Source organism: Phyllobates terribilis, unplaced genomic scaffold (assembly GCF_046119375.1).
Source record: "Phyllobates terribilis strain yellow unplaced genomic scaffold, ASM4611937v1 Scaffold_2__4_contigs__length_985480577, whole genome shotgun sequence".
Classification (NCBI taxonomy): Eukaryota; Metazoa; Chordata; class Amphibia; order Anura; family Dendrobatidae; genus Phyllobates; species Phyllobates terribilis.
The window spans coordinates 640,758,229-641,046,586 of NW_027362762.1; the positions used below are offsets into that span (position 1 = coordinate 640,758,229).

Here is a 288,358-nt window from a genome sequence, read left to right on the forward strand (position 1 = left end):
GGCGTAGTCGGCAGGATAACGTGCCCGCAACACCCGGGTACTGCGTGCCTGAAGAAAAGAACAAGTTTACCTCAAAAAGAAGTCTCCTGCCGGTTCCGGAGGGTCCCCGCCATCGGACTCCATCACAGGTCGATTCCCGCCGGTTGTCCGCCATTAACAGCTTTTTCCCGCCATCTGCAGAGTTTCCCGCCACTGGGAGACGATTCCCGCCATTTCCAAAGGTTTCCCGCCTTGGAAGAGCGGACGCCATGATGGGCGTGCCAGAGGATGGCAAGAGGCCGCCTCCCATCGTGGGCCAGGACCGAAAATGGCGCCAAAAGTGGAAACCGCCCCCACCAACAGAGACTGTGATGCTAGAGGTGTCTGTCAGCGTGAAAGAACTGCCCCTGGAGCTGACAATCACCAAGTGGCCCCGGGACCGCCCTCGAAGTGGGAGGACTGAGAAGGAGAGAGCAAAGATGGGTGTCGCCTGGAGCAGTCTGGAGAGAGCGCACCCGGAGACAAGAAGCCTAGAGCAGAGTCGAGAAGAAGCTTACCCGGAGATGGAAGAAGAGCAGAGCAGCACCGGCCCGCTGGCCAGGAGCCTGCTGGAGACAACGGAAGGAGAGCAGAGCAGCACCGACCCGTTGGTCAGGAGCCTGCTAGAAACAACGACCCCACTAGGCTTAGTGGAGGTCCTAACACAGCTCCCCCGAGATCGGGAGTGTGCACAGACTGCGCTGGAGGGCCTCGCACGGAGGATGGCCCGGGTACAGCGGGAGACGTTGGCGGAGTGGAGCCGTGAGATGGCCCAGCAGACAAGAACCCGTCAGCGGAGCACGCCACCCGAGACGAGGAGACAGACCGCCTCTGAGGATGGCGCAGGAGGACTGAAAGCCGGAGACGGCGCCGAGAAGGGAGCCGAACGAATGGAGGCAGGTAAAGGGGACGTCTCTACCCCAAACCAGGAAACCGCGTACCTGCCCCAGCTCCCCGTCGCAGAGCCCAAAGTACCCCCTGCCGTGCCCGTAACCGCAACGTCACCGCCACAGACTAGGCCTCAACCGGAAGCCGCAGCCGCGACCCCTGTGACGTCACACGCCTCGACCCCGAGCGTGACCAAGCAGGAAGTACTACCAGCCTGGTCGCAGGGCCTAGTACCCCCGGGCGCCGCAATACCAACAGCGCCCCCTACCTCCGCGGAGCCACCGGCCTGGTCGCAGGGCCAAGTAGCCCAGGGCGCCGCCGTCCTTACGGTGCCCTTCACTTTCCAGGTGCCCCAAGCCTGGCCGCAAGGCCTGGGCAACCCGGGCGCCACCACCACCGCGCCCATAAAACCAAGAGTGCCGCATCTGGGAGAAGATCTGTTCGCCCAGCATACGTGCCCGGATGGGCAGCCCTTTATATGGCCACCGGAGTTTCACCATCCCCGACTCCGGAAAGAGAGACCCTTAGACGAGCCCCTGATTCCGGTTCCAAAGCCCGTAAAAAGGATCTCGCCCCCGCTAGAGGAGACCCAGTTTGAGTGGGATCCCACCGGAGAAGACCTCATGGGGTTCACTCAGGAGACTCGGGCAGCCGCAGCGGAGCGTGCAGAGTGCTGCCGCCAGCAGCTCGAGGTCTTTGAGAGGGAGCGGAGAGAGAGGCGGGTCCGGGAACAACAAGCCCAAATAAGGAGCGCGGAGCAGAAGAGCCGGACCAGGAGAAACCCCCGTGCAGCGCATGGTCCCCGTACCATCGGGACTGTGATAAAGTTCAATCTGCAGCATGGGTGGGGTTTCATCAGGGATCACCGCACCCCAGGCGACGTCTTCGTGACCAGGAGAGACGTTGAGTCCCACCTACCGGAGGGACACAGAGGACGTGACCTGTATATAGGGGACGAGGTCACCTTCACCCGGCACAAGTGTGCCAAAGGACCCTACGCCCTCCATGTGCATCGCCTGACAGAGGAGGAGCTGCGGTGTGAGGAGGAGCAAGAGGACCCGGACGGGTCTGAAGCTAAAGGTAACCACAAAGAAAGAGCAGGAGGACGCCGTCGTTAAGTACAGCAGAGTACAAGCTGTATATAGTTGCCCGTCGGGGCACAGTGAACTGTTGCTAATATAGTCCCCGTTGGGACCAGCGAATTGAACTGTTAATCCCGTGTGTCCCTATTCCCACTGACCGAGGACTGAGAGCGGTCATCCCTTTCCTAATACCTGGCCGAGGACTGAGAGCGGCCATATCCCTTGTATATAGTTGCGCTTCCTAAAGCGCCCCCTTCCGGTTTTCTAGAGAAACTGTTGCACTTTTCCCGGGCACACGTTGCACAGTGTCCGGAGGAGGAACCAGAAACAAGAATGTTAATATGAAAAGTTTTATGATGCTGTAAATATATATGTTTTATATGTTTTTATTATGTTGTTTATGAAAAAAAAAAATTAGTATGTTTGGATGATGTTTTATATCTTACAGCCCGAGGACGTGCTGTGATTTACCAGGGGGGAATGTAGCACCCTGAGGATTCGGCTGCTACAGGGTATTGCACCTCAACCCAGAGGTGTGGTATTCCACTCCCGGGTAAGGATGGAGTGTGGAACTGAGCTCAGAAAGCTGCATGCACTACACACATCCCATTTCCGAGGAACAGACCAACGGTACTCCCACTTAGAAATGTGCAGGTACGACCGAGTCTGTTCCTGGCTGGAGTGGGAGGGGGGTGGTACATCCCAGTAGTGTAGGGGCAGATAGGGGGAGCAGCCTGGGTAAAGATAGGAGCTCATTGGGTGCTGGTCACCTGAGCTCACACATAGAGGGAGTATATAAGGTGGGCACCATCTAAGATCAGGGTCAGTCAGTCTGTGAGAGGTCAGTCAGTCTTTTGCAGAGTCAGAGGAAGAAAGCAGAAGAGCAGAGCAGCCCCAGAGCAAGAGTGAGAGAGGAGAGAAAGAAAGACCCAGAGGGGGAGACAGAAGGAACTCTGAGAACCCAAGTACAACCCTAGGGTGAAGAGTTGGCAACAGGGTACCGGATCCCAAACTGGTGGGGGCTAAAGCATACCTCAGCCAGAGACCGGAGGCCGTGGGCAGGATCTGCCACGGCCACCCACCACATCCACCCTGAAGGCAAACCACGTGGAGGGTCAGGGAACCCAAGGCCAAGGGTCTCCCAACAGAAGGCCCGAGGGAGCTGGACCTAGGTGGATCCCTGGTGGGGACGGCCAGAAGAAAGGACAAGAAGGAGGGCTCAGGGACACGCTCCGGACTTGCTTGGGGGTTGGCTGAATCCAGGACCTGGTGAACGCAGCACGGCTCGGGTGGTCACTCAAGGCCGGAGTGACCGGAATATCTGCAGTAAGTAAACACCCTGAACTGCACAACCCGACTCTGTCTTTAATTATCATCTACGCTGCACCACCACAACCCCCATCCTCTGCACCTGACCCCCTGAGGCCATACCCCTCCCGTTGGGGGTTATACTATCTAAAGCTGCACCAACACCATCAGCCTCAGCGGACCCTGCTGCAGCGGCGGCCGTAGTGACCGCAATCCAACGGGTGGCGTAGTCGACATAACGAACTTTGTAACATCTGTAGGACTGCCACATACTCTGAGCTTGACACCCTGGGCACGGACCGGGTCACAGCCACTCGGAGACTACAACCCCCATCTGATCCGGCTCCGGGTATTCCCCTAAAGAATATGGCCCAGGGGGCGCGTCACAGGGGCGAGCCGATGTGTGGGGGGCAGTGCAGGGGGCGAGCCGATGTGTGGGGGGCAGTGCAGGGGGCGAGCCGATGTGTGGGGGGCAGTGCAGGGGGCGAGCCGATGTGTGGGGGGCAGTGCAGGGGGCGAGCCGATGTGTGGGGGGCAGTGCAGGGGGCGAGCCGATGTGTGGGGGGCAGTGCAGGGGGCGAGCCGATGTGTGGGGGGCAGTGCGGTTCACATGAAATGAGGGCTGATATCTATTTGTGCTCTGTACATACTGACATTCATTTAACTCAAGTTCTGGAAGTCTGATCTCTCCAAGATTCAAACTCCCATTCTCCTCCTGTAGCATCGGAGGCAGAAGCAATAGCGGTGAGCCACAGACTGCACTGTCAATATAGAAGAATTTTCTCTACTTGAATGTGCATTTGCTTCTTCTTTACAAGCACATTGTACTGGTACATAGAAATACATATATTATCTATATATACACCAGTGTATTTCTTTCAATTTGTATTCTAGGGGTGAACTAAACATTTTTTTTATTTCTAAAATTAACCAGTGTGGTGTTGAAGTCATCTCAGCACAGTCTTGTGTGCACGTTCCAGTCTGGTTTTATTGAATCACCTACGCCAGAACCTTTCCCAAGGACCCAGCATTGGGGACAACCTCTTGGAAGTTATGCGGCACTTTACCCCACCTCAGTCCAGGACAGCAAGCTTCTATCGACCACCGATGGGAAGCAGTTGGAGCAAGCAGGGCAATGGTGAGAAAACTAAAGCAGAGACTTCAAGAAAATCTGACAATCTCCCTGGATGACCAAGGGTGTTGGTTCTCTCCCTAAAACCACTAATGAGTTTGAGAGGGGTCATCTTGCCATCTTGTAGGTTTCCTGCCTTTAAAGGTGGAGCCTTTCACAGGTGCTGTGATTGGTGGAAGGAGAAAAAAAATTACAATAACGACCTTTTATTAGATGAAGAAGAAAAAAAAATCACAAATTAGTAACTAGCACAAAACATATTTGGTATCCATGTAATTTTAACAACTTGTAATATGCCGCGAATGGGTTATTTACTGTGATCAGTAAATGGAATGGTTAACATTTGTTCTTCATTAAACCCATATTTTTTCTTCATAAAAATGTAAGTCTGAGGCTGTGTTCACATGTAGTGTAAATGCTTCATTCTTTCTTCTGCTGCTTGACTGACAACTTCTTTGCCTGAAGTTACGCAGCGTAGAGGCTGTCAGTCCAGCAGGAAGAGGCCATGGAGAGAGCTGGAGTGACAGAAGCTTCAGATCTATAGTAGCTCTTCAGCCCCACCCCCACCCCCCACTGAAAAAAATGCATGTTGTTAACAAAATCATGTAAAAATTACAGATGCGTATTTAAAGGGATTCTGTCGGCACATTTGACCTATGTAAACTATTAATATGGGCATACGGGTTATAGACAGCTGAGGAGGGTGATCCCTGTATGTCTTATATCAGATGTGTTGTGGAAAAATCATCTTTATCACTTTATATAAATGACCTCTTCCAGGCTATGGGGCATACGCTGTTCGGAAGCTAACGCTGTTTCCTCCATTATCCTATCTTTCTCCCCCCACATTGTCACATTGCCTCTATGGGCATTGGCTTCACTTTTGGTCTGCGCAGGCTCCGAAGAATCGCTGTAACTTCCGCTCCCAGTGTTCTCTGGTGCGCAGAAAATGTGCTGATGACATGCTTATGCAGGGCGGGAGGAAGGAATCGGGTGTGCACCTTTTCAGAAAGCTCAGGATTTCCGACTGCGCACCTGACGTCACAGAGATACAGTGACTATGTGGGAGGAGAAAGATTGGATAAAGGAGGAAGGAGGCAGAGATATCTTCCGGACAGCGTATGTGCCAGAGCCTGGAAGAGCTCATTTACATAAAGTGATAAAAGATGATTTTTCCACAACTCATCTGATAGGAGACATACAGAGATCACCCTCCTCAGCTGTCTATAACCTGTATGCCCATATTAATAGGTCAGATCGCTCAAATTTGATGACCGATTCCCGTTAAGTGCAGAATCAACGCTTTTCTGTACTATAAAAACACATTAAAAATGCTGCTTCAAATAACCAAATGAGATAATTTGCATATTCCCACTGCATTTTGGGGTAAGTGAAGAGTCTCCGCGAGCTCAAAGAACACTGGATTTTGGATGTTGGAGCTGAAAAGAGGACATCGGTAAACCAGGGGAGGAGTCCTGATGAGATAATTTGCATATTCCCACTGCATTTTGGGGTAAGTGAAGAGTCTCCGCGAGCTCAAAGAACACTGGATTTTGGGTGTTGGAGCTGAAAAGAGGACATCGGTAAACCAGGGGAGGAGTCCTGATGAGATAATTTGCATATTCCCACTGCATTTTGGGGTAAGTGAAGAGTCTCCGCGAGCTCAAAGAACACTGGATTTTGGGTGTTGGAGCTGAAAAGAGGACATCGGTAAACCAGGGGAGGAGTCCTGATGAGATAATTTGCATATTCCCACTGCATTTTGGGGTAAGTGAAGAGTCTCCGCGAGCTCAAAGAACACTGGATTTTGGGTGTTGGAGCTGAAAAGAGGACATCGGTAAACCGGCGCGCGCATTTTGAAGCTTTTTTTTTAAGCTTTTTTCACTGTTTTCAGAACATTAACAGTAAGAACATGGAAGAGTCCAGGAGCCATTTGGTGAGCTGCATATCCTGCTACATGTTCACAGACTTGCCAGTGGAAAAGCCAAACTTCACATGCCAGAAATGCAAGCTTGTGTCCCTGTTGGAGGAAAAGTTGCGAAATCTAGAAGAGAGGTTAACTACCTTGAAAATCATTAAGGAAGGTGAAGAGTTCTTAGAGCAGAATTATCTCTTCATGATTCAGAAAGAGAAGAAATTCGAACTGCACCTGACGAAACAGAGGAATGGAAGCATGTGACCCACAGAAGCAGGAGGATCGAGAGGCAGTCAGCACCCATACTGCTCAGGAACCAGTACCAGGCTCTCACGCAGGAGAACCATGAAGAAATACAGCAAAATAAGACTTTGCCAGCAATGAATAACCTTGTAAGCCCTCAGAATCCTCCTGGATGGAGAAAGAAGAATGTTGTGAAGAAAAAACGGAGAATGGTGGTCATGGGGGATTCCCTGCTAAGAGGAATAGAGGCCGCTATCTGCAGACCAGACATAACCTCAAGAGAAATGTGCTGTCTTCCAGGAGCAAAAATTAAAGATGTGTCTGACAGGATATCAAGACTCTTCAGACCTACAGATCACTACCCATTCCTGCTAATACATGTGGGGACAAATGACACCGCAGGAAAGGACCTGGAAACCATCTGCAGTGACTTTGAAGACTTAGGCAAGAAAGTGAAAGAATTGGGAGCGCAGGTGGTCTTCTCATCCATCCTCCCAGTGGATGGCCATGGAACAATGAGGTGGAATAAGATTCTACAGGTGAACAACTGGCTACGTCGATGGTGCCGTCAACAAGGATTTGGATTTCTGGATCACGGAATGAATTACCTATACGATGGACTACTTGCTAGAGATGGGGTGCACCTTACGAAGACTGGAAAACATGTATTTGGAAGTCGCCTTGCTACACTCATCAGAAGAGCTTTAAACTAGAACAATGTGGGAAGGGAAGCAAAAGGCCAGAAAAAGCCATACAGCTGACAAATACTATTGAGATCTCTGCTACTGGAAGTGGAAAAGAAGAACAAAGACAAAAAAATCTAAATAATAAAAATATGGGAGGAAGAGAAACCAATCACAAACTAAAATGTTTTTATACAAATGCACAAAGCATGGGCAACAAACAAGGAGAATTGGAACTACTAATGCAGGAAAAGGAATATGATGTCATTGGAATCACTGAAACTTGGTGGGACGATACACATGATTGGAATAAAAGGCTAAAAGGATACAACTTATTTGCAAGAAACAGACTTGATAAACGAGGAGGAGGTGTTGCATTGTATGTTAGAAAAGCGTATATCTGCACAGAGATTGAAGCTTCAGAGACTGGGAGTTCTGTGGAAACTGTTTGGGTAAGAATACAAGGAGAGAACAACGGAAAGGACACCATTGTAGGCATTTACTACAGGCCACCTGGGCAAGCTGAAGATGTGGATGAACTCTTTATGTATCAAATGACCAAGTTCTCCAAAAAATATGACGTAGTGGTCATGGGAGATTTCAACTATCCAGACATTTGTTGGGAATCTCTCTCAAGTAAAACTAACAGGTCAAGCAAATTCTTATCCTCTCTTGCTGACAACTTTATCTTCCAAAAGGTAGGGGAGAAAACAAGGGGATCTGCTACTTTGGATCTAATCCTTATAAACAGGGAGGAAATGGTTGAGGAGGTAAAGGTGGCTGGGACCCTAGGAGGCAGCGATCATGCTATTATAGAATTTTGGATAACTAGAGGAGGAAGACATGTGAAGACTCAGACTTCAAGGTTAGATTTTAGAAAGGCAGATTTTAAGAGACTCAGAAAGAGAATAGGAGGGATCCAATGGCTGGATGTCCTTAAGGACAAAAATGTCCAGGAAGGATGGGAAATTTTTAAAAATGAGATTCTCAAAGCACAATCGTTAACAATCCCAAAAAGTAGGAAGAATGGGAAGCATTTAAGGAAACCAGGATGGATGAACACAGAACTTAAACACATGCTAAAAAGAAAGAAAGAAATGTTTATTAAATGGAAAGAGGGAGGCATATCTAAAGAAGATTATAATGCAGTCTGCAGATCCTGCAGGGCACGTATCAGGTTAGCTAAAGCTGACAATGAATTAAGGCTTGCAAGAGATGTCAAAAGCAATAAAAAAGGATTTTGGGGGTATGTCAAAAGTAAAAGAAAAGTCAAAGATGTTATAGGATTTTTACAGGATGAAAATGGAGAAATGGTAAGAGAGGATGTTGAGAAGGCCGAACTTTTTAATTCCTATTTTGCATCTGTTTTCTCTCAGAAAGAAAATGTAACATCAACTGATCTTCACTGTCCTTTTAAAGGAATAGAGGAATCCAAGTTATCTGTAAACAGAAAGATTGTGAGGGAATATTTAGCTAACATAAATGAGTTCAAGTCTCCAGGTCCAGATGAATTACACCCCAGAGTACTGAAGGAGATCGTAGAAGAAATTTTAGAACCACTCTCCATAATCTTTGAAAATTCTTGGAGAACAGGAGAAGTCCCAGAAGACTGGAGAAGAGCAAATGTTGTTCCTATCTTCAAAAAGGGGAAGAAGGTGGACCCAGGGAACTATAGGCCGGTGAGTCTGACTTCTATACCAGGAAAGATCTTTGAACAAATTATTAAACAACATGTATGTAAGTACCTGGATAAGAATGAAGTGATTAACCAGAGTCAGCATGGGTTTGTAACTAACAAGTCATGTCAGACTAACTTAATTTCCTTCTATGACAGAATCACTGACTGGGTGGATCAGGGAAATGCTGTAGATATAGTATATCTTGACTTCAGCAAAGCATTTGACAAAGTATCTCACACCATCCTTATTGAAAAAATGACCAAGTATGCAATGGACCAGGCAACTGTTAGGTGGATTCATAACTGGCTTAGTGATCGGACTCAAAGGGTGGTTGTAAATGGCTTCACATCCAGCTGGATGAATGTCTCAAGTGGGGTACCACAGGGCTCCGTCCTGGGACCTGTATTGTTCAACATCTTTATCAATGATTTAGATGAAGGAACTGAGGGTAAACTGATTAAATTTGCTGATGACACAAAGCTAGGAGGGATAGCTAATACTAGAGAAGAGAGAGAGGATTCAAAAAGACCTAAATAAACTGGAGCAGTGGGCAGCAACCAACAGAATGGTTTTTAACAGGGAAAAATGCAAAGTACTACATCTGGGCAATAAAAATGAAAAAAGCATATACAGAATGGGAGGAATAGAGCTAAGCAACAGTACATGTGAAAAAGACTTAGGTATACTAATAGATCATAGACTGAACATAAGTCAACAGTGTGATGCAGCAGCAAAAAAGGCAAATACAATTCTGGGATGTATTAACAGAAGCATACAGTCTAGATCACGTGAAGTCATTATCGGTCTTTACTCCTCTTTGGTCAGACCTCATCTGGAATACTGTGTACAGTTTTGGGCACCACATTTTAAAAAAGACATAGACAAACTGGAGCAAGTTCAGAGAAGAGCGACCAGAATGGTGACTGGTCTGCAAACCATGTCCTATGAGGAACGGTTGCAGGATTTGGGAATGTTTAGCTTGCAAAAAAGAAGACTGAGAGGAGACTTAATAGCTGTCTACAAATATGTCAAGGGCTGTCACATTGTAGAAGGATCATCTTTATTCTCATTTGCACAAGGAAAGACTAGAAGCAATGGGATGAAACTAAATGGGAGGAGACACAGATTAGATATTAGAAAAAACTTTTTGACAGTTAGGGTGATTAATGAGTGGAACAGGCTGCCACGAGAGGTGGTGAGTTCCCCTTCAATGGACATCTTCAAACAGAGGCTGGACAGACATCTGTCTGAGATGATCTAGTGAATCCTGCTTTGAGCAGGGGGTTGGACCAGATGACCCAGGAGGTCCCTTCCAACTCTACCATTCTATGATTCTATGATTCTATGAACCAGAGAAGATTATTACGTAGATTGGTGCAAACACCTTCAGATAAAAATGCAGCATTTATACAATGTGTAAACAAGGTCTTACAAATGTATTTGGCAAAAATGGCATCACTTGTGGGGAGTTTCCACTGTTTAGGCACATCAGGGGCTATCCAAACCCGACATGGCATCCGCTAATGATTCCAGACAATTTTGTGTTCAAAAAGTCAAATGGCCTCCTTTCCTTCTGAGCTCTGCCATGCACCTAAACAGTAGTTTTCCTATATACACATATTTACATATGGGGTATCAGCGTACTCAGGAGAAATTGTACAACAAATTTTAAGGTGCAACTTCTCCTATTACCTTTGTAAAAATAAAAAAAATAGGGCTAAAAGAACATTTTTGTGGGAAGTGTGCAGCAGGAAACTTGTGCGCTGGGGACGCAGAGTGACAAGTTTCCTGCTGCATGAGTCTTCACAGACAGCAGGAAGAAAAGCGCCGTCCATTCAGGGTAAATTGCACAGACGCGGCATCCGGCCGGGAACTGCACGTCACAGGGCCCTGTGACATACAGGGAACGGGTGGATATGGAAATTAAGCTAGTAGGCAGGTGAAGCTTGGCTGAACTAATTTAATAAAAAGCTATTACACAGCAATCAGACCGCTAATATGGGCCATACAGGGAAGTATAGATTCACATTTCTATCACCTGTGTGCCCATATTAGAGATCTGATAGTTCCCTTTAAGTGTTTAAGGGCATACAATTTGAAAGTTTGAAAATTGCGAAATTTTAGATTTTTTTTTTTATATTTTTGTAAATAAGCGCAAATTATATTAACATAAGTTTACCACTACTATGAAGTACAAGAAAAAAAACAATCTCAGAATTACTGGGATATGTTGAATCTCAGAATTACTGGGCTCTGTTGCTGTGTTCCTGAGTTATTACATCATAAAGTGACAGTGGTCAGAATTGAAAAAATTGTCCTGGTCAGGAAGTTGAAAACTGGCTTCACGGTGAAGGGGTTAAAGGGAATCTGTTAGTAGGATAAACCCTCCTAAGCTGTCTACATGGATATGTGGGTCATATCTGAATAAAATGATTGATATCTGTATTCCAATGTTTTATTCAACAGATATCCATGTGTTTCTTATATGTAAATAAGCTATTAATATCTATGGGCTGGACATAGATCTCCCCAAGAGTTTGCCTCCATAGCTTATTTTATATGAAAGGCACATTATCAATGTGAGACATGTAATGGCTGAGAGTCTGCTCTCCTAGTACATTACACTGGTAATTCCCCCTTTCATTTAATCTAAACTCTGGAGGCAGATTCTCAGGGAGATAGATCTGAGACCAGACCATAGGTCTTAACCACTCATTTACACATTACAAATGTGGATTTCTCTGGACTAAAACAGATTACAGATATCAAGATATAATCTTATTCAGCTTCCTATGACCCTACATGCCCATATAGATGGCTTAGGAGGGTTGTGACACCGGAATACCACGACAGAGTGGGGTCAGACGATCGCAGCATCTGGTGACACATACACCTGCGGTTGGTAGAACAGCTTCGCCGTCCTATTAGCAGTTCTGGCTACCTTTGCTTTGTTTAAACTGGGTTAAACTGCTTACTGGGACTCCTGGAGTTTTCTGTCTTTTTGTATCTGATTTTGTGAATTTGTTACTCCCTGCAGGTTTAAGAACCCTCCTCCTTGCTTCTTTCTTTGCCAGTGATAGATTACCACTTCCTGGTTTGGAATTGAACAAGAGTTCAGAGTTAGGAGCAGATGGTTATATTAAATAATAATAATAATTTTTATTCATATAGTGCCAACATATTCCGCAGGACTTTACAATTAAGCGGGGACATATACAGACAATAAATTCAATACAATGTAAGACAGTTTAAACAGTTACATTAGGAGTGAGGTCCCTGCTCGCAAGCTTACATTCTACAAGGAAATGGGGGGACACAATAGGTGGAAAGTGCTTGTTATTTCAGGTCTAGCAATTATAATATGGATTTTCATATAAAGCTGCATGATCCGGTCATCAGTCAGTATGTTTAAGTGCAATACTCAAGTACCGAGTGCAGTTATCGTGTGCATTGAGGGTGTGGAGACCAATGACTAGTAGGGAGCAGATTCTGAACAATATTTAGAAGGAGGGAACAGGGGAAAGTTAGTTTACTGAGTAGTTGAGGTGGTAGGCTTGTTTAAAGAGATGAGTTTTTAAAGTGAGCTTGAAGACGTGGGGGCTGGGCATCAGTCAGATAGTCTGGGGTAGTGCATTCCAGAGAACTGGCGCAGCACGAGAGACGGAGGTGCGAGGTTCGGATTATGGGGGATGTTAGTTTTAGGTCATTTATAGAATGGACTGGCACAAGATGGAGGCATCAGTGAAGCGAATGGACAGAAAATATGACCCCGGCTACCACATTCAGGATGAATTGGAGAGGAGAAAGTTTGGTAAGAGGGAGACCGATCAGAAGATTGCAGTAGTCCAGACGAGAGTGAGTAAGAGTGACAGTAAGAGTTTTAGCAGTTTCAAAGGTGAGAAAAGGTCGGATTCTGGAGATGTTTTTAAGATGCAGGTGACAAGAGCAGGTGGGTGATCGGATATTGGGAATAAAGGAAAGGTTAGTGTCGAATATGATCCAAAGGCAGCGGGCATGCTGCTTGGGAGTTATGGTTGAACCCTCCAAGGTAATTTCATTGTTAGGTAGAGTAAGATTAGCAGAGGGGAGAAACACAAGAAGTTCAATTTTGGAGAGATTCAGTTGAAGATAGAGGGAATAGAGGGAGGACATGGTGTTAGAGACAGCTGACAAACAATCCTTGGTATTTTCTATTAGGGTAGGGGTGATGTCAGGGGAAGAAGTGTATAATTGGGTGTCATCAGCATAGAGATGATAATGGAACCCAAATCTGCTGCTTGTTTGTCCAATAGGGGCAGTGTATAAAGAGAAGAGGAGGGGGCCTAGTACTGAGCCCTGTGGAACCACGATAGTAAGGGGACGAGGAGAGTAAGAGGAGCCGGCAAAAGATACAGTGAAGGAGCAGTCAGAGAGATAGGAGGAGAACCAGGAGAGAACTGTTTCCTTGAGGCCAATAGAGCAGAGCATAGTGAGGAGGAGCTGGTGATCCACAGTGTCAAATGCGGCAGAGAGATCTAGGAGAATCAGCAGGGAGCAGTGACCTTTGGATTTATCTGTTAGTAGATCATTAGAGACTTTAGTGAGGGCAGTTTCAGTGGAATGTAAAGAGCAGAAAACAGATTGTAGAGGGTTGAGAAGAGAGTTATCTGAGAGATAGCAGAGTTGCGACCACCGATGAGAGCGACTGCAGGAGATGTGAGGGAATGGGGTCACTGTTGCAGGTTGTAGGCCGAGAAGAAGCGAGGAGCTGGGTAACTTCTTTTGTAACAGGCTCAAAGAAGGCAAATGAGCTTGAAGTGTCAAGGGTGTGTCAGAAGTGACAGACAGTTGCCCTGCAGTTGGTTGCAGGAGATCTCTACGTTTGGCATTACAGACATCTTCTTAGAGGCTTTCTCTCTATAACCCAGCTGCTATCTTCCTCTGGCTAATTAACACCCTGGCCTGGGTGTATAAATATCTGCGGTCTGCTAGAGGGAGGTGCTGGCGATACTCACATGACCCCTTGTGAAGGCTTGGAGCAAGTGCATTACTTCTTCCTCTCTAGAGCTATGAGGACGTGTGTTCATCTCTCTGAAGTTGACTAAAGCTAAGCTATCTTCCCTTGTTTGTTCCACCTTGTTGTCTTTAGTTGTCAGTGGGGATCGACTAGTGCTCATCCCCCTCCCTTCCCTAGCCAGGACCTAACTCCAGGGAAAGACAGGCAAGCTTCAAGTGCGGCGATTGGTGAAGAACCAATATAGGGACGTTAGTAGAGACAGGGTGATATTAGATCAGCCTAGGAGGTCTGCCCTTTCCCTAGTGTCTGGGCTCCCTTTCCCTCTTCCCTTTCTGTTGCACTAAGTCTTTCTCACATCTTGCGTGACATGAAATGCGGCAGGGAAGGTATTCAGGCACTGGGGAGATTGGGTTGAGATGTCCTGATGGATGTGGTTGATTTTTTTCTAGGAAATAAGTGGCCAGATCCTCACCGCTGAGGTTGGTGATGGGGGCCTGTGCTTTAGGGTTCAGGAGGAAGTTTAAGGTTTCAAAAAGTAATTTTGGATTGTTGGATAGTGAAGTGATGAGGTTGGTGAAGTAGGGTTGTTTGGCCAGATGAAGGGCACAGTTATAGGTTTTGAGCATGAACGTATAGTGGATAAAGTCTTCTGCTAAAAGTGATTTTCTCCACTGCCGCTCAGCACACCTTGAGCAATGCTGAAGAAAACGTGTTTGCAGCGTGTGCCAGGGCTGCCGTTGTCTGTGTCGGGTCTTTCTGCGTGTAGAAGGTGCTGCTTCATCTAGGGTACTCTTCAGTGTATTATTGTAGTGTGACAATGCTAAGTCTGGTCCCTCTCATTTCCTCTTATAGGGGTCTGTCTATTTAGGCATGCTTTGGTATGATTTGGGTCATATACTTTAGCCGGATAGGAAGGCTGTTTACCTTATGCTCCCCTCAATTGTGGGTGTCTTATTTGATACTTTGTGAGACGCCTCTTATGCTATACATCATGTACAGGTGCATCTCACTAAATTAGAATATCATCGAAAAGTTAATTTATTTCAGTTCTTCAATACAAAAAGTGAAACTCATATATTATATAGAGTCATTACAAACAGAGGGATCTATTTCAAGTGTTTATTTTTGTTAGTCTGTGTGCCCACTATACGTTTTTTTAAACTTTTCTGCAGCAGCAATTCCGCCGCAGAAACGCTTAAAAAATGCTTGGTAGAAGGCCTGCCATGTTCCCCAATAATGATCCGCATGTGCTGTGCACATGCTGCGGAAAATTCCACTACGGGTTATCATTGCGGAAAAATTTGCAGCACTTCCAGTTATTTTGCGGAATCGCGGCGTTTTGCCGCCATTGACTTGCATTGAATTGCTTAATATCCGCATGACTACATGTGCACATGCGGATATTAAGCGATTCAGTGTGCGGATGGTACCCTGGTCTGGAGAAGAGGAGACTCTCCTCCAGACCCGGGTACCATAGAACCTGTAAAAAAAAAGAATTTAAAATAAAAAATACATTATACTCACCTTCTGATGGTCCCCGATCTTCTATCCCGTACGTCTTGGCTCCCCGGCGGCTCGTAATGGAGTGAAAGGACCTTCCATGACGTTACATGACTAAATGACGTCATGGAAGGTCCTTTTACACCACCGCGAGACACCGCGGAGACCGGATGCATCGGAGAAGGAGACCGGGGGCCATCGGAAGGTGAGTATAATGTTTTTAACTAACTTAGTCACACTATATAAAATCCATGCCGGTTGCATGGATTTATATAGTGTGACCAAGTTGTCAAGCACTTTTCCAAGTGATGCTAAAATCGCTTGGAAAGTGCTTGACAACCCGCATGCGAAATCGCATGTGCAAAACGCGTGATAAACGCTTGTCCCTGGCAGGAAAAACGCATGTAAAATCTGCATGCATTTTCTCTGCCAGGGAGATGCAGAAACACTCAGGAAAAATCCAGAGCATTTCTGCATCGTGGACACATAGCTTTAATGTTGATGATTATGGCTTACAGACAATGAAAACACAAAACTCATTATCTCAGTAAATTAGAATACTTTATAACAACAGCTTGAAAAATGTTTTTAAATTCCGAAAGGTTGGCCTACTGATATATATGTTCAGTAAATGCACTCAGTACTTGGTTGGGGCTCCTTTTGCATCAATTGCTGCATTAATGTGGCGTGGCATGGAGGTGATCAGCCTGTGGCACTGCTGAAGTGTTATGGAAGCCCAGGTTGCTTTGACAGCAGCCTCCAGCTCATCTGCATTGTTGAGACTGGTGTCCCTCATCTTCCTCTTGACAATACCCCATGGGGTTAAGGTCAGGCGAGTTTGCTGGCCTATCAAGCACAGTGATACTGTTGTTTTTAAACCAGGTATTGGTACTTTTGGCAGTGTGGACAGGTGCCAAGTCCTGCTGGAGAATGAAATTTCCATCTCCAAAAAGCTTGTTGGCAGATGGAAGCATGAAGTGCCCTAAAATTTCCTGGTAGACAGTTGTGCTGACTTTGCTCTTGATAAAACACAGTGGACCTACACCAGCAGATGACATAGCTCCCCAAACCATCACTGATTGTGGAAACTTCACACTAGACCTCAAGCAGCTTGGATTGTGTGCCTCTCCACTTTTCCTCCAGACTCTGGGACCTTGATTTCCAAATGAATATTGGAACTCCTGGACCTTGTGGAGTGTGTCAATGACTGCCTTCTGGACAACTGTCAAGTCAGCAGTCTTCCCCATGGTTGTGGAGCCTACTGAAACAGACTTTTTAAATGCTTAGGAAGCCTTTGCAGGTGTTTTTTGTTAATTATTGTAATTTACTGAGATAACTTTTGTGTTTCCATTGGCTGTAAGCCATAATCATCAACATTAACAGAAATAAACACTTGAAATAGATCATTTTGTCTGTAATGACTCTATAGTTTCACTTTTTGTATTGAAGAACTAAAATAAATTAAATTTTTGATGATATTCTAATTTAGTGAGATGCACCTGTATTTGATACCTATTTATCTTGATTATACTGTCCTCGAGGTACGCCTCGGGGTTGAGATTGCTGCTACCAGGTATTAGCATATGTCCTCTAGATGCAAATATAATATCTTATAAGGGGGAATGCCATAGCTCGTTCTGTATATATTTTGCTGATTTGAATGCATTTTTTCACCTTGATAAAACTTGTATTATGTGCATATGGACATGGTCCTTCTGGTCAATTGTTTTTAAATGGTTTTAAATTTTCACGTGTGTACTGACTTTTTGAATAACTTTTCATTGACTTTTTTGCAATTGGTATGCATATCCATTGTGCATTGATTCTTTTTCTCTTCCTGATTTTGCAAATTTGTCTTCAATGCAAGATTTAGCACCCGTACCTTAATCTTTAATATATTGGGTATTTTTGGTACACCCCACCATTATCATTTTCATATTCCATACGCTTCTGTCCCATACCTCCCTAGGTGTGGGAGTACACAGATTAGCGTTCATATAGGAGCATGGCGATGTACAAGACACTGGCATCAGGGATAATCTGTGGGACAGGGATAGCCTAGGGTTCCCCTAGCTAGAGGGACAGGGTAGGAGCCCATTGTCCCTGGAAATCATCCTGCAACATTGCTTACCCTCCCTGATGAAGCCCACAGCGATAAGCGTGGGTCCCTCCACTGATCCCTGATCCTACCTCATGGGTGATACGGCTTGATACATTGGATCATTTAGGCAGCCTTATACGTACTATGATATGGTCTTTTTAGTGGCCTGCTTGGTATAGGAGTTGTCATGCTTACCCCATAGCAGTTGATGCTTTATGACAGATTTTGTATTATATTGATTTGTGAGTGGGTTGGTTTTGCACACTACATTTTATGTGCCATCCAATTATTGATTTTGTTGGGAGAACCACTCCAACAAAAGTCCCCCCTCTCTCCTTTTATTTATATATAGTTGGACATGGGTTTATATCTTATATTTCCATATTTGGATTAGGGACACTAATTGGTAAACACAGTGTGCATTGCTATTTCGCTAAATATTATATTCTGCTTCTTTGATCATGAATGTTTTTAAAGGGAGGTCTAATAAAAGTGTGCACATTTGTATATGTACCATCTCTTCTTCTTTTGTGATTACTTGTAATTGGTACATTATGTCGCACCCTAATTTATTATATATGTTGTGCATCCTTTTCCCTCAGTTTTCCTAATGATCCTGCAACATTGTGACTTTATCACTGGCCTCACCTTTCTGGATCAACTATGAATCCTGTGACTGTTCTCGTAGCGCAGATACAAAAACTTAGCCTAGAGGTGGCAGACTTGCGCGCAGTTGCCTTGCAGCGCCCATTGACTCCAGGCTTAGGTCCCGCTTCTCCCAGGCAACCCCTGTTGGAACCCAAGGTAACTTTTCTGGATAGGTTCTCTAGGGGTCAGGATAAGTTTGTGTTTTTTAGGGAGGCCTGCAAACTATATTTTAGGTTACACCCCTACTCATCCGGTACCGAGGAACAGCGGGTGGGGATTGTAATCTCTCTTCTCCATGGTGTCCCCAAAGCCTGGGCATTTTTTCTTCCGTCTGATTCCAAGTCACTTCAGACAGTCGAGGAATTTTTGAATGCTCTGGATCTAATTTATGATGACCCCGACCGTGACTCTCTGGCTGAGTCTAAATTACGTCGGCTTCAGCAGGGAGACTGGCTAGCAGGGGAGTATTGCTCCGAATTCCGTAGTGGTCTACTGATACTAGGAGGAATGATTCCGTGCTCTCTAGTCAGTTTTTTCAGGGCCAAGATTGCAAAGAGTGAGATGAATCTCAAACCAAGCATGAGACCCCCCCCCAGGTGACACTGAAAAGGAGGGGAAAAGGCGGAAACTTATGTCGATTTCTTCTTACAACCGCTAATACCCTTTTTATCTTCTTTCATCAGGGACTCTTCTGACTATCGACATATGTCGCGGGCTTTCTGAGAAGGTGAAAGTTGCCTTTGTTCTATGAGACCTCTGTTTCCCTGGAGGCTGCTATGTCTCTAGCAATACGAGTAGACCGCCATCTATGAGGGAGACAAAAAAGAGACACCTCAATTTTCAGGGGTCCGGTATCAATTGAATGTAAGGCTGAGTCAACCAAGGAACCTATGCAGTTGGGGGGGACAATCCGTTTTACAAGTCCTCCTGCAGTTTGACCCAAAGAGGGAGTATGTCTTTTTTGTGGCAAGAAGGGTCATTTTGCTGGTATCTTTCCATCCATACGTAGACGCAAACAGCAGCCGGAAAACTAAGAAGCCAGGGTTGCGGGGAGGTTACCAACCTGGTCGTACATATTTCCTCTGTGGGTAGGTCACAATTATTTTTACCTGCCGAGATCCATATAAGCAAAAGTAGGATGGTTGTTTTGGCGTTTTTGGTTAGTGGTGCAGGGTTTAATCTGGTTGATTCCTGGTTCGTCCAGGACCAGGGTCTCAATCGTCATAAATTGTCTAAGCCTATACCTATAATAGATATTCATTCTGCACCCTTAAGCCAGGGGTATTTTATCCAGATCGTTCGAGATATACGTCTGCAGGTAAGGGCCTTGCACTTGGAATCTATTGATTGTTGTGTGCTAGAGGGCTTGCTCTCCGCAGTGGTTCTTGGACTTCCTTGGCTGATGTTACACAATCCTGTGGTGGAATGGCAGACTCGGGAGGCAGAAAGGTAGAGTGAGTACTGTCAAAGGCACTGCATGTGCACCCGTATAGCCAGGGATTCAACCAGGTCTCTGCCGGAATCCCTGTCTGACTTTGAGGATGTGTTCTCGGAACAGGGGTCCACCTCATCGACCATATGATTACTCCATTCATTTTTTTTCTGGGGGAAAGTTGCACATGAGCAGGTTATATAACGTTTCAGGTCCGGAGAGGCAGGCCATGAAAGACTATATCACAGAGAGACTAGCTAAGGGTCATATCAGACCCTCCTCATCTCCCTTTGCAGCAGTGTTTTTCTTTGTTAATCAAAAAGATAGGGGGTTACTCCCCCGCTTGAATATTCAGGAACATACCCTCTCCCTCTCATTCCGGATCTCTTTAAACAGATCATCGGGGCTAAGTGGTTTTCCAAACTGGACCTTAGGGGGGCCTATAATCTCATCCGTATTAAGGAGGGGGATGAGTGGAAGACCGCTTTTAATATACCACAGGGAAACTACAAAAACCTTGTTATGCCATTTTGGTTGAGCAATGCTTCCGCCGTTTTTCAGCACTTTGTAAACGACATTTTCCTTCATCTGACAGTAGATTTGTAGTTTATCTGGATGACATAATGATTTATTTACCGGACCTCGAGTCACATCAGGTACATGTCAGGCAGGTCTTACAAATACTCAGGGAGAATAAATTATATGTCAAATCAGAGAAATGTATGTTTTCGGTTCAGGAGATCCCTTTTCTGGGGTATTATTGTCCACAGTTTTTCACATGTATCCTGCGAAAGTCTGGGCAGTACTGGATTAGAATCATCCTGAAAACTTAAAAGCTTTACAGAGGTTTTTGGGTTTCGCTAATTATTTCCGAAAGTTCATCAAGGACTTTTCAGTAGTGCCCAAACCACTGATAAATATGACCAGGAAAGGGACGGACATTTCTAAATTGTCCAGTCCAGCCTTTGAGGCATTTGCTATCTTGAAAAGATGTTTTGCTTCTACTCTGATTCTTATACAGCCTGATGTCACATAGTCGTTCATTGTAGAGGTTGACACATTGAAGGTTGGGGTTGGGGATGTATTGTCTCAGTGTTCACCACCAAGCAAATGGCTCCTGTGTGCATACTTCTCCAAGAAATTGTTGTCCCACGAGAAGAAGTATGATATTGGTAATAGGGAACTCTTAGCAATAAAGAAGGCCTTTGAGGAATGGCATCATTTTTGGAGAGGGCTGTTCATCCACCAGTCATAAAAATCTTTTGTATCTGGAATTAGCTAAACATCTGATGCCTAGACAGGCAAGATGGTCATTGTTTTTTACCAGATTCAACTTTTTTGAGACTTATATCCCGGGGGATAAGAACACTAAGGCAGATGTATTGTCTCTTTTTTCGGGGGGAGAAAGTAATTGTGAGCCAGTTCCTGTATTACAGAGAGGAGTAGTTATTATTGCTACTATATGTTCTGATCTGGAGAAAGAGGTCGTAGAGGCTTAGGGGAACGCCCTTGCTGCCTGTCATTCAAGTAAACTGTTGGTCCCTGTAAACCTCCGTCTTAAGATTTTGAGTAAACAGCCTGATTCGGTCCTGGCTGTATATCCTTTTAGTAAAGCCACCACAGATCTTCTTTCTTGTCGTTTTTGATAGTCTAGGGTGCACTGGGATGTTTGGGATTATGTATCTGCCTGGAGTACTTGTGTGCATTCTAAGACCCCCATGCTCTTCCGTCCATCGCTCTTCAACCTTTGGCGATTCCATGTAGACCAAGGACTCATTTGTCTGTAGATTTCATCACTGATCTACCTGTGGTAGCAGGTAACACAGTAATATTGGTGGAGTTGGATAGATTCAGCAAGATGGCTCATTTCACTGCACAAATTTTTATTTAGGAGATTGTGAAATTGCATAGGATTCCTTCTGATATTGTTTTCAATTAAAAATTTTGGAAATTATTTCAATTTATTTCTAAGTTTTGGAAAGCATTTTGTGCTCACTTTGAGATTCATCTTTCATTTTCATCCACCTTTCATCCACAGTCTAATGGGCAAACTGGACGAGTAAACCAGAATCTTGAGAATTATCTAAGGCTCTTTGTGTCTTAAGAATCAGGAGGAATACCCCTTTGCTGAGTTTGCTGAAAATATCCGTTATCATGCATCAACTGGCATGTCTCCATTTTTCGGGTCGTACAGGTTTCATCCGCAATTTTGCGGAGTACCTGAGGAGGAACGGTTTTCATCATTTGTTACATCAGTATGGTGAGGGGTTCTTTATAATTTAAGGAGGGTGGGTTCTAAATATAAGAGTATGGCTGATCGAAAGTGCTTAATGGGTCTGAACCTGTGTGTGGGTGATTTGGTGTGGTTGTCAAAGGATATTAAGTTGAAAGTTTCTTCTTGGAAACTAGGACCCTGATTCATTAGACTGTTACTGTCGTCAATCCAGTGGCATTTTGCCTTGCTCTACCACCTACTTTCAAAATCCATAATGTATTCCACCGCTCTCTTCTCAAATAATATATGGCCTCCTCAGAACCATCCTTACCACCACCTTCTCCAGTCATTATTAATGGAAATCTGGCATTCCAGATAGCTTAGTTTATTCTCGCTTAGTTTACTGGACTCTTCAGAATTTAGTACATTGGAAGGGTTACAGTCCAGAGGAAAGAATATGGGTACCTGCGTCTGATGTTCATGCGATCAGGTTGGTTCGGGCCTTTCACACCAGATAAACCGGATTGTGAGGGTCCGGAGTCCCCTCTTAGGAGGGGGCTACTGTCACGGGGATACCACGACATAGTGAGGTCAGACGATCACAGCGTCTGGTGACAGACACCTGCAGTTTTTAGAACGGCTTCACCATCCTATTAGCAATTCTTGCTTTCTTTGCTCTGTTTATGCAAGGGTTAAACTGCTTAGTTGGATTCCTGGAGTTTTCTGTCTTTTTGTATCAACTTTTCTGAGATGGTTACTCCCTGCAGGTTTAAGAACCCTAATCCCTGCTTTTTTCTTTGCTAGTGATAGCTTTCCACTGCCTGGTTCGGAGTTGAAGGAGAGTTTAGAGTTAGGAGCCGGTGATTAGTATTGTTTTCAGAAGATTCCTGTGTGGAGTTGGTTTGTGTGTGTTTCTCCTAATCCTCTTCCCATTTGGTTTGTCCCACCTATCCTTCCCTTGATTCCCATTCAGTTATTTTGTGTATATGTATTATTGTGGTTTTCTTTTATCTTTGTCTGTGTTCCCCTGTCAGTCAGGTTTGTGTTATTCCATACGCTTCTGTCCCATACCTCCCTGGGTGGTGGAGGAAACATTAGCATTCATATAGGAGCATAGCAAGGTACAAGATCCCGGTATCCCCACCATCAGGGGTAATCTGGGGGACAGGGATAGCCTATGGTTCCTCTAGCTTGAGGGACAGGGCAGGAGCCCAATGTAAATGAAAATCCTCCTGCAATATTGTGACAGGTTGATCCCACTGACAGATTCTCTTTAACTTGTCAAATCAGCTATGTTATCTACCTATTAGGATATTTCTGTGGACAACAACATGTGGGATGCACCATACAAATGCTTCACAATTGTATTAACAAACATAGCTCAAATGAAAATAAAAACTTCCTGATTCATCAAAGTAATTTCGCCATAAATTTGAAAAGTCACAACATTTTTGCTCAACTCAAGAGTTGCATCAAAAAATTTCAACATTTGACATTTTCACTCCAATTTGTCCAAAATGGGCGAGGCTGGGACAGGGGTGTGGTGTGAAAGTGACACCACAGTTCGTCTAATTCATGATGAACTGCGGCGTTCCTTACACCAGAGATCTCACTCCAGTGCCCGAATGGAGTCAGATTTGTGGAGAGGCGCAGGGCACTTGTCAGACGCTTCTGATTGAGGCATCAACCTCTTTATGAATCCAGAGTGTCTGATTCCTACACACCCCCTCATCAAGACCGGCGTGAAAATCGTCAGTCTTAATGAATCAGGGCCTTAGTGTTTCAAGACATTATGCTACACAGCGTATGAAGAAAGGAAATAGTATCGATATGAAAATTACACCCATTGACTTTATTGAAGAAAATACCACAGATTTGATGTCGTTAAAAACAAGACCTATATTGAATGTTTATACTACAAACTCTCTTCCCACAAGGTCTCAATGAATTGGTAGAATTGATCCAATAATCTTTCTTTGTAACTACATCTAAATTCATAAGTATACTTACCTATATCTCGCCAATTTTGTCTAACATAGTAGAGTGATGCATTGTAAATTCCCCTTCATAGGTGGAAGTGTAGAAACACATTTAAATAAATGAGATTATATGAGTGTTTTTATTTTCTAGCAGTAACATCTAGTGGTCCCATACTACATACCTAATGATTTTCTTAACCGAGCTTTCCTGGACCCTACATGTTAATGCTATGAAGAACAACATTTATATTAAATAAAACAACAGTCAGTGAAAAAAATACATAAATGAGTTGCTCACCATAGTAAATAGATGACCTCTGCTTAGTAGTTAATTAAATAAAGATACTAACACATGCAAATACACAAACTACTACAAAGGATCCTAAATACAAAAGAAAACAGACCATAAACAAAACTCTAGCCATTAGTAAACAGACATTGTGTCATTCCTATTGTTCATACCTTTAGGTTGTTTTGAATCTTATTTCAATCCAAAAGGCTCCTCTCATGTAGGGCTTTACTCTGCCAGCTACCCCCATGGACTGGGGAGTTAATCCTTTTAATCCCAAAGAAAACCATGCTATCAGTCTCTCCATTATGTTTTTCCAAAAAATGTTTCTCCTTCACCAGAGTAACTGTTATTCCTATTATTCCTGTTATTTCTATTATTATTGTTATATTCAACCCCTGGCAAAAATTATGGAATCACCGGGCTCGGAGGATGTTCATTCAGTTGTTTAATGTTGTTGAAAGAAAGCAGATCACAGACATGGCACAAAACTAAAGTCATTTCAAATGGCAACGTTAGGGCTTTAAGAAACACTAAAAGAAATCAAGATAAAAAATGTGGTACTCAGTAAAGCCCCCGTCTCACATAGCGAGATCGCTGCTGTGTCACAGTTTTGGTGACGCAACAGCGACCTCACCAGCGATGTCGCTATGTGTGACACTTTGCAACGATCAGTCCCCTGCTGTGAGGTCGCTGATCGCTGCAAAGTGTCCTGGACCATTTTTTGGTCGTTGCTCTCCCGCTGGTTAGCACACATCGCTGTGTGTGACCAGCGGGAGCAGCGATCAGGCTGGTAACTATGGTAAACATCGGGTTACTAGGGGCACACGCGCACCTAGTAACCCGCTGTTTATCATGGTTACGAGCCTGCTAAAGTGAGCGGTAACCTCCCGCTCACTGTAGCAGAGTGGTAACCATGATAAACAGCGGGTTACTAGGAGCGCATGTGCCCCTAGTAACCCGATGTTTACCATAGTTACCAGCCTGCTCCTGCTTCAGCAGGCTGGTAACCAGGAGCAGGACATCGTGGAAAGATTCTTTCCACGATGTCACTGCTCCCCTGATCGTTGGTGAGCCTGCCTGTTTGACAGCTCACCAGCGACCACATAGCGACGCAGCAACGATCCCTGACAGGTCGTATCGTTGTCGGGATCGTTGCAGCGTCGCTAAGTGTGACGGGGCCTTTAGGGTCATTTTTTTCAGACCAAGCAGAGGGAAAAAATTATGGAATCACTCAATTCTGAGGAAAAAATTATGCAGCACGCAATATTGCATTACCACTGACAAACTTACGAAACATGGAACATTTGATGTCACCAGATGTACAATCAGCAGAGATCAAAATAAAAATTCAATATTCTTTTTGGGACCAGTGTATGTGAACCGCAAGTTGATGTCTTTAGTGTTTAAATAATAAATAAGGTCTGGTATGGTGGAGACACATCTGGACCAAATGATGAGGATATCGTCCACGTATCGACCATACCAAACTATACTCGAGAAAAAAAGATTGGTATGAGTAAAGATAAAAGATTCCTCCCACCATGCCACAAACAACATAGCTAGAGTTGGTGAGAATTGAGACCCCATTGGTGCTCCCTTAATCTGAAAAGAAAAACATTTAAACATAAAAAAAAATTGTGTTTAAGTAAATAATCTATTGCCATAAGAATACATTTTTTAAATTCAGGTTTATAATCACTATGGTTGGTAAGATGATATGAAAACCACTTGTAAAGCTAAATTATGTGGAATACAAGAATACAAATTGATGATATCATAGGATTTGAAATGATATTCATCTGCCCACCGCATCTTATTGCAGGCTTGTAAAACTGATGTACTGTCCTTTAAGTATCCTGGTGAACAGGATATAAGAGGTTGTAAATTCAGACCTATCCAGGTGCTTAAACCCTCACCGAGCGAATCTATGTCCAATATAATGAGACTAAGGGGGTAGGAAAAAATCTGTTTATTGACTTTAGGTAGTCCATGAAAAATAGGAATTTGGAAACCTTATTTTAAAGGGAACCTGTCATGTTCTGTCTACTATGTAAATTGCCCCCATTGCGTTGTTAGTGATGCAATGTGCATCACTAACACGCTTTTTTCATTAAAATTGGCGCTAATATCATGAGTATATAGCCCTTTATGTTTATATCCTACCTGCTCGTTCAGTCATAAGGGTGTGATCCTCGCATCCAGTCAGGGCTGGCCCCGCACACGCATTTGAATTCTGCTCCTGGCTCGCGCTGAAGTAAGTATGGGGCGCTTGCACAGTACAACATGGCCACCAAAGCTTGCTGTACTGAGAGCAACACATGTGCTGTGACAAGCTGCTCCCCACACGTGCGCAGTGAGGCTGTGTAGGTCCCAGCTTTACTGTGCGTGTGCTGTGACGAGCTGCTCCAGCCTTACACAGTGATGCTGGGAACTACACAGCTTCACTACGCACGCGCGGGGAGCCGCTAGTCACAGCGCATGCGCGCCTCTCAGCGCTGCAAGCTCTGCTGGCCATGTCATACTGCTCAAGCGCCCCATACTTACTTCAGCCCTGACTGAATGCGAGGATCACACCCTTATGACTATAACAAGATAAGAATTTTTAGCTAACTTGGCAAGTGAATCACTATCAGGTTTTCAGAGCTTTTTCGGTGCGGTAAAGAGGCGGCAATGTTACCCACTACATCAGCTGATGATTTATTGGTACGAAAATCTCTCTTTACTGTTAGCGTTCTAGCAAAGTTTGAATAAGATCAAAGTTCTGACAAGGTACTGAAATTGTGTCCTTTAGAGAGAACATTGATTTGCTGATGAGATAGAATAGTTGGGGTAAGTATGATCACACTATTGGAGGGAGAAGAATCAGTTAATAAAAGTTATTTTTCTTTCAATTGGGTGATCTCCTGAAGAAATGATCTTCTGTTGGTACGTCTTTTCCCTCCCCTCCTTTTCTATTTTTTGGTATGTTTTTACGGTTGCACACTTTTGGAAAACTATTTCTTTCAAAAGAAGATTCCAAGGTATCAAATGTGTCATTATGCAAATCAGATATGTCCACTTCAAATGACGAGAAATTGACATGTTTATTGCTATAATTGACCTTTTCAGCAGAATTAGCATGTTTTAAAATTGATTTAGGTATTCTGTTAGGTTTGCTGCGTTTCCTGCTGTAAACACAGTCATGTTTATAGTCAAGACAATCTCTTTGAAATTTCCATTTTTTATTTGTCATGATAATGTCCTCCATCTTGTTGACATTTTCCTGTAGTTTGAAATGTATGTCCTTATAGTAAGCAGAAGAAGGCAAGGAATCAATGGCTGATTTAATCTCCTCCATTTCATTCCGCAATGTTTTTAAATGTTCCTCTTCTTCTTTTATAACAAGACTAATTAGTTCAATGGAACATTTGGATAGTACATAATTCCAATCACACAAAAATTGTTCCAAAAAAATTTAAGTGGGAAATTTTTTTATCCTGAGTCCCCAAGGGATCATTTGTTTTCCTATGTAGCTGGAAAGTGTGTTGTGAGGTATCATCAGTGGAATCACCAAAAACACGCTTTAATTTCTCATGTCTTGACTCCATATTCAGTTCAAGCAGTATAGATGTGTGAATACACCACAAAAAAAAAAAATTCTTATGTAATTGAAAAAAGTACAGGCGACGGGGTCAGAGATGCATAGCAGAGAAAAAAATACATAAATGTGTCGGTCACAGTAGTGAATAGATGACCTTTGTCTTATTTTGCCAGGTTCCACTTAATCTGTTGATCAGCACAAAACCACAAATGAAAGGAAGGAGAAGACCATGTCAGTATATACCACAAGAGTTTTTATGTTGAACTATAGGGTAACGTTTCTCCTTGTGGAGAGTGACATACCGGCTCTGGCATGTCAAGGTAAGGAGGCTTATTTGCCGTGCTATGCTCCTCTGGGAAATTTAATATGCAAATTGCCTCTTCAGCTAGAGAGAGAACTTAACTCTGTAGCGCCACCTATTTTAATCATTGCACGGTGAATAAGCCTCCTTACCTTTGCATGCCAGAGCATGTCACTCTCCACAAGGAGAAACGTTACCCCTTAGACCTCAGTCCAGAGCCTCTCACGTAGCCAAATCAGTTCTGATACTTTGCACTGATGAGAGCCAACAGCCCGAAACACCGTGTCTGCAAATTGAGATTCTGATTTGGCTATTATTAAGTCATATTGTACGATTCATTAGAGGGTCCATTGTGACTTTTAGGATTGCTGCTTCCAATAGGTGGCGCTATAGAGTTAAAGTCCTCTCTCTAGCTGAAGAGGCAATTTGCATGTTGAACTTTATACATCAAACACACATACACCAGATGCGGAATAGACATGTCAAGAATAAACATATGTATAGCAACTAAAGTCTCTAAACTCAAATCTACTAAAATAGGGAAACCTCAGCATGGCAGTATATATTGATATATGTTTTGTATGTAAACAAAAATATTTTTATATATTTTTAGAAATCTTGCATTTAAACTCAAGGGATCATCTTTGACTTGATTGTTAGTGTTGAAAACTGAATTTAAACATGCAAAGCACACGGATACCATCACAAACCCTTGAATTCATTGTCAATGTTTTATTGTTTTAGTGTTTGTCCCACCACTGGTTTGTCTTTGACCAGCAATAAAAGAGTTTTTTTGTTGCTCCTTTTTCTTTCCTGTGTTTCATCATCTGTTGTGAGAAAAGCATCCAGCCCTTTTTCTAAAGGTTGATATAGTGTCTACTATTACTGTCTCTTAGGGTGCGTGCACAGATGTTAGAGCATAGTGGACGGGATTTCAAGAAATCCCATGCTCACTATTTGTCTCCGTGCGCCTGCGGCTCACCCGCGGACACGGACATGGGGTGCTTCTCGCATGCCGCAGCATGTCAATTTCTCTTGCGGAGACAATAGTCTCCGCAAGAGAGATTATATCAGTGCAATGTATAGAATGCGGTGAATCCACATGTGTTCAATGAACACATGCGGATTCACCTGCGTGCAGCGCTTTGGATGCAGCACTAGTATGCTGCGTTCAAAGCGCTGCCAAAAAGGATTGTGTGCACATACCCTTACAGTACAGCATTCCACAGTCTGCCAACTCTAACTGGAAAGAACCCTCTCCTTTTTAGTTGCCAGAATCCCCTTTTCTCCACACGTAATGAATGAAAAACTGATCCTTCAAATTTTTAATGAAAGAAAAACTGATCCTTTGAAATTCTTTATGGAAATTAAAGAATTTCAAATTTTGACTAATCTGACCACAGGACAGTCTTTCATTTTATCTCAGTCCATTTTAAATGAGCTTTGGCCCAGACAAGATGGCAGATTTTCTAGATTGTGTTGATATATGGCTTCTTTGCATTACAGAGCTTTAACTTTTATTTGTGGATTGCAGTGTTCACAGACAATAGTTTATGTCAGTATTCCTCAGCCCATGCAGTGGTCTGCACAACATGCCTGTTTTTAATGCAGTGCCGCTTGAGGGCCTGTAGATCACAAGTATTCAATATTGACCGTCAGCCTTATCCCTTGTGCACATGAGTTTCTTCAGAATCTGTGAATCTTTTGATGATATAATGTACTATATATGGTGGGATATTCAAAGTCTTTGTGATTTTACATTGAGGAACATTTTTCTGACATCGTTCCACAATTTGTAGACTCCGTTGTTCACACATTGATGACCTTCTGACTAGCTTTGCTTCTGAGAGGCTCTGCCTTGCTGACATGCTCTTTTTATACATATGTGACTTAGTTGATAATTGATCATCCAGCTGTTCTTCATTAGTACGACTAAGGTTATGTGCCCACGATGCAGAAATTCTCCGGATTTTTCCTGAGCGTTTCTGCATCTCCCCTGGCAGAAAAAACGCATGCGGATTGTACATGCGGATTGTACATGCGTTTTTCTGGGACATGCAGATGTGAAGCGTTCTTCACTTGCATTTCCGCATGCGGGTTGACAAGCGCTTTCCAAGCGATTTTAGCATCACTTGGAAAGTGCTTGTCAACTTGGTCACACTATATAAATCCATGCAAACGGCATGGATTTATATTCTGTGTTCATTAAATGATCAATATTTCAGCATTGATGCCCATTTATTTTCTTAACCTAAACCAAATTTGGGAGGGTTTCAGCTTTCAAAAGAGTAATTTATAAAACCAATGGATGAATTTAACTTCAGGTTATAAGCTTTTATTTACATAACATGGATAAGCGACATACACTCCCTGACAGAAGTTATGTTCTCCCCGTGTTTGCGATGGTTTCCCCCAGGTTCTCCCGTTTCCTCCTCAGTAAAAAAGCAGCCATACAGGAGTGTTCACAGTTCAAAAAATTAGAGACTGATACCACCATTTCCGTGGCCAACAGATTGAGGGAGTTCAACCTCTTAGCTTTGTCATGTGTAGGAGGAAACAATCTTTTACATGACCACAACTACGGGACCAAGGGCTGGCTGCTGTGCTGAGAGAGGGCAGAGTACGATGAACCAGACAAACTGCTGGACCGTGAGTGAGATGCAGACAGAGATGTTATGATGGATTGCTAAAGTTGTGGTGTGCTCGTTTTCTGAGATCGGTCAAAAACAGCAGGCATGTCCGCTTCCATTACATTTGACCAGCTCTCACTCAGCCTGACTGGAGCGAGTAAAGAACTGGAGGTTCTGCGGTGGGATACCTGCGTGACAATACTTGGCATGTTAACAGACGAGGAGGAAGAAGCAAATGAAGTTGATGGTTGTTGAGGTCCGCATTTTATTGTAGTGAGATTGCCAGAGTAACACATGTTGATTGCGCATGTGAAGGTTCATGCATGTAGTGGTCAAATTTTTGCCCTTTTTCCCTCTACTGAGTTTTTTCTTGCAAAGTTGCCAGATAACGTGAGTTGGCTCATCCTTTGCGGTGTCAAAAAAGGCGCAGGCTAGACAACCCTTGCCGCCCCTGCAAGCTTCAGACCTGCGACCGGTGCTTGTCACTGCCACGGTTGTGGCTAAGGATGTAGTGCTCATCACGGTTGCGGCTAAGGATGTAGTGCTCATCACGGTTGCATCACCTCCTTGTCTTCCTCCTCCTCCATCTTCTCAGATAAGCTACTCAGCTAGCTGCGTGCCTCTGGGTTCACACCAAGTGGGATCTACAACCTTATCATCATCCAATGTGTTATCCCATTCCTCGCCCTGACAGTCACCCTCCTCCTCCTCTTCTTGCCCTGACAGCACAGTACAGTGGTGGGTCAGGAAGCTGCTCGGACCCAACCATTTTTTTCTTTCCCCTGTATGGAGAACAATATTTGCCCCAAAGAATTTTAAGCTGAGATGTAGTCTGCGTTATTTACCAATTTTGAGTTTATCATGTCTGAGTACCCCTGTGTGGAGAACAATATCTGCCCCAAAGAATTTTAAGCTGAGATGTAGTCTTCTTTATATACCACAGTAGAAAGAAAACCAATTTCTTTTTTATCATGTGTTCCCCTGTGAGAACAATAACTGCACCAACCAATTAATTTCAATAGAGTATACGTATTCTAATGGGGACCGACACCTCTTCCACTAGAGCCAACCCAGCAGATGGAGACACAATCAGGAGTGTTCACATTTTAAAAAAATAGGTCCTAAAACCACCAAAGTGTTATCAATTTCACCAGAGTAGAAGTAGTTTAAGGGAGACCAAAACCTCTTCCACTATAGCCAACCCAATAGATGGAGACCCAATCAGCGTTCTCCACATTTCCAAAAATTAGTGGCAGACACCAGGAAAGTGGCATCAATTTCAGTACAGTAGAAATTGTAGAATTAGGAACGACACCTCTTCCACTACAGCCAGCCCAATAGATGGAGACCCAATCAGGACTCTCCATATTTCCAAAAATTAGTGGCAGACACCAGCAAAGTGGCATCAATTTCACTACAGTAGAAATAGTGTAATTTGGACCGACAACTCTTACAGTACAGCCAACACAGGAGATGGAGACCTAACCAGGATAGTTCACATTTCCCTAAATTAGGTCCTAACACCACTGAATTGGCATCAATTTCACTAGAGTAGAAGTAGTTTACTGGCCACCAAAACCTCTTCCACTACAGCCAACCCAGTAGATGGAGACCCAATCAGGATTCTCCACATTTCCAAAAATTAGGGCCCAAATCCACCAAAGTGGCATCAATTCCACTACAGTAGAAATAGTGTAATTAGGACTGACACCTCTTCCAGTACAGCCAACCCAGGGGATGGAGACATAACCAGGAGTGTTCACATTTTCCCTAAATTAGGGCCTAACACCACCGAAGTGGCATAAATTTCATCAGAGTAGAAGTAGTATAATGGAGACCAAAACCTCTTCCACTTCAGACAACTCAATAGATGGAGACCCAATCATGATTCTCCACATTTCCAAAAATTAGTGGCAGACATCAGCAAAGTGGCATCAATTTCAGTACAGTAGAAATTGCAGAATTAGGAATGACACCTCTTCCACTACAGCCAACCCAATAGTTAGAGACTCAATCAGGAGTGTTCATATTTTAAAAAATTAGGACCTAAAACCACCGAAGTGGCATCAATTTAACTAGAATATAAGTAGTATAATGGGGACCGGCACCTCTTCCATTTAAAAAAATAGGGCATAAACCTGCAGCAGCAGTAAGAGCAGGCACAGAAGCCATATCACAGACTGCAATTCTGCGAGATCAATGCAGCACACTAAAAACTACAACATCGCCTAGTCTGTACAGTCTGCGATTGGGGTGCAAAAGTCCTTGGAGATCCATGACTTGTTCATCTTGATGAAAGTTAGGCGGTCTACACTTTCATGGGACAGCCGGCTAAGCTTAACCATCAGGATACCACCAGCAGTGCTGAAGACACGTTCTGAGAGAACGCTGGCTGCCGGGCATGATAAAACCTCCAAGGCGTGACAGGCGAGCTCAGTCCATTCATCCGTTTTTGAAGACCAAAATGTAAAAGGGTCCAAATCCTCCCTGTTGGTATTCATATTGAGCTCTAGATACTACTGCACCATCCTCTCCAGTCGTTCACCACGTATTAGACTTGTACTCTGTTGAGCTTGTGTAAAAAATGTGTGAAAGGACTCACAGAAATTGTTTCTGCCACTTACGCTGATGCTGCTAATGTTTTGGCGTTGACAAACTGACGTGCTGGAGGTTGAAAGACTACAGCTGCGATGCACACTGTGTGCCTCACTGCTATCTTGGGGAAAACCTCTCTTAAGGTTGCTTAAAAGCTTGTTTTGATACTCCAGCATTAGCGGGTCTCTTTCCAGGGCGGGAAGCATCTGGCAAAATTTACTCTTATAACGTGGATCTAACAGAGTTGAAACCCAGTAGTCAGCATTATATTGAATCCTAACTATACAGGGATCATGTTGCAAAAAGTGCAGCAAGAAGGCTCTCATATGTCGGGCTCTTCCAGGAGGTCCAAAGTCAGCCTGTATTGATGGCTGCGCAACACTGATGTTTGTTTCCTCCGTCCCCTCCTGCCAACCACGTTCAACAGAGAGTGGATGATTATCATCTTCTGACTGTTGCTCACCCATCACCTCTTCCTCCTCCATTAGTTCCTTGGCTCTTGCACCTTCACTAACAGTTTGTCTGATATCACCAACCTTCCTCGATCACAGTAATCCACTGTCACTCGGCATCCGCCTGCGTGACGACAGTCTGGAACTTTGAATAGCGTGTGGCAGGAAGTGGTTGTCCCAGATGAAGAGGAGGATGCGGAAGGGATAAGAATGTCTCAAAGTCTTCTCCACCAAGTAGATGACCGGAATAGTGATGCTGATGACGGCATCGTCAGTGCTAACCATTTTAGTAGGCATTTCAAAACTGTGCAGAAGGGTGCAGAGGTCCTTAATCTGTCCCCACTCCATAAACTTTATATGCCCCACATCTGTACTGCGTTGGCCCAGGCTATACGGCATTATATACTGTGTCAGGGCTCGTTGCTGCTGCCACAGTTGCTGCAACATGTGTAGAGTGGAATTCCACTGTGTCTGCACATCGCATATCAACCTGTTAACTGGCATGGACAAAGACCTCTGTATCGATGCAAGTCGATGTGAGCATACATCTTCCGTGCTTTCTGAAGCCGCTCATCCAGGCCGGGATAGTGGCGGAGAAATCGCTGTACCACCAGGTTGAGGACGTGAGCCACCAGGTTCGTACCAATATCGCACACGGCCTTCCCTGGCTCTAGGTTCATCGGAGACAGCCATTTCTCAAACTGAGCCTGGAGAGCTGTCCACAACTCTTCACCTGTATGACTGCGATTTCCAAGGCATATTAATTTTAAGACTGCCTGATTGTGATGAGCCTTGACTGCGCAGTACGGAAGTGGTGTGGATTCTCTCTGTTGGAAAGTGATTCTCATTATGGCAGAGTTGAGTGCGCAGGTAGAGGCCTTAGAGGAGGTGGAGGAGGCAGAAGCAGTGGAGGAAGTGTTAAATACAGAGGTTTGTTCTGCAAGCCTTCGGGATTCCAAGACTTGTGGAGCAGCCCCTTCCACTCCTGCCCCCACAGCCACCAGAGTCACCCAGTGCCCAGTCAGTGAGATGCAACGCCCTTGGCCATGCTTATTCGTCCAGGTGTCTGTGGTGAAATGCACCCCGGCAGACATAGATTTAGTCAAGGAACAGGTGATGTTGTCTGCGACATGATGGTGTGGCGCAGGCACAGCTTTCTTAGAAAAGTAATGGCGACTGTGCAACTAGTACTGGGGGACTGTGACGGTCGTCAGCTTTTGGAAACCGTCTGTATCTACCAGCATTTACGTGGCCAACAGATTGGAGATGGTGGAGTTCAACCTCTTAGCTTTGTCATGTGTAGGATGAAACAATCTTTTACGTGACCACAACTGCGACCGAGGGCTGGCTGCAGTGCTGAGAGAGGGCGGAGTACGGTGAAACGGACAAACTGCTGGACTGTGAGTGAGGTACAGGTGCAGAGAAACATGTGGTGTGCTCGGTGAAACAAACACAGGCATGTCCGTTACCATTACAGCTGATGGGCTCTCACTCAGCCTGACTGGAGCTGGTAGAGAACTGGAGATTCTGCGGTGGGAGACCTGCGTGACAATAGTTGGCACGGTAACAGAGGAGGAGGAAAAAGCAGCGGATGCGGTTGATGGGGCAGCTGATGGTTGTTGAGGTCCGCTGGTCTGCATTTCAACAGGGTGAGATTCCCAGCATAATGCATTTTGTGTGTGCATGTGAAGGTTCATGCATGTAGTTTTCCCTCTACTGAGTGTTTTCTTGCAAAGTGTGCCGATAACGTGTTAGCTCATCCTTTGCGGTCTCAAAACAGGCCCAAGCTAGGCAACCCTTGCCGCCCTTGCGAGCTGCAGACCGCGACCGCTGCTGACCACAGCCACAATTGTGGCTAAGGATGCAGTGCTCGTCGTGCTTGCATCACTCCATGTCTGTGCCGAAGGGCGGAACGTAACCTTCTTGTCTTCCTCCTCCGCCTCCTCAGATGAGCTACTCAGCTGCGTGACTCTGGGTTCACACCAAGTAGGATCTTGAACCCCGTCATCATCCAATGTGTTATCACATTCCTCGCCCTCAGAGTGATCCTTCTCCTCTTGTTGCCCTGACAGCACAGTACAGTCCGCATGAGGCTCAGGTATCTGAGTCTCTTCAGGATCACCTCGCTCCCCGGTGGTTAACGTCTGGTGATGAGGGTCAGGAACCTGCTCGTACCCTACTTTGTCCTGCCCTGAATCCAACCTAAAAACATTTTGGGCATTGGTGTAGATGCTTTCCTCCTTTTCTTGACTCTGTGAATGTTTGGAGTACACTTCTGATGCCCATTGTATAGAATGGGTGAACAGTTCTACAAACTCGCACATCTGTGGTTCGCTACAGTCAATTGGGCAGTTGGATAGTTGTGACGCGGAGGGAAGCAAGGGTAATTGGGGTGCCACCTCTGTGGACTGTACTGTGTGTGATGCTGAGGTGGAGGAAGAAGAGGAGAGGCCACTTGAAGCAGTGCTCGCCATTCACTGGAGCAACTGCTCTTTCTAGCCCTTATCAACAAGGCGTATCGCTTTGGAAAGGGAGTGGAGTAGCCCATCCAGTAACAGAAGTTGTCAGTTGTCTTCGGATAGAACATGACGGTGTTGGTTCACTAGTGCTTTCACTAACATTACCACCTACCCCACATATACCTTGAACACCAAGCCTATTCCCCCTTCCACCACGACCTTTCTTTTTCCCACTCATTTTGCTCAGATACTGTGGTAGGAGTACACTATTAGCAAAACAAAATTAGATTTTTCCTCTGCAACAGTTCTGGACACACCTGAATTTCAGTGGCACTAAATGACAAGGATTGTTTGTCTGCTGTCTCTAACATCATGTCCTCCCTCTATTTTAAACTGAATCTCTCCAGGGGCTTCCCCTGGCACTGTTGGTTATCCTTTTACCTCTACTAAGTATGTCTTATTTAACCTTATCCATGTGATACTTGTATTTTCTGTGTGTTGCAGGATTTTGATGACTATTTACACTTGACCTGATACAGGTCACATTGACCTATGTTACTATAACTTTTCCTGCACACTTTTGCTGTGATCAATGAATTGTATGGGTTGGACTATGTAACCTATTATAGGTCCAGTGTAAATCTGATACCAACTGTGTCTCTATCTACCCTCTGTTGCCTCATCTGCCCATGTTATGTCTGTTAATACATGAAATTTATACTATATGTGTCTTTTTAAATATTCAAATAAAGTATTGTACCTTTTTAGTCATCACATTGTGTTCTAACCACGTCTTATTTTGGGGTTTTTGAAACACTTATGGTCCTTCTCTTGCTCAATGAATCTCTCCGAAACTGAACTTCTTGTGTTTCTCCCCTCTACTTACCTAACTCTACCTAACATCGAAATTACCTTGGGGGGTTCAACCATAACTCCCAAGCAGCATGCCCGCTGCCTTGGGGTCATAGCCGACACTAAACTTTCCTTTACTCCCTTTATCTAATCTCTCACTTGCTCGTCATCTGCGTCTTAAAAACATCTCCAGAATCCGACCTTTTCCTACCTTTGAAACTGCTAAAACTCTTACTGTCGCTCTTATTCACTCTCGTCTGGCTTACTGCAACTCTCTTCTGATCGGTCTCCCTCTTACCAAACTTTCTCCTCTCCAATCCATCCTGAATGCGGCAGCTGGGGTCGAATTTCTGTCCAGCCGCTTTACCGATGCCTCCATCTTGTGCCAGTCGTTATACTGGTTGCCCCTTTCGCTACAGGGTCCAATATAAACTCATCGCTGTCACCCACAAAGCTCTCAACAGTTCTGCACTGCCTTATATTTCCTCTCTCCTCTCTGTCTATCGCCCTACACGTGCCCTCCGTTCTACAAATGACCTAAGACTAACAACCCCCATATTCCGAACCTCGCACCTCCGTCTCCAAGACTTCTCTTGTGCTGCACCAGTTCTCTGGAATGCACTACCCCTGACTATCTGACTGATGCCTAGCCCCCACGTCTTGAAGCACGCTTTAAAAACCTATCTCTTTAAACAAGCCTACCACCTCAACTACTCAGTAAACTAACTTTCCCCTGTTCCCTCCTTCTAAATATTATTCAGAATCTGTTCCCTACCATTCATCTGTCTTCACTCCCTCCATGCACACGATAACTGCACTTAATACTTGATTATTGCACTTAAACATACTGGCTGATGACCGGATCATGCAGCTTTATATGAAAATCCCTATTTATTATATTTGCCAGACCTGAAATAACAAGCACTTTTCACCTATTGTGTCCCCCCATTTCCTTGTAGAATGTAAGTTTGCGAGCAGGGACCTCACTCCTAATTTAACTGTTAAAACTGTCTTAACCGGTATTGAATTTATTGTCTGTATATGTCCCCGCTTAATTGTAATGTGCTGCGGAATATGTTGGTGCTATATAAATAAAAATTATTATTATTATTACAAGGTAAGATATGGCTTGCTGTATAACGTTACTAACAGAAGAAAGTATTTTTTTTAGTGTGGATGAGGCCTATATAAAATATGAGATATTCTCCAAACTATTTCAATCTGAGATGTCCCCTGCTGTATAACGATAGGAACTGAACAAAGTATTTTTTTTAGTGTGTATGAGGCCTGTATAACATACGACATATTCTCCAAACTATTTCAAAATGAGATTTCCCCTGCTGTATAATGTTAGGAACCAAAGTATTTTTTACTGTGGATGAGGCCTGTATAAGTTACTATAACTTACGAGATATTCTCCAAACTATTTCAATATTAGGAATCGAAGAAAGTATTTTTTTTTACGGTGGATGAGGCCTGTATAACATAGAATATATACTCCAAGATATTTCAAACTCAGCTCTAGCCTGCTCTATCACATTGGGAACAGCAAAAAATAGATGTTTTACCATGCATAATGTCACGGTTCCACCCCTTACTGTGTCTGGGATGCAGTTACTGACAGCTCAGCGGTCCAATCTTGTACAGGGGCGTGCTGGAGCTGTCAGTACTGTGATTGACAGCTTGCCCATCCAACATGGTACATGGGCGTGCAATAGCTGTCAGTGTGGTGATTGACAGCTAGGCTGTCCAACCTGAGACTGGGAGACACTGGCTATCTTCAGGTGTTCATTATCCCAGGTGAATGCCTGGCTACTTAACTGAGCTGTTTTCCCCAGATCTCTGCCAGACTTACATTCAGCTAGTGTGTGGTTTGTTCCCTGTGCCTTGAGTTCTGTTTATTGATCTTTTGTTGCATGACCTTGGACCTTGTTCTGACCATCCGTTTGTTTAACCCCTTCTGCTCTGATCTGCTTTCCTCCTAGTATTCTGATCTACGGAATGTTACTTGACTACGCCTTTGCCTCTTCCCTCTGTTTATGATGTACCCTCCTGACTTTGACTCTGGACTCCTTGACTATCTCGTCTCATGGCCTGGCCGTGAAAAGTGACTCAGCGTCACACATAAGCTGTGCATAGAGCTGAATTTCACTGCCACTAAAGGACTAGGTGGCTTATAGCAGAGTGTAACACGTTTGTGAGAGAAAAAAATACTTTTTGTAGTCTGGCTAGCAACAGAAAAAAAATTTTTTTACTCTGAAAACAGCTGAAGTTCAGCGCCACTAAAGAAGTAGCTGGCTTATAGCAGAGTGTACCACTTTTGTCACAGAAAAAAATATTTTTTGGACTCTGCCTAGCAACAGAAAAAAATCAATTTTTTCACTCTGAAAACAGTTGAAGTTCAACGCCACTAAAATAGTAGGTGGCTTATAGCAGAGTGTATCACGTTTGCGACACAAAAAAATATTTTGTGGACTCTGCCTAGCAGCAGAAAAAATATATATATTTTTTACTGTGCTTACAGCTGAATTTCACCTACAAAAATGACAAAGTGGGCTATTATAGCTTGCACTGTCACATTAGCAAGTCAAAAAGAAAAGTTTTTGTGCTCTGCACTAAGAAGCTCTGCAGAGTCTGCATACAGCTGAATTTCAACCCCACAAAATCAAAACGTGGGCTACAAGGCCTTGCTTGCTTTATCACATTAGCAAGTGCAAAAATAGATTGAAGGGATACTCGTGCATACAGCACAATACAAGCAGTGCACAACACAGTTCTATGCCACGAGCCCTTCTGTTTCTGTCTGAAACTCAGTAACTGCACAAGAAAAAAAAAAAAGTGCTGCAAGGTCGATTTCACAGGTACACAGCAGAGGACTTATCTACATTATCTGACTCCCAAACAAGCACCCATCTATCTAGCTAATATCTCTCATTACACAAGAGCAGGGTGCAGGAGCAGCGTCTGTGACCAGTGACATGAATAAAATGGCACTCAGGGAACATGGCCTCTCCTTATATAGAGAGGACATGTGATTTCAGCAGCCAATGGCAGAAGCCCTTGAGTCTGAACAGTGTGGATGCGTCCTGCGCTCTGATTGGCTAGTCACTAGTGATGAGCGAGTATGTTCTGTTAACCCTTTCGCCGAGTATGCTCGGGCCGAGCACCGAGTAGTTACAGCTGCTCGGTGATGTGGTTGAATCGCTCCGGTGTGCACGATTTGCAACTGTTTGACAGCTTTAATGCATTTGAGGAATATCTGCTTCTTACACATTCCTCACATGCATTAAAGCTGTCAAACAGTCGCAAATCATGCACACGGGAGTGATTTAAACATAACACCGAGCAGCTGTAACTACTTGGTGCTCGGCCCGAGCATACTCGGCGAAAGCGTTAACAGAACATACTCGCTCATCACTACTAGTCACGCTTTCCTCACTTAAAGTTACAGGGAAAAAAAAAAGATTACAAGCGCGCCACTGCTCTGACCTCTTCTGAGCTCTCCCCAGCTCCTCTACTCATCTAACACATCCCCCCGCTGATCATACACAAGCACTATACTAGCCAAACTGTTAAAATGTGTAGCATCAGCGTCTCTGCCTCCTGCCGGGCAGAGACGCCGTTCCCCTCACCACAGCTTAGGGCGCGTGCGCTCCCTCTTAAAGGGGCCGCGCGCTCCGTCCTAAAGAGTCCCCGGCCAATGGCTGGAGGACTGCCCCTATATTAAGCACCTCCTCCAAAATGGAGGTGCCTGTGCAAGGTTGTTGTTTGTGTGCTAACACTCTCCTCAGCCCTCAGGTCCCTTACCTGCCAGTCTGTCTACAGTCCTGCCTGCCAGTCTAACAGTCGTGCCCACCAGCCTGCCTACCTGGAGCACCTGCCAGTTACCTGCCGTGCCCGCCAGTCCGCCTACCCAGAGCACCTGGCAGTTACCTGCCGTGCCCTCCAGCCTGCCGACCCGGAGCACCTGCCAGTTACCTGCCGTGCCCACCAGCCTGCTTACCCGGAGTACCCGTCTGGCTATCCGCTGTACCCGCCTGCTTGCCTACCCGGATCACCCGCCAGCCACCTGACGTGCTCATCCACTGTACCGGTCAGTTCCTGTCATCTGACCCGTGGGAGTCACCTGCTCTCATACAAGGTTGGTCACAGAGTGGCACCTGGTTCACCTGCCCGGTCCCTCCCTGGTACACGGAGTCAACTAAGCCGCCGTGTGACCTGGGTCGGTCCGAGTAGGCACTTAGTTACGCCCCTCTGGTCCCTCCTTGCGGCAAGCACAGAGGTTCCACCACCCGGACACGTCACAAAACGCTGTAGTTGCCCAGCAATCACGTTCCCTCACTTATTCGTCGAACATTCATCGAACATTGATGATTTTCCCGAATCTAAGTAAAAATGCTCTCCTTTCACGAATCACGAATCCGAATGTGCCACATTCGTGCCGAATTTAACTTTTCAGATCAGATTTCGAACATATTCGCTCATCTCTAGTAGCAATCTGAGTACTGAGACTAGGTGCATTACTTTAAATTTATCAACATTAACTCCTTCCCAACATATGATGTGCTAATACATCATATGTTGGATCCTCTTCTTTGAAGCTGGCTCAGAAGCTGAGCCTGCTTTATTGCTGGCAGATGATGGCTGTGTTATTCCGTCATCATCTGCCTCTAGCAGCATAGCAGCAGCATATGGAGCCAGGCTCCACCCTCTGGTGTATCCTTTTAAATGCCACTGTCAATCTCTGTCAGCGGCATTTACAGCACGCAGCCCGGGGGGGACGTCGTTTCATGAACCCAGTGGCCCCCATGCAACGTGATCGCTACATGCTGATGGGTTGTCATAACAGCTATGACGACCAACGTGTAGCTGAGCTCCAGAGGTGACCGTCATATTTACTATATATAGCAATATTTTGTGACTGCAGTAAATAGTACAAGTGTTACACGCATGCCGCTAGGTTCAGGTTTCATGAAATCTTTGGAATCCTAGGGGAACTGTTACTCAGGGCAACCATAGGTTGCAACTTCTCTCAGGCACATGATAGATTCAATTGCTGACCAGACACATCTGACAAGAGTCTTTTCCAACAGTTTAACAGTGGAATTTAATCTGAAGCACGGCCAGTGAAATTAAGGGATATTACAGCAACAATCTTCATTACAGTACAGTCTGAGTTTCTTGAGCAACCAGCTCCAGCAACAATATAGTAGTTTCTTCACAAGGCACAGTATTCAGTAGCACAATTCAGCATAGATTAGATCTCTTAGCAGCATACTTCTATGTGTGACATGCAGAAGTAGTGCTGTTGCAGAGTGTGACATGCCGAGGTAATGAAGAATATAGAAGTAACACAAGCACAGGAGACAGGAAGTGTTGTGCTCCAGAAGCATCCAGCAACTAGAGGGGTTAACACAGTCACAGGAAAAGGGGACTGTTTTAGCTGATCCAGGGCGATTGTGGGGAAGTTGTTTACTGTCTGGCCAGAATCGAAGAGAAAGGTGGCTTATGATCTGTATCTCACAGAATGCAAGGGAACAGAATTCAGGTCAGGAGGGAAGCTAAACAAAGGTCAGTTAGACTCCCTGAGCTAACAGTGTGGAGTATTATCGGCCAGGAAGATAAGGACTGGAAGTATGCCTTTCATAGAGATCATCTCCCTCATCACACCCTTCCCCCCTCCATCTCTATGCAGGATAAAGAATGTTGTGTACTATTGAGTTCTTGTGAAGGAAAAGCCTGTGGTTGTGTATGCATTAAAACTGTGCTGTACTGTGCTACCCTATAATAGACTGTGTACTGCTGGGCTGCAAAGGAGACTGTACTCTTATTACTGGAGCCTGTTGCTCAAAGAGACATTTGCATTGCACTGGCCGTGCCTCATTAAATGTGACTGTTCTACCATTTATGAAGACTCTTGCCAGATGTGTCTGGTAAGCGACTGAATTTATAGTGTGCCTGAGGGAAGCTGCAGCCTATGGTCGCCCTGAGTAACGGTTCCCCGAGGATTCCAACGAATTCATGTAACTGTTCTCGCCATATCTGAACTTAGGCAGTGTGCGTGTAACATTGGTGGCCCGTATGGGGAATCCTGAGCGGGAATTAGCGTGTAGAGGGAGAAGAGGAAAAGTGTCTGGAAAAACACAGCAGCATAGCACCTGAAGGAATCAACCAAAACCTCTGAACGGGTGATAGACTCAGACAGGACCTTTAACCTGCTTGGGTTAGATAAACCAGGGAGACAGTCCTCTCTAACACCACAAATCACCATAAGGAAAGAATTCAAGATACTGGGACAAGTTGGAGAGTGTGAACAGAAAGAGAGACTGTCTTGTAGGAACTTGTTGCACCAGATCGATGCAGGCTTACAGAAAGGCTACCAGCCAGATGAGATCATTGAGGGGGTGGTGAAAGTGATCAGCCCAGGACTGAACCTCCGTAGCATGCTATGAAAAGTCAATTGACCTTGCAACAGCTGAAGATGATTTTAAAAGGGCACTATAAAGAAGAGAGTACTTCAGAATTGTTCCACCGACTCATTAACCTCTCACAGAAAAATAATAAATCACCCCTAAGTTTCTTGTTCAGAGCAATTGACTGAAGGATAGACTGTTGTTTGCACCCAGAGATGTAGAAGTGGAAGACAAGTTTGATGCTGGACTAGTCCAAAAGAAGTTCTTGAGATCATTCGGAACAGGATTAATCAGCAAAGATATCAAGTTGCATCTGAAACAGTCCCTAGAAGACTCTGGCATTTTGGACGAAGTCCTAATTGAAAAAATGAATGAGGCCGCTAGTTTGGAGTCAGAGAGCAAACAGAAGTTAAAGAAAGGCTCTGCTCCTAAAATCACCAAAATGAGTCAGCTGAAGTTGGAGACCAGTCCGAAGATCATCATAGAGACCCTCCAGTGCCACCTCCGAGAGGGAACCTTAAATCACCAACAAAAGAGAGGACCGCCAGCGCTGACTGGGAGGAAGTAATAGGAGAACTGCAAGCCGAGTTGATTGAGGTGAAAAAGTTGATTCATTCCAGGCCAGAACCAGTATCCCTCAGACCCAGGAGTGGGTTCAAAAACAAAAGATGCCCGGCTTGTGAAGCGGGCTGTTAATCAAATCAGAGTACGGTGTGTGTCCACTGTCTAAGATGTGGTGAGGAAGGACATTATGCCAACGAATGCCAATGATCCCGGTCATTTGGGTTAAAAGACAGGAGGTTACCAGTGCGGGGCGAATGGTAACCGTGACACGGAGGAGGCCCCAGAAGCAAATCCAAATCTCACCAAACCCCAGAACGCCGCATGAGGAAAAACGGCTGCGTCAGTACTAACCCCAAATGTGTTCCCGTCTACAACAGCTGCAAGGGAGACAGGGGCATCTGTTACTTCATGCCCAGTGTGGAGGTCAAACGATGTACTCCTGGGAGGAGGATTCCTCGGTCAGTAAAGATAGCCTCATCAGCCTAATCGGTGAAAGGTGCTTTATACAATGCCGGCTAGATGGACCCCTAGTATAAGCACTATAGGACACAGGAGCCCAAGCGAGCCTTTTAAATGAAGAATGGAGAAGGCGCTACCTGCCATACACTTGCCTTCGGTCACTAAAAGAACTCTTGGGACCAGTGGAACTCCACAGCAAATCCGTCAACCAGACCGAGATCCCTTTCATAGGCTGGGTGGAAGTGACTTTCCAACTCAAGGCCACGAAGAAGAGCAACACCATCGAGCTTTTGGTACCTTTTCTCGTGACTAGTGATCAGAACGTGGCAGAGGATCCTATCCTGGATTATAATGTAATCAGTGAAGTCATCACGAAACACAAGGCAGGGGCGCTGGTGGTGGATGCAATCGTCACATCTCTTGCTATACCCAACGCCGTGGTGGAAAACGTGATTCATAGAGTAAAGAAAGCACAAAATACAATGGACCTAAAAGAAGTCAAGGTAGACTTGCACCCAACCATCATCCCTGCAAACCACATGGTGGGGGTGAGGTGTAGAAAGAAAAGTCCAGAAAAGACTGTTCGTGCCAAAAAACTCCTCAGAACTTCCAGAAGGCCTAGTTCAAGGTGAGACTATGCTTACAATTCCTACTGATGGGTTTGCTCGAGTGACATAGCCAGTGATGAATACTATGAAACACAAAATTAGACTGGATCCAGAGACTGTGTTAGGTCACATCGAAACCGTTAAAACAGTATATCCAGCCAGTGTGAGACCTACCCAGGGGTCTACAGTGAATTCAGTATCCCCACTGAGGGACAGGAGTTGCCCAGGGGAGGAAATTGCGCAACCCACCTCGGGGTCCTGGCATCCCCCAGTACCCCTGCAACACTTGTGTGCTTAAGATCTAGCGGTAGCAAAACAGATGCTGAGAGAAGAGTGTCATGCGTTCTCCAAAGTTGACTCTGATATAGGCTGTATCCCGTCGTTGTATTTGAAAATCAATTTGAAAGACACGACCCCAGTAACCAGAAGTTACATGTCTGTGCCAAAACCATTACATCGTGAAGTGACAGAATATTTACAAGATCTCCTCAACAGAGGTTGGGTCCAAAATTCGAAGTCATCTTATTCCTCTCCTATTGTCCGTGTTAGGAAGAAGGACGGTACATTGAGACTCTGTTGTGATTACGGGGAACTAAACCGAAAGTCAGTACCTGATCAACACCTCATACCAAAGATGCAAGATATGCTGGATAGCCTATCAGGAAGCACCTGGTTCTCTGTCCTCGATCAGGGTAAGGCATACCACCAAGGGTTTGTCGAAGAGTCCAGTAGACCCTTGACAGCATTCATCACACTGTGGGGATTATATGAGTGGATCCGCATACCGTTTGGGCTCAGTTCAGCTCCAGCAGAATTCCAGAGGAGCATGGAGACATGTTTAGAAGGATTGAGGGACGATATCTGCCAGCCGTACTTGGATGACAATGTGCTAACACACTGTTCAAAACGTGCCACTCCATAATATACACATACTACAATATAAAGAGTGGCAGCTATGGATCATATAACGGCAAAATCGGAAAATTAGCATAAGCAACGAGACAACCACGATCAAAAGCCAATCTACATCATAAAAAAATATTTTTTATTAGATATTAAGTTTTGTTAAAAATTATCACATGCAGATAATTGGTGCAAAAAATGGTGCAAAACAACATACAATTTGTAAAAATGTACCACCGCTGTATGGGACACGCAGGACCCAAGTTGTACAGCCTAATAAATGTTATGTAATCATCCAAGTAGCATAATATTTATACACAAGCCAATGTGACCCGATTAGTAAAGGCTCATATGTTCAAGGGTTGTTAGGTCAGAGAAACAGAAACTGTTGATACACTCCTCCAAGCAGGGCCGGCCCGAACGTATAGGCGAACTAGGCAGCCGCCTAGGGCGCCGATCCTAAGGGGGCGCCAGAGAAAAAATAGAAAAAATTATAAAAAATCTTTTCAAAAGGCAAAAAGTTTCAGGGATGGAAAGAAAAGTGTACATAATTTTTTTTACCATAAATTTAAAAGAAAAACCGTTGAGCTTCAATTGACGCATGGAAAGGAGGCGCTAAACTACGGACGTGAGTCGTTTGCATCATCTGCTGACAGGTGTTTGATCCCGCGCGTTTATTTTACTCCTAAGTTTTCAAATGTTGGCAAAGCAAAGCAAGCAACCAAAAATGCACACACTACACTAAGGGGGCGCCCGAAAAAAAAAAAAATGTATACTTAAAAGGTAGGTGTACCATATGGCCTATTTATACGTAGTTTGGACTTTAGGTACTAGGTACTAGTTGGCGATTATATTGATAGATGTCATCAGCAGTCGATGCGGCTAGTGGGAGGAGTCTGTTTTGACGCATTGGCGTAGACTGCCTGGACTGCCAGTCAGGCCAGCTAAGGCAAGGGAGATAGTATCTACGTTTTTTGCATATCGGCGCGCGGGATTATAATATTTTCGAGGTATGTCTCTACTGTTTGCATGCTTTATCATGTGAGCCATTGCTGTTATTTTGTATATTCATTAGATTCATTGTTCCATGAGGTTTCATGAATGCAAATAGAAAATAGGAGGTTTTTAGTAAATTTTTGGCCTAGGTTCTAACGTGTTAGGCGCTGCGAGGTAGGTATATTGTTTTGATTTTCAAAAATATTGGAAACATTGGAAATTGTTAAAGAAATTTGTGGTTTTTGTCTTAAAAGTAAAATTTTATTATATAATGTTCAGATAACAATTTTAATCGGCGCGTTAACTTTTAGGTAAATGCTGTGTGTTGTAACGAGTCATGGCTGATAAGAAGAAAAAACTTTCGGGGTTTCAGAACCGTAAAAGAAAAGCTGAGGAGGAGAAATCACTTTCAAAAATCAAAGGGTCATTTTTAAAATATCTAAGCAATAGAAATGAAGACGCGGAATTCCAAAGGTTGGAACAACAGGCTTCTGTTGCCTCGGAAATATCGAATGTGGAAATAGAATTTGTTTCTCATGCTGAAAATAGTGAACTACAACCATCAATATCTGGTGGTAGATCTGATCAAAGTACCAGTACTTACATGGAGGCTGGTACATTTATAGAAATACTACGCAAAGACTATTCGGACGATCCCGCTACGTGGACCGTAATCAATGATGACTTATGCCTAGATGTAGTAAAACTCGGCCCCACACAAGTTAAAGATTTCGATTTTCCTTTGGACACTAATCGAAGAAAATTTTCTTGTGTTCACTATAAACGTCATCTTGTCAATGGTGAAAGTCTTGAACGCAATTGGCTAACGTATTCTATTCAGAAAAATTCAGTTTTTTGTTTTTGCTGCACGTTGTTTCCAGACTCATCACTTCAACTAGGAATCATCAAACGCTCAGCCTTAGGTACTGATGGTGTAAATGACTGGAAAAACATATCTGCTATTTTAGCCAGCCACGAAAAAAGCAAAGATCACATGATTAGCTTTCAAAAATGGAAGGAACTCGAAAATAGACTTAAGATGAACAAGACCATTGACGAAGAACACTTACGCAAAATTGAAGAGCAAGAAAAATACTGGCATCAAATTTTAGAAAGGTTGATAGCTCTAGTGAGGGTACTAGGTACGCAAAACTTAGCGTTCCGTGGATCAAATGATGCATTGTTTGCATCTAATAATGGGAACTTTTTGAAATTTGTGGAGTATTTGGCTATGTTCGATCCCGTCATGTGTGAGCACATTCGGAAAATCCGGGACAAAGAGATTCATGCACATTATTTGGGAAAAACAATACAGAATGAGATGATTCAACTGCTAAGTAATGGTATTCAGGAAAAGATTCTTGACGATGTCAAAACTGCAAAATACTTTTCTGTAGTGCTGGATTGTACGTCTGACGTGTCTCATGTTGAACAAATGACTATCATTGTTCGGTTTGTTTCCACATCAGAAGACAAAAAGTTTGAAATTAAAGAGCACTTCTTGGGATTCATTCCTGTTTCTGATACAACTGGAGGTGGTTTGACAGCCGCTGTCTTGAACAAATTTGAAGAACTGTCGCTCTCTGTGGACAACTTACGAGGGCAAGGCTACGACAATGGGAGCAACATGAAGGGAAAAAACATTGGACTACAAAGACGAATTTTGGACATAAACCCACGTGCATTCTTTGTGCCTTGCAGCTCCCATTCTCTAAACTTAGTCGTCAACGATGCCGCTAAATGTTGTTTTGGAGCGACAACTTTTTACCTGTTAGTTCAAAATCGCTACGTATTTTTCTCTTCGTCAACTCAGCGTTGGGAAGTACTCGTGCGTCATTTGCCATCTCTGACTCTAAAACCTCTAAGCGAAACAAAGTGGGAAAGTAGAATTGATGCTCTGGCCCCCCTCCGTTACCAATTGAGCGAAGTCCATGATGCCCTAATGGACATAGCAGAAAATATTAGTCTCACAGGAAGCTCTGGAAATGTCTCCCGGCTAGAAGCGCAAGGTCTTGCTAAACAAGTTGGAACCTTTTCTTTTGTTACATCTGTTCTAGTATGGTTCAACATTTTGTACGAAATCAATTTGACAAGTAAGTTACTTCAGTCACAAGAATTCGATTTAGCTGCTGCTTCTCAACACCTTGACAAAACAAAGAAATATCTGCAATCATTAAGAAGCGATGAAGAGTTTGAGAAGCTGTTAGTTGATGCGAGGGAAATCGCAGAAGAGCTTGGCATACCAGCTAATTTTGAGTCAAGTTCTGCGCCAAAACGTTTAAAGAAAAAAAACAGACAGTTCTCTTATGAAGGGAAAGATGAGCCCATAAGAGATGAGAAACAGAGTTTCAAAATTAACTTTTACTTTGCGATCTTAGATACTGCTATAAATTCAGTTGATGAGCGGTTCACTCAGCTGAAAGAAATGGAATTGAAATTTGGATTTTTGTACCACATCCGTTCACTTGAGGGAAAACCAAGCAAATTTGTTCTAGATAAGTGTAAAGCTCTGGAAAAGTCTCTTACACACAGCGAAGTAAAAGGCATCGATGCCATAGAGCTATGTGGTGAACTGCAGGCAATGTCAAGACGTGTTCCAGAAGATTCATCACCAAAAGACGTTCTTGAACTTTTGCTTAAATCTGACTTGAAAGAAAGTGTCCCCAACCTGGTGGTGGCTCTAAGAATTCTTTTGACTCTGCCTGTGTCCATGGCCTCAGGAGAGAGAAGCTTCTCAAAACTAAAGCTAATTAAAACATATTTAAGGGCAAATATGACGCAAGAGAGGTTGGTTGGGTTGGCAACAATTTCGATAGAATCTGAAGTTGCTAAACAAATTAATCTCGGTGACTTAGTGTCATCCTTTTCAAAAAAAAAAGGCAAGGAAACAAAAATTTTAATTACCTATGGTCGTTTTTGTTTTGTGTTATTGATTACTTTGTATGTATTTGTCCTATACAACTTCTCAGAAGATTAAAGAGTTAGGAGAGAGTTAATTAATCATTGTTGTTGTGGTTTATTTTGCTCCTAAATTTATATCCCAAGTTTTCATCTACTGCCAAGAATAGTAGGGGCGCAACAAAATAGTTTCGCCTAGGGCGCCGTAATCTCTCGGGTCGGCCCTGCCTCCAAGTCATTATTATGGGTATAGTGAACCACCATATATATATTTATATGTGTATAACAACAGTATATAGACATGCAATATGTTAGTACTTTGTATTACATCCTATCTATACATTGTTCGGCCAGATTATCCATCATATGGAAAACATGTCTGGCACACAACGGTTCTGTATAAGGTGACAATGCAGATAAACATATATATAATAATTGATACCTAGGCACCAGACTGCTACTGAATGAGGCTTCCAAAGTGGGTCCTGCTCCCACCCCAACGTGCTTTTCGGCGCTGCCTTCCTCAGGGGGCAAAACTTAATATCTAATAAAAAATATTTTTTTATGATGTAGATTGGCTTTTGATCGTGGTTGTCTCGTTGCTTTTTGGATGACACTGTGACACACTGCAAAACCTTCCGGGAGCATGTTGAACACGTGAGGACAGTAGTACAAAGGTATCCACAACATGGAGTTAAGTTGACCCCAAAGAAGTGTTAACTGTTCAAAAGGCAAGTCCGATTTCTAGGGAAAATTGTGTCGAGAGAAGGATATACCATGGACCCAGCAGAAATCGTTCCGGTACTGGCCTTAGAAGACAATCAGCCCTCTACTGTCGGGGAGTTGAGACAGATATCAGGATTCCTCTCCTACTATCGTACATACGTTTGGAACTTCTCCAGGACTGCCGCCCCACTATACCTCCTCTTGGGGGGGATGACAGAGACAACAACACCCATGGAGAAAAATAAGATTGCGGGTAGGACTGTGGAAAATATGTGTATGGTTGATATACAGAAATCAATTATTACCTTTATACAAGCTTACTAGTTTAAAACACAATAATAGGAAAGTTAGTGTGTATGCTTTAGTTAACACTGTTGCTTGAAGTTAATTATTATTTTAAGATGGCGCCAGCATCCTTGATTTCCCCCCACCTGAGGAATGCCTAAGGAGTTACCAATATGGAAGAAGTCTGGATGGACTAATCACAGAGGGTCACGTTATCTAAGGAATGCAAGAAATTATGCTAATCTCCACCGTAAGTTAAAGTCTAAGAGTTTGAGGTATACACTGACAACAACCCTTTGACATAAGTCCTTACTACAGCCAAACTGAATACAATGGGTCAGAGATGGGTCTCTGAACTAGCTAACTTCAATTTCAGCATCAAGTACAGGCTGTAGCGTCGGCGTCCCTGCCTCCTGCCAGACAGGGACGCCGTTCCCCTCACCTCTCCGCTCCATGCCCGTCGGCTCCCTCCAGCTCTGCTGGCTCCCCCTCTCTTAAAGGGGCCGCACGCGCCGTCCTAAGGAGTCCCCGGCCAATGGCCGGAGGACCTCACCATATATAAGGCACCTCCTCCAAAATGGAGGTGCCCGAGCAATGTTGTTGCAAAGCCTTTCAACTCTGCTTCAGCCCTCAGGTCCCGTTACCAGTTACCTGCCAGTCACCTGCCAGATTCCTGCTTGATACCTGCCTGATACCTGCCTGATATCTGCTTACCTGCTTGCTATCCTGTGGTCCGACAGTCTGCCTACCAGCACCTGCCAGTCTGTCTATGGATCAGTCCGCCTGCGGACCAGGAAGTACCTGCCAGATACCTGCCTGATACCTGCCTGCCTGTCCAGAGACTCTTACTCGCTCACCTGGGAGCACTCACCTGCTACCTGCCTGCTAGCCTACCTGGAGGCTTAGCCGTCACTTGCTGTGACCACCTGCCTGTCCAGAGACTCTTACTCGCTCACCTGGGAGCGCTTACCTGCTACCTACCTGCTAGCCTACCAGGAGGCTTAGCCGTCACTCGCTGTGACCACCTGCCTGTCCAGAGACTCTTGCCCGCTCACCTGGGAGCGCTCACCTGCTACCTGCCTGCTAGCCTACCTGGAGGCTCTGCCGTCACTTGCCGTGACCACCTGCCTGTCCAGAGAATCTTGCCCGCTCACCTGGGAGTGCTCACCTGCTACCTGCCTGCTAGCCTACCTGGAGGCCCTGCTGTCACTTGCCGTGACCACCTGCCTGTCCAGAGACTCTTGCCCGCTCACCTGGGAGCGCTCACCTGCTACCTGCCTGCTAGCCTATCTAGAGACTCTTCCCTGCTGTCACTTGCCGTGACCACCTGCCCGTCTAGAGACTCTTTCCCTGCTGTCACTTGCCGTGACCACCTGCCCGTCTAGAGACTCTTACCCTGCTGTCACTTGCCGTGACCATCCACCTGTCTAGAGACTGTCCCCGTCACTTGCCATGACTTCCTGCCCCTTCTACCCAGAGACTGTCCCTGTCACTTGCCGTGACTACCTGCCCGCCTTCCCTGGGAGCCACCCGCTTCCTTACAAGGACTGCCCCTTTGTATAGTTGCTCAGAGGTTCCACCTCCCAGACCCGTTACACAGGCCAGGAAAATGCAATGTGGATGATGACGGATTGTCAAGAATACCACTAGAGCCTGAGGAGTTCATGCAAGAATGCTCGGAGGAAGTCAGTCTGGACACAATTAAGAGCACTACCCAAGCAGTACAAGCTTATGTGAAGGAAGACACACCATTGTGGTGTCCGTTGACGGTGGAAACCACCATAAAATCGAGAGATCAAGATCACCCTGGACTATTCAACAACTACCAAAAGGGAAAATCTGTTGAGCACAACGGGAAGATCCCGTAATTGGTAGAATACTACTTTATGCGGACCAAAATAGGTTTCCAAGTAAATGGGAGAGACACAATGAGCCACCAACAGTAACTGTTTTAATTAAAGAATGGACGAAGCCCTACCTCAGTGAAGACAGTATCCTGTATCGTAAAGGAGGACAAAACCGGAAGTTGGTACAACCCAAAGTATTTTGTAAGTTGGTCTTCAAAGAACTCCATGAAAACATGGGACACCTGGGAGTGGAAAGGACAACAAATTTGATCCGTGAACATTTCTTCTGGCTGTACATGCAGAGAGATATTGAGAGGTACGTGACCAGGGAGTGTGGGTGTCTGAAAGATAAACGTCCTAACACATCAAACCTGACAACTATAGGCCACATCTAAACTACGTATCCGTTTGAGATGGTCTCAATAGACTTTCTACATCTTGCGACATGCAAGGGTGGTTCCGAATACATCTTGGTGGTGATGGACCATTTCACTCGATTTGCTCAAGCATATGCCACCACCAATAAATCGGGTCAAACAGCGGCAGAGAAGATTTTCAATGAATTTGCTTTGAGGTTTGAGTTCCCTATGAGGCTACACCATGACCAAGGAAGAGAATTTGAGAACCAGCTCTTTGCCAAGCTAGAAAAGTACTGTAGAATTCAGAGATCCAACACAATGCCCTATCACCCAGAGTCTTATCGGGCAGGAAGATAAGGACTGGAAGGAATTGTGTCACAGGGATCATCTCCCTCATCATACCCTCCCCCCTCCATCTCCATGCAGGATAAAGAATGCTGTATACTATTGTGTCCTTGTGAAGGAAACACCTGTGGTTGTGTATGCATAGAAGTGTTCTGCTAAGAGATCTAATCTATGCTGAATTATGCTACTGAAGAGACTGTAATACCTTGCTTTTTGAAGAAACTACTGTATTGTTACTGGAGCCGGTTGCTCAAGAAACTCAGACTGTACTGTAATCAAGATTGTTGCTGTAATATCCCTGAATTGCACTGGCCGTGCTTCAGATTAAATTCCACTGTTAAACTTTTGAAAAAGACTCTTGTCAGATGTGTCTGGTCAGCAATTGAATCTATCGTGTGCCTGAGAGAAGCTGCAGCCTATGGTCATCCTGAGTAACGGTTCCCCTAGGATTCCAAAGAATTCGTGAAGCCCGTCTGATGTTTGATGTTATCTCTCATGCATGCTACTGGTTGTTTTCTACAAGTATCTTTGGTTACCAAATCTGGAGTTATAAGTACATCTGCATTTGTTGAGTCAGGTTTCTGCCTTAGATCTCATTGACAGTGATTTTGCTATCGAGTGTGGGTACACAGTGTAAACTCTCGGTCATCCCATTCAAGTATCAGCAATTGATAATTCTCCTCTTACACAAAGTAATGCTACTTCTAAGGTTGAGAATGTGTGAATGAGAGTGGGAGTGTTACATACAGAATATATGTCTTTCATGATCTTTCTGTTATGTTCTGCTACCAGAGCTAAGGAAAGAGAGGAGATCTGTCCCTACGATAGAACTCAGCTGAATCCCTACGATGTAACAGGGAACCTGATCCTGCGATCAGACCTGCTAAAGTCCTAAGCTAGTCTGTACGGAGACCTATAGATGTGGGGAAGGAATCCCTACAAGTACTAAGGACTGGGAGGAATATGGGACACCTCCTAACAGAAATAGTAGCAGACAGACGAACAAACAAAATATATAGAACATAGAGGTCCGTAGACCAAGCAAACTAACAGAGTAAGATACAGAGCACAGGCTAGCTAGAAAGTAGTTATACAATGAAGTCCAGCAAAGCCAGAAGGGCGGAGCAGGCTTAAATAGGCCAACAAGGTCATGTGACCAGCAAAGGAAAAAAAACCTAAGAGCAAGGTTCTAACAGTACCCCCCCTTCTAAGAGGATCCTCCGGATCCCCTAGGACCAGGCTTATCAGGAAATCTCCTGTGAAACGCTCTGATAAGTCTGGACGCGGAAACATCATCCGACCTCACCCAAGAGTTATCCTCGGGTCCGAAACCTTTCCAGGCCACAAGATACTGCAAACTACCTCTATACAGTCTAGAGTTAAGGATGCGAGAAATTTCATATTCCCCGTCCTCCACCACCGGAGGAACAGAGGCAGAGGCGTCACAATCCGATACAACAGCTTTTTTCAACAGAGAGACATGAAATACCGGATTAATTCTCCAGGAGGTAGGAACCTCCAACCTAACAGCAGATTGGTTGACAACCTGAAGCACCTTAAAGGGCCCTACAAACTTGGGACCCAATTTCTTAGAAGGAATCCTCAACCGCAGATTCCTAGAGGACAACCAAACCATGTCACCAACAGCGAACAAAACCTCCTGTCGTTTCCTATCAAAGTAGTCCTTAGATTTTCTGTTGGCCTCCTGAAGATTACCACGCACATCCGTCCAAACTCTCTCCAAATCACCAGAAAAATTCTCCTCCTCAGGCACGGCAGATCCCAACTTGGAGAACGACCCAAACGACGGATGTCTCCCAGAACAACAAAAAAAAAGGCGAACAACCAGCAGAAGAAGATGTATGATTGTTCAGAGCAAATTCAGCAAGTGGCAGAAACTCAGACCACCCCTCTTGATTGTCTGCCACAAAACAACGCAAGAACTGCTCAACATCCTGGTTTTTCCTTTCTGTCTGGCCATTAGATTCAGGATGATATCCGGACGAGAACGATAAATGAACTCCCAACCTGTCACAAAAGGCACGCCAAAAACGAGCCACGAACTGAGGACCCCTATCAGAAACTGTAACGGGTCCGGGAGGCGGAACCTCTGAGCTACTATACAAGGGGGCGGCCCTTGTAAGGGAGCGGGTGGCAGTCTCTGGGTGAACGGACAGGGAGTTACGGCAAGTGATCAGGGCAGTCTCTGGGTAAGGGGTAGGTACGACCTGTGATGGCAGAGCCTCCGGGTAGGCTAGCAGGCAGATGGTAGATGTGTGCTCCCAGGTGAGCAAGCGAGAGTCTCTGGAATAGCAGGTGGTCACGGCACGTGACGGCGGAACCTCCGGGCTGGCAGGCAGGTAGGTAACGGAGAAGCGCTCCCAGGTGAGCGGGCAAGAGTCTCTGGAATAGCTGGTGGTCACCGCACGTGACAACGGGACCTCCGGGCTGGCAAGCAGGCAGGTAACGGAGATGCGCTCCCAGGTGAGCGGGCAAGAGTCTCTGAGATAGCTGGTGGTCACAGCACGTGACAACGGAGCCTCCGGGCTGGCAAGCAGGCAGATAACGGAGAAGCGCTCCCAGGTGAGCGGGCAAGCTGGTCCATAGACAGACTGACCGGAGTAGTAAGGCAGACCGTCGGACCTCAGGCAAGCAGGCAGGTAGCTGATATGCGCTCCCAGGTGAGCGGGCAGGCTGGTCCTTTAGACAGACTGACAGGAGTAGTAAGGCAGACCGTCGGACCTCAGGCTGGCAGACAGGTAACAAGTATTCAGGCAGGAATCAGGCAGGTAACTAGCAGGAAACTGGCAGGAAACTGGCAGGTAACTGGCAGGCAACTGGCAACGGGACCTGAGGGCTGAAGCACAGGTGAGACACTGGTGCAAACAACATTGCTCGGGCACCTCCATTTTGGAGGAGGTGCCTTATATATGATGAAGTCCTCCGGCCATTGGCCGGGGACTCCTTAGGACGGCGCGCGCGGCCCCTTTAAGAGGAGGGGAGCGCGCGCGCGCGCGCCCTAAGCACAGGGGCCGGGAAGGAGCGCGCGCTGAGAGCAGAGCGGGAGGAGGACGCCGGGAAGGAGCGCGCGCTGACAGCAGAGCGGGGAGAGGACGCCGGGCACGGAGCAGAGCGGTGAGGGGAGCAGCGTCCCTGCCTAGCAGAGGGCAGGGACGCCAGCGCTACAGTACCCCCCCCTTTAGGCCCCCCCTTTTTTAGGCCAGACAGAAATTTAGCTAGGATGAGAGGGGCATGGATGTTCTCCCGGGGCTCCCACGTTCTCTCCTCAGGACCAAACCCCTTCCAATCTACCAGAAAAAAGGTCTTTCCTCTTACCCTTTTGGTGGCAAGAATGTTCTCTACCTCAAACTCGTCCTCAGCAGAAACCGGAGCAGGAGGCGTACCTGTAGACTTGGAAAAAGAGTTAAGCACCACAGGTTTGAGGAGAGACACATGGAAGGAGTTAGGGATCCGTAAGTTGGCCGGGAGTTTCAATTTATAAGCCACCGGGTTGATCTGACTGATGACCTCCAGTGGGCCGATGAACCGAGGCCCTAACTTATAGGAAGGGATCTTGAGCCGGACATATTTGGACGAGAGCCAGACTTTATCCCCAGGGCGGAATTGAGGAGGGTCCAGACGTTTTTTGTCAGCGTGTCTTTTCATACGCTCGGATGACAGAAGGAGTGCGGACCGGGTACTCTCCCATATGGAGGAAAATTTGTTAACAAGAGATTCCGCAGCCGGATTGTCCGCCGAGGTGGAGACGGGAAACGGGATCCGAGGATGCTGACCGTAGACTACAAAAAACGGGGATTTGGAGGAAGACTCGCTCTCGTGATTGTTGTACGAGAATTCGGCCCATGGCAGGAGATCCACCCAGTCAGAATGGTGGGCATTAACGAAGTGCCGAAGGTAACTGGTCAGGTTCTGATTGATCCGCTCCACTTGACCATTAGACTGTGGGTGGTAAGCGGAGGAGAAGTCCAGGGTGACGTCCAGCAATTTACAAGTGGCTCTCCAGAAACGGGAAGTGAACTGTACCCCACGATCCGACACGATGTGACGGGGCAGGCCATGAAGACGGAAGATGTGGCGGATAAAGTCTTTAGCCAGCTCGGGTGCAGACGGAAGATCTGGCAGTGGAATGAAGTGAGCCATCTTGGAGAAGCGGTCAGCGACCACCCAAATGACCGTACAACCGGCAGAGACGGGTAGATCAGTAATGAAGTCCATCGCTATATGCTGCCAGGGGGCAGCAGGTACTGGCAGAGGTAGGAGGCGGCCGGCCGGCAGGTGTCTCGGAACTTTGTTGCGGGCGCAGGACACACAGGCAGAAACAAAGTCTATTACATCCTTGTGCAGGTTAGGCCACCAGTAGTGCCGGGTAATAAGCTGGAGGGTCTTTTTCTGACCGGCGTGGCCAGCTAGTTTAGAAGAATGACCCCAGTGTAGGATCTTCTCCCGATCAGGTACTGGTACGAACGTCTTACCAGGAGGAAGACGATTTAGACTCACGGGAGCCACCTGCATTACTCTGGCAGGATCGATGATATGTTTCGGATCCTCCTCGAGATCAGACACCAGAAAGGACCGAGACAAGGCGTCCGCCTTGACGTTTTTGTCAGCCGGGCGAAAATGAAGGACAAAATCAAAACGAGCAAAAAACAAGGACCACCGGGCTTGGCGCGGGTTAAGTCTCTGGGCATGCTGGAGGTAAGCCAAGTTCTTGTGGTCAGTGTAAATTATTACCGGGTGAAGAGCCCCCTCGAGCAGGTAACGCCACTCCTCCAATGCCAGTTTGATGGCCAATAACTCTCGGTCTCCTATGGAATAGTTGCGCTCAGAGGAGGAGAAGAGTTTAGAGAAGAAGCCACAAGTTACCATCCTCCCGGAAGATGATTTTTGAGTAAGTACCGCTCCGGCTCCAGAGGAGGAGGCGTCAACTTCCAGGAAGAACTGTTTGTTGCCATCTGGGCGATGCAGCACCGGGGCGGAAGAGAAGGCCTGTTTAAGGGAAAGAAAGGCCTCCTCTGCTTCGGGTGGCCACTCTTTGGGATTAGTACCTTTACGGGTGAGCGCAGAAATTGGGGCCGTCCGGGAAGAGAAGTGTGGTATGAAGAGGCGGTAGTAGTTGGCGAAGCCCAGGAATCGCTGAATGGCCTTCAACCCCTCCGGTCGGGGCCATTTCTCGATGGCAGACAGTTTCTCAGGATCCATTTGTAGGCCGGTCTGAGAGATAATGTAGCCCAGAAACGGAAGCGAGGTCTGCTCAAAGAGGCACTTCTCAAATTTAGCGTAGAGATGGTTCTGCCTTAGCCTGAGCAGGACCTGACGAACGTCCCTCCGGTGAGTCTGGAGATCCGGAGAGAAGACCAAGATGTCGTCCAGGTACACCACTACGCAGGAGTAGAGAAGGTCCCGGAAGATGTCATTGACCAACTCTTGAAAGACGGCAGGAGCGTTACAGAGACCAAAGGGCATTACCAGGTATTCATAGTGGCCGTCCCGGGTGTTGAATGCCGTCTTCCATTCATCCCCCTGACGAATACGAACCAGGTTGTACGCCCCACGAAGGTCCAGTTTGGTGAAGATCCTAGCCCCCCTCAGGCGATCAAATAATTCTGGAATGAGCGGAAGGGGGTACTTATTCTTCACCGTGATCAGGTTTAGGCCTCTATAGTCTATACAGGGACGGAGAGAGCCGTCCTTCTTTTTGACGAAAAAGAAGCCTGCTACCGCCGGGGAGGTAGATTTCCGGATGAATCCTCTGGCCAGATTCTCCTCAATATATTCGGACATTGACCGGGTCTCAGCAGCGGATAAAGGATAGATACGCCCACGGGGAGGAGTAGTACCGGGTAGCAGATCGATGGGACAGTCGTATGGTCTATGTGGTGGTAATGTCTCTGCCTCCTTTTTATTAAAGACATCTGCATAAGACCAATAAGGAATCGGAAGTCCAGGTAGATTAGCTGGGGTAGGAGAGGGACGGACGGGATGGACGGGAACCAGGCAGGTTTTATGACAGTCTTGTCCCCAGCGAAGGACCTCTCCGGTTTGCCAGTCTAGCACGGGTGCATGTCTCTGGAGCCAGGGCAGACCTAGCAAGAGGGCGTGAGAGAGTCCAGGCAGAACATGAAAGGAGATACTTTCAGAATGCAGCATTCCCACCTGCAGGGTAATGGATTCGGTGATGAGTTGAATGGGGCGAGGTAAGAGGCCCCCATCCACGGCAGCGACAGACAAGGGTACAGCCAGAGGTTTGGTGGGGATGCGGTATTTCTCAACCAGGGACTGTGAAATAAGGTTCCCGGCTGCTCCAGAGTCAAGTTGGGCTAGTTCGAAATAACGGTTCTCCCCGTAGATGATCGAAACTGACAACAGCAGGGATGGAGAGGATTTATTCTTGTCTAGGTGGACCTCTCTGAGCGAACCTAGACACAGGCGTTTCCCGACCTCTCCGGGCAGGCACGGATCCGGTGCTCCTTACTGCCACAGTAGAAGCAGCTCCCCTCGGCACGGCGTGAGTCCTGACGGGTTTTGACCATCTTGGTCTGGTCGACCTGCATAGGCTCAGGAGAGTGTACCTGGGGAGAGATGGAGGAAATGACGGGTTTCTGGAAAGTAGGAGCTAAACGTGGAATCCTTCTCTCACGGGTGACCTCTTTGGCACGCTCCTGGAACCGTAGGTCAATCCGGGTGGCAAGGGTTATTAGATCATCGAGAGAGGTAGGAATGTCCCGACCAGCAAGTTCATCTTTAATACGACCGGACAGACCCTCCCAGAAGACGGATACCAGAGCGTCGTTATCCCAGGCCAGCTCCGAGGCAAGGGTGCGGAACCGTATGGCATATTGGCCCACGGTGAGACCCTCCTGACGGAGGCGTAGCAGAGAGGATGCGGATGAGGTCTTCCGTCCGGGTTCGTCGAAGACTTTCCGGAAAGCCGAGAGAAAAGCAGGCAAGTTGGACACCAGGGGGTCTCCTCTCTCCCATAGAGGATTTAGCCAGGCCAGGGCCTCCCCGGTGAGATGGGACATGATAAAGGCAATTTTGGCCCGGTCGGAATTAAACTGATGGGACAAAAGTTCAAAGTGCAGGGTGCACTGATTTATGAAGCCCCGAGCCTGGACGGGGTCGCCTCCGAAGCGAGGAGGTGCAGAAAGCCGGGGTCCGGGGTAGGATACCATAGTATTAGTGGGCGGCGGAGCTGCCGGATTGCAAGATATGGCACTGGCGGAGGTTGTTGGTGGATCAGACAGAGTGTTCAGGCGAGTATTAACATTCCGCAGGTGACCCAGGATGGCCTCCTGTTGGGACCTCTGACGGGACAGTTCAAGACAGAGGTCCGAGAGCGAGGGAGCTTGGGTGCCACCGGGTTCCATGGCCCGAGCAAACTGTAACGGGTCCGGGAGGCGGAACCTCTGAGCTACTATACAAGGGGGCGGCCCTTGTAAGGGAGCGGGTGGCAGTCTCTGGGTGAACGGACAGGGAGTTACGGCAAGTGATCAGGGCAGTCTCTGGGTAAGGGGTAGGTACGACCTGTGATGGCAGAGCCTCCGGGTAGGCTAGCAGGCAGATGGTAGATGTGTGCTCCCAGGTGAGCAAGCGAGAGTCTCTGGAATAGCAGGTGGTCACGGCACGTGACGGCGGAACCTCCGGGCTGGCAGGCAGGTAGGTAACGGAGAAGCGCTCCCAGGTGAGCGGGCAAGAGTCTCTGGAATAGCTGGTGGTCACCGCACGTGACAACGGGACCTCCGGGCTGGCAAGCAGGCAGGTAACGGAGATGCGCTCCCAGGTGAGCGGGCAAGAGTCTCTGAGATAGCTGGTGGTCACAGCACGTGACAACGGAGCCTCCGGGCTGGCAAGCAGGCAGATAACGGAGAAGCGCTCCCAGGTGAGCGGGCAAGCTGGTCCATAGACAGACTGACCGGAGTAGTAAGGCAGACCGTCGGACCTCAGGCAAGCAGGCAGGTAGCTGATATGCGCTCCCAGGTGAGCGGGCAGGCTGGTCCTTTAGACAGACTGACAGGAGTAGTAAGGCAGACCGTCGGACCTCAGGCTGGCAGACAGGTAACAAGTATTCAGGCAGGAATCAGGCAGGTAACTAGCAGGAAACTGGCAGGAAACTGGCAGGTAACTGGCAGGTAACTGGCAACGGGACCTGAGGGCTGAAGCACAGGTGAGACACTGGTGCAAACAACATTGCTCGGGCACCTCCATTTTGGAGGAGGTGCCTTATATATGATGAAGTCCTCCGGCCATTGGCCGGGGACTCCTTAGGACGGCGCGCGCGGCCCCTTTAAGAGGAGGAGAGCGCGCGCGCGCGCGCCCTAAGCACAGGGGCCGGGAAGGAGCGCGCGCTGAGAGCAGAGCGGGAGGAGGACGCCGGGAAGGAGCGCGCGCTGACAGCAGAGCGGGGAGAGGACGCCGGGCACGGAGCAGAGCGGTGAGGGGAGCAGCGTCCCTGCCTAGCAGAGGGCAGGGACGCCAGCGCTACAGAAACAATGTCAGTAGGAACGCCATGAAGTCTGACAATTTCCTTGACAAAGGCCTTAGCGAGAGTTTTAGCGCAGGGCAGTTTGACAAAGGGAACCAAGTGACACATCTTGCTAAAACGGTCCACGACCACCCAGATGACAGTAAAACCCTCAGAGGGGGGAAGGTCAGTTATAAAGTCCATAGCCAAATGTGTCCAAGGAGCACTGGGAACCTCCAAAGGACAAAGCAACCCCGCAGCAGGAGTATGTGAGGACTTAGATCTAGCACATATAGTACATTGACGCACCCACTTAATGACTTCCTTCTGCCATCCAGGCCACCAAAAACTGCGACCCACCAGTCTCTTGGTCTCAGAGATTCCGGGATGACCTGCCAACCGAGATTCGTGACACTCAACAAATAAATCTCTCCTAAAGGTCCCAGGCACAAACAACCTCCCATGGGGAGTGTTAGATGGGGCATTCTCCTGTGCTTTAAGAATCTCATCTTCCAAAACGGAGTCCAAAGCAGCTATCACAACACCTTCTTGTAAAATGTTCTCCTCTTTCTCAGCACCGACTATGGGAGAAAAACTGCGAGACAAGGCATCCGCCTTAACATTCTTAGTACCAGGGATGTAAGTAACGGAGAAATTAAACCGCGAGAAAAACAGTGCCCACCTAGCCTGACGGGCATTCAGGCGCTTGGCAGCATCAAGATATATCAGATTTTTATGATCCGTAAGAACCTGAACGGGAAATTCCGTACCTTCCAAGAAGTGACGCCAGTGTTCAAATGCGAGTTTAATAGCCAATAATTCCCGATTACCAATATCGTAATTCAGTTCAGTCTCCGAAAATTTTTTTGAAAAAAAGGCACAGGGATGTAATCCATCCCCGTTATCCTGAGACAATACTGCGCCAACCCCCACAGAGGAAGCATCAACCTCAACCAAAAACGGCTTAGTCACATCAGTCTGCATAAGGATGGGAGCATAGGTGAACCTCTCCTTGAGATACACAAAAGCTTCAATGGCCTCAGAAGACCACTGAACCGCATCAGCACCTTTCCTGGTGAGATCGGTCAGAGGTTTGACAATACTAGAAACATTTTTTATGAATTTTCTGTAATAATTGGCGAAACCTAAAAACCTCTGTATCGATTTCAAACCAATAGGCCTAGGCCATTCCTGTACAGCTTGAACTTTAACCGGGTCCATCTCAAAACCTTCGCTGGAGATAATGTAACCCAAAAAACTAATTCTCTGTACAGCGAACTCACATTTCTCCAGCTTAGCAAAAAGCGAATTGTCCATTAACAACTGTAATACCTCACGTACGCTCCGCCAATGAGACTCCAGATCCGGCGAATAAATCAAAATGTCATCCAAATACACAACCACATTTTTGCCGATCAAAGGTCTCAGGATGTCATTAATAAGATTCTGAAAAAATGCAGGAGCATTAGTAAGACCAAAAGGCATAACGAGATTCTCAAAATGACCCACAGGAGTGTTAAAAGCAGTCTTCCATTCATCACCCTCCTTCATGCGCAACAGATTGTATGCCCCCTTAAGGTCAATTTTAGAGAACCACTTGGCCCCCATTAACTGGTTAAACAGATCAGGAATCAATGGCAGTGGGTAAGGATTGCGTACAGTAATTTTGTTAATCTCACGAAAATCCAGACAAGGACGTAAACCGCCGTCCTTTTTTTTTACAAAAAAAAATCCAACCGCCACAGGAGACTTAGAGGGCCTAATGTGACCGGCGGCCAAACTTGTCTGTATGTATTCCTCCAAAGCCTTCCTCTCAGGAATAGTAAGGTTAAATAAACGACTTTTAGGAAGAGTCGCTCCAGGGACAAATTCAATAGAACAATCATAGTCTCTATGGGGAGGCAAAACCTGCGATTCCTTCTCAGAAAAAACTCTCCAAAAATCCTGAATAGGAACAGGCAATTCTCCCCTATCCAAAGCTGCAATACGCCCGTTACAACACTTGTCATAACATTTATGGCTCCAGGATTTAATTTCATTGGTAGACCAATCCAGTACAGGATTGTGAAATTTTAACCAGGGCAATCCCAATATTACTGGAGAAGGCAAGTTATTCAAAACTACCAAATCCAATTTCTCATGGTGAACACCATTAATAGTGAGAGGAAATTCACAGACCTTGAGAGTAATATTCTTCAAAGGGGAACCATCCACAGAAACCACAGCAATGGGGGATGATAAAGGTTCGGGTTTTAAATTGAGTCTTTCCAAGAATCCCCCATCAATTACATTCAGAGTAGACCCACAATCAACAAACACCCGAAATTCCATTAATTTTTCCTGAGCAATCGTGGAAGCAGCTAAAAATACACCCTTGGAATTTAAACAGGCAATACGGGCATGACTGACCATTTTTTTTTCTTTCTTCATACGAAGCTCACAGCCTTTAATCAAATGACCAGATTTTCCGCAATAGAAACACAAGCCTTCAGAAAATCGACGGTCTTTTTCTTGAGAGCGAGGTGCCACCGATCCAATCTCCATCGGTTCACCACTGTTAGTACACACATTCTCATAACCAGAAACTGACATAGCAGAGGATTTGCTCTCATTAACCCTTGCACGCAGTCTCCTATCCACCTGTATAGCTAATTGCATAGCCTGTTGCAAATCTTCAGGTGTAGGATAAGCAATTAGCAGGTCTTTAACCCTTTCACTGAGCCCAGCAAGAAATAGACTTTTCAGAGCAGAATCGTTCCACCCTATTTGAGTAGACCAACGACGGAAATGAGTACAATATTTTTCCACATTACCTGATCCCTGTTTCAAACGTCTCAACTCAGTCTCAGCTGATGCAACACGGTCAGGATCATCATATAATAGTCCCAAAGCAGAAAAAAAACTATCCACTGATCTGAAGCATGTATCACTAGGTTGCAAAGAAAAGGCCCACTCCTGAGACTCTTTGCGCAAAAGTGACATTATGAACCCTATGCGCTGGGATTCATCCCCAGAGGACTTGGGTCTCAAACGAAAATACAATAAGCAAGCATTTTTAAATGAAAAAAATTCTCGATGTTCACCAAAAAATAAATCCGGCAAACATACCTTAGGCTCCAAGAAATGTGCTCCAGGACAGTTACTCACGTGCTGACGGAGCTCGGCCACCTCCAGAGAGAGTCCCTGCAGGCGATGAGCCAAATCCTGAACCGACACCATGATGGAACAGAAAAATCTTTCCTTAGAGAATTTGCAGGCTGGACTTACTGTTATGTTCTGCTACCAGAGCTAAGGAAAGAGAGGAGATCTGTCCCTACGATAGAACTCAGCTGAATCCCTACGATGTAACAGGGAACCTGATCCTGCGATCAGACCTGCTAAAGTCCTAAGCTAGTCTGTACGGAGACCTATAGATGTGGGGAAGGAATCCCTACAAGTACTAAGGACTGGGAGGAATATGGGACACCTCCTAACAGAAATAGTAGCAGACAGACGAACAAACAAAATATATAGAACATAGAGGTCCGTAGACCAAGCAAACTAACAGAGTAAGATACAGAGCACAGGCTAGCTAGAAAGTAGTTATACAATGAAGTCCAGCAAAGCCAGAAGGGCGGAGCAGGCTTAAATAGGCCAACAAGGTCATGTGACCAGCAAAGGAAAAAAAACCTAAGAGCAAGGTTCTAACACTTTCCTTCATTACCAGCTAAAGTTGTGTTGGGTATGCCCTGGTTGGTGAAACACAATTCTTCCATCAATTGGGAGAGTCGCGGGGTTAAGTCTTCAGGGAATTTTTGTTTTTCCTATTGTTTGCCTAAATACTTAGCATCCATGAGATCTCTTCTGCCAGATTTTATTCAGGATTTTGAGGATGTTTTTCTGAGAGTGAATGTGAATTTCTTCCCTGTGTAGGTCATATGATTCTACTATCAAATATACCCCAGGGGCCAAATTGCCTAAGTCCTGTCTGTTTAATGTGTCTCTTCAGGAAAGAGATGCTTTAAAAGAGTATATTGAAAAGAGTCTCTCCAAGGGACAAATAAGGCCTTCCACCTCACGAGTTACCATGGGATTTTTCCTTAAGAAAAAAGATGGAGGTTTGCATCCTTGTTTTTATTTTAGAGAGGTTAATAAGATAACTGTTCGTAACACATACCCGTTACTTCTTATTCCTTATCTTTTTAATCAACTAGTGGGGGAGCCAAGCGGTTTTCTAAACTGGATCTGAAAGAGGCATATAACCTTATATTTGTTCACTAGGATGATGAGTGGAAGACTGCCTTCAATACTCCTGAGGGTCAATTTGAGAATTTGGTGATGTCATTCGGTTTGACCAATGCTCCTGCTGTATTTAAGAGCTTCATAAATTATATTTTTTCTTCTTTGGTGGGTAGATTTGTAGTGATATACTTGGATGACATTTTGATCTGTTTGGCAAACTAGATAAGTGTCAGTTTGAGGTGCAGCAGATTCAGATTTTGGGTCATTTGGTTTCTGCTGAAGATTTTCAAATGAATCCCGTTAAGGTACAGGCCGTACTTGATTGGGTGCAACCTGCTAATCTTAAAGCTTTACAGAGGTTCTTTGGTTTTGCTAATTATTATCATAAGTTCATTAAAAACTTCTCAGTTGTAGTCAAAACTCTTACTGTTATGACTCAAAAATGTGCTGTTACCTCTTGGTCTTCTGACATCGTTAATCCTTCTCGTACTCTCAAGTTAGCCTTTTCAAAAGCTCCAGTCCTCAGTCAATGTGATGTTAATTTGCTTTTTGTGGTTGAGCCTCTTCTGTAGTTATGTATGCTGCTCTTTCACAGATGAAGGACGGTTACTTTCATCATTGTGCTTTTTTCTAGCAGAAATTCTTACAAGCAGAGTCCAACTATGATATAGGCGATTGGGAACTCTTGGCGGTTAAGAGAACTAGCTTTCGAGGAATGGAGACATTGTTTGGAGGAGGCTAGGAATAGAGTAACTGTCTTTACTGATCACAAACATTTACAGTATGTTGACGCTAAGTGCCTGAATATTTTTTGATAATTTTTTTTTAAGTGCCTGAATACTAAACAAGGCCGGTGGGCTCTTTTTTTGCTCGGTTTGATTTCTCTGTAACATATCTCCCTGGTACTAACAATATTAAGGCGGATGCCTTATCACGTAGTTTCATTCCGGAATTGAAGGATGAAAATTCTGTCAAAATTCTTAGTGAATGGCGTGGTGGCGGGTGCTTTGGGTATTGATCTCAGACAGCACATTATGGAGGCTCAAGATGGGACATCTAGGGGCTTGCCGCTCAGCAAGTTTTTTGTGCCTTCCCCGCTTCGCACTGATCTCTTTAACAAGGTACATGACTTGATGTTGGCTGGACATCCTGGTTCCTCTGCTACTGGAGAACTGTTTCCAGGTCCTTTTGGTAGCAGAGTGCTCCAAAAGACGTATGTGGATGAGTATGTCCGTAAATGCAGGATTTGCGCCAGTTCTAAAGCCTCTTGCCAGGCCCTGGCAGGGTTTCTTTTGCCTAATGAGGTTCTGTCTCGACATTGGACCTAATTGTCAATGGATTTTTCATGGATTTAACTACCGTATTTTTCGGACCATAAGACGCACTTTTTTCCTCCAAAATTTTGGAGGAAAATGGGGGGTGCGTCTTATGGTCCGAATGTTGGGGGGGGTATATTTGTGTGGTGTGGGGGGAGCGGTATCGGTGGAGGAGCAGGGCACAGGAGGCAGCAGCCGCTCGCTGCAGCCTACACTGTCCCCTCTGCTAAAGAAACTGAATATTCATGCTCCTTAATAGCGGTATACAGTGTTGCCGCGCTGCGGCTGCTGCTGCTGCCGGCTATCTCCTGAGCCCGCTGTTAAATGCATGAATATTCAACCTCTCTCCACGCCCATAGGCATGGGGAGGAGGTGAATATTCATGGCCTTTAATGAGCGGGCACAGGAGATAGCCGGCAGCAGCAGCAGCTGCAGCCCGGCTCCGCTGTGTGCCGGCTATGAAGGAGAGTGAAGTCACTGCTCCCCGCGCACACAGACCCGGAGTGGGGAGCAGTGACTTCCGGCAGCTGATCTCTCCTTGTGAGCCGTGCATAGCAGTGACGTCATGCGCGGCTCACATGGAGAGATCAGTGCAGGCAGACCGGACGCAGCGCTGGAGGAGAGAAGAGAGGTGAGTAGCTGTGTTTATTTTTTTTTAATGTGCAGCCTGATGGGGATTAGGGGTGCCATGCATACCAGGACAGGGATTAGGGGTGCCATGCATACCAGGGCAGGGATTAGGGGTGCCAAGCATACTAGGACAGGGATGAGGGGTGCCATGCATACCAGGATAGGGATGATGGGTGCCATGCATACCAGGATAGGGATTAGGGGTGCCTGCTTACCAGGACAGGGATGAGGGGTGCCATTCATACCAGGATAGGGATTAGGGGTGCCATGCATACCAGGACAGGGATGAGGGGTGCCATGCATACCAGGACAGGGATGAGGGGTGCCATGCATACCAGGACAGGGATGAGGGGTGCCATGCATATCAGGACAGGGATTAGGGGTGCCATGCATACCAGGACAGGGATTAGGGGTGCCATGCATACCAGGACAGGGATGAGGGGTGCCATGCATACCAGGACAGGGATGAGGGGTGCCATGCATACCAGGACAGGGATGAGGGGTGCCATGCATACCAGGACAGGGATGAGGGGTGCCATGCATATCAGGATAGGTATGAGGGGTGCCATGCATACCAGGATAAGGATGAGGGGTGCCATGCATACCAGGATGGAGGGATGCCAGGCATACCAGGATGGGGATGGGGACCACATATAAAAGGAAGGGGGGCGGCATATATACCAGGATGGGGGATATTGTCAGAATTGGGGGACATTACATTATACCAGTGTCAGCAGAAGACCCCCTCCCTCTTAAAAGTGCATCATGACCACATTTTTTGCTTAAATTTTTATTTTTTTATTTTCCTCCTCTAAAACCTAGGTGCATCTTATGGTCCGGTGCGTCTTATAGTCCGAAAAATACGGTAATTCTGGTGGTAATACTGTGATGTGGGTGGTGGTTAACTGTTTTAGCAAGATAGTTCACTTGGTACCACTACAAAATTTGCCTATGGCTAAAGGTTTAGCTACTTTGTTTATCTCCCACGTCATTAAATTATATGGTGTTCCTAAAAGCATTATTTCCGATAGAGGGGTTCAGTATATGGCTAGCTTTAGGCGTAGCCTTTGCTCTAAGCTGAGAATTAAGCTTTCATTCTCCTTAGGTAATTATCCTGTGACTATGGTCAGACAGAGAGAATGAACCAAGAATTGGAACAATATTTATGATGTTTTGTCACATCTAATCAAGAGGATTTGGTGGATTTTCATCCCCTGGCTGAGTTCACACTCAATAAATGCACCTCGACTACTACTGGTACCTCGCCTTTTTTGTTTTTGTGTGGATTTCCATCCCACGTTCATAAATTTTTCCAGAGGAGGAAAGATATTCTTGTTTGGTTAAGGTTTGGAGAGAGGTTAAAAGAGGTCTTTTGATAACTTGCGATCGGACCAAAAGAACTGCAAACTACAGACGTAAGTGGGCTCCTGTCTTTAAAGGGGTAGTCCAGTAAAAACTGATAAGTCTGCAGTCACTCTGTGTGAGTGCAGACTTATGAATCCCCGCAGTGCACGCACTTTGCGCTGAGGGGATTCACCGGCTTCAGACCGGTACCGAAGGGTATGTATGAGTATACCCCCGGCTACCATGGCCTCGCTCTCCATACACTTGTATGGAGCGAGGCTGCGCCCTCTAGTTGGCCACACCCACTAGACGGCCACGTCACTAGATGGGGTGCGACCTTGGCTCAATACAAGTGTAGGGAGAGAGGCCGCGCCCACCATTACACATAGTGACTGCAGACTTATCGGTTTTGCCCAGACAATCCCTTTAAGTTGGGAGATTTTCTCTAGTTCTCCTCTAAAAATCTCCATCTTAAAGTTCCATCCAGAAAATTTGCTCCTAAATTTGTTGGACTATATAAGACACTCAAGATCTTTAATCCGGTAACAGTTAATCTCCAACTCCTGGTTGCATGTTTGGCGCCCCGAGGGCTCGGTTGCCACAGGGGTATTGCACCTCATCCAGAGGTGTGATATTCCACTCCCAGGTAAGGATGGAGTGTGGACCAGGGCTCAGTTAGCTGCACACACACACACACCATTTCCGGGGGACAGCTCGACGGTGCTCCCAGCTGCGGGCACAACTGACCATGTCCCTGGCTGGAGTGGGGAGGGGGGAAGAGAACCCAGTGGTGTAGGAGCAGAAAGGGGTCGGTTTCTGGAGCACAGGAAGGAGCTCATTGGGTGCAGGTCACCTGAGCTCAGACTCAGAGAAGCAGATAAGTCAGAGGAGTAGTTCAGTCAGAGCAGAAGGGAGAGAGAGCTGACAGGGAGCAGCGGCTCAGGCTGAGTTTGGCTCCACGAGGCAGGCCTAGAGAGAAGGCTGGGGCCAGAGAGGAGAAGAGAAGAAGGAGAAGGAAGGAAGGAGAAGAAACAGAGGAATTGCCTGGGGGTTGACCGAGCTCCTCACCTGGTGGACGCAGCGCGGCTCGGGCAGTCCTTGCTGACAGAAGTGACTTGTATAACAACTGTGAGTAAAAGACCCTGGACTGCATCATTGGACTGCATCATTTCTGCTGCGCCGGCACCATCACCCCCAGCATCCACCTACACTGCCCTGAGGCTGATTTGTGAGGTTCATTATTTTTTAAAAAACAAACAAATTAAAATTACATTATTTTTTCCATTATCAAGTGTTTTTCATTATTATTTTTTAGTCATTTATAGGATGAAAAAATCTCTTATTCTCCCTCTAGAATACAAATACTGTACAACTTGAAACTCATCAAGAGAATGCCAAGAGTGTGCAAAGCAGTCTTCAAAGCAAAAGGTGGCTACTTTGAAGAACCTCGAATATAAGACATATTTTCAGTTGTTTCACACTTTTTTGTTAAGTATATAATTCCACATGTGTTAATTCATAGTTTTGATGCCTTCAGTGTGAATGTACAATTTTCATAGTCATGAAAATACAGAAAAATCTTTAAGTGAGAAGGTGTGTCCAAACTTTTGGTCTGTACTGTATATTGTACATAGCAGGGTATTTCTGGATTTGTGGATTTGTGACCAGGAGACTTACAGAAAAAAATGACATTTTTATAATTGCTCATTATTATTTTTACTACTTTTATAGGAACAAAAAAAATCTTTTTCTTCACTTCAATATACAAGGACCATAAAGTACATTGTTATACACCATGTATGTCTATGGATATGTACAGTTATATGTAAAAGTTTGGGCACCCCTATTAATCTTAAGCTTAATGTTTTATAAAAATTGGTGTTTTTGCAACAGCTATTTCAGTTTGATATATGTAATAACTGTTGGACACAGTAATGTTTCTGCCTTGAAATGAGGTTTATTGTACTAACAGAAAATGTGCAATCTGCATTCAAACAAAATTTGACAGGTGCATAAGTATGGGCACCCTTATCATTTTCTTGTTTTAAATACTCCTACCTACATTTTACTGACTTACTAAAGCACTTTTTTTGGTTTTGTAACCTCATTGAGCTTTGAACTTCATAGCCAGGTGTATGCGATCATAAGAAAAGCTACTTAAAGTGGCCACTTGCAAGTTGTTCTCCTGTTTGAATCTCCTCTGAAGAGTGGCATCATGGGCTCCTCAAAACAACTGTCAAATGATCTGAAAACAAAGATTATTCAACATAGTTGTTCAGGGGAAGGATACAAAAAGCTGTCTCAGAGATTTAACCTGTCAGTTTCCACTGTGAGGAACATAGTAAGGAAATGGAAGAACACAGGGACAGTTCTTGTTAAGGCCAGAAGTGGCAGGCCAAGAAAAACATCAGAAAGGCAGAGAAGAAGAATGGTGAGATCAGTCAAGGACAATCCTCAGACCACCTCCAGAGAGCTGCAGCATCAACTTGCTGCAGATGTTGTCACTGTGCATCGGTCAACTATACAACGCACTTTGCACAAGGAGAAGCTGTATGGGAGAGTGATGCGAAAGAAGCCGTTTCTGCAAGCACACCACAAACAGAGTTGGCTTAGGTATGCAAAAGCACATTTGGAGAAGCCAATTTCTTTTTGGAAGAAGGTCCTGTGGACTGATGAAACCAAGATTGAGTTGTTTGATCATACAAAAAGGCGTTATGCATGGCGGCAAAAAAACACAGCATTCCAAGAAAAACACTTGCTACCCACAGTAAAATTTGGTGGAGGTTCCATCATGCTTTGGGGCTGTGTGGCCAATGCCGGCACCGGGAATCTTGTTAAAGTTGAGGGACGCATGGATTCCACTCAGTATCAGCAGATTCTTGACAATAATGTTCAAGAATCAGTGATAAAGTTGAAGTTACGCAGGGGATGGATCTTTCAGCAAGACAATGATCCAAAACACCGCTCCAAATCTACTCAGGCATTCATGCAGAGGAACAATTACAATGTTCTGGAATGGCCATCCCAGTCCCCAGACCTGAATATCATTGAACATCTGTGGGATCATCTGAAGAGGGCTGTCCATGCTCGGCGACCATCAAACTTAACTGAACTGGAATTGTTTTGTAAAGAGGAATGGTCAAAAATACCTTCATCCAGGATCCAGGAACTCATTAAAAGCTACAGGAAGCGACTAGAGGCTGTTATTTTTGCAAAAGGAGGATCTACTAAATATTAATGTCACTTTTCTGGTGAGGTGCCCATACTTATGCACCTGTCAAATTTTGTTTGAATTCAGATTGCACATTTTCTGTTAGTACAATAAGCCTCATTTCAAGGCAGAAACATTACTGTGTCCAACAGTTATTACATATATCAAACTGAAATAGCTGTTGCAAAAACACGAATTTTTATAAAACAATAAGCTTAAGATTAATAGGGGTGCCCAAACTTTTTTATATAACTGTATAATTTGTTTCTGTGTTCATTGTCTGCAGTGGAGGTCAAGATAACTAAATTCTCCTGCTTTTTGAGGCTGAAACTAAATCTGCCAAGAGAACAGGTTTTGCTGCAGAAAAAAAACGCAACGTGTGAACATAGCCTAACTGTTGAACTATGTGTTACTTTGTATTGTCGTTATTGTCTGTACATGACCCAGCTGCGCTGTAGAATATGGTGCCGCCATAGAACTGAAAATAATTATTAACCCCTTCATGACCTTGCAATTTTTTGTTTTTGCGTTTTCGTTTTTTGCACCCCTTCTTCCCAGAGCCATAACTTTTTTATTTTTCAGTCAATATAGCCGTATGAGAACTTGTTCTTTTGTGGAATGAGTTGTACTTTGAAATTACACCATTGATTTTACCATATAGCGCACTTGAAAACAGGGAAAAAGTGCGGTGAAACTGCAAAAAAAAGTGCAATTCCACAATGCTTTTTTTCTATTCACCATTTAAATGCTAAAACTGACCTGGCAATATGATTCCCCAGGTCAGTATGAGTACGCAATATGTGTAGATTTTTCTTTATTTAAGTGGTGAAAAAAAATCCAAAATTTGTAGGAATTTTTTTTTTCTTTTTTTCGTGTCGTCATTTTCCGAGACCTGTAGCGTATATTTCTTTAACAATTTTTTTTTACTTTTTTTACTTTTTACTGGCTTCAATAGTCCCCTTAGGAGACTTGAAGCTGCGATCATCCGATCGCCTGTGCTTCACATAGCTGTGCTACAGCCCTGCTATGTGTATCAAAAATCTCCTATGAACACCGGCCAAGTTCATAGGAGATTTGCAATGACAGGCATGGCAGTCTTCTGCAGATTCCCGGCTGTCATGAAAACCCATCTGCGCCCCCCGATCACTTGACAGGTGCACCGATGGGTGGGACTTGCTTCCACCCGACGTTTGTTAAACGGGTTAAGCAGCATTTAACTGCGGCCTGTGATGGGCTGCAGTAGCTAGGTTACTTGAACTGGGCATTTTCGGATGTTTTTCTGATGATGTGCTCTTCCAGTCACCTGACCACTGCAGTCTATTATAGGACACAATGGTCCTGTTGCTCGTGAGCATGGTGACATCATTACATTTTGAAATAATACCCAAAAAACAGCAGAATTGCTGTTTTTTTCCATTCCCCTCTTTCAAAAAAAATATTAAATACTAAAAAATGTAAAAAACAATATATGTAAGCCAAAATGCTACTATTAAATTACAACTCATCCTGGGAAAAACATCCCTCACATGGCTATGTTGACTGGTTGAAACACATTAATAAAAAAATGAAAACAATTACTGTGCCCTTAAGGCCCAAAATACATATTTAAGGGGCTAGGGCCTAAAACGCATGCAGTATTAGGAAGTAAGAGGGGTTCTCCAGTGAAAATAGGTTACCACCTATCCACAGGATAAATGATAAGTTACTGCTTGGTGGGAGTCCGACTTCTGGAACCCACACCAACCGCTTGACTGTTGATCCTTTCATTCTCTATGAGACTGCCAGAAAAAGCCGAGCACAGAGGTTAGCAGCCCCATAGGAGATGAATGGAGCACAGGTCTCATATCCACACTGCCGCTTCATTCTAATGGGGATTAAAGTTCCTTGCTCAGCCTTTTTGTGTAGGTCCCCATGGCGGGACCACCACGATCAATAAATTATCACTTATTCTGTGGATAGGGAATAATTTGTTTTCTTCAGACAAGTCATTTAAGTGATTTTTTTTACTTAAACTGCTTGTCTGGCACCTCTCATTGTTGCATCGGGAGGTGACATGAGCTAATGATGTCTAATGATCTATATATACAGTGGTGTGAAAAACTGTTTGCCCCCTTCCTCATTTCTTATTCTTTTGCATGTTTGTCACACTTAAATGTTTCAGATCACAAAACAAATATAAATATTAGACAAAGCTAACACAGTAAACACAAAATGCAGTTTTTAAATTAAGGTCTTTATTATTAAGGGACAAAGAAATCCAAACCTACAAGGCCCTGTGTGAAAAAGTGATTGCCCCCTAAGCCTAATAACTGGTTGGGCCACCCTTAAAACAAAAAATCAGGAAGGTGGCAAACACTTTTCCACACCACTGTACATGGTGGGATGCATGATTGCCAGCTTTCATTCACGTGTATAATTTGACAAGCTATGGTTAGAGAATGTACTGGTAATATCTGGGTGAAAACGTGGGGCACAAATTTTATTTTTTACTCAGGGCCCCATTTTGTCTAAAACTGGCCCTGGCCCCTGGATGCACATTTGTTTAAATTAAAAACACTAACCACACTTTGATTTTATTGTGCCTTTATTGTATTTAGCAATAATATTTTAACAGTGTAGAAAGAAACATGTGATCAAAAAGATGGTAATCCAAACTGTGCAACTTTCTGGTTAAAGTGATTTTCCACCTCAATATATTTCTAACAAATTCTATGTTATCACTAGTTAATATAAAAATATTTTCTCTTTATTTTTCCTTTTAGTGCTATTTAAATACACGGTAGTATTCACTATTCCTTTTAATATAGCAGCTACACTTTTTGACATGATTTCTATTTTGCACTCACAAGCAAGAAGGTACAGCTTAGCAACTGTCAAGCCATGTAATCATCCCATCTCAGCCCATGGTAGTTAACATCTTTTTAGTATTCAGTTTACTTGAAGACCCTCTATTAATGTTTTTAAGTTTAGACGTGCTACAATATTTGCATTGAGTGTTTACAGCCAAGTACACTACAGGTATTAGGTGAAAGCAGAAAAATATATCTTCTCAGTTACAGCATGGAAGCAATAGCAGTAATAAACCCATTGCATACTTCTCATAATAATGATGAAATACAAGTAGCAATGGAATGTTCATCCTGTGTGAGCCAGAGCTCCAGCACCTTGACCAAATCCAAAGCCTTTTGGACCAAAATTCTTGGCATAACATCCTAAAATGGAAAGAGATACAATTAAAGGGTTATTTCCAAGAAAACATGTTGTAGAGCAGTAGCGTGTCCAACATTTGAAACCCCCAGTGATCCTGAGAACTGAGCTCTGCAGACCCATCCTGAATTTTGGAACACAAATACGGCTGAAATAGATTGTGGGCGCCATGATGCATTTGCAGGATCCCTAAGGTGCATAAACAACATAAATCCCCCACAAGTGACCCCATTTTGGAAACTACACCCCTAATAGAGTCACTTTGCTGTGGTGGGATGGCTTTTATTTATTTTTTATCAAAATTATGTTAACTAAGTACCCTATTTTATTTTCATGCACCATTGCTATTTACAATGACATGTAAAAGTTTGAGCACCCTTGGTCAACATTACTGTTATTGCAAACAGTTAAGCAAGTTGAAGATGAAATGATCTCTAAAAGGCCTAAAGATTAAGATGACACATTTCCTTTGTCTTTCAGGCAAAAAAAAAATTTTGTTTTCATCTTTTGCATTTTAAAAATTACAAAAAGGAAAATAGGCCGATGCAAAAGTTTAAGCACCCAGCATGGTTAATACCTACTAGCTCCCCCTTTTGCAAGTATCACAGCTTGTAAATGCTTTTTGTATCCAGCCAAGATTCTTTCAATTTGTGTTTGAGAGATTTTCATCCATTCTTCCTTGGGAAATTCTTCCAATTCTGTGAGATTCCTGGGTCGTCTTGCATGCACTGCTATTTTGAAGTCTATCCACAGATTTTCAATGATGTTCATATCAGAGGACTGAGAAGGCCATTGTAAAACCTTCAGATTGGACATTTTGAGGTAGTCTTTTGTGAATAACAGTCATTATCCATTTGTAGAAGCCACCCTCTTTTCAACTTAAGCTTTTTTACAGATGGTGTTATGTTTGCATTAAGAATTTGTTGACATTTCATTGAATCCATTTTTCCCTCTACCCGTGAAATGTTCCCCGTGCCATTGGCTGCAACACAACCCCAAAGCATGATTGACCCATCCCCCATGCTTAATTGTTGGTAAGATATTCTTTTCCTGAAATTCTATGTCCTTTTTTTCTCCACACATACCTTTGATCATTGTGGCCAAATATTTTAACTTCATAGGTCCACAGGACTTGTTTCTAAAATGCATCAGCTTGTTTAGATGTTCTTTTGCATACAGTTATATGAAAAAGTTTGGGCACCCCTATTAATCTTAAGCTTAATGTTTTATAAAAATTGGTGTTTTTGCAACAGCTATTTCAGTTTGATATATGTAATAACTGTTGGACACAGTAATGTTTCTGCCTTGAAATGAGGTTTATTGTACTAACAGAAAATGTGCAATCTGCATTCAAACAAAATTTGACAGGTGCATAAGTATGGGCACCTCACCAGAAAAGTGACATTAATATTTAGTAGATCCTCCTTTTGCAAAAATAACAGCCTCTAGTCGCTTCCTGTAGCTTTTAATGAATTCCTGGATCCTGGATGAAGGTATTTTTGACCATTTCTCTTTACAAAACAATTCCAGTTCAGCTAAGTTTGATGGTCGCCGAGCATGGACAGCCCTCTTCAAATGATCCCACAGATGTTCAATGATATTCAGGTCTGGGGACTGGGATGGCCATTCCAGAACATTGTAATTGTTCCTCTACATGAATGCCTGAGTAGATTTGGAGCGGTGTTTTGGATCATTGTCTTGCTGAAAGATCCATCCCCTGCGTAACTTCAACTTTATCACTGATTCTTGAACATTACTGTCAAGAATCTGCTGATACTGAGTGGAATCCATGCGTCCCTCAACTTTAACAAGATTCCCGGTGCCGGCATTGGCCACACAGCCCCAAAGCATGATGGAACCTCCACCAAATTTTACTGTGGGTAGCAAGTGTTTTCCTTGGAATGCTGTGTTTTTTGCCGCCATGCATAACGCCTTTTTGTATGACCAAACAACTCAATCTTGGTTTCATGAGTCCACAGGACCATCTTCCAAAAAGAAATTGGCTTCTCCAAATGTGCTTTTGCATACCTCAGCTGACTCTGTTTGTGGCGTGCTTGCAGAAACGGCTTCTTTCGCATCATTCTCCCATACAGCTTCTCCTTGTGCAAAGTGCGTTGTATAGTTGACCGATGCACAGTGACACCATCTGCAGCAAGTTGATGCTGCAGCTCTCTGAAGGTGGTCTGAGGATTGTCCTTGACTGATCTCACCATTCTTCTTCTCTGCCTTTCTGATGTTTTTCTTGGTCTGCCACTTCTGGCCTTAACAAGAACTGTCCCTGTGTTCTTCCATTTCCTTACTATGTTCCTCACAGTGGAAACTGACAGGTTAAATCTCTGAGACTGCTTTTTGTATCCTTCCCCTGAACAACTATGTTGAATAATCTTTGTTTTCAGATCATTTGACAGTTGTTTTGAGGAGCCCATGATGCCACTCTTCAGAGGAGATTCAAACAGGAGAACAACTTGCAAGTGGCCACTTTAAGTAGCTTTTCTCATGATTGCATACGCCTGGCTATGAAGTTCAAAGCTCAATGAGGTTACAAAACCAAAAAAAGTGCTTTAGTAAGTCAGTAAAAAGTAGGTAGGAGTATTTAGAACAAGAAAATAAGGGTGCCCATACTTATGCACCTGTCAAATTTTGTTTGAATGCAGATTGCACATTTTCTGTTAGTACAATAAACCTCATTTCAAGGCAGAAACATTACTGTGTCCAACAGTTATTACATATATCAAACTGAAATAGCTGTTGCAAAAACACCAATTTTTATAAAACAATAAGCTTAAGATTAATAGGGGTGCCCAAACTTTTTCATATAACTGTACTTGCATACTTCTGACGCTGAAATTTTTGGTGAGGACACAGGAGAGGTTTTCTTCTGTTGACTCTTCTATTACGCCCATATTTGTGCAGGTGTCTCTGAACAGTAGAACATTTTACTACAACTCCAGAGTCTGCTAAATCTTTCTGAAGGTCTATTACAGTCAAGCGGGGATTCTGATTTGCCTCTCTAGCAATCCTATGAACATCTTTCACTGATATTTCGCTTGGTCTTCCAGACCTTATCTTGACCTCCACTGTTCCTGTTAACTGCCATTTCTTAATTACATTTCGAACTGAGGAAAGGGTAGCTTGAAAACTCTTTGCTATCTTCTTATAGCTTTCTCCTGATTTGTAGGACTCCACCTTTTTCAGCTAGGCAGCTGCTTAGAACAACCCATAGCTGCTGTTTTTTGTCACAAGGTTTGAGGAGGCTGGGTTTTTATAAAGCTGGGAAATTTACATCAGCTGGCCTTTCTTAACGATGATAGTGAACAAGCCATAACCCTAACAGGCTAATTAAGGTCTGAAACCTTGGTCAAAGTTAGCTGAAACACAAATCTCCAAGGGTGCCCAAACTTTTGCATCAGACCATTTTCCATTTGTGTAATCTTTAAAATGTAAAAAATGACAATATTTTTTTTGCCTAAAATACAAAAGAAATGTGTCATCTCTATCTTTAGCCCTTTTAGAGATCATTTCATCCTCAACTTGCTTAACTGTTACAGTAATTTTAACCAGGGGTGCACAAACTTACATGCCACTGTATTTATTTACTGCAGGGAATTTGCCCATTTTTTTCCTGGGTTTTATTCTAAAAGCCAAGTAGCACTCCTTCCCTACACATATGGGGTACTGTTATGTTCGATAAAAATTGCATAACAAATTATGGGGTCCATTTTCTCTTATTACCCTTCATGTAAATTATAAATTTGATGTTAAAACAGTATTTTAGTGGAAAAAATGTAATTTTTTGCATCTAAATGTTATAAAGTTTTCTGAATATCATGTTGGTCAAAAATGCTCAGTACACCACTAGATGCATTACTTGAAGGGTCTACTTTCCAAAAAGGGGTCACTTGTGGGGGGTTTCTGCTGTTTTGGCATGTCAAGGGCTCTGAAAATGCGGCATGGCATTCACAAATTATTCCAATCAAATTTACACTCCAAACATCAAATAGCGCTTTTTCTATTCCGAGCCCTGCTATGTGCCCAAACAGCAGTTTTTGACCATATATGGGGTATCATCGCATTCAGGAGAAATTGCGTTACAAATTATGGCATCCATTTTATCCTATTATCCATTTTGAAAATTACTAATTTGGGGATAAAGCAACATTTTTGTGAAAAAAATTTACATTTTCAATATGATGACCTAAGGTTTTCAAATTCTCTTTAGTACCCGTGGGTTCAAAATGCTCACTATTCCCCTGGAGAAAATCCTTGTGGGTTCTTTTTAGGCTTTGGCTTTTAGAACTCAGATTCCGTTTGAATAGATTGTGGGCTCCATTAGCCGAGCCCCTGAGGTGCCAGAACAGCTGAAACGCCCACAAATGACCCCATACTGGAAACTTCACTGCTTAAGGATTTAATTTAGGGGTGTAGTGAGTATTTTGAACCCACAGGTGCCTCACAGTATTTTATTTCATTTGTGATGTGGAAATATAACATTTCAGTGGTAAAATCTAATTTTTTTATTTGCTGTAAATTTGTGAGTTACAAAATGGTTAGTAAGTGAAACTAGAACCCACAACTTATTGCACAATTTCTCCCAAATGCAGTGATGACCTATATATCATCAGAAATTACTGTTAGTCCACATGCCAGGGCTGAGAAGGAAGGAGCGCTGTTTTTATTTGAAAAACAGATTTTGCCAGAATAGTTTGTGGGTGACATTTGCGGAGCCCCTAAGGTACTAGAACAGCAGAAAAAAAAAACAAAGTGACCCCATTGTTGAAATTGCACCTCTCAATGAATTCATCTACGGCTGCAGTGACTATTTTGTAACATCTACACCAGTATTTTTTTCTTGAAAATTGTAAATCTGCCAGTTTAGCTTCTGGAGACACGCAACCTGTAAATTGTTAATTAGGCTCTATACACTACAATAATGGAAAACATGTGACTGCTTACAGCGGTTTAGGTACAGTGGAGCTCAGAAGGAGGGGGCATTTAGATTTGGGAGCGCAGATTTCACTAGATTTTATTTGAGGGCGTGGGAGCCATCGCTTTTCCAGAGTCTTTGACCTACCAGTAACATAGGAACCCCCTATATTTCCAGGGACAGATGGCGGACCTAAGTGGGGGCTAGTTTTGTGCAGGATAAGTTAGGGGTTTTTGTTGGTAACATTTTGGGGTACATAACATTTTTTGATCGCTTTCAACACAAGGCTGAGATCACCTTCTTGCGTTCTATGCTGAGCACTCACGTTGAGGTTTCCGTGTAAATCCCACAAAAATGTGATTCAGATGAAATCCCCAATGGAAGTACTCACTCTAATGAGGCAGATGGAGACACTTTGGACTCCATTTGGCATCTGTTCCGGTGGTAACCACTTTTTAGGTGTGCACACAACTGTGATTGTCCACACTTGTGCACTAAAAAGATACATAAAATGATGGGACACCCCTGGAACAGAACACAGATAAAGTCCAAAGTGACTCCCATCTGCCTTGTGAGGATACACAAGTCTGCATTCAGATAGAGTGACTGCAGACTTTTGTAATAAACCTAGAAAACCCCTTTAAACTGGGTATCCAATTTCAGGACCTTTTTTACCTCTTTGGCCACAGGCATTCTCCAGCCCTGCCATAGAGTCGCTATTCCTGGTATTAACCCCTTACTGACATCTGACATACTAATACGCGTCTGTGCCCTGGGACTTAATACCCAGACCCGTATTAGTACGTCATGGCGATCGCGCGCGCACACAGGCTGTGCGGGCGCGATCGCCGCCGGGTGTCAGCTGATTGTCACAGCTGACACCCGGTACTATGTGCAGGGAGCGGTCCTGCACCGCTCCCAGCACATTAACCCCCGCGATGCTGCGATCGAAGTCGATCGAAGTCGATCGCGGCATTGCGGGGGCAAGGGGAGGTGATCGGCGATACTCACCTCCTCTTCCGGCTTCCAGCGCAGTCTGCAAAGGCTTCCCGGGTGTTGCCATGACGACCCGATGTCGTCATGACAACATCCGGGTCACCAGAGAGCAGGAAGATTGCTTGGACATGCGCAGTGCATCTCCAAGCAATCTTCACACTGTGCACTTCTGACAGCCTTCATGGCATAGGGATGGTGCTCCATTCCTGTGCCATGCAGGCGATCAGAAAAAAAAAAGTGAAAGTCCCAGAGTGGGACAAAGTAATAAAGTGTATAAACTGTGTGAAAGTGGAAAAAAAAAAAAAAAAAAAGTGCAAAAATATTATAAAAAAATAAAAAAAATAATACACCAAAAATAAAAATATAATGTACCCATCAATAAATATTATTATAAAAAAAATTTAAAAAAAACAATAAAAGTACACATATTTGGTATCGCCGCGTCCGGAACAACCTGACCTATAAAACTGTCCCACTAGTTAACCCCTTCAGTGAACACGGTAAAAAAAAAAAAAAAAAAAAAACGAAGCAAAAAACAATGCTTTATCACCATACCGCCAAACAAAAAGTGGAATAACACGCGATCAAAATGATGCATATAAATAAAAATGATACCGCTGAAAACGTCATCTCGTCCCGCAAAAAACAAGCCACCATACAGCTCCATCAGCCGAAAAATAAAAAAGTTATAGCTCTCAGAATAAAGCGATACTAAAAAATATTTTTTTCTATAAAATAGCTTTTATTGTGTATAAGCGCCAAAACATAGAAAAATGATACAAATGTGGTACCGCTGTAAACGTACTGACCCGAAGAATAAAGCTACCTCATCAATTTTACCACACGCGGAACAGAATAAAAAAAAAAAAAAAAAACAATTCCTGAATTGTTGGTTTTTGTTTATTCTGCCTCCCAAAAATCAGAATAGAAAGCGATCAAAAAATGTCACGTGCCTGAAAATGGCACCAATAACAACGTCAAGTCATCCCGCAAAAAACGAGCCGTCACATGACTGTCTGCCAAAATCTTGAAAAATTATAGCTCTCAAAATATGGCGATGCAAAAATTAGATTTTACAAAAAATGCGTCTTTTAGTGTGTGACAGCTGTCAGTCATAAAAACCCCATATGATTCTGGCATTGCTGTAATCACACCGACCCGAAGAATAAAGTCGTCTAATCACTTATACCGCACAAGGAACGGCGTCAAAAATAAACTCTTGGGTTAGGATTGGGCTAGGGTTAGGGCTGGGTTTGGGGCTAGGGTTGTGCTGGGGCTAGGGTTGTGCTGGGGCTAGGGTTGTGCTGGGGCTAGGGTTGTGCTGGGGCTAGGGTTGTGCTGGGGCTAGGGTTGTGCTAGGGTTAGGGCTGGGGTTGGGATTTTTTTCAAAAGTAAGAAAAAAAGATGACGATATGGCGACTAGTGTTGAGAGCAAGTGCTCGCTACTTGAGTTTGCATCGGGTGCTCTGGTATGCATTGAGTATCGTGGGTATTTGAGTGACATGCTCGAGTCTCTGCCCCATATGCTTCGCGGCCAAAAAACTTTACGGGGATTGCCTGCCATGCACGAGCGATCCCCGCATGTTTTTTTTTGGGTGTCTAATAACCGTGAAACATGCGGAGCAGGGACTCGAGCATGTCACTCGAGCACACGCTGTACATGGTGCATACCTGAGTACCCGATGCAAACTCAAGTAGCGAGCACTTGCGCTCAAGAATAATGACAACTTATTCAATATGATGACCTAATGTAAACAAATAATGTGCCGTACCTCTGGGTTCAAAATGTTCACTATACACCTTAATAAAATCCTTGAGGGGTATAGTTTCCAAAATGGGGACACTTGTGGGGGAGCTCCACTGTTTAGGCACATCACGGGCTCTCCAAACGCGACATGGTGTCCGCTAACAAATTGAATGGAAAATCGGCTCAAATTGTTAGCGGACGCCATGTTGCATTTAGAGAGCCCCTGTGTGCCCAAACATTGGAGCTCCCCCACAAGTGACCCCATTTTGGAAACTAGACCCCCCAAGGCACCTATCTAGATGCATAGTGAGCACTTGGAACCCCCAGGTGCTTCACAAATTGATTCGTAAAAATGAAAAAGTGAAAAAAAAAACACTTTTTCATTTTTATGAATCAATTTGTGAAGCACCTGGGGTTCCAAGTGCTCACTATGAATCTAGATAGGTGCCTTGGGGGGTCTAGTTTCCAAAATGGGGTCACTTGTGGGGGAGCTCCAATGTTTGGGCACACAGGGACTCTCTAAATGCAACATGGTATCCGCTAACAAATTGAATGGAAAATCGGCTCAAATTGTTAGCGGACACCACATTGCGTTTGGAGAGCCCCTCTGTGCCCAAACTTTGGAGCTCCCCCACAAGTGACCCCATTTTGGAAACTAGACCCCCCAAGGCACCTTTCTAGATGCATAGTGAGCACTTGGAACCCCCAGGTGCTTCACAAATTGATTCGTAAAAATGAAAAAGTGAAAAAAAAAATACTTTTTCATTTTTATGAATCAATTTGTGAAGCACCTGGGGTTCCAAGTGCTCACTATGAATCTAGATAGGTGCCTTGGGGGGTCTAGTTTCCAAAATGGGGTCACTTGTGGGGGAGCTCCAATGTTTGGGCACACAGTGGCTCTCCAAACGCAACATGGTGTCGCTAACAATTTGAGCCAATTTTGCGTTAAATTTGTTAGCGGACACCATGTTGCATTTAGAGAGCCGCTGTGTGCCCAAATATTGGAGCTCCCCCACAAGTGACCCCATTTTGGAAACTAGACCACACAAGGCACCTATCTAGATGCATAGTGAGCACTTGGAACCCTCAGGTCCTTCACAAATTGATTCATAAAAATGAAAAAGTGTTTTTTTTTTCACTTTTTCATTGTTACGAATCAATTTGTGAAGTACCTGGGGGTTCCAAGTGCTCACTATGCATCTAGATAGGTGCCTTGGGGGGTCTAGTTTCCAAAATGGGGTCACTTGTGGGGGAGCTCCAATGTTTGGGCACACAGGGACTCTCTAAATGCAACATGGTGTCCTCTAACAAATTTAACGGAAAATCGGCTCAAATTGTTAGTGACACCATGTTGCGTTTGGAGAGCCGCTGTGTGCCCAAACATTGGAGCTCCCCCACAAGTGACCCCATTTTGGAAACTAGACCCCCCAAGGCACCTATCTAGATGCATTGTGAGCACTTGGAACCCTCAGGTGCTTCACAAATTGATTCATAAAAATGAAAAAGTGTTTTTTTTTTCACTTTTTCATTGTTACGAATCAATTTGTGAAGCACCTGGGGGTTCCAAGTGCTCACTATGCATCTAGAAAGGTGCCTTGGGGGGTCTAGTTTCCAAAATGGGGTCACTTGTGGGGGAGCTCCAAAGTTTGGGCACACATGGGCTCTCCAAACACAACATGGCGTCCGCTAATTATTCAAGCAAATTTTACAATCAAAAAGTCAAATGGCGCTCCTTCCCTTCCGAACCCTGCCGTGCGCCTAAACAGTGTTTTTTCCCCAAATATTGGGTATCTGCGTGCCCAGGGGAAATTGCACAACAAATTTTGGGGTCCATTTTTTCTTATTACCCCTGTGAAAATAAAAAAAATTGGGTCTAAAGTAACATTTTTGTGAAAAAAGTTAAATGTTCATTTTTTTCTTCCACATTCAAAAAATTCCTGTGAAGCACCTGAAGGGTTAATAAAGTTCTTGAATGTGGTTTTGAGCACCTTGAGGGGTGCAGTTTTTAGAATGGTGTCACTTTTGGGTATTTTCTGTCATACAGACCTCTCAAAGTGACTTCAAATGTGATGTGGTCCCTAAAAAAATGGTTTTGTAAATTTTGTTGGAAAAATGAGAAATCGCTGGTCAACTTTTAACCCTTATAGCTCCCTAACAAAAAAAAATTTTGGTTCCAAAATTGTGCTGATGTAAAGTAGACATGTGGGAAATGGTATTTATTAACTCTTTTGTGTCATATATCGCTCTGATTTCAGGGCTTAAAAATTCAAATTCTGAAAATTGCAAAATTTTCAAAATTTTCGCCAAATTTCCGTTTTTTTCACAAATAAACGCAAGTGATATCGAAGAAATTTTTCCACAATCACGAAGTACAATATGTCACGAAAAAACATTCTCAGAATCAGGGGGATCCGTTGAAGCGTTCCAGAGTAATTACCTCATAAAGTGACAGTGGTCAGAATTGTAAAAATTGGCCCGGTCATTAACGTGCAAACCACCCGCGGGGCTTAAGGGGTTAACATGGCTGCAGTCAGGGCAGGCTCCAGGTTTTTGTGGGCCCCTTTGATGAAGTCAAGATATACTATATCTACTGCATTTCCCTGATCCACCCAGTCAGTGATTCCATCATGAAGAAAATTAGATTAGTTTTTCATGACTTGTTCCCTTAAAAGGAACCTGACAGCTGATACATACCGCTGTGGCATTTCAGAGAAAAACATAGTTTAAAAGCAGCCAAGGACCGATCCACGTGGGAGAGTAGTCGGATAGATGGGTCCCTGGTGGGGAGAAACTACCGGGAACCTGACTGTCCAGCTAGACTCCCTTGTAACTCAGTCCCCAGAGGCTTTTAAACCATGTTTTTCTCTGAAACGTCACAGTGTGGCTGTTTTAATTACTGATTTTTTTTTTGAATGTCAGAAATGTTTTTTTGTACATTTAAGTTGTCTGGTTATTATTTTCACTTTAACAGATGAAAATAAACAATTGAGATGGGTAAATTAATGTTTTTCATTTAGTAGGATAATAATTCTGCACACTAATAGTTGACCAATAATTCTGCACACATAGATGTTCTCCTAAATAGATAAAACTGCATTTTTACTTTCATAAATATCCAGGTTTACTGACTTTTTGGATTGACTATCAACCCCTTTACCCCCCAAGCCTATTTTCACCTTCATGACCAGGCCAAATTTTACAATGCTGACCACCGAGGTAATAACTCTGAAACGCTTCAACAGATCCCACTGATTCTGAGACTATTTTTTCGTGACATATTGTACTTCATTATAGTGGTACAATTTGTTTGATATGACTTGCATTTATTTGTGAAAAAAATGAAAATTTGGCGAACATTTAGAAAATTTAGCAATTTTCAAAGTTTTAATTTTTAAGCCCTGTAATGCCGCACCTTGCTGCATTGCTAAAATGTCCAGGGGGTGTGTTCTTGCTGACCTTGTACCTCCCCTCAGGTGACTAATCACATGACAGTGACATCATCACAGGTCCTGTGTGCACAGAAAGATATATAAATCCGGGTGGTTTTGAAACAGTTGGAGAGGCCTGGTGAGGCAAGAGGCCTGATCCCTGTGTTTGGGATGCCAGTAGCCCTGGAAGGCACGTGGCTTGGAGACCATGGCTGGGGAGCCTTAAAGCCACAGCTGTGGCAGAACAGAGCTGATAGAAGCAGCTAAGACCTGGCAAAGGTAAAAATGGTTCTTTATATAGACATTGATGTTGTACCTTGCTAAAGTCAGTATCTGAAGCCAAGCGGGCATAGCTGCCACTGAAAGGCTCTAGGACATTACATGTGTAACATTCCTGCGAGCCACTGAGATGGACTATGTTATAAGCAGTTTATGACGTGTAATAAACTACTGGACTTTAGTTTACTGGCTTGTGTGCTTTAATTGAGCCAGTGAAGTGAGTGCCTGCAGCCTGGTTGCTAGGGGTAACGGCACAGGACGACGAACGTGGATGCAAGCATCTTGCTGTGGCTCGGTGGGGTCACGAAGATTAAAGCATCTGGCTGTAACTCGACGGGGTTACGAAAATTGTCGTCGGACTCAAACCTGGTTTGCTGTGGCTCGGCGGGGCCATGAAGATTAAAGCATCTGGCTGTAACTCGGCGGGGTTACGAAAATTGTCGTCGCACTCAAACCTGGTTTGCTGTGGCTTGGTGGGGCCACAAAAATTTTTCCGGGGAGAGCGGTGTGAGTAGTATCCCCAGACGGAATGGAGAAGGGGTTAGATAACCGGCTGCAAATGCTCTTCAACAAAATAGAGTTTACTGAAGAAATGCAGGAGCTGATAAAGATGGCTGTGAAGGGAGCAGCAAATGAGACTGAAGCTGTTGAGCGATTAAAGTGCCAGCAGCAGGTATTTGAAAAACAACAGCAGGTATTTGAGAAATGACAACAGGACTTGCAGCAAGTCTTTGAGAAACAACAGCAGGTATTTGAGAAATGACAACAGGACTTGGTGCAGGAACGGCAGGAGCACCTTACAGAATGGTGGCAGCGGACCATTCCCTGAGTTCTCCTGTGGCGCCGGTACTATCCCAGAGTGCCCAGGGAGGTAGTAAGAGATGTTGTGAACTGGGTCCTAAGACTATTGCGGATTTTTTTGTTAAAGTACCCCCTACAGGTGTGGTTGTCCAAAAGGGGGTGGAGTCTCAAAAGGGGGTGGAGCATGGAATACCAAAGTTGGTTACTGGTCGTGTATTGGTACCGCCTAAAAATGACAATTCGACCGTTGATAACTGGGTAGCTCCAGTAGAAGGGGTTGACGTCAAAGTGGGAGGTGACTTGTTAGTACACAGTGCTCTGAGTGTGGATCCTCCTTTAGAAGCAGAGGAGATCAGGAGGGAAGAGGAGGTGACGTTTCCAGTAGCAACCTATGGTACAGTATCAGACAACAATGAAGATCAGGTGGAAGAGTTGGATGCAGTTTTGCAGATTCGTTACAAGAAGGATAATCTACTGGGACAAAAAGATCAGGAACCGACAGCCCTGAAAGAGGAAGTGGCTAATCATGACCAAGAACTGGAGGAAAATAGTGAGGAAATCAACCAATGGAAGGAAATGTTCCAGGAAAATAAGGAGGACTTCCGCAAAACCAAGGAGGAGGTTTTGCAGTTGAAGCTTGAGAAGGAGGCGCTGAAGGACGAAGTTTCTGGGTGTGATCAAGACCTAGAACAACTGCGGGAATAATTCAATAGGGAACTGCAACAAACTAGGAGAGACTATGAGGATCTCCTCAAGGTTAAGGAAAAACTAGAGGATGATAAGGCGGATGCAGAGCACAGGCGCCAAGTGATTGAGACTACTCTACAGGACACCCGTGATGAGAATGATGACCTCCATAGAAAGATCTCGGGACTGGAAGCTCCGGTGAAGGAGCTGCAGATGTTCTGTGATGATCTCCAGAGGGCAGAGACGTGCCTTAAGGATAGAATCGGCAGGATGGAAGCTGAGTGGGAAAAGATGGAGGAGTCTATCGAAGAAGGGAGGTATGAAGCAAATGCCTCCTCGAATAATGCAAGCTTGGATGATTCGGTGGATGTAAGAGCCGAGATCAAGGAGCTCAAGGAGGCATTACAAGCCCATTTGAAGCAAGAGAAGCTTAAGAGACTGGCTGTCGAGAGCCGAGTGGGCGCATTGGAGACAGAGGGGTCTAAGAGATTTCTGCTGATAAAAGAGCAGTTGAAGCAGGAAGAGCTTCAGAGATGGGTTGCTGAGAGGCGAGTAGCTGAGCTAGAAGAAGAAGTTGTTGAGCTCAAAGGTTTCCTGGCAAAGTACCAATCAGTAAACAAGGCCCCCTTGGAGAAGGAGTAGGGCAAACAAATTACGCTTAATCCTTTAAACCATGAGAAGGTGGACCTGAGGAGGGCTGAGAGAGTGTTTAAAGAAGATAAGTATGGAATGGAAGTTGTCAAGACGAGAATTTTTGAGTTCATAGCTGTGAGGCAGCTCAGGGGAAGCATACAGGGTGAAGAAGCTGAAAGTCAGTTGTCCCTGAAACCTGAGCCAGATAATCGTCTGTAATCCACTGGTGAGACAGAAACGTCTCGATACAAGTGCCTCATAGATGTACCCGAAGATTTGAGAGAAGAATGCACCAGAGAGTCAGTGCATGAAGAGTTTAAGAAGGCCGTGGGAGCCTGTAAGGTGTACTCGACCTCAGAAGCTAAACAGCTGGTGGTCCTGTCCACGATCGAAGTCACAGTGAAGAGGGTGGCGATCCTAAGTGACATGCACTGGCGATGTATTCGCACAAAGCGGTTTGTCCGGTTGAAGACGGAACAAGCCATTAGACAACTGGAGCTTATGAGAAAAGCTCAAAGTCTGCGTGAAGAGGTCATCCGTGTGCCTCATGCTCTGGTAAGAAAGCTCATTGGGAGAAATGGCCAAGCCATGCAAATGATGGTAAAGAAGTCTGGTGTGATGAAAGTAAGCAGTCCACGTGATCGTCAGGACTGGATACCAGATGAAGGAGGCATGGTGTCATTCTCCGCTGTAGGAACGGAAGAAAATTTTGCATATATACGAATGCTGATGGAGTACCGAGTGACCTACCTGCGAGAGGTAGAACAGTTGAATCTCGCCAGACTGCGAATGGAAAGGCAGCATCGCCTGAGCAGCAGAAGGTGGCAGCCGTCTAGAAATTGTGAGACCAGACAGAGAAAGGGCCCCCTAAATAACAGAACAGCTACAGCTGAAGTTAGAGACCTTTCAAGATGTCCTGAGAGTAGTGGGTGTGGGTTTAGAGGTAGTGAGACCTCCAGTAACTCAGGTCTGAGAGGCCCATACAAATGACCCAATAGAGTACGGGACAGCACGGAGTCTAACCGGACCTTAGATACAAGGACATGTGAGTCATACTGCTGTATTGACCGCTGGGAGCGGGGGAGGTCTGACAAGGTTACAACTGACCGCTGGGAGCGGGGGAGGTCTGACAAGGTTACTACTCGGAAATGTGACTTGATGAAGTTAGTGACAATGACAGATGGTAGGTCCCTAAGGAATGGGCTAATGTTGATGACTAATGTTCCAGGGGCTGAGCAGCGCATGACTGATCACATGCCTGTGACATCATCACAGGTCCTGTGTGCACAACATCATCACAGGTCCTGTGTGCACAGACAGATATATAAATCCTGGTGGTTTTGAAACAGTTGGAGAGCCCTGGTGAGGCAAGAGGCTAGGTCCCTGTGTTTGGGACGCCAGTAGCCCTGGAAGGCACGTGGCTTGGAGACCACGGCTGGGTAGCCTTAAAGCCACAGCTGTGGCAGAACAGAGCTGATAGAAGCAGCTAAGACCCGGCAAAGGTAAAAATGGTTCTTTATATGGACATTGATGTTGTACCTTGCTGAAGTCTGTATCTGAAGCCAAGCGGGCATAGCTGCCACTGAAAGGCTCTAGGACATTACATATGTAACATTCCTGTGAGCCACTGAGATGGACTATGTTATAAGCAGTTTATGACGTGTAATAAACTGCTGGACTTTAGTTTACTGGAAAACGTGGCTTGTGTGCTTTAATTGACCCAGTGAAGTGAGTGCCCCCCAACATGATCAATACCGCTACCTTACCGCCCTTAAATCAGAGTTATGTCACACAAAATAGTTCATAAATAATATTTCCCACATGTATACTTCAGCACAATTTTTGAAACATATTTTTTTTGTTAGGAAGTTTAAAAGTTAAAAGTTGACCAGCAATTTCTAATTTTTCTAACAAAATTTACAAAAACATTTTTTTAGGGACCACATCACATTAGAAGTGACTATATGACAGAAAATACCAAAAACTGACACTATTCTAAAAACTGCACCCCTCAGGGTGCTCAAAACCACATTCCAGAAGTTTATTAACCCTTCAGGTGCTTGACAGGAATTCATGGAATGTGGAAGGAAAAAAATAAACATTTAACTTTTGTTCACAAAAATGTTAATTTAGACCCATTTTTTTACTTTCACAAGGGTAACAGGAGAAAATGGAGCCCAAAATTTGCTGTGCAATTTCTATTGAGCACACCGATACCCCATATGTGGGGGAAAACCACTGTTTATGCGCACAGCAGGGCTCGGAAGGGAGGGAGCACCATTTGACTTTTTGAGTGTAAAATTTGCTGAAATAATTAGTCGATGCCATGTCGCATTTGAAAAGCACCTGATGTGCCTAAACATTGGAAACTGTATTTTAGCCCCAAATTTTGCAATTTCACAAAGTGTAACAGGAGAAATTGCACTATAAAATTTGTTGTGCAATTTTTCCTGAGTACGTCGATACTCAATATGTGGAGGAAAACTACTGTTTGGGCACATGGCAGGGCTTTCATGGGAAGGAGCGCCATTTGACTTTTTTAATGCAAAATTTGCTGGAATGTCACATTTGGAGAGCCCCTATTGTGCCTAAACAGTGGAAAACTCCCATAAGTGGCCCCATTTTGGAAACTAGGCCCCTCAAGAAATGTATCTAGACATGTGGTGAGCACCTTGAACCCACAGGTGCTTCACAGAATTTTACAACGTTAATGTGTGAAAATGAAGAAAATATATTTTTCCCACAAAAATGTTGTTTTAGCCCCATTTTTTTTCACTTTCACAAGGATAGCAGGAGAAAATGGACCCCAAAATTTGTTGTGCAATTTATCCTGAGTACGTCAATACTCCATATGTGGTTGAAAACTACGCCCCATATTGGAGTTCAGATTTTGCTGGACTGGTTTGAGGGTGCCATGTAACATTGGCAGAGCTGCCAGAACAGCAGAACCCCCCATAATAGACCCCATTTACAAACTACACCTCTCAATAAATTCAATGGGTGCAGTTAGCATGTTGACACTACACTATGCACTGCGCATGATCCAGCAAATTTGCTAGATCTGGTGACCCGGACAACATTGGGTCACCATGGCTACGATAGGCCCCTCACGATGATGTTGCGGGGGCGCCGATCCAAGGGCAGAGGGGACTTCCTCCCTTTGCCTGCTCTCTAAATTCTGCCATCTATTTTGATTGCAGCATTTAGGGGGTTAATATGCCGGGTGCCACTGAGTGCCGGATGTCAGCTGTGAGAATCGGCTGACACCCAGTAGCGATCGCTCGCACACAGCATCTGAGCACGCAAAATCGCCTGGACGTATCCGTCTAAGGTCATAAAGGGGTTAACACTGTAGTTGTTCAATAATAAAAAGAATAATCAAAAATAATAATCAAAAATACAAATTGCTTAATGATTGTGCATACTTGTGCATACAGTGTGCAATATTTTTTTCCCCTGAACCATATCCCTATGATATATACTCTTACAGATTTCAGTTTGCTTGGTTCAGAAGTTCAACACTGAAAGCAGAAAGTCTTGAGTTGTGTAAATAGAAAGGCATTAACTATGCAGACTTTGGGTGTTAAAAGTGTGGCACCCCAGGGATCCGGTTGCTACAGTGGCTTTGCCTCCCTAAAAAGAGGTAATGCCATGCCTGGAAGCAAGCAGGGGTCCCCTAGTCAGGGATACTAAACATGCAACACTTTCCTGGCTCCAGACCAGCAAGGGGAGCTCCTCCCCTTGGCAACTGGGATCTGGGGGCGGGGTTAGTGAGTCTTAGTGTGAGGAGTTGAGTTTAGGACGTCGAAGAGACAAGAGCTACATGGGAGCAATGCATGAGTAAGGCCCGAGCTGCAAGCCATACGGGTGAGCACAGAACTTTACACTCAGGGACGTGGGCTATAGCACCGCTACAGGCAGCAAAGCCAAAGAGTATAGTAAGAAGGGGAGACCTACAACTTCACCTGGGAAGGAGGACTCAATGTTTGCTTCCAGGCTGACCGGACTCTTACCTCTAGCCAGTACCCCAATGCAGGCTTGCCTAATTGTCATCAGTAAAGACCCTGGGACTGAACTATACTGACTCTGTGGTTATTACTGCACTACGACACCCTGCACAACCACCAACATCCACACCCTGCCCTGAAGCTAACTCTTCCTGTGGGGAGCTATAACATCCTTGCTGCAATACCACCAGCTTCAGAGGACTGTTCCACAGCGGCGGCCCCCCCTTTTGCCGCATTCCACAGGTGGCGTAGTCGGACACTTTAATTAAACCTACACATCTAATTTCCCTTGGATTGACCGCCCTGGGTCACGGACCGGGTCACCGCCACTGTGACTACAACCCCCAGCATCTACCGGCCCGACACCGGGTACCCCACGGCCCAGGGGGCGCGTCAACTTTGGCGTAGTCGGCAGAATTTCATGCCCATTGCCACTGGGTACTGTGCGCCTTAGCGAACTGTGTCGCATACCGTGGTGAAGTTTTGTGCCAATTGCCGCTGTTTCCCGCCATTTCCGAGTTGCCGTGTGAGAAGAAGAGGGGCGTAACCGCTGGAAGCGCACGAAGCCCAAGCCCCACCTCACGCACTGACACAGCGTCAGGTCCTGGAAGGAGGTCGCCGTGCCAGGAAGCGTACGCCCTGACGTCAGACGCAAGGGAACGCCAGGTCCTGCACCGGGAACTGCTAGTCGAGCAGTTCTCCTCCTCTCGTACGAGGGACCGCAGCCGGCTCAACAAGCGGAAGGTAGGCCGCGGTTCACTAGGGGGGAGGAAGATGCCCAACATGGAAGAGGGTTCAGCCGCAGGCGCGGCCGCTGCCACTGTAATGCCGTTATCAATGCCATACATACCGGGGGCGGCATGGTTGCCCCAGTACTCAGGAAAGTCGCACACCCTGAATGACTTTGAGGAAAGATTGCGCAGTTTGTTTAAGTATACCCCCTGTCTGAGGAACAAAAAGTCAGCATCCTCATAGGCCAGCTAATGGGTGCAGCCCAGAGAGAGGTGAAGTCCTGGCCAGGCAGAGACAAAGGCACTGTAAAAGAAATACTGGCCTGATTAAAGGATACCTTTGACACCCGCACTGTAGCGGAAATTAAAATGAAGTTTTACGGGTGCAAACAAAGAGTACAGGACAGTGTACGGGACTATGCTCTTAACCTGCAGGAGGCACTGCGAGCCATCAAACAGGTAGACCCTGACAGTGTGCATGATGAGAACAGATTGCTAACTGAACAGTTTATTGAGGGACTCCTGTCCAGCGCTCATAGGACGCAGCTGCGCATTATGGCTCTGCAAAACCCTGATCTGGACTTTGCAGAATTTAAAGACAGAGCCATCAGGGTGCTGCGGGAATCAACACCAGGAGACGCTGCATCCCACCGGCGCCCAGCTATCACCTACCACCAGGGGGTGGCATCCTTTTCTCCAACACCTGTGGAGGCTGACGCTCAGACGCTGGACAATGACCCGTCTGCAGACTTGCGCCTTCAGGTCCAAGAGCTGACCAGAAGCGTGGCCGCGTTAACCAAAACCGTGCAGGCCCTGCAAGTGTCTCCCCAGGAAAAGATCGAGCTGGCTTCCAGTCCAGATGATGTCCCATGACGAAGACAGAAAAGGATTCCACCGATCAGAGGGAGGAACAGCGATCACTACGACCAGGACGGACAACCCATCTGCCGCCGCTGTCAAAAGGCGGGACACTACGCAAGATTCTGCAATTTAAACGGGCAACACCTGGGGCAGAGGGCCAACCCCCAGGAGTAAGATGACCATGCCCACATAGCTGGCAAGACAAGTACGTGGGAGGACGGCCGGTCCTACCCGTCGTGCTTGATGGCATCCCAATGAGCGCGTTGCTGGACACTGGATCTCAGGTGACAACTATGCCATACATTCTTTATAAACAATACTGGACTGATTCAGACATTACCCGCCGTCCAAATGAGCATCTGAGCATCTATGCCAGCAATGGTCAGCCCTTGCCTCAGGTGGGGTATAAAGAGGTGACCATAGAAGTCGGCAAGGTAGAGTTGCCATCGCAAGGAATGATAATTGTTGATATTGATCGCCGAGAAAGTCATCCCATGATAACCTTAGGCACTAATGTTATAGAAAATTGTCTTTCAGAAATTATTGTCTTGTTACAGCAGGTCGCGGAAACTGCCAGTTCCAGTCAGCAGCGGGTTCTGCAGAGAGAAATCAGAGCCCTGATGAGAAGACAATAGGTAGAACTGTCTGGTGGTGAAATTGGCAGTGTCAGGATGAGTGACCCATTCCCCATTGCCATGCCCCCTAGAAGTGAAATGTTGATATGGTGTCGGGCAGCAATCGGTCTCAGGGGTCGAGATTACCAGGCCCTGGTAGAGCCCGTATACTCTGACAGTAAGCCCACCATTTTGACAGCCAGGGGGGTGGTTGATGTCCGCAATGGGAGAGTGCCGGTCCGCATCCTGAATTGTGGGGAGGAAGAGGTCCATTTACCCTGGTATGCTACCCTTGCTAAATTATTCACAGTTAGTAACAACTCTATAAAGGCAGTGGGACCATGGCCTCCATCCAAACCGGCGGAGGATAATGGCTCTAAGGGACAGATGGAGAATTGGTGTCAGAAGCTACACGTGGGCACTGACTCCTCCCCTCAGCACCAAAAACATGGAGTATACCAGGTGGTCCAGGAGTATGAGCGGATCTTCAGCAAACACCCACTAGATTTTGGGCAGGTAAAAGGGGTACAACACCATATTCCCACGGGAGATCATCCACCCATTAAAGAGCGGTACCGGCCTGTACCCCCAGCTCACTATCAATGTGCCAAAGGGATGTTACAGGAGATGAAGGAGGCTGGGGTGATAAGAGATAGTTGTAGCCCCTGGGCAGCCCTATTAGTTCTCGTCAGGAAAAAGGATGGTACAATGAGAATGTGTGTTGACTACAGGCAAATTAACCGCATTACACATAAGGATGCCTACCCGTTACCCAGAATTGAAGAGTCCCTAGCTGCATTAAGATCTGCTAATTATTTCTCTACTTTGGATCTCACCAGTGGGTATTGGCAGGTTCCTGTAGCAGAGGCGGATAAAGAAAAGACCGCATTTACAACGCCGATGGGCCTCAGCGAGTTCAACTGCATGCCATTCGGGCTCTGCAACGCCCCAGGAACCTTCCAGCGGTTGATGGAGTGCTGTCTGGGACACAAGAACTTCGAGACTGTCCTGCTGTACCTGGATAACCTCATTGTCTACTCTAAGTCCTATGAAGACCAACTGAAGCACCTGGCAGAGGTGTTTGAAGCCCTAGCTGAGTATGGCCTGAAGGTGAAGCGTCCAAATGCCACCTGTTGATGCCCAAGGTACAGTACCTAGGTCATGTGGTAAGCGCCGAAGGTGTAGCACCAGACCCTGAAAAGGTCACCGTAATCAAGAACTGGCCAAGACCCTCCACTATTAAGGAAGTGTGGCAGTTCCTCAGGTTAGTAGGCTACTACCGAAGGTTTATCAAAGGCTTCACCAAGATAGCGGCACCCATGCAGGACCTTCTAGTAGGCCAGTCCAGGAAGGCCAAAACCCCGAAGCCTCCGTTCAAATGGGATAAGCCAGAAGACGAATCCTTCACCTGACTAAAGATGGCCCTCACGGGAGACGAAGTCCTGGCCTACCCCGACTATGGCCAACCCTTCGTACTCCATACGGATGCGAGCAACGTGGGGTTAGGAGCAGTGCTGTCCCAGATACAGCAGGGCAGAGAGAGAGAAATTGCCTATGCCAGCAGGAAGCTCTGGCCCACGGAAAGGAACCCAGATAACTACAGTTCCTTCAAGTTGGAGTTCCTCGCCGTAGTCTGGGCTGTGACAGAGCGCTTCAAGCACTATCTCGCCTCCTCCAAATTTACGGTCTTCACGGACAATAACCCGCTGACGCACCTGGAAACTGCGAAGCTTGGTGCCCTGGAACAACGATGGATGGCACGACTATCTAACTACGAGTTCACCATCAAGTATCGGGCTGGGCACAAAAATGCAAATGCTGACGCGCTGTCCAGGATGCCCAACTTGCCAGAAGGGGGAGAAGACCTGGAAGAGCTGGCAGAGATAGAGATACCCGCTTTCTATCGTCATGGGGTGACCCAGTGCTCCCATTGTGTGAAGACCAGGTGCTATGCCAATAGAGAGGTCACGTTCAACCCATTGCCCCACCATGGATGGGCAGAGACACAGGATAGTGACCCGGCTGTCCACCTGGTAAAGGAGTTGCTGACACAGGCTGACTCGTGCCCTGATCCAGATGCTCCACAGGAGACCAAACAGCTGTGGAAGGAGAAGGGCAAGCTGTTCATCTATGAAGGGAAGCTGTGTTGAAGGAGTATCAACCCCCGGACACATGAACTGGTCTGGCAGGTGGTAGTCCCGAGGCGGGATGCGTCAATGGTCTTAGAAGCGTACCACGATGGAGCAGGACACTTCGGATGGAAGAAGTTGGAAGTCTTGCTACGTGAGTGATTCTACTGGGCTGGCATGAGGAAAGCAATCGAGAGATGGTGTCAAGAATGCGGACCATGCAACCTGAGACGAAAATACCGTGACAGCCAGAGGGCTCCCCTGCATCACTAAACAGCCACTCGAACTGGTAGCCTTGGTCCACGTGAAGCTAGCCCCAAGCAGGTCAGGCTATGTCTACGCTCTCACCATCGTAGACCACTACTCCCGGTTCCTGGTAGTAGTGCCAGTGAAAGACCAGACGGCTCAGACGGCAGCCAAGGCATTTCAACAGCACTTCTGTCGACCGCACGGTTACCCTGACCGTGTGCTTACTGACCAAGGTCCAGCCTTCGAAGCGGAGGTGTTCCAGGAATTCTGCAACCTGTACGGCTGCAAGAAAATCAGGACAACGCCGTATCACCCCCAAACCAATGGGTTGTGGGAGAAGATGAACCAGGTGGTGATAGACCTGTTGAAGACGTTGCCCCTGGAAGAACGCAGCCTGTGGCCAGAGAAGTTGCCAGATCTGGTGGATCTATATAATCACATCCCGGTGAACTCCACCAATTGTACACTCGCTTACCTGATGAGGGCAAGACCTGGTAAGCTACCCATTGACTTGGATGTGGGGGTCCTAACATCAGAGACAACCTCACCAGATGCGGATTGGGATACCGAGAGGCAGCAACAATACCGCAAAGTGCAAGAGAGTGTTGAAAGAAGCTTGTCCCAGGCAAGACAAAAGCAAGAGAAAACTTATAATCAACACGCACCTGCTGTCCCCTTGTTACCTGGAGAACAAGTCCTTAAGAGAAAGAGACGACTCCACAAACTAGATGATCAGTGGGAGGTAGAGCCGTACACCATTCTACCCTCGAGTTACGATAACACCAAAGTGTGCCTCATCAGCAAAGATGGAGGAGAAACTTCAGCGGCAGTCTCAAGAGACAACTTGAAGATATGTCCTGAGCAGTTAAAACACACTAAAGAAAATCAAGACAACCCTCAACCCACAGAAGAAGTGGAGGAGGTGGTCCATACAGTACTCGGAGAATTTCCCCGGTCGTGGACACATGTGGACAATGCAATTGTAGTACCGGTCCTTACCTTTCTCCAAGCAGCCTCACCGGAAGCTGCAGAAGTCCCAGAACAGCTGGAAGACCAGTCGGCCCCAGAGACAGAAGTTTCATTATCAGCAGACCAGGAGAATCAACCCTCTGCTAGCAGTGAACCTGTCGTACCCATGGTGAGCCAAAGAATTCGTAGGAGATTACCCAGCCTACCAGTGTTACCTCAGAATACCTGTAGTGTAGTTCCCACTGAACCCACCACACCAGGGGTAGACACAAGGGACCAGGGTAGAGCAGTGACTACAAGTGTACTACGTAGATCGACCAGGAGTACAAAAGGTCAGCTCCCTGCCCGTTGGAGAAACTAAAGAATTAAAGTATAAGAGAACTAAATTGTATGCTGTATATAGTTACCCGTAAGGGTAAAGCAGAAAGGTTGTGTTTTCAAAGTGAATTGCAAAAGTTGGTCATGTGTGCATTTAGTTACCCGGTAAGGGTATAAAGACTTGTAGGTTATGGACGGTGAATAACCAAAGAACTTTCCATTGTAAATAGTTGCACTTATTAGAGTGTCCCCTTATTGGTTTTATGATTATAACAAATGACCTCAGAACAAAAACCCGTTTGGCGTGGCCGAAGACGTGGTCCAACACCTGGATCATCTATGCCCTGCAGCCATGCCCAGGGCCTACGTTGAGGGTTTGCGGACGGGTCCCTCATGTTCAAGTTGCACCTTGCTCAGTGGAATGGACACCTGGTTGCAGATTATACTGTAACCTGTTAAAGACTGTAATGTTAATAATTTTCTGGGTGCCTTGTTATTGTTATTTGTTACTTTTGAAAAATATTCTCAGTCCGGGAGTACTGAAATTAACTAGGGGGGAATGTGGCACCCCAGGGGTCCGGTTGCCACAGTGGCTTTGCCTCCTTAAAAAGAGGTAATGCCATGCCTGGAAGCAAGCAGGGATCCCCTAGAAACTAAACATGCAACACTTTCCTGGCTCCAGACCAGCAAGGGGAGATCCTCCCCTTGGCAACAGGGATCTGGGGGCGGGGTTAGTGAGTCTTAGTGTGAGGAGTTGAGTTTAGGACGTCGAAGAGTCAAGAGCTAGGGACTGGAGCTGGGGTAGCTCGTCCTAGTTAGAGAAACACAGAGGACCGGACACCGGAGTCCGAGGCTGTGGGGCACTGAAGGCCCAGCAGCAGATACTGTAGGGCAGGAGATTGAAGGTCTCCTGGCCCCATCAGACGCCTGGAGGCTCAGCAGCACAGAGGGACCGGCACCGCTACGTGGGAGCAACGCATGAGTAAAGCCCGAGCTGCAAGCCATACGGGTGAGCACAGAACGTTACACTCAGGGACGTGGGCTATAGCACCGCTACAGGCAGCAAAGCCAAAGAACATAGTGAGAAGGCGAGGCCTACAACTTCACCTGGCAAGGAGGACTCAATGTTTGCTTCCAGGCTGACCGGACTCTTACCTCTAGCCAGTACCCCAATCCAGGCTTGCCTAATTGTCATCAGCAAAGACCCTGGGACTGAACTATACTGACTTTGTGGTTATTACTGCACTATGACACCCTGCACAACCACCAACATCCACACCCTGCCCTGAAGCTAACTCTTCCTGTGGGGAGTCATAACATCCTTGCTGCAATACCACCAGCTTCAGAGGACTGTTCTGCAGCGGCGGCTTCCCCCTTTAGCCGCATTCCACAGGTGGCGTAGTCGGACTCTTTAATAAAACCTACACATCTAATTTCCCTTGGATTGACCGCCCTGGGTCACGGACCGGGTCACTGCCACTGTGACTACAACCCCCAGCATCTAACGGCCCGGCACCGGGTACCCCACGGCCCAGGGGGCGCGTCAAAAGCAATCTTCATATAGCATATGACAACTGTGGCCCAATGTAAACATAATCACCACTTGAGGATCAACAATGACAGATTTTTTTTCTAAGAATATAAGTTGGATGTCACCTTTAATGCAGCTCTGTGGTAAATTCTGACTTTGCACACCTTCATCAACTATTTTTACACTGTTTTTGGTGTGCTAGCCTCTGCTTGGATTTGGATTTTAGTTAGACTTAAATTAGCAAGATTTTTTAGAACTGTTTGTCACAAAATTACATGAAGTGGGATAATCACTGTATAGAGCAGGTTTACGAGTTTCTCTGCTCCAAATAAAACTTTGCCCAGGGCTAAAATAAACCAAAAACCTCAGTCAGTCATACTCCCCTACTATCACCCACCTAGATCCAGCTCAGGTCACTCTGTGTTCTGCTCAGAGACAGTAAGTGGTGATGTCTCTGTTTCCCCAGCCATCAGACCCTTGTGGACTGTGTTTACTCCAGATGACTGCACCAATCTCAGGCCGGCGGTCCGACATTTGGTTCCAGGAGTTTCTTTATTTCTTTTCATATTAAATCCCATGGGGCAAAGTTTAATTTTGCCTGGACAACCTCATTAATACAACTGCAATCTTCAACTTTGGTGTTATGTCCAATCTTATATTGATGTTACTTCTCCCAAATGTTTATCTTGCACTGTAATTGCGTTACATAAATGTACCAAAATGTAGTATCTACTTACCCTTGCAGTAGATTTCCCCATCTTTATCTGCCAATGTTGTGGACTCCAAACCTTTCCCACACTTAGCACAACGGAAACAGGCCTTATGCCATGACTGAAAGAGAAAGAATACCTTTTAGCCAAGTGAATTTTTAAAGCAGATTTGTGACTATACCAACCATGGCCACCATAGTGTCCGGTTCTTTAAAGGGAATCTGTCAGCCTGTTTTTGCTATGTAATTTGAAAACATCATGATACAGGGACAGAGACCCTGATTCCAGTGATATATCACTTACTGGGCTGTATTTCAATTAAGTTAGTGTTATATCAGCAGTAGATTATCACTAGAGGACTAGTTGTCTTGTGACACGTATTCCTCCTGCTCTGTGTAACCATACCCCACCACTCATTTAAAGAAATCTGCCTATGCACAGTGTACACAGAAGCCTGCAATCGGTGATATAGACGGGATTATACACAACTCAGCATTCAGAGAACTGCCAGATCTGCAGCAGAGGAAACAGCGATTTTATTAAAGTCACAACATGCAACCCAGTAAGTGATACATCGCTGGAATTAGGATCTCTGGCCCTACATTATGCTGTTCTCAAATTACATAGCAAAACCCTAGTGACAGTTTCCATTTAAACACTTCTCACAGTACTTGTATTAGGTTTCTAAACTTCATCTGTCCTTTGAAAAACGTTTATTGCTGTTTTCTCAGCAAACATATGTCATGTTAAGAACTTGGTTCAGCTGGCTTGTACTTCATCAATATTCTGTTTCACCTCCTTCTTCCCCATCATGGTAATTGACAGCCAAGACTTTCCTGAAGTCTGGGTAAATACTATGTTGTACAGTAGATATAATATTCTTCTATGCAGAATTACCCTTAATTAATGTAGTTCTTGCATCAGTTGGTGTTTGAAACTTATTCCACACTGAAAGTGCTCTGCTACTGGAAGATGAGCCATTTTTTACTATAGTGCTAGAAAGACTTCTACTAAGCATGTGCAAGATTTCATCAACAGGTGCAGAGAGGAGTACATAGAGAATTGCAATCAAAAAGACGAACATGAATAAAAGTGGTGTTGCTGAAAGCATCAATTTGTCCCACAAAACACAGCTTCTTCAGCGTAAAAATAAAAAACCTGTAGCTCTCAAATACAGCGATGCAAAAACAATATTTTTTCTATAAAATTGTTTTTATTGTGTAAAAGCGACAACCCATAAAAAAAATTATATAAATGTGGTATCTCTAATCATACTTACCTGAAGAATAAAGCAGTCTATCACTTTTACCACACTGTGAACAGCATAAAAAAAAACCAAAACAACCTCTGAGTTGCCGGTTTTTGTTCATTCTGCCTCTCAAAAATCGGAATAGAAAGTGATCAAAAAATATAATTTGCCCAAAAATAGTGCCAATAAAAACTCCAAGTCGTCCCGCAAAAAAACAAGCCCTCACATGACTGTCAGCAGAAATATGGAAAAATCATAGCTCTCAAAATCTGGCGATGTAAAAGCTTGTTTTTCTAAAAAAAAACTGTATAGAAAAAACTACAGAAATTTAGCATTGCTGTAATCGCACCGACCTGAAGAATAAAGTCGTCTAATCACTTATACCGTACGAGGAACGGTGTAAAAAATAAATAATTTGCAATTTCTATGAATCACCTTAAAATACTCACTACACCCCCAGAAGAATTCTTCGAGAAGTGTAGTTTCCAAAATGGGTCACTTGTGGAGGTTTCTGCTGTTTTGGAACTTTGGCGGCTCTCCATATGCGACATGGCATCTGCAATCTATTCCAGACAATTTTGCACTCCAAAAATCAAATGGAGCTCCTACCCTTTCAAGCCCTGCCATGTGCCCAAACAAGAGTTTCTGACCATAAATGGGGTATCTCTGTACTCAGGAGAAATTGCACAACAAATAGTATGGTACATTTTCTCCTGTTACACTTGTGAAAATGAAAAATTTGGGGCTAAAGCAAGATTTTTATTTGAGAAATGTATTTTTCCATTTTCATGGGACAACTATAATTCTGCGAAGCACCTGTGGGTTCAAACTGCTCACCATACCTCTAGATAAATTCCTTGATGAGTGTAGTTTCCAGAATGGGGTCATTTGTGGGGGTGGCGGGGTTCACTGTTTAGGCACACCAGGGGCTCTGCAAACGCGACATAGCGTCCGCTGTGTATTCCAGCCAATTTTGCACTCCAACAGTCAAATGGTGCTCATTACCTTACAAGTCCTGCCATGTGCCCAAACAGCGGTTTTACACCACACATGGGGTATTGATGTACTCTGGAGAAATTGAACAAGAAATTATACAGGCAATTTTCTCCTGTTACCCTTGTTAAAATGAAAAATGTGGGGCTAAAGCAACATTTTTGTGGGAAAATGTAAAATATTCATTATTTTCCTTTTACATTGTTTTAATTCCTGTGAAGCACCTGAAGAGTTAATAAACTTCTTGAATGTGGTTTTAAGCACATTAAGGGGTGCAGTTTTGAAAATGGTGTCACTTTTGGGTATTTTCTGTCACATAACCACTCATAGTCACTTCAAATGTGATGTGGTCCCTAAAAAATAGATTTTGTAAATTTTGTTGGAAAAATGAAAAATTGCTGATAAATTTTTAACCCTTCTTAATTCCTAACAAAAAAATGATGCTAATGTAAAGTATACATATGAGAAATGTTATTTCTTAACTATTTTGTGTGATATGACTATCTGATTTAATGGCATAAAAATTCAAAGTTTGAAAATTGCAAAAATTTCTATTTTTTTTGTGAAATTTTTGATATCTTCAGAAATAATCACAAATAATATTGTCAAATATTTACCACTAATATGAAGTACAACATGTCATGCAAAAAAAAAGTCTCAATCACTGGGACACGTGAAACATTCCAGAGTTGTTACCTCATAAAGTGATGCATGTCAGATTTTAAAAATGAGGCTCAGTCATTAATGTAAAAAAGTGGCTCAGTCCTTAAGGAGTTGACCTATTATTAAAGTATTGTTTGCAGCTCCCGTGGCATCTGGTTTTGAACAATGTACAGATCCCTAACACAGCTCCTTACATTGCTTATATTGTAGTTGCCATTCGAGGATACTGCAACTTAGCCATTTTCACTTCAAACCTCCATTCAGATGATGTATGGATTGTAAAAATTGACACTGAACAAAAATGGATGCAGCACATGAATGAAAAATAATTTTCTGTCCAGTGAAAAAAATCTTCCATTTCTAAAACGTCAAACTTAAATTTGCTTTTATGAAAGACGTATTGCTGCCTCTTTTTGCTTACTTTATTAAGGGTAATTCATCAGTTTTTTTAAAAATAATTATTATTTAATAATTATTTAAAAAAAAAGTATTTTAAAAATAGTTTAAAATTAATTATGCATTTTTTTCACATGCATTATCCACTACTTTTACAAAGATGCCTTCATCCTTAGGATAGGGCATTAATGTCTGATTGGTCAGCGTCCGACACCGGGCACCACTGCCGGTCAGTTGCTATCAGTGGCGGCGGTGGCCGCCGGCTAGAAATATTTAATTGTGGAGCTTGGTCGTCTACCTGTAGGGGCCGCCATGGGGTATTACACATCCACCTCCTATTGAATTAAATACGAGGCGGAAGTGCAGTAACAAGCCTTGGCCACTACAAGTAGATGGCCAAGCTCCGTAAGTAAGTACTTCCGGTTACCAGCAGCTGCCTCCACCACCGATAACAGCTCATTGACAGGAGTGCCGGGTGATAGACCCCGGCCGATCAGACATTGATGCCCTATCCTAAAGATAGGGCATCAATGTAAAAGTAGTAGACAACCTCTTTAAAGGGGTTGTCCGGTAAAAAAAATGGCAGTGTGTTTTAATGATAAATACAACCTTCTTTCTAATTACCTGGCGCTGCTGATACTGCCTGTGAGGGGCATTATCGGTGGCTGCAGCCGGCGCTGACATCCGCTGATGTCACGACAAGTTGCGGCTGCAGCCGGGGGTCTCTCTTCCGCATTCCACAGGTGGCTGCTGGGTTGTGGCGGGGTTATTCCCCTGCGTCACACCCGGCATCCACCGCACACTCTCCCTGTCCTCATTCACTGGGAAAGCGCGCAGTGGATGCTGGGTGTGACGCAGGGGAATAACCCCGTCCACAACTCAGCAGCCACCGCAGGGACCCCAGAGCTGAGTCATGCCTCACTTGTCGTGACGTCAGCATGTGGTCACGTGCTGCCTGTGAGCGGCCGATAGCGCCGCTCACAGGTAGTATCAGCAGCGCAAGGTAATTAGAAAGAAGGTTGTATTTATCATTAAAACACACTGCCATTTTTTTAAAAGTACCGGACAACCCCTTTAATGATAACTACAGTCCCGGACACCAGAGACACACAGCAAGCCGCCTGGGGACCAAACACCTTTGACCTACTGACAGCTGTGATTAGTCTTTCTGCTGCAGTCAGACCAATCACAGTGAATGATTCTGGTTTAGCCTGCTTTCTCAGATCTGACCTTCTCAGTGATATCATAGAGAAGACCATAGTCTCAGGGTAATATCCTCTGTCATTGGAGACAGCAGCATCTGGATGGTTAATAGATGAAGGGGGCATCCTCTTTAATGCCATTAGGAGGTCCTGATGGTTACAATTGCCACCACAGAGTAAGTAATGGCCTTGAGACTTGTCAGCTATGGAGGCCTGTTTGACCCTACTGTGAAAAGCGTCTAACAGACTGTTAGTGTAAGACTGGGGTCACACGTCCATCGATTCTTTCATGAAAGAGAATCAGGCCGATAATGCTAATGTCACTCAGCTCAAACTCTGTCAGAGTTTAATCCGAGTGTCACCTTAGTGTGATCCGATTCTCTCACAAGAGAGAATCGTAGCACTGATGTGGAGAAGATGGAAAATTTAAACTTGAATCGGTGCTTGTGAGCCGATCATCGGATGCACCCGCACATCCTGCATATATAAAAAAAAGTTGTATCACTGAAAACGTCATCTCGTCCCGCAAACCTGAAACCCAAGCCCTCAAATTTCTGTTGGCAGAAAAATTTAAATATTTATAGTTCTCAAAATATGGCGATGCTAAAACCAATATTTATTTTTTTTTAAAAAAATGCTTTTTAGTTTTGAAAGTATACAAAACATAAAAAACAAATATTGCTAATCATTATTCATTCTGTGTCAGAAAATTTTTAATAAAAAGTGATTTAAAAAAGTGTTATGCATTGAGAAATGTTACCAAGTACCCCACTCCGGACTCAAATCTGTTAACAGAGAAATAATGAGTTTCAATGGTAGGCTGCATTCAGATGGACGTATTTCACGGGTCACATACACTCGTGTGTCTATGAGGCTGTGGGTTCAGGTCGGGCGACACACGGTGAATCTGGGTATTGTGGTCCGCATACAGTCGGTGAAATTGGCCTATCTGAACCTGGCCTTTTTGTAGCGCAAAGTCTCTGGAAAAACAACATGGTATCCAGAAACCAATCCAGTAATCTCAGAGTACCCAAATCCAAATGTACCCTTTCCTTTCTGAGTCCCATAGTGGGCTATACAGCAGTTAGCATCCACATGTATGGCAATGGTGTAGCAAGAAGAATTCACTTAACTTATGCTCTGCATGTTGCCAGAAGCACAATCTGCACACAAAGTATTGGACACTAAGGTGATATATTTGCACATTTTTCACTCTGTAACATCCACTCCATGCTTTATTTGGGAAACAGATGTGGGACCAAGTTAGTTACACACTTGCAGATTAATTTTTCCCATGAGCTGCTGAAACCCGCAAGTGACTTCATTATGAAAACTACACCCCTCAAATAATTCATCTAGGGATACAGTAACATTTTTTGACTCACAGGTGCTTAACGAAAGTTTATAACAGTGGAATATGAAAATTAAATATTAAATTTTTTCCACAAAAAAATGTTGTATAAAATCCAAATTTTACTTTTTTCACCAGGGGTAATAGGAAAAAATGGACCCCACAATTTGTAAAGCAATTCATGCTATGAACTATACAGTAACCAACATGTGGTCGCAAGCTATTGTTTGTGAACATAGCAGGGCTTGCTATTTGGTAGTAATAGTTTGTGGGTGCCACTTCCAGAACCACTGAGATGATAAGACAACGGAAAATGCTCAAAGTGACCTCATTTCAGAAACTACACCCCTTAGGGAATTAGTCAGTGGATGTAATTTGCAATTTTACCACATTGGTGTTTTACCTATTTCAAATACGGCACTCACCAGCCACATTCGAAAGCTGTAAAATATACTTTATTCCATATATCTGCACAAAAGGTGGAAGAAGATACAGAGCAGATTGCTTAAAGAAGTTGTCCACTACTTTTTCATTGATACCCTATCCTTAGGATAGGGCATCAATGTTTGATTGGCCGGGGTCCGACACCCAGCACCCACGCCGATCAGCTGTTACCAGTGCCGGCGACCGCCGGCTGGAAGTGCTTACTTGCGGTGCTTGGCCGTCCATCTGTAGTGGCCGTTGCGGGGTACTGCACATTTGCCTCCTATTCAATTCAATGGGAGGTGGATGTGCAGTACCCTGCAGCAGCCACTACAGCTAGGTGGCCAAGAACCGCAAGTGAGTATGGTACTTCCGGCCGGCGGCCGCCTCCTGCACCGATAGCAGCTGATAAATCAAATAGGAGAGGATGAGGATATGCACACAAACAATACTTCAAGCAACAATCTACTGAACAATCTCCAAACGCCAACTCCAACCATGAACTACACGTCCAACTCCAAACTAGGCAGCAAGAACTAACACTGGAAATTCCTAAGTGCCAGAGGCGAGTATATATAGCAGAGGGAAATGGCCAACACTGAACAGCTGAGACAATCCAGATAGGAAAGCTCCACGAGCTTCAATTGAGCAGATTAACCTTTGCACTGCTAGCAAGGAAAAAAACTGCACTGTTTAATAAGATGGTGAAGTACTTCTAACTAGTGCAGGAGTTCGTGAAACCAGATGCCACAATATTCTGGCCCCTCTCTGTTGCAGTATCCCCTTGACAGTGCCATTGCTGAAAGCATGAAATGAGAAGGGGTTTTCTTTGTTAAATAATGCCCTTTATAGTCAACTATCTGCTGGACACCTGTTTAATGAATAATTAGACTTACCCGTGATTGAATTCTTGTTAACTAAAGTTTTGTAGTCTAAACTTTACCTTTGCTCTTAAGACTTTCACTGGGGCATACTCATTTTTGCAACATGGTCTTGAATGAATTTGTTTTCAAACTTACTTTTTTCGGTATGCAAGTAACAGATTTGATGGCAATCATTTGTGAGAGTATTTTGCAGTCTGATATCTCATAGAAAATGTTGATTCTGAAAGGAAACTAAAAGTTTTCTGACAAATATGTTGGAGTGTACTTATTTATGCTGAACGCTGTATATAGACTGTGTATATATAAATATATATACAGTTGAAACCAGAAGTTTACATACACTATATAAAAAGACACATATGCATGTTTTTCTCAATATCTGACATGAAATCAGAATAAACCTTTCCCGCTTTAGATCAATTAGGATTACCATGATTTTTAAGATTTCCCAAATGACAGAATAATGAGAGAGAGAATGTTTTAAGGCATTTTTATTACTTACTGCAAAGTCAAAAGTTTACATACATTTCATTAGTATTTGGTACTATTGCCCTTAAACTGAATGACTTGGGTCAAACGATTGAGATATGCTTCCACAAGCTTCTCACAATAGTTGGTCGGAATTTGGGCCCATTCCTCCTGACAAAACTGGTGTAACTGATCCAGGTTTGTAGGTCGCCTTGCTCGCACCTGCCTTTTCAGCTTTGCCCATAAATTTTCAATAGGATTGAGATCAGGGCTTTATGATGGCCACTCCAAAACATTGACTTTGTTATCCTTAAGCCACTTTGTTACCTTTTTGGCAGTATGCTTCGGGTCATTGTCCATTTGGAAGACCCATTTCCGCCCAAGCTTTAACTTCCTGGCTGATGTTGCTTCATTATTGCAACATAATCTTCTTTTCTCATGATGCCATGTATTTTGTGAAGTGAACCAGTCCCTCCTGCAGCAAAACAACCCCACAACATGATGCTGCCACCCCCATGTTTCACAGTTAGGATGGTGTTCTTAGGCTTCCAAACTTCTCCCTTTTTCCTCCAAACGTAACGATGGTCATTATGCCCAAAAAGTTCAATTTTAGTTTCATCAGTCCACAGGACATGTCTTCCAAAATTAAGGTCTTTGTTCCTGTGTGCATTTACAAACATTAATCTGGCTTTTTATGTTTCTTTCGGAGTAATGGCTTCTTCCTGGCAGAGTGGCCTTTCAGCCCATGTTGATACAGTACTCGTTTCACTGTGGATATTGACACAATCTTACCAGCTTCCACCATCAACTTCACAAGGTCTTTTGCTTTTGCCCTTGGCTTGATATGCACATGTCGGACACAGAACCAGTCTCCTTCCTGAGCGATATGATGGCTGGACATTCCCATCTTGTTTGTACTTGTGCATAATTGTTTGTACAGATGAACGAGGCACCTTCAGGTATCTTGAAATTGTACCCAAGGATGAGCCAGATTTGTGCAAGTCCACAGTTCTCTTCCTGATAGCTTGACTGATTTCTTTAGACTTTCCCATGATGCCACACAACGAAGCAGTGTGTTTCAGTTGTGCATTGAAATACATCCACAGGTGTGTCTCTAATTAACTCAGATGTTTCCAAAAAAAAGGCAAAGAATCCAAAAAAATCAAAAGCTTCCAAATGCATGGCATCATCATATCGTCAGTCCAGAATTGTTTAAAGGCATAGTAATGTTAGAGTATGTAAACTTTTGACTTTGCAGTAAGTAATAAAAATACCTTAAAACATTCTCTCTCTCATTATTCTGGCATTTGGTAAATATTAAAGATTATTTTAATCCTAATTTACCTAAAATGGGAAAGGTTTATTCTGATTTCATGTCAGATATTCATGTCAGAGAAAAACATGCATATGTGTCTTTTTATATAGTGTATGTAAATTTCTGGTTTCAATTGTGTATGTATGTATGTATACATATTTATATATATATATCATGCAATATAAATTATTGCTTATTGCTTTTCTACCTACAGTATTTATCTTAAGGTTTTAGTAAAATGGCAAGCACTGACTTTTAGCTGCACTTACATTTCCTCCTCCAATAACTTTCTCAGCAGCGTACACAGACTTTGAGCAACGTGGACAAACATCAGCATGTGTTGCTTTCTCAGCAAACTTAGAAGCATTTGGGTTGTTTGTTGGCTGGAATCTGGAAGCCCTGAAAAAATGTACCAAATTTAAGTATTAAAATAAAGTAAAAATTACATTAACATGAAAGCAAAATTGAAAGAGGATCTTTCACCAGTTTTCGCATGTTAAACTGGCCACATGGTAGAATAGTGGCTGGAGTTCAGTAGCTACAAAGATCAGGCCTTAAAGCAGGACTGTCTATCTTTACATCTAACTGGAAAAAGTATATCCTGATCTTTTGGGGACATATCCTTTTTCCCCGCTACATGACACCTTATCCATGGTAAATGCCGTGCATGGGACAAAGTACATGTCCCCAGAGACAAATTTCTAGTAATACCACCTTGGATTTATAATAAATTATAACCTAAACTTTACAATCTAATTTCTCTGCAACGGAGATGAGAGAGAAAAGACATTTTAATAAGCTCTGCAGTTTCTATTCTATGATGTGGCCAGTTTAATAAGCTAAAACTGGTGAAAGGTCCTCTTTAAGGTGTTTTCCAGGTTTAACAATTTTTAATTCACAAAATAAGAAAAGCTTCTTAATTTTTTTTACATATACAAGTAATTACAAAATATCTAAAATAAAATAATTTGCTATAAAAATGTTTGAAAGGGATATCCTAGCTGAAACATGTTTGGCACATTGATAGACACTTGCTACACTCTCAGTTTTAACTTTTTTTTTAAGTTGTTTAGTGAATCGACCATCGCAACATTGTGTGGAAGAGAGTTCCATAGTCTCAATGTAGTAATAAAAATCATTATTTGTGATGATTAAACCTTCTTTCCTCTAGACATTGAGAATGTTCTCTCTTGAGTTGAGTTAAAAGATTTGCAGAACCCTAGTCCAGTATACATGTAGGTACTACGCTGCAGCTGATTCAGAGAAAAGCGATCTTCCTCAGCCGACACTTGATTGCCAGCATCTATGTGTGTTCTGTGATTACTATGTCACCAAGGTATTATGATATACTTTGTGTAGTGACATAATGATGCTATGGGGGTCTAAAAATCACAAGAAAGTTCGCACTGCCCACGGACATTGGGACCAAAGATACACTACGTAAGATTGTCCAGAAAACCCTAGGGAGCCCTGATTTAAAAAAAAAACCTTAATCCAGATGAATTCTCAAGATAAGAAGAAGTCAAAAAAATCCATATCCCGTATGTTTGTGCGGTGTTGTGGTGCTGCTCATTTGATCTGCCTCAATGAGGTACTATTATATGCCTTTTTTACTTTAAGCTCTAGTCGCACCTTACTGTGATATCATCATGTCTTATTAATTTTTGCACTTGCACTTTATTACATGGTATCTTTTTGTGTCCTTCCTGGGTGGTATTTTATGCACCCTCTAGGGTTTGATCAGTAACAATATGATCCTGCTTGTACTGCTGCAACACTTACAGCACAGTACCTATATGTGATCTGTTTCTTATCTACAACAGATAACATAGTATGTACTTTGGATAGTCATTCTCTCTATATCTGTGAATGTTTTGTCTTTCAGTTATCTTGAGAATTCATCCGGATTAGTGGTGATTTTTGAACACAAGGCTCCTTAGGGTTTTCTAGGGCACGACGACGGTAAGTGGCGCCAATCTTGCGTGGTGTATCTATGGTCCTAACCTACGTGGGCATGTAGGGCTATTGAGAGGGCGCTGTCTATGGAAATTATCAGATCCTTTCATTACCCTGTCCCCTGACCTATCTAGTTCTGTAGTTCACTTTGCACAATAGTGAAGATTCAAACCACTTGGGTGATTATATATTGTTATGGTTAATATTTTATAGCTTTTTTTATTATCATTTAAGACAATTTATATCTCAGCTGAATAACTTTGTTTTTCGTTCCTTGCTTAGTTAGCATTTAGTTTTGTTTTGTTTAAAAATTGCTAGTGAGTATGTAGCTAATTTGGGGAACTGTTTTAAACATTGCCTGGTTTTATAAGTGCAAGTGTAGGTTATTGGAGAATTGACCTTTTAATCTTTATGCTTGTTGCTGAAATGACTGTAATGCACACGCCCGGGCTGAGCGGCGTGTGCGTGTGATTCCACTGGACCGTGCCGGAGAGTGAATGCCTGGAGGGGCTTAACTAGGTATTCACCCGATCCGACCAGGGTCGCACGACGGCATATGACGCCAGTGCACCCAGGAGGAACCGAGCAGAGGGACCAGGTGCTACTCCAGGACAGACCCCGGACACGGCTGTTGACCCACACAGGGGAATACAGGAACAGACTGGTTAGGCTGGCTCACAGACTGATGGGAATAGGCAGGCACGACTGGTATGCAGGCAGGCGGGTATGCAGGAAGGGGGGTACAGGCAAGCACGGCTAGAGTGCAGACAGGAAGGCACTAGCAGGTAGGAACACAGGCGGGATAGGACCCAGTACACACTGGGACTCTGGAACAGAACCACAGATGTGGCGGACAAACACAGCAGAGTGAGGCCGCCCAGAGAGATGAGCGAGAGCAGGGCAGGACGAGACCGCCCGGAGCGGTGAGCAAGAGCAGGGCAGGACGAGACCGCCCGGAGAGGTGAGCAAGAGCAGGGCAGGACGAGACCACCCGGAGAGGTGAGCAAGAGCAGGGCAGGACGAGACCGCCTGGAGCGGTGAGCAAGAGCAGGGCAGGACGAGACCGCCTGGAACGGTGAGCAAGAGCAGGGCAGGACGAGACCGCCTGGAGCGGTGAGCAAGAGCAGAGCAGGACGAGACCGCCTGGAGCGGTGAGCAAGAGCAGAGCAGGACGAGACCGCCTGGAGCGGTGAGCAAGAGCAGAGCAGGACGAGACCACCTGGAGCGGTGAGCAAGAGCAGAGCAGGACGAGACCGCCTGGAGCGGTGAGCAAGAGCAGAGCAGGATGAGACCTCCTGGAGCGGTGAGCAAGAGCAGAGCAGGACGAGACCGCCTGCAGCGGTGAGCAAGAGCAGAGCAGGACGAGACCGCCAGGAGCGGTGAGCAAAGGGTAAGAGCTGAGCGAGACTGCCGGAGCAGTGAGCAAGGAGTCAGAGCAGGACGAGGCCGCCTGGAGCAGTGAGCAAAAGGGTCAGAGCGGAGCAAGGCTGCCAGAGCAGTGAGCAAAAGGGTCAGAGCGGAGCAAGGCTGCCGGAGCAGTGAGCAAAAGGGTCAGAGCGGAGCAAGGCTGCCGGAGCAGTGAGCAAGGAGTCAGAGCAGGACGGACAGGGCTCTGTTCACACGGAACAGACAGGAAGGGAAAGGCAGAGCCAGATACCCACAGGGTATTTGCAGTGAAGTAGCAAGTGGACCACAAACTCACAAACGGGAGTACAGAGACAACAAGCAGGAGTTAGGTACGAGTTCAGACTCTGCAGAAAAAGGAAAGGAACGGACATAGAGGCAAAACAGGTAAAGGATAGGAGAGAGTTCAGACTGGAACTGAGTGTACGGAAGAGACCGACACTGCAGCGGGATACAGGAGCGGGTCTGGGAATACGGCCCCCAGAGAGGCGGGACGAACAGGCAAGGAGCGTGTTCAGACAGGACAGACAAGATACAGGAGCGGGTCTAGGTAATCGGCCCCTAGAAGGCGGGAGGAACAGGCTAGGAGCGTGTTCAGACAGGACAGACAAGATACAGGAGCGGGTCTAAGTAATCGACCCCTAGAAGGCGGGAGGAACAGGCTAGGAGCGTGTTCAGACAGGCCTAGAAATACAGCCTCCAGGATAGGCAGACAAGAGAAACACAGAACGGGACCTGGCACCTTCAGAGTGCAAGCACACACTGAATGAAACACAATGCTCAGGCAGGGATTGATTGGAGCAGCTGGGTTATATACCAGGTGACAGACAGCAATAGGCTGAGGATGCACAAGGGGTGTGACCCACAGCAGGTACAAAAAGCAGGAAGTGATCGGGCGCCGCCCTTAAGCAGCAGAAACAGACACAAACAGACAGCATGGAGGGAAGCCAGAGAGACATTCTGGACTGGAGATCAAGTGCGCGCTCTTGCACAGTGGGAGATGGACCACTATGCAAGGACGCCACCAGGTATGTTACAGTACCCCCCCCTTACGCCCCCTCTTCTTCAGGCCTGCCAGAATCTTCCGCAAGGAATTCGAGGGCCAATCCTTCACTTCAAGGAGATCACTTCCACTGTCCACAGGAAAAACTGGTCTCATCTGGTTAGCTAGGATGCTACCTCCTATCCAGCCATCCTCAGCAACAGACGAAACGGGTGGAGTACCAGGAACAGCACACAAGGAAGTCTCTCTCCACATATTTTCAGGTGGCACCCCAGAGGGTACAGGAGACAACTGGAAGTCCTCCACCGGGTTGGAGGGGAGCAGAGACTTGGGGGTAATCTCTGCTTCGAGGTACATCTTGTCAAATTCACAGGAAGAAATAGACGGGTTATCAGGTACAGGGTGAGAAAAAGTCACTGTCTCTTTGTTATCTGGTGGTACCCCGGAGGAGTCAGGAAACAACTGGAGGTCCTCTGCCAGGTCAGAAGAGTGCAGAGGCTCAGGGAAAACATCTGCTTCAGAGTACACTAGGTCGGACTCACTGGACGAAGCAGGCGAGGTATCGGGTACCGAGTATTGGAAAGTCTCTGTCCATTCACCACCAGGTGGCACCCCGAAGGGTTTTGGAGACAACTGGAGGTCCTCCGCCTGGTCGGAGGGGTGTAGAGACTCGGGAGTAACCTCTGCTTCGGAGTACACTAGGTGGGACTCACTGGACGAAGCGAGCAAGGTATCAGGTACAGAGTATAGGAGCGTCTCTGTCCTTTCGCTACCAGGTAGCACCCCGAAGGACTCAGGAGACAACTGGAGGTCCTCCGCCAGGTCGGAGGGGTGAAGAGACTCATGGGTAACCTCTGCTTCAGAGTACACTAGGTCAGACTCATTGGATGAAGCAGCCGAGGTATCAGGTACCGAGTATAGGAAAGTCTCTGTCCATTCGCTACCAGGTAGCACCCCGAAGGGTTCAGGAGACAACTGGAGATCCTCCGCCTGATCGGAGGGGTGTAGAGACTCAGGGGTAACCTCTGCTTCGGAGAACACTAGGTCGGACTCACTGGACGAAGCGGGCGAGGTATCAGGTGCAGGGTATAGGGAAGTCTCTCTCCAATTGTCCTCAAGTGGTATCTCGGGGGATTCAGGAGGCAACAGGGGGTCCTCCGGTGTGAATTCTGGGTGGGCAGCAGTCTCTTCGGGCAGGAGAACTGGTGCACTACCCACGCACATTACCCGTTGGGGCTTCTCCGGGATACAGGGAGATGAAGCTTCAGTAGGGACTTCAAGGTTGGGGTCAGGAGGTCTCAGGGAGGACAGACCCTGGCGTGACGGCTTGCCTCTACGTCTAGCACGTCTGGACTGCCTCTCGAGGTTGGGAGAAGTATTCCGGAGAGTGTAGTCACCCTGTGAGGATTCTGGGTGGGCAGTACTCTCATTGGGCTGGAGGACTATTGCGCTACCCACACACATTACCCATCGGTGCTGCTCCGGGATACTGGGAAGTGAAGCTTCAGCAGGAGCCTCCGGGTTAGGATCATCGAAGACCATTAGAAAGGCCACCAGGAAGGCCATTATGTCTAGGACGATAGGATCCTGTGCGTCCCATAGGGGAATGATCCAATTCAAGGCATCACCCGCTAGGTAAGACATCATGAATCCCACCTTAACCCGATCTGTGGGAAAACATAGATGGTAGAACTTGAAGTGTAGCATGCATTGCTCCACAAATGCACGACTCTGTCTTGGATCCCCATAGTAACGTGGCGGATCCGCAGGAACGAGAGCTGATAGATCCATCTGGACGGGTGCGTAATTCACCTGGAACTCAGCTAAGGAAAAAAAAAATTATTTATTTATTTTTAATGCACGTATTCGCTGGAAAACATCTCAGAGAGCGAAGGCCGTGGGGCTCAACGGGAACCATGGCCTGAACATGCTGTAATGCACACGCCCGGGCTGAGCGGCGTGTGCGTGTGATTCCACTGGACCGTGCCGGAGAGTGAATGCCTGGAGGGGCGTAACTAGGTATTCACCCAATCCGACCAGGGTCGCACGACGGCATACGACGCCAGTGCACCAAGGAGGAACCGAGCAGAGGGACCAGGTGCTACCCCAGGACAGACCCCGGACACGGCTGTTGACCCACACAGGGGAATACAGGAACAGACTGGTTAGGCTGGCTCACAGACTGGTGGGAATAGGCAGGCACGACTGGTATGCAGGCAGGCGGGTATGCAGGCAGGGGGGTACAGGCAAGCACGGCTAGAGTGCAGACAGGAAGGCACTAGCAGGTAGGAACACAGGCGGGATAGGACCCAGTACACACTGGGACTCTGGAACAGAACCACAGATGTGGTGGACAAACACAGCAGAGTGAGGCCGCCCAGAGAGGTGAGCGAGAGCAGGGCAGGACGAGACCGCCCGGAGCGGTGAGCAAGAGCAGGGCAGGACGAGACCGCCTGGAGCGGTGAGCAAGAGCAGGGCAGGACGAGACCGCCTGGAGCGGTGAGCAAGAGCAGGGCAGGACGAGACCGCCTGGAGCGGTGAGCAAGAGCAGGGCAGGACGAGACCGCCTGGAGCGGTGAGCAAGAGCAGAGCAGGACGAGACCGCCTGGAGCGGTGAGCAAGAGCAGAGCAGGACGAGACCGCCTGGAGCGGTGAGCAAGAGCAGAGCAGGACGAGACCGCCAGGAGCGGTGAGCAAAGGGTCAGAGCTGAGCGAGACTGCCGGAGCAGTGAGCAAGGAGTCAGAGCAGGACGAGGCCGCCTGGAGCAGTGAGCAAGGAGTCAGAGCAAGACTGCCGGAGCAGTGAGCAAAAGGATAAGAGCAGAGCGAGACTGCCGGAGCAGTGAGCAAAAGGGTCAGAGCGGAGCAAGGCTGCCGGAGCAGTGAGCAAAAGGGTCAGAGCGGAGCAAGGCTGCCGGAGCAGTGAGCAAAAGGGTCAGAGCGGAGCAAGGCTGCCGGAGCAGTGAGCAAGGAGTCAGAGCAGGACGGACAGGGCTCTGTTCACACGGAACAGACAGGAAGGGAAAGGCAGAGCCAGATACCCACAGGGTATTTGCAGTGAAGTAGCAAGTGGACCACAAACTCACAAACGGGAGTACAGAGACAACAAGCAGGAGTTAGGTACGAGTTCAGACTCTGCAGAAAAAGGAAAGGAACGGACATAGAGGCAAAACAGGTAAAGGATAGGAGAGAGTTCAGACTGGAACTGAGTGTACGGAAGAGACCGACACTGCAGCGGGATACAGGAGCGGGTCTGGGAATACGGCCCCCAGAGAGGTGGGACGAACAGGCAAGGAGCGTGTTCAGACAGGACAGACAAGATACAGGAGCGGGTCTAGGTAATCGGCCCCTAGAAGGCGGGAGGAACAGGCTAGGAGCGTGTTCAGACAGGACAGACAAGATACAGGAGCGGGTCTAGGTAATCGACCCCTAGAAGGCGGGAGGAACAGGCTAGGAGCGTGTTCAGACAGGCCTGGAAATATAGCCTCCAGGATAGGCAGACAAGAGAAACACAGAACGGGACCTGGCCCCTTCAGAGTGCAAGCACACACTGAATGAAACACAATGCTCAGGCAGGGATTGATTGGAGCAGATGGGTTATATACCAGGTGACAGACAGCAATAGGCTGAGGACGCACAAGGGGTGTGACCCACAGCAGGTACAAAAAGCAGGAAGTGATCGGGCGCCGCCCTTAAGCAGCAGAAACAGACACAAACAGACAGCATGGAGGGAAGCCAGAGAGACATTCTGGACTGGAGATCAAGTGCGCACTCTTGCACAGTGGGAGATGGACCACTATGCAAGGACGCCGCCAGGTATGTTACAATGACTATATGTCCATATATGCTGTTACCAAATATTTGGTCAATTTTACCAAGCCAGACTTGTTCACTGGCTTTATAGTCCATAGCGCCAATGGGAAACCTGTGCAAAACACAGCATTAATTAATAAACAACACAAAACATGGAAAAATGGGGTGAGGAATATGTCTAAACCAAATTGGCAATACCCCAAAAAAGGACTTGTAGAACAGCATAGTAAGGACTACCAAAGCAAAATTAAATAGGACACAAGGAGAACAAAAAACTTCGAAAAAACGTCCTGAGTCATGAAAATACAAAATCTGTGATTAGCGCTAGTGTAAAAAGTGGAATCGCCAGCCATTCACTAACATAGTGATGGCTGACGATTCCGTCCAGAGCTCGTCATTTTTTCAGCCCAAAAACGGTGCATGCAGCTCCATAGCGGAGCCCAACAGCGGCACTTCCGCTCGTTCGTCACCATTGGGAATCAATGGTGATAAGAAAGATGGCCTCATCTGTTCTTTCGATCGTTTTTGATATCCTCGTACAGATGTCAAAACAGAGCTGGTGTTAAACCAAGCTTACCTGTATGTTTTATATTGTTTCTGCTGCCCTATACACTGCCAATATGATGTAGTGTTGCCATTTCCAAGTTGTTTTGATTTTGCATTGCTATATGTGGGTAATACTCTTAGATTACCTTGCAAGCAACAATTGTGTATGTAAACCCAGAAATATGTACCATCATAAACCTGGCTCTCAAAAACAAAAGGAGAAAAGAGAGCGTGATGAAGAACAGGATAAGCTTAACCCCTTAATGACTGCCGTAACGCATTTTCACGGTGGTCATTAAGGGTACTTATTCCACATCGCTGTGAAAATGCGACGCTGCGGAATAAGTAAATAGCCCGGCGGCAGTGATTCCTGCGGGTGTCAGCTGTCTGTGACAGCTGACACCCTCAGTATCGGCCCTGGCCGGTCATGATGCAAATCTGGGCAGATTAACCCCTTAAATACCGCTGTCAATCGTGACATCGGTATTTAAGTTGTTACAAGGGGGTCACAAGACCTCCTTAGTAACCATTGAACCTCCGCGATGAGAATTGCAGGTCCCGATGGTTACCATGGTACCCTGAGATCATGTGATGATCCCAGGGTACAGTGGCTGTATATGAATTGACTTTTCAGAGAGGAACTAGAGACGACACATTAAGGCGTCTCTCAAAATACCAGGACCCTACCAATGTGAATACCTCTCTAAGGGACATCCGTCTGTTTATGTGTGGGATAATAAGATCCTGCTGCAATTAAAACCACCTGTGGCATAGAGGTGGAGTGCTCAGTCAAAGCTTACACATAGAAACAGAAAAAACTGACTGCACTTCTAAAACAAGAAATAGGTGTGAACAGGTGTGACGTGGCAGTGGGCTTCATTCAGTCTGATCAGAATGTTAAACTAAGAACCTCATGTTCAGTTATATATATTTTTGCCGAGAGGCATTAGATCAAATGTATGATTTTTTGGAGGTGCGGTCCATGCTCCTTTTTTTGCATTACTAAGATTAATATGCCTTTAAACAATTCTGGACTACCCATATGATGATGTCATGTGTTTGGAAGCTTTTGGATTTTTGGCAATATCTGAGTTAATGTAGTAGAGGCGAGAGAGCTTTTAAGAGAACTCTTACATGATATTTCAAAGATGGAGAGAGACTGCCGTCTGCTGGCCAGACACAGTCAAACAGAACCAACACATACAAGAGAAGTTGAAGGGAGAGCAGATTTAGATGCTGGACCCAGTCAGGTGACTTCCAGGAAGGAGCTCCTGAAGATAAGAGGCCAGCACGCCAAGCCTGAGGAGTTTTTGGCGCCAAGCATCAAAGAGGATCAGACGTGTTCTCTGTGTGCTGAGAAGCCCCGCGTGGCGTGCCCAAGCAAGAGGCACGTTAGGTGCCACAGCCGGGTGCCGGTGGAAGAGCTCCAGATCCCTTACAGATGTGACCCGAGTGCTGTGCCTGCTGCAGAGACTCGGAACCTGCTTGCGATGCTGAGTGAGTTCGTGGAACCCGACGTCGCCCGCCGACAGACCAGGTCTGGACCCCTCTACCCAAGGCTTGAGAGATTGCTTCCAACAGTCAAGCAGAGAGGAGTTGAGAGACGGCTGCCCCAGGAAAGTCACGCCAGTGAAGGTAGAGGAGCTGCATACGTGAACAGGGCCGTCACTTCTACTGTTCACTTACGGCACTGGGGCCAATTGGGTTTAGGTACTCAGGTTGGGAGGGGAACGGTTGGGGCCAAAGAAGCTCAACGTGATCTAATTGAACTTCCTAGCGGGAATAACCGGTGACCCCCCTAGGGCCATATGCAGAGTTAAAGAACTCACGTGGTGTCTCCCATGATTTAGGGCAACACATCACTTTGAGAGACTTCGTATTTTGCTAACATTTCAAATTACTGTTCAGTACCCTTTTTGCCAATCCCTTGTTCAGAATACCTGTTATATATATATAAACTGTTTATATTCATCTCTGACTGTTCTCGCCTTGTGTCTCTGTGCATTGCATTCCGGCACCTGCATTACATTTGGCGTAGTCGGCAGGATGCAACATTCAGACGCAGAGATGGCAGGTCAGTCTGGGGCTGGGTCTGGCCGGAACCATATACCCCTGGGGGCTATGCTCAATCATCTTCCCAAATTCACGGGGGATGGCATGTCACTGTGGGACTGGGTAGAAAGACTGAGAAGTATGCTGCGTATGTATCCCCTCGATCCCCCAGCCTAGGCGGAATTGGCCCTCCTAACCCTTGATGGAGAGGCCCGGCAAACTGTGATGTACCGCCCACCTGGGGACCGTGACACCGTGGACAAAGTGATAAAAATCCTAGAGGACATGCACGGTGACACCACAGATATGGGACACTTGCGCCTAAGGTTGTTTCAGCGGGTCCAAGGGGAAAATTAGACCATAAATCAGTATGTTAATGCATTACAGGAAGTGACGGCCCACATCACTAAGAAGGCTCGAGATGAGAACCGAGGGCTGGGACCATTGGATGAAGTGTTGTGTGACCAACTGATTGCTGGCTTGAAAGACCCTTCCCTGAGGCAGATCTTGAAGGAGCGGCTGCGTTCGAGCCCTGATCTGGGCTTCCTGGAGGTAGGGGCTGAAGCTAGAGTCCTGGAGAAAGAAGTTCCTGTTCTCAGAGCCACAGTTAGAAGTCATGAGGCAATTACCCCTGGATTCCCCAACAAGGAGCCTGATTGGGTATGGGTGATACATCAGGAAATTCGAGATATTCGGGGTGAGCTGAACACTATTAGAAAGGCCCCTGCTGCCTCCTTGCCGATGCACCCTACTGCCCCACGTGGGCGGAGACCAGAGCGAGAAAGACATTCCTACCAGGCCCCAACACGTCATGCACCCGACCTATCAGTAGAATGAGGACCAGAGTGTTGGACCTACGGTGGTAGGGGGCATATCTCCAAAGACTGTCCAAACCGAGAAAGGAGGAGGCAGGGACAGCCATTAAACTAAGATGCCCCACGGTTGAGGAGCATACCGTGGGGTCTCGAGCTTCAGAGAGTGGAAGAGGGAGCTCTGAAGACATTGTCTCCGAGAGGCCCATTATCTGGGCTGAATTTAATGGGCAGCGGATTCGCTGTCTAATGGACACCCAGTCTCAAGTGACCACTATGCCTGAGACGTATTTCCAAAGTCACTTTCCTGAAGTTGCTCGTTCCTGATGGGAATCCACTGTCAAACTGGTGGCGGCTAATCAACTACCTATCCCAGTAGCGGGAGTAGTATGGATGTCCGTTCAGGCATGTGGAAAGGACCTCGGTTGGAAAGGGATCGTACTGACCACAGGGCCCGGAGGCGATGGGCCCATTGTAACCCTGGGCATGAATGTGCTGAAGGAGGTCGGACAGTTCCTGGCTGAGGGCTGTAACAAAAATAACTGGACCCGCGCCACTCGAGATCCAGCTAACAAGAGAGTATTCCAGCATCTCGTGCGGGTCAGTCAAATTTAAAAATTGCCCCCTACCTCTCAGTACCTTGGTAAGGTTCGATATCACCCGAAGCCACAATGACACTGCCAGTGGGACAGACTGTACTCACTTTACCGGTACTGGCACATGTGTCCTTAGAGGGCGTGGACATTCAAATTGAACCAATGGAGGGAGAAGAAGCGCCCTCTGGACTCCTAGTTACTTGGACCCTGGCCACCGTGCGGCATGGTCGAGTGCCCGTGCTTTGAATCAATCTAAGTGGCACGAGTTTACAGTTGTTGCCCCGACAAGAGGTGGCACGAGTGTGTATAATGCCAGAGGCCCTTACCAGAGCTGACGCTATAGGGCTGGCACCTGTGGAAGGAGAGCCATGGACCCTGGAGGTGTCCCTCAACAGCCAAGAGAATGGAAGAGAACCATTGGCTGGGCGCCACTTCTTGGAGAAAATGGAGGCTAATCTTACCGAGCTTTTTGCTGGGCAAGTAAGGCAGATCGAACAACTTCTACAGTGATATCAGGGAGTGTTTGCACAACATGAAGACGATTTTGGGTGCACTCGGGACATTCAGCACGAAATACCCACCGGAAATACTGCTCCCATTCGAGAGAGATATCGGCAGATCCCTCCTCAGATGTACCAGGAGGTGAAAGAGCTGTTGGTCCACATGTTGCGGAACGGCATGATCCGCGAGAGTCAGTGTCCTTGGGCGGCTCCTATCATGCTGGTCCGGAAGAAGGATGGTACCCTAAGATTCTGTGTAGACTTTCGGAAACTGAATGCCTGTACAGTACGGGACTCCTATCCACTCCCCCGAATTAAAGAGTCTCTATCTGCGATAGGAAGCGCCAAGTTCTTCTCTTCTCTCGACCTGGCCAGTGGCTATTGGCAGGTCCCAGTAGCTGAAAAGGATCGCCCGAAGACAGCTTTTATTCTCTCTATGGGCCTGTTTGAGATCAATTGGATGCCGTTCGGGCTAACAAATGCACCGGGAACCTTCCAAACACTGATGGAGAGATGCTTGGGGAACCTCAACTTTGAAGCCACTTTAATATATCTGGACGATATCATTATCTATTCCGCTACGTTTGAAGATCATCTCCACCGACTGGAACAAGTGTTAGAATGGCTTCGGAGGCACGGCCTAAAGATTAAGCCTCGTAAATGTCATCTCTTCAAGCGGGAAATTGAATATCTGGGGCACACTGTGTCCAGTGAAGGAGTGCACCCCACCACAGAGAAAGTAGCTGCCGTGCAGAAGTGGCCCACACCCGCCAATCTAAGAGAACTGAGGGCATTCCTGGGGCTCGATGGATACTAGCGCAGATTCATTAAGGAGTTCGCTAAGATTGCGATCCCGCTCAATGAATTGCTGAGAGGAACGGCTGGGGGAGCCAAGCGGTAGCCCATTCAGCGGGCCCACGACAAGAAGAGGCATTCCGAGCATTGAAAATGGCGCTAACGGATGCCCCAATTCTGGCCTACGCTGACTTTTCGCAGCCTTTCGTGTTGTACACTGATGGAAGCTTGCATGGACTGGAAGCAGTGCTGGCTCAAGTGCAAGGAGGAAAAGAGCGGGTGATTGCGTATGCCAGCAGGTCACTCCGCGATACGGAGAAGAATCCGGACAACTACAGTTTGTTCAAGCTGGAGCTACTGGCACTGGTGTGGGCCATGACCGAGAAATTTGCTGAGTACTTGTCGGGGTCAGAAGTGCAAGTGTGGACAGATAACAACCCTTTGGCCCACTTGGAGAATACCAAGCTGGGCGCGCTAGAGCAGCGGTGGGTCACAAGAATGTCCAAATACCAGTACAAGATCGCCTATCAGTCCAAGGCCCTGAACAGTCATGCAGATGCCCTGTCCCGGGTTACTCAGACAGGCCCGAAGAGGGACAGAGATGAGGAGCTAGAAGGCGACGAGATTCCAGATTTCAGCCAGTTTGCCGCTGCTGTGGTCGACGCTCAGGAGACCAGAGAGGAGCCGAGGCCCACTCAAATCCTGGGCCGCTCAAGAGGCGAGTGGATACATCTGCAACAATCCGACCCAGAGCTGTCAAAGCTGAGAGAATGGGTCGCCCTTGGTCAAAGACCCGACCAGGAAGCCAGGGCCGCTTCACTTCCAACTACCCTACAATTCCTAGGCCAGTGGGAGAGGCTCTTCCTGAAGGATGGCTTGCTACCTCGAGAGTTTGATGTTACCTGGCAGGTAGTAGTTCCAGAGGCGCTGGTAACGCAGCTAGCCCAGGAGGCTCATAGAAGTGGTGCTCACTTCAGTGTGGAGAAGACCTTTCGGTGGTTGCAACGGCTGGTGTATTGGCCTCAACTGCGACAAGAAGTCAAAGGAGTCTGCCGAACATGTCGCCAGTGTGAGTTGAACAAACCTCCGGAACAAAGGGCTCCCATTCAGGCCATCCGAACTTCTGCACCCTTGGAAGTCCTGATGATTGACTATCTGATGATCGGAACTTCATACAATGGTTACGGACACTGTTTGGTAATGACTGATCACTTTACCAAGTTCGCAGTAGTGACGCCTACCAAAGACCAGACAGCGGAAGCCGCAGCTAACGCCATCTGTCAGGATTTCATCCGGATTTATGGGTGTCGGAAGCGAATACATTCTGACCAAGGGGCCAGCTTCCAAGGACGAGTGATGGATGCACTATACCGTATCTATGGGATCGACCGATCCCGAACAACGCCTTACCACCCTCAAGGGAACGGCGCATGCGAGCGCTTCAACCGAACCCTGTTGCAAATGTTGCGAACGCTGGAAGCGGACAAAAAGATGAAGTGGCCTGAATTTGTGTCCGAGCTGGTGTGGGTGTATAATAATCGAGTTCATGCGACTACTGGCTATGCCCCTTACATGTTGCTGTTTGGAAGGAGTGGACGAGAAATTACTGAACTGGAGCTAGACTCAGAAGACTCCGGCCCGGGCAGTAGCCCGAGTACCTGGATTCGAGAGCATAAGCGCCGGCTTCATACGGTGAGAAGATTGGTCACTCAGAAGTTTCAGGAAGTAGAGCATGCAAATCAGCCCCCGACCTCAGGTGGATCACTCCAGCCAGGAGACCGTGTGCTGGTAAGGGTCAAACGATTTGGGAGTAAACTGGACCATTGTTGGGAGGCAATTCCATATCGGGTGGTGAAGAAGATTCACCCCGACAACCCAGTCTGCGAGGTCAGGCCCGAAGCGGATGACGCCGCGACACCCAGGGTGTTGCACCGTAACATGCTTCGACCTTGCTCTTCTGAAGCAGAGGCCTATAACGAAGTTGGGCCTTCAAACAAATTGGCTGAGGTGCCGCATACAGGAACCTTGGAGGATGAAGAAGGATGGGCCACAATGCAGTTGGGCCCGTCAGAACCGTCGATGCCAACCCCGAGTGCGACCCAGAATGAATCAAGAAGTGACTTGCAATCCCCAGTGGTTGATTCATCGGATATCCCGGAGTCACCTCCGCAGGAGGAGCCTCGCAGAACTGAGCGGGCTACTGGCAGAATTCCTCCTAACCAGTGTGCTCAAGAAGAGTTTATCTGGTCTCAGATGCAGCAGGAAACGCAGGAGTGTGCCCAACTCCTGTCTGAGCTTGCACTGCCTAGAAAGAGATGTCTATCTAGCAAGAAATCCACTCGCCCGAGGACTGGCGAACAAAAAGGAGGGAGGAATGTAGTAGAGGCGAGAGAGCCTTTAAGAGAACTCTTACATGATGCTTCAAAGATGGAGAGAGACTGCCATCTGCTGGCCAGACACAGTCAAACGGAACCAACATATACAAGAGAAGTTGAAGGGAGAGCAGATTTAGATGCTGGACCCAGTCAGGTGACTTCCAGGAAGGAGCTCCTGAAGATAAGAGGCCAGCGCCCCAAGCCTGAGGAGTTTTTGGCGCCAAGCAGCAGAGAGGATCAGATGTGTTCTCTGCGTGCTGAGAAGCCCCGCGTGGCAGGCCTAAGCCAGAAGCCCGTGAAGTGCCACAGCCGGGCGCCAGTGGAAGAGCTCCGGATCCCTTACAGATGTGACCCGAGTGCTGTGCCTGCTGCGGGGACTCGGAACCTGCTTGTGGTGCTGAGTGAGTTCGCGGAGACTAACGTCGCCAGCCGACAGACGAGGTCTGGACCCCCCTACCCAAGGCTTGAGAGATTGCTTCCAACAGTCAAGCAGAGAGGAGTTGAGAGACGGCTTCCCCAAGAAAGTCACGCCAGTGAAGGCAGAGGAGCTGCATACGTGAACAGAGCTGTCACTTCTACTGTTCACTTACGGTACTGGGGCCAATTGGGTTTAGGTACTCAGGTTGGGAGGGGAACGGTTGGGGCTAAAGAAGCTCAACGTGATCTAATTGAACTTGTCCGGAAAAGACTTTCGGCCTAGCAGGAATAACCGGTGACCCCCGCTGGGGCCATATGCAGAGTTAAAGAACTCACGTGGTGTCTCCCATGATTTGGGGCAACACATCACTTTGAGAGAATTCGTATTTTGCTAACATTTCAAATTACTGTTCAGTACCCTTTTTACCAATCCCTTCTTCAGAATCCCTATATATATATATATATATATATAAACTGTTTATATTCATCTCTGACTGTTCTCGCCTTGTATCTCTGTGCATTGCATTCCGGCACCTGCATTACATTAATTAGAGACACACCTGTGGATGTACTATATTTTAATGCACAGCTGAAACACACTGCTTCTTTTTGTAGCATCATGGGAAAGTCTAAAGCAATCAGCCAAGGTATTAGGAAAAGAATTGTGGACTTGCACAAGTCTGGCTCATCCTTGGGTACAATTTCAAGAAACCTGAAGGTGCCTCGTTCAGCTGTACAAACTATTATATGCAAGTACAAACAAGATAGGAATGTCTAGCCGTCATACCGCTCAGGAAGGAGACGGGTTCTGTGTCCTAGAGATGAATGTGCTTTGGCCTGACATGTGCATATCAACCCAAGGACAAAAGCTAAAGACCTTGTGAAGTTGATGGTGGAAGCTGGTAAGATTGTGTCAATATCCACAGTGAAATGAGTACTGTGTCAACATGGGCTGAAAGACCACGCTGCCAGGAAGAAGCCATTACTCCAAAAGAAACATAAAAAAGCCAGATTAATGTTTGCAAATGCACACAGGAACAAAGGCCTTAATTTTTGGAGACATGTCCTGTGGTCTGATGAAACTAAAATTTTACTTTTTGGTCATAATGACCATCGTTACCTTTGGAAATAAAGGGAGAATCTTTGAAGCCTAAGAACACCATCCCAACTGTGAAACACGATGGCAGCATCATGTTGTGGGGTTGTTTTGCTGCAGGAGGGACTGGTACACTTCACAAAATAGATGGCATCATGAGAAAAGAAGATTATGTGGCAATAATGAAGCAACATCTCAAGACATCAGCCAGGAAGTTAAAGCTTAGGTGGAAATGGGTCAATGTTTTGGAGTGCCATCACAAATCCCTGATCTCAATCCTATTGAAAATTTATGGGCAAAGCTGAGAAGGCAGGTGCGAGCAAGGCGATCTACAAATCTGGATCAGTTACACCAGCTTTGTCAAGAGGAATGGGCCCAAATTCCGACCAACTATTGTGAGAAGCTTGTGGAAGAATATCCCAAACGTCTGACCCAAGTCATTCGGTTTAAGGGCAATGGTATCAAATACTAATTAAATGTATGTAAACTTTTGACTTTGCAGTAAGTAATAAAAATGCCTTAAAATATTCTCTCTCTCTTTCATTATTCTGGCATTTGGCAAATATTAAAAATTATGATGATCCTAATTGATCTAAAACGGGAAAGGTTTATTCTGATTTCATGTCAGATATTGAGAAAAACATGTGTCTTTTCATATAGTGTATGTAAACGTCTGATTTTAACTGTATATATACAGGTGCCTCTCACTAAATCAGAATATCATCACAAAGTTAATTTATTTAATGTTGATGATTATGGCTTATAGCCAATGAAAACACAAAAGTCATTATCTCAGTAAATTAAAATAATTAGCAAAAAACACGTGCAAAGGCTTCCTAAGCATTTAAAAGGCCCCTTAGTCTATTTCAGTAGGCTCCACTATCATGGGGAAGACTGCTGACTTGACAGATGTCCAGAAGGCAGTCATTGACACACTCCACAAGTTCCTAGAGTTCCAATTTTCATTTGTAAATCAAGGTCCCAGAGTCTGGAGGAAGAGTGGAGAGGCACACAATCCAAGCTACTTGAGGTCTAGTGTGAAGTTTCCACAATCAGTGATGGTTTGGGGAGCCATGTCATCTGCTGGTGTAGGTCCACTGTGTTTTATCAAGACCAAAGTTAGCGCAGCCGTCTACCAGGAAATTTTAGAGCACTTCATGCTTCCCTCTGCCGACAAGCTCTTTGGAGATGGAAATTTCATTCTCCAGCAGGACTTGGCACCTGTCCACACTGCCAAAAGTACCAATACCTGGTTTAAAAACAACAGTATCACTGTGCTTGATTGGCCAGCAAATTCGCCTGACCTTAACCCCATAGAGAATCTATAGGGTATTGTCAAGAGGAAGATGAGAGACACCAGACCCAACAATGCAGACGAGCTGAAGGCTGCTATCAAAGCAACCTGGGCTTCCATAACACCTCAGCAGTGCCACAGGCTGATCGCCTCCATGGCACGCCGCATTGGTGCAGCAATTGATGCAAAAGGAGCTCCGACCATGTATTGAGTGCATTTACTGAACATACATTTCAGTAGGCCAACATTTCGGATTTTAAAAACATTTTTCAAGCTGGTGTTATAATGTATTCTAATTTACTGAGATAATGAGTTTTGTGTTTTCATTGTCTGTAAGCCATAATCATCAATATTAACAGAAATAAACACTTGAAATAGATCACTCTGTTTGTAATGACTCTATATAATATATGAGTTTCACTTTTTGTATTGAAGAACTGAAATAAATTAACTTTTTGATGATATTCTAATTTAGTGAGATGCACTTGTATTTACATATATATATATATATATATATATATATATATACTGTATATATATATATATATATATATATATATATATATATATATATATATATATACAGGGTGGTCTAAAAGTAGGTGGACAGAAAATAATAACATTTATTTTGATTTATATATAAAATTATATTTACTAGCACAAGCATAACATTGACAATTAAATTTTATTCTGAACAATAATACAAAAGCCCTTAAATTTTATCAACGCAGGTGCTCAAACTGTTTTCCATTACAATTTGCACAGCTTTGAAGTCTGCCTCTTACGCTTCGACAAACTTTGGGTATTAATTTCTTGAAATGCATCTCTTATGTAATTTTTCAAATCACTGACACTTTTTGGTTTTCGACTATAAACTTTGTCCTTGAGTACTCCCCAAAAGAAAAAATCCATTGGGGTCAAGTCTGGTGAACGTGCCGGCCAATCAAGTGGTCCTCTTTGGCCAATCCATTTATTAGGAAATGTTTCATCAAGATACTTGCGGACTACTCTTGAATAATGTGGAGGGGCCCCATCTTGTTGGAAATAAAGGTCATTTGAATTAGGCTGTTGCTGTAACTGGGGAACAACTTGATTCATTAGAATTTTGAGATACTTATCTCCTGTGACTGTTCCATCAAAAAATATTGGTCCTAAAACTTGAAATGCCACCCCAAACATTGACACCAGGTTCATTTAGCTGTTGCTCTAATGTTAAATGCATGTTCTCATTATACCAGTAAATACAATTATGTCTGTTAATATGGCCGGATAATTTGAAAGAAGCTTCATCACTCCACATAATGTTATCTAAAATTACTGGATTTTCTTCAGTTTCGTTAAGTATAATCTCACTAAATTGCAGCCGCCTGTCTGGATCATCCTCCAATAAACCATGAGTTAGATGTGGACGATAAGCTTTCCTCCCAATAGATTTCAGGATTCGCATGATAGAAGCTCGTGAAATTCCCAATTCCAAAGAGGCTCTTCTGGTGGACTTTTTTGGACTCTGAACAAATGTTTCAGCAACAAGTTGTTTATTATCTTCTGTACAGACTGTTTCGGGTCGACCAGTTTTTGGAGCATTAAGGATTGAGCCAGTGGCATTGAATTTGTCACAAATGCGGTAAATGGTTTGTCTCTTTGGGGCTTGAGTACCAAATGTTTCAACCCAGTTTGCTCTAACGGTTTCAGCATTTTGAGATTTCCAATACTCTGTTAAAATCCATTTTCTTTGCTCTGTATCTAAATTATTTGCCATTATGTGTTATCTGAATTATCTGAAAAGAAAACAGATTTGGGGGAGAGCTATCTGCGAAAACTAGATCTGTGAAACTGGCTCAGTTGCCCTTAGCAACCAATCAGATTCCACCTTTCATTTTCCAAAGAGTCTGTGAGGAATGAAAAGTGGAATCTGATTGCTTGCTAAGGGCAACTGAGCCAGATTCACTTTACACCATGTTTGATAAATCTCCCCCTTCATAACTTTATTACACTTTCTGTCCACCTACTTTTGGACCACCCTGTATATATAGAAAATACACATACACATATTCCTAGTTTTTTTTGGCTAACAGCCAAATTAAATAACATTGCTTGTCCTTGACTATTTTTTCTTGCATATTATTAGCATAAATAAACTTACATTGTACATTTTCGGATATGTTGAGCATTTTAAAGGGAACCTGTCATCCAATTCATGCTGCACAATACACGAGTAGCATAAATGACAGCTTGGCTACGCAATTGCAACCAGGTATGTTTTACTCTGAAACACTGTGGCGTTTCAGAGAAAATATACAGTGGGTACAGAAAGTATTCAGACCCCTTTAAATTTTTAACTCTTTGTTTCATTACAGCCATTTGGTAAATTCTAAAAAGTTAATTTTTTCTCATTAATGTACACTCTACACCCCATCTTGACTGAAAAAAACAGAAATGTAGAAATTTTTGCAAATATATTAAAAAAGAAAAACAAATATCACATTTAACTGTGTTTCTTTTATGTTCTCATGAATCAATAAGGAGAAATGAATTATTTATATTTTCCTAATTGCTTTCCCCTTTTTCACATTTCTCCCCAGTTAAACTCAGCTTACACTTTTTAATCTTACTGTAATATTAAAAGACAATCATCAGAAAAATCACATTGTTATATTAAGGTTATCCAGTCTTGATAGCTCTCTCATCCTTGTAAAAACTGATCATTGTGACTTTGCTTTTCAATGTGCCTTGCAAAAGGTAACTTACTCTTCTGAAGTGATGCCCAAACTTTCACCTCGGTCCATACTTAGGGTTCCGGCGCCTTGTCCAAATCCATATCCTTTAGGGCCATATTTCTTTCCATAACATGATTTACAATAGATTTCGTTTCCATGAATAGCAACTGTAGTGCTGTCAAGATTCTTCTTGCATACCACTGCAAAGAGAAATCACAAAGCTAGTGCCAAACTGATCTTAAATTCATATAATTCAAAAGTTATCATTTTAAGCAAATGAATTTGCAAAGAAAAATATTATTTATTACATATATGTGTTGTGTGCATGCAATGTGCGTTAGTTTAGAATAGACGACTGCTGAAATCAAGTCCTCAAATTGCGGCTATGACTTTGTGTCCGTAAAATCGGACTATACGATGCACCACCATTTTATAAAAAAAAAATTTTGGGGTATTTTCCTCCCCAAAATTTGGACTGCATCTTGTGGTCCAGTGTGTCTTATAGTTGCAAAATACGGTAATTAAAAAATCTAGAGTTCCTTTCATTTGTCTTTCTGTTCTGCAAGTGCCTTTAAAAAAAGCCTGGATGAGTGAACTAGAAAGACAATAGCGCAAATAGGGTCTTATCCGGGTATAAATTGTTAATATAGGGAGATTTGCTCACCTGGTAGGGTTGTGTTAACACAACAACTTAATGCACTTACGACACAGGCTGCTGCAGACCCATGCGATAAGAATGCAATCAAAGGTAGAACCGAATGGGTTCATTCCAGAGCTGCCTGGAATTAATCCATTCGGTTCCACCTTTGATTTTAAAAAAAGTCTAACATTTTACTGTTTACTGTCCGCACCTGCGGTTCCCTGTCTGTTTGCACCTGTGGTAACTCTGTCTGTCCTCACCTGCGGTTCCCTCTCTGTTTGCACCTGTGGTAACCCTGTCTGTCTGCACCAGTGGTTCCCTGTCTGTTTTCACCTGTGGTAACTCTGTCTGTCCGCACCAGTGGTTCCCTGTCTGTTTGCACCTGTGGTAACCCTGTCTGTCCGCACCTGCGGTTCCCTGTCTGTTTGCACCTGTGGTAACCCTGTCTGTCTGCACCTGCAGTTCCCTCTCTGTTTGCACCTGTGGTAACCCTGTCTGTCCGCACCAGTGGTTCCCTGTCTGTTTTCACCTGTGGTAACTCTGTCTGTCCGCACCAGTGGTTCCCTGTCTGTTTGCACCTGTGGTAACCCTGTCTGTCTGCACCTGCGGTTTTCTACCTAAGAGCCAGTGCTTCCTGAAGCCGTTCCTGTCCGTCCAGTCTGAACTGGGTCCTACTTGTTCCTGTATTCCAGTCACATCTGCCAGTGCCAGCCTGCCAGTATATCACCACTGCCAGTCTATATACCTCCTTGTGGGTCAGCTGCCATGCGTACAAGGTCAGTCCTGGTGTAGCACCTGATCTGCCCCTCCTGGGCTCTCTTCTGATAGCAGCATTATCAGCTGCCATGCATCTAAGGTCAGTCCTGGTGTGGCGCTTAGTCACGCCCCTCCAGGTTTTCCTTGGTCCACGGCACAGTGGGACCACAATCCAGTCTCGTGCTAAACAGTCTGAGCGTGAGTGTAACAGGAATGCTCTAAATAGCTCACTAAATTCAAGTGTGGTACTGTAATAAGATGCCACCATTGTAATACCTCAGTCCATGATTTTTTTTCCTTTATATATATTCCATGACCAGCAGCAAGTTGGAATTCAGCCACAAAGTGGCAGATCACATAAAGAGTGGAATTTCAGATGCACATAGAGCAAAATACTCTGCCGTCTCATTAACTGCAGAGTTCCACACTTCCGCTGCTATTATCATTATTATGCATTGAAAGTATAGGTTTACATAGCTGAACAGCTGCCTGTAATCCTTATATCCACATACACTATGGCAAGCTTCAGATGTGGTGTAAAGCATGGTGCCACTACTTGAGCAGTGGAAACATGTTCTGTGGAGTGATGAATCATGCTACTCTGCCAGCCTGATGAATGCTTCTGTGTTTGGAGAATGCCAGGAGAATGTTACCTGTCTGTATTATGCCAACTGTAAAGTTTGATGGAGGCACGGTAATGCTACAAAGCTGTTTTTCAGGGTTTGGCCTCAGTCTCTTAGTTCCAGTGAAAGAAAATCGTAATTTTTTGCCATACCAAGACACTTTCGGCAACTGTATATTTCCAACTTTGTGGGTACAGTGTGGGTATGGCCTTTTTCTGTTCCTATATGACTGTACCCCAAATCACAAATCAAGTTCCATAAAGATATGTTTAGTTCACTTGTGGAAGAACTGAACAGAGCTCTGACTTCAACACTAGAGAACAACTAGAACAGAGGTTTGAGCCACACTTTCTCATCCAACAACAGTGTCTGACCTCATAATGTTGTTCATTATAAAGAAGCAAGAATTCCAAGATGCACTCGAAAATCTTGTTGAAAGTCTTCCCAGAGTATAGCATGTCATTAAAGCTCGTTTAGGATTAATCTGTGGGTACCCCAATACTTTTGTTTATATAGTGTACAGTATATACACAACGATCAGCCATAACATTAGGCATTAACATTGTGTAAGTCCCCTTTGTGCAGCCAAAACAGTTCTGACCCATTGATTCCCTAAGACCAATGAAGGTATTGTGATATTTGCACCAAAAATTTAGTAGAAGACCTTTTAAGGTGGAGCCTGTTTTTAGGCTGCTCTGTATTATTGACTCGTGAGCAACACTACACATAATGCTTATCGTAATTGTTAAGAAGAATTAACACTAAATTAAAGACTTGGAAATTATAGGCCAGTAAGCTTAACCTCTACTGTGGGTAAAATCCTGGAGGGTTTTCTAAGAGATGCTATACTAGAGTATTTGAAGAAGAATAACCTCATGACCCAATATCAACATGGGTTTACGAGGGACCGTTGCTGTCAAACTAATCTGATCAGCTTTTATGAGGAGGTAAGTTCCGGACTGGACCAAGGAAATGCAGTTGATGTTGTGTATATGGACTTTTCAAAAGCTTTTGATATGATTCCACACAAAAGGTTAATACATAAAATGAGAACAATGGGGATAGGGGAAAATATATGTAAGTGGGTTAAGAACTGGCTCAGTGATAGGAAACAAAGGGTGGTTATTAATGGAACTCACTCAGATTGGGTCACAGTTAACAGTGGGGTACCACAGGGGTCAGTATTGGGCCCGCTTCTTTTTCACATATTTATTAATGACCTTGTAGGGGGCATACAGAGAAGTATTTCAATATTTGCAGATGACACTAAACTCTGCAGGGTAATCAATACAGAGGAGGACAATTTTATATTACAGGAGGATCTATGTAAACTAGAAGCTTGGGCTGATAAATTGCAAATGAGCTTTAATGGGGATAAATGTAAGGTAATGCACTTGGACACAGGAAATAAAATGTATAATTAGATGCTTATTTGTAAAACACTGGGCAAAACTGTCACTGAAAAAGACCTGGGTATATTGGTGGATGACAAGCTCACGTTTAGTGGCCAGTGTCAGGCAGCTGCTGCAAAGGCAAATAAAATAATGGGATGCATTAAAAGAGGCATAGATGCTCATGAGGAGAACATAATTTTGCCTCTATACAAGTCAGTAGTGTGACCATACTTAGAATACTGTGTACAGTTCTGGTCTCCGGTGTATAAGAAAGACATAGCTGAACTAGAGCGGGTGCAGAGATGAGCGACCAAGGTTATTAGAGGACTGGTGGTCTGCAATACCAAGACAGTTTATTACACTTGGGGTTATTTAGTTTGGAAAAACAAAGGCTTAGTGGTGATCTTATTACTATGTACAAGTATATGAGGGGACAGTACAAAGACCTTTCTACTGATCTTTTTACTCTGAGGCCTGAGACGGGGACAAGGAGGCATCTTCTACGTCTGGAGGAAAGAAGGTTTAATCATAATCACAGACACGGATTCTTTACTATAAGAGCAGTGAGACTATGGAACTCTGTTCCGCATGATGTTGTAATGAGTGATTCACTACTAAAATTTAAGAAGGGACTGGATGGCTTTCTTGAAAAGTATAATATTACAGGTTATATATACTAGAATCCTTGATAGGGCATTGATCCAGGGAACTAGTCTGATTGTCGCATGTGGAGTCAGGTTGGAATTTTTTTTTCCAATGTGGAGCTTAGTGTTTGCCACATGTTTTTTTTTTGCCTTCCTCTGGATCAACATGTTAGGCTATGGGTTGAGCTAGATGGACTCAGTCTTTCTTCAACCATAAAAACTATGTTACTATGTTATTATGTTAAGTGCTTGTGAGCAGGGACGGTACATCTTGCTGACGGCACACTGGGTTAATATAGTGGAAGCTGGGACCCAGTCGGACCTTGGGACGAAACACATCCTCCCGACACTGAGAATTGCGGGCCCTGGGTCAATGAGGGTTGCCCCCACATTCTACAGCTCCTGCAACTCCTCCTTCTCCACCTCTACAGGCTCCATCTCCGAAATGACTACATCAGTCACAAGCTGGAAGCACTGCCTCGGCCAACGGCAACAGGCTGTGCTGAAGCTAATATGCTTAGGTGACAAACTGAACAACGCTGAAGAATTGTGGGCAGCTCTGAAAGAGCAGGCAGATCTGTGGCTGACACCGCAGAACCTACAGCCAGGCATGGTCGTGTGTAACAATGGCCGGAACCTTGTGGCGGCTCTGAGGTGAGACGAGCTCTCACACGTACCATACCTGGCCCATGTGCTTAACCTCATGGTTCAGCGGTTTATCAAAACCTACCCGGATCTGTCGGATCTGCTTGTTAAAGTACGCCTCCTGTGTGCCCATTTTAGAAAGTCACTACAGCTTCCACCGCCTTTGCCGTGCTTCAGCAGAATTTGCAGCTTCCAGCGCATCGACTGATCTGCTATGTCCCATGCACTGGATCTCTACATTGCAGATGTTGGGAAGGATTTGTGAGCAGAAGAGGGCAGTTTTTGACTACCAGCATCAACAAGGCCGTCGATATTCAAGTCAGACTCTACACAAAAGACCTCAGGAGTGGACATGGATGTCAGACATATGTACCATCCTCCAAAACTTTGAGGATTCCACCAAGATGGTGAGCAGCGATGACAACATAATTAGCATCACCATCCTGCTTCTCTGTCTTCTAAAACACTCTCTGCTCACAATTAAAGAGGATGCATTGCAGGCGGAGCACGACGAGATGGAGCAAGGAACCATACAGGGTGATTACATACAGCCCACCCTCATCTCATCCCAACATGGATTGGGTGACAATGAGGAAGAGGAGGAGGAGAAGGAAGAACAAGAGCTAGTTTCCTGCGCTATAGACGGTACTACCTGCACAACTGTCATTCCGTCTGTTCAGCGTGGATGGCCTGAGGACAGGGAGGAGAAGGAAGAGGAGGAGGAGAGCATGGTAAGTCGTCCTCTTGGTGAGGACACGGAAGTCTTGCCTCTTTGCATTCTGGCACACATGGCTGAGTTTATGTTACGCTGCCTTTCTCGTGACCCTCGCGTTGTCCAAATTTTGGGTGACAGTCATTATTGGTTGATGACACTTTTAGACCCACGCTACAAGGAGAACTTTCTGTCTCTTATTCCTGCGCGGGACAGGCCTAATAAAATGGTGCAGTACGAGAAGGCCCTTGTTGCAGAATTATTTAAAAAATTCCCATCTGAAAACGCTGGTGGCAGAGGTCACAGTTCGTTGGACAACCAAGGAGTACAGGCGAGAGAGACTCAAATGCAATCCAGCAGAGGCAGAGGAACACTGTCAAAGTTCTGGGACAGTTTTCTCAGACCCTCCCATCGCATAAGCCCTGATGCGCTGGGTACTCTCTCAAGGAATGAAAAGTTTCGGAAGGAGTACCTTGCCGACCGTACCAGCGTCCTCCGTGATTCCTCTGTGCCTTATAATTATTGGGTATCCAAGCTGGACACGTGGTATGAACTGGCTCTCTACTCCTTTGAGGTCCTGGCCTGCCCTGCCGCTGGCGTTTTGTCAGAGCGGGTTTTTAGTGCCGCCGGTGGAATTTTAACCGATAGGCGCATTCGCCTGTCAACTGAAAATGGTGACAGGCTGACTCTTATAAAAATGAGCAAGGGCTTGATTGGGCCAGACTTCTCAACACGACCGAATGATAGCAGCATTACATAAACTCTAATACTGTGTCTTTTTTTGGGAGGTCTAACTCTATTCCCATGCACCTCTGTCTTCACACTCAGACTTGGGAATACTCTTCCTGATTTTGTCTCTTTGCTCTTGTCCTCCTCCTTCTCCGCATCCTCATCCTCCACCACCATATCACCACCATGTGTACCATATCAACATATCTACGTCTCTTGCAAGGGACGTTGGAATTTCTCCAAATTTTGGGCAGACGTTTCACTGCATACCCTTTAACTGTATAGCAGACCCTCTCCTTTCTAATGGGAACATGTCGTTACTGTGGCCCATCTCTATGTGTCTTTAAATTGCTAGTAGGGTTTTTCCTAAATTTTGGCAGCCACTGCACTCACTGCATACACTATAACTGAATAGTAGACCCTCTCCTTTCTAATGGGAACATGTAGTACTCATTACTGTGGCCCAGCTCTATGTGTCTTTAAATTGTTAGTGGAGTTTTTCCCTAATTTTGTCAGCCCTTGCAGTCACAGCATGGGCATTACCACTATAGGAGACCCGCTCCTTTATAATGGAACATTTTTTTTACTGAGACCCTCCTTTATGTCTCTTCAAAGGGGTATTGGGTTGCGTCCAAATTTTTGGCAGCCCTTGGAGTCACTGCATACGCAATAACAGTATAGGAGACCCACTCGTTAATAATGGGAACAACAAAGCATAGCCGGCTGATGGCTCTCTAACAATAAAATAAAATACTATTTTAAGAATAGTAAGGGCCGCCTGATGGCCCTATAAAAATAGGCTTTGTGACTTTCAGAGTCCCTCCATCATAAATGAAACAGGATGTGTCTGATGATGTGTCAAACACCACATGGCCAGATAAGGTTGTAAAATGTTAAAATGAAATTTCCCGGTGAATGCATTTGTCTTAAAAAGTATTGTAAAAAAAAATACACAGTAGGATCTTTCTTTAGTATAAAAACCAGACTCGCCAATGTAACCGCAATGTAATCACATTGTTCAGCTCCTGCATCTCCTCCTCCATCTCCGAAATGACCACATCAGTCACAAGCTGAAAGCACTGCAGCACTGCCTTGGCCAAGCTGCAACAGGCTGTGCTGAAGATAACATGCTTAATGCTTAGGTGACAAACTGTTCACCGCTGCAGAGTTGTTGAAAGCTGTAACACAGCAGCCTGATCTGTGGCTCTCACCGCTGAACATACAGCCAGGCATGGTCGTGTGTGACAATGGGCGGAACCTAGTGATAGAGAAATGACAGCCGGAGTAGACACGGTTTCCCTCTGTTATGCACACGCCCGGGCTAAGCGGCGTGTGCGTGTGATTGGTAGTGATTCCACTGGACCGTGCCGGAGAGTGAATGCCTGGAGGGGCGTGACTAAGTATTCACCCGATCCGACCAGGGTCGCACGACGGCATACGACGCCAGTGCACCAAGGAGGAACCGAGCAGAGGGACCAGGTGCTACTCCAGGACAGACCCCGGACACGGCTGTTGACCCACACAGGGGAATACAGGAACAGGCTGGTAGGCTGGCACACAGACTGGTGGGTATAGGCAGGCACGACTGGTATGCAGGCAGGCGGGTATGCAGGCAGGGGGGTAAAGGCAAGCACAGCTAGAGTGCAGACAGGGAGGCACTAGCAGGTAGGAACACAGGCGGGATAGGACCCAGTACACACCGGGACTCAGGAACAATACAGGCAGAGGGTTACAAGCAAGCACAGCTAGAGTGCAGACAAGGCTGAGCAGGGAGGACAGGGCTCTGTTCACACGGAACAGACAGGAAGGGAAAGACAGAGCCAGATACTCACACAGTACTTGCAGAGACAACAAGCAGGAGTTAGGTACGAGTTCAGACTCTGCAGAAAAAGGAAGGGAACGGACATAGAGGTAAAACAGGTAAAGGACAGGAGAGAGTTCAGACTGGAACTGAGTGTACGGAGGAGACCGACACTGCAGAGGGATACAGGAGCGGGTCTGGGAATACGGCCCCCAGAGAGGCGGAACGAACAGGCAAGGAGCGTGTTCAGACAGGACAGACCAGACACAGGAGCGGGTCTAGGAAATCGGCCACTAGAAGGCGAGAGGAACAGGCAAGGAGCGTGTTCAGACAGGACAGACCAGACACAGGAGCGGGTCTAGGAAATCGGCCACTAGAAGGCGAGAGGAACAGGCTAGGAGCGTGTTCAGACAGGACAGACAAGAGAGCACAGAAAGGACTCAGTTCAGACACGGGAGCTGATACCGCAAAGCAGGAGACATACAGGACACAGTTCAGACACGGGAGCTGATACCGCAAAGCAGGAGACATACAGGACTCAGTTCAGACACGGGAACTGATACAAAAAGCAGGAGACAAGAGACGGGACCTGGCACCTTCAGAGTGCAAGCACACACTGAAGGAAACACTATGCTCAGGCAGGGATAGAAGGGAGCTGCTGAGCTATATACCAAGTGACAGACAGCAATAGGCTGAGGACGCACAAGGGGTGTGACCCACAGCAGGTACAAAAGGCAGGAAGTGATCGGGCGCCGCCCTTAAGCAGCAGAAACAGACACAAACAGACAGCATGGAGGGAAGCCAGAGAGACATTCTGGACAGGAGATCAAGTGCGCCCTCTTGCACAGTGGGAGATGGACCACCATGCAAGGACGCCGCCAGGTATGTTACAGTACCTCCCCCCTTACGCCCCCTCTTCTTCAGGCCTGCCAGAATCTTCCGCAGGGAATTCGAGGGCCAGTCGTTCACTGGGTTGGAGGGGGACAGAGACTTAAGGGTAATTTCTGCTTCGAGGTACATCTTGTCAAGCTCACAGGAAGAAATAGACGGGTTATCACGTACATAATGAGGAAAAGTCACTGTCTCTTTGTTATCTGGTGGTATCCCGGAGGATTCAGGAAACAACTGGAGGTCCTCCGCCGGGTCAGAAGAGTGCAGAGGCTCAGAGAAAACAACTGCTTCAGAGTACACTAGGTCGGACTCACTGGAGGAAGCAGGCGAGGTATCGGGTACCGAGTATAGGAAAGTCTCTGTCCATTCACCACCAGGTGGCACCCCGAAGGGTTCTGGAGACAGCTGGCGGTCCTCCGCCTGGTCAGAGGGGTGTAGAGACTCACGGGTAACCTCTGCTTCAGAGTACACTAGGTCGGACTCACTGGAGGAAGCAGGCGAGGTATCGGGTACCGAGTATAGGAAAGTCTCTGTCCATTCACCACCAGGTGGCACCCCGAAGGGTTCTGGAGACAGCTGGCGGTCCTCCGCCTGGTCAGAGGGGTGTAGAGACTCACGGGTAACCTCTGCTTCAGAGTACACTAGGTCGGACTCACTGGACGAAGCAAGCGAGGTATCAGATCCAGGATATAGGAAAGTCTCTGTCCATTCACCACCAGGTGGCACCCCGAAGGATTCTGAACACAACTGGAGGTCCTCCGCCTGGTCGGAGGGGTGTAGAGACTCAGGAGTAACCTCTGCTTCGGAGTACACTAAGTTGGACTCACTGGACGAAGCGAGCGAGGTATCAGGTACAGAGTATAGGAGAGTCTCTGTCCTTTCGCTACCAGGTAGCACCCCGAAGGGTTCAGGAGACAACTGGAGATCCTCCGCCTGGTCGGAGGGGTGTAGAGACTCGGAGGTAACTACCACTTTGGGGTACCCATTGTCAGGCTCACAGGACGAAGCGGACAAAGTATTGTGTACCGGGTGTAGAGAAGTCTCTCTCCATTTGTCATCGAGTGGTATCCCGGAGGGTTCAGGAGGCAACAGGGGATCCTCCGCCAGGTAGTAGAGGTGCACAGACTCTGAGGTAACCACAGCTTTGGAGCATCCTTGGACATGCACACCGGTTAAAGAGAGAGAAGCATCTGATGCCGGGTGCAGGAAGTTCTCCTGTGTGGAGTCTGGATGGGCAGAAGTCTCTTCAGCCAGGAGAACTGGTGCACTACCCACGCACATTACCCATTGGGGTTTCTCCGGGATACAGGGAGATGAAGCTTCAGTAGGGACTTCAAGGTTGGGGTCAGGAGGTCTCAGGGAGGACAGACCCTGGCGTGACGGCTTGCCTCTAAGTCTAGCACGTCTGGACTGCCTCTTGAGGTTGAGAGAAGTATTCCGGAAAGCGTAGTCACCCTGTGAGGATTCTGGGTGGGCAGTAGTCTCATTGGGCTGGAGGACTATTGCGCTACCCACACACATTACCCGTCGGGGCTGCTCCGGGATATTGGGAAGTGAAGCTTCAGCAGGGGCTTCAGAGTTAGGGTCCTCGAAGACCATACGAAAGGCCACCAGGAAGGCCTGCAGGTCAAGGATGACAGGATCCCATGCTTCCCATAGGGGGGTGACCCATTTCAAGGCATCACCCGCTAGGTAGTCAATCATAAAGGCCACTTTAGCCCAATCGGAAGGAAAATAGAGAGGGTAGGCCTTAAAGTGTAGCATGCATTGCTCCACAAATGCACGACACTGTCTTGGATCCCCATAGTAACGTGGCGGATCCGCAGGAACGAGAGCTGATAGATCCATCTGGACGGGTGCGTAATTCGCCTGGAACTCAGCTAAAGGGGGAAAAAAATTTATTTATTTATTTTAATGCATGTATTCGCTGGAAAAACTTCTCAAAGAGCGAAGGCCGTGGGGCTCAATGGGAACCATGGCCTGAGCATGCTGTTATGCACACGCCCGGGCTAAGCGGCGTGTGCGTGTGATTGGTAGTGATTCCACTGGACCGTGCCGGAGAGTGAATGCCTGGAGGGGCGTGACTAAGTATTCACCCGATCCGACCAGGGTCGCACGACGGCATACGACGCCAGTGCACCAAGGAGGAACCGAGCAGAGGGACCAGGTGCTACTCCAGGACAGACCCCGGACACGGCTGTTGACCCACACAGGGGAATACAGGAACAGGCTGGTAGGCTGGCACACAGACTGGTGGGTATAGGCAGGCACGACTGGTATGCAGGCAGGCGGGTATGCAGGCAGGGGGGTAAAGGCAAGCACAGCTAGAGTGCAGACAGGGAGGCACTAGCAGGTAGGAACACAGGCGGGATAGGACCCAGTACACACCGGGACTCAGGAACAATACAGGCAGAGGGTTACAAGCAAGCACAGCTAGAGTGCAGACAAGGCTGAGCAGGGAGGACAGGGCTCTGTTCACACGGAACAGACAGGAAGGGAAAGACAGAGCCAGATACTCACACAGTACTTGCAGAGACAACAAGCAGGAGTTAGGTACGAGTTCAGACTCTGCAGAAAAAGGAAGGGAACGGACATAGAGGTAAAACAGGTAAAGGACAGGAGAGAGTTCAGACTGGAACTGAGTGTACGGAGGAGACCGACACTGCAGAGGGATACAGGAGCGGGTCTGGGAATACGGCCCTCAGAGAGGCGGAACGAACAGGCAAGGAGCGTGTTCAGACAGGACAGACCAGACACAGGAGCGGGTCTAGGAAATCGGCCACTAGAAGGCGAGAGGAACAGGCAAGGAGCGTGTTCAGACAGGACAGACCAGACACAGGAGCGGGTCTAGGAAATCGGCCACTAGAAGGCGAGAGGAACAGGCTAGGAGCGTGTTCAGACAGGACAGACAAGAGAGCACAGAAAGGACTCAGTTCAGACACGGGAGCTGATACCGCAAAGCAGGAGACATACAGGACACAGTTCAGACACGGGAGCTGATACCGCAAAGCAGGAGACATACAGGACTCAGTTCAGACACGGGAACTGATACAAAAAGCAGGAGACAAGAGACGGGACCTGGCACCTTCAGAGTGCAAGCACACACTGAAGGAAACACTATGCTCAGGCAGGGATAGAAGGGAGCTGCTGAGCTATATACCAAGTGACAGACAGCAATAGGCTGAGGACGCACAAGGGGTGTGACCCACAGCAGGTACAAAAGGCAGGAAGTGATCGGGCGCCGCCCTTAAGCAGCAGAAACAGACACAAACAGACAGCATGGAGGGAAGCCAGAGAGACATTCTGGACAGGAGATCAAGTGCGCCCTCTTGCACAGTGGGAGATGGACCACCATGCAAGGACGCCACCAGGTATGTTACACCCTCTATGCCAGTCCTTTCACTGAGCTAAAGAATATGGCTGTGATGAAATACAACTCCCACTGAGAAGCAGTTTCAGACTGAAAAACATTGGTCCCACTATAGGATTTGATTCTGAGGGCTCACCTTTCTCCCACGCTCAAGAGCCCCATAGCAGCTGCAAAGTTTGCACTATCATGAACTCTCCTGATGGAGAAGCAGTCCTGGCTAAGAAAAGTGTGTGGGAAGGTTCCCGGACACTCTATGGCTGCTTTTTTACTGAGGTGGAAACCCATGCAAACACGGGGAGAACATACAAAATCCTTGCAGGTGTTGTCCTTGCTAGGATTTGAACCCAGGATCCCAGTGCTGCAAGGCTTCAGTGCTAACCACTGAGCCAATGTGCTGCCGTTCACCCTCTGATATCTAACAGGCTGGAGAAACTTGCACCTACTGCTGCTCTATCTTCGGCTCCTTTGTGAGATACTAATGTATTTGGGAGCCACTCAGTCTACCAAATAGGTACTGGGGTCAGTTCTAATAACATGGCGTTGTACCATAGTTTACTGGAAATATTCCAGGCTGGTAGGAGGCAAGCAGATACCCACAGAAAACTACCTGCAGTAATGTTCAGGGACCCACGCTTGTAGAAGGCGGAGATGATACCGGAAGAAGTAGTGGCGGCTGGGGACCGAGTATGGACACCTGGCTGCCGTCATGAGGTTGTTGACAGCTTCCGCCTCCACGAGCCTAAAAGGCCACATTTCAAGTGCAAGCAGCTGCCCAGAAATCTGGCAGTGTACTATTGCGGCCTGTGGGTGGGTGGCTGGCTAGCTGCATACTTGGGCTTGCATTCCAAGGAATAGGGTAGGGTCAACTGAACGCTGCGCTGGGACAAGGATGTGGACGGTGATTGTTGCAAGTCTTCAGCAACAAGTGCATGGCGGGAGGCATCTTCGCATGCTCCAAGGATCACTTATGATTGGCACACTTTTAGGCAGTGACCTGGGAGTCAGAGATGCTTCCAGGGGTCTTCCCCATGCTGTTCCCATGTCTTTTCAGCACTGTATGCATGTGTCTGATAATGTGTCACACACCACATGGCCAGATAAGGTTGTAAATTGTTAAAATTACATTTCCCAGTGAATGAATTTGTCTTGGTTGAAAGCAATGCAAAAGTGCAAAAACACATCAAAAACTCTACATGTGAACATAGCCCAAGGTGTAGAGGAGCATTTTTGTTCATTTATTTTGCCTTGTATACAAGTCATTTCCCTGGAAAGGATGTTCCTTAACATATTTCCCAGGAAAATCCATTTTGGTTTCGTTTTTGTATGTTTTATTGTGAGTCCGTAAAAGTGGCGTAATACCTCTGACAACATTGTTGACAGCAGTGACCTGGGCGTCAGAAATGCTTCCAGGGGTTTTCCCTATGCTGATTAAATGTGATTTGAGCACTGTTCCCATCGATTTGGGCAATTTTTAAGCGCTCCGCAGACCGCCAGGGGGAGCCACCGGAAAAATTCTTGAGTTTCCCATAGACTTACATTGGGCTCGTTACTCAGTCCGAGCACTCGAGCATTCCAATTTGCTCGACTCGAACAATGAGCACCTGAGCATTTTAGTGCTCGCTCATCACTAGGGATGACTTGTACGTCCAGAAAGCGGAAAGATGAATCTTGCAAAAAATGATCCCGGGGGATGATGTGGAGGCATTTTTGACTGTGTTTGAGCGGGAGCAGAGCAGGAGAAGCTACCACCGGAGCAGTGGTTAGAGGTGCTGGCCCCCTATCTGACTGGTGAGCCCCATAAGGCTTATTACGACCTGTCCTTGCAAGATGGCCAGGAGTATGTTAAACTTAAAACTGAGATACTGGCACATGCGGGAGTGACTATTTCAGTCAGAGCCCAAAGGGTTCACCACTGGGCGTATTATGGTGATAAGCACCCTCACTCCCAAATTTTCGACCTTCTGCATCTTGTACAGAAGTGGCTGCGGCCGGAGTCCTCATCTCCAGCCCAGATCGTCAAGCGGGTTGTCATGGACAGATTTTTGCAATGCCTACCTAGGCTGGAGCAGACCTGGGTTGCGCAGGGAGACCCCTGGATTGCAAACGACCTGGTCAGCCTCGTAGAAAGGTACCAGGTGGTCGAGAGGTCCCTAAGGAATCCAGAAGGTGCTGCATCCCCATACTGGGGAACCCAGAGGGAGCCCTACGCCCAAAAGAGGGGTATTAGAGCCACCACTGGGGGAAGTTCGAGGTCCCAAGGAGTCGCTGAGGGCCTGCTAAAAGCCATTGGGAAAGACTTGATCTGCTGGAGATGCCATGGGCCTGGACACATAGCCACCCATTGTCCTATGTCCTCTGAGCAGATGAACTGCAGCGTTGGGAGGCAGTGCTCATACTATGCATACCCTGTCTGCAGTGTGGACTACCAACCCGGTGAGGGGCCACAGTCATGTCCGGTAACCATAAATGGAGTACTGGTGTCGGGACTCCTTGACTCAGGAAGTTTGGTGACCCTGGTAAAGGCCAAACTTCCCCACCAATTGATCCCAGGGAAGCACGTCGACATCCGCCGTATTCACGGGGACGCCAAGGACTACCCTGTTGCCCGAGTGACAATAAAAACTAACTGTGGGGCTGAGTCCCATGAGGTTGGGGTGGTTGAGGGCTTGTTACACCCACTTATAATCAGGCAGGACTTCCAGCTGTTCTGGGACTTGTGGGGAAAGGCAGGTGTGCCTACTAGCTCAGACCAGAGCCGGTTCGTTCATGAAGAATCCCCATTACAGCCGATGGCTGGGGCGGAATAGTTCCCCGTGTGTCCTTGCTGGTAACGAGGACGAGACAGGGACCCATGTGGATGAAATTCCTGAACTGGGGGTTTCTGGAGGGAATTTTGGTAAGGCACAAATGCCGAATCTTATGTTAAACAGTACATTTGACAATGTGACTATACTAAATGGGGTTGCCCAAGAGCCGGAGGCTGACACCAGGTTCCCGTATTTCACCTTAAATGAGGAGCTGCTCTATTGGGTCACTAAACGAAGAGGGGAAGTAATAGAGCAGTTGTTGGTGCCGGATCCCTATAGACGTAGGGTATTAGATTTGGCCTATTCGCATGTTTTAGGGAGGCATCTGGGAGTAGACCAAACCCAGCAGAGGTTCTAAAGATCTGGGTGTCACCGAGACTTTGTTAATTTCTGCCAGTCTTGTCCTACTTGTCAGCTAACTTCTCCCGTGTCCCACTTCCAGAGTCCCCTTGTTCTGTTACCCATTATAGAGGTCCAGTTTGACCAAATTGCCATGGACCTTGTAGGACCCTTAGTTAAGTCCGCCAGGGGTCACCAATACATACTGGTTGTGCTGGACTATGCAACACGGTACCCAGAGGTGGTACCATTGAGAAACTCCTCTGCCAGGAGCATAGCCCGAGAGTTGGTACACTTCTTCTCCCGAATGGGCCTGCCAAAGGAGATCCTGACAGACCAAGGAACTCCTTTCATGTCGAAGGTGATGAGGGAGTTGTGTAAGGTTCTCCAGATTACACAACTCAGGATGTCAGTGTACCATCCGTAGATGGATGGCCTGGTTCAACAAGACCCTAAAGTCCATGCTTAAAAATGTCATGGAGAAGGATGGACGGAACTGGGATTGTCAACTCCCCTACCTGCTATTCTCCATTAGGGAAGTTCCCCAGGCCTCTATGGGGTTCTCATCCTTTGAGTTGCTTTCCGGACGACACCCTCTGGGACTGTTGGACATTGCGAAGGGGACCTGGGAAGCTGAGGTAAAACTTCACCAGAGCATCATAGAGCATGTGGCCCAGATGCAAGACCGGATCGCGAGGGTGATGATGATTGTAAGAGAGAGCCTTCTTCAAGCACAAGAGTCCCAGGCAAGGGTCTACAATCGATCATAGAGATTGAGGCAGTTTAGTCCTGGAGACCGGGTGTTGGTTTTGATTCCCACAGTGGAGAGTAAATATCTGGCCAAGTGGCAAGGACCTTTATGAGGTGGTCGAAAAGTTGAGCGACGTAAACTACAAGGTCCACCAACCAGGAAGAAGAAAGCCGTATCAGGTGTACCACGTTAACCTGCTCAAACCTAGGCGAGACAGGGAGTCAGTGGAAGCTACGTGCATGGGGGCCTTTCCTGAAGCCCGAGTCGAGTATGTCACAATGGCAGAGACACTGTCACTGGCCCAGAAGCAACAGTGCTAAGAGCTGCTTCAGCAGAACCGGGACATATTTTCAGAGCAGCCAGGTTGTACGCAGGTGGTCTAGCATGAAATTTTGACGGAGCGGCATGTGAGGGTAAATCAAAGGCCGTATTGGATTCTTGAAGCCCGCCGTGAGGTGATCTCCAAAGAGGTGAGGAGAATGTTGAGCCTGGACATCATCGAGGAGTCAAAGAGCGGCTGGTCCAGCCCCATTTTCCTGGTGCCGAAGCTGGATGGAGTATGGGGGTTCTGTAATGACTACAGGAAGCTGAATGAGTTGTTGAAGTTCGACACGTATCTAATGCCCGGTGTCGATGAGCTCATTGAGAGGCTAGAGTCAGCCAGTTATATCACCACCCTGGACCTAAGAAAAGGGTACTGGCAGACTATCCTGTCCTCAAGTGCCAAGGAGAAGATGGCCTTCTCTACTCCTGACAGGTGCTTTCAGTACACCAGGATGCCGTTCGGTCTGCAGGGAGCCCCAGCTACCTTTCAGAGGGCCATGGACCGGATCCTAGTCTCTCACAAGAAGTACGCCGCAGCTTACCTGGATGACATTTTAATATTCAGCCCAGATTGGGGAAGTCATTTATAGAAGGTCCAGGCAGTACTGGATGCGCTAAGAAAGGCAGGGTTTACGATAAACCCAAAGAAGTGCACCATGGGGAAAGAAGAGGCAAAATATTTGGGCTACATCATCAGAAGGGGCGAAATAAAGCCGCAAGTAAATAAGGTGGAGGCTATCCAAAATTGTCTGCAGCCGAACTCCAAGAAGCAAGTTCGGGCATTTATAGAAATTGTGGGGTATTATCGGTGATTTATCCCAAATTTCGCCAGGATAGCCACCCCCCTGAATGATCTTCTTAAGGGAACGAAGACATCGATGGCATTCCAGGAGTTGAAGCTTTCACCATGTAAACAGCCAGTCTTAGTAGCGCCTGATTTCACTAAGTAGTTCGTAGTTCAGACTGACACCTCTGAGGTCGGATTGGGAGCTGTGTTGTTCCAGGAAATAGATGGGGACGAACATCCAGTCCTATTCCTGAGTAAGAAACACTCCTCCTGTGAAAAGAACTATGCCATCATAGAGAAGGAGTGCTTGGCCATCAAATGGGAAATTAAGACTCTAAGATACTACTTGTTAGGCCGAAAGTTCAGGCTAGTATCGGATCTTGCGCCCTGAGATGGATGAGAGAAAGGAAGGGGAAGAATGACAGGGCGACTAGGTGGTTTCTAGCACTCCAGGACATTAATTTTCATGTGGAGCACAGGCTAGGGAAACTACATACTAATGCAGGTGCCCTGTCCAGACTTCCCTGCTTAGCGAGTGAAGGTGCCAAAACTCCCGGCTTTGGGAACAGGGGGGAATATGTGACAAAGTCACTGGTAAAGTGATAGAGGTAAGATATGTTTCACAGAGGCTATAGGCCTCCGTGAATTGAAACCATGAAGTGTGCTCCAGCATGTTATTTGCTGAGAGGGTTAAACCTCCATTAAAAGGGAGTGTTTTTTGTGAATGGCCTGTTAGAATCTATGTTGTTTTACTAACGGCCATCTTGTTGTGGTTTGCTGGCTTCTAGTCTTTTCCTCTGGTGCTGGGTGTCTTGGTCACGTGATCTCTTCACTCTTTATTACTCAGCACCTGTCTCCCATTCCCCGCTGGACATCAGTGTTGTTACGCTTGTGCTCTGGCTAAGTTGCCTTGTTAAGTTCTTTGTGCTTTTGACAATTGATATCCTGGGACTTCTTGTTCCACCAGTTTTGTTCCCTTTAATCTTCGTTTCTGCAACTAACTTTTCTATTAGGAGGTCTCCTGTTTTTGCTCCCAGTCCTTAGATCTTTTAGGGACCCCTTTCCCCTTCCTTCAGGTCTTCGTTTGAGTTCAGTGCAGGAGTTTCGGTGGGGCTATTCACAAGGAATAGGGCACCCATCCCAGCATAGAGTTAAGCTGAGTCTCAGTGCAGGGACAGCTTTTCCCTCCTATTCCTTAGTTCTAAGTTGCAGAACATAACATGGCCATTGTGAAGGCCTGGAGGTCATTCACCATATCTCTACCTCAGGGTGTGGTCTGGGGGGGTTAAAATATTTGGCCTACAGAGGCAGTCAGTGTTCAGTAGGTCTGGAGAGTGGAACTCCAGACAGGTTTGTGTGGAGCAAGCCTGAACCACGTGGAGTTGCTGAATGCTGAGCAGATGGATCCCTGCTACCACAAGGACTGTGATTTGTGTTGCCATTTTGCTTCTTTTCCCTGATTTGCCCAGCGGGCTGTGTTTTGTTTTAAGGACTTAGTGTAGGTTTATGCTGCATTTTAATAAATCAAACCAAATGTTTTAAAGAGACAGCGTAGAGGTGTCTACTTCCGTGTGCAGCTGAGTGAGCGATTTACCACATTTGTTACACTATGCAACTAAGTAAACATTGTTTGAATGGGTGCATGCTGAGATAACTTAACATTGAACTGGTGCACGCAGAGTTTGTTCCAGCTTATTATTTTATACTACTAATTAGGCATTATCCCTGACATGAATGTTGTACTTGGCACTAATTGGGTGCATGCAAATATGTTTTCACTATTAATTTTGCACACACTAAGTACCAGTCCCTTATAATATTAATCTTCACTTTTGGAAGTACATTTCTCTTATTAAATATGTTTATTTAACAGTGAGAGGTATATGTACAGTGCCTACAAGTAGTATTCAACCCCCTTCAGATTTAGCTGGTTGACACATGCGGAATTAACTTGGCATTGTGACATTTGTACTGTAGATCAGCCTGGAAGTGGGAAATGCACTGCAGCAAATTTTTTTTATTTTTTTTATTTTTTATTTTTTAAAACGTTAAAAGTTAATTCAGAGTGTCATTTATTATTCAACCCCTCAAACCACAAGAATTCTGTTTGGTCCCCCTAAAGTATTGAGAAGTAGTTCAGGCACCAAGAATAATGAGCTTCACATGTGTGGATTAAAGATCTCTTTTGCCAGCCTTTTCTGACTATTTAAGACCCTCCCCAAACTTGTGAACAGCACTCAGACATGGTCAACATGGGAAAGACAAAGGAGCATTCCAAGGCCATCAGAGACAAGATCGTGGAGGGTCACAAGGCTGGCAAGGGGTACAAAACTCTTTCCAAGGAGTTGGGCCTACCTGTCTCCACTGTTGGGAGCATCATCCATAAGTGGAAGGCTTATGGAACTACTGTTAGCCTTCCACGGCCTGGACAGCCTTTGAAAGTGTCCTCCCGTGCCGAGGCCAGGCTTGTCCGAAGAGTCAAGGCTAACCCAAGGACAACAAGGAAGGAGCTCCGGGAAGATCTCATGGCAGTGGGGACATTGGTTTCAGTCAATACCATAAGTAACGTACTCCACCGCAATGGTCTCCATTCCAGACGAGCCCGTAAGGTACCTTTACTTTCAAAGCGTCATGTCAAGGCTCGTCTACAGTTTGCTCATGATCACTTGGAGGACTCTGAGACAGACTGGTTCAAGGTTCTATGGTCTGATGAGACCAAGATCGAGATCTTTGGTGCCAACCACACACGTGACGTTTGGAGACTGGATGGCACTGCATACGACCCCAAGAATACCATCCCTACAGTCAAGCATGGTGGTGGCAGCATCATGCTGTGGGGCTGTTTCTCAGCCAAGGGGCCTGGCCATCTGGTCCGCATCCATGGGAAGATGGATAGCACGGCCTACCTGGAGATTTTGACCAAGAACCTCCGCTCCTCATCAAGGATCTTAAGATGGGTCGTAATTTCATCTTCCAACAAGACAACGACCCAAAGCACACAGCCAAGAAAACCAAGGCATGGTTGAAGAGGGAAAAAGTCAAGGTGTTGGAGTGGCCTAGTCAGTCTCCTGACCTTAACCCAATTGAAAACTTGTGGAAGGAGCTCAAGAATAAAGTCCACATGAGACACCCAAAGAACGTAGATAACTTGGAGAAGATCTGCATGGAGGAGTGGGCCAAGATAACTCCACAGACCTGTGCCGGCCTGATCAGGTCTTATAAAAGACGATTATTAGCTGTAATTGCAAACAAGGGTTATTCCACAAAATATTAAACATAGGGGTTGTATAATAATTGACCCACACTTTTATGTTTAAAATTTAATAAAATTCAACTGAGCAACATAACTTTTTGGTTTGTAAGATTTATGCTTCTGTTCATAAAACCTACTCTCGTTTGCAGTTTGAAGGCTCTAACTTATTTGCATCTTATCAAACCAGCTAAATCTGCAGGGGGTTGAATACTACTTGTAGGCACTGTATATTAATACTATCATTGTGCACAACATGCGGCCATATTAGTGTTATTCTGTGAATTATTAATGGAGATTATCTTCAATATGTGACAGGGCTTTACTGTGGGAGTGTGTGATTTCTGGGCATTTGAGCACTGGTTGGCTTAGTCGGACCACTGTGGCCAGGTAGGTACCATTTCTATTGGCTCCTATGGATGAACCTTCTCTTTTTGGAGTCTAGCCCCTATAGGTGGAACACATCAGTCTAATCGGGAAGATGTAGAGTATTACCGTATTTTTCGGACTATAAGACACACTGGACCATAAGACGCACCCCAAATTTTGGGGTGGAATATAGAAAAAAAAATATTTTAATAAGATTGGGTCCGTCTTATAGTCTTAATAGGTACAGTATGTTACCTGGGGGTCGGTGGAGCGAGGGTCACAGGAGGCAGGGTCCTTTAGGAATCCGGTGCTCCAGCAGTGCGGCGTTGCGGTGGAGCAGGATTGCAGGGCCCTCCGTTCCCTCCCTCAGGAACCTGGCGGCTGCAGCAGAAGAGATGGCTGATGCCTGATGCCAGGCTGGGGGCCGGGGCCTGGCTGAGGCCCAGTGCATGGCTGGGGGCCTGGCTGAGGCCCGGTGCATGGCTGGGGGCCGGGGCCAGTGTTTGGGAATAGGGGCCTGCCTGCGTGCCGCGAGGCCTGCCTGGAGACCAGGACCGTTGGTGGTGGTGGCGGAGGCGTCGGCGGCAACAGCAAAGGAGGAGGAGGTGAGGTGCTGCTGGTGACTGGCTGGGGGCCCTTGGTGTCTGGCTTGGGGCCCTTGGTATCTGGCTGGGGGCCCTTGGTATCTGGCTGGGGTTAGACTGGATGCGGCCAGTGTCTGACTGTGGGCCGGGGTGGTGAGCGGAGGAGGAGGTGAGATTCTGCGGGCGTCTGGCTGGGGGCCAGCACGGGTTGAACTGAATGTGGGCAGTGTCTGGCTGCAGGCCGGGGAGGTAAGCTGCGCAGGTTTCCGGTGTGTGCGGCAATCTTCCTGAACCTGTGGTCTACAGGAAAATGGCCGCCTGAGCTACAAGTTAGCGCATGTTCCGGCTCGGGCGGCCATTTTCCTGTGGATCACAGCTTCAGGATGTGACTACGCACAACAGAAACCTGCGCCGCTCACCGCCCCGACCCGCAGCCACACACTGCCCGCATTCAGTTCAACCTGCGCTGGCCCCCAGCCAGACACCCGCAGCCCCCAGCCAGACACCCGCAGCATGTCACCTCCTCCTCCTTTGATGCCGCCGCCAAGGAGGGAGATCCCGCTCCACCACCACCGTAGGTACGCAACGTTCGGACCATAAATTGCACCCCCTATTTTCCTCCCAAATTTGGGGAGAAAAAAGTGCGTCTTATGGTCCGAAAAATACGGTATATTTTTACAGCTAGCAGTTGAGCCATTGAACATGAACAAACTTGCCACTAAGTGATACAACTATGTGCTTATGTTCATCTCTTTGATATTCTCTTTCACTATACTGCCTAGCTGATGATTTAATACCGAGAAGTTGAATTAAAAATATGTTATACCCGTTTAAAAAATGTATCTGTGCAGAAACTCCGCAATTATTACTAGGAGTACACAAGAACCAAAATATAAAATAAGATAATATTTTATTAAATACACATAATCAATAAAAAAACAAGTCATATTAAAAGTTACAGTGGGAAACCACAAGAGGGCAGCACTAACCCATGGTATCAAATAAACACAAAAATGCTACAGTTGCATATTTGTCTAGGGACATGAATCATAAATGGAAATCTAGTTTCTAATATGTCATGCAAGACAATCTGCTGTCCCCACATATATATACTAGTTAGTCACAAAAGTAGTAAGAAGCTGACTCGCCCCCTGGGCCGTGGGGCACTCGGAACCGGGCTTCAGTGTAACGATGGGGATAGTAGTGGCGACCAGAGGCAGTCCTTTATAAGTTTTAAGTGAAGTCCGACTACGCCACCCGTGGATTGCGGTTATTATGAACCGCCGCTGCAAGGTAATCCCCTGAGGCTGATGGTGTGCGCAGCTGAGATTGTATAACTCCCCACGGGAAGAGTGTAACCCCAGGGCAGTGCAGTGGATGGTGGGGGTGATGGTGAAGAGAGTCCCAGTACCGTTAGTGCTGGAGGAGCAAGGAGTACACAGACAACGTACTGCAGTCCAATGTCTTTTACTCACAGTTCATATGCTCCGGGTCACTTCAGTGCAAGCAGTGACCACCCAAGCCGTACGGTGTCCACCAAGTGAGGGGCTCGGTCAACCCCCAGGCAACTCAGGAGTATGGCACAGGACCCCCTTTCTATCCTTTCTCTGGCCGGCCCCACCAGTGACCAACTTTTGTCCGGCTGCCGCGGATCTGCGCGGGAAAACGTGGGCCCCGTTCCCCGCTGTCCTATATGGTGCCTTCCTAGCAGGTTTGGTGAGGTGTCGCACCAATAAATGATCACGACCTTCGGTCTTTGGCTGAGGGTAGTTTCTCCTCCACCAACTTGGGATCCGGTACCCTTAATCTGCCTGACCCTTCACCCGATATTCTCATGGGCTCTTAGGGTCCCTTCTGTCTTCTTGTTCCTGAGCCCTTCTGTTTCTCTGTCTCTTCCCCTTCTTTCCTGTTCCTTCTTCTCCTCCTTCCTTGGCCTCTTCTCCAGGTCCAATTCTCCTTCTCCTCTCAGGCTCCGGCCTTCACCCTAGGCCCGCCTTTGAGCAGAGCTCCAACAGAGCCTCCACTCCCTGTCTTCTCCTCTCACTGACTGAACTCTACTTCCTGAACTAAGATGGTGCCCACCTTTTATACTTCCCTCTAAAACATGAGCCCAGGTGACCAGCAACCAATGAGCTCCTACCTACGCTCAGGAACCGTCCCCTCCTGCTCCTACATCACCGGGTTTTCCTCCCCCCTCCCCACTCCAGCCAGGGACATGGTCTGTCGTGCCTGCATTACTGTCTAATGGGAGCACCGTTGAACTGTCCCCCGGAAATGGGGTGAGTGTGCTGCATGCAGCTACCTGAGCCCTGGTCCACACTCCATCCTCACCCGGGAGTGGGATATCACACCTCTGGCAGAGGTGCAATACCCCTGTAGCGACCGAGCCCTCGGGGCGCTACATTCCCCCCCCGGTAAAGCACAGCACGTCCTCGGGCTGGAACAGAGCAAAAACAATTAAATACAGGACATGCAAAACTTTTTCAAAACTTTTCACATTTAGAAAACGGACGACACAGTTCAATTCCCTTCATGGGAAACACTTTCCTCACTTGTTACACTACTATAAAACACTTTGCTAATGCCTCCGGAACTCCTTTGTCATATATACATTATAGAAAACTTCCACATTACTATTTAGCAGCATATAAAACTTTTTCTACATAAAACATTCGCAAGAAAAACATTTTCAAAACACATTCTTGAACTCTGGCCGCTGTGCAACTGGCAACCAGGTATTCACTTTTGCTTGAAGGTGCATCAGCTTCCCTTGAGGTAGGCGTGCAGTTTTTCTATAAAACCAGTAGGGGGCGCTTTAGGAAGCGCAACTATTTACAGGGAATTGGCCATTCCCAGTCCTCGGCCGGTTGGAAAGGGGGAATGGCTGCTCTCAGTCCTCAGCCAGGTAGGGGAAGGGGGATGGCTGTTCTCAGTCCCTAGCCAAATAAGGGATAAGGGGCAACTTTCAAACAGGTAACAGTTTCATAACAGTTCCTTTACCCCGATGGGCAACTATCTACATTTGTGCGCTGTCACTTTTCAGTGGCGGTGTCCTCCTTGCGCACCTTCCTCAGGATAGTCTTCAGACCAGTCCGGGTCCTCTTGGCTTTCCTCGTAGCCATAGTGCCGTAGTTCCTCCTCGGTAAGCCGATGGACATGGGGGGCGTATGGTCCTTTGGCGCCCTGGTGTCGGGTAAAGGTGACCACATCACCAGGGTATAGGTCACGTCCACGGTGTCCCTCGGGTAGGTGGCTTTCGACGTCCCTGCAGGTCACAAAGACGTCGCCGGCGGTTTCCGGGTCCTTTATAAAGCCCCAGCCATTCTCCATCTGGAACTTTATCACGGTCCCGGTGGCTCGGGGACCGTGGGCGGCTCGGGGATCTTGACGGGCCCTGCGTTTCTGCTCGGCACTCTGGGCCTGAAGCCATTCGACCCTAACGCGCCTCTCTCGCCGTTCCCGCTCAAAGGTCACCAGCTGCTGTTGGCAGGTCTCCAGATGACGGGCTGCGTCCGCCCGGGTCTCCTGAGTGAACCCCATTAAGTTTTCGCCAGTGGGGTCCCACTCAAATTGGGCGTCCTCTAGTGGAGGCAGGGTGACTTCTATGGGCTTCGCAGCAGGTATCAGGGGCTCGCGCGGGGGCTAGGTCTTCCATGGTCGACCGCTGACCAGCTCGGCCGGCCACACTAACGGCAGTCCATCCGGACCGGTGTGCTGGGCAAACAGGTCCACACCCAGCGGTGGTATAGCGGAGGGCCCCGATTTGGGAGCAGCACCCGGGGGCACTTGGCCTTGCGACCAGGCCGGGGGTCTTCTGGTTGTGCCCGATGGTGGCCCAGTCCAGGAGGGGGGCGCTGGTGGGGTGACGGCGCCCGGGTTTACTAGGCCTTGCGACCGGGCCGGTGATGCCTCCCTCTTTACTGCGCCTGGGGTCGGGGGGCGTGGCGCAGGGCGGGGCGTGGCCGCGGCTTCCGCCGCTTGAGGCCTAGCCGGGAGTAGTGACGGCGCGGCAATAGGTGCGGTGAGTGGGGCTTCGGGCTCTGCGACGGTAGGCTGGGGCAGGCTTGCAGCTGCTGGGCCTGGGGTGGTAACGTCCCCTTTACTTGCCTCGGTCCTCGTGGCTCCCTCCGCGGCGTCGTCTCCGGCCTTCACTCCTCCTTCACCATCCTCAGAGGCAGGCGTACTCCGGGGTGCGGGTGATGCCTGCCACTGGCGGGTTCCAGCCTGCCGGGCCAGTTCTTCTCTCCACTCGGTAAGCGCATCCCGCTGCGCCGGGACCATCCTCCGATCCAGGTCATCCAGCGCAGCTTGCGCACGCTCCGGATCTCTAGGGAGCTGCGCCAGGATCTCCGCCAGGCTGCATGGCGGTTCAGCCTGCAGCAGGCTCCGGGCCAAGTTATTGGTGCTGCTGAATGCTTCCTCCATTCCCGGGTGCGGTCTGTCTAGACTGATCCAGACCGCGCCCTGCCCCACAGTTTTCTTCTCTTCCCACCCCCATTGGGGGTGGTCCCGGGGCAACTTGGTGACAATCACTTTCAGGGGCAGCCCCCCCACCTTGATGGACATCTCCACAGCCGCGCTCATGGCTGTTGGGAGTGGGCTCCTTCTTTGGCGCCATTCTGGGACCCGACCCACGATGGGGGGTGGCTTCCTGTGGTCTTTTGGCGCGCACATTATGGCGCTCATTCTTCTGGGGTGGGCGCCATCTTCAACACAGTGAAACAGTCTCTTTTCAGGCACGCAATACCCGTTTGTGGCGGGTTGGTCAGAATCCTGCCGACTACGCCAAAGCTGACTCGCCCCCTGGGCCGTGGGGCACTCGGAACCGGGCTTCAGTGTAACGATGGGGGTAGTAGTGGTGACCCGGTCCCGTGGCTCAGGGTGGTCAGACCAGTGGCAGTCCTTTATAAGTTTTAAGTGATGTCCGACTACGCCACCCGTGGATTGCTGTTATTATGAACCGCCGCTGCAAGGTAATTCCCCTGAGGCTGATGGTGTGCGCAGCTGAGATTGTATAACTCCCCACGGGAAGAGTGTAACCCCAGGGCAGTGCAGTGGATGGTGGGGGTGATGGTGAAGAGAGTCCCAGTACCGTTAGTGCTGGAGGAGCAAGGAGTACACAGACAACGTACTGTAGTCCAATGTCTTTTACTCACAGTTCATATGCTCCGGGTCACTTCAGCGCAAGCAGTGACCACCCAAGCCGTACGGTGTCCACCAGGTGAGGGGCTCGGTCAACCCCCAGGCAACTCAGGAGTATGGCACAGGACCCCCTTTCTATCCTTTCTCTGGCCTGCCCCACCAGTGACCAACTTTTGATCACGACCTCCGGTCTTTGGCTGAGGGTAGTTTCTCCTCCACCAACTTGGGATCCCGTACCCTTAATCTGCCTGACCCTTCACCCGATATTCTCATGGGCTCTTAGGGTCCCTTCTGTCTTCTTGTTCCTGAGCCCTTCTGTTTCTCTGTATCTTCCCCTTCTTTCCTGTTTCTTCTTCTCCTCCTTCCTTTGGCCTCTTCTCCAGGCCCACTTCTCCTTCTCCTCTCAGGCTCCGGCCTTCACCCTAGGCCCGCCTTTGAGCAGAGCTCCAACAGAGCCTCCACTCCCTGTCTTCTCCTCTCACTGACTGAACTCTACTTCCTGAACTAAGATGGTGCCCACCTTTTAAACTTCCCTCTGAAACATGAGCCCAGGTGACCAGCAACCAATGAGCTCCTACCTACGCTCAGGAACCGTCCCCTCCTGCTCCTACATCACCGGGTTTTCCTCCCCCTCCCCACTCCAGCCAGGGACATGGTCTGTCGTGCCTGCATTACTGTCTAATGGGAGCACCGTTGAACTGTCCCCAGAAAATGGGGTGAGTGTGCTGCATGCAGCTACCTGAGCCCTGGTCCACACTCCATCCTCACCCGGGAGTGGGATATCACACCTCTGGCAGAGGTGCAATACCCCTGTAGCGACCGAGCCCTCGGGGCGCTACATATACAGTACCTAGAAATGAGTAGTGCCACCGGCCCCTACGCACTTTTCAGCATGAGTACCCCAGATGAAGGCTCAGTTCCCACTGTAACTTTTAATGTGACTTGTTTTTTTACTGATTATGTGTATTTAATAAAATATTATCTTATTGTATATTTTAGTTCTTGTGTACTTCTTTTTTATATGATTTCTGCCTAGCCGATGATGAATCAAGGCAGTCATCTTCTAGTGAAGAAGTTCATAGGCTGTGTGCCCACGTAGCATTTTTCAAGCGTATATGCTGCGGAATTTCCGCAGTGTAAACGCTTGAAAAACGCATGTATATCCGCACCCCATGGTCCCCAATGGCATTCCGCAATGTCAATGCCCATGCTGCGGATTTTTCCGCAGCGTATATGCTACGGTCAAAAATCCGCAGCATGTTCATTAATTTTGCGGAAGCGCAGCGGAATCAATGTGCGGATGGTACCCAAGTCTGGATGAGAGGAGACTCTCATCCAGACCTGGGTACCAAAGAACCTGTAAAAAAAAGAATAAAATAAAGTTTATACTTATCTTCTGATGTTTTCCCTCCGTCGCGCTGTTGTCTGAAGGACCTGCCACGTCATTGAGTCATGTGACCCACCACATGACTCAATGACGTCACCGCAGGTCCTGCACACAACAGCGTGAGCCGCTCAAGCCTCCGGACGGGGCAGAGAATGCATCAGAAGGTGAGTATAAAGTTTATTTTTTTATTTTTTACCATTCTGAACAAGTTGTCAAGCACTTTTCCAAGTGATGCTTGGAGAAGTGCTTGATAACCCGCATGCGGAAATGCATGCAAAGACGCCTCACAAACGCTTCTACCTGGCGGGAAAACCGCATGTAATATCCGCATGCGATTTTCCCGCCAGGGAGAAGCGTAAAAAATATGCTTCAGGTCCGCAACGTGGGCACATAGCCATAAGGAAATTTGGGAGGGCGGTTAGATTCAATTGAGAGAGCGTCTTTTTACTTCTGTTGGTAGCGCTACTCTATCAATTGTCTTTAATTCTTTACTACCTAGTTAAAGGGAAAGTAAATAAATTATATCAATTATTACATAGTAAGTTACTCTAGTTATATTTTAGTAGGAGAGGAAGAAAAAGGAACAATTATACAAATATATATTAGCCATGAGATACAATAAAAATTATATTGTGGTTCAGCGTTAGCCAGCAAAATAGATATAAATACTTTTATGCCCAAAAAAAGACAAAGTCTGCCTAATGAAGGAGCCTATGTGCTCTGAAAGCATGCAATTATAATTGTTATTGTTAGCCAATAAAGATATCACTCTCAGGATACTTTTGTCTTTTTTTGGGCATAAAAGTACTTACATCTATTAGCTATGAGATGTTTCATCCCACACACCAGTGTTGACTACTGTCTCCTTAATAAATGTTTTATTTTAATCATACATCTCAAACTAGCTTATATTTGTATAATTTTATAGGAATCTTAATGTTTTAGCTGTAAAATGCCCATGTTTAAATCACAGTGATTTTTTTCCCAACCCTTGAGAGGATGATTATTTAAATAACTAAAGGTAATCGTTTCTTTTTTTAATCAGAATTTGCAGTGAATAGATATTTTTTTGGCTTACAAATAATAAGTATGGTATATCTTTTATGTATAATTTTATATAAGATTAGATATGAACATTTTGTCTATAGCCCATTAGCATGAACAGGACAAAGCATTGGTAACAACCAAGACAATGCATTGAACTGTCTATTGTCTCTGAGCTACTCCATGCATAATCATAGTTTACAATAATTAAGTAAATAACTAACAAAACTGTCCCTGTTTTGTGTCAAGAACTTAAAATAAGCTGCAATCAGAAAATGACCTATTGCTTAATTCATGTTGTTGTGTTATATGTATTTTTTTAATTATGGCAATGCTTTCTTTTCATATCACAATCTTATTTATTGCATTCTTAATTTCCCTGCCAAGGATGTACATATCTCATACATCTTTGCCGAATGGAAGCTCAGTAGCCAAGGCTATTTGGGATACATCCTGCCTTCTAATAGGTATATCTCAGCTTGGATTGCAGATGCAGAGGCAATCCTTTAAAATTAAATCAAATACACCCCTGTAGTCGTGACTCAGCCTGAAAAAAACAAGGAATAAATTGAGAGTTGTCTCAATTAAACCCATCATCTAATTTTGAAGCTGAGAATCTAAATGTAAAAATGAGTCCTGGATTGTTTCTGTAGCTGTGCACAAGACTGAAAAACAGTCCTTTGAAATGCCCAGCCCACCCCTTCAGCCCCTGTGAAGGAAGGGGGTGGGGGAGAGATGGGGGAGCTGACGGGCTGCAGCAGGAACCAGACAGAAATGATGTACAATCGCCTCCTGTCTCTGTATAAGAATAGGTGTTTATCACACCAGAAAAGTAAATATGTATATACAGTACAGACCAAAAGTTTGGACACACCTTCTCATTTAAAGATTTTTCTGTATTTTCATGACTATGAAAATTGTACATTCACACTGAAGGCATCAAAACTATGAATTAACACATGTGGAATTATATACTTAACAAAAAAGTGTGAAACAACTGAAAATATGTCTTATATTCTAGGTTCTTCAAAGTAGCCACCTTTTGCTTTGATGACTGCTTTGCACACTCTTGGCATTCTCTTGATGAGCTTCAAGAGGTAGTCACCGGAAATGGTCTTCCAACAATTTTGAAGGAGTTCCCAGAGATGCTTAGCACTTGTTGGCCCTTTTGCCTTCACTCTGCGGCTCAGCTCACCCCAAACCATCTCGATTGTGTTCAGGTCTGGTGACTGTGGAGGCCAGGTCATCTGGCGTAGCACCCCATCACTCTCCTTCCTGGTCAAATAGCCCTTACACAGCCTGGTGGTGTGTTTGGGGTCATTGTCCTGTTGAAAAATAAATGATGGTCCAACTAAGCACAAACCGGATGGAATAGCATGCCGCTGCAAGATGCTGTGGTAGCCATGCTGGTTCAGTATGCCTTCAATTTTGAATAAATCCCCAACAGTGTCACCAGCAAAGCACCCCCACACCATCACACCTCCTCCTCCATGCTTCACGGTGGGAACCAGGCATGTAGAGTCCATCCGTTCACCTTTTCTGTGTCGCACAAAGACATGGTGGTTAGAACCAAAGATATCAAATTTGGACTCATCAGACCAAAGCACAGATTTCCACTGGTCTAATGTCCATTCCTTGTGTTCTTTAGCCCAAATAAGTCTCTTCTGCTTATTGCCTGTCCTTAGCAGTGGTTTCCTAGCAGCTTTTTTACCATGAAGGCCTGCTACACAAAGTCTCCTCTTAACAGCTGTTGAAGAGATGTGTCTGCTGCTAGAACTCTGTGTGGCATTGACCTGGTCTCTAATCTGAGCTGCTGTTAACCTGCGATTTCTGAGGCTGGTGACTCGGATAAACTTATCCTCAGAAGCAGAGGTGACTCTTGGTCTTCCTTTCCTGGGGTGGTCCTCATGTGAGCCAGTTTCTTTGTAGCGCTTGATGGTTTTTGCAACTGCACTTGGGGACACTTTCAAAGTTTGCCCAATTTTTCGGACTGACTGACCTTCATTTCTTAAAGTAATGATGGCCAATCGTTTTTCTTTACTTAGCTGCTTTTTTCTTCCTATAATACAAATTCTAACAGTCTATTCAGTAGGACTATCAGCTGTGTATCCACCAGACTTCTGCACAACACATTTATAAGGCAAGAAATCCCACTTATTAAACCTGACAGGGCACACCTGTGAAGTGAAAACCATTTCCAGTGACTACCTCTTGAAGCTCATCAAGAGAATGCCAAGAGTGTGCAATGCAGTCATCAAAGCAAAAGGTGGCTACTTTGAAGAACCTAGAATATAAGACATATTTTCAGTTGTTTCACACTTTTTTGTTAAGTATATAATTCCACATGTGTTAATTCATAGTTTTGATGCCTTCAGTGTGAATGTACAATTTTATAGTCATGAAAATACAGAAAAATCTTTAAACGAGAAGGTGTGTCCAAACTTTTGGTTTGTACTGTATGTCACACAAAATAGTTAATAAATAACATTTCCCACATGTCTACTTTACATCAGCACAATTTTGGAACCACTTTTTTTTTGTTAGGAAGTTATAAGAGTTAAAAGTTGACCAACAATTTCTAATTTTTCCAACAAAATTTTTTAAATTTTTTTTTTCGGGACCAATCACATTTGCAGTGCCTTTGAGGGGTCCATATGACAGAAAATACCCAAAAGTGACACCATTCTAAAAACTTCACCCCTCAAGGTGCTCAAAACCACATTCCAGAATGTGGAAGGAAAAAATGAACATTTAACTTTTTTTCACAAAAATGTTACTTTAGACCCATTTTTTTTTATTTTCGCAAAGGTAACAGGAAAAAATGGACCCCAAAATTTGTTGTGTAATTTCTCCTGAGTACACCAATACCCCAATAACCCATATGTGGAGGAAAACCACTGTTTGGGTGCACAGCAGGGCTTGGAAGGGAAGGAGCGCCATTTGACTTTTGAAATGCAAATTTGGCTGGAATCGAGAGCGGACGCCATGTCGCATTTGGAGAGACCCTGAGGTGCCTAAACAGTGGAAACCCCCAACAAGTGACCCCATTTTGGAAACTACACCCCTTGAGGTATCCATCTGCTGGTGTCATGACCATCGTGATACCACAGGTGCCTCACAGAATTTTAAAATATTGGGACTTGAAAGTAAAATATTACGTTTTTTTCATGAAAAAAGTTGATTTAGCCTCACATTTCTCATTTTCACAAGGGTAAAAGGAGAAAATGGATGCCACAGTTGATTGTGCAATTTCTCCTGAATATGACGATACCCCTTATCCCTTATGTGGTCAGAAACTACATTTTAGCCACAGTGCAAAGCTCAGAAGTGAAGGAGCGCCATATTGGAGAGCAGATTTTACTTGAATGGTTTGTGGGTGACATGTCACATTGTCAGAGCGCCTGAGGTTCCAGAACAGCAAAACCCCCCAAAAGTGACAGCATTTTACAACCTACTCCTTTGTATAAATTTACCTAGCGGTTCAGTGAGCATACTGACACCACAGCTGTTCCACAGAAATTTATACCATTGGGCAATGAAGAAAAAATAATTACCACTTTTTTACCACTAAAATGCAATTTTAACCTCAGATTTTACATGGGAAAATAGGTAGATAAGTAAATGGTCACTACACCCATATATTAATTCCCAGAGGGGTGTCATTTCCAAAATGGGGTCACTTCAGGAGGGATTCTGCTGTTCTGGCACTTTTCATAGCCGCTAAGTGCCAAAACAGCAGAATTCCCCCTGAAGTGACCCCCATTTTGGAAATGACACCCCTCTGGGAATTCATCTATGCGTTTAGTGACAATTTTAACTCGATGGATGATTTCCAGAAACAAGCACGCAATGGAAGTTTTACATTCTGGAGAAACCACCCCCTCCCACCCCTGGAAACTGTTAAGTGAGCTCTACTCAAATGTGTCAATCACTAAATAAACCAAATGTTTGAATGACAAATTGGGATACATTTTTACAGTTTAAAAACGTGGTTCTGTGGGGAAGATTTTAAAGCAGTCAGTGACGCATAAGGCTGGCAATGATGGGCATTGTGGGCAATAGTAGCGGGTATCACGCCTCATTCCTCTCTTAGTACATACATGACATCTTTTCTGGGGGTTCCTTCTTGTTTCCGTTGCTAGAATGAGTGCAATAAAATGTCGCTCAGTGAGTCTTTTCACATCCTCAGATTCTAATGGATGAGCGGGGCTAACATTTTCAAAAACAAGATTTTTAATTACCTTTTCCTGATAACCAAAGAAAATATCTGAATTTCCTGCTTTTTTGTATAACACAAAATAATTGTATGTGGCCACCTGAAACAAATAAATGACTAACTTTTTATACCAGGTATATGATTTTCTTGGTGCCTGGTATGGCTGTAGAACCTGATCTGCAAGGTCCACACCCCCCATGTATTTGTTGTAGTCAATAACTGACACAGGTTTTTGCTTTGGAGTAGTGGATCCTAGTTCTACAATGGTCCTTGAGGCATCTGTGTGGATCGAGCTGAGGACAAAAATATCCTTCTTCTCCCTATACTTAAGGGCAAGCAGCTCTCCGTTGCGTACAGCCCCTGGCTGCCCCTTTTGGAACTTTTGGTTGACCAATGGTTGTGGAAACCCCTGACGGTTTTTACGAATGGTCCCCTAAGCTCCTATGTTGTGTTCAACCAGAATTTTACTCAGCAGTATAAGTCTGACTGGCCATTTTATTAGTTTTTATATTTTTTGACGTGACTGACTTGACTAACTGACGTGACTAACTGACAAGGCAACTAACAAATTATTGATAAAACAATTCTGATCAAGCCTAATCCTAGCCTAACCCTAACCCTAACCCTGGGCTAACCCTAACCCTATTCCAACCGTAACCCTAGCTTTAGCCTAACTCTAACTTTCTTTATCTGTTTTTTTTTTACTGTAACAAATCACTGACTGACACTGCTCTTGTCAGCAGCACTTGTGACACTCTTTCTCCTCTGATCTCTCACTCACAGGAGATCTGAGGAGAAACAGTGTTTTTATGAGGTAGATCGCCCGGGAAAGTTTGTTGCTACAACAATCTTTCCCAGTGATCGCTCTCATTGGCTGGTATGACTTTATCGAGACCTGAACCAATCAGGTCTTGATGAGGTAAATGGTCACAGCCATCGTTCTGCACCGGGATCCCCACGTTATAAAGGTACATGGGGGTCCTGATCACTGCTAAACCAGCTGTCACTATCTTTTAAATTCAATAGAAGATCATTCATCTAGATTCATCTAGAAGATAGGAATGAGTTAACATTATGGGGACCTGATCCAATCAGGTCCCGATGATGTCACCTGTCAGAGCTGTGGCTCTGCACCGGAATCGCAGCGCTTGCAGGACCCCGGCGGTCCAGAGCGCTGCGAGACCGCCGACATACACATCAGCGTAGCACAGAGCTCAGCAAGCGCCGAAGTTTATGTACAATGGGAGGTCGGGAAGCGGTTAATAAACTAAGTAATTTTCTTAATTGAGAAAATCTATGGTATTCTACTCTTTGTAACATGAATGTTGGAAAAACAAAACTTGTATTACTACAACAATTATTATTATAATGTACAACATGAAACATTTTTAAAGAAAAATGCTAATTTAGTTTTGATTTCTTTGTCTATTGACGTCTATTGTAGACAGAAAATGCAAAACAGGAATATAATAGAAGACAACTTACTGCACAAGAAGCAAGATTTGTGGAAACTTCCACCTTCACATTGTACTTCCTCCGCAAAGTAGACAGATGTATTGCACACTGAACATTTCTTTCCTCCACCCCAGTTAGGCATTTTTCTGTAAGAAATATAATTGATAAAATTCAGTGATAAAATGTTACTTAAATTTTGCATCCAAACATTCATACATACTATTTCATTGAACAATTTAAGAAAAAAAGTAAAAAACAAAAATTCTTACTATATAATATTGATCAAACACAAAAATATACATGTTTGATGTAACCATAATTATAATACCATTTTGCACTGCATTTAGTATAGAAACCATTGTTAATAGGATTGTTCCCTGCTTAACAACTTCTTTTGAATGGGTCTAATATAATGTAAAAATAATAAAAAAGATGCTAACATCCTGACCTTTCATACTTGGCACTTAATCCCCTACCAGTCTCCTGGAATCAACAGCTGGCAGGGGCAAGTAAAAAAGAAACACTAGTGTTTATACAATGCTCCTCATTTCCTTCCTTTGTTTACATGGCTCTAAATGGGGGGCTTCACCTTGTGAGAGCTGTTTGGCCTGTGACAAATGTACTGATTCCTCATTACATAAATTGCACAATCTAAGCTATAATTCATGTAACCATGGACTCACTGCACATGTATTGGATTGAATTGAAGAAAATTGGCACACACTAGGGACATTAAGTATGCAGACCATTAACCCAAAAGGTCAAGACTAGAGAAGACTGTCTCAAACAGTAAGTAAATGGATAACAGTGCTCCAGACCATGTCTCCACGTGACCTTACTGAGCAGTTGAGCTTCACATGCTTCCAGTTATATGTCATTGTAGCCATTTTGCCAAGTTTTAGTTCCATTGTATTTTAAGATTAAACGTTAATATTATATGTCTATGTTTCGTTCTTCTATCAACAAAAGGGCATACAATTGACATTTACTATATATAGTATGTGTAAACGAATGTGTGCTTTTTTTTGTCTAATAGTTTGCTATTTGTGAGTAACTACCCAAGATTAAAATTTAACATCTATGAACAACTGTTTTCTGGGCAGTTTCTTGATGGAAAAGAATTAGAAATAATTGGATCTTTTAAAATTCAAATTCACCATCTTTACTGAATGTACACCAGAAATTAGAATTATTTGCGTGAATCTCAATACTGGAAAGTTTGTAATTGCTCTGAAAATACACATGGGGGAGAAGAGAGAGAGATAACTCAGCTGACCATAAGAGCTCACACTCTATACGAGAGAGAGAGCACCCCTCTGACCATAACTGCTTGCACTCTACAGGAGAGAGAGAGGACCCTGTTGACCATAAGAGCTTACACTTTACAGGCGAGAGAAAGAGAGAACCCCGCTGATTATATGATTACACTCTACAAGAGAGAGAGCAACCCACTGACCATAAGTGCTTGCAATATACAGGAGAGAGATAATGAGAAAGAGAGGACCCTGCTGCTTATAAGAGCTTACACTCTACAGGAGAGAGAGGATCATATTAAACATTAGAGCTTACACAATACAGAAGAGAGAGATTTACCCAGTAACTCTGTAGATGGAAAGACTCTGCCATATAAACTGTGCTCCACTGAGAACTGCTGATCTGTGAAGGCCCAGATACCCCCTATACAAGGTTTGATAATCGGGAAGATGTCATAGATGCAGGGCATAATGGGGAGGCCCACGTGGCAATGCAAAATGACATTAGTATGATCTCTGATACAGGTGAGGTGTTGGAGGCACAGGGGGACGCCCCTGCCTCCTGCCCGTCAGGAAACTTATTTGTACCATCTAATCTGCGCCGCAAAGTAATTAAGGAACATCATAACTCTGTGCTTGCTGGGCATCCAGGTGGTAAGGCAACCACGGACCTCCTCTCTCGTCGTTTTTGGTGGCCAGGGTTGCATCGGAATGTGATTGAACACGTAGCCGCTTGTAGTATTTGGACGCGTTTTAAGGTTTCGCATACCTGTCCGTCTGGTACTCTTTTTTTCCGCTACCTATCCCTAGTAGGCTATGGACACACTTGTCCATTGATTTTATTACTGACCTACTGGTTTCTGCAGGCAAAACAGTGGTTTTGGTGGTTTTAGATAGGTTCAGTAAAATGATTCACTTCGTTGCATTACCTGCACTTCCAAATGCCAAGACACTTGCTCAGGTGTTCATAAATGAGATTGTGAAGCTTCACAGGGTTCCCTACGATATGGTGTCAGATCGGGGGACCTAGTTTGTTTCCAAGTTCTGGAAGGCTTTCTGTTCTTGGCTGGGGGTGCAGCTGTCCTTTTCCTCTGCCTTCCACCCTCAGTCGAATGGACAGACCGAGCGTGTCAATCAGAATTTGCAGACCTACCTCAGGTGTTTCGTCTTCGAAAATCAGGAGGACTGGGCTTCCTACTTACCACTGGCAGAATTTGCCATTAATAATCATCATCAAGAATCCACTGGCAGGTCACCGTTCTTCGGTGCATACGGTTATCACCCACAGTTTGGTACCTTTAGTGGGGGAGGAGCTTCAGGCGTTCCTGAGGAGGAACGGTTTGCTTTGTCGCTCTCCTCAGTATGGCAGGGTGTTCTGAGTAATTTAAAGATCATGGGAGACAGGTATAAACGTATGGCTGACAGAAAACGCTTGCCAGGTCCGGACCTGAATGTGAATGACTTTGTGTGGTTGTCTACCAAGAATATAAGATTGAAAGTTCCTTCTTGGAAGCTAGGATCTAGGTTTATTGGTCCCTATAAAATAACCACCATCATTAACCCAGCAGCGTTTCGTCTTGAACTTCCTCAGGCCCTTAAGGTCCACAACATGTTCCACAGGTCCTTATTCAAGAAGTATGTGAAACCTCTTGAGCCCTCACCTCTACCACCGCCCCCAATAATGGTTGATGGTAATCTGGAGTTTCAGATTTCGAGGATTGTAGATTCTCGTCTCCAACGTCGTTCTCTACAATACTTGGTGCACTGGAAGGGCTATGGTCCAGAGGAGAGGATGTGAGTTTCAGCATCAGAGGTGAATGCTCCCAGGTTGGTTCGTTCATTTCACACCTCTTATCCTGAGAAACCCGGTCCTGAGTGTCTGGAGGCCACTCGTAGAGGGGGGGGGGTACGGTCACGGGTGTGTTAGAAGAGACAGACAGTCACCCTGCATTTGGTTGCAGGAGATCTCTTTGTTTGGCATTACAGACAACTTCTTAGAAGCTGTATCTCCAGGACCCAGCGTATACCTTCCTCTGTCTAATTAACACCCTGGCCTAGGTGTATAAATACCTGCTGTGTGCAAGAGGGAGGTGCCGGCGATATTCATTACTCCTTGTGAAGGCTTGAGCAAGAGCAGTACTTCTTCCTCTCTGGTGCTAGAGGACGTGTGCGCATTTGTTTGGAGTCGACTAAAGCTAAGAGATTTTCCCTTGTTTGTCCCCCCTTGTTGTCTTTAGTGTTCAGTGGGGATCAACTAGCGCTCATCCCCTCCCTTACCTTGCCTGAGCCTAATGACAGGGAAAGACAGGGCGAGGTACGCGTGCATCGATTGGTGAAGAAACAATATAGGGACGTTAGTGGAGACAGGGTGACACTAGATCAGCCTAGGAGGTCTCCACTCCCCCCTTTCCCTAGAGTCTGGGCCCCTTTGTGTTGCACTTAGTCTTTCCCACACCTTGCGTGACAGAGATCCATAATAAAAAGCCAATTTATTGAAAAAAATTAAATACAGAATTAAAAAAGCAGAATGTCCAATAGGGGATGCTGGAGTGACCAATAAACCAGTAGTTTTGGTAACTTACATAAGCAATGTTGTAAACACCCAAAGAGGAGATGCAAATGTGATCAATCAGGTACCGTAGTACACTGTACCCGGATCAAAATATATGTACAGCACACTCAGAAATAAAGAGCCCACAAAATATATAAATCAAAGTAAAATCCCAGAACTGATAATATCAATTGCAAGTACATTAAATGTGTAACGGGTCTGGGAGGCGGAACCTCTGAGCTACTATACAAGGGGGCGGTCCTTGTAAGGGAGCGGGTGGCGACCAGGCAGGCAGTCACAGCAGGTGACCGGGACAGTCTCTGGAAGAACGGGCAGGAGGTCACGGCAAGTGACCGGGGCAGTCTCTGGATGAACGGGCAGATGGTCACGGCAAGTGACCGGGGCAGTCTCTGGGTAAAGGGTTGGTACGACCTGTGACGGCTGATGGTAGACGTGAGCTCCCAGGTGAGCAGGCGAGAGTCTCTGGATAAACGGGTGGTCACAGCATGTGACGGCGGAGCCTCCAGGAAGACCAACAGACAGGCGGCAGATGAGCGCTCCCAGGTGAGCGGGCAGAAGTCTCTGGACAGGCGGGTGGTCACAGCACGTGACGGCGGAGCCTCCAGGTAGGCTAGCAGGCAGGTAGCAGATGTGCGCTCCCAGGTGAGCGGGCAAACTGGTCCATAGACAGACTGACAGGAGTTGGAAGGCAGACCGTCGGACCTCAGGCAAGCAGGCAGGTAGCTGATGTGCGCTCCCAGGTGAGCGGGCAAGCTGGTCCTTAGACAGACTGACAGGAGTTGTAAGGCAGACCGTCGGACCACAGGCTAGCAGGCAGGTAGCAGAATATCAGGCAGGAATAAGACAGCAAGCTGGCAGGAATCTGGCAGGTATCTGGCAGGTAACTGGCAACGGGACCTGAGGGCTGAAGCAGAGTAGTGAACAGTGCAACAACATTGCTCGGGCACCTCCATTTTGGAGGAGGTGCCTTATATATGGTGAAGTCCTCCGGCCATTGGCCGGGGACTCCTTAGGACGGCGCGCGCGGCCCCTTTAAGAGGGAGGGAGAGCGCGCGCGCCCTAAGCACAGTGGCCGGGAAGGAGCGCGCGCTGCCAGCAGAGCGGGAGGAGGACGCCGGACACGGAGCAGAGAGGTGAGGGGAACAGCGTCCCTGCCTAGCAGAGGGCAGGGACGCCGGCACTACAGTACCCCCCCCTTTAGGCCCCCCCTTTTTTAGGCCAGACAGAAATTTAGCAAGGATAAGAGGGGCATGGATGTTCTCCCGGGGCTCCCACGTTCTCTCCTCAGGACCAAACCCCTTCCAATCTACTAGAAAAAAGGTCTTTCCTCTTACCCTTTTGGTGGCAAGAATGTTCTCTACCTCAAACTCGTCCTCAGCAGAAACCGGAGCAGGAGGCGTACCTGTAGACTTGGAAAAAGAGTTAAGTACCACAGGTTTGAGGAGAGATACATGGAAGGAGTTAGGGATCCGTAAGTTGGCCGGGAGTTTCAATTTATAGGCCACCGGGTTGATCTGACTGATGACCTCCAGAGGACCGATGAACCGAGGCCCTAACTTGTAAGAAGGAATCTTGAGTCGAACATATTTAGATGAGAGCCAGACTTTATCTCCAGGACGAAATTGTGGAGGATCCAGGCGTTTTTTGTCAGCGTGTCTTTTCATCCGTTCGGACGACTGAAGGAGTGCGGATCGGGTACTCTCCCAAATGGAGGAAAATTTGCTAACGAGAGATTCCCCAGCCGGGTTGTCCACAGAGGTGGAGACAGGAAAAGGAATCCGAGGATGCTGACCGAAGACTACAAAAAACGGGGATTTGGAGGAGGATTCGCTCTCGTGATTATTATAAGAGAACTCGGCCCATGGTAGGAGATCCACCCAGTCTGAATGATGGGCATTAACGAAGTGCCGGAGGTAACTGGTCAGGTTCTGATTGATCCGCTCCACTTGACCATTGGACTGTGGGTGGTAAGCGGAAGAGAAGTCCAGGGTGACGTCTAGCAGTTTACAAGTGGCTCTCCAGAAGCGTGAGGTGAACTGTACCCCACGATCCGACACGATGTGGAGGGGCAGGCCATGAAGACGAAAGATGTGACGAATAAAGTCTTTAGCTAGCTCGGGTGCAGACGGGAGGCCTGGCAGGGGAACGAAATGAGCCATCTTGGAGAAGCGGTCAGCGACCACCCAAATGACCGTACAACCGGCAGAGACTGGGAGGTCAGTTATAAAGTCCATTGCTATATGCTGCCAGGGGGCAGCAGGTACAGAAAGCGGAAGGAGGCGACCGGCTGGCAGATGTCTCGGAACCTTGTTGCGGGCGCAGGACACACAGGCAGAAACAAAGTCTATTACGTCCTTGTGCAGGGTAGGCCACCAGTAGTGCCGGGTAATAAGCTGGAGGGTCTTTTTCTGACCGGCGTGGCCAGCCAGTTTAGACGAGTGACCCCAGTGAAGGATCTTCTCCCGATCAGGTACTGATACCAACGTCTTTCCGGGAGGGAGACGATTTAGACTCACGGGAGCCACCTGCATTACTCTGGCGGGATCGATGATGTGTTTCGGATCTTCCTCGAGATCAGACACCAGAAAGGATCGAGACAAGGCGCCCGCCTTGACGTTTTTGTCAGCCGGGCGAAAATGAAGAACAAAATCAAAGCGAGCAAAAAACAAGGACCACCGGGCTTGGCGCGGGTTAAGTCTCTGGGCATGCTGGAGGTAAGCCAAGTTCTTGTGGTCAGTGTAAATTATTACCGGGTGAAGAGCCCCCTCGAGCAGGTAACGCCACTCCTCCAATGCCAGTTTGATGGCCAATAACTCTCGGTCTCCTATGGAATAATTGCGCTCTGAGGAGGAGAAGAGTTTAGAGAAGAAGCCGCAAGTTACCATCCTCCCGGAAGATGATTTTTGAGTAAGTACCGCTCCGGCTCCAGAGGAGGAGGCGTCAACTTCCAGGAAGAACTGCTTGTTGCCGTCCGGGCGATGCAGCACCGGGGCGGAAGAGAAGGCCTGTTTTAAGGAAAGAAAGGCCTCCTCTGCTTCGGGCGGCCACTCTTTGGGATTAGTACCCTTACGGGTGAGCGCGGAAATTGGGGCAGTCCGGGAAGAGAAGTGTGGTATGAAGAGGCGGTAGTAGTTGGCGAAGCCCAGGAACCGCTGAATGGCCTTCAACCCCTCCGGTCGAGGCCATTTCTCGATGGCAGACAGTTTCTCTGGATCTATTCGTAGGCCGGTCTGAGAAATAATGTAGCCCAAAAACGGAAGCGAGGTCTGCTCAAAGAGGCACTTCTCGTATTTAGCGAAGAGGTGATTCTGCCTGAGCCTGAGCAGGACCTGACGAACGTCCCTCCGGTGAGTCTGGAGATCCGGAGAGAAGACCAAGATGTCGTCCAGGTACACCACTACGCAGGAGTAGAGAAGGTCCCGGAAGATGTCATTGACCAACTCTTGAAAGACGGCAGGAGCGTTACAGAGACCAAAGGGCATTACCAGATATTCATAGTGGCCGTCCCGGGTGTTGAATGCCGTCTTCCATTCATACCCCTGACGGATACGAACCAGGTTGTACGCCCCACGGAGGTCCAGTTTGGTGAAGATTCTAGCCCCCCTCAGACGATCAAATAACTCCGGAATGAGCGGAAGGGGGTACTTATTCTTCACCGTGATCTGGTTAAGGCCTCTATAGTCTATACAGGGACGGAGAGAGCCGTCCTTCTTTTTGACGAAAAAGAAGCCTGCTCCCGCCGGGGAGGTAGATTTCCGGATGAATCCCCTGGCCAGATTTTCCTCAATATATTCGGACATCGACCGGGTCTCAGCAGCGGATAATGGATAAATACGCCCACGGGGAGGAGTAGTACCGGGTAACAGGTCGATAGGGCAGTCGTATGGTCTATGAGGGGGTAGTGTCTCTGCCTCCTTTTTATTAAAGACATCAGCATAAGACCAATAAGGAATCAGAAGTCCAGGTAGATTAGCTGGGGTAGGAGAAGGACGGACGGGATGGACGGGAACCAGACAGGTCTTATGGCAGTCCTGTCCCCAGCGAAGGACTTCTCCGGTCTGCCAGTCAAGCACGGGTGCATGTCTCTGGAGCCAAGGTAGACCTAGCAAGAGGGCGTGAGAGAGTCCAGGCAGAACATGAAAGGAGATACTCTCAGAATGCAGCATTCCCACCTGCAGAGTAATGGATTCGGTGATGAGTTGGATGGGGCGTGGTAAGAGACCCCCATCCATGGCAGCAACAGACTAGGGTACAGCCAGAGGTTTGGTGGGGATGCGGTATTTCTCTACCAGGGACTGTGAAATAAGATTCCCGGCTGCTCCAGAGTCAAGTTGGGCTAGTTCGAAATAACGGTTCTCCCCGCAGACGATTGAGACTGACAGCAGCAGAGATGGAGAGGATTTATTCTTGTCTAGGTCGACCTCTCTGAGCGAACCTAGACACAGGCGTTTCCCGACCTCTCCGGGCAGGCACGGATCCGGTGCTCCTTACTGCCACAGTAGAAGCAGCTCCCCTCGGCACGGCGTAAGTCCTGACGGGTTTTGACCATCTTGGTCTGGTCGACCTGCATAGGCTCAGGAGAGTGTACCTGGGGAGAGACGGAGGGAGTGACGGGTTTCTGAAAAGTAGGAGCTAGACGTGGAAACCTCCTCTCACGGGTGACCTCTTTGGCACGCTCCTGGAACCATAGGTCAATCCGGGTGGCAAGAGTTATTAGGTCATCGAGAGTGGTAGGAATGTCCCGACCGGCAAGTTCATCTTTAATACGGCCGGACAGACCCTCCCAGAAGACGGATACCAGAGCGTCGTTATCCCAGGCCAGCTCCGAGGCAAGGGTACGGAACCGTATGGCATATTGGCCCACGGTGAGACTTCCCTGACGGATGCGTAGCAGTGATGATGCGGATGAGGTCTTCCGTCCGGGTTCGTCGAAGACTTTCCGGAAAGCCGTGAGAAAGGCAGGCAAGTCGGACACCAGGGGGTCTCCTCTCTCCCATAGAGGATTTAGCCAGGCCAGGGCCTCCCCGGTGAGATGGGACATGATGAAGGCAATTTTGGCCTGGTCGGAGTTAAACTGGTGGGACAGGAGTTCAAAGTGCAGGGTGCACTGATTTATGAAGCCCCGAGCCTGGGCGGAGTCGCCTCCGAAGCGAGGAGGTGCAGAAAGCCGGGGTCCGGGGTAGGATACCATGGTATTAGTGGGCAGCGGAGCTGCCGGATTGCGAGTCATGGCACTGGCGGAGGTTGCTGGCGGAGCAGTCAGAGTGTCCAGGCGAGAATTGACATTCCGCAGGTGACCCAGGATGGACTCCTGTTGGGACCTCTGACGGGACAGTTCATGACACAGGTCCGAGAGCGAGGGAGCTTGGGTGCCACCGGGTTCCATGGCTCGAGCAAACTGTAACGGGTCTGGGAGGCGGAACCTCTGAGCTACTATACAAGGGGGCGGTCCTTGTAAGGGAGCGGGTGGCGACCAGGCAGGCAGTCACAGCAGGTGACCGGGACAGTCTCTGGAAGAACGGGCAGGAGGTCACGGCAAGTGACCGGGGCAGTCTCTGGATGAACGGGCAGATGGTCACGGCAAGTGACCGGGGCAGTCTCTGGGTAAAGGGTTGGTACGACCTGTGACGGCTGATGGTAGACGTGAGCTCCCAGGTGAGCAGGCGAGAGTCTCTGGATAAACGGGTGGTCACAGCATGTGACGGCGGAGCCTCCAGGAAGACCAACAGACAGGCGGCAGATGAGCGCTCCCAGGTGAGCGGGCAGAAGTCTCTGGACAGGCGGGTGGTCACAGCACGTGACGGCGGAGCCTCCAGGTAGGCTAGCAGGCAGGTAGCAGATGTGCGCTCCCAGGTGAGCGGGCAAGCTGGTCCATAGACAGACTGACAGGAGTTGGAAGGCAGACCGTCGGACCTCAGGCAAGCAGGCAGGTAGCTGATGTGCGCTCCCAGGTGAGCGGGCAAGCTGGTCCTTAGACAGACTGACAGGAGTTGTAAGGCAGACCGTCGGACCACAGGCTAGCAGGCAGGTAGCAGAATATCAGGCAGGAATAAGACAGCAAGCTGGCAGGAATCTGGCAGTTATCTGGCAGGTAACTGGCAACGGGACCTGAGGGCTGAAGCAGAGTAGTGAACAGTGCAACAACATTGCTCGGGCACCTCCATTTTGGAGGAGGTGCCTTATATATGGTGAAGTCCTCCGGCCATTGGCCGGGGACTCCTTAGGACGGCGCGCGCGGCCCCTTTAAGAGGGAGGGAGAGCGCGCGCGCCCTAAGCACAGTGGCCGGGAAGGAGCGCGCGCTGCCAGCAGAGCGGGAGGAGGACGCCGGGCACGGAGCAGAGAGGTGAGGGGAACAGCGTCCCTGCCTAGCAGAGGGCAAGGACGCCGGCACTACAAAATGGCTATAGGGCTAGTACGGGTAGCTTGAAAATTCATCTGTGTGGCAATATATACAGCCATTTTGCTTTTCTAGAGCCTTTGTGTTACCAGTAAAGTGGAAGCCACCTATATTTCCATTGACATATGACAGACCTGAGTGGGCACTTACTTTTTTTGCAGATTGAGTTGAAGCCTTTATTGGGAACATTTTTGATCACATATATCCTGTGGTCTGTGCTGAGCACTTACATCGGGGTTTCCATCTAAATCTCTGAATGACATGATTCAGATGAAACCTCTGAGGGATCCATTCATTATAATGAGGCTGCAGAGTTACTCTGGACTCCATCTGTACCAGTTTCAGAGGGGGCCTTCTTTTCAGAGGGGCACGAAACAGTGGTCGACCCCGCTTTTATGCACGCTTAAAAAGAGGGACAACATCTGACCATAGGCTAGATAGCATCCACAGTGTCTCCATCTGCCTAATTATAGGCAATCTTCATCAGGGGTTCTGTCTGAATCCCATTTTTCAGAGATTTACATGGAAACACTGGTTTAAACGCTCTGCGTAGATCCCAGGATAAATGTGAGCCACTCCTTACTTCTATCTTTTGTCGGCAGAATAAACAAATCAACTGCACCGTTTTTCACACAGTTTATGTGGTATCATGTCTTTATTCTTTGACTTAGAGCGATTACAGCGATACCAGATTTATATTTTTTTATGTTTGCTACTATCACTCACTAAAAGGTGATTTTTTTTTTTCAAAAAGTTTTTGCTTCGCCATATTTTGAGATCTATAATTTTTCTATATTTGTGCCGGCAGAGTCATGTGAGGGCTTGTTTTTTTGCAGGATGAGTTTTTATTGGTACCATTTTCGGGCACATTGCTTTCTATTATGATTTTTGGGAGATAGAATGAACAAAAAACAGCAATTCATGAATTTTTGTTGTTATTTTTTTTATGCCGTTCAATGTGTGGTAAAATTGATAAGGTAGGTTTATTCTTCGGGTCAGTACGATTACAGAGATACCATATTTATATAATTTTTTAATGTTTTGACGCTTTTGCATACAAAAAAGAATTGTTTTTTCATCACTGTATTCTGAGAGCTATAGTTTTTTTTATTTTTCCGCTGATGGAGCTGTATTGCAGCTTTTTTTTTTTTTTTGCAGGATCAGATGATGTTTTCAGCTATACCATTTTTGTTTACATTGGACATTTTGATTGTGCTTTATTCCAATTTTTCTTTTGGCTGTATGATGAAAAAGCATAATTGAAAATGAAAAGCGACGCGTTTCATACACTAGCCAGCATTCTTTGGTGCTGGGACAATAAAAACACAGGATAGAGTTCGAAACGTGTTGCTTTTCATTTTTTCTTTCATCATGCAAATTTTTTTGATACTATTTAAATTTTTTTACAAATAAAGCATTGATTTTTTTATACATAACCAGGTGCTGGACTTAGTATTTTTTTGTTATCCCTCATCATCCCATATTTGGCTTGTAGTGATTCCGTGCACACTGGACATTCCTGCGGCATTGGTAGAATGGCTTTTTTCTCTTTTTTACTTAGGCTATGTGCCCATGTTGCGGAAATGAAGCATATTTTTTACGCTTCTCCCTGGCGGGAAAATCGCATGCGGATTTTACATGCGGTTTTCCCGCCAGGTAGAAGCGTATGTGAGGCGTCTTTGCAGCGTCTTTACATGCATTTCCGCATGCGGGTTATCAAGCACTTCTCCAAGTGATTCAAGCATCACTTGGAAAAGTGCTTGACAACTTGTTCACACTATATAAATCCATGCAACCGGCATGGATTTATATAGTGTGACCAAGTAATAGTTAAAAAAAAAGAATCAGAATGGTAAAAAATAAAAAAATAAAGCTTATACTCACCTACCGATGCATTCTGTGCCCCGTCCGGATTCTTGAGCGGCTCACGCTGTTGTGTGCAGGACCTTCGGTGACGTCATTGAGTCATGTGATGGGTCACATGACTCAATGACGTGGCAGGTCCTTCACACACCTCGCGACGGCGGGAAAACACTGGGAAGACATCAGAAGATAAGTATAAACTTTATTTTATTCTTTTTTTTACAGGTTCTTTGGTACCCAGGTCTGGATGAGAGTCTCCTCTCCTCCAGACTTGGGTACCATCCGCATGCGGAAACGCAAAATTAATGAACATGCTGCGGATTTTTGACCGCAGCATATACGCTGCGGAAAAATCCGCAGCATGGGCATTGACATTGCGGAATGCAATTGGGGACCATGGGGTGCGGATATACATGCGTTTTACAAGCTTTTACGCTGCGGAAATTCCGCAGCCTATACGCTTGTAATACGCAACGTGGGCACGCAGCCTTACAGTGCTTTTGCATTGCAGTGTATTAGATCAGTCACTCGTACAGAGGCATGTAAACTCCTGATCTCGGCAGGAACTTACAGGCCACCGTAACTGGGTGACCCCATGGCCATCTTTTGGCCTGGCGTCACCATGGAGACAATCGGTATAACGCGATTGTAATCATGGTGTGCCGATCAGAGCAGAGAGGGAGCTCCCTCTCTCTGCATGCCAATCGATGTCGCTGTCGCGATTGACAGTATCAGAGAGGTTAAACGCCCGCAATAGTGGGCAATATTTCATGGTGTCAGCTATGATGAATAGCGAACACTCGCTAATGATCGCACTGACACTGAGTGAGCCGGCACGATCGTCGTGCCATAGCCATACACCGGTTTGCGGGAATGCACATTCCACAGCGCATGCCATGAAAGGGTTAAATAGAAGGGGATGTTAACAGTGTGATACATAATGGCTGTTCTTTGCTCTCCTGATCTCACTGCAGAGCTGTGTGTGATTATACCTGACACATCTGCAGGTTCCTCTCAGCTTCAGCTGCCATCTCACAGGCAGACAGGGCTGCAATATTGTTGCAATACAGCAGAGCTGAGAGAAAAGCAAAAAATATGTTTGCAACAAGACACATTTAATTCGTCTGGTTCTCTGTTAGTTACTCGTCTCACACTGGTAACTCCCCCTTTTATTTAAAGTAAACTCTGGATCTGAAGTCTCATGCAGATCAGTGTCCACCCCATAGCCTGGAACAATGTATTTACATGTAAGAAAAATGTAGATTTCTCTTGAATAAAACATCAGATCGCAGCTATTAAGGTATCATTTTATTCCGCTTTCTATGACGTACATGCACATATAAGACTGCTTAGAAAGGTTGATCCTACTGACAGATTCCCTTTAAGACTGCATCTACCAGAGAGCAGGCTCACTTGACATCAGGCGCAGCCACGCGGGTTTCCCCATAATACCTTGTAAATATCACATCACGTGGTGTAGCAAAGCCAAACTTTCACAGCCACTATTAAAAATCAGATGAAGGAAATCAGGACAATTTTAGATATTTACAGCCTAGGGATAGGACATCATAGAGCATAACTTATCATTCCAGAAGATAGGGTTAGAAAGGCCTAAATCAAAGTGTGGTGTACTACTGCAGCACCGAAGACCATAGAAAATGTGATTTGTAGTCTGACTTTGTGAATAATATTGCATAGATGCAAGTGATAATGTGCAGGACCTGCAGAGTCTGTGTAACTGGACTGTACTCTGATAGATCCATAACATAATGCACTATAACACCTTAAACAGGCTGGCCACTCATATTTTATCTTCTGTTACCAGCAGCGGCCGGAAGTTCTCAGATGCTACTGGAACACAGTAGCTCCATCATTTCTATAGTGGCAGCAACCGCATCATGAAGCTTGTAATGTAAAATGCAGAGTTTTAGATGCAGTGAAAATACGCTGCATCCAAGATGCTACTATTCCTGATCATGGGCATGTACCTTTACAAAGACAGACACATGTAAACTCAGGACTAGGGATGACCTGTCTAAAGTTCGGTTCAGGTACCAGAACTGTACCCGAACTTGAACCACAAACCAAACCCCATTGAAAACAGTGGGGGCTCGGACTTTGGAGCAGGAAAATTTTCTCTCTCTCCTTCGCACCAGGGCAAGTGGGAAGAGCCAGGCAAAGCGCCAAAATTGGTGCATCTAATAGATTCGCTTATCTGGGGTGGCTGCAGGCTGCTATTTTTAGGCTAGGAAAGGCCAATATCCATGTCCCCTTCCCAGTCTGAGAATACCTGCCCACAGCTGTCTGCTTTAGCTTGGCTGGTTCTCAAAAATGAAGGGGACCCCATGCCATTTTTTGAAATTATTTATTTAAAAAATACAGCGTGGGGACCCCTCTATTTTTGATAATAGGGGGCTCGTCACAACCACCTATCCAGATGGAGGTGAGGCTGAATCAAGAGAGTCAGGAGAAGGAAAATGAACTAACATGTCCTTCATTTGGTCAGAAAGTCCATTACAAAACTGATGGCAAAGGGCTATTCCACTTTGCGTCTGTGGCCCAGAACCGAATTTCAGTGCAGTATGTTGCCCTATAGGATGAATGCTAATTCACTTTCGGCGAAAGCAACTCAGTAATGATCATCATGTAGAATCTCTATAGCATCAAAAAACTAATAGAGAGTGGAGCATTCTGGAGCATCAGGTGGAAGGGGGATGGCTTGGGGGTCACTCTGCAGCAGGTAAATGATAACTCCCATATATCGACTATTCAAACCGGATGAATGTGGGCAGAGCCTGAAATATAGGCAACAGCTTTCCATGAGGGCAAAAAAGTTTATGTGGTCACCTAAAAATCAGTCATGTTAACCTTGAGATCAGATACTATTCAGGAAGGGGCGGCAGTGACTTGGGCAGGTGCAGTTTCAAGACCCTGAAACCACTTTGCCAGATGCTGGACTGACTGGGCCAAGTCTTGCATCTGAGCCACCACATCTTGGAGGGTATTCATATGTGGAGCAAGGTAATGTGAGTTTTTCAGTGGTCACATGGCAGCTCTAAAAATGGCTTTAACGGGCAAGCTTAGCACAAGCACACCGTTTACCAGATTCCAGGGGCTGACATGTCTTTCTCCATTTAACCCCTTTACAGAAATCTGGGTTTACACAGGAGTCCTTGGGTTGAGGCCATGTAGGCAGCTGCTGTGTGATGGTGCAAGCTGGCAGAAGTGGTGAGATAGCCGGGTCAAAAGGACTGTCAAGGTACAAAATGCGAAGATGGAAGAGTACTCAGGGAATGGGCCAAGGTCTTTAACAGGAAAAAGCACTAAGTCTGCAGGAACTGAAATATAGAGACATAAACTAGGATTGTATAACTATATCTCACATCTACCAGCAGTAAGCTGGGAGAAATAGGAGAAATAATAGGGTGTGGTGCTGTCCTATTGGCCAAGGCAGGGAGCTGACTCCGGCTGGATAACATACTGCCAGACTGGATGACACTACAGGTCGCAGACTGGATGACACTACAGGTCGCAGCCATCCCAGCCTCACTGGACAGAGCAGGAGTAGGTTCCTAAGGAGATGTGACAGCTATGTTATGAAGTAGCTACATGTAGGTTCACAAACGGAAATGAACATGTAACAGGATGCAGTTTGGTCATAGAGTATATGGTTGCTAAATGACTGTTAATATACCTATAAATAGGTATTTAAAATTAAAATGTGTCCTTTTTTAAAAGATCTAAAATAAAAAAATAACACCCCTGGGCCTTTACAAAAAATGTCAGGACACGAAAAGCTAGTCAGGTTCTCGTCCCTAAAGCAATGACCTGCAACAGGCTACTGTATTGGAGAGGCATGTACATGTCTAATATTGAACTATTATAACGAAGTGTGACAAAAACTTTTGCAGCATGCACACTTTGTGAGGTACACAGTTGTGTTTAAATTTCTGGTGCAGCACCTTGAAACTTTAGATTATTATTCACACATTGAAAATACAACTCTGATTTTCATTGTGCTTGAGAACTGCAGTCGTACAGTAGTAGGGTGTAATGAGCTGTGAGCTTTGACCTCCTACCCCTATGCTGTAAAGTCCTAAAATGATGCTGCTTGACCAGCACTCATCTTTTATACTGACTTTGATAGTTTTCCCAGATTAGCTGCGCTAGACCATGTGATTTGGTATCTGTAAGGTATCAAGCGGAAGACCGCTCGGCCACTCCTGACGTCATCAGCCTCTTCTCTGAGTGTTCAGCAGTGTGTGAAATGATGTTGAACGATTATTTTTTTGCATTCCTCATGAATACAATTGCAAATAAATCAAATTTGTGAAGATCTGCACGTTTTAGGTAATTTGACTATGAATCAATCCTCTATGGATCAATTTGCTCATCTCTTCTGTTCGATGCTGTCAGATACATCTTCAAGAGATGGCAATATCTTTAGAAGGCATCACTTCTTCAAAGGATTCTGGTTCAACAAATTAATTTACATTAGTAATGGATAATTCTTGTGATGACATTATCTATTGCCGGTTCCTCAGCTATATCCCTATTCCCCAATACATGTTGTTCATTCAGCAATGTAATTTGCTGGCACTAAGTTACATGGAAGGAGAGGATGATTTCTTCTCTGTTTCCTGTTGTTTGGACACTATGTTACCCACAGAAAGTACCATTTAATGTTGTAGAACACACAGACACAGTGTCCAAAAATGGATGATCATCATCAAGTCCAAGACCCTGAGTGCATCGTTTATAAAATGTAGGTTGGGCATAGATTACAGGCCTAAGTATGTGACAGAATTATGTGCCTGGTCCCATAAGACTAATACCATGGCTCCACTATCAGTATGTGGTCAGTATTCAGTCAGTATTTTTTCTCAGGAGTGGGAGCCAAAACCATTCTTGAAGAACAGAAAAAGGCAGTTGTTGCAATATTTTACCAATTTATTAATTCCATGGTTAGAAAACTTGGTGCCGCCCTTAAAAATTATGGAGGCCATACAAAGTACTAGATGTAGTAGTTTTTGAAGTGGTATGTTTTGATTTTTGAATCAACTAATTTGAGCAAAACTGAAGATTTTTTAATGAAAGTTATATATTAGGTTATATATTAACCTTACTTATGTTACATGTTATGGATTACCTTACATGTTATGGGTTAAAAAAATGTTCTATGAAACTCAGTCTTCCCAAAATTTTGGAAATTTTTCTTGTATTCAGTGAGATATTTTTTTACATCTTACTTTTCAAAGGGGTTGTACTCATCCTGGATGCCGATACAATTGAAAGCAATGATGGAATAGGGAAACATCAGCTCCCTACTCCATCATTCTTCCTGCACAACTTACTGTAGCTCTCACGTCTCAGCACAGCTGGTGCGATAACGTCAGTACATTGCGCCCATTCTGCAGAGTTTCAGAACACACATGGCTGATACTGGAGCAGCGAGGGAACAGGGAGTAGTCAATATTTTTATTAATTTCTTTTTTAATCAATGGGGGTCATTATACTGTTTGGAGGGCTATGTGGGGGCCCGCCGGCACAAGGAAAAGTAGGTAAGCCCCGAAGCAGCGCCTGCATCCAACCATCTACGCACCGGTGTATTATCAAAATCAAGTAAGCAAATTTCCATTGCACAATACTAGCAAGATTTTCAGCTTATCGTATACTATCCATTATCTTATATAAGGGAGATTTGAATGTCTTGACTTTTTTATATGGATCGCTACTTGTTCTATTAAGAACCATCGGATTCCCCAGGACAATCTATTTTATTTGCCAACCAAACATTAGTTTGGCAGCACTGACTTTGGACTATTTTTTATAATCATAATGACTATTGAGTCATTATACCATTGGTGTTTTTATTTTTTATTTTGTATTACCTACTATAGTTATTTATTCTAAGGCATACCCCCTGCCTATTTTAGCACGTATACTTTCTTATTTGTGTAATTAAAATACTATTGGACCCATTATCGATATCTTTATTGTATGTTTGTAGCTGAATACCAAACACATCCTCAAACCTTCTTTCCTTCCTCCACCCCATTCTTTCTCCTGCCTCACCCATCTTAGCGCGATAGATTTATTTATTTTATTTTCTGTAACTGTTTTTGCAGATTCTCACACAAGATCTGCTCATCTATATCTATGTGCAGCTTTTATTCCTCCCAACTCCCCTTTGTGGTCCTTATCTGTGGGGCGCTTGTGGAACAGATATTTTTCCTAGGGGCCATTTTACTGTTTGGAGGGCTATGTAGGAACCATTGTACTGTTTGGAGTGCTACGTAGGGGCCATTATACTGTTTGTAGGTCTATGTGGGGGCTATTATACTGTTTTTAGGGCTATGTAAGGGACATTGTACAGTTTTCAGGGCTATGTGGGGCCATTACAAAGTCTAGAGGGCTATGTGAGACCCTTTATACAATTTGAATGACCATGTAGGGGCCATTACATTGTTTGGAGGGTTATGTGGGGGCCATTATACTGTTTGGAGGGCTATATGGGGGCTATTATACTGTTTTGAGGGCTATGTGGGGGTCATTTTACTGTTTGGAGGGCTATTTGGGAGCCCTTATGCTATTTAGAGGGCTATGTAGGAGCCTTTATACTGTTTCTAGGGCTATGTAGGGGCTATTATACCATTTGGAGGGCTATGTAGGGGCCATTATACTATTTGGAGGGTTATGCAGGGGATATTATACTGTTTGCAGGCCATTATACAATGTGGAGGGTTGTGTAAGGGCAATCATACTATGTAGGGGTCATTATACTCTATGGAGGCCATAATACTGTATGGATGGCTGTGTTGGGGCCATCAGACTGTGTTAGGATCACTGTGGTGGTATGATAAAACCACTTTATGCGCACTTTATGCTGTCACTCATCAATAGTCTTGTTGAAGTTCCGCGCTTGCGCACTGTATACTGTCACCCAGGTTTGCGGAATGTAAATTGTTAAGCCGCACACCGCCACACGTGCGCAGTGACTTCGACAAGACTATTCATGCGGCATCTGCGCAAACTGGGGACAACTCAAATTGAGTGGGTGGCCGACAAGCCGGACTGAATAAAGTGAAGAACACCCCTATGACTAAATGAGCAAGTAAGATATAAGTACAGTGTAAGTGTTTTTTTTACTAAAGATTATAGCGCCAATTTTAATGCAAAAAAGCATGTTAGGGATGAATATTGCATCACTAACAACAACTTGGGGGCAGTTTACATGCTCCAACTGATATGACAGGTTCCCTTTAAAAACAAAAAATTGGGCATGACCAACATAGGTTCATAAGTTCCCACTACGACCCCTGGCAAAAATTATGGAATCACCGGGCTTGGAGGATGTTCATTCAGTTGTTTAATGTTGTTGAAAAAAAGTAGATCACAGACATGGCACAAAACTAAAGTCATTTCAAATGGCAACTTTAGGGCTTTAAGAAACACTAAAAGAAATCAAGATTAAAACTGTGGTACTCAGTAAGGGTAATTTTTTTCAGACCAAGCAGAGGGAAAAAATTATGGAATCACTCAATTCTGAGGAAAAAATTATGGAATCATGAAAATCAAACACACAAAAGAACACTCCGATACATCACTAGAATTTTGCTGCACCACCTCTGGCTTTAATAACAACTTGCAGTCTCTGAGGCATGGACTTAATGAGTGACAAACAGTACTCTTCATCAATCTGGCTCCAACTTTCTCTGATTGCTGTTGCCAGATCAGCTTTGCAGGTTGGAGCCTTGTCATGGACCATTTTCTTCAACTTCCACCAAAGATTTTCTATTGGATTGAGATCCGGACTATTTGCAGGCCATGAATTGACCTTATGTGTCTTCTTTCAAGGAACGTTTTCACCATTTTTGCTCTATGGCAGGATGCGTTATCATCCTGAAAAATGATGTCATCATCCCCAAACATCCTTTCAATTGATGGGATAAGAAAACTGTCCAAAATATCAATGTAAATTTGGGCATTTATTAAAGATGTAATGACAGCCATCTCCCCAGTGCCTTTACCTGACATGCAGCCTCATATCATCAATGACTGTGGAAATTGGCATGTTCTCTTCATGCAGTCATCTTTATAAATCTCATTGGAACGGCACCAAACAAAAGTTCCAGCATCATCACCTTGCCCAATGCAGAGTCACGATTCATCACTGAATATGACTTTCATCCAGTCATCCACAGTCCACGATTGCTTTTCCTTAGCCCATTGTAACCTTGCTTTTTTCTGTTTAGGTGTTAATGATGGCTTATGTTTAGCTTTTCTGTATGTAAATCCCATTTCCTTTAGGTGGTTTCTTACAGTTCGGTCATAGACATTGACTCCAGTTTCCTCCCATTCGTTCCTCATTTGTTTTGTTGTGCATTTCCTTTTTGTGACTGTGTGGGGACATCATAATGTGTGGGGGCCTGCGGAGGGCCATCATTCTATGTGGATTTTTGTGGCGGGACAGCCTACTGTGTGGGGTGGTGGACCCACATACTATTTGGGGGGCTGTGAAGGGACATCATACTATGTGGGGGCTGTTGAGGGACACTATATTGTGTGGGAAGCAGTGTAGGGACATCATACTGTGTGTGTGTGTGTGTGTGTGTGTGTGTGTGTGTGTGTGTGTGTGTGTGTGGAGTGACACCATACTTTGAGGGGGGCTGTGGAGGGATGTAATGCCATGTTTGTAGTTGTGAAGGAACATCATGATATGTGTGGGCTGTATAAGGACATCATACTGTGTGAGGAGCTGTGGGGGGACATCATATTGTGTGATGGGCTTTGGAGGAACTTAATACTATGTGAGGGGCATCATACTGTGTGGGGTCTGTGGGAGCAATCATATTGTTTGTGGCTGCGGAGTTCATATGGTGTGAATGACTGTGAGAGACAACATACTGTGTGGGGGGCTGTTGAGAGACATCATGCTGTGTATGGAGCTGTGAAGGAACATCATAATATGTAGGGGACTGTGGAGGGACGTCATAATGTGTGTGTGGGGTGAGCTGCGGGGGCCATTATACTATAGATACAAAACTCTGAAAGCCATCATGGTGTGTTGAGGGAACAAATTTGGCACCAGTGGGATTCGAACCACACCTTCAAAAATATTTAGCCTTAAACCAGAGAATTATCTCACTCAGCCACGTTACCCTTAAAGATTTGAACATGCTAGCTTCCCTCTCGTAAGTGAAGCACGTCTGACTATTTTAAAACTACTTGATGTTGGAACATAGGCGAATCACCAGGAAAAAGTAAAGATTCTGGCACCTGTGGGATTTGAACCCACACCTCTAAAGAGACCTTAAACCAGTGCATTAGCCCACTCAGCCATGTTTCAGTTAAAGAATCACTTACTAGAGGGAAGCTAACACGTACAAGTCTTTATTGGAAACATGGCTGAGTGGGTTAATTCACTGGTTTAAGGCTTCAGTCTCTTAGGAGGTATGGGTTCAAGTTCCACTGGTGACAGAATTATTCCTTTTTCCTGGTGATTTGCCTATGTTCCTGTGGCACCCTGCTACTACAGGTACCACAGGACCCAAAAGGGTGCATGGACGGACTTCTCCACAAGAGGCCCTCATTACATAACAGACACCTCCACCCTTCCACCTGATACCACCAGAGGGAGCCCTGTTAGGGATATATATACTGGAGGGTGGAGCTAGGTAGGGAGAGTGTGCTCACACTTTAGATCAGTGAAGGAGCAGCACGTCTGCTGCTGTGTTGAGGGCCCGGAGTGTGGCCGAGGCAAGGTGAGAGGAGAGAGGAGTTAAGGGGGCAGAGGAGCATCTGAAGCTCACCCCAGGACACAAACCGGACACTGGGTCCGCACCTACAGGGTCCTCTACACCCAGTAGGGACAACTGGCATACCAGGAGGATTCCAGATCCCTGGTCAACCTGAAGCTACCATCATTTTACAGAACTAGGAACCACGAAGGCCCCAGCGTCCAGGGATAGTGGTAGCCAAAGAAAAGTTCTACTACAAGCAGACAGGTGAGAGAGGAAACAGCATAAAAACTAGGCCTAGTTCCAGGCTGGCCAGAAGCTTTAGAGAAAGGAAGAAACGGATCAGGAGGCCTTATACCCGCTCACTGGGGAGAGTCCAGAAGTGCACCCTTCCTATCAAGTACCCTGGACCGTACCTGCCATCTACAGCACTAAAGTTACTGAAGCGAACCCCCTGTGTGCGTGTCTGTTATTCTCCGCTGACCCGACCTGGCCACCTCTCACCTGCATCCCTTTCATCAACCCTGTCCCAGGGGCCCGCTCTGCCTGTGGGGAGCAGAGACATCCCAGCTGCCATCCCATCACCCCCGGAGGTCTACAGCAGGGCTGGTACCCATTACCAGGAACCACAGGTGGCACCACGAGACAAAACTGTAAACAAAACCCCTTTTAAAGAGTGACCCCAGGGTACGGGCCCAGGAGCCAACTGCCGTGACATCCCAAGAAGGTAAAGGCCCAGGTACCGAGTCCCCCATATCCCCCCCTGGGCGAGTCATTCCTACATCGAGTACTGTTAATATAGTCAGATGTGCTTCACTTACTAGAGGGAAGCTAGCATGTGCAAGTCATTAATGATAATATGGCTAAGTGGGCTAATGTACTGGTTTAATGTTCCAGTCTGTGGAAGTGTGGGTTCAAATCTCACTGGTGCCAGTCAATAGGGACAAAATTACTGTGTGTCACAATACATATCCTTCTCCGTGTCTGTAAAAGTTGGTAGGATTCCATGTCTGTGACTGTGCCCATGCGCTATGACTCAGCCTGCCTTGCTGTGTAATTAGGAGTTGGTGGAGGCCCAATTTGGACTTTTTTCTATGGAGCACCATGATTTCTATATATGCCTCTGAATGCAGAAGTTTTTGCCTACCATCAGGGAAAGAATGGCATGTGTGTGCTTCATGATTGCTTGCATAACCACTAACAAAACAATTCACTCGATATTCCCCACCCTCAAAATATTTTTACCAAACTCTCTTCACTAACCATCTAGGAAAATACACACACTCACTTATTAGACATCAATCAACAAATCTACAACCCCCATAAAACATTAACAGGGACCCTAATTTGACACCGATAATACATAACTGAAACATTACTTCCCATCAATTCACTCCTGCTTCATGCTAGGTAATACCAAGTAAAAACTCCAGCTTTTTCACTCATTTACACCTGGAAATACAACCTAGAAAAGGGGCTTTGTAAAGGAATCAGTGGCAAGGTACCAGTGAGCGAAAGATGATGAACACATGCAGTTTGTAAGCAGTGAATGTATATTACTCACAGTTCTATTGCCACTACAATTGAGAGGTATTACGAAATTCATATAAGCAAATATGGCATAAAATATATGGTTAAGGGGGCGATGATTGTGGGTGGGGGATAAAACACTATAAATTTACGCTTAAATTTAAAAACACTTGACAAAGTGATCAAAAAGCGAATTAAGTCAGATAAAAAGACTCCTTTCAGTATCACTATTGCAAAATAGATTACAACTTAAATATTCATATGCTGAATCAAACTGTAACCTTCAGTATATGCATTGACAGCTGTATAGGGTCAGTATACGTGCACACTAGAGGCATCCACAGCCTCATTCTTATTTACACTCTGTATCCTTCTTGGACGACAGTTCTTTCCAAGTATGCTGATAGGCTACAGAAACTCCACGCCTATTCCGGAAGGCTTCAGAACGTCTAAATATGTCTATAAAAGGTAGCCTACATTCCACTGGTAGCTGCTTTACACAATCCCCAGTTCTTTCACGCCCAACTAGGAAACTAGGAATTTAGTAGTCTGCTACAACTGAGCATGAAAATGCTTCCTACGTCTTATTCCTACAATGCCACGGCTATAATGTCTATTTTTTTTTATGTTTCCAAGAATAAGTAACCGTTACAGCCAGTGCAATGCTATATAATTCAGCCGTGGAGCAACTCAGCTTTTGCAAGCTATCATAACATGCACACATGACATATTATATTTGTATTTATATACGTCTGACCTGTCATGTTCTTATCGAGCATTAATCAAATATCTAAGGTTATGATACCTACCTGAGTATGAATTGCTTCTGATGTTGTCTTGATCACTTTACTGCCTTTGTTCCAAAGGAGCGACTTGTCTCCTTTTAAATGGTGTAGTCCACAAACTGGTTGTGACCTTATAGGGGAAGGAAAGAGGAAAAAAATCAGACAGAAATGTACAGGAGGAGGGCGGTCAGACGAGACAGACACATCCTACCCTGGCATTGCAGCTAGACTTTATTCTGCAGTTTAGACTAGATTCACATTTGTAATGCAGATTACATCACAGCGGATTCCGTCAAATCTGAATGGAAATAAAGTGCAGAACACAGCGCTATCCTTCCCGTCAAAACTGCAGGCATCATGGCTAAACCTAAACCTGACAAGTCAGTGGTGCCCACCATGCTACAGATCCAGCATTGTGTTGTGGTTTCTGTTTATAAGCACAATTATTATTATTTATTATTATAGCGCCATTTATTCCATGACACTTTACATCTGAAAAGGGTATACATAATAAAAACAAGTAGAATAATCTTAGACAATAGAAGTCGCTGACTGGTACAGGAGAAGAGAGGACCCTGCCCGTGAGGGCTCACAATCTACAAGGGATGGGTGAGGATACAGTAGATGGGGGAAGACACAATGGAGATGTAAATAATACCTATGGCCCAATTCACACTTTTTCTTTTTTTATAAAATAAATATGAACAATTTTTATCAGTGCAACTGATCTGATTCGCATCTGTTTTTGGACTGTGTACGGCTTTAACCATTCGTGTGTCATCAGTTTTTCAGTACAAGTCCTCTTTTTCTCCGAAGAGGCAATTTGCATATCACATATACGAAAAACTGTTGGCATTTTTGAAGGTTCTCCCAGCATTAGGCAGTGAAAAACATAGAGCATATGGATGCAACTGTCATAAATTTGGTGTGCTGATCTTTTTTTTTTGGCTCATTTACTTGAATTAAGGACTTTGATTCCCCAATTCGATTCAAAATCCCACATGTCTCTGACTTAAATGGGCAAGTGTTCTATCTGCCCAAAAATCTTGGATATGTTTGCATAAAACTTTTAATCATGTCAATGAGTATGTGCTCTTTTAATTAGAAGGAGATCAGTGGGAGTCTGGGTGTAAGAACAGAATGAGGGTGACATGGGACAGGGAGAACAGTGGGAAGAGAATGACACAGGGAAAGGGAGAAAAAAGAAAAATAGAGGAACAAATACCTTGTATTCCTTAAGGAATCTAAAATAAAATTAAAATATATGAGTACTTATATACAATCATATTGACAAAAATACGTCAGGAATAGTAGAACCTTAAAGGTGGACAAACAACTATTAATAAAAAAAATCATATTTTTTATCATTAATTTTTTATCAATAGTTGTAAGAATAGTTTAGTTCTTATTGAAACAAAAAGGAAAGGTCGGCATACTACAAAGGTATATAAGGTATTGCACCCACAAATGAAACTCCTGAACTGTAACCTACTATAGTGCAATATGAAGCACCGGAACATAAAATATTTCTATAGTACCAATAAATGTAGCCCATAAAACCATGAGTTAACCAAAAAGTATATACAAAGTTTATTAGGTAAGCATATGAACACCATTAAAAAACAATTAAAAACAAACAACAACCTCAATGATGAAGTGTGAGCACATGTGAAGCTTCCACCTCTGTGTAAGCCGCTAATCACAAGATTGCAAGTATGGATGGCAAGTTGGTTGTGCACACAGGTTTCCTTTCTTTCTTTTATTTCTCTGCATCTCTTCTAGCACATTTTTACACCTTTATTAGCTTTCTGGATTGTATACTCTTTATAATATGTTATGGCCATAATATTTTGTTACTCAATCTATGTTTTCCAATCTCCACAGTTCAGTGGGGTGAGAGAACGCTTTATATTTCTCACATTTCTGAATATTTTTTGTGCATTTTACATGTTCAGGAGATCTGCTTGCTCAGTTATGGGTTTCTTTGGCCCTGTTTCTACAGCAGTTGTATAGTACAATTTTATATGATTTAAGTAGCCCTATTTTTTACCTTGAGTTGGCTAAAGTGTTTTCAGATCAAAAAATCTCACTGTGACCAGTGGATTTCTACTGAATTGGGCCGTTATCTCTACATAATATGCATTTATTTAACCAGGGACATATATTCCTTGGACACTTTTTATGTGTCCTGGTTCCCAGGGGTGTGTTTATATGTATTATACACTTCTGGTTTCTGAGCTCGGTAACAAATATTCCCTGGATGTGTCTTGATTCCGGGGGGTGTGCTCACATGCGTTGCACACTTCTGGTCTCTGAGCTCCGGGACAAATGCTGAAGTAACAATTGCGGCAGCTGTCAGGATGCAGTGACAGTGATTGCCCATAGGGGGTGAGTTGTGTGTTGATTAACACACCATGTGATCTGAATTTTTCATTTATTATTTAATCACATATGGTATAAATATGGTATAAATCCTCTCCTCTCTGTCAATCTCTTCACTGGCTCCCCATTGCTCAGAGACTCCAGTTCAAAACCCTAACCATGGCATACAAAGCCATTCACAACCTGTCTCCTCCATATATCTCCGACCTAGTCTCCCGGTACTTACCTGCACGCAACCTACGATCCTCACAAGATCTCCTGCTCTACTCCCCTCTTATCTCCTCCTCCCACAACCGTATACAAGATTTCTCCCGTGCTTCCCCCCTACTCTGGAACTCTCTACCCCAACACATCAGACTCTCACCTACTGTGGAAACCTTAAAAAGGAACCTGAAGACCCACCTCTTCCGACAAGTCTACAACCTGCAGTAACCACCACTCCACTAATACCGCTGCTCTACCAGCTCTACCCTCACCTACTGTATCCTCTCCCATCCCTTCTAGATTGTGAGCCCTCGCGGGCAGGGTCCTCGCTCCTCCTGTACCAGTCGCTGTCACATTGTGTTCAAGATTATTGTAATTGTTCTTGTATTATACCCCTTTTTGTAAAGCACCATGGAATAAATGGCGCTATAATAATAAATAATAATAATAATACCATGATTGGTATAACGTGGGGGTCATACCCCTGAGGAAGCCTGAAAAGGTGTAACGCATTGCGTTTCCCTTTTGTATCTTCAGGTTTCCACTCTTTTCTAGTCACAGGTTGCTACAATGCCAGTTTATTCCATATATCTCTAGACACTCAGTAGTCATGGTGGTAGATAGGATCTGATAATTAATCTAGAAATGGACCAAGGGGTACACTACTGGTCTAGGGGTATATTGATACTTGTATAGCTATAATATTTATGCTGCACAGTCCTGCATTAGGGTCGCACATGTGATATGTATTTTGAATGCACGACAGTTATACTTACATGCCCTTTTTAACATGTTATATGTACCTTAATATGCATGTTTGTTATTGTTATACTTGCAAAAAACCTGTGTGCACAACACGGATGACACTTGTTATTTGTACTTGCAATCTTGTGATTAGCGGCTTACACAGAGGTAGAAACTTCACATGTACTCACACTTCATCATTGAGGTTGTTTGTTTTTAATTGTTTTTTAATGGTGTTCATATGTTTACCTAATAAACTTTTTATATACTTTTTGGTTAACTCATGGTTTTATGGGCTACATTTATTGGTACTATAGGAATATTTTATGTTCCAGTGCTTCATATTGCACACTTTCCATTCTTTTTTTACGAGCTCCATTCTGGCATTTATTCTCTTATGTGCATTCTGCTTTAAATGTCCAGCTCAGCACATTGCACAGGTCACTTTTCTCGGTTGGGCTCTGTTTATATCCCTTGACATTTGTTACACTGGCGCATGTGCACACGATGGAACGCATCTCCACCCACTATGGAACGCTTCTCATCATGTCACTTCCGGTTACATCACCCTGCGTCATGGTTCCCGACCCATCTTTGTAAGCACATAAACCCGTGACTCCTTGCTAGCCGGCAGCACTCCTTGGTAGCACGCTTACCACACAGTACTTAGGAACGCCCTGAAGCACCAAGTATCACCAGCACCAGAAGCACTCCTCAGTGCATATTTGTGCTATTCAGACTCTTCTCCTAAAGACTAAATACTAGTGATGAGCAAGCATGCTCGTCACTGCTCGTTACTCGATCGAGCCTCAGTGTGCTCGAGATGCTCGTTACTCGGCAAGTATTTTTGAATGATCGGGCGTAAGCTCGAGTCCCCACCCTGTATATTTGGCACTTGTTAGACAGTCCATAAACATGCGGGGATTGCCTACCAATCCCTGCAATACTGTAGCGATGTTGGTAGTGGCATTACTGTGATTGGCCAGCCGCATAGTGTCATCGGGTCTATATAAGACCCAGGACACTATGCTTGGCACAGTGTACCAACGGAAACAGGCAGAGCAAGGAGAGGTGCTGCTGAACGAGGGACAGAGTTTTATCTGTGTATAGGCAGCGATTCAACACCATGTTTATTTCTTTCAAGTGCAAAAACAGCCTTTATTAGGGCTCATCAATATTAATACTGCTGTTAGCAGCACTTAGGGAGAGATTGTGACAGAGGCAGAGTGTAGGACAGGATAGGGTTTTAACTGCATGTCATTTCTGCTGCAACTCATATCAATAGCCCTTCTCAGAGCTACTAATATTCTTTTTGCTCTTAATGCTGCAAATTATTGTGAGCAGGAAAAAATTATACGCTATTATACTGAGCAGTTGTGCATTAAAAGCATACAGCCAGACTTGGTTGGCTGCAATAGCATCACTATATAGCACAAGCAAAGAAAAAAGTCCAAAGAAAGTGTTTTTGATGTGTTTTTGCACTTTTGCATTGCTTTCAACGGTAAAAAAAAATACATTTACAAGTAAATGTAATTTTAACATTTTACTATCTTATTTTCCCATGTGGTGTGTGAGACATGATCAGACACATCCTGTTTAATTTATGAAGGAGGGACTCTGAAAGTCACAAAGCCTATTTTTATAGGGCCATCAGGCTGCCCTTACTATGGTTAAAGGGCCAGCAGTTGTCCCTCGCTATTGTTAGAGGACCATCAGCTGGCTATATTTTGTTACTCCCATTATTAACAAGTGGGTCTCCTATACTGTTATTGTGTATGCAGTGACTGCAATGGCTGCCAAAAATTTGGATGCACCCAAATACTCATTTGAAGACACATAGAGGAGGGCCTCAGTGAAAAAAAATGTTCCCTCTATAAAGGAGTGGATCTCCTATAGTGGTTATGCTCATGCAGTGACTGCAAGAGCTGCCTAAATTTGTGAAATACCCCAATACCAATTTGAAGACACATAGAGGTGGGCCTCATTACCAACCTGTTCCCATTATAAAGGAGCGGTTCTGCTATACAGTTATAGAGCATGCAGTGACTGCAACGGCTGCCTAAATTTAGGAAAAACTCCAATACCAATTTAAAGACACATAGAGGAGGGCCTCAGTAACAAAATGTTCCCATTATAAAGGACCGGTTCTGTTATACAGTTATTGCGTATGCAGTGATTGCAACGGCTGCCAAAAATTTAGACACACTCCAATGCCCCTTGGAAGAGACGTAGAGGAGGGCCTCATGAAAAAAATGTTCCCATTATAAAGGAGCGGGTCTCCTATACTTGTAAAAGTAAAAACATTTACCTTTGGGGGTATACATGAACATACTGTAACACAGGGGGATATCTATGGGGGGGCAGCTGGGGCATGTGCCCCGGCACAGCCGGGAAGGGGGCGCAGTCGGGCCACCTAATGCATTCAGAGAAGCTGCAGCTGCCGGCTCCCAGCATTGAAGCTCTGATCTCAGGGTCAGAGCGATGCCAGCAGCATGATCAGGTCATGTGATCACGCTGCTGATGTCACTCACCAGCGCTGCAGCTCAGGCAGAGGCAGCCATTGGTGGAAAGTGCTCCACACTGGAGCTGAAGACACCGAAGATGGAGGTGAAGATTAATTGTGGGGGGTGAGTTATGCTATGGTTGGGGCGGAGTGATTTATGCTATGGCTGGGGAAGATTTACTATGGGGGCAGATTTATGGTATGGCTGGGAGAGATTTACTATGGGGAGAGATTTATTGTATGGCTGGGGGGGACATTTAGTGTGGGGGGGGAGGGGTGGGGGATACTTTGTGTGTGGGTGATTGGTGCTGATACAGAATGAAGAGGATGGGTGCATACACAATATGGGGAGCGAAGAAGGGGAATGTATATGGACACAGTATGGGGAGTGTGGGTGGTGTGATGTTTGCAGACACAGTATGGAGAATTGGAGGGGATGTGTGATGGTAAATATATGAGGAGACAATATGTTTAGCAGGGGGATGTGAGAGAAGACAGTATGAGGAGGAGGGGAAAATAATGGGGGGAGAAAAGTGTGAGTGGGCACAGAATAGAAACTGAGTAGTATAGGGGGGACAGTGTAAGGGCACAGCCAGGTGGGCATAGCATGCCAAGGAGGGAGGAATGTGATGAGGCAGCACAGAATAGAGACTGGGCCCTATAAAGGGGACACAGTGAGAAGAGGAGGCCCAGTATGGAAAGGAGAGGGCAGTGTGAAGAGCATGTACAATAAGAGGGCAGTGTGGAGGGCATGTACCATAAGGAGGCCTGTGTGTGGGTCATATTTTGTGCAGGGAATATAGGGAGGGGCAATTATTTATTCAGAGGCTCAGTGTAGGTCAGATATTTTTATTCAGGAGCATTATAGCACTGCTATCTTTAAGGGCATCGTGTGGGAATGTGGTGCAGAAGACCAGAGAAGATGGAAGTCTGCAGAGACGAGCTGTGGATGAGAAAAATCATCATGGTGTCTGAGCAAGAGGAAGAAAAGAAAGAGAACAACTCCAGTGACAGCATCATCTATAAGGTACCTCGATGTAAAAATGTTATTTATGATACTGACTAATACTCATATTTATATTTATGTTGGGACCATTAAAGGGGTTGTCCAAGTTTGTGATGAGTCTGCAGTCATTCTATGTGACTGCAGACTTCTGACTTCTCACAGTGCGCACTGAACGCTGTGCGGATTCTCTAGTGCTGGCGATTTACATACTTGCGGTCATGTGCTGACTAGACATGCTTGGCCTCACTCAATGACAATGAATTGAGCTAGGCCGAACACGTCTAGTCGGAATGTGGCAAGAAGTATACAAATCGCATACTTGTGCTGACATGACCATCCACTCTTGCCTGTGAGAATTCAGAAGCCTGCGGTCACATATAGTGACTGCACACTTTCATCTCAAACCTGGACGAGCCCTGTAATTATAAAATGAAGCCCTGTAGTCAATCCTAACTGTGTATATTATACTGGCTGTCAGTATTTAGCTCTGCTAGCTGTTTCCAACAGTCATCACATGGCCACTTCAACTCATATGTGATTTTCATACTTACGGTCACCTGACTATGAGCTTTTCTTCCTGCTTCTCTCAGTTTTTCCCTGATCATTGAGAGAATTAAGAAGAGCAGCTCATTGGCCCTTGACTAAGTGTGAAAATCACATATGTACTGGAGGGGGGGCACCAAACTGAACTCTTGCCCCGGGTAGCAGAAAGCCTAGATACACCTCTGGTATAAAAAACATTTTCTATGGGCATCTTAAACACCCTTAAAAAAAATTATGTGGGTGTTGCATCACGGTGATCCTGGTGATATGATGGTGGACAATGAGGAGGAGGTGTCTGGGTGTGAAGAGGTGCATGGGAATAGACCTCCCAAAAAAGACACTGGATTTGAGTTTATGTTACGCTGCTATCATTCGGTGGTGTTGAGAAGTCTGGCCCAATCCAGCCCTTGTTCATTTTTATAAGAGTCAGCCTGTCAGCATTTTCAGTTGACAGGCGGATGCGCCTATCTGTTATAATTCCCCTGGCTGCACTAAAAGCCCGCTCTGACAAAATGCTAGCGGCAGGGCAGGCCAGGACCTCCAAGGCGTAGAGAGCCATGCCACGTGTTCATTTGAGATACCCAATAATTATAAGACACAGAGGAATCACGGAGGACGTTGGTACGGTCAGCAAGGTACTCCTTCAGCATCTTTGTAAAATTATCCCTCATTGTGAGAGTACCCCACGCATCAGGGTCTGTACGATGGGAGGGTCTGAGAAAACTCTCCCAGACCTTTGACAGTGTTCCCCTGCCTCTGGTGGATCGATTCGTGTCTCTGTCGCTTGTACTCCTTAGTTGTACAACGAAATGTGACCTCTGTTGCCAGCATTTTCAGATGGGAATTTTATTAATAATTTTGCAACCAGAGCCTTCTGGTACTGCACCATTTTACTAGACCTGTCCGCCACGGGAAGGAGAGATAGAAAGTTCACCTTGTAGTGTGGGTCTAGAAGTGTCACCAACCAGTAATGACTGTCACCCAAAATTTGGACAACGTGAGGGTGATGGGAAAGGCAGCTGTTACGCTCACACCCGGACTAACTGGCATGAGCGTGGTTAGTGATCCCACTGGACCATGAACCGAGGAGTGCCTGGAGGAGCGTGACTAAGTATCAACTTGGTCTGACCAAGGTCGCATGGCGGCTCATTCGACTCCGTGAACCAGGGAGGAACCGAGCAGAGGGACCAGGTACTACTCCAGGTCAGTCCCCGGTCACAGCTGTTGACTCACACCAGGGAATGCAGAAACGGGCAGGCACAGCTGGTATGCAGACAGGTGGGTACTGGCAGGCACGGCTGATATGCAGACAGGCGGGTACTGGCAGGCACGGCTGGTATGCAGACAGGCGGGTACTGGCAGGCACGGCTGGTATGCAGACAGGTGGGTGCTGACAGGCACAGCTGGAATGTAGACTGGCAGATACTGGCAGGTATGAACGCAGGCTGGATAGGGACCAGTACAGACTGGGATACAGGAACAGAGCCGCGGGTGCAGAGGACTAGCAGAGCAGAAACGCAGGCGTGGAGGACAAGTGGGGCAGAGCAGAGCGAAACCGCAGGTGCGGCGGACAAGCAGAGCAGAGCGAAACCGCAGATGCGGTGAACAAGCAGAGCGGAGCGAAACCGCAGGTGCGGTGAACAAGCAGAGCGGAGCGAAACCGCAGGTGCGGTGAACAAGCAGAGCGGAGCAAAACCGCAGGTGCAGTGAACAAGCAGAGCGGAGCGAAACCGCAGGTGCGGTGGACAAGCAGAGCAGAGCGAAACCGCAGGTGCGGTGAACAAGCAGAGCAGAGCGAAACCGCAGGTGCGGTGAACAAGCAGAGCAGAGCGAAACCGCAGGGGCGGTGAACAAGCTGAGCAGAGCGAAACCGCCGGTGCGGTGAACAAGCAGAGCAGAGCGAAACCGCAGGTGCGGTGAACAAGCAGAGCAGAGCGAAACCGCAGGTGCGGTGAACAAGCATAGCAGAGCGAAACCGCAGGTGCAGTGGACAAGCAGAGCAGAACAGAGCATAAAGTGCAGGCAGACAGGACAGGGCTCTGTTCACATGGAACAGACTGGAAAATACAGGAAGATAGTTAGAATACAGGAGGTAGATTCGGAGGCAGGGAAACGGGACAAGCAGAACCAGATTGTTAGAACACTCCTGTTAGTTTTTTTCTATTTTGTGGTCACGTGACCTGCTGCCTATTTATTCCAGCTCCGCCCTTCGGGCTTTGCTGGACTTCAGTGTTACTTTGACTCTTAATCTAGCCAGGTGCTTTGTACCTATCTCTATAGTTTGCTTGGTCCTTGGACCTCTAAGTATTTTTGTCTGTTTGTCTCTTTGCTCTGCTACAACTTCTGCTAGGAGGTGTCCAATTTTGTCCCAGTCCTTAGTACTTTTAGGGACCCCTCCCTTATATCTATAGGTCTGCGTTCAGACTAGCTGAGGACGAAGGCGGGTCTGTTCACAAGGAACAGGTTGCCCGCTGCATCGTAGGGAATCAGCTTAGTCCTATTGTAGGGACAGTATTCCTATCTTTCCTTAGTTCTTGTAGCAGATCATAACACAGATACACACAAGGTACTTACAATTAAGTAGCGAGTGGACACAAAACTCACAAACAGAAATACAGAGACAACGAGTTGGAGTTAGGTGCAGGTTCAGACACTGCAGGAAAAGGGCAGGTACGGACATAGAGACAAACAAGTAACGGGCTAGGACACAGTTCAGACAGGAACTGAACCAGGAACAAGATACAGGAACGAGCCTGGAAACTCAGATACAGGCAACAGGCCTGTGTATACAGCCCCCAGGGTGGCGGAACAGACTAGAAGTTACAGATACAGGTAACAGGCCTGGGTATACAGCCCCCAGGGTGGCAGAAACAGACAAGATGCAGGACAGGACCTGGCAACTCAGTGAAGGAAAGTGTTGCTCAGGCCCCTCCTACTGGGTAGAGTGGGTTTAAGTATCCAATGACTCACAGCAATAGGCTGGGGAGGCATTAGGACTGTGCACACAGTAACTATAAGAATCAGGCAGCAACCGCGCCGCCGCCCTAAGCAATCAGACAAGAGACACAGCAGGTACTGGTGCAAAGTGTGCTGCCTGGACTGATAGGTAATATGGCGGTCTTGCATGGTGGGAGGTGGTAAGCCATGCCAGCACGCCGCCAGGGATGTTACAGCAGCGTAACATAAAGTCAGCCATGTGTGCTAGACTGCTAACAGGCAAGACTTCCGTGCCCTCACCAAGAAGACGACTAACCATGCTCTCCTCCTCCTCTCTCCTCACTCCATCCACGGTGAACAGACAGTATGACAGTTGTGTGGGTAATACCATCTAAAGCGCAGGAAACTATCTCCTGTTCTTCTTCCTCATCTTCATTTTCACCCAATCCACGTTGGTATGAGATGAGGCTGGGCTGCATGAAATCACCCTATATGGTTCCTTGCTCCATCTGATCGTGCTCCACCTGAAATGCCTCCTTTTTAATTGTGAGCAGCGATAATTTCAGAAAAATTAGAAGCGAGATGGTGACACTAATTATGGCGTCATCACCGCTAACCATCTTGGTGGAGTCCTCAAAGTTTTGGAGGACGTCACAGATATCTGACATCCATGCCCACTCCTGAGTTCTTATGTGCGAAGGCTGACCTGAATACCGATGGACGTTTTGAAGCTGGTACTCAACAACTGCCCTTTTTTGCTCACAAATCTTTCCCAACATATGCAATGATGAGTTCCAACTCGTGGGGACATCGCACCCCAGTCGGTGAGCTGGAAGCTGCAAACACTGCTGAAGCACTGCCAGGGAGGCGGAAGCTGTAGCTGACTCTTTAAAATGGGCACACATGCGGCGTAGTTTCACAAGCAGCTTCTGCAGATCCGGGTAGATTTTGAGAAACCGCTGAACCACTAGGTTGAGCACATGGGCCAGGCATGGTATGTGTGTGAGCCCGCCTCACTTCAGAGCCACCACCATGTTCCAGCCATTGTCACATATGATCATACCTGGCTGTAGGTTCAGCAGTGACAGCCAAAGATCTTCCTGCTCTTTCAGAGCTGTCAACAACTCTTCAGCTATGTGCGGTTTGTCACCTAACCATATTAACTTCAGCACAGAGTGTTGCCACTTGGCCGAGGCAGTGCTGCAGTGCTTCCAGCTTCCGACTGATGAAGTCATTTCAGAGATGGAGGACAATATTTTACATGATTGCTAAAAATGGCTGAATTTGTACCGCAGTTATATGTGATACATTTGACGGACACCCACGGTTTCAAATAACTGACTTGTATTTTCCTATTATTCACAGCGACCACGTGTGAATAGCTTCACTGACACACTGCTGCAAGCTGTAAATGGGGGACAATATTTTATTACACGCACGTCGCCTATGTTCAGATAGGGGTGAGCAGGTTACATAAATTTGTTGGAATCCTGAGGGAACCATTACTCAGGGCGACCATAGGCTGCAGCTTCTCTCAGGCACATGTTAGATTCAGTTGCTGACCAGACACATCTGACAAGAATCTTCATTAACAGTAGAACAGTAACATTTAATGAGGCACGGCCAGTGAAATGCATATGTCTCTTTGAGCAACAGGCTCCAGTAATAACAGTACAGTCTCCTTTGCAGCACAGCAGTACACAGTCGATTATCCGGTAGCACTGTACAGCACAGTTTTAATGCATACACAACCACAGGCTTTTCCTTCACAAGGACTCAATAGTACACAGCATTTTTTATCCTGCATGGATATGGAGGGGAGGAAGGCTGTCATGAAGGAGATGATCTCTATGACAGGCTTCCTTCCAGTCCTTAACTTCCTGGCCGATAATACACCACACTGTTAGCTCAGGGATTCTAACTGACCTTTGTTTAGCTTCCCTCCTGACCTGAATTCTGTTCCCTTGCCTTCTGTGAGATACAGATCATAAGCCACCTTTCTCTTCGGCTCCAGCCAGACAGTAAACAACTTCCCCACAATCCCGCTGGGGCTCTGCTAAAACACTCACCTTCCCCTGTGACTGTTAACCCCTCTAGTTGCTGGATGCTTCTGGAGCACAACAATTCCTGTCTCCTGTGCTTGTGTTACTTCTAATAGTTGCTGAATGCTTTTAAAGCAACAGCACTACTTCTGCATGTCACACTCTGCAACAGGACTACTTCTGCATGTCACACTCTTCCCTCCTTTTTGAATGTCATCCTCGACATTCGTCTTAATTGGTCAATCTGACCAATTCTGAGACAGTGGTGAAAGTTGAGTAAGGTGAAAGCTGAGTAACTTTATATACAAATGGGCATTGTCAAACTGGCATAACATTTATAAACATTGATAACAACCTAATCTTACAACCTTTTTCTTGTAAGATGTTTGTAAGAAATAAACAATTAACACAATTAAAACAATCAGCATCTCTTCAGCTGGAGATTTTCATACGTCTTCAACCTGCTCTCTCTCTCTATGCTTTAACAGTTCTTTGTTTCTACAAAGTCTTTTAAGGAAAATAAAAGCTTGAAAACAAGTCTTTTCACCAGGCAACATCATCCATACTGCCTCTCGGTGGTGAATACCACTCAAGTGGACTTACCTGGTCCGCAGGCAGAGATACCTGTTTCCAGTCGACAGTCCTTGGCACTTGACTCGGTTCACCAAGTGTCTCATAAGTCAGCATCACGGGCCTCCTCACTTCTCGAGTCGACATCCTCCTGTTGGGTTGTTCCTCAGAGACCACACGTTCTTCGGTCACAGAAATTTCTTACGCCGCACTCTTTTACTGTGCTTCCTCAGATGCTCTTGGAGCTGAGTTTGTAAGTTCCTGTACTTTTCCTGAGTCACCTGTTTCCGCATGGTGTGGTAATTCCGCTCCTCCTGTGTGTTTATCGGTCTCTTCAGAGACCGGTGTTTGATCATCAGATATGAATTGGACTTCATCTGTACTACTTGGTACGAACTCTGGAGCCTCAGAACTTAGTTCACTCTCCTGAGGATGGTGTTAGAACCCTCCTGTTTGTTTTTGTTTCTATCTTGTGTTTTGCGGTCACGTGACCATCTTCCTATAAATTCCAGCTCCGCCCTTCTGGCCTTGCTGGACTTCAGTGTTGTTTAGACTGTCTTTCTTGCCAGGTGCTTTTGTGCCTATCTATCTCTAGTTTGCTTGGTCCTCTGGACCTCTAGTACTTTTGTCAGTTTATCTTTTGCTCTGCAGCAACTTCTGTTAGGAGGTGTCCCATTTTTTGTCCCAGTCCTTAGTTCTTTTAGGGACCCCTCCCTTTCTCTATAGGTCTCCGTTCAGACTAGCCGAGGACGAAGGCGCGTCTGTTCACAAGGAACAAGTCGCCCGCTACAACGTAGGGACTCAGCTTAGTCTTACTGTAGGGACAGCTCTCCCCTTCTTTCCCTAGTTTATGTTGCAGATCATAACAGTAAGTCCAGCCCAAACAAAAAAAAAACTTTAAGGAAAGAAATCCGGGGATCAGTATGGTTTCTGTTCAAGATTTGGCTCAACGCCTGCAGGGATTGTCTCTGGAGGTGTCCAAGCTCCGGCAACACGTGAGTAGCTGTCCTGGAGCGCATTTTGTGGAACCGAAGGTAGGACTCCCTGATATTTTTAATGGTAAACAACAAGATTTTTTTTCCTTTAAAAATGCTTGTTTATTATATTTTCGTTTGAGACCAAAGTCCTCTGGGAATGAATCACAGCGCATTGGGTTTATCATGTCACTTTTGCGCAAGGAACCACAGGGGTGGGCCTTTTCTCTCTAACCTAATGATCCGTGTTTTAGGTCAGTGGAGGATTTTTTTTCTGCTATGGGGCTATTGTATGACGATTCTGATCGAGTCTCATCTGCTGACACAGAACTGAGACGTTTGAATCAGGGGTCAGATGATGTTGAAAATTGTTGTACACACTTCAGAAGGTGGTCCTCAGAAGTGAAATGGAATGATTCGGCGTTAAAATGTTTTTTTCTTGCTGGTCTAAGTGAAAGGGTTAAGGATCTGCTGATTGTATTTCCTGCACCTGAAACCTTGCAAGAAGCCATGCAATTAGCTATACGTGTGGACAGGAGACTGCGTGCAAGGGTTTATGATGAAAAAATTCCTACAATGGCAGGAACTAGTTCCCAGAGGGTCTGCTCGGACGGCGGAGAACCGATGGAGGTTGGGGCGATGTCACTCCGCTCTCAGGAAAGAGACCGCAGGTTTTCCAAGGGATTGTGTTTTTATTGTGGTAAATCATAGAATCATAGAATCATAGAATGGTAGAGTTGGAAGGGACCTCCTGGGTCATCTGGTCCAACCTCCTGCTCAAAGCAGGATTCACTAGATCATCTCAGACAGATGTCTGTCCAGCCTCTGTTTGAAGACGTCCAATGAAGGGGAACTCACCACCTCTCGTGGCAGCCTGTTCCACTCATTAATCACCCTAACTGTCAAAAAGTTTTTTCTAATATCTAATCTGTGTCTCCTCCCATTTAGTTTCATCCCATTGCTTCTAGTCTTTCCTTGTGCAAATGAGAATAAAGATGATCCTTCTACAATGTGACAGCCCTTGACATATTTGTAGACAGCTATTAAGTCTCCTCTCAGTCTTCTTTTTTGCAAGCTAAACATTCCCAAATCCTGCAACCGTTCCTCATAGGACATGGTTTGCAGACCAGTCACCATTCTGGTCGCTCTTCTCTGAACTTGCTCCAGTTTGTCTATGTCTTTTTTAAAATGTGGTGCCCAAAACTGTACACACTATTCCAGATGAGGTCTGACCAAAGAGGAGTAAAGACCGATAATGACTTCACGTGATCTAGACTGTATGCTTCTGTTAATACATCCCAGAATTGTATTTGCCTTTTTTGCTGCTGCATCACACTGTTGACTCATGTTCAGTCTATGATCTATTAGTATACCTAAGTTTTTTTCACATGTACTGTTGCTTAGCTCTATTCCTCCCATTCTGTATATGCTTTTTTCATTTTTATTGCCCAGATGTAGTACTTTGCATTTTTCCCTGTTAAAAACCATTCTGTTGGTTGCTGCCCACTGCTCCAGTTTATTTAGGTCTTTTTGAATCCTCTCTCTCTCTTCTCTAGTATTAGCTATCCCTCCTAGCTTTGTGTCATCAGCAAATTTAATCAGTTTACCCTCAATTCCTTCATCTAAATCATTGATAAAGATGTTGAACAATACAGGTCCCAGGACGGAGCCCTGTGGTACCCCACTTGAGACATTCATCCAGCTGGATGTGAAGCCATTTACAACCACCCTTTGAGTCCGATCACTAAGCCAGTTATGAATCCACCTAACAGTTGCCTGGTCCATTGCATACTTGGTCATTTTTTCAATAAGGATGATGTGAGATACTTTGTCAAATGCTTTGCTGAAGTCAAGATATACTATATCTACAGCATTTCCCTGATCCACCCAGTCAGTGATTCTGTCATAGAAGGAAATTAAGTTAGTCTGACATGACTTGTTAGTTACAAACCCATGCTGACTCTGGTTAATCACTTCATTCTTATCCATGTACTTACATACATGTTGTTTAATAATTTGTTCAAAGATCTTTCCTGGTATAGAAGTCAGACTCACCGGCCTATAGTTCCCTGGGTCCATCTTCTTCCCCTTTTTGAAGATAGGAACAACATTTGCTCTTCTCCAGTCTTCTGGGACTTCTCCTGTTCTCCAAGAATTTTCAAAGATTATGGAGAGTGGTTCTAAAATTTCTTCTACAATCTCCTTCAGTACTCTGGGGTGTAATTCATCTGGACCTGGAGACTTGAACTCATTTATGTTAGCTAAATATTCCCTCACAATCTTTCTGTTTACTGATAACTTGGATTCCTCTATTCCTTTAAAAGGACAGTGAAGATCAGTTGATGTTACATTTTCTTTCTGAGAGAAAACAGATGCAAAATAGGAATTAAAAAGTTCGGCCTTCTCAACATCCTCTCTTACCATTTCTCCATTTTCATCCTGTAAAAATCCTATAGCATCTTTGACTTTTCTTTTACTTTTGACATACCCCCAAAATCCTTTTTTATTGCTTTTGACATCTCTTGCAAGCCTTAATTCATTGTCAGCTTTAGCTAACCTGATACGTGCCCTGCAGGATCTGCAGACTGCATTATAATCTTCTTTAGATATGCCTCCCTCTTTCCATTTAATAAACATTTCTTTCTTTCTTTTTAGCATGTGTTTAAGTTCTGTGTTCATCCATCCTGGTTTCCTTAAATGCTTCCCATTCTTCCTACTTTTCGGGATTGTTAACGATTGTGCTTTGAGAATCTCATTTTTAAAAATTTCCCATCCTTCCTGGACATTTTTGTCCTTAAGGACATCCAGCCATTGGATCCCTCCTATTCTCTTTCTGAGTCTCTTAAAATCTGCCTTTCTAAAATCTAACCTTGAAGTTTGAGTCTTCACATGTCTTCCTCCTCTAGTTATCCAAAATTCTATAATAGCATGATCGCTGCCTCTTAGGGTCCCAGCCACCTTTACCTCCTCAACCATTTCCTCCCTGTTTATAAGAATTAGATCCAAAGTAGCAGATCCCCTTGTTTTCTCCCCTACCTTTTGGAAGATAAAGTTGTCAGCAAGAGAGGATAAGAATTTGCTTGACCTGTTAGTTTTACTTGAGAGAGATTCCCAACAAATGTCTGGATAGTTGAAATCTCCCATGACCACTACGTCATATTTTTTGGAGAACTTGGTCATTTGATACATAAAGAGTTCATCCATATCTTCAGCTTGCCCAGGTGGCCTGTAGTAAATGCCTACAATGGTGTCCTTTCCGTTGTTCTCTCCTTGTATTCTTACCCAAACAGTTTCCACAGAACTCCCAGTCTCTGAAGCTTCAATCTCTGTGCAGATATACGCTTTTCTAACATACAATGCAACACCTCCTCCTCGTTTATCAAGTCTGTTTCTTGCAAATAAGTTGTATCCTTTTAGCCTTTTATTCCAATCATGTGTATCGTCCCACCAAGTTTCAGTGATTCCAATGACATCATATTCCTTTTCCTGCATTAGTAGTTCCAATTCTCCTTGTTTGTTGCCCATGCTTTGTGCATTTGTATAAAAACATTTTAGTTTGTGATTGGTTTCTCTTCCTCCCACATTTTTATTATTTCGATTTTTTTGTCTTTGTTCTTCTTTTCCACTTCCAGTAGCAGAGATCTCAATAGTATTTGTCAGCTGTATGGCTTTTTCTGGCCTTTTGCTTCCCTTCCCACATTGTTCTAGTTTAAAGCTCTTCTGATGAGTGTAGCAAGGCGACTTCCAAATACATGTTTTCCAGTCTTCGTAAGGTGCACCCCATCTCTAGCAAGTAGTCCATCGTATAGGTAATTCATTCCGTGATCCAGAAATCCAAATCCTTGTTGACGGCACCATCGACGTAGCCAGTTGTTCACCTGTAGAATCTTATTCCACCTCATTGTTCCATGGCCATCCACTGGGAGGATGGATGAGAAGACCACCTGCGCTCCCAATTCTTTCACTTTCTTGCCTAAGTCTTCAAAGTCACTGCAGATGGTTTCCAGGTCCTTTCTTGCGGTGTCATTTGTCCCTACATGTATTAGCAGGAATGGGTAGTGATCTGTAGGTCTGAAGAGTCTTGATATCCTGTCAGACACATCTTTAATTTTTGCTCCTGGAAGACAGCACATTTCTCTTGAGGTTATGTCTGGTCTGCAGATAGCGGCCTCTGTTCCTCTTAACAGGGAATCCCCCATGACCACCACTCTCCGTTTGATTAAGAACTGTGAGCTTCGTTTAAGTAAAGAAAAAAAAAAGGTCAGTTACGCCCATATTGCTTGTTTGAACTCTAAGGGAGTATTTCTTTCAGGGAGTACCTCATTGCAGGAAGATTTGATTGAATTTCAGGTATTTGTGGATTGTGGTTCAACTCTTAATGTGATTGATAAGGGTTTTTTGTAAAAGCTTAAGTTGGAATCCAAACCTTTGTCATCACCTATTTCTGTGATTGCAATTGATAACACTCCTTTGAAATGTATTACTCACAAGGTTGCTGCATTTCCCCTCACTATCAATGGCATTCACCAAGAAAATTTGGATTTGGTGGTATTAAATAATTTACCCTCTCCAGTCGTTTTAGGTTTGCCTTGGTTAAAACTGCACAATCCTTTACTGGACTGGTCTACTAATGAGATTAAGTCTTGGAGTCCTAAGTGCTATAATAAATGTTGTAATGGTCGCATTGCGACTGTGGAAAGAGGGGAATTACCTGTACCTATTCAGGATTTTTGGAAGGTTTTTTCAGAGGAGGAGTCGCAAGTTTAACCTCCTCATAGGGACTATGATTGCACCATTGAGTTTGTTCCTGGAGCTACTCTTCCAAAGAGTCGCTTATTTAATCTGACTATCCCTGAAAGAAAGGCCTTGGAGGAATATATACAGACGAGCTTGGCTGCTGGTCACATTAGACCTTCTAAGTCGCCTGTGGCCGTTGGATTTTTCTTTGTTAAAAAAAAAGACAGTGGTTTACGTCCATGTCTGGACTTTCGTGAAATTAATAAGATTACCGTACGCAATTCCTACCCATTGCCGATAATTCCGGACTTGTTTAACCAGTTAGTAGGGGCCAAGTGGTTCTCTAAAATTGATCTCCGGGGGGCATACAATTTGTTACGAATGAAGGAGAGTGATGAATGGAAAACTGCTTTTAACACTCTGGTAGGTCATTTTGAGAATCTGGTGATGCCCTTCGGTCTTACCAATGCTCCCGCATTTTTTCAGAACCTTATTAATGACATCCTGAGACCTTTGATTGGCAAGAATGTGGTTGTGTATTTGGATGACATTCTGATTTATTCACCAGATCTGGAGTCCCATTGGCAGAGCGTACGTGAGGTGTTGCAGTTATTGAGTGATAATTCACTTTTAGCTAAGTTGGAGAAATGTAAGTTCGCTGTGCAGAGAATTAGTTTTTTGGGCTACATTATCTCCAGCGAGGGCTTTGAGATGGACCTGGTGAAAGTTAAGGCTGTACAGGAATGGCCTAGGCCTATTGGTTTGAAATCAATACAGAGATTTTTGGGTTTCGCCAATTATTACAGGAAATTCATTAAGAATTTTTATATAATTGTTAAGCCGCTGACCGATCTCACCAGGAAAGGTGCGAATACGGTCCAGTGGACTACTGAGGCCATTGAAGCTTTTGTGTATCTCAAGGAGAGGTTCAGTTCTGCCCCTATCCTTATGCAGCCTGATGAGACCAAGCCTTTTTTGGTCGAGGTTGATGCTTCTTCGGTGGGGGTCGGTGCAGTTTTGTCTCAGGAGAACAAGGATGGAGTACATCCCTGTGCTTTTTTTTCGAAAAAATTTTCAGAAACCGAACTTAATTACGATGTTGGTAATCGGGAATTGCTGGCTATTAAACTTGCGTTTGAACATTGGCGTCATTTCTTGGAAGGTGCTAAATTTCCTGTTCAGGTTTTCACAGATCATAAGAATTTGATCTATCTGGATGCTGCCAAACGCTTAAATGCCCGTCAAGCTAGGTGGGCACTTTTTTTTTTCTCGGTTTAATTTTTCTGTTACCTTTATCCCTCGTACTAAGAATGTTAAAGCCGTTGCTTTATCTCGCAGCTTTTCTCCCATGGTTGGTACCGAGGAGGAGGAGAGCATTTTACAGGAAGGAGTTGTGGTAGCAGCATTGGACTCCGTTTTGGAAGAAGGGATTCTGAAAGCTTAAGAGGATGCCTCATCTAACACTCCTCATGGGAGGTTGTTTGTGCCTAGAACCTCTAGGAGAGATTTGTTTGTGGAGTATCATGAGTCTCGGTTGGCAGGTCATCCAGGAATTTCTGAGACTAAGAGACTTATCAGTCGCAGTTTTTGGTGGCCTGGGTGGCAGAAGGAAGTCATCAAGTGGGTGCGCCAATGTACGGTGTGTGCTAGGTCAAAGGCTTCCCATACCCCTGCTGCGGGGTTGCTTTGCCCTCTGGAGGTTCCTAGTGCGCCTTGGACGCATTTGGCCATGGATTTTATTACTGACCTTCCTGTGTCCGAGGGTTTCACTATCATCTGGGTGGTTGTGGACCGTTTTAGCAAGGTGTGTCATTTGGTTCCATTCATTAAGCTACCCTGCGCTTAATTGGTCAATCTGACCAATTCTGAGACAGTGGTGAAAGTTGAGTAACTTTATACACTCCCTGACAGAAGTTATGTCGCTTATCCATGTTATGTAAGTAAAAGCTTATTACCTGACGTTAAATTCATCCATTGGTTTTATAAATTGCTCTTTTGAAAGCTGAAACCCTCCCAAATTTGGTTTAGGTTAAGAATATAAATTGGCATCAATGCTGAAATATTGATCATTTCATGAACACAGAATGGTCAGATTTTGGCAAGACAAAAGTTTTGTCGCCTGGTGATAAAATGCACCCAATTCCTAGTTTACATCCTCACCAGTGCTCAGTAAATGATCGGTTAATTAGTGGGTGTGTATAAAAAGAAACCCAGACCTTCACTTTAACTGCAACTTGAGCTCTGACAACATGCCAAAAATCCACCCTGCGACCAAAGCCTTGATTATCAAGAGGCTGAAGACCAGATCCACTGCAGAGGTGGCTGGCACCTTTAATGTGTCTTAGCTTCAAGTACAAAGAATTAAAAAAAGATTTGAAGAGACTGGAGATGTGTTTGACAAGCCCAGGTCCAGCAGACCCGGCAAGACAACTGCTCCGGAGGAACGTTTGTTGGTTAGAAAATCCAAAACAAGCCCCTCTTCCACTGCAGCAGAGCTCCAACAGGCCTGGTCACCTCAAGTCCCTGTGTCAACTCGAACAGTTTGTAGGATTCTGTCTCGAAATGGCCTCCATGGTCGAATCAGTGCCTAGAAGCCAACACTAAACAAAAGGCAAATAAAAAGCATTTGCGAAGTCCCACAGCCTGCTAAACAGATGGACGCTGGAAAAGTGGCAGAAGGTGGATTTCTCTGATGAATCTTCAGTAGAATTACACCACAGCCGCTGCAAATACTGCAGGAGACCTACTGGAGCCCGTATGGATCCAAAATACACCCAGAAAACAGTTACATTTGGTGATGGAAAGATCATGGTCTGGGGTTACATTCAGTATGGGGGTGTGCGAAACATTTACAAGGTGGAAGGCAATATCAATAGCCTAAAATATCAAGAAGTATTAGCTACCTCTTACATTCCAAATCATAAAAGGGGTCAAATTCTGCAGCAGGATGGTGCTCCATCTCATACATCCATCTCTACAACAAAGTTCCTCCAGGCAGAAAAGATCAAGGTGCTCAAGGACTGTTCAGCCCTGTCACCAGACATGAACATCATTCAGCATGTTTGGGGTAGGATGAAAGAGGAAGCTTGGAAGACAAAACCAAAGAATCTAGATGAACTCTGGGAGTCATGTAAGACGGCATTCTCTGCTATTCCTGATGACTTCATTAATAAATTGTATGAATCATTGTTGAACCGCATGGATGCAGTCCTTCAAGCTCATGGAAGTCACACAAAATATTAAATATGACTCTAATAACAGCACAACTTCATTCACCAATGTTATGCAACATATATTTGTATTTTAAGATAATTATTTGTTTGAATATCACATTACTTTCTGTGGGCAACAAAACTTTTGTCTTGCCAAAATCTGACCATTCTGTGTTCATGAAATGATCAATATTTCAGCATTGATGCCAAATTATTTTCTTAACCCAAACCAAATTTGGGAGGGTTTCAGCTTTCAAAGGAGTAATTTATAAAACCAATGGATAAATTTAACGTCAGGTTATAAGCTTTTATTTACATAACATGGATAAGCGACATAACTTCTGTCAGGGACTGTATACAAATGGGCATTGTCAAATTAGCATAACATTTATAAACATTGATAACAACCTAATCTTACAACCTTTTTCTTGTAGGATGTTTGTAAGAAATAAACAATTAACACAATTAAAACAATCAGCATCTCTTCAGCTGGAGCTTTTCGTACATCTTCAACTAGCTCTCTCCCACTAGGCTTTAACAGTTCTTTGTTTCTACAAAGTCTTTTAAGGAAAATCAAAGCATGAAAACAAGTCTTTTCACCAGGCAACATCTTCTATACTGCCTCTTGGTGGTGAATACCACTCAAGTGGACTTACCTAGTCCGCAGGCAGAGATACCTGTTTCCAGTCGACAGTCCTTAGCCCTTGACTCGGTTCACCAAGTGTCTCATAAGTCAGCATCACGGGCCTACTCACTTCTCGAGTCAACATCCTCCTGGTGGGTTGTTCCTCAGAGACCACGAGTTCTTCGGTCACAGAAGTTTCTTCCGCCGCATTCTTTCTTCCAGTCCTTATCTTCCTGGCCGATAATACACCACACTGTTAGCTCAGGGATTCTAACTTACCTTTGTTTAGCTTCCCTCCTGACCTAAATTCTGTTCCCTTGCCTTCTGTGAGGTACAGATCATAAGCCACCTTTCTCTTCGGTTCCAGCCAGACAGTAAACAACTTCCCCTTCTGGAGCACAACACTTCTTGTCTTCTGTGCTTGTGTTACTTCTAATAGTTGCTGAATGCTTTTAAAGCAACAGCACTACTTCTGAATGTCACACACCGCAACTGCACTACTTCTGCATGTCACAATTTTCCACGATCGCTACAAATGGCTGGATTTGTACCGCAGTTATATGTGATACGTCTGACGGACGCCCATGGTTTTAAATAGCGGGCTTGTAGTTTCCTATTATTCACAGTGACCACGTATGAATAGCTTCACTGACACACTGCTACAAACTGTAAATGGAGGACAATATTTTGCACGGACGCTAAAAATGGCACATTATATGCCACAGTTATATGTGATATGTCTGACAGATGCCCATGTGTCACCCTGGCCTGGATGCCACAAATATAATAAAGCTGTGTCTGAGAGCAAGGGGGAGGTTCTCTAGTCAAGGAACATTAGCATGCAATACCTCCTGTCTCAGGTCAGTAGGGGGAGCAGGCTGCCCCTATAAAAGCTGGAACTGGGGGCAGGGTTAGGGAGAACTGGACGACCTGTCTCTGGACAGAGAGGTGTCCCAGAGCAGGGAGAGACAGTTGTGTTGCAGCCTAAGAGGACGTGTGGCAGTAGGAGAGCCACGAGCCAGGGACAGCTAGCAGCGCCTGTTTCTGGGCCGTTATACCTGTTATAATAAAGACCCTGAACTGTTGAAGGGGCCTCCGTCTCCTGGCTATCGCGGTCGGAATCATCCCCTCCGTCATCCGTCATACACTGCCCTGGGGCCCTACTCTTCCCGTGGGGAGTTGTACTATTCTGAGCTGCACATTCACATCTGCCCCAGAGGTCTGCGCTGCAGCGGCGGTTAGCACTGACCGCAATCCACGGGTGGCGTAGTCGGACATCACTTAAAACTTATCAAGGACTGTCACTGTTCTGACCACCCTGAGCCACGGACCGGGTTGCCACTACTACCCCCATCGTCTCCCTATTGCCTGGTTCCCAGTGCCCCACGGCCCAGGGGGCGAGTCAGCTTTGGCGTAGTCGGCAGGATTGTAACCAACCCGCCACAGACGGGTATTGCGTGCTTGAAAAAGACAGTACACGTACCTGAAGAAGAGGTTTCCCGCCATCCGGAGCCGTTTCCCGCCATTTTCAGCCGTCTCCTGCCATCTTCCGTCGGTTCCCGCCATCTTCAGCCGTTTTCCCGCCATCGGACGCCATCTTCAGGACGCCGCGCGGGAAGAAGAGGGGCGTGGACGTCCAAACCGCGCGAGACCCGAAGCTCCGCCCCACGAACCGATGCTGCGCAAGGTCCTGGAAGGGAGAGAGAGCGACGCTGACGTCACCAGGACGCGACGCAAGGTCCTCGTCCAGAGCAGCACCAGCGGAGCCGCGGCCTACAGAAGAGGATCGTCGGAAGGTAGGCCACGCTTAACTAGGGGGGAGGAAGATGTCGGACACGGAGGCGCCCACTTCCACCGGCGCAGCTGCAGCAGCGGTGATGCCATTTTCCCTGCCTTACATCCCTGGAGCAGCCTGGCTGCCCAAGTATTCAGGGGAGCCCTATGCCCTAACTGACTTTAAGGAAAGGCTGTACAGTTTGTTCCAAGTTTACCCCCTGACAGAGGAACAGAAGATTAGCATACTGACAGGGCAGCTAACTGGCGCAGCCCAGCGGGAGGTAAAGTCATGGCCCGCTGAGGAGAAAAGAACTGTAAAGGACATTCTGGCCCGGCTGCGGGGTACCTTTGATACACGTACCTCCGCTGAAATTAAAATGCAGTTCTACGGGTGTAAGCAGCGGGCACAGGACAGCATCAGAGACTATGCCCTAAATTTGCAGGAATCCTTGAGAGCCATCAAACAAGCTGACCCTGGCAGTGTGCAGGATATGGATAAGCTACTTCCACAACAGTTCATAGAAGGTCTGCTGTCTAGCGCCCACAGGACCCAGCTGCGCCTCATGTTCTTTCAGAACCCTGACCTTTGCCCAATTCAAGAACAGGGCCATAAGGGTGCTCCGTGAACCCGCAACTAGTGGCGCTATAAACTCCCGGCGCCCTGCTCTCACCTACCACCAGGAGGCGGCGCCCTCCTCTATGGACTCCGTGGGGGCTGATGCACAGGCCCTGAACCAAGCCCCGTCGAAAGATCTGCACCACCATGTCCAGGAGCTGACCAGGAGCGTCGCGGCGTTGACCAGGACTGTCCAGGCGTTACTAGTGGACCCGTCAAGACCCATCGAGTTAGCTTCAAGTCCGGAGGATGTCCCGTGGCATCAACAGAGGAGGATCCCGTCGTTCCGAGGGAGGCCCACAGACCGCTACGCAGAGGATGGACAGCCCATTTGCCGTCGATGCAACCAGCCCGGACACATTTCCAGGTACTGTAATTTAAACGGGTCCAACCTGGGGCAGAGGGCCAACCCCCAGGCATAAGATCACCAGGCCCTTATAATTGGCGTAATAAGTACGTTGGGGGGCGCCCGGTTTTACCAGTGGTGCTGGACGGTATCCCCATAAGCGCTTTGCTGGATACCGGGTCGCAAGTAACTACTATCCCTTATGTACTTTTTAAGCAGTATTGGACTGCTGATATAACACGGTATCCAGACAGTGACTTGAGCATCATCGCCAGTAATGGCTTGCCCGTGCCGCAGATGGGGTTCAAGGAGATGACCATTAAAATTGGTAAAGTTGAACTACCGGCACAGGGAGTAATTATTGTGGACATTGACCGTCGTGAAAGTCACCCTAAAATAACTGTGGGTACTAACATGATTGAAAATTGTCTTTCAGAGGTAATTGTAATTCTACAACAGGTGGCGGTGAATGCTAGTTCCAGTCAACAGAGAGTCCTCAACAAGGAGATAAAAGCCCTGATGAGACGGCAGCAGGTAGAACTGTCTGGTGGTGAGATCGGTAGCGTAAGACTGAGTGACCCATTCCCCATTTCCATGCCTCCCAAAAGTGAAATGATGATCTGGTGTCGGACTGCAATCGGGTTGAGAGGTAGAGACTACCAAGCCATGGTAGAACCCGTGTACTCAGACAGCAGGCCCACCATTTTGACAGCCCGGGGGGTGGTTGATGTCCGTCATGGGAGGGTGCCAGTTCGCATTCTCAACATTGGGGAGAGGGAGGTACACTTACCCAGGTACGCTACACTTGCCAAACTGTTTGTTGTAGAACACAAAGCTATCAGGGCCGTGGAGCCTTTGCCTCCATCTCCACAGGCGGAGGGTAATGGCTCCCAGAAACAAAAGGAGGACTGGTGCCAGAAACTCCATGTGGGTGCTGACTCCACTCCCCTGCACCAAAAACAAGGAGTCTACCGGGTGGTCCAGGAGTACGAGAGAATTTTTAGTAAGCACCCGCTAGACTTCGGCAGAGTAAAAGGGATAGAACACCATATCCCCACGGGGAGCCACCCACCAATAAAAGAGAGACACAGGCCTGTACCCCCTGCACATTATCAGAACGCCAAGGGTATGCTGAGGGAAATGAAAGAAGCTGGGGTCATTAGAGATAGCTGTAGCCCCTGGGCAGCCCCCTTGGTCCTGGTAAAAAAGAAAGACGGCACCATGAGAATGTGCGTGGACTATAGACAAATCAACCGTATCACCAACAAAGACGCATATCCGCTGCCTAGAATAGAGGAGTCTTTAGCCGCACTAAAATCAGCTAACTTCTTTTCTACTTTGGACCTTACTAGCGGGTACTGGCAGGTTCCTGTAGCAGAGGCTGACAAGGAGAAGACTGCCTTCACCACCCCGATGGGACTGAGCGAGTTCAACTGAATGCCCTTCGGGCTCTGCAACGCACCAGGGACCTTCCAGCGGCTGATGGAATGCTGTCTAGGGCACCGAAACTTCGAGACGGTCCTCCTTTACCCGGACGACGTGATCGTCTATTCGAAGACTTACGAGGACCATCTAAAGCACCTGGCCGAGGTGTTCGAAGCCCTGGCAGGCTATGGCCTGAAGGTGAAACCATCAAAGTGTCACCTGTTAAAACCGAAGGTCCAGTACCTAGGGCACGTGGTAAGTGCGGAAGTAGTAGCCCCCGACTCTGACAAGGTCACGGCAATCAAGAGCTGGCCAAGCCCTTCGAACATCAAGGAAGTGAGGCAATTCCTCGGGTTGGTAGGCTACTACTGAAGGTTCATCCCCGGGTTCACTAAGATGGCAGCTCCTATGCAGGACCTCCTGATAGGACAGTCTAAGTCCAGAAGCCAAAAGCCACCCTTCAAGTGGGATAAACCGGAAGAGGAGTCCTTCCGCCAGTAGAAGATGGCCCTCACAGGGGATGAGATCCTGGCCTACCCTGATTATGGCCAGCCTTTTATTCTCCACACAGACGCCAGTAATGTGGGACTGGGAGCCGTACTGTCACAAAACCAACAAGGCAGAGAAAGGGTGAACGCGTACGCCAGCCGGAAGCTGAGGCCCACCGAGAGGAACCCGGAGAATTACAGCTCCTTCAAGCTAGAATTCTTGGCGGTGGTGTGGGCCGTAACAGAACGCTTCAAGCATTACCTGGCCTCCGCAAAGTTCACTGTGTACACGGACAGCAACCCGTTAACACACCTAGACAGTGCAAGACTTGGTGCCCTGGAACAGCGGTGGATGGCCAGTCTCTCCAATTACGACTTCGTGATCAAGTACCGGGCAGGCAAAACCAATGCCAACGCTGACGCCCTATCAAGAATGTCTCACTTACCTGAAGGTAACAAAGACCCAGAAGAGCTGGAGGAGGTAGAACTCCCCGCGTTTCACCGGTATGGAGCTGCTCAATACTCCCACCGCGTGAAGGAGGAAGATTTAACAACCGTTATGATCAATCCCCTACCTCACCACAGCTGGGCCGAGACCCAAGAAAGTGACCCTGCAATCCGCCTGGTGAAAGATCTGCTGACCCAGGAAGACGCCCACATGGATCCGGATGCTCCAGAGGAAGCCAAGCAGCTATGGAAAGAGAAGAGGAAGAATGTAGGAAGAATGGGAAGCATTTAAGGAAACCAGGATGGATGAACACAGAACTTAAACACATGCTAAAAAGAAAGAAAGAAATGTTTATTAAATGGAAAGAGGGAGGCATATCTAAAGAAGATTATAATGCAGTCTGCAGATCCTGCAGGGCACGTATCAGGTTAGCTAAAGCTGACAATGAATTAAGGCTTGCAAGAGATGTCAAAAGCAATAAAAAAGGATTTTGGGGGTATGTCAAAAGTAAAAGAAAAGTCAAAGATGCTATAGGATTTTTACAGGATGAAAATGGAGAAATGGTAAGAGAGGATGTTGAGAAGGCCGAACTTTTTAATTCCTATTTTGCATCTGTTTTCTCTCAGAAAGAAAATGTAACATCAACTGATCTTCACTGTCCTTTTAAAGGAATAGAGGAATCCAAGTTATCTGTAAACAGAAAGATTGTGAGGGAATATTTAGCTAACATAAATGAGTTCAAGTCTCCAGGTCCAGATGAATTACACCCCAGAGTACTGAAGGAGATCGTAGAAGAAATTTTAGAACCACTCTCCATAATCTTTGAAAATTCTTGGAGAACAGGAGAAGTCCCAGAAGACTGGAGAAGAGCAAATGTTGTTCCTATCTTCAAAAAGGGGAAGAAGATGGACCCAGGGAACTATAGGCCGGTGAGTCTGACTTCTATACCAGGAAAGATCTTTGAACAAATTATTAAACAACATGTATGTAAGTACATGGATAAGAATGAAGTGATTAACCAGAGTCAGCATGGGTTTGTAACTAACAAGTCATGTCAGACTAACTTAATTTCCTTCTATGACAGAATCACTGACTGGGTGGATCAGGGAAATGCTGTAGATATAGTATATCTTGACTTCAGCAAAGCATTTGACAAAGTATCTCACACCATCCTTATTGAAAAAATTACCAAGTATGCAATGGACCAGGCAACTGTTAGGTGGATTCATAACTGGCTTAGTGATCGGACTCAAAGGGTGGTTGTAAATGGCTTCACATCCAGCTGGATGAATGTCTCAAGTGGGGTACCACAGGGCTCCGTCCTGGGACCTGTATTGTTCAACATCTTTATCAATGATTTAGATGAAGGAATTGAGGGTAAACTGATTAAATTTGCTGATGACACAAAGCTAGGAGGGATAGCTAATACTAGAGAAGAGAGAGAGAGGATTCAAAAAGACCTAAATAAACTGGAGCAGTGGGCAGCAACCAACAGAATGGTTTTTAACAGGGAAAAATGCAAAGTACTACATCTGGGCAATAAAAATGAAAAAAGCATATACAGAATGGGAGGAATAGAGCTAAGCAACAGTACATGTGAAAAAGACTTAGGTATACTAATAGATCATAGACTGAACATGAGTCAACAGTGTGATGCAGCAGCAAAAAAGGCAAATACAATTCTGGGATGTATTAACAGAAGCATACAGTCTAGATCACGTGAAGTCATTATCGGTCTTTACTCCTCTTTGGTCAGACCTCATCTGGAATACCGTGTACAGTTTTGGGCACCACATTTTAAAAAAGACATAGACAAACTGGAGCAAGTTCAGAGAAGAGTGACCAGAATGGTGACTGGTCTGCAAACCATGTCCTATGAGGAACGGTTGCAGGATTTGGGAATGTTTAGCTTGCAAAAAAGAAGACTGAGAGGAGACTTAATAGCTGTCTACAAATATGTCAAGGGCTGTCACATTGTAGAAGGATCATCTTTATTCTCATTTGCACAAGGAAAGACTAGAAGCAATGGGATGAAACTAAATGGGAGGAGACACAGATTAGATATTAGAAAAAACTTTTTGACAGTTAGGGTGATTAATGATTGGAACAGGCTGCCACGAGAGGTGGTGAGTTCCCCTTCAATGGACGTCTTCAAACAGAGGCTGGACAGACATCTGTCTGAGATGATCTAGTGAATCCTGCTTTGAGCAGGGGGTTGGACCAGATGACCCAGGAGGTTCCTTCCAACTCTACCATTCTATGATTCTATGATTCTATGATTCTAAGAGCAAGCTGTTCCTCTATGAAGGCAAGCTGTGCAGACGACTTGTCAACCACCGGACACACGAGCTGACCTTGCAAGTCGTGGTCCCAAGGTGGGATGCAGCTATGGTCCTGGGGGCTTACCATGACAGAGCGGGGCACTTCGGTTGGAAGAAACTGGAGTTCCTGCTAAGAGGACGGTTCTTTTGGGTCGGCATGAGAGGGGCTGTAGAGAAGTGGTGCAGGGACTGTGGCCCTTGTAACTTAAGGAGAAAAGACTGCACCAGCCAGAAGGCACCCTTGAAGCCCATCGTCACCCAGCAACCTCTTGAGCTGGTAGCTCTGGACCACGTTACATTAGCTCCAAGCCGGTCAGGATACATCTACGCCCTGACAATCCCGTTTTCTCGTGGTGGTCCCAGTAAAAGACTTGACAGCCCAAACGGCGGCCAGAGCCTTCCAGCAATACTTCTGCCGTCCACACGGATATCCGGAACAGGTCCTGACAGACCAGGGTCCAGCGTTTGAGGCTGAAATCTTCCAAGAGTTCTGCAACCTCTATGGCTGTAAGAAGATTCGGACAACGCCTTACCACCCACAAACCAACGGGATGTGTGAGAAAATGAACAATATAGTTATTGATCTCCTGTAGACGTTGCCCCTGGAGGAACGCAGCCTGTGGCCAGAAAAACTGCCGGACCTGATTGACTTATACAACCATATCCCGGTGAATGCTAGAAACTGCACCCCGGCTTACCTGATGCGAGCCAGACCAGGTAAGCTGCCCGTAGACCTGGAGATGGGAGTCCTAACACCTGAGGACACCTCCCCGGATGCGGACTGGGATACGGAAAGGCAACTGCAGTACAGGAGAGTGTGGAGAAGAGCCTGGCCCAGGTGAGAGAAAGGCAAGAAAGACTCTTCAACCAACACGCCCCTACTGGTCCCCTGGAACCTGGTGAGCAGGTCCTGAAGCGAAAGAGAAGGCTACATAAGTTGGACGACCAGTGGGAAAGGGAAGCCTACACCGTACTGCAGTCTGATCACGACAACTCGAAGGTGTGCGTGATCACCAGGGATGGAGGAGAAACCACTAGTACCGTCTCCAGAGACCACCTAAAAAGGTGCCCCGAGCAACTCCGTAGTGCAGAAGAGGATCAAAGTGACCTTGAACCCGCAGAGGACAAGGAAGAAATGATCAGCACCGTTCTCGGAGAGTTCCCTCAGTCCTGGACTCGAATAAACGATGCCATAGTGGTACCCGTCCTGCATTTCCTGCAACCGGCTCAGCAACAACCTACACCAGAGCCGGAAGGTGAAGAAGAGCAAGCAGTTCCAGAGGCAGAAGAGCCTGTACCAGCAGCCCAGGAGAGTCAACCCTCTGCCATGCCTGCGGTGAGCCAAAGAACCCGCAGACAGCTGCCTGCCCTACCTATACACCCAGCTGGTAGCTGTACCCCTAACGCTAGTGGGGAAAGCCAGGTCGGTCCACCACCAGACAGTGGGTTAAGGAGATCAACCAGGAGCACAAAGGGGCAGATACACGCTCGCTGGAGAATATAGGGTGCACTAAAACTGTAAATAACCCTGTTGCCAAGTGTTGAAATGTTTGCAAAGTTACATGCATGATTGGTAATTCTGTGTTTCAGTTTCTTACAGTTACCGTACGTACTCAAAGGTTATGAACTTTTAATAACCGGGACTTTGTATGGACTGCGTACGGAGCCTGACCAAGGAATGAACTAAGACTGTAAAGGACTTGGGGCTAGGACAGGCCCCCACCTGGTTAAGGCTCCCCGTTGTGTTGGTGATATGGACACCCGGTCACAGACCACCCTGTGACCTTAAGAACTCAACCTGTGCGTCATCTGTCTACTAATGTTTTATGGTCATGCATGTTATTCTTGTTTCTTGTTTAGTCCCGGAGTACTAAATTTTACTAGGGGGGAATGTGTCACCCTGGCCTGGATGCCACAAATATAATAAAGCTGTGTCTGAGAGCAAGGGGGAGGTTCTCTAGTCAAGGAACATTAGCATGCAATACCTCCTGTCTCAGGCCAGTAGGGGGAGCAGGCTGCCCCTATAAAAGCTGGAACTGGGGGCAGGGTTAGGGAGAACTGGACGACTAGAGATGAGCGTTGTTCTACTCGAACTGTTCGCCAATCTCAAATTCGAGCTGTTTTGGGCGGTGTTAGAGCCGTTCGGCGAACACGAACAATTTGAGAAAAATTCGGCTGTTCGAGGTTATGTTCGATAACTGTTCGTGCACCAAAATCATAACTGGATTTTTTCTCAGTAATGATGAAAATTAATGTTAATACGCAGTTTGAGTGTACAGCGGGGTGGGGGGAGGGGCAGGGGATGGATCTCTGCAGGAACAATGAAGATCTCCATTTTTTTTTCTCTTTCCCGCATTTACAGTGGGGAGGTGCAATCTGTCAGCCTATCAGCAGCGCACACACGGAGCGAAGTGCTTTTTTTCACACAAGCAAGGGCATGTGTCATTGGCAGTGTATGTCACATGTCCTTGCCCTATAAGACCAAGCCATTTTCCCCCTTGCCACCATTTTCTCACTGCTGCAGCTGCGTGTTAGACGGCACCGCTGTTGCTGTGTGCGCTATACCTTGTTAATTTCAAGCCAATTTTCGCACAAATCTACAGATAGCTTGGGAGTAGGGAATAGTTGTGATTGCAGTCCTTTTAAGGACTAGGTTACAGCATTTCCTACGACTTTTATCAGGCAGGTCTGTGCTCTTAAATAGATAGATTTTGGGAGTAAAGACTAATTGTAATTGGAGTCCTTTTCAGGACTAGGTTACATCAGTTCCTATCAGTTTTTGCCAGGCAGGTCTGTGCCAGTGCTGTGCAAGTTTTTTTCACAGCATTTGGCTGAATCTAGCAAAGCTAATCCTTTTTGGCCTATTGCAGAGTGTGTTAGTCAGTGGAGTAGCCTATCTGTGTTGCAAGATATACCACCTGTGTATAGAATACCAATTATTTACTGCACCTAGTGAAGTAAAATCTTTTGGGCATAGCATCATTCTATTAGTCCATCTATACTGACCTCCATCAGGTTGCAAATTGAATATAATTTTTTTCTGCATCTAGCTCTGAAAAAATATTGGGCTTCTAGCTGTGTGTGGGACTTGTTGTATTAGTCCATTTATACTGACCTCCATCAGGTTGCAAACTGAATATATTTTTTTCTGCATCTACCTCTGAAAAAATATTGGGCTTCTAGCTGTGTGTGGGACTTGTTCTATTAATCCATCTATACAGACCTCCATCAAGTTGCAAACTGAATATATTTTTTTCTGCATCTACCTCTGAAAAAATATGTGGCCTTCTAGCAGTGTGTGGGACTTTCTCTATTAGTCCATCTATACTGACCTCCATCAGGTTGCAAACTGAATATAATTTTTTTCTGCATCTAGCTCTGAAAAAATATTTGGCCTTCTAGCAGTGTGTGGGACTTTCTCTATTAGTCCATCTATACTGACCTCCATCAGGTTGCAAATTAAAAATAATTTTTATCTGCATCTACAGTACCTCTGAAAAAATATTTGGGCTTCTCTTCTAGCTGTGTGTGGGACTTGTTCTATTAGTCCATCTATACTGACCTCCATCAGGTTGCAAATTGAATATAATTTTTATCTGCATCTAGCTCTGAAAAAATATTTGGCCTTCTAGCAGTGTGTGGGACTTTCTCTATTAGTCCATCTATACTGACCTCCATCAGGTTGCAAATTGAATATAATTTTTATCTGCATCTAGCTCTGAAAAACATTTGGCCTTCTAGCAGTGTGTGGGACTTTCTCTATTAGTCCATCTATACTGACTTCCATCAGGTTGCAAATTAAAAATAATTTTTATCTGCATCTACCTCTGAAAAAATATTTGGGCTTCTAGCTGTGTGTGGGACTTGTTCTATTACTCCATCTATACTGACCTCCATCAGGTTGCAAACTGAATATATTTTTTTCTGCATCTACCTCTGAAAAAATATTGGGCTTCTAGCTGTGTGTGGGACTTGTTCTATTAATCCATCTATACAGACCTCCATCAGGTTGCAAACTGAATATATTTTTTTCTGCATCTACCTCTGAAAAAATATTGGGCTTCTAGCTGTGTGTGGGACTTGTTCTATTAATCCATCTATACAGACCTCCATCAGGTTGCAAACTGAATATATTTTTTTCTGCATCTACCTCTGAAAAAATATTGGGCTTCTAGCTGTGTGTGGGACTTGTTGTATTAGTCCATCTATACTGACCTCCATCAGGTTGCAAACTGAATATATTTTTTTCTGCATCTACCTCTGAAAAAATATTGGGCTTCTAGCTGTGTGTGGGACTTGTTCTATTAATCCATCTATACAGACCTCCATCAGGTTGCAAACTGAATATATTTTTTTCTGCATCTACCTCTGAAAAAATATGTGGCCTTCTAGCAGTGTGTGGGACTTTCTCTATTAGTCCATCTATACTGACCTCCATCAGGTTGCAAACTGAATATAATTTTTTTCTGCATCTAGCTCTGAAAAAATATTTGGCCTTCTAGCAGTGTGTGGGACTTTCTCTATTAGTCCATCTATACTGACGTCCATCAGGTTGCAAATTAAAAATAATTTTTATCTGCATCTACAGTACCTCTGAAAAAATATTTGGGCTTCTAGCTGTGTGTGGGACTTGTTCTATTAGTCCATCTATACTGACCTCCATCAGGTTGCAAATTGAATATAATTTTTATCTGCATCTAGCTCTGAAAAAATATTTGGCCTTCTAGCAGTGTGTGGGACTTTCTCTATTAGTCCATCTATACTGACCTCCATCAGGTTGCAAATTGAATATAATTTTTATCTGCATCTAGCTCTGAAAAAATATTTGGCCTTCTAGCAGTGTGTGGGACTTTCTCTATTAGTCCATCTATACTGACCTCCATCAGGTTGCAAATTAAAAATAATTTTTATCTGCATCTACCTCTGAAAAAATATTTGGGCTTCTAGCTGTGTGTGGGACTTGTTCTATTACTCCATCTATACTGACCTCCATCAGGTTGCAAACTGAATATATTTTTTTCTGCATCTACCTCTGAAAAAATATTGGGCTTCTAGCTGTGTGTGGGACTTGTTGTATTAGTCCATCTATACTGACCTCCATCAGGTTGCAAATTAAAAATAATTTTTATCTGCATCTACAGTACCTCTGAAAAAATATTTGGGCTTCTAGCTGTGTGTGGGACTTGTTCTATTAGTCCATCTATACTGACCTCCATCAGGTTGCAAATTGAATATAATTTTTATCTGCATCTAGCTCTGAAAAAATATTGGGCCTTCTAGCAGTGTGTGGGACTTTCTCTATTAGTCCATCTATACTGACCTCCATCAGGTTGCAAATTAAAAATAATTTTTATCTGCATCTAGCTCTGAAAAAATATTTGGCCTTCTAGCAGTGTGTGGGACTTTCTCTATTAGTCCATCTATACTGACCTCCATCAGGTTGCAAATTAAAAATAATTTTTATCTGCATCTACAGTACCTCTGAAAAAATATTTGGGCTTCTAGCTGTGTGTGGGACTTGTTCTATTAGTCCATCTATACTGACCTCCATCAGGTTGCAAACTGAATATAATTTTTTTCTGCATCTAGCTCTGAAAAAATATTTGGCCTTCTAGCAGTGTGTGGGACTTTCTCTATTAGTCCATCTATACTGACCTCCATCAGGTTGCAAATTAAAAATAATTTTTATCTGCATCTACAGTACCTCTGAAAAAATATTTGGGCTTCTAGCTGTGTGTGGGACTTGTTCTATTAGTCCATCTATACTGACCTCCATCAGGTTGCAAACTGAATATATTTTTTTCTGCATCTACCTCAGAAAAAATATTGGGCTTCTAGCTGTGTGTGGGACTTGTTGTATTAGTCCATCTATACTGACCTCCATCAGGTTGCAAATTAAAAATAATTTTTATCTGCATCTACCTCTGAAAAAATATTTGGGCTTCTAGCTGTGTGTGGGACTTGTTCTATTAATCCATCTATACCAACCTCCATCAGGTTGCAAACTGAATATAATTTTTTTCTGCATCTAGCTCTGAAAAAATATTTGGCCTTCTAGCAGTGTGTGGGACTTGTTCTATTAGTCCACCTATACTGACCTCCATCAGGTTGTAAATTCAAAATAATTTTTTGTCTGCATCTAGCTCTGAAAAAATATTTGGCCTTCTAGCAGTGTGTGGGACTTTCTCTATTAGTCCATCTATACTGACCTCCATCAGGTTGCAAACTGAATATATTTTTTTTCTGCATCTACCTCTGAAAAAATATTGGGCTTGTAGCTGTGTGTGGGACTTGTTCTATTAATCCATCTATACAGACCTCCATCAGGTTGCAAACTGAATAAAAAATTTTTCTGCATCTACCTCTGAAAAAATATTTGGGCTTCTAGCAGTGTGTGGGACTTTCTCTATTAATCCATCTATACTGACCTCCATCAGGTTGCAAACTGAATATATTTTTTTTCTGCATCTAACCCAGCCAATAGTTTTGGCCTAATACCACAGTTTGGCCACTCAGCTCTGCTCGGTTCTCATCCATTGTTTTTTTGTGCAAACAACTCCAGAGTTGTGAATTAGTTAACCACCAAAATGAGTGGAAAAAGGCCTGCTGCTGGTGGAAAGGGGAATAGGCGTGTTGGGAAGGGGAAAAAAGGTTGTGTCCGTGGGGTAGGTGTTAAAGCAACAGTAACATCTGCAGAAGAAAGACCATCTTCCAGCCAAACTAAAATGTCTAGTTCTTTTAGCGGACAATGTGATAAGATCCCTTTCTTACGGCCACGCCAATCGCTACAAATTCCAGATGAGGCACAAAAACAGCAGGTGCTTCAACGGATATATGAGATAGGGAAAGGGGAAAGTTGGAAAAGTGTGGATATAAGAAAATTAAAATACATAAACTTTATTGATTAGTTAAAATCCTATAAATGTGAAATTACTCATGCATCTATAGATGCATATAAGGTAACCACTTACTAGTTGAAAAAGTGGTACCCACTAATAGATCTGGCTGGATGTAGTGTAGGGCAAATTATGGGACACCTCAGTCAAGTCCCTCTAATGTAGGACCGAGGTTATATATATATGTTAACCCCATATATTGGAATAGCCTGAATATGAATGTCAGGTGGAACAACTAAAGACACATATAGTTGCTATGATAGCAAAATGTACATGTATCAATCTGCCATGGGGCATTACTATTCACCACCTGACAGACATATATATGTATAGGCTCGCTTAAATCCAATTGTTTTAAATATTAACAGTGGGAGATGTCAGAAATCAGCACTCGCCTTCTGTTCAATCACACAATTGCACAGTACGTGTATTTAGGCTGCTATTAAGGAGCCGGCACTGTTCAAAATCATTAGCAGGAGGAGATCACACTGACAAGCGATTGTCTCCTCTGTTACACTGAGGGGCCGTCCGCTGCACCGAGCGGCTCCTCACATGTCAGAGGTTAACGATCACACTGTGATTCAGCCTGTCCAGCTGTACAATTGATCGCCCGAGTGAGGAATAATATATTGTCCCCTGTCTCATTCCCTGCACGCACGTGCCGGCATGCCCAGCACAAACAGCTGATCGCTGCAGTGTTGAGCAGTCCGCTGTCTCGTAGCTGCACACGTGTTTAATGTGTCCGACTCAAACAGCCGAACACTGCGGCTATACTCTATATGAAGCCGGTGTACCGGCTTTTTCCTAAGGGTCATTCCCGAAACGCGCGTCAGGGAATTTATCTGAGCTGCATGATAGTGTAGGGGGGAATGAGAATCTACCCTAGGAATATGCATAATATGGCAGCATTATAATAAGGGAGAACTGTGTCAGCACCCTTAGCTGTAGCGGATCATATAGAGTATAGCCGCAGTGTTCGGCTGTTTGAGTCGGACACATTAAACACGTGTGCAGCTACGAGACAGCGGACTGCTCAACACTGCAGCGATCAGCTGTTTGTGCTGGGCATGCCGGCACGTGCGTGCAGGGAATGAGACAGGGGACAATATATTATTCCTCACTCGGGCGATCAATTGTACAGCTGGACAGGCTGAATCACAGTGTGATTGACGCGCCCCTGGGCCTGTGTCGCGCAGCGTTGCTCACGCGGGAGCTTACCTGGAGCCGGATCTGTTGAGGGTTGTAGTCTCGTGGCGGTGATCCGGTCCGTGCCCAGGGAGTCAAACTAAGTGGCGCTGTATCAGCGGTAGATGTTGGACGACTACGCCAACCGTTGAGTACAGCTAAGGAGCTGCTGCTGCAGGGCAGACCGCTGAGGCCGGTGGTGGGATTGTGCAGCGTGATAGTATAACCCCCAACGGGAGGGGTATGGCCTCAGGGCAGCCGACGTGCATGATGGGGGTAGCAGGAACCACTCGGAGACGGTACAGTGTAGTTCAGGGTCTTTACTGGTGACAAAGATAGACCCTCCCGGAGTACTGGCTAGCGATTGGGGCCTGGTCAGTCCTTGAGCAGATGGGATCTCCCCTGGCCAGGCGGAGTTGTAGGCCTCCCAAACTAACGATACTCTTCTGGCTACCTTGCTAGAGGCGGGTATAAGTAGCCCACGTCCCTGAGTGTACCGTGTGGTGCTCACCCGTATGGCCGGTGACTCGGGGCCTTCTAGTAGCTTTCGCTCCACGATGGCGGTGCTGGTCCCACGCGTGTGACCGTGCCTTTGGGTTTCTGGGCCAGAGGACCTGCAATCCCCTGCCGGTCGGTTTCTGCTGCTGGATAGGAGTTAGTCCCCACAGCCTCGGACTCCGGGTCCGGTGATAACTTCTCAGTCAGGGCGAGCTCTGCAGCTGCCAGCCCCTGACTCCTTGTAGCACTGCTCCCAAAGAGCTCCTGTTGTTTCTTCCTATGCTGCTTCTCTTCTCTACTTCTTCTCTACTCACTAACCCTGCCTCAGCCCTAGGTTTATATAGGGGAAGTTCTTCCCCTCCCAGGACTGGGCAGGAGGTGTGGCATGCATAGGATCCCTGACCAAGAGACCTCCCACCTGCTCTCAGACGTAATATCTCTATCACTGTGGCAACCAGACCCCTGGGGTGTCACATTCCCCCCTAGTGAAATTTAGTACTCCGGGACTAAACATATTTTTAGAAAAACATAACAAGGTATAAACAATAATAATACAATAAGAAAAACACATAAAGATGGTTACGGCGTGTCCGCAACCGGGTGCAGTTTTGAAGAAAACAAAGGTGTCCATTTCACCAAAACAGGGAGACGTAACCAGGTAGGGGTCTGTCCTGCCCCGAGTCCTTATCAGTCTTTTAGTCCATCCTGGGTTACGCTCCAACTAATTGTACAAGGATTCCCGGTAAATCCACCAAGGACTCCTAAGAATAACTAGAAACACATAATTATTTACAAGCAACAAGAAAAACAGGTAACCACAAATAAAACAATTTATACATTTTTAATCCTCCAACGTGCGGGTAACTGGCCTCTAGTGGCCCTAGTGGACCTACGGAGCTGACTGTCTAGCCCTGAACTACAGGGTGTAGGAGCTGTCAAGGGTAAACTGGGCAGCTGTCTACCGGCTCTTTGGCTCACTAGGGGTACGGCAGGCTCACTATAAGCAGAGGGTTGATCCTCCTGTTCTGCTTGTGTGGAGTCTTCTGCCTCCTGGACCGGCTGTTCTTCCAGCTCTACCTGTTGCTCCGTAGGTGCTTGGGATGATGGTTGGAGGAAGGTGAGTACGGGTACCACAACTGCGCCATTGATTTGAGTCCAAGACCGGGGGAAGTCTCCGAGCACAGTACTAACCATGTCTTCCCTTTCCTCTACGGGTCGAGGGTCTTCTTGTTCCTCTTCAGGGTTCCGTAGCTGTTCGGGACACTTCTTCAGGTGATCCCGGGATACAATGGTTGTGGTTTCCCCTCCGTCTTTACTGATGGTACAGACCTTTGGGTTGTCGTGGCTTGAGGGCAGTACGATGTACGGGTCCTTCTCCCACTGGTCGTCCAACTTGTGGAGCCGCCTTTTACTCTTCAAGACCTGCTCTCCGGGTACCAGGGGAACAGCGGGAGCATACTGGTTGTAAGTTTTCTCTTGTCTTTCCCTAGCTTGACAGAGACTTCGCTCCACGCTCTCCTGTACTTTCCGGTACTGCTGCTGCCTCTCTGTGTCCCAGTCTGCTTCTGGTGAAGTGTCCTCGGGTGTCAGGACTCCCATCTCCAGGTCAACAGGTAGCTTACCAGGCCTTGCCCTCATCAGGTAAGCCGGGGTACAGTTGGTGGAACCTACCGGGATGTGGTTGTATAGGTCCACCAGATCGGGCAGCTTCTCAGGCCACAGACTGCGTTCTTCCAGGGGCAACGTTTTCAGAAGATCCATTACCACCTGGTTCATTTTCTCACAAAGTCCATTAGTTTGCGGATGATAGGGTGTCGTCCTTATCTTCCGGCAGCCATACAGATTGCAGAATTCCTGGAAGACCTCCGCTTCAAAGGCAGGTCCCTGGTCCGTCAGCACTTGGTCCGGGTACCCGTGTGGACGGCAGAAGTGCTGCTGGAAGGCTCTAGCTGCTGTTCGAGCTGTTAAGTCCTTGACGGGGACGACAACCAAGAACCGGGAGTAATGATCCACGATGGTTAGTGCGTAAACGTAGCCACTTCTGCTTGGGGTCAGTTTTACATGATCCAAGGCTACCAGTTCCAACGGCTGCCGGGTGACGATGGACTGCAGGGGAGTCTTCTGGCTGGCACGGTCCTTCCTTCTTAGGTTGCACGGGCCACAGTCTCTGCACCACCTCTCGATGGTTCCCCTCATGCCTACCCAGTGGAACCGCCCGCGTAGCAGGAACTCCAGCTTCTTCCATCCGAAGTGTCCAGCCCCATCGTGGTATGCCTCCATCACCATGGCTGCGTCTCTCCGTGGCACCACTACTTGCCAGATTAGTTCATGCGTCCGGGAGTTAACCATTCTGCGGCACAACTTCCCCTTGTAAAGGAACAGTCGACTCTTCTCAGCCCACAGTTGCTTGGCTTCCTCCGGAGCGTCTGGGTCAAGGCGAGCCTCTGGCCGAGTCAGCATCTCCTTCACCAGTCGGACGGCAGGGTTACTGTCTTGCGTTTCCTCCCAGTTGTAGTGAGGCAAGGGGTTAAACGTAGCGGCTTGCTTACTCCTTACCCGATGGGAATACTGGATAGTCCCATGACGGTGGAACGCGGGGAGTTCAACTTCTTCCAGTCCCTCTGGATCTTCTCCTACGTCCGGTAGGTTTGGCATCCTGGACAGGGCGTCCGCGTTGGTATTGGAGCGTCCTGCCCGGTATTTGATTGTGAACTCGTAGTTGGACAGACGGGCCATCCATCTCTGCTCTAGGGCACCGAGTCTTGCCGTGTCCAGGTGTGTCAACGGGTTGTTATCCGTGTACACGGTGAACCGGGAAGAAGCGAGGTAGTGCTTAAAGCGTTCGGTGACTGCCCACACCACTGCCAGGAACTCTAGCTTAAATGAGCTGTAATTCTCAGGGTTTCTCTCGGTGGGTCGCAGTTTTCGGCTGGCGTAAGCGATTACTCGTTCTTTCCCCTGCTGGATCTGGGACAGCACAGCTCCTAGCCCGATGTTACTTGCGTCGGTGTAGAGGATAAAGGGCTGGCTGTAATCAGGGTACGCCAGGATTTCATCCCCCGTGAGGGCCATCTTCAGCTGGCGGAAGGACTCTTCTTCTAACTTCTCCCATCTGAAGGGTGGCTTCTGGTTCTTGGCCTTCCGGGACTGGCCTATCAGGAGGTCCTGCATAGGAGCTGCCTTTTTGGTGAACCCGGGGATGAATCTGCGGTAATAGCCTACCAACCCGAGGAACTGCCGCACTTCCTTTACACTGGAGGGACTTGGCCATTCCTTAATTGCGGTGATCTTATCAGGGTCGGGAGCCACTCCATCAGCGCTCACCACGTGTCCCAGGTACTGCACCTTTGGTTTCAGGAGGTGACACTTGGAGGGTTTCACCTTTAGGCAGTAGCTTGCCAGAGCTTCGAACACTTCTGCCAGGTGTTTCAGGTGGTCCTCATACGTCTTGGAATATACGATGACATCGTCCAGGTACAACAAGACCGTCTCGAAGTTTCTGTGGCCCAGACAGCACTCCATTAATCGTTGGAAGGTTCCTGGTGCGTTGCAGAGTCCGAACGGCATGCAGGTAAATTCGCTAAGTCCCATCGGGGTGGTGAATGCGGTCTTCTCCCGGTCCGCCTCTGCTACAGGAACCTGCCAGTACCCACTAGTGAGATCCAAGGTAGAGAAGAAGTTAGCAGATCTTAAAGCAGCCAAAGACTCCTCTATCCTTGGTAAGGGGTACGCATCCTTGTGTGTGATACGGTTGATTTTCCGGTAATCTACACACATCCTCATGGTGTTGTCTTTCTTTTTGACTAAGACTAGTGGAGCTGCCCAGGGGCTACAGCTATCCCTGATCACCCCAGCCTCCTTCATGTCTCTAAGCATCCCCTTGGCGTGTTGGTAGTGTGCAGGGGGTACGGGTCGATACCTCTCTTTTATGGGAGGATGGTCTCCCGTGGGGATGTGGTGTTCTACCCCCTTGACTCGCCCGAAGTCTAACAGGTGTTTACTAAACACTCTCTCGTACTCTTGAACCACCTTATAGACTCCCTGTTTCTGGTGTGAGGGAGTGGAGTCAGTACCCAAATGTAGTTGCTGACCCCAGTCCTCCATTGTTTTCTTAGAGCCGTTACCTTCCTCCGGGGAAGATGGAGACAAGGGTTCTACGGACTGTATGGAATCTTGATTGATGGTATACAATTTGGCTAGCGTGGCATACCGGGGCAGGTACACTTCCCTCTTCCCGATATTTATTATGTGAACGGGCACCCTCCCATGGCGTACATTGACCACCCCCCGTGCTGTCAAAATGGTGGGCCTACTGTCTGAGTAAACTGGTTCTACCATTGCCTGGTAATCTCTACCTCTCAGACCAATAGCTGCCCGGCACCAAATCATCATTTCACTTTTCGGGGGCATGGTAATAGGGCAAGGGTCACACATTCGCACGCTACCAATCTCACCACCGGAGAGTTCTAGCTGTTGCCGTCGCATCAGTGCCCGGATCTCTTTCTGGAGCACTCGCTGCTGGCCAGAGCTGGCGTTCTTGGCAACCTGCTGTAAAAGGAAAATCACCTCTGCAAGACAATTTTCAATTACATTAGTTCCTAGAGTAATCTGTCACGGGTGTGTTGCCACGAAGATCGTCACGAGTACACAGCCTGACTTCTCGCAGCTGACTTGTTGGTGCTTTGTGTTTTTTCGGCAGTGTAGGAGTTAATTCTCTCTCTCTCTGGGCTAGCTGAGGTCCAGCCTCGCCCAGCTGCAATCAATGCTTCTTTAGTGAGACTCCTTTATATTCCTGCAGGTCTGTTTGGGAGGTGTCGGTGAAAGCTTTTCATTCAGACTTACAGAGCGGATCGTGGTGTTTGGAGTTGCTGAGATAAGTGCATTTGGAAGTGTTTTTTCCCTTTCCTCGCTTTATCATTTATCTCCTTTCCCGTTGGTGTTCCCTCTGTTGTAGTTGTGTAGAAGTTGTATGCAAGGTGGTTTTGGTTTTTCCCTTGTACTGTCTCGTTCGTCTAAATACTGTGTGTGGGCATATTATTTCTGGTTCCCTATTGTTGTGATCGGGGTCCTTCTCAGGACTAGATTACTTAGGTGCAGGGATCCTCAGGAGGTAGGGGTTACGCTGGCGGCCTGGACCTCTGTACCTTTAACAGTACCTCCAGGTTGAGGGGTTAGTCAGGGTCCCAGCTTAGGGTCAGCTTAGGCCCCCTACCTCCAGTATTCTGTGACAGTGTGATATTTTCACCGACCATCTTAGTTTTCTCCAGCTACCATGGATCCAGTAGCCGGTCTAGCTCGGCAGTTGCAGAGTTTGTCCATGGGGCTGGCGGACGTTAAGTCCAAGGTTTTGCATCCTCCGGAGCAAGCCGGACCAGAACCTAAAGTAGCTCTCCCTGACAGGTTCACTGGGGGGCGGGACAAGTTTTTTGTTTTCCGGGAGGCATGCAAATTGTACTTTCGGCTGCGGCCTCGGTCATCGGGCAGTGAAGAACAAAGGGTGGGAATTGTCATCTCGCTCCTACAAGGGGACCCTCAATCTTGGGCGTTCTCTCTTCCCCCAAGCTCCCCGGTTCTCCAGTCAGTGGATAGGTTTTTCGCTGCTCTGGGACTCGTATATGATGACCCAGATCGGATCTCCCTTGCTGAGTCTAAGTTACGTAGGATTCAGCAGGGAGATCGTCCGGCGGAGGAATTCTGTTCGGAGTTCCGTAGGTGGGCCACGGACACCCAGTGGAATGACCCGGCTCTTAGGAGCCAGTTTTGTCATGGTTTATCCGACAAATTACAGGATGTGTTGGCACAGTATGACTCTCCCGCGTCACTGGAAGCCGCTATGGCCCTTGCTATTCGTGTTGACAGACGGCTTCGGGAGAGGTGCGGGATAACTCTACCCCCTGTAATGTCTCCACCTCCTACAAGGTCCCCTCATATGGTGGTTCCCCTGGTCAGTCCAGAGGAGCCTATGCAATTAGGGGGCGTACAATCTTATTAGGATGAAGGAGGGGGATGAGTGGAAGACGGCTTTTAACACTCCGGAGGGGCATTATGAGAACCTTGTCATGCCATTCGGTCTGACTAATGCCCCGGCGGTGTTTCAACACTTTGTTAATGATATTTTTCGCCACCTGGTGGGACAGTTTGTTGTCATATATCTGGATGATATCTTAATTTACTCGCCGGATCTGGTGTCTCATCAGGAGCACGTTAGACAGGTGTTACAGATCTTGCGGGATAATAAACTGTATGCCAAGTGGGAAAAGTGTGTGTTCGCCGTACAGGAACTCCAGTTTTTAGGCTTCCTGGTTTCAGCGTCCGGTTTTCGTATGGACCCTGGGAAAGTGCGGGCAGTTCTTGAGTGGGATCGGCCGGAGAATCTTAAGGCACTACAACGTTTCCTGGGGTTTGCTAACTATTACCGGAAGTTCATTCGTAATTTCTCGTCCATGGTTAAGCCTCTCACAGACATGACTAAAAAGGGGACGGATTTTTCTAGGTGGTCTGACAAGGCTTGTCAAGCATTCTCCTCCTTGAAAAAATGTTTTGCCTCGGCACCCATTCTCATTCAACCTGATGCGTCTCAGCCATTCTTTGTAGAGGTAGACGCTTCCGAGGTAGGGGTGGGAGCAGTATTGTCACAGGGTTCGTCCCCTGGTAAGTGGCATCCATGCGCCTTTTTCTCTAAAAAGTTGTCGTCCGCTGAGAGGAATTACGATGTCGGCAATAGGGAACTCTTGGCCATTAAGTTAGCTTTTGAGGAGTGGCGCCATTTTTTGGAGGGGGCAGTTCATCCGGTCACCGTCATCACCGATCACAAGAACCTGCTATATCTGGAGTCCGCTAAACGTCTGAATCCCAGACAAGCTAGGTGGTCATTGTTTTTTACCAGGTTTAATTTCGTCGTTACATATCGTCCTGGGTCTAAAAATGTAAAGGCGGATGCCTTATCTCGCAGTTTCCCTGGGGCCGGGAATACGGACGACCCGATTCCTATTCTTCAGGAGGGGGTGGTGGTTTCGGCAGTATGCTCTGAGCTGGAGGAGGAGATATTGGAGGCTCAGGGGGACGCCCCTGTTGGACCTTCGGGGAGACTGTTCGTTCCAGATCAGTTGCGACAAAAGGTGATCGAGGCACACCATAACTCAGTTTTTGCAGGACACCCGGGGAGTAAAGCAACTGTGGATCTCCTCTCGCGTCGGTTTTGGTGGCCTAACTTACATAAAGAGGTGGTAACTTTTGTCGCGTCCTGTGGGGTTTGTGCGCGCTCTAAGACCTCACATACCCGTCCGTCTGGGGCCCTCTTACCTTTGAAGATCCCGGAGCGTCCTTGGACTCATCTGTCTATGGACTTTATTACGGACCTCCCTCCGTCTTCGGGTAAAACGGTCATACTCGTTGTAGTGGACAGGTTCAGCAAGATGGCACATTTTATCGCTCTTCCGGCTCTTCCTAATGCTAAAACTCTTGCGCAGGTATTCATTGGGGAGATTGTGAGGCTTCACGGGGTACCCTCCGAGGTGGTGTCTGATCGGGGGTCTCAGTTTGTGTCCAAGTTCTGGAAGGCGTTTTGTGCTCGGCGGGGGATGCATTTGTCATTCTCGTCGGCTTTTCATCCTCAGACCAATGGTCAGACGGAACGTATGAACCAGAGCTTGGAGACATATCTTCGGTGTTTTGTGTCAGAGAACCAGGAGGACTGGGCTTCTTTCCTACCTCTGGCAGAGTTTGCTCTCAATAATAGGCGGAGCGAGTCCACTGGTAAGTCCCCGTTTTTTGGGGCATATGGTTTTCACCCCCAGTTTTGTACTTTCAGTAGGGGGGGCTCTTCGGGGGTTCCGGAGGAGGAACGATTTTCCTCATCTCTCGCTTCAGTATGGAGAGGGGTGCTGAAGAATCTGAATACTATGGGGAACCGATACAAACGTATGGCTGATAGGAGGAGAGTGTCTGGTCCGGACCTAAGTGTGAACGATCAGGTATGGTTGTCTACCAGGAATATTAAACTTAAGGTTCCCTCCTGGAAACTGGGTCCCAGGTTCATCGGGCCGTACAGAATCAGTTCTGTTATTAATCCGGTGGCATTCCGTCTTGACCTCCCCCCTACGTTTAAAATTCACAACGTGTTTCACAGATCATTGCTTAAGAGGTATGTGGCGCCGGTGGTACCGTCACCTTTACCTCCCCCTCCTGTGGTTGTCAATGGTAACTTGGAGTTCCAGGTATCGAGGGTCATTGATTCACGCTTTAATCGCCGGTCCCTTCAGTACTTGGTTCATTGGAAGGGGTATGGTCCTGAGGAGAGGATGTGGGTTCCTGCGTCGGATATTAACGCAGACCGATTAGTTCGGGCCTTCCACTCGACTCACCCGGATAAACCTGGCCCTGAGGGTCCGCAGGCCCCTCGTAGAAGGAGGGGTACTGTCACGGGTGTGTTGCCACGAAGATCGTCACGAGTACACAGCCTGACTTCTCGCAGCTGACTTGTTGGTGCTTTGTGTTTTTTCGGCAGTGTAGGAGTTAATTCTCTCTCTCTCTGGGCTAGCTGAGGTCCAGCCTCGCCCAGCTGCAATCAATGCTTCTTTAGTGAGACTCCTTTTTATTCCTGCAGGTCTGTTTGGGAGGTGTCGGTGAAAGCTTTTCATTCAGACTTACAGAGCGGATCGTGGTGTTTGGAGTTGCTGAGATAAGTGCATTTGGAAGTGTTTTTTCCCTTTCCTCGCTTTATCATTTATCTCCTTTCCCGTTGGTGTTCCCTCTGTTGTAGTTGTGTAGAAGTTGTATGCAAGGTGGTTTTGGTTTTTCCCTTGTACTGTCTCGTTCGTCTAAATACTGTGTGTGGGCATATTATTTCTGGTTCCCTATTGTTGTGATCGGGGTCCTTCTCAGGACTAGATTACTTAGGTGCAGGGATCCTCAGGAGGTAGGGGTTACGCTGGCGGCCTGGACCTCTGTACCTTTAACAGTACCTCCAGGTTGAGGGGTTAGTCAGGGTCCCAGCTTAGGGTCAGCTTAGGCCCCCTACCTCCAGTATTCTGTGACAGTGTGACATAATCTTTGGGTGACTCTCGTGTTTGTCAATGTCTACAATGATCAGTCCCTGTGCTGCCAATTCGACTCTACCGATTTTAATGGTCACCTCTTTAAATCCAATCTGTGGCACGGGCTGACCATTGCTGGCGATGATACTCAAGTCGTCGTCAGGGTAGCGGGTGATATCCGAGTCATTCCAGTACTGCTTGAAGAGCACGTACGGGATGGTGGTGACCTGTGACCCGGTGTCCAGTAGGGCACTCATAGGAATGCCATCCAGTACCACGGGTAAGACTGGACGTCCTCCCACATATTTGTCGCGCCAGTTCGATGGGCCTGGTGATCTTTTTCCTGGGGGTTGGCCCTCTACCCCAGGTTGTGCCAGTTTAAAGGACAGTACCTTGCCATATGTCCGGGTTGATTGCAGCGGCGGCAGATGGGTCGTCCGTCCTCGTTGTATCGGTCGCTGGGTCTTCCTCTGGCCGGTGGGGTCCTCCTTGGTCGACGCCACGGGATGTCCTCCGGTCCGGATGCCAGCTGGATCTTCCCTGGAGTGGAAACCTGTAAAGACTGCACAGTTCGGGTTAGCGCAGCAACGCTTTTAGCTAGCTCTTGGACCTGATGGTGCAGGTCTGGAGCCGGGTCATTGTTCAAAGCCTGCGCATCAGCTCCCACAGGCCCTGCCGACAAGGGCGCCGCCTCCTGGTGGTAAGTGGTAGTGGGGCGTCTGTGGGTCACAACGCCACCTGGTGCCGGTTCTCGAAGCACCCGGATGGCTCTGTCCTTGAACTGTGCAAATCCCAGATGAGGGTCCTGTAAGGCCATTGCCCGCAACTGGGTTCGGTGGGCATTGCAATATAAACCCTCTATAAATTGTTCAGTCAACAGCCTGTCCTCATCTCCCACGCCGTCAGGGTCGGTCTGCTTAATGGCTCTCAGGGCCTCTTGTAGGTTCAGGGCATAGTCCCTTATACTCTCATGTGCCCGCTGTTTGCACCCGTAGAATCTAAGCTTGATCTCGGCTGAGGTGCGGGTATCAAAGGTGTCCCTCAGCCGGGTTAGTATCCCTGCGACAGTCCTCCCCCCAGGTGGCCAGGACTTTACCTCCCTTTGGGCTGCCCCGGTTAATTGGGCCACCAGGATGCTCACTTTTTGCTCCTCTGTGAGGGGGTACACCTGGAAGAGGCTATCCAGCTTTTCTCTAAAGTCATGCAGGGTATGTGACTCCCCTGAGTACTGGGGTAGCCAGGCTGCCCCCGGGATATAGGGTATGGTGAAAGGCATGACCGCAACAGCGGTGGCGCTGGCGGGGGTTGAAGCGGTGAAGCTCTCCTCCGTATCCGACATCCTTCTCCCCCCTAGTGGACCGTGGCCTACCTTGCGATGATCCTCTTCCGTAGGCCGCGGCTCCGCAGTGGATCGTCAGGGTTGAGGACCTTCCGTCGCGCTCCTGTGACGTCGGCGTCTGCTGGGCTCCTTCCAGGACCTTACGCAACGTCCAGACGTGAGGCGGGGCTTCAGTTCTCGCGCGTTTTCGGAGTCCACGCCCCTCTTCTTCCCGCGCGGCGTCCTCAAGATGGCGTCCAATGGCGGGAAAACTCCACGTGTGGCAGGAAGAAGGCTGAAGATGGCGCCGGATGGCGGGAAAACTCCACCGATGGCGGGAAGGAAGCGGAAGATGGCGCCGGATGGCGGGAATCTTCACCACAGGTAAGTTTGAACAGTCTTTTTCAGGCACGCAGTACCCGGTGGTTGCGGGCACGAGATCCTGCCGACTACGCCAAAAGTTGACGCGCCCCTGGGCCTGTGTCGCGCAGCGTTGCTCACGCGGGAGCTTACCCGGAGCCGGATCTGTTGAGGGTTGTAGTCTCGTGGCGGTGATCCGGTCCGTGCCCAGGGAGTCAGACTAAGTGGCGCTGTATCAGAGGTAGATGTTGGACGACTACGCCACCCGTTGAGTACAGCTAAGGAGCTGCTGCTGCAGGGCAGACCGCTGAGGCCGGTGGTAGGATTGTGCAGCGTGATAGTATAACCCCCAACGGGAGGGGTATGGCCTCAGGGCAGCCGACGTGGATGATGGGGGTAGCAGGAACCACTCGGAGACGGTACGGTGTAGTTCAGGGTCTTTACTGGTGACAAAGATAGACCCTCCCGGAGTACTGGCTAGCGATTGGGGCCTGGTCAGTCCTTGAGCAGATGGGATCTCCCCTGGCCAGGCGGAGTTGTAGGCCTCCCAAACTAACGATACTCTTCTGGCTACCTTGCTAGAGGCGGGTATAAGTAGCCCACGTCCCTGAGTGTACCGTGTGGTGCTCACCCGTATGGCCGGTGACTCGGGGCCTTCTAGTAGCTTTCGCTCCACGACGGCGGTGCTGGTCCCATGCGTGTGACCGTGCCTTCGGGTTTCTGGGCCAGAGGACCTGCAATCCCCTGCCGGTCGGTTTCTGCTGCTGGATAGGAGTTAGTCCCCACAGCCTCGGACTCCGGGTCCGGTGATAACTTCTCAGTCAGGGCGAGCTCTGCAGCTGCCAGCCCCTGACTCCTTGTAGCACTGCTCCCAAAGAGCTCCTGTTGTTTCTTCCTATGCTGCTTCTCTTCTCTACTTCTTCTCTACTCACTAACCCTGCCTCAGCCCTAGGTTTATATAGGGGAAGTTCTTCCCCTCCCAGGACTGGGCAGGAGGTGTGGCATGCATAGGATCCCTGACCAAGAGACCTCCCACCTGCTCTCAGATGTAATATCTCTATCACTGTGGCAACCAGACCCCTGGGGTGTCACATGATCGTTAACCTCTGACATGTGAGGAGCCGCTCGGTGCAGCGGACGGCCCCTCAGTGTAACAGAGGAGACAATCGCTTGTCAGTGTGATCTCCTCCTGCTAATGATTTTGAACAGTGCCGGCTCATTAATAGCAGCCTAAATACACGTACTGTGCAATTGTGTGATTGAACAGAAGGCGAGTGCTGATTTCTGACATCTCCCACTGTTAATATTTAAAACAATTGGATTTAAGTGAGCCTATACATATATACATATATATGTCTGTCAGGTGGTGAATAGTAATGCCCTATGGCAGATTGATACATGTACATTTTGCTATCATAGCAACTATATGTGTCTTTAGTTGTTCCACCTGACATTCATATTCAGGCTATTCCAATATATGGGGTTAACATATATATATATAACCTCGGTCCTACATTAGAGGGACTTGACTGAGGTGTCCCATAATTTGCCCTACACTACATCCAGCCAGATCTATTAGTGGGTACCACTTTTTCAACTAGTAAGTGGTTACCTTATATGCATCTATAGATGCATGAGTAATTTCACATTTATAGGATTTTAACTAATCAATAAAGTTTATGTATTTTAATTTTCTTATATCCACACTTTTCCAACTTTCCCCTTTCCCTATCTCATATGACTACTTTGGTGGTGTACACCTGTGGATATGGATCTGATGAGAATAGACTATTCTTTTGCTTCAACGGATATCAAGTGCTCCTTTAAGTGGGCTCTCCTCCGCATCAACTTCAACATCACAAATACTCCAGTCCTCAAAGGTGTCACCCCAATCGCACTTCCTTCCTCACAGCTCCCAAATCTCCAGCTGCCCGTCTGAGTATGAGGTAGAACAGATGGTTGAGTCTGCAGAGCTGTTTACTCATACTATAGCCTGGGAATCAGAGGTCGACTCCAGCGCTTCTGTGAATCTAGACGAGGAAATGATCTGCACTGATGCCCAGAATCTTTATGAGTCGGATCCAGGACCAGACGCAGAAGGTTCTGACCATAATGTAGACCCTCATTCCCAAACTGTAACTCCTGTTGGTGGAGACAATGAGGAAGACGATGATAAGACTCAAATACCTGATTTGAGCGACAACTTTAGTTTTTTGTCAGGGCAGGAACAGGTTGGCTCTGAGGACGACGGGTGTGATAACGCACAGGGTGATGATGATGAGGTTGGAGATCCCACTTACTGTCAACCCACAGTCAGCCAAGAGATGAAGTCAGCAGAGGAGGTGGAGGAAGATGCTAGTGACGACGAGGTCAGGTTGCGCCTTCCTGGACAGAGACGTAGTACTGGAAGCACGTCAACAACTGCATCCTCAAACACAACTCTGCCTCTCACCACAAGTCGTGGTGGCTCTTCAGGTCGCATGGGTGCTAAGCCTTGCATAGCCTGGGCATTTTTTCAGATCGATAAAGATGACCCAACTCGTGTTATCTGTAACATTTGTCAGCAAAAGCTAAGTAGAGGCCAAAAAATACATAGTTTGAGTACTTCATGCATGAACCGGCACATGGACATGAAGCATAAGTTGCAGTGGGAAGCTCAGTGTGCTACAATGCGGCCTAGCCGGCCGGGCCAACCACCGTCTGCCATATCTTGTGCATCCGCGGCCACTTCATCCTCTGTGACTGGGGGGACAGCAGTCACACCTGTTTTGGGGCGCAGACCTGCCACCTCTTTACCCGCAACAGCCAGCGTGATTGGCAGGTCATCATTTTCTTTGGAGGTGGTAACACCAGCTGGTGTTGAGCGCTGTCCGACATCGATAGCACCACCTTTGGATCAAGGCAACCTAACATGTCCGCCTGCATCTTCCTCACAGACCGGCAGTTTGCCGGGGACACCCTTATCAACCCCCTCTAAGCACAATAGCCAGCCCTCGGTCCCTCAGATGTGGACAAGTAAAAGACCATTTCCTCCTAGCCATGAGAAAGCTAAGAGGTTGAATTTCACCATCTGCAAGCTCTTGGCTACAGAAATGCTGCCTTTCCGCCTGGTGGACACAGAGGATTTTCGAGACCTTATGTCCGTTGCAGTGCCCCAGTACCAGATGCCCAGTCGGCACTACTTCTCAAAGAAAGGTGTGCCTGCGCTCCACCAGCATGTCGCACACAACATCACCGCTTCTTTGAGAAACTCTGTGTGTGACAGGGTGCATTTCACCACAGACACTTGGACGAGTAGGCATGGACATTGGCGTTACATGTCGCTGACTGGGCACTGGGTAACTATGGTGACAGCAGGACAAGGGGCTGCTGTCCAAGTCTTGCCGTCCCCACGAGTTGTGCGTCAATCCTCTTTATGTCAAAGTTCCTCCACTGCTTCTGCCTCCTCAACCTCCTCTCGGTCTTCCACCTGCACCCAAAGCCTGTCTGGTCATGCCACAAGCTTTCTAACTGCGCAGAAGGGATCCTGCACACCTCCTTACTATGCTGGCAGTAGGGCTCAACGTCATCAGGCGGTTTTTACATTGAAATGTCTGGGAAATGTGAGTCACACAGCTGAGGAGTTGTGGTCAGCTCTGGAGAACCAATTTCATGAATGGTTGTCTCCACTGGACCTGAAACCAGGGAAGGCCGTGTGCGACAATGCTGCAAACCTGGGTGCGGCCCTTCGCCGGGGCAATGTCACACACGTGCCTTGTATGGCTCACGTGTTGAACCTGGTTGTCCAGCAATTTTTAGCCCACTATCCCAGACTAGATGGCCTTCTGCAGAGGGCACGGTCGCTGTGTGCTCACTTCCGCCGTTCGCATCCCGCAGCTCAGCGACTTACATCTCTACAGAAGTCGTTGGGCCTGCCACTTCACCGGCTAAAATGCGATGTGCCTACCCGGTGGAATTCAACTCTGCACATGTTGCAGCGACTGTGGCAGCACCGACAAGCCCTGGTGCAATACGTTCTGACGTATAGCCTGGGCCAACGAGATCCAGAGGTGGGGCAAATCACGCTGGAGGAGTGGTCTCAGATCAGGGACCTATGCACCCTTCTGCACAGTTTTGAAATGGCGACGAAGATGTTTAGTGCTGACGATGCCATTATCAGCATGACTATTCCGGTGATTTACATGCTGGAGCACATGTTAAACAGAATTCGGAGTCAGGTGGTGGCACAAGAGGAGGTGGAGGAAGTAGAGGAGGAGGAGTTGTATGCGGAAGGGCTAACATCTGCAAGTCCAGACGGTCGGCAGCACCAAGGCGGCAGGCATGTGAGGGTGGGGAAGATGGTTTTACCAGGGCGCATGGTAGCAGCCAAACTAGTGAGGAAGGTGCAGGAGCCCAGGAAGAAGTGGAGGACGAACTGATGGAAGACTCATCAGATGAGGGAGACCTTGATCACATTTCTGTTGTGCGAGGTTGGGGGGAGAGGACAGAGGAAGGAAGCATGATAGTTACCTCGCCACCAACACAACAGGGACTTGGTGCTCCTGGATGCGCAACACACATGAGTGCCTTCTTGCTGCACTACCTGCAACATGACCCTCGAATTGTGAGAATTAGAAATAATCCTGACTACTGGGTTGCCACACTGTTAGATCCCCGGTACAAAAGTAAATTTGCAGAAATTATTCCTGCCATAGAAAGGGATGCACGCATGCAGGAGTATAAGCAGAGACTGTTGCAGAATCTTACATGTGCTTTTCCACAAAATACCAGTGGTGCACGTAGTGAATCTCACAGTTCCAACTTGCCAACCGTGGGACCCAGGGGCGGACACAGACTGTAGTGGGCCCCTGTGCAAGAAATTTTTGGGGGCCCCCCCTGCCCTTCATAAGGCAACAAAGTTATGTAAACATAACCCCCCCATGTGCAGCTCACCCCCCCCGTGCATCTCTCATCCCCCCGTGCATCTCTCACCCCCCCCCGTGCATCTCTCACCCCCCCGTGCATCTCTCACCCCCCCCGTGCATCTCTCACCCCCCCGTGCATCTCTCACCCCCCCGTGCATCTCTCTCCCCCCCGTGCATCTCTCACCCCCCCCGTGCATCTCTCACCCCCCCCGTGCATCTCTCACCCCCCCCCCGTGCATCTCTCACCCCCCCCCCGTGCATCTCTCACCCCCCCCATGTGCATCTCTCATCCCCCCCATGTGCATCTCTCATCCCCCTCCCATGTGCATCTCTCATCCCCCTCCCATGTGCATCTCTCATCCCCCTCCCATGTGCATCTCTCATCCCCCTCCCATGTGCATCTCTCATCCCCCCCATGTGCATCTCTCATCCCCCCCCATGTGCATCTCTCATCCCCCCCATGTGCATCTCTCATCCCCCCCATGTGCATCTCTCATCCCCCCCCATGTGCATCTCTCATCCCCCCCATGTGCATCTCTCATCCCCCCCCATGTGCATCTCTCATCCCCCCCATGTGCATCTCTCATCCCCCCCATGTGCATCTCTCATCCCCCCCATGTGCATCTCTCATCCCCCCCATGTGCATCTCTCATCCCCCCCATTTGCATCTCTCATCCATCCCATGTGCATCTCTCATCCCCCATGTGCATCTCTCACCCCCCCATGTGCATCTCTCACCCCCCCATGTGCATCTCTCACCCCCCCATGTGCATCTCTCACCCCCCCCCCATGTGCATCTCTCATCCCCCCCCCATGTGCATCTCTCATCCCCCCCCCATGTGCATCTCTCACCCCCCCCCATGTGCATCTCTCACCCCCCCCCCCATGTGCATCTCTCACCCCCCCCCCCATGTGCATCTCTCACCCCCCCCCCCATGTGCATCTCTGATTCCCCCCACTCCTGGTTAATTAATTGTATTTAAAAAAATAAAACTTGTTATACTTACCCCCATGCGATCCCTGCAGAATCCTGGCGCTCGTCCACGTCGCTGCCACCACGTTCTCCTGACGTTCGGCCATGTGACGGCGCCACATACATAGCCATCAGCTTTTGTTTTGACCAAAAGATTTTTAAAGCCGCCACCACGATAAGGTAGACTCTTCTGGCCGGGCCCTACTCTAACCTATTAAAATTTTCTTAAAATATGCAATACTCTTTTTAGATATATGTTTATTTAGTTTTCTTTAAGGGAATGTGTCATATACATTTTTTTTTAAAATGACCAATAATACCACATACAGGGAATACCGCCACACCATGACCAGACCACATATTACCACAACATAGTGACTGAATAATACCACACAGAAGGGAGAAAAACTGCCACACCATGACCAGACCATATATTACCACCACATTACTAATATTACCACCACATTACTAATATTACCATAAGTGTCATTATACACGGGAGCTCTATACATGGTATGTATAATGTAAGTGTCCAGGTAATCTAGTGATCACCAGTGACATTATACACAGGAGCTCTGTATATAGTGTCAGTGTACAGGTAATACAGTGATCACCAGTGACATTATACACAGGAGCTCTGTATATAGTGTACAGGTAATACAGTGATCACCAGTGACATTATACACAGGAGCCCGGTACATAGTATATAGTGTAAGTGTACATGTAATACACTGACTCACTGGTGACGTCTCTAGGTGAAGTCCTTCAGCTACGCTTTTCTCCTTCATCCAGCACAGACCGCCATCACGTCTTCCAGCCAGGACTCATCTCTGCATAAAATAACACAGTTATCTAGAGCACATTCCCCAACTTCTACATTACGCAGCTGAATACAGACGTGCATCCACCATCAATATATGGTTAGTTATTATGCCACCTACCATTCCAAATATAAATTGTAATCCACCACGGTGCCCCCATTAACTGTAAATAGGCACTCAATATATAATTTAATTAGAACCTCTACTCTTTCCGCCAATTTGTTACCAGTTACACTCCTGCATCCGCAACGCCCCCTACTCTATGCTTCCTGCTCCCCGCATTCATTATTTACATGCACCCCCTGCCCCAATTCATTATATCATGTCCGTGCTCTCCCCACCCCATCATCATTTACTCTCCCCCACCCCACATTCATTATGTGCAGCTCATTATCCCCCTACTCCCAATTCCCCCATGTGCAGCTCATTTTCTCCCAATTCCCCCATGTGCAGCTCTCATCCCCCCCATGTGCAGCTCTCACCCCTCCATGTGCAGCTCTCAAACCCCCCCATGTGCACATCTTTCACCACCCCCCATGTGCACATCTCTCACCACCCCCCATGTGCACATCTCTCATCCCCCTCCCCCACATGTGCCCCTCTCTCATCCCCCCATGTGCATCTCTCATCCCCCCACGAGCACCTCTCTCACCCCCACATGTGCACCTCTCTCATTCCCCTCCCCCACATGTGCACCTCTCTCATCCCCCTCCCCCACATGTGCATCTCCCATTCCCCCCCCACACACGTGCATCTCCCATCCTCCCCCACACACACATGTGCATCTCCCATTCCCCCCCCCACACACATGTGCATCTCCCATTTCCCCCCCACACACATGTGCATCTCCCATTCCCCCCCCCCACACACATGTGCATCTCCCATTTCCCCCCCACACATGTGCATCTCCCATTTCCCCCCCACACACATGTGCATCTCCCATTTCCCCCCCACACACATGTGCATCTCCCATTCCCCCCCACACACATGTGCATCTCCCATTCCCCCCCACACACATGTGCATCTCCCATTCCCCCCCACACACATGTGCATCTCCCAATTCCCCCCCACACACATGTGCATCTCCCAATCCCCCCCCCACACATGTGCATCTCCCAATCCCCCCCCCACACATGTGCATCTCCTAATCCCCCCCCCACACATGTGCATCTCCCAATTCCCCCCCCCACACATGTGCATCTCCCAATTCCCCCCCCCACACATGTGCATCTCCCAATCCCCCCCCACACATGTGCATCTCCCAATTCCCCCCCCCACACATGTGCATCTCCCAATTCCCCCCCCCCACACATGTGCATCTCCCAATTCCCCCCCCCACACATGTGCATCTCCCAATTCCCCCCCCCACACATGTGCATCTCCCAATCCCCCCCCCCACACATATGCATCTCCCAATTCCCCCCCCCCACACATGTGCATCTCCCAATTCCCCCCCCCCCACACATGTGCATCTCCCAATTCCCCCCCCACACACATGTGCATCTCCCAATTCCCCCCCCACACACACATGTGCATCTCCCAATTCCCCCCCCCACACACGTGCATCTCCCATCCCCCCCCCACACACACATGTGCATCTCCCATTCCCCCCCACACACACATGTGCATCTCCCATTCCCCCCCCCCACACACACATGTGCATCTCCCATTTCCCCCCCACACATGTGCATCTCCCATTTCCCCCCCACACACATGTGCATCTCCCATTTCCCCCCCACACACATGTGCATCTCCCATTTCCCCCCCACACACATGTGCATCTCCCATTTCCCCCCCACACACATGTGCATCTCCCATTCCCCCCCACACACATGTGCATCTCCCATTCCCCCCCACACACATGTGCATCTCCCAATTCCCCCCCACACACATGTGCATCTCCCAATCCCCCCCCCACACATGTGCATCTCCTAATCCCCCCCCCACACATGTGCATCTCCTAATCCCCCCCCCACACATGTGCATCTCCTAATCCCCCCCCCACACATGTGCATCTCCCAATTCCCCCCCCCCACACATGTGCATCTCCCAATTCCCCCCCCACACATGTGCATCTCCCAATCCCCCCCCCACACATGTGCATCTCCCAATTCCCCCCCCCACACATGTGCATCTCCCAATTCCCCCCCCCACACATGTGCATCTCCCAATTCCCCCCCCCACACATGTGCATCTCCCAATTCCCCCCCCCCACACACATGTGCATCTCCCAATCCCCCCCCCCCACACATATGCATCTCCCAATTCCCCCCCCCCACACATGTGCATCTCCCAATTCCCCCCCCCCACACATGTGCATCTCCCAATTCCCCCCCCCACACACACACATGTGCATCTCCCAATTCCCCCCCCCACACACATGTGCATCTCCCAATTCCCCCCCCCACACATGTGCATCTCCCAATTCCCCCCCCCCCACACACATGTGCATCTCCCAATTCCCCCCACTTCTAGTTAATTGTATTTTTAAAAAAATAAAACTTGTTATACTTACCCCCATGCGATCCCTGCAGAATCCTGGCGCTCGTCCAAATCGCTGACACCAGGTTCTCCTGACTTCCGGCCATGTGACGGCACCGTCACATGACCGGAAGTCAGGGGAATCTTGAAGGCGCTGCCACGGCAGCGCAGCACAGCGCTGAGATGTCCCGGACCCGGCGCTTAGCATGGGGCCAGGGGCCCCATGAGGCGAGAGATGCATAAGAGGGGGGCCCCCAACGGGGCTCCGAGGGGGCCCCTACCGGCCGGGCCCCATACTGGAGTCAGGGCAGTCATGCCCTGATGGCGGCCCTGCTGAGGCTGGAGGGGCCCCCTCTCCCTCGGGGCCCCCGTTCAATGAACCGGCTGCACGGGCGGTAGTTCCGCCCCTGGTGGGACCGTCAAGTGTTCAGCACTCAAACCGTAACAGAGCCACAGTATCTGCTGGTAACATCAATTTTGCGGAATCATTTCACCACTTTTTTAGCCCATCCTTTGCAAGGCCACAGGAGACAAGAAGTCTGACACATAGTTAACGCCTAGAGACGATGGTACAGGAGTATCTCCAAGTAAACATTGAAGCCATGACTGTGTCACTGGACCCTTGCTCTTTTTGGGCTTCCAATCTGGATAAATGGCCGGAGCTAGCCACTTACGCCTTGGAGATCTTGTCATGCCCCGCAGCCAGCGTTCTGTCTGAACGTGTATTCAGCTCTGCTGGTGGTGTGCTGACAGATAAGCGCACGCGGCTCTCCACTGATAATGTAGACAGACTCACGTTCATAAAGATGAACAAATCATGGATCCGAAACGACTTTTCTACCCCTGTGTCATCCTGGGGAGAGTAAAAGCTTGATGATTGGTTAAAATCACCCTACCAACCGTTTTAAGCTTTCAAATTACTAATCATGTTTATCTGTATCTTGGCTGGAAAATAATTTGGGCTTTGTAGCAGTGTGCAGCACTGATTCTATTAGGCCATCTATAATAAGCTCCACCAGATTTAAAATTACTAATCATGTTTATCTGTATCTTGACTGGAAAATAATTTGGGCTTTGTAGCAGTGTGCAGCACTGATCCTATTAGGCCATCTATACTAAAGTTTCACCAGATTTAAAATTAATAACAATTTTTAGCTGCATCTAGCCCGGAAAATAATTTTGGGGCTCCGAGATGCGCAAGACACACAAGTGCCTTCTTGCTGCACTACCTGCAGCATGACCCTCATATTGTCAGAATTCGAAGTAATCATGACTACTGGGTTGCCACACTCTTAGATCCCCCAAACTTTTCGATCAACCTTTTCATTTTAATAAAGACCAAAAAAATGGTCATTTTTGAAATTATAAGCATTAGCAGGTTGTTAGAAAATGAAATCAAACAGTTTTCAACTCAAAACTTTATTCTAGGTGATGTTACATTTTCACATAGGACCCCTTGTTCGAAAGGAGCTTCTGAACTCTCTCGTCCATTGAATTTGTCAGGTTTTGGATGGTTTCTGCTTCAATTGTTTTGCATGAGGACAGAATACCCTCCCAGAGCTGTTGCTTAGATGTGAACTGCCTCCCGCCATCATAGACACTCCTTTTAATAATGCTCCAAAGGTTCTGAATGGGGTAGAGGTCAGGGGAGCATGGGGGTCACACCATAAGTTTGTCCCCTTTTATGCCCATATCAGCCAGAGATGCAGATGTTTTATGTGCAGCATGAGATGGTGCATTATCATGCAAAAAAATGATCTTGCTGTGAAATACACGGTTCTTCTTCTTGAACCATGGCAGGAAGTGCTGTTTGAGAAAATCCACATACATTATGGAGTTCATCTTTAGCGCCTTCAGGGATCCTAAAGGGGCCGACAATCTCTCTCCCCATGATTCCAGCCCAAAACATTACTCCACCTCCTCCTTGTTGGCGCTGTAGCCGTGTTTGCGTGGGGTGTCCATCAACCAGCCATCCTCCACTCCATCCATCTGGACCATCGAGCACTGCACGGCACTCATCCGTGAACAAAACAGTTTTGAAATCAGTCTTCATGTAATGTTTGGCCCACTGGAGCCGTTTCTGCTTGTGTGAAGTGGATAGAGGAGGTCGACAGGATGGCGTATGCACAGCTGCAAACCTCTGAAGGACCCTGCATCTTGTTGTTCGGGGGACGTTGGAGGCACCAGCAGCTTCAAAAACTTGTCTGCTGCTATGACAAGGCTTTTTTGCCGCTGCTCTTTCAACCTGACGTAATTGCCTGTAGGAAAGAGTCCTCAATTTTCCCTTATCAGCACGCACACGTGTGTACTGTGAATCAGCTACATACTTCTTGATTGCCAAGACACTTCATCCTGATCATCGCACAATGTTGATTGTAGTCATGCCTTGACCTAAACACTCCACAATTTGTTGCTTCTCAGCAGCCGACACATCCTTTTTCTTTCCCATTTTGGCAGAAAATGTAGGCTGCTTAATAATGTGAGACAGCCTTCTTAAGTAGTCTTGCCTTTCATTGGACACACCTGCCAAACTAATTAGCACAGGTGTCTGCAATTGCTTACAGTGATATAAAGAGCCCTGACACACATCACCATCAATGAGTTTAACTGACAAACAAACAAATTCTTCCCTTATCACTCCTAAACACTTTTTGCATAATAATTTGGAACACAGTGTACATGTGCTTTTCCACAAAACACCAGTGGTTCACGTAGTGAATCTTACAGTTCTAACTTGCCAACCGTGGTCTGTATGGAGTTGTTCAATAAAGGGCACAAAATTAAGATAACATAGATGGGAGAGGTCTCTATGAATAGGAATTCCTAAGTATTTGATACCCTGTGAGGGCCAGGCAAAGGGAAAGTTGGACTGGATGGAATCCTATATGGATTTGGGGAGGGAGACATCGAGGGCCTCAGACTTCGCTGCATTGATTTTAAAATTTGACCATGTAACAAAGTGATCTATTTCAGCCATAACAGCATGGATGGATATATGTGATTTAGTGATATATACTAGGACATCATCAGCAAATAGAGAGCACTTGTACTCGGTGCCTCCCACCTCAATCCACCTAATATTGGGGTTATGGCGAATTGATGAGAGCAGGTGCTCCGTCACTAGGATGTATAAGAGAGGGGACAGAGAACATCCCTGCCTTGTCCCATTGGTGATTGTGAAAGGTGATGAAAATGTTCTGACGCGCCCCCTGGGCCTTGGGACACCCGGAGCCGGACCCTTTTTGGTGGATGCTGGTGGTTGTAGTCTCCGTGGCGGCGACCCGGTTCCGTGGCTCAGGGCGGTCAAACCAGTGGCTGAACTATTTATGTGGTTTTGATGTTTAAATGTCCGACTACGCCACCCGTGGATTGCGGTCAGAGTGAACCGCCGCTCCAGGGCAGACCGCTGAGGCTGGTGTTGTGGGTGCAGCAGAGCGTAGCATAACTCCCCACGGGAGGAGTATAGCCTCAGGGCAGTGTATGCAGAGGATGGGGGTGATGGTGCAGGGCAGCAGCAGTAACGACACGGAGTCAGTGATGCAGTCCAGGGCCTTTACTCACAGTTCTTATTATCCAGACCACGTCTGCAGGTAACGTCTGCCCACGTCGTACTGTGCTCACCAGGTGAGGGGCTCAGACAACTCCCAGATAACTTTGGAGCGCTTCACAGGACCCCCTTTGTGTGTCCTTTGTCTGGCCTTTCTTACCAACCCTTCTGTCCGGCTGCCTCGGGCCTCCTCTTGGTAAACTTGGCGCCAGTTTCCCTGACCCTATGTGGTGCCTTCCTAGCGGGTGTAGCGAGGGGCTGCGCCACATAAAATGTCACAGCCTCCTGTTTCTAGCTGAGGGTCGTTTCCTGCCTCCACTAGTTTCGGGGACCGGTCTCCCCCTTTGGCCTGACCCCTCCACGCAGGTGGATTCGGGCGTGCGGTGGCGACTCGCCCGTCCGCACCCCAGGGATCCCTTCGTTCCTCGTTCCTGGAGCCTTCTCCGCTCCTCTTCCTTCCTTCTCCCTCTTCCAGGCCTGGGCCTCTGTTACTAGGCCCGCCTCCGGAGCAGAGCTCATGCAGAGCCCCTGCTCCCTGCCACTTCTGCTCAGACTTCTCTGCACTGAACTAAGATGGTGCCCACCTTTTATACTCCCTTCTCAATGCACCCAGGAACTGCTTCCTCCCTGCTCCTGCACTACAGGGTTCCCCTTCCTCAGTGTTCCCTCCCCCCACTCCAGCCAGGGACAGGGACTGTCGTGCCCATCTCAGGGGCATATTGGTCGCCCTGCCCCACGGCAATGTGGTGTAATGCATGCAGGTGTCGGGTCCTGATCCACACTACATCCTTACCTGAGAGTGAGATATCACACCTCTGGGTGAGGTGCAATACCTCTGTAGCAACCGAGCCCTCAGGGTGCTACAGTTCCATTTATCTTCAGCCTAGGTGACGTATTGCGATACAGGGCTGTGATTTTGGCTATAAAAGGGTCCCCTAGACCCCTACCCCAAGCTTTTTAAGAGAATCATATATGGCGTGCCAGGAGACTCTATGGAATGCTTTCTCAGCATCCAACGAGAGTATCTAATTACAAATTTTTAACTGCATCTAGCCCAGGAAATACTTTGTGCCTAGTAGCAGTGTCTGCTAGTCAGCGGATTATCCCGGCTGTTAAGCAAGCTACATCACCTGTAGTTTGGACACTTAATTTTTTCAAAGGAAATGCTTCGGGACCACGGGATATTCAGTGAAGAGCATCAGGAGGCACCCCAAGGCATAGGGGCTGGGACTGGCAGTAGGATGCCTTGCGGTGGACAGCCGAGCTCGATCCTTATAAAAGCTTTTTAACTGCAGCAGCTTTAGTGGACGCTACTGGAGCTGGAATTACGCGGCTGCTGGCATGAGACTTGCCCTCCAATAGATCCTTGTAAATGGATTTAAAGTGTATTTATTCAAATTAGAGAGACAATTTAAATTAAAAAGCTTAGAGCTGCCTCCACCACAGGGGGGCTCGCTCGACCCACCAGCGGACAGGCACCAGTATTGGGAGAGGGGGGCTGGCCGTCAGGGTTCACCGCGGCTCTGGCACAAACCCGGCGACGCGGAGGTGGCACGGGCTGGAGCGGACTGAACATGTCGGCTTCTCACTTTTTGGATTTTAGAAGGGCATGACATGCCTATATCTGTGTCTCCCCCTCCTTTTACTCCTCCACCTCTTTTCTTTTCGCATGACTATATGTACTTGTCACTTTTCCATGTGTTAGTTGTGTCTTCTGAGCAGTTTGTCAGCTTTTGGACACCTTTGAAGGTGTTTTCTATGTGTTTCTATGTGTTTTTGTTTGCCTGCCATTGGTTTTAACGGTGTTCGAAGGTGTTCGACGAACAGTTCGACGAACAGTTCGGCGAACACACGGGTGTTCGACGAACCGAACCGAACTCGAACACTACGGGGGTGGCTCAACACTATGGACGACCTGTCTCTGGATAGAGAGGTGTCCCAGAGCAGGGAGAGACAGTTGTGTTGCAGCCTAAGAGGACGTGTGGCAGTAGGAGAGCCACGAGCCAGGGACCAAGGCGAAGTGAGCCTGTCCTGGCAGATAAAGAGACTAATCTACCAGACTTTGGTGTCTGAGGCTGTGAGGATTCCACGTCCTACAGCAGATAAACAGTCCACAGGGGACTGTATGTTCTTTGGCCTAAGAAGCCCGGAGGCTCCGCCACAGCAGAAGGGACCAGCAAAGCCGTACGAGGCCGGGAGTAGAAAGGGGCCCAAGTTGCAAGCCATACGGGCGAGAAGACACGGTGAGCTCAGAAACGTGGGCTGTACATTACCAGAAGGGAAATAGCCAGAAGGAGCACAGAGAGCACGGTAGGCCTACACCCTCACCTTGACCAGGGCCAGCTTCCCACTTGTTCTCAGACATCCAGGCCCCCTCCTAGCCGCGCCTGTTTCTGGGTCGTTTTACCTGTTATAATAAAGACCCTGAACTGTTGAAGGGGCCTCCGTCTCCTGGCTATCGCGGTCAGAATCATCCCATCCGTCATCCGTCATACACTGCCCTGGGGCCCTACTCTTCCCGTGGGGAGTTGTGCTATTCTGAGCTGCACATTCACATCTGCCCCAGAGGTCTGCGCTGCAGCGGCGGTTAGCACTGACCGCAATCCACGGGTGGCGTAGTCGGACATCACTTAAAACTTATCAAGGACTACCACTGGTCTGACCACCCTGAGCCACGGACCGGGTTGCCACTACTACCCCCATCGTCTCCCTATTGCCCGTTTCCGAGTGCCCCACGGCCCAGGGGGCGAGTCACCCACGTTTTAAATAGCGGGCTTTTAGTTTCCTATTCACAACTATCACGTGTGAATACAGTAAAGTCCAAAAATTTGGACACACCTTCTCATTTAAAGATTTTTCTGTATTTTCATGACTTTGAAAATTGTACATTCACACTGAAGGCATCAAAACTATAAATTAACACATGTGGAATTATATACTTAACAAAAAAGTGTGAAACAATTGAAAATATGTCTTATATTCTAGGTTCTTCAAAGTAGCCACCTTTTGCTTTGATGACTGCTTTGCACACTCTTGGTATTCTCTTGATGAGCTTCAAGAGGTAGTCACCGGAAATGATCTTCCAACACTCTTGAAGGAGTTCCCAGAGATGCTTAGCACTTGTTGGCCCTTTTGCATTCACTCTGCGGTCCAGCTCACCCCAAACCATCTCGATTGGGTTCAGGTCTGGTGACCCCATCACTCTCCTTCTTGGTCAAATAGCCCTTATACAGCCTGGAGGTGTGTTTGGGGTCATTGTCCTGTTGAAAAATAAATGATGGTCCAACTAAACGCAAACAGGATGGAATAGCATGCCGCTGCAAGATGCTGTTGTAGTCATGCTGGTTCAGTATGCCTTCAATTTTGAATAAATCCCCAACAGTGTCACCAGAAAAGCACCCCCACACCATCACACCTCCTCCATGCTTCACGGTGGGAACCAGGCATGTAGAGTCCATCCGTTCACCTTTTCTGCGTTGCGCAAAGACACGGTGGTTGGAACCAAAGACCTCAAATTTGGACTCATCAGACCAAAGCACAGATTTCCACTGGTCTAATGTCCATTCCTTGTGTTCCTAAACAAGTCTCTTCTGCTTGTTGCCTGTCCTTAGCAGTGGTTTCCTAGCAGCTATTTTACCATGAAGACCTGCTGCACAAAGTCTCCTCTTAACAGTTGTTGAAGAGATGTGTCTGCTGCTAGAACTCTGTGTGGCATTGACCTGGTCTCTAATCTGAGCTGCTGTTAACCTGCTATTTCTGAGGCTGGTGACTCAGATAAACTTATCCTCAGAAGCAGAGGTGACTCTTGGTCTTCCTTTCCTGGGGAGGTCCTCATGTGAGCCAGTTTCTTTGTAGTGCTTGATGGATTTTGCAACTGCACTTGGGGACACTTTCAAAGTTTTCCCAATTTTTCGGACTGACTGACCTTCATTTCTTAAAGTAATGATGGCCACTCGTTTTTCTTTACTTAGCTACTTTTTCTTGCCATAATACAAATTCTAATAGTCTATTCAGTAGGACTATCAGCTGTGTGTCCACCAGACTTCTGCACAATACACCTGATGGTCCCAACCCCATTTATAAGGCAAGAAATCTCACTTATTAATCCTGACAGGGCACACCTGTGAAGTGAAAACCATTTCTGGTGACTACCTCTTGAAGCTCATCAAGAGAATGCCAAGAGTGTGCAAAGCAGTCATCAAAGTAAAAGGTGGCTACTTTGAAGAACCTAGAATATAAGACATATTTTCAGTTGTTTCACATTTTTTTGTTAAGTATTAGTGTTGAGCGAGCACTAAAATGCTTGGGTGCTCGAAGCTCGGGCCGAGCTCACCGTGATACTCGGATGCTCGACCCGAGCCACGAGCCCAATATTAGTCTATGGGAGACCCCAGCATTTTTGCGGTGGCACCCCCGGCAGTCTGTAGAATGCCTAAAAAGTGCCCAAAACGATAGTGACAGTGCTCAAATTACTTGGGGACAGCATGGGGATCGCCCCAGGAAGCATTTCTGATCCCCAGGTCACTGCTGTCAACAACGTGTTCAGAGGTATTAAGCCACTTTTACGGGCTCACAATAAAACGTTCAAAAACAAAACTGAAAGTGCTTTCCTGTGAAATATGTTAAGGAACATCCTTTCCAGGGTAAAGACTTGTGTATAAGGTAAAATAAATAACCAAAAACAAAAATACTCCTCCACACCTTGGGCTATGTTCACAAGTAGCATTTTTTATGCATTTTTGCACTTTTGTATTACTTTCAACCGTGACAAATGCATTCACCGGGAAATGTCATTTTAACATTTTACAACCTTATCTGGCCATGTGCTGTGTGACACATGCATACTATGCTGAAAAGACATGGGAACAGCATGGGGAAGACCCCTGGAAGCATCTCTGACACCCAGGTCACTGCCTAAAAGTGTGCCCATCAGAAGTGATCCTTGCCGCATCAGAAGATGCAGACTTGCAACTATCCCCGTACAAGTCCTTGTCCCAGGGTAGTATTCAATTGTACCTCCCCCATTCCTTGCAATGCAAGCGCAAGTATGCAGCCTGCCACCCACCCACCCCCAGGGTGCAATACCATACTGCTAGCTTGCTTGCACTTGAAATTGGGCCTTTTAGGCATGTGGAGGCGGAATCTGGCCACCACGTCATGGCTGAGTCAGCGGCCTGGTATCCATACTCAGTCCAAAACCGCCCCTATTTGAAGGACAGCCTAACCACAAACATGTGGACAAGTGAATGTGGCCAGGGATGGTCCATCTCACTGACGCCTTCACACTGGGTTAATATTGTGGAAGCCGGGACACAGTTGGACACTGGGATGCAATACGTCCTCCAGACATAGAGGATTGCGGGTCCTGGGTCAATCAGGCTTCAACACAAAGTTCAGAAGGTAGACAGCAGCAGTGGTCGGCCTCCTGCACAACGAGTAAATTATTCATGATCATGAGACCATCCATCTCTTAGCTTTCTGTTCCTTGGAATGCAAGCGCAAGTATGTAGTAGCGGTTAGGCCTGAGGTGGTCAGCGTTTTGGCGCATATCCTACCTCCTCCGAGGATTGCTGGATGTTTTCCTGCTACTATCCCAGTTCTATGACTCCCGTTAAAACAGAGCTTCAGGTGATGAATGATGGATGAGGTGGTGGCAAAGGACAAAGAGCAGGAGGAACTGGGACCATTCACATCAATATCAGGCCAGTCAACAACACATGTCTTGTAGGATATGTTTCTGTACCAAAAGGAGCAGTTCGGCTATACAGTTATAGGGCATACAGTGAGTGCAATGCCTACCAAAAATTTTGAGGCACTCCAATACTCCTTGGAAGTGACATGGAGGTCAGAGGGCCTTAACTAAACCGTTTTTTCCATTTATAGCAACTGGGTCTCCTGTACACTGTTGGCCTATGCAGTGAATGAAAGGCTTTCCAAAAATTATGAGGTACTGCAATGCCCCTTGAAACAGACGTGGATTTCAGTGTACTAAAATCCTTCTACCCATTATTGAGGAGTGGGTCTCCTTTAGTGTTCGTCTATGCATTGAAAAGCAAAAGCTGACTAAAATTAGGAGGAAATGCAATGCCCATTGGAAGAGTCATGGAGGTTAGAGTTAATTAAAAACAACATTTCAATGCCCCTTGGAAGAGCTGTGGAGTTCAGAGTGGTTTAACAAGATGGTTTTAATGCCCCTTGGAAGAGTGGTGGAGGTCGCAGTGGAATAAAAAGACAATATCAATGCCCCTTAGAAGAGTGGTGGAGGTCGCAGTAGCTTAACAAGACGGTTTCAATGCCCCTTGGTTGCAGGTTGCAGTAGCTTAACAAGACTGTTTTAATGCCCCTTTGAACAGCGGTGGAGGTCGCAGTAGCTTAATAAGACGGTTTTAATGCCCCTTGGAAGTGTGGTGGAGGTCGCAGTAGCTTAACAAGACGGTTTAAATGCCCCTTGGAAGAGTGGTGGAGGTCGCAGTAGCTTAACAAGACGGTTTTAATGCCCCTTGGAAGAGCAGTGGAGGTCGCAGTAGCTTAACAAGACGGTTTTAATGCCCCTTGGAAGAGCAGTGGAGGTCGCAGTAGCTTAACAAGACGGTTTTAATGCCCCTTGGAAGAGCAGTAGAGGTCGCAGTAGCTTAACAAGACGGTTTTAATGCCCCTTGGAAGAGCGGTCGAGGTCGCAGTAGCTTAACAAGACGGTTTCAATGCCCCTTGGAAAAGTGGTGGAGGTCGCAGTAGCTTAACAAGATGGTTTTAATGCCCCTTGGAAGAGCGGTGGAGGTTGCAGTAGCTTAACAAGACGGTTTTAATGCTCCTTGGAAAAGTGGTGGAGGTCGCAGTGGAATAAAAAGACAATATCAATGCCCCTTGGAAGAGAAGTGGAGGTCAGAGTGGTTTAACAAGACGGTTTTAATGCCCCTTGGAAGAGACGTGGAGTTCAGAGTAGCTTAACAAGACGGTTTTCATGCCCCTTACAAGAGCCATGCAGTACAGCATATTAAAAACATTATTCCCATCCTTGGGGAGTGGGTTCTCCCATAGTCTTTGCCTATGCCTTCCAAGTAAAAGCCGCCAAAAATTAGGACGGAGGTACTTGCAATGCTATCAAACAAGAGCCATGCAGTACAGCATATTCAAAACATAGTCTTTGCCTATGCCTTCCAAGCAAAAGCTGCCAAAAATTAGAACGGAGGAACTTGCAATGCTGGCAAACAAGAGCCATGCAGTACAGCATATTCAAAACATTATTCCCATTATTGGGGAGTGGGTCTCCCATAGTCTTTGCCTATGCCTTCCAAGCAAAAGCTGCCAAAAATTAGGACGGAGGAACTTGCAATGCTGGCAAACAAGAGCCATGCAGTACAGCATATTCAAAACATTATTCCCATTATTGGGGAGTGGGTCTCCCATAGTCTTTGCCTATGCCTTCCAAGCAAAAGCTGCCAAAAATTAGGACGGAGGAACTTGCAATGCTGGCAACATGGACCATGTTCACCCTGGTGGTATAGTGGTGGTGGAGGCTGAGGATAAGGAGAAGAGCAAAATACAGCCAAAATGAGGAAGCGTATACCCATGTGTGGGTGTGAAGCGGTGCATGGGAATACACCTTCCGAAATAACACAGTGGATTTGACTTTATGTTACTCTGCTGTCATTTGGTGGTGATTAGTGTTGAGCGAGCACTAAAATGCTCGGATGCTCGAAGCTCCGGCCGAGCTCGCCGTGATACTCGGGTGCTCGACCCGAGCAACGAGCCCAATGTTAGTCTATGGGAGACTCGAGCATTTTTGCGGTGGCACCCCCGGCAATCTTTTAAAAGCCTAACAAGTGCCCAAAACGATAGTGACAGTGCTCAAATGACTTGGGGACAGCATGGGGATCGCCCCAGGAAGCATTTCTGACCCCCAGGTCACTGCTGTCAACAACGTGGTCAGAGGTATTAAGCCACTTTTACAGGCTCACAATAAAACGTTCAAAAACGAAACTGAAACTTTTTTCCTGTGAAATATGTTAAGGATAGTGTTGAGCGATACCTTCCGATATCAGGAAATATCGTATCGGATTGGATCGGACCGATACCCAAAAAGTATCGGATATCGCCGATTCCGATACCGGAAACCAATGCAAGTCAATGGGACACATATATCGGAATGAAAATAAACCCTTTCTTTCCTTGTAGGTTAATTCTACATGAAGTAAAACAACTAAGAATAATGTAGAATGTATTACGCGAAAAGCCGGCAATTCATCAGCGGCATACACCGGTACCCGACAATTTACAACAGAAAGAATAGAGCTTCACACATAGATTAGATAGATAGAAACATGTCAGTCACATATATATGAAGTACAGTGACAGTGTTGCTTACTGTACTTGTCATTTAGTGTAAAGGATTTATTTAAAAAAATAATTGTGTTTTCATGCAGTGTCTCTTTAAAAAAGCCGGCCGGCAATTCAGCTGCGGTACCCGACAATTTATAACAGACAGAATAGAGCTTCACACATAGATTAGATAGATAGAAACATGTCAGTAACATATATATGAAGTACAGTGACAGTGTTGCTTACTGTACTTGTTATTTAGTGTAAAGGATTTATTTAAAAATATAATAGTGTTTTCATGCACCGTCTCTTTAAAAAAGCCGGCCGGCAATTCAGCATCTGTACGCGACAATTTAGAATAGAAGGAATAGAGAATCATACATAGATTAGATAGATAGAAACATGTCAGTCACATATATATGAAGTACAGTGACAGTGTTGCTTACTGTACTTGTCATTTAGTGTAAAGGATTTATTTAAAAAAATAATTGTGTTTTCATGCACTGTCTCTTTAAAAAAGCCGGCCGGCAATTCAGCTGCGGTACCCGACAATTTATAACAGACAGAATAGAGCTTCACACATAGATTAGATAGATAGAAACATGTCAGTCACATATATATGAAGTACAGTGACAGTGTTGCTTACTGTACTTGTTATTTAGTGTAAAGGATTTATTTAAAAATATAATAGTGTTTTCATGCACCGTCTCTTTAAAAAAGCCGGCCGGCAATTCAGCAGCAGTACCCGACAATTTAGAATAGAAGGAATAGAGAATCATACATAGATTAGATAGATAGAAACATGTCAGTCACATATATATGAAGTACAGTGACAGTGTTGCTTACTGTACTTGTTATTTAGTGTAAAGGATTTATTTAAAAATATAATAGTGTTTTCATGCACCGTCTCTTTAAAAAAGCCGGCCGGCAATTCAGTACCCGACAATTTAGAATAGAAAGAATAAAGAATCACACATAGATTAGATAGATAGAAACATGTCAGTCACATATATATGAAGTACAGTGACAGTGTTGATTACTGTACTTGTCATTTAGTGTTAAAATAAAGGATTTATTTAAAAAAAAATTGGCGTGGGGTTCCCCTTAATTTTAGTCTCTAGCGGAGGTTAAGCAGACGGCTGGGGCAGATGTTTGAAGCCTGGGAAGGGGGTAATACCCACGGAGCTTCCCAGGCTACTAATATGAGCCCCCAGCTGAATACCTAGCCTTTACTAGCTATTAAAATGTGGGACCCCCTCAAGAAAATGACGTGGGGTCCCCCCTAATTTAATAGCTAGCAAAGGCTAGGCAGACAGCTGGTGGCTGATATTAATAGCCCAGGAAGGGTGCCATGAATATTGGCCCCCTCCCAGGCTAGAAACACCAGCCGTCAGCCGCCCCAGAAATGGCGCATCTATAGGATGCGCCAATTCTGGCACTTAGCCTCGCTCTTCCCACTGCCCTGTAGCGGTAGCAGTGGGGTAATAGGGTTGGGGTTGATGTCAGCTTATAATGCCAGCTGACATCAAGCCCAGGTTAGTAATGGAGAGGCGTCTATAAGACACCCCCATTCCTAACCCCATAGTCAAAGTTAAAAAAAAAACCACAAACATCCAGAATAAAGTCCTTTAATTGAAATAAACACACAATTCTTTATTGTTCTAAATTAAACCATACTTACCATCACGCCCATTCCAGCTGAAGCCAACGATCTCCTGCAATAAAAGAAAAATAATAAAGCAGCCTCATCCTTACCTTTCCATGGTTCCCACGACAGCTTCAGCTCTGCTACATCGAGATGACAGGCTGGACCGCAGCAGAACGCTGCCATCCAGCCTGTCATCCCGCAGACACTGAGAAACGCAGGCATGCTTGCGCTCCTCAGTGTCTCTCTGTGACGGCATCCAGATGAGCCGAGTTCATGTCCAATGAACTCAGCTCACCTCATGTACGTCACTGACAGCGTGGGAAAGGTAAGGATGAGGTTGATTTATTATTTTTCTTTTATTGCAGGAGATCGTTGGCTTCAGCTGGAATGGGCGTGATGGTAAGTATGGTTTAATTTAGAACAATAAAGAATTGTGTGTTTATTTCAATTAAAGGACTTTATTCTGGGTGTTGTGTTTTTTTTAAATACTTTACTAGAAATTCATGGCGGTCATGTCTAATATTGGCGTGACCCCATGAATTTCAGGCTTAGGGCCAGCTGATAATGCCAAGCTGGCCTTAACCCCTTTATTACCCAGTGAGCCACCGCACCAGGGCCCTGGATGAGTTGGGTACAGCGCCAGAAGATGGCGCTTCTATGAACGCGCCATTTTCCGGGGTGGCTGCGGACTGCAATTTGCAGCGGGTCGGGCCCAGAAAGCTTGGGCCTCCCCGCGCTGCAGATTCCAGCCCCCAGCTGCCTAGTTGTACCTGGCTGGACACAAAAATAGGGCGAAGCCCCACGTATTTTTTTTTTAATTATTTCATGAAATTCATGAAATAATAAAGAAAAAAAGGGCTTCCCTATATTGTTGTGTCCAACCAGGTACAAATAGGCAGCTGGTGGTTGGGGGCAGCCCGTTCCTGCCTGCTGTACCTGGCTGGACACAAATATAGTGCGAAGCCCCACGTCAATTTTTTTTAAATTATTTCATGAAATAGTTTTTTAAAAAAAGGGCTTCCCTATATTGTTGTGTCCGGCCAGGTACAAATAGGCAGCTGGTGGTTGGGGGCACCCCGTTCCTGCCTGCTGTACCTGGCTGGACACAAATATAGTGCGAAGCCCCACATCAATTTTTTTTTAAGTATTTCATGAATTTCCTGAAATAATAAAAAAAAAATTGACGTGGGGCTTTGCACTATATTTGTGTCCAGCCAGGTACAGCAGGCAGGAACGGGCTGCGCCCAACCACCAGCTGCCTATTTGTACCTGGCCAGACACAACAATATAGGGAAACCCTTTTTTTCTTTATTATTTCATGAATTTCATGAAATAATTTAAAAAAAAAATACGTGGGGCTTCTCCCTATTTGTGTGTCCAGCCAGGTACAACTAGGCAGCTGGGGGATGGAATCTGCAGCGCAGGGAGGCCCAAGCTTTCTGCCCACCCCCCGGTGCAAATTTCAGTCCGCAGCCACCCCGGAAAATGGCACATTCATAGAAACTGGATGCTGTACCTGGCTGGCATACAAAAATATGGCAAAGCCCACGTCAAAATTTTTGGGAAAAATTAATTAAAAAATAAATAATAATTTAGGGACTGCATCTTTATTAACTCCTCAAATGTCATTTAGTGTTAAAATAAAGGATTTATTTAAAAAAAACATTGGCGTGGGATCCCCCATAATTTTAGGCTCTAGCGGAGGTTAAGCAGACGGCTGGGGCAGATGTTTGAAGCCTGGGAAGTGGGTAATACCCACGGAGCTTCCCAGACTACTAATATCAGCCCCCAGCTGAATACCTAGCCTTTACTAGCTATTAAAATGGGGGACCCCCCCCCAAAAGATGACATGGGGTACCCCCTATTTAATAGCTAGCAAAGGCTAGGCAGACAGCTGGGGGCTGATATTAATAGCCCAGGAAGGGTGCCATGAATATTGGCCCCCTCCCAGGCTAGAAACACCAGCCGTCAGCCACCCCAGAAATGGCGCATCCATAGAATGCGCCAACTCTGGCACTTAGCCTCGCTATTCCACGCTGCCCTGGTGCGGTGGCAGGGGGTAATAGGGTTGGGGTTCATGTCAGTGCCAGCTGCCATGAAGCCCAGGTTAGTAATGATGGGCGTCTATAAGAAACACACAATTTTATTTAATTCTTAGTTTACTAAAAAAAAATAGTTACCTTTCCACGTTCCTGCGCTGATCTCCCATGCACAGCTGTCACATCTGGAGATGGTGACAGCTGTGCATGGCTGCTGTAAGCTCACACTGCCGGGAACACGTCCGCTCCCGGCAGCGGGAGCCACTGACTGAGGTCACCGGAGTGCATTCAGGCAGCGCAGCTCCGGAGACCTCCTTTACGGCACTGCTGTACCGTGGGAATTTCTCACGATACAGCAGGGCCGTAAAGGAGCTAACCGGAGCAGCGCTGCCTGAACTCCGGCGAACCCGCTTAGGCAATGACGGGGCTGCTTTACGGCCCCATCATTCTAGCGGCGGCAGCGGTTCAGAGCGGTCACATTCTATGTGGCTGCTCTAAACTGGAGATCATCGTGGGACACTCGTGGACTACTACGGAGGGGTAAGGATAAGGTTGTGGTTTATTATTTTATATTTTATTACAGGAGATCGATGGCTTCGGGGAATTAGGTGTCTAGGTGAGTATAGGTGTAGTTTTTTATTTTTTACTTTATTTTAGGTGGCGATCGGCGGGGACAGGTAATGTATGAACTAATTTATTGTAGGCAACCACTGGCCACCAATGACATGTATTTAAAATTTATTGGGGACACAGTAGGGCAATTTAAATAGCAGGATCAGGCTGATGGGAACTACTGCTCCCATCGAGCTGATCCTGCTGGCACGAGTGGACAGGGGACAGACATAGGCCGATGGGAGTAGTAGTGTCACATCGGCCTATGTCTGCCTGCACACACTCGCAGACATCGCACAGACACCGCACACACCCGCAGACATCGCACAGACACCGCACACACTCGCAGACATCGCACAGACACCGCACACACTCGCAGACATCACACAGACACCGCAGACATCGCACAGACACCGCGCACACCCGCACACATCGCACAGACACCGCACACACCCGCAGACATCGCACAGACACCCCGCACACACTCGCAGACATCGCACAGACACCCCGCACACACCCGCAGACATCGCACAGACACCCCGCACACACTCGCAGACACACGCACAGACACCCACACACACCAATCATGACGGGCTGATCGTCTGGGAGGTGACGCTGTGTGGCCAGCCAATCACTGTAATGCCCACAAACAACATGGCTGCGGCATTACAGTGACTGGCTGGCAATCCCTGCATGTTCATTGGCCCTGTAAAGAGCGCCAAACATGCAGGGCGGAGACCCGAGCTCCCACCCAAGTAACCCGGAAATGCTCGGTGCTCGCCGAACATCCCGAGTAGCGTGATGCTCGGGCGAGTACCGAGCAGTGTCGAGCATGTTCGCTCAATACTAGTGGTGATGAGAAGTCTGGCCCAATCCAGCCCTTGTTCATTTTGATAAGGGTCAGCTTGTCAGCATTGTCAGTTGACAGGCGAGTGCTCTTATCAGTTATAATTCCCCCAGCAGCACTAAAAACACGCTCAGATAACACGCTAGCAGTAGGGCAGGCCAGGACCTCCAAGGCGTACAGAGCGAGTTCATTCCAAGTGTCCAGCTTGGATACCCAATAGTTAAAAGGCACAGAAGAATCACGGAGGATGCTGGTACGGTCAGCAAGGTACTCCCTCACCATCTTTTGAAACTTTCCACTCCTTGTGAGAGTACCCCATGCCTCAGGGCCTTGTAAGCTGGGCGATTCTCAGAAAACTTCCCAGAATGTTGACAGTGTTCCCCTGCATCTACTGGATTGGATTTGCGTCTCTCTCACCTGTACGCCTTGGTTGGTCAATGAACTGTGACCTCTGTCGCTAGCGTGTTCAGATGGGAATTTTTTTAACAGTTCTGCAGCAGGGGCCTTCTGGTACTGCCACATTTTTGTAGACCTCTACATCTCAGGAATAAGAAAGTGAAAGTTCTCCTTGTAGTGGGGGTCTAAAAGTGTCACCAACCAGTAATGACTGTCACCTAATATTTTGACAACGCGAGGGTCACGGTTAAGGCAGCGTAACATAAAGTCAGCCATGCGTGCCAGACTGGTAATGGGCAAGACTTCCGTGTCCTCACCAAGATGATGACTAGTGTTGAGCCACCCCCGTAGTGTTCGAGTTCGGTTCGGTTCGTCGAACACCCGTGTGTTCGCCGAACTGTTCGTCGAACACCTTCGAACACCATTAAAACCAATGGCAGGCAAACAAAAACACATAGAAACACATAGAAAACACCTTCAAAGGTGTCCAAAAGCTGACAAACTGCTCAGAAGACATAACTAACACATGGAAAAGTGACAAGTACATATAGTCATGCGAAAAGAAAAGAGGTGGAGGAGTAAAAGGAGGGGGAGACACAGATATAGGCATGTCATGCCCTTCTAAAATCCAAAAAGTGAGAAGCCGACATGGCCAGTCCGCTCCTGCCCGTGCCACCTCCGTGTCGCCGGGTTTGTGCCCAAGCCGCGGTGAACCCTGACGGCCAGCCCCCCTCTCCCAATACTGGTGCCTGTCCGCTGGTGGGTCGAGCGAGCCCCCCTGTGGTGGAGGCAGCTCTAAGCTTTTTAATTTAAATTGTCTCTCTAATTTGAATGAATACACTTTAAATCCATTTACAAGGATCTATTGGAGGGCAAGTCTCATGCCAGCAGCCGCGTAATTCCAGCTCCAGTAGCGTCCACTAAAGCTGCTGCAGTTAAAAAGCTTTTATAAGGATCAAGCTCGGCTGTCCACCGCAAGGCATCCTACTGCCAGTCCCAGCCCCTATGCCTTGGGGTGCCTCCTGATGCTCTTCACTTAGTATCCCGTGGTCCCGAAGCATTTCCTCTGAAAAAATTAAGTGTCCAAACTACAGGTGGTGTAGCTTGCTTAACAGCCGTGATAATCCGCTGACTAGCAGACACTGCTGCTAGGCACAAAGTATTTCCTGGGCTAGATGCAGTTAAAAATTTGTAATTAGATACTCTCGATGGATGCTGAGAAAGCATTCCATAGAGTCTCCTGGCACGCCATATATTATTCTCTTAAAAAGTTTGGGGTAGGGGTCTAGGGGACCCTTTTAAAGCCAAAATCACGGCCCTGTATCGCAATACGTCACCTAGGCTGAAGATAAATGGAACTGTAGCACCCTAAGGGCTCGGTTGCTACAGAGGTATTGTACCTCACCCAGAGGTGTGATATCTCACTCTCAGGTAAGGATGGAGTGTGGATCAGGACCCGACACCTGCATGCATTACACCACATTGCCGTGGGGCAGGGCGACCAATATGCCCCTGAGATGGGCACGACAGTCCCTGTCCCTGTCTGGAGTGGGGGGAGGGAACACTGAGGAAGGGGAACCCTGTAGTGCAGGAGCAGGGAGGAAGCAGTTCCTGGGTGCATTGTGAAGGGAGTATAAAAGGTGGGCACCATCTTAGTTCAGTGCAGAGAAGTCTGAGCAGAAGTGACAGGGAGCAGGGGCTCTGCATGAGCTCTGCTCCGGAGGCGGGCCTAGTAACAGAGGCCCAGGCCTGGAAGAGGGAGAAGGAAGGAAGAGGAGCGGAGAAGGCTCCAGGAACGAGGAACGAAGGGATCCCAGGGGTGCGGACGGGCGAGTCGCCACCGCACGCCCGAATCCACCTGCGTGGAGGGGTCAGGCCAAAGGGGGAGACCGGTCCCCGAAACTAGTGGAGGCGGGAAACGACCCTCAGCTAGAAACCGGAGGCTGTGACATTTTATGTGGCGCAGCCCCTCGCTACACCCGCTAGGAAGGCGCCACATAGGGTCAGGGAAACCGGCGCCAAGTTTACCAAGAGGAGGCCCGAAGCAGCCGGACAGAAGGGTTGGTAAGAAAGGCCAGACAAAGGACACACAAAGGGGGTCCTGTGAAGCACTCCAAAGTTATCTGGGAGTTGTCTGAGCCCCTCACCTGGTGAGCACAGTACGACGTGAGCAGCCGTTACCTGCAGACGTGGTCTGGATAATAAGAACTGTGAGTAAAGGCCCTGGACTGCATCACTGACTCCGTGTCGTTACTGCTGCTGCCCTGCACCATCACCCCCATCCTCCGCATACACTGCCCTGAGGCTATACTCCTCCCGTGGGGAGTTATGCTACGCTCTGCTGCACCCACAACACCAGCTTCAGCAGTTTGCCCTGCAGCGGCGGTACACTCTGACCGCAATCCACGGGTGGCGTAGTCGGACATTTAAACATCAAAACCACATAAATAGTTCCTCCACAGGTTTGACCGCCCTGAGCCACGGAACTGGGTCGCCGCCACGGAGACTACAACCACCAGCATCCACCAAAAAGGGTCCGGCTCCAGGTGTCCCAAGGCCCAGGGGGCGCGTCAGAACATTTTCATCACCTTTCATAATCACCAATGGGACAAGGCAGGGATGTCCTCTGTCCCCTCTCTTATACATCGTAGTGACGGAGCACCTGCTCTCATCAATTCGCCATAACCCCAATATTAGGTGGATTGAGGTGGGTGGGTGCTCTCTATTTGCTGATGATGTCCTAGTATATATCACTCAATCACATATATCCATCCCTGCTGTTATGGCTGAAATAGATCACTTTGTTACATGGTCAAATTTTAAAATCAATGCAGCGAAGTCTGAGGCCCTCGATGTCTCCCTCCCCAAATCCATACAGGATTCCATCCAGTCCAACTTTCCCTTTGCCTGGCCCTCACAGGGTATCAAATACTTAGGAATTCCTATTCATAGAGACCTCTCCCATCTATGTTATCTTAATTTTGGGCCCTTTATTGAACAACTCCATACAGACCACGGTTGGCAAGTTAGAACTGTAAGATTCACTACGTGAGCCACTGGTGTTTTGTGGAAAAGCACATGTACACTGTGTTCCAAATTATTATGCAAAAAGTGTTTAGGAGTGATAAGGGAAGAATTTGTTTGTTTGTCAGTTAAACTCATTGATGGTGATGTGTGTCAGGGCTCTTTATATCACTGTAAGCAATTGCAGACACCTGTGCTAATTAGTTTGGCAGGTGTGTCCAATGAAAGGTAAGACTACTTAAGAAGGCTGTCCCACATTATTAAGCAGCCTACATTTTCTGCCAAAATGGGAAAGAAAAAGGATGTGTCGGCTGCTGAGAAGCAACAAATTGTGGAGTGTTTAGGTCAAGGCATGACTACAATCAACATTGTGCGATGATCAGGATGAAGTGTCTTGGCAATCAAGAAGTATGTAGCTGATTCACAGTACACACGTGTGCGTGCTGATAAGGGCAAATTGAGGACTCTTTCCTACAGGCAATTACGTCAGGTTAAAAGAGCAGCGGCCAAAAGGCCTTGTCATAGCAGCAGACAAGTTTTTGAAGCTGCTGGTGCCTCCAACGTCCCCCGAACAACAACATGCAGGGTCCTTCAGAGGTTTGCAGCTGTGCATACGCCATCCTGTCGACCTCCTCTATCCACTTCACACAAGCAGAAATGGCTCCAGTGGGCCAAACATTACATGAAGACTGATTTCAAAACTGTTTTGTTCACGGATGAGTGCCGTGCAACGCTCAATGGTCCAGATGGATGGAGTGGAGGATGGCTGGTTGATGGACACCCCACGCAAACACGACTACAGCGCCAACAAGGAGGAGGTGGAGTAATGTTTTGGGCTGGAATTGACTCGCCCCCTGGGCCGTGGGGCACTCGGATCCGGGCGGTAGGGAAACGATGGGAGTAGTAGTGGCAACCCGGTTCCGTGGCTCAGGGTGGTCAGACCAATGGTAGTCTGCTATGCTCTATTGATAATGTCCGACTACGCCACCCATGGATTGCGGTTATTAGGAACCGCCGCTGCATGCAGACCGCTGGGGCTAATGAGGTGTGCAGCTAGGGTAGTGTGACTCCCCACGGGAAGAGTGCAGCCCCAGGGCAGTATAATGGATGTTGGGAGTGATGGTAGTGAGAGTCCCAGTGCTGATAGTGCTGGAGGAGCAAGGAGCACGCAGACAACAGGTTGCAGTCCAGGGTCTTTACTAGAACAGGTAAATTGACCCATAAACAGTCCCAGCTAGGAGGGAAACTGGATGTCTGAGAGCAACGGGGAAATTGGCCCTGGTCAGGGTGAGGGTGTAGGCCTACCGTGCTTTCTGCGCTCCTTCTGGCTATCTCCTCGTTATAGGGTAACAGCCCACGTTTCCGAGCTTTCCGTGTATTCTCGCCTGTATGGCCTGCGACGTGGGTTCCTTTCTGCTCCCAGCCTTGTACGGCTTTACTGGTCCCTTCGGTTGTGGCAGGACCTCCAGGCTTCTTAGGCAAAGGAAAGTACAGTCCCTTGCGAACTGGTTCTCTGCTGGGGGATGTGGAATCCTTCCAGCCTCAGACACCAAAGTCTGGTAAAATTAAGTCTTTTCTCTGCCAAGACAGGCTCTCTTCGCCTCTTGTCTCTGGCTTGTGGCTCTCCTCCTGCCACACTTCCTCTTAGGTGCAGTGCAACTGTCTGTCCCTGCTGTGCTGAGACACGTCTCAGTCCTGAGACAGGTCATCTGGTTCTCCCTAACCCTGCCCCCAGCACCAGCTTTTATAGGGGCAGCCTGCTCCCCCTACTGCCTGAGACAGGAGGCATTGCATGCTAATGTTCCCCTGACCAGAGAACCTCCTCCCTGCTCTCAGACACAGCTTTAATTACACTTGTGGCATCCAGGTCAGGGTGACACATTCCCCCCTAGTGAAATTTAGTACTCCGGGACTAAACAATAAACAAAGACAATATGCATAACAATAAAACATTAATATACAAGTGACGCACAGATTGAGTTCTTAAGGTCACAGTGTGGCCTGTGACCGGGTGTCCATATCACCAGCACAACGGGGAGCCTTAACCAGGTGGGGGTCTGTCCTACCCCAAGTCCTTTACAGTCTTAGTTCATTCCTTGGTTAGGCTCCGAACGCAGTCCATACAAGGTCCCGGTTATAAAAAGTCCATAACCTTTGAGTCCTTACGGTAGCTGCAAGAAACTGAAACAGAGTATTACCAAACATGCATGTAACTTTGGCAAACATTTCAACATTTTGCAACAGGGTTATTTACAATTTTAGTACACTCTATATTCTCCAGTGAGCGGGTATCTGCCCCTTTGTGCTCCTGGTTGACCTCCTTAACCCACTGTCTGGTGGTGGACCAACCTGGCTTTCCCCACTAGCATTAGGGGTGCAGCTACCAGCTGGGTGTACAGGTAGAGCAGGCAGCTGTCTGCGGGTCCTTTGGCTTACCGCAGGCATGGCAGGCTCACTGTCAGCAGAGGTTTGACTCTCCTGGGCTGCTGGTACAGGCTCTTCTGCCTCTGGAACCGCTTGCTCCTCTTTACCTTCCGGCTCTGGTGTTGGTTGTTGCTGTGCCGGTTGCAGGAAATGCAGGACAGGTACCACTATGGTATCATTTATGCGAGTCCAGGACTGAGGGAACTCTCAGAGAACGGTGCTGATCATTTCTTCCTTGTCCTCTGCGGGTTCAAGGTCACTCTGATCCTCTTCTGCACTACGGAGTTGCTCAGGGCATCTTTTGAGGTGGTCTCTGGAGACGACACTAGTGGTTTCTCCTCCGTCCTTGGTGATTACGCACACCTTTGGGTTGTCGTGGTCAGACTGCAGTACGCTGTAGGGTTCCCTTTCCCACTGGTCGTCCAACTTATGTAGCCTTCTTTTTCGCTTTAGGACTTGCTCACCAGGTTCTAGGGGACCAGCAGGGGCGTGTTGATTGAAGAGTCTTTCCTGCTTCTCTCTCACCTGGGCCAGGCTCTTCTCCACACTCTCCTGTACCTTCTTGTACTGCAGTTGCCTTTCCGTATCCCAGTCCGCATCCGGGGAGGTGTCCTCAGGTATTAGGACTCCCATCTCCAGGTCTACGGGCAGCTTACCTGGTCTAGCTCGCATCAGGTAAGCCGGGGTGCAGTTTGTAGCGTTCACCGGGATGTTGTTGTACATGTCTACCAGGTCCGGCAATTTTTCTGGCCACAGGCTGCATTCCTCCAGGGGCAACGTCTTCAGGAGATCAATGACTATATTGTTCATCTTCTCACACATCCCGTTGGTTTGGGGGTGGTAAGGCGTTGTCCGAATCTTCTTACAGCCATAGAGGTTGCAGAACTCCTGGAAGATTTCAGCTTCGAACCCTGGACCCTGGTCTGTCAGGACCTGTTCCGGATACCCGTGTGGACGGCAGAAGTATTGCTGGAAGGCTCTGGCCGCTGTTTGGGCTGTCAAGTCCTTTACCGGGACCACCACTAGAAAACGGGAATAGTGGTCCACGATTGTCAGGGCATAGATGTATCCAGACCGGCTTGGAGCCAATTTGACGTGGTCCAGAGCTACCAGCTCAAGAGGCTGCGTGGTGACGATGGGCCTCAAGGGTGTCTTCTGGCTGGCACGGTCCTTCCTCCTCAGGTGACAAGGGCCACAGTCTCTGCACCATTTTTCTACAGCTCCTCTCATGCCAACCCAAAAGAACCTTCCTCTTAGCAGGAACTCCAGTTTCTTCCAACCGAAGTGTCCCGCTCTGTCATGGTAAGCCCCCAGGACCATAGCTGCATCCCGCCGTGGGACCACGACTTGCCAGGTCAGCTCGTGCGTCCGGTGGTTGACAATCCTTCTGCACAACTTGCCTTCGGAGAGGAACAGCTTGCTCTTCTCTTTCCATAGCTGCTTGGCTTCCTCTGGGGCATCTGGATCTAAGCGGGCATCTTCCCGGATCAGCAGATCTTTCACCAGGCGGACTGCAGGGTCACTATCTTGGGTCTCGGCCCAGCTGTGGTGAGGTAGGGGATTGATCATCACAGTTGTTAGATCCTCCTCCTTCACGCGGTGGGAGTATTGAGCGGCTCCATACCGGTGAAACGCGGGGAGTTCTACCTCCTCCAGCTCTTCTGGGTCTTCGTCACCTTCAGGTAAGTGAGGCATCCTCGACAGGGCGTCAGCGTTGGCATTGGTTTTGCCGGCCCGGTACATGATCACGAAGTCATAGTTGGAGAGACGGGCCATCCACCGCTGTTCTAGGGCACCCAGTCTTGCATTGTCCAGGTGTGTCAACGGCTGGCGTATGCTATCACCCGTTCTCTGCCCTGTTGGTTTTGGGACAGTACGGCTCCCAGTCCCACATTACTGGCGTCTGTGTGGAGAATGAAAGGCTGGCCATAATCAGGGTAGACCAGGATCTCGTCCCCCGTGAGGGCCATCTTTAGCTGGCGGAAGGACTCCACTTCCGGTTTATCCCACTTGAAAGGTGGCTTTTGACTCCTGGACTTAGACTGTCCGATCAGGAGGTCCTGCATAGGAGCTGCCATCTTAGTGAACCCGGGGATGAATCTTCGGTAGTAGCCTACCAATCCGAGAAACTGTCTCACCTCTTTGATGTTCGAGGGGCTTGGCCAGCTCTTGATTGCCGTGACCTTGTCAGGGTCGGGGGCCATTCCTTCCGCACTTACCACGTGCCCTAGGTACTGGACCTTTGGTTTCAGCAGGTGACACTTCGATGGTTTCACCTTCAGGCCATAGCCTGCCAGGGCTTCAAACACCTCGGCCAGGTGCTTTAGATGGTCCTCGTAGGTCTTTGAATAGACGATCACGTCGTCCAGGTAAAGGAGGACCGTCTCGAAGTTTCGGTGCCCTAGACAGCATTCCATCAGCCGCTGGAAGGTCCCTGGTGCGTTGCAGAGCCCGAAAGGCATACAGTTGAATTCGCTCAGTCCCATCGGGGTGGTGAAGGCGGTCTTCTCCTTGTCAGCCTCTGCCACAGGAACCTGCCAGTACCCGCTAGTAAGGTCCAAAGTAGAAAAGAAGTTAGCTGATTTTAGTGCGGCTAAAGACTCCTCTATTCTAGGCAGCGGGTATGCGTCTTTGTGGGTGATACGGTTGATTTGTCTATAGTCCATGCACATTCTCATGGTGCCGTCTTTCTTTTTGACCAGAACCAAGGGGGCTGCCCAGGGGCTACAGCTGTCTCTAATGACCCCAGCTTCTTTCATCTCTCTTAGCATGCCCTTTGCATTCTGATAATGTGCAGGGGGTACAGGTCTGTGCCTCTCTTTTATTGGTGGGTGTCTCCCTGTGGGGATGTGGTGTTCTATCCCTTTTACTCTGCCGAAGTCTAACGGGTGCTTACTAAAGACTCTCTCGTACTCCCGTACCACCCGGTAGACTCCTTGTTTTTGGTGGAGGGGAGTGGAGTCAGCACCCACATGGAGTTTCTGGCACCAGTCCTCCTTTTGTTTCTGGGAGCCATTACCCTCCGCCTGTGGAGATGGAGGCAAGGGCTCCACGGCCCTGATAGCTTTGTGTTCGACAACAAACAGCTTGGCAAGTGTAGCGTACCTGGGTAAGTGTACCTCCCTCTCCCCAATGTTGAGGATGCAGACGGGCACCCTCCCATGACGGACATCAACCACCCCCCGAGCTGTCAAAATGGTGGGCCTGCTGTCTGAGTACACGGGTTCTACCATGGCTTGGTAGTCTCTACCTCTCAACCCGATTGCAGTCCGACACCAGATCATCATTTCACTTTTGGGAGGCATGGAAATGGGTAATGGGTCACTCAGTCTTACGCTACCGATCTCACCACCAGACAGTTCTACCTGCTGCCCTCTCATCAGGGCTTTTATCTCCTTGTTGAGGACTCTCTGTTGGCTGGAACTAGCATTCACCGCCACCTGTTGTAAGATTACAATTACCTCTGAAAGACAATTTTCAATTACGTTAGTACCCACAGTTATTTTAGGGTGACTTTCACGACGGTCAATGTCCACAATAATCACTCCCTGTGCCGGTAGTTCAACTTTACCAATTTTAATGGTCATCTCCTTGAACCCCATCTGCGGCACGGGTAAGCCATTACTGGCGATGATGCTCAAGTTACTGTCTGGATACCGTGTGATATCAGCATCAGTCCAATACTGCTTAAAAAGTACATAAGGGATAGTGGTCACTTGTGACCCAGTATCCAGCAAGGCGCTCATGGGGATACCGTCCAGCACCACGGGTAAAACCGGGCGCCCCCCAACGTACTTATTACGCCAATTGTAAGGGCCTGGTGATCTTATGCCTGGGGGTTGGCCCTCTGCCCCAGGTTGGACCCGTTTAAATTACAGTACCTAGAAATGTGTCCGGGCCGGTTGCATCGACGGCAAATGGGCTGTCCATCCTCTGCGTAGCGGTCTGTGGGCCTCCCTCGGAATGACGGGATCCTCCTCTGTCGACGCCACGGGACATTCTCCGGACTTGAAGCCAGCTCGATGGGTCTTGACGGGTCCACTTGCAACGCCTGGACGGTCCTGGTCAACGCCGCGACGCTCCTGGTGAGCTCCTGGACTTGGTGGTGCAGGTCTTTCGACGGGGCTTGGTTCAGGGCCTGTGCATCAGCCCCCACGGGATCCATAGAGGAGGGCGCCGCCTCCTGGTGGTTGGTGAGAGCAGGGCGCCGGGGGTTTATAGCGCCACTGGTTGCAGATTCATGGAGCACCCTTATGGCCCTGTCCTTAAATTGGGCAAAGGTCAGGTCGGGGTTCTGAAAGAACACGAGGCGCAGTTGGGCCCTGTGGGCGCTAGACAGCAGACCTTCTATGAATTGTTCTGTTAGCAGCTTATCCGTTTCCTGCACACTGCCAGGGTCAGTTAGTTGGATAGCCCTCAAGGCTTCCTGCAAATTTAGGGCATAGTCTCTGATGCTGTCCTGTGCCCGCTGCTTACATCCATAGAACCTCATTTTAATCTCAGCAGAGGTACGTGTGTCAAAGGTACCCCGCAGCCGGGCCAGAATACCCTTCACAGTCCTTTTCTCCTCAGTGGGCCATGATTTTACCTCCCTTTGGGCTGCGCCAGTTAACTGCCCTGTTAGTATGCTGACCTTCTGTTCCTCTGTCAGGGGGTAAACTTGGAACAAACTGTACAGCCTTTCCTTAAAGTCAGTTAGGGCATGGGGCTCCCCTGAGTACTTGGGCAGCCAGGCCGCTCCAGGGATGTAGGGCAGGGAAAAGGGCATCACCGCTGCTGCAGCTGCGTTGGTGGTAGTGGGCGCCTCTGTGTCCGACATCTTCCTCCCCCCTAGTTAAGCGTGGCCTACCTTCCGACGATCCTCTTCTGTAGGCCGCGGCTCCGCTGCTGCTGCTCTGGACGAGGACCTGGCGTCGCGTCCTGATGACGTCAGCGTCGCTCTCTCTACCTTCCAGGACCTTGCGCAGCGTCGGTGCGTGGGGCGGAGCTTCGGATCTCGCGCGGTTTTGACGTCCACGCCCCTCTTCTTCCCGCGTGGCGTCCTGAAGATGGCGTCCGATGGCGGGAAGCAGCTACGGATGGCGGGAAGACAGAAGACGGCGGGAAACGGTCCAAGATGGCGTCTGATGGCGGGAATCGGCTCCGGATGGCGGGAAACGACTCCGGACGGCGGGAAACCTCGCCACAGGTAAGTTACAAGTCTTTTTCAGGCACGCAATACCCGTTTGTGGCGGGTTGGTTGCAATCCTGCCGACTATGCCAAAGCTGACTCGCCCCCTGGGCCGTGGGGCACTCGGATCCGGGCGGTAGGGAAACGATGGGAGTAGTAGTGGCAACTCGGTTCCGTGGCTCAGGGTGGTCAGACCAATGGTAGTCTGCTATGCTCTATTGATAATATCCGACTACGCCACCCATGGATTGCGGTTATTAGGAACCGCCGCTGCATGCAGACCGCTGGGGCTAATGAGGTGTGCAGCTAGGGTAGTGTGACTCCCCACGGGAAGAGTGCAGCCCCAGGGCAGTATAATGGATGTTGGGAGTGTTGGTAGTGAGAGTCCCAGTGCTGATAGTGCTGGAGGAGCAAGGAGCACGCAGACAACAGGTTGCAGTCCAGGGTCTTTACTAGAACAGGTAAATTGACCCATAAACAGTCCCAGCTAGGAGGGGACCTGGATGTCTGAGAGCAACGGGGAAATTGGCCCTGGTCAGGGTGAGGGTGTAGGCCTACCGTGCTTTCTGCGCTCCTTCTGGCTTTCTCCTCGTTATAGGGTAACAGCCCACGTTTCTGAGCATTCCGTGTATTCTCGCCTGTATGGCCTGCGACGTGGGTTCCTTTCTGCTCCCAGCCTTGTACGGCTTTACTGGTCCCTTCGGTTGTGGCAGGACCTCCAGGCTTCTTAGGCCAAGGAAAGTACAGTCCCTTGCGAACTGGTTCTCTGCTGGGGGATGTGGAATCCTTCCAGCCTCAGACACCAAAGTCTGGTAAAATTAAGTCTTTTCTCTGCCAAGACAGGCTCTCTTCGCCTCTTGTCTCTGGCTTGTGGCTCTCCTCCTGCCACACTTCCTCTTAGGTGCAGTGCAACTGTCTGTCCCTGCTCTGCTGAGACACGTCTCAGTCCTGAGACAGGTCATCTGGTTCTCCCTAACCCTGCCCCCAGCACCAGCTTTTATAGGGTCAGACTGCTCCCCCTACTGGCCTGAGACAGGAGGCATTGCATGCTAATGTTCCCCTGACCAGAGAACCTCCCCCCTGCTCTCAGACACAGCTTTAATTACACTTGTGGCATCCAGGTCAGGGTGACACAGAATCATGGGGAGAGAGATTGTCGGCCCCTTTAGGATCCCTGAAGGGGTAAAGATGAACTCCATAATGTATGTGGAGTTTCTCAAACAGCACTTCCTGCCATGGTTCAAGAAGAAGAACCGTGTATTCCACAGCAAGATCATTTTTATGCATGATAATGCACCGTCTCATGCTGCACATAACACATCTGCATCTCTGGCTGATATGGGCATAAAAGGGGACAAACTTATGGTGTGACCCCCATGGTCCCCTGACCTCTACCCCATTCAGAACCTCTGGAGCATCATCAAAAGGAGTGTCTATGATGGCGGGAGGCAGTTCACATCTAAGCAACAGCTCTGGGAGGGTATTCTGTCCTCATGCAAAACAATTGAAGCAGAAACCATCCAAAACCTGACAAATTCAATGGAGAGAGAGAGTTCAGAAGCTCCTTTCGAACAAGGGGTCCTATGTGCAAATGTAACATCACCTAGAATAAAGTTTTGAGTTGAAAATTGTTTGATTTCAGTTTCTAATAACCTGCTAATGCTTATAATTTCAAAAATGACCATTTTTTTGGTCTTTATTAAAATGAAAAGGTTGATCGAAAAGTGTGGGGGATCTAAGAGTGTGGCAACCCAGTAGTCAGGATTACTTCGAATTCTGACAATCTGAGGGTCATGTTGCAGGTAGTGCAGCAAGAAGGCATTTATGTGTCTTGCGCATCTCGGAGCCCCAAAATTATTTTCCGGGCTAGATGCAGCTAAAAATTATTATTAATTTTAAATCTGGTGGAGCTTAGTATAGATGGCCTAATAGAATCAGTACTGCACACTGCTACAAAGCCCAAATTATTTTCCAGCCAAGATACAGATAAACATGATTAGTAAATTTAAATCTGGTGGAGCTTAGTATAGATGGCCTAATAGAATCAGTACTGCACACTGCTACAAAGCCCAAATTATTTTCCAGCCAAGGTACAGATAAACATGATTAGTAATTTTAAATCTGGTGGAGCTTAGTATAGATGGCCTAATAGAATCAGTACTGCACACTGCTACAAAGCCCAAATTATTTTCCAGCCATGATACAGATAAACATGATTAGTAATTTGAAAGCTTAAAATGGTTGGTGAGGTGATTTTAACCAATCATCAAGCTTTTACTCTCCCCAGGATGACACAGGGGTAGAAAAGTCGTTTCGGATCCATGATTTGTTCTTCTTTATAAACGTGAGTCTTTCTACATTATCAGTGGAGAGCCGCATGGGCTTATCTGTCAGCACACCACCAGCAGCGCTGAACACACGTTCAGACAGAATGCTGGCTGCGGGGCATGACAAGATCTCCAAGGCGTAAGTGGCTAGCTCCGGCCATTTATCCAGATTGGAAGCCCAAAAAGAGCAAGGGTCCAGTGACACAGTCATGGCTTCAATGTTTACTTGGAGATACTAATGTACCATCGTCTCTAGGCGTTGACTATGTGTCAGACTTCTTGTCTCCTGTGGCCTTGTAATGGATGGGCTAAAAAAGTGGTGAAATGATTCCGCAAAATTGATGTTACCAGCAGATACTGTGTTACTGTTACGGTTTGAGTGCTGAACACTCGACGGTCCCACGGTTGGCAAGTTGGAACTGTGAGATTCAGTACGTGCACCACTGGTGTTTTGTGGAAAAGCACATGTAAGATTCTGCAACAGTCTCTGCTGATACTCCTGCATGCGTGCATCCCTTTCTATGGCAGGAATAATTTCTGCAAATTTACTTTTGTGCCGGGGATCTAACAGTGTGGCAACCCAGTAGTCAGGATTATTTCTAATTCTCACAATTCGAGGGTCATGTTGCAGGTAGTGCAGCAAGAAGGCACTCATGTGTGTTGTGCATCCAGGAGCACCAAGTCTCTGTTGTGTTGGTGGCGAGGTAACAATCATGCTTCCTTCCTCTGTCCTCTCCCCCCAACCTCGCACAACAGAAATGTGATCAAGGTCTCCCTCATCTGATGAGTCTTCCATCAGTTCGTCCTCCACTTCTTCCAGGGCTCCTGCACCTTCCTCACTAGTTTGGCTGCTACCATGCGCCCTGGTAAAACCATCTCCCCCACCCTCACATGCCTGCCGCCTTGGTGCTGCCGACCGTCAGGACCTTGCAGATGTTAGCCCTTCCGCATACAACTCCTCCTCCTCTACTTCCTCCACCTCCTCTTGTGCCACCACCTGACTCCGAATTCTGTTTAACATGTGCTCCAGCATGTAAATCACCAGAATAGTCATGCTGATAATGGTATCGTCAGCACTAAACATCTTCGTCGCCATTTCAAAACTGTGCAGAAGGGTGCATAGGTCCCTGATCTGAGACCACTCCTCCAGCGTGATTTGCCCCACCTCTGGATCTCGTTGGCCCAGGCTATACGTCAGAACGTATTGCACCAGGGCTTGTCGGTGCTGCCACAGTCGCTGCAACATGTGCAGAGTTGAATTCCACCGGGTAGGCACATCGCATTTTAGCCGGTGAAGTGGCAGGCCCAACGACTTCTGTAGAGATGTAAGTCGCTGAGCTGCGGGATGCGAACGGCGGAAGTGAGCACACAGCGACTGTGCCCTCTGCAGAAGGCCATCTAGTCCGGGATAGTGGGCTAAAAATTGCTGGACAACCTGGTTCAACACGTGAGCCATACAAGGCACGTGTGTGACATTGCCCCGGCGAAGGGCCGCACCCAGGTTTGCAGCATTGTCGCACACGGCCTTCCCTGGTTTCAGGTCCAGTGGAGACAACCATTCATGAAATTGGTTCTCCAGAGCTGACCACAACTCCTCAGCTGTGTGACTCACATTTCCCAGATATTTCAATGTAAAAACCGCCTGATGACGTTGAGCCCTACTGCCAGCATAGTAAGGAGGTGTGCAGGATCCCTTCTGCGCAGTTAGAAAGCTTGTGGCATGACCAGACAGGCTTTGGGTGCAGGTAGAGGACCGAGAGGAGGTTGAGGAGGCAGAAGCAGTGGAGGAACTTTGAGATAAAGAGGATTGACGCACAACTCGTGGGGACGGCAAGACTTGGACAGCAGCCCCTTGTCCTGCTGTCACCATAGTTACCCAGTGCCCAGTCAGCGACATGTAACGCCCCTGTCCATGCCTACTCGTCCAAGTGTCTGTGGTGAAATGCACCCTGTCACACACAGAGTTTCTCAAAGAAGCGGTGATGTTGTGTGCGACATGCTGGTGGAGCGCAGGCACACCTTTCTTTGAGAAGTAGTGCCGACTGGGCATCTGGTACTGGGGCACTGCGACAGACATAAGGTCTTGAAAATCCTCTGTGTCCACCAGGCAGAAAGGCAGCATTTCTGTAGCCAAGAGCTTGCAGATGGTGAAATTCAACCTCTTAGCTTTCTCATGGCTAGGAGGAAATGGTCTTTTACTTGTCCACATCTGAGGGACCGAGGGCTGGCTATTGTGCTTAGACGGGGTTGATAAGGGTGTCCCCGGCAAACTGCCGGTCTGTGAGGAAGATGCAGGCGGACATGTTAGGTTGCCTTGATCCAAAGGTGGTGCTATCAATGTCGGACAGCGCTCAACACCAGCTGGTGTTACCACCTCCAAAGAAAATGATGACCTGCCAATCATGCTGGCTGTTGCGGGTAAAGAGGTGGCAGGTCTGCGCCCCAAATCAGGTGTGACTGCTGTCCCCCCAGTCACAGAGGATGAAGAGGCCGCGGATGCACAAGATATGGCAGACGGTGGTTGGCCCGGCCGGCTAGGCCGCATTGTAGCACAGTGAGCTTCCCACTGCAACTTATGCTTCATGTCCATGTGCCGGTTCATGCATGAAGTACTCAAACTATGTATTTTTTGGCCTCTACTTAGCTTTTGCTGACAAATGTTACAGATAACACGAGTTGGGTCATCTTTATCAATCTGAAAAAATGCCCAGGCTATGCAAGGCTTAGCACCCATGCGACCTGAAGAGCCACCACGACTTGTGGTGAGAGGCAGAGTTGTGTTTGAGGATGCAGTTGTTGACGTGCTTCCAGTACTACGTCTCTGTCCAGGAAGGCGCAACCTGACCTCGTCGTCACTAACATTCTGTTCCACCTCCTCTGCTGACCTCATCTCTTGGCTGACTGTGGGTTGACAGTAAGTGGGATCTCCAACCTCATCATCATCACCCTGTGCGTTATCACACCCGTCGTCCTCAGAGCCAACCTGTTCCTGCCCTGACAAAAAACTAAAGTTGTCGCTCCAATTAGGTATTTGAGTCTCATCATCGTCTTCCTCATTGTCTCCACCAACAGGAGTTACAGTTTGGGAATGAGGGTCTACATTATGGTCAGAACCTTCAGCGTCTGGTCCTGGATCCGACTCATAAAGATTCTGGGCATCAGTGCAGATCATTTCCTCGTCTGGATTCACAGAAGCGCTGGAGCCGACCTCTGATTCCCAGGCTATAGTATGAGTAAACAGCTCTGCAGACTCAACCATCTGTTCTACCTCATACTCAGACGGGCAGCTGGAGATTTGGGAGCTGTGAGGAAGCAAGTGCGATTGGGGTGACACCTTTGAGGACTGGAGTATTTGTGATGTTGAAGTTGATGTGGAGGAGAGCCCACTTAAAGGAACACTTGATATCCGTTGAAGCACCTGTTTTTGTGCCTCATCTGGAATTTGTAGCGATTGGCGTGGCCGTAAGAAAGGGATCTTATCACATTGTACGCTAAAAGAAGTAGACATTTTAGTTTGGCTGGAAGATGGTCTTTCTTCTGCCGATGTTACTGTTGCTTTAACACCTAACCCACGGACACAACCTTTTTTCCCCTTCCCAACACGCCTATTCCCCTTTCCACCAGCAGCAGGCCTTTTTCCACTCATTTTGGTGGTTAACTAATTCACAACTCTGGAGTTGTTTGCACAAAAAAACAATGGATGGGAACTGAGCAGAGCTGAGTGGCCAAACTGTGGTATTAGGCCAAAACTATTGGCTGGGCTAGATGCAGAAAAAAATTATATTCAATTTGCAACCTGATGGAGGTCAGTATAGATGGACTAATAGAACAAGTCCCACACACAGCTAGAAGCCCAAATATTTTTTCAGAGCTAGATGCAGAAAAATATTATATTCAATTTGCAACCTGATGGAGGTCAGTATAGATGGACTAATAGAACAAGTCCCACAAACTGCTAGAAGCCCAAATATTTTTTCAGAGATAGATGCAGAAAAAAATTATATTCTGTTTGCAACCTGATGGAGGTCAGTATAGATGGACTAATAGAATAAGTCCCACACACTGCTAGAAGGCCAAATATTTTTTCAGAGCTAGATGCAGATAAAAATTATTTTTAATTTGCAACCTGATGGAGGTCAGTATAGATGGACTAATAAAACAAGTCCCACACACTGCTAGAAGCCCAAATATTTTTTCAGAGGTAGAGGCAGAAAAATATTATATTCTGTTTGCAACCTGATGGAGGTCAGTATAGATGGACTAATAGAACAAGTCCCACACACTGCTAGAAGGCCAAATATTTTTTCAAAGCTAGATGCAGATAAAAATTATTTTTAATTTGCAACCTGATGGAGGTCAGTATAGATGGACTAATACAACAAGTCCCACACACTGCTAGAAGGACAAATATTTTTTCAGAGCTAGATGCAGACAAAAAAATATTTTTAATTTGCAACCTGATGGAGGTCAGTATAGATGGACTAATAGAACAAGTTCCACACACTGCTAGAAGGCCAAATATATTTTCAGAGGTAGATGCAGAAAAAAATTATATTCAGTTTGCAAGCTGATGGAGGTCAGTATAGATGGACTAATACAACAAGTCCCACACACTGCTAGAAGGCCAAATATTTTTTCAGAGCTAGATGCAGAAAAATATTATATTCAATTTGCAACCTGATGGAGGTCAGTATAGATGGACTAATAGAACAAGTCCCACAAACTGCTAGAAGCCCAAATATTTTTTCAGAGATAGATGCAGAAAAAAATTATATTCTGTTTGCAACCTGATGGAGGTCAGTATAGATGGACTAATAGAATAAGTCCCACACACTGCTAGAAGGCCAAATATTTTTTCAGAGCTAGATGCAGATAAAAATTATTTTTAATTTGCAACCTGATGGAGGTCAGTATAGATGGACTAATAAAACAAGTCCCACACACTGCTAGAAGCCCAAATATTTTTTCAGAGGTAGAGGCAGAAAAATATTATATTCTGTTTGCAACCTGATGGAGGTCAGTATAGATGGACTAATAGAACAAGTCCCACACACTGCTAGAAGGCCAAATATTTTTTCAAAGCTAGATGCAGATAAAAATTATTTTTAATTTGCAACCTGATGGAGGTCAGTATAGATGGACTAATACAACAAGTCCCACACACTGCTAGAAGGACAAATATTTTTTCAGAGCTAGATGCAGACAAAAAAATATTTTTAATTTGCAACCTGATGGAGGTCAGTATAGATGGACTAATAGAACAAGTTCCACACACTGCTAGAAGGCCAAATATATTTTCAGAGGTAGATGCAGAAAAAAATTATATTCAGTTTGCAAGCTGATGGAGGTCAGTATAGATGGACTAATACAACAAGTCCCACACACTGCTAGAAGGCCAAATATTTTTTCAGAGCTAGATGCAGATAAAAATTATTTTTAATTTGCAACCTGATGGAGGTCAGTATAGATGGACTAATAAAACAAGTCCCACACACTGCTAGAAGCCCAAATATTTTTTCAGAGGTAGATGCAGAAAAAAATTATATTCAGTTTGCAACCTGATGGAGGTCAGTATAGATGGACTAGTAGAACAAGTCCCACACACTGCTAGAAGGACAAATATTTTTTCAGAGCTAGATGCAGATAAAAATTATTTTTAATTTGCAACCTGATGGAGGTCAGTATAGATGGACTAGTAGAACAAGTCCCACACACTGCTAGAAGGGCAAATATTTTTTCAGAGCTAGATGCAGACAAAAAATTATTTTTAATTTGCAACCTGATGGAGGTAAGTATAGATGGACTAATAGAACAAGTCCCACACACTGCTAGAAGGCCAAATATTTTTTCAGAGCTAGATGCAGATAAACATTATTTTTAATTTGCAACCTGATGGAGGTCAGTATAGATGGACTAATAAAACAAGTCCCACACACTACTAGAAGCCCAAATATTTTTTCAGAGGTAGATGCAGAAAAAAATTATATTCAGTTTGCAAGCTGATGGAGGTCAGTATAGATGGACTAATAGAACAAGTCCCACACACTGCTAGAAGGCCAAATATTTTTTCAGAGCTAGATGCAGATAAAAATTATTTTTAATTTGCAACCTGATGGAGGTCAGTATAGATGGACTAATAAAACAAGTCCCACACACTGCTAGAAGCCCAAATATTTTTTCAGAGGTAGATGCAGAAAAAAATTATATTCAGTTTGCAACCTGATGGAGGTCAGTATAGATGGACTAGTAGAACATGTCCCACACACTGCTAGAAGGACAAATATTTTTTCAGAGCTAGATGCAGATAAAAATTATTTTTAATTTGCAACCTGATGGAGGTCAGTATAGATGGACTAGTAGAACAAGTCCCACACACTGCTAGAAGGGCAAATATTTTTTCAGAGCTAGATGCAGACAAAAAATTATTTTTAATTTGCAACCTGATGGAGGTAAGTATAGATGGACTAATAGAACAAGTCCCACACACTGCTAGAAGGCCAAATATTTTTTCAGAGCTAGATGCAGATAAACATTATTTTTAATTTGCAACCTGATGGAGGTCAGTATAGATGGACTAATAAAACAAGTCCCACACACTACTAGAAGCCCAAATATTTTTTCAGAGGTAGATGCAGAAAAAAATTATATTCAGTTTGCAACCTGATGGAGGTCAGTATAGATGGACTAGTAGAACAAGTCCCAGACACTGCTAGAAGGACAAATATTTTTTTCAGAGCTAGATGCAGATAAAAATTATTTTTAATTTGCAACCTGATGGAGGTCAGTATAGATGGACTAGTAGAACAAGTCCCACACACTGCTAGAAGGACAAATATTTTTTCAGAGCTAGATGCAGAAAAAAAATTATTTTGAATTTGCAACCTGATGGAGGTCAGTATAGATGGACTAGTAGAACAAGTCCCACACACTGCTAGAAGGACAAATATTTTTTCAGAGCTAGATGCAGAAAAAAATTATATTCAGTTTGCAACCTGATGGAGGTCAGTATAGATGGACTAATAGAACAAGTCCCACACACTGCTGGAAGCCCAAATATTTTTTCAGAGGTAGAGGCAGAAAAATATTATATTCTGTTTGCAGCCTGATGGAGGTCAGTATAGATGGACTAATAGAACAAGTCCCACACACTGCTAGAAGGCCAAATATTTTTTCAGGGCTAGATGCAGATAAAAATTATTTTTAATTTGCAACCTGATGGAGGTCAGTATAGATGGACTAATAAAACAAGTCCCACACACTGCTAGAAGCCCAAATATTTTTTCAGAGCTACATGCAGACAAAAAAATATTTTTAATTTGCAACCTGATGGAGGTCAGTATAGATGGACTAATAGAACAAGTTCCACACACTGCTAGAAGGCCAAATATTTTTTCAGAGGTAGATGCAGAAAAAATTATATTCAGTTTGCAACCTGATGGAGGTCAGTATAGATGGACTAATAGAACAAGTCCCACACACTGCTAGAAGGCCAAATATTTTTTCAGAGCTAGATGCAGATAAAAATTATTTTTAATTTGCAACCTGATGGAGGTCAGTATAGATGGACTAATAAAACAAGTCCCACACACTGCTAGAAGCCCAAATATTTTTTCAGAGGTAGATGCAGAAAAAAATTATATTCAGTTTGCAACCTGATGGAGGTCAGTATAGATGGACTAGTAGAACAAGTCCCACACACTGCTAGAAGGACAAATATTTTTTCAGAGCTAGATGCAGATAAAAATTATTTTTAATTTGCAACCTGATGGAGGTCAGTATAGATGGACTAGTAGAACAAGTCCCACACACTGCTAGAAGGACAAATATTTTTTCAGAGCTAGATGCAGAAAAAAATTATATTCAATTTGCAACCTGATGGAGGTCAGTATAGATGGACTAATAGAACAAGTCCCACACACTGCTAGAAGGGCAAATATTTTTTCAGAGCTAGATGCAGACAAAAAATTATTTTTAATTTGCAACCTGATGGAGGTAAGTATAGATGGACTAATAGAACAAGTCCCACACACTGCTAGAAGGCCAAATATTTTTTCAGAGCTAGATGCAGATAAAAATTATTTTTAATTTGCAACCTGATGGAGGTCAGTATAGATGGACTAATAAAACAAGTCCCACACACTGCTAGAAGCCCAAATATTTTTTCAGAGGTAGATGCAGAAAAAAATTATATTCAGTTTGCAACCTGATGGAGGTCAGTATAAATGGACAAGTAGAACAAGTCCCACACACTGCTAGAAGGACAAATATTTTTTCAGAGCTAGATGCAGATAAAAATTATTTTTAATTTGCAACCTGATGGAGGTCAGTATAGATGGACTAGTAGAACAAGTCCCACACACTGCTAGAAGGACAAATATTTTTTCAGAGCTAGATGCAGAAAAAAATTATATTCAATTTGCAACCTGATGGAGGTCAGTATAGATGGACTAATAGAACAAGTCCCACACACTGCTAGAAGGCCAAATATTTTTTCAGAGCTAGATGCAGATAAAAATTATTTTTAATTTGCAACCTGATGGAGGTCAGTATAGATGGACTAGTAGAACAAGTCCCACACACTGCTAGAAGGACAAATATTTTTTCAGAGCTAGATGCAGATAAAAATTATTTTTAATTTGCAACCTGATGGAGGTCAGTATAGATGGACTAATAAAACAAGTCCCACACACTGCTAGAAGCACAAATATTTTTTCAGAGGTAGATGCAGAAAAAAATTATATTCAGTTTGCAACCTGATGGAGGTCAGTATAGATGGACTAGTAGAACAAGTCCCACACACTGCTAGAAGGACAAATATTTTTTCAGAGCTAGATGCAGATAAAAATTATTTTTAATTTGCAACCTGATGGAGGTCAGTATAGATGGACTAATAAAACAAGTCCCACACACTGCTAAAAGCCCAAATATTTTTTCAGAGGTAGATGCAGAAAAAAATTATATTCAGTTTGCAACCTGATGGAGGTCAGTATAGATGGACAAGTAGAACAAGTCCCACACACTGCTAGAAGGACAAATATTTTTTCAGAGCTAGATGCAGATAAAAATTATTTTTAATTTGCAACCTGATGGAGGTCAGTATAGATGG

General features: G+C 46.4%; 1 protein-coding gene across 1 annotated transcript; it reads right to left on the bottom strand.

The window, feature by feature from the left end:
- Nucleotides 1-75,153: 75,153 nt before the first annotated feature.
- CSRP1 (cysteine and glycine rich protein 1) lies at nt 75,154-190,708 on the bottom strand. Its single transcript, XM_073666627.1, has 6 exons — nt 190,554-190,708; nt 166,419-166,534; nt 131,760-131,928; nt 110,622-110,751; nt 101,436-101,529; nt 75,154-75,799 (listed from the first exon to the last, which is right to left on the bottom strand). The coding sequence occupies exons 2-6, from the start codon at nt 166,528-166,530 to the stop codon at nt 75,723-75,725; spliced, it is 582 nt and encodes a 193-aa protein (XP_073522728.1). The 5' UTR covers nt 166,531-166,534; nt 190,554-190,708; the 3' UTR covers nt 75,154-75,722.
- Nucleotides 190,709-288,358: the final 97,650 nt, after the last annotated feature.

What these genes read in the sequence shown, in the direction of transcription:
- CSRP1 (XM_073666627.1), bottom strand. Translation starts at nt 166,530, where the DNA reads ATGCCTAACTGGGGTGGAGGAAAGAAATGTTCAGTGTGCAATACATCT. An exon ending in AAGTTATTGGAGGAGGAAAT is followed by an intron (nt 101,530 to 110,621) that starts GTAAGTGCAGCT and finishes TTTCTCTTTCAG; the next exon opens with TCATGGCATAAGGCCTGTTT. An exon ending in TGGGGAAATCTACTGCAAGG is followed by an intron (nt 75,800 to 101,435) that starts GTAAGTAGATAC and finishes TTTCCATTTTAG; the next exon opens with GATGTTATGCCAAGAATTTT.